The sequence below is a fragment of the Crassostrea angulata genome, chromosome 4, assembly GCF_025612915.1.
Source record: "Crassostrea angulata isolate pt1a10 chromosome 4, ASM2561291v2, whole genome shotgun sequence".
Lineage (NCBI taxonomy): Eukaryota > Metazoa > Mollusca > Bivalvia > Ostreida > Ostreidae > Magallana > Magallana angulata.
In genome coordinates, this window is record NC_069114.1 from 24,710,677 (window position 1) to 24,943,513 (window position 232,837).

At 33.4% G+C, this 232,837-nt stretch overlaps 8 protein-coding genes and 2 pseudogenes across 9 annotated transcripts; 2 read left to right on the forward strand and 8 right to left on the reverse strand.

Annotated features, from left to right (window-relative positions):
• Positions 1–5,296: 5,296 nt before the first annotated feature.
• Positions 5,297–24,422, reverse strand: LOC128180282 (uncharacterized). The gene is made up of 29 exons (XM_052848258.1): positions 24,326–24,422; positions 23,263–23,433; positions 22,988–23,101; positions 20,109–20,219; positions 19,693–19,854; positions 19,483–19,593; positions 19,234–19,347; positions 18,823–19,040; positions 18,595–18,684; positions 16,511–16,664; positions 16,107–16,330; positions 14,962–15,038; positions 14,746–14,809; positions 13,904–14,116; positions 13,681–13,795; positions 12,592–12,700; positions 12,246–12,424; positions 11,933–12,042; positions 11,278–11,433; positions 10,918–11,077; positions 10,582–10,772; positions 10,216–10,416; positions 9,974–10,088; positions 9,055–9,711; positions 8,682–8,829; positions 8,373–8,552; positions 6,045–8,129; positions 5,792–5,947; positions 5,297–5,499 (listed from the first exon to the last, which is right to left on the reverse strand). The coding sequence occupies exons 1-29, from the start codon at positions 24,420–24,422 to the stop codon at positions 5,406–5,408; spliced, it is 6,576 nt and encodes a 2,191-aa protein (XP_052704218.1). The 3' UTR covers positions 5,297–5,405.
• Positions 24,423–30,336: 5,914 nt separating this feature from the next.
• On the reverse strand, positions 30,337–58,193 carry LOC128180281 (uncharacterized). The gene is given in 30 exon segments (XM_052848257.1): positions 30,337–31,000; positions 31,372–31,413; positions 31,415–31,528; positions 31,620–33,770; positions 33,895–34,077; positions 34,227–34,362; positions 34,482–35,132; positions 35,391–35,505; positions 35,726–35,926; positions 36,117–36,307; positions 36,462–36,642; positions 39,830–39,985; positions 40,575–40,687; positions 40,954–41,132; positions 41,339–41,447; positions 43,094–43,208; positions 44,501–44,713; positions 45,317–45,380; positions 45,486–45,562; positions 46,820–47,052; positions 52,330–52,483; positions 52,605–52,694; positions 53,064–53,281; positions 53,492–53,599; positions 54,596–54,706; positions 54,845–55,006; positions 55,298–55,408; positions 56,189–56,293; positions 56,647–56,817; positions 58,083–58,193. Coding segments are annotated over 30 exon segments (6,630 nt in total). The 5' UTR covers positions 58,165–58,193; the 3' UTR covers positions 30,337–30,906.
• Positions 58,194–66,099: 7,906 nt separating this feature from the next.
• On the forward strand, positions 66,100–67,008 carry LOC128182173 (uncharacterized). The gene has a single exon (XM_052850780.1). The coding sequence runs from the start codon at positions 66,100–66,102 to the stop codon at positions 67,006–67,008; it is 909 nt and encodes a 302-aa protein (XP_052706740.1).
• A 15,930-nt stretch (positions 67,009–82,938) lies between these two features.
• Positions 82,939–83,781, reverse strand: LOC128182174 (putative nuclease HARBI1; annotated as a pseudogene).
• Positions 83,782–85,058: 1,277 nt separating this feature from the next.
• Positions 85,059–102,702, reverse strand: LOC128180254 (uncharacterized; annotated as a pseudogene).
• A 4,707-nt stretch (positions 102,703–107,409) lies between these two features.
• LOC128180252 (uncharacterized) lies at positions 107,410–138,641 on the reverse strand. Of its 2 annotated transcripts, XM_052848214.1 has the most exons (29): positions 138,526–138,641; positions 136,848–137,018; positions 136,450–136,554; positions 135,560–135,670; positions 135,107–135,268; positions 134,858–134,968; positions 133,801–133,908; positions 133,373–133,590; positions 132,914–133,003; positions 132,639–132,792; positions 127,286–127,518; positions 125,964–126,040; positions 125,795–125,858; positions 124,979–125,191; positions 123,572–123,686; positions 121,805–121,913; positions 121,420–121,598; positions 121,041–121,153; positions 120,296–120,451; positions 114,147–114,327; positions 113,795–113,985; positions 113,405–113,605; positions 113,070–113,184; positions 112,160–112,810; positions 111,880–112,015; positions 111,550–111,732; positions 109,257–111,425; positions 108,993–109,163; positions 107,410–108,621 (listed from the first exon to the last, which is right to left on the reverse strand). In XM_052848214.1, exons 1-29 carry the CDS (start codon positions 138,605–138,607, stop codon positions 108,528–108,530), a joined length of 6,663 nt encoding a protein of 2,220 aa, XP_052704174.1. In that variant the 5' UTR covers positions 138,608–138,641; the 3' UTR covers positions 107,410–108,527. The 2 variants fall into 2 exon arrangements, with proteins under 2 accessions (XP_052704174.1, XP_052704175.1); XM_052848215.1 differs by lacking the exons at positions 132,639–132,792; positions 132,914–133,003; positions 133,373–133,590; ... (5 more) ...; positions 136,848–137,018; positions 138,526–138,641 and adding an exon at positions 128,867–128,951 and having other exon boundaries at positions 107,412–108,621.
• A 4,823-nt stretch (positions 138,642–143,464) lies between these two features.
• On the forward strand, positions 143,465–151,300 carry LOC128180272 (F-box/WD repeat-containing protein 4-like). The gene is made up of 9 exons (XM_052848243.1): positions 143,465–143,830; positions 146,857–146,943; positions 147,226–147,408; positions 147,639–147,771; positions 148,134–148,243; positions 148,451–148,516; positions 148,804–148,944; positions 149,390–149,528; positions 150,216–151,300. The coding sequence occupies exons 1-9, from the start codon at positions 143,601–143,603 to the stop codon at positions 150,330–150,332; spliced, it is 1,206 nt and encodes a 401-aa protein (XP_052704203.1). The 5' UTR covers positions 143,465–143,600; the 3' UTR covers positions 150,333–151,300.
• Positions 151,301–153,520: 2,220 nt separating this feature from the next.
• Positions 153,521–182,367, reverse strand: LOC128180384 (cilia- and flagella-associated protein 43-like). The gene is made up of 42 exons (XM_052848468.1): positions 182,210–182,367; positions 181,060–181,310; positions 180,572–180,665; positions 180,135–180,302; positions 179,498–179,756; positions 179,114–179,234; positions 178,180–178,200; positions 176,604–176,686; positions 176,033–176,164; positions 175,807–175,923; positions 175,308–175,388; positions 175,052–175,200; positions 174,670–174,773; positions 174,158–174,301; positions 172,804–172,988; positions 170,898–170,969; positions 169,952–170,095; positions 169,688–169,815; positions 169,273–169,447; positions 168,765–168,869; positions 168,574–168,651; positions 168,157–168,282; positions 167,798–167,902; positions 166,895–167,011; positions 166,453–166,503; positions 164,235–164,307; positions 163,298–163,309; positions 161,741–161,832; positions 161,373–161,579; positions 160,155–160,325; positions 159,595–159,723; positions 159,011–159,130; positions 158,468–158,575; positions 157,973–158,148; positions 157,040–157,274; positions 156,794–156,906; positions 155,985–156,144; positions 155,336–155,409; positions 155,032–155,122; positions 154,694–154,774; positions 154,365–154,518; positions 153,521–154,139 (listed from the first exon to the last, which is right to left on the reverse strand). Exons 1-42 carry the CDS (start codon positions 182,236–182,238, stop codon positions 153,970–153,972), a joined length of 5,205 nt encoding a protein of 1,734 aa, XP_052704428.1. The 5' UTR covers positions 182,239–182,367; the 3' UTR covers positions 153,521–153,969.
• Positions 182,368–184,108: 1,741 nt separating this feature from the next.
• Positions 184,109–193,299, reverse strand: LOC128179472 (uncharacterized protein C12orf29 homolog). The gene is made up of 7 exons (XM_052846904.1): positions 193,051–193,299; positions 189,220–189,374; positions 187,908–187,992; positions 187,475–187,562; positions 185,904–186,019; positions 184,835–185,001; positions 184,109–184,338 (listed from the first exon to the last, which is right to left on the reverse strand). The coding sequence occupies exons 1-7, from the start codon at positions 193,256–193,258 to the stop codon at positions 184,120–184,122; spliced, it is 1,038 nt and encodes a 345-aa protein (XP_052702864.1). The 5' UTR covers positions 193,259–193,299; the 3' UTR covers positions 184,109–184,119.
• A 5,198-nt stretch (positions 193,300–198,497) lies between these two features.
• On the reverse strand, positions 198,498–204,359 carry LOC128179475 (uncharacterized). The gene is made up of 4 exons (XM_052846909.1): positions 204,291–204,359; positions 203,328–203,395; positions 200,706–200,894; positions 198,498–198,955 (listed from the first exon to the last, which is right to left on the reverse strand). Exons 2-4 carry the CDS (start codon positions 203,383–203,385, stop codon positions 198,741–198,743), a joined length of 462 nt encoding a protein of 153 aa, XP_052702869.1. The 5' UTR covers positions 203,386–203,395; positions 204,291–204,359; the 3' UTR covers positions 198,498–198,740.
• Positions 204,360–232,837: the final 28,478 nt, after the last annotated feature.

Genomic DNA, 232,837 nt, shown 5'->3' on the forward strand with positions numbered 1-232,837 from the left:
TCTGTAGATTGTTTGACAAACGGTAACGCGGATGATTTTGGTGTGCAACTTCACGTGTAGATTCAGTACGGATGGGCTGATTTATGGCGAATGACAAAGAACGAGTGCTCATGAATGTAAACGCCGATAACACGGAACTTCACGCACCGCTAGATGAACCATAATCATTATAGACCTAAAGTCATAACACACCTTCAATTTTTGTTAAAAAATTATTTTTATTGTCTATAGATTTTCAGATTCTTACATAGTGGTTTATTTTTATTAAGTTTTAATTCATCATTTCACTCACTAAAAGTAGAGACCAGGATGTAATATCAAGGCGGGGTTATTCGTAACAGTCAGTGCATTTAAAAGTATTGTACTCCCCCGCAGTATTAACTTCATAATTACACTATAAAAGCATTGTGTCATTTTGTACTTTTAATGTTGAACAGCCTATTTTATAAGTAGGATACAGGTATTATATACATTCATACATAACACAAATCAACAATAGGAGTCAAACATTGATTTGGTAAAACATTTTAATACAAATGTCTTTCTAATGCAGATATTAACTAACATCACAAGTAGCATAATGATATTGGGGCTTTATTCGTTTTTCTAAACAACTGCGCAAATATGAAAAAACCCATCAAGATTGGGGAGCTTTAATGGCGTTTCGACTATATTTGAATTGCCTTATTCTTTTTGCATGGTTCGTTGACACAAAATTGAAAGTTTAGGAACTGTTATAACTGTTACATGTCTCCAGGGTCTGCTCACAAAAATAGAACTTCAAAAATATATCATCTCTCTCCAGTAACTAATAGATATATGTCTGCTATCCTGTGCTGTTTCTATACGCGTACAGTTACAACAGTTACAGATACTCGGACATTTAAAGGGACATTAGGCGAGGAAAGCATTTCAATTTCATAGGGATACATCTATATGGCAAATAAAAAAAAATATTTGATTCGTACAAAAAATACCGCTTTGAATAACAGTCTTTTGTATAAGGTAATGCTTGCAAGCCAATATTTATTTCCAGACACAATAAAATCCTTTAGGGTATAACATGTTTGAAATTTATTTGATAATGTTGTCAATAAATCGCAACTAATGAACTTTACAAGTTTGTTTTCATACCGTTTATATTTTTGTTCCTCAAAAATAAAAAAAGACACCCGAATCCGGTTTGACAAAATTGATCAGAAAAAATTATAAACCAAATCTGGAGATGTTTAAAATACAATAAATCCGGACACATGCACTGATCTACATATTTACACGTGTTTAGTACATGTACATTACAGGTACAACAAATGTCGTTAGGTACACAACCCTTTAGAATATCAAATCCAACGCCTTCGCAACCACCAACACATAACTATAGATATTCCTCAATAACGCTCAATGATAAAGCAGGTCTAGTTGTACTATTATGCAATGAATAAACATTTAAATAATAACCTTTGAGTATAAAATTTATAATCATGAATCACAGAAATTCTTTCTATTGTCGTTGTCTTGAAAAGCTTTAACTTTGCCTTGTTTGAGGCCATGTAAACAGAGGGAATTAAAAAAAAAAGCAAACCTGAACAAAATTATTTTCCAAATGATTTATTATTGCTTGTATATTGTCTACATATAAAAATATACATGTAAGTCGTAACCATTCAAAGAAACAAGAGGCCCATGGGCCACATCGCTCACCTGAGCAACAATAGGTATGATAAAATCAGCTTAATGGAGTCATTATACAAACTATCTGGACAATGTACAATAATACATGTTGATCCTGTATAAATAAAATCCATTTTCCCCTGGATATTCTTATGTTTATAATCATTAGTCCCTTTTCTAACAGGATGATTTTATAGTCATATCATATGTTGAGTATTGCAGTTCTCAAAAAGATCCTTAACAATTGTTTATATATGGGATATAAACGTACATTAACTCTGAACCTTCTTGTGAGGTCAAAGAATTGTCCTGGGGTCAAAGTCTTAACAATTATAAAGAATCATCTGGCTGATTAGTTTCTGAGAAGAAGATTTTTAAAGATTTACAATATATATTCCTTTGTTAAACTTTGACCCCCCATTGTGGCCCCACCCTACCCCTGGGGATCATGATTTTCACAACTATGAATTCATACTAACTGAGGATGCTTCCACACAAGTTTCAGCTTTCCTGGCTGATTAGTTCCTGAAAGGAAGATTTTTAAAGATTTACTTTATATATTCCTATGTTAAAATTCGACCCCCCATTGTGGCCCAACCCTACCCCCGGGGGTCATGATTTTCACAACTTTGAATCTACACTACCTGAGGATGCTTCCAAATAAGTTTCAGCTTTACTAGCTGATTAGTTTCTGAGAGGAAGATTTTTAAAGATTTACTCTATATATTTCTATGTAAAACTTTGATCCCCCATTGTGGCCCCACCCTGCCCCCGGGGGTCATGATTTTAACAACTTTGAATCTACACTACCTGAGAATGCTTACACACAAGTTTCAGCTTTCCTGGCTGATTAGTTTCTGAAAGGAAGATTTTTAAAGATTTACTCTATATATTCCTATGTAAAACTTCGACCACCCATTGTGGCCCCACCCTACCTCCGGGGATCATGATTTTCACAAATTAGAATCTACACTACCTGAGGATGCTTTCACACAAGTTTCAGCTTTCCTGGCTGATTAGTTTCTGAAAGGAAGATTTTTAAAGATTTACTCTATATATTCCTATGTAAAACTTCGATCCCCCATTGTGGCCCCACCCTACCTCCGAGGATCATGATTTTCACAACTTTGAATCTACACTTCTGAGAATGCTTTCACACAAGTTTCAGCTTTCCTGGCTGATTAGTTTCTGAAAGGAAGATTTTTAAAGATTTACTCTATATATTCCTATGTAAAACTTCGATCCCCCATTGTGGCCCCACCCCACCCCCGGGGATCATGATTTTCACAACTTTGTATGTACACTACCTGAGGATGCTTTCACACAAGTTTCAGCTTTCCTGGCTGATTAGTTTCTGAAAGGAAGATTTTTAAAGATTTACTCCGTATATTCCTATGTTAAACTTCGACCCCCCATTGTGGCCCCAGCCTACCCCCAGGGGGTCATGATTTTCACAAATTAGAATTTACACTACCTGAGGATGCTTCCACACAAGTTTCAGCTTTCCTGGTCTTATGGTTCATGAGAAGAAGATTTTTAAAGATTTACTCTGTATATTCCTATGTAAAACTTCGACCCCCCCATTGTGGCCCCATCCAACTCCCAGGGGTCATGATTTTCACAACTTTGAATCTACACTACCTGAGGATGCTTCCACACAAGTTTCAGCTTTCCTGGCTGATTAGTTTCTGAAAGGAAGATTTTTAAAGATTTACTCTATATATTCCTATGTAAAACTTCGATCCCCCATTGTGGCCCCACCCTACCTCCGAGGATCATGATTTTCACAACTTTGAATTTACACTTCCTGAGGATGCTTTCACACAAGTTTCAGCTTTCCTGGCTGATTAGTTTCTGAAAGGAAGATTTTTAAAGATTTACTCTATATATTCCTATGTAAAACTTCGATCCCCCATTGTGGCCCCACCCTACCTCCGGGGATCATGATTTTCACAACTTTGTATGTACACTACCTGAGGATGCTTTCACACAAGTTTCAGCTTTCCAGGCTGATTAGTTTCTGAAAGGAAGATTTTTAAAGATTTACTCTATATATTCCTATGTTAAACTTCGACCCCCCATTGTGGCCCCAGCCTACCCCCAGGGGGTCATGATTTTCACAAATTAGAATTTACACTACCTGAGGATGCTTCCACACAAGTTTCAGCTTTCCTGGTCTTATGGTTCATGAGAAGAAGATTTTTAAAGATTTACTCTGTATATTCCTATGTAAAACTTCGACCCCCCATTGTGGCCCCATCCAACTCCCAGGGGTCATGATTTTCACAACTTTGAATCTACACTACCTGAGGATGCTTCCACACAAGTTTCAGCTTTCCTGGCTGATTAGTTTCTGAAAGGAAGATTTTTAAAGATTTACTCTATATATTCCTATGTAAAACTTCGACCACCCATTGTGGCCCCACCCCACCCCCGGGGATCATGATTTTCACAACTTTGAATCTACACTACCTGAGAATGCTTTCACACAAGTTTCAGCTTTCCTGGCTGATTAGTTTCTGAAAGGAAGATTTTTAAAGATTTACTCTATATATTCCTATGTTAAACTTCGACCCCCCATTGTGGCCCCACCCTACCCCCAGGGGGTCATGATTTTCACAAATTAGAATTTACACTACCTGAGGATGCTTCCACACAAGTTTCAGCTTTCCTGGTCTTATGGTTCATGAGAAGAAGATTTTTAAAGATTTACTCTGTATATTCCTATGTAAAACTTCGACATCCCATTGTGGCCCCACCCTACCCCCGGGGGTCATGATTTTCACAAATTAGAATCTACACTACCTGATGATGCTTCCACACAAGTTTCAGCTTTCCTGGTCTTATGGTTCATGAGAAGAAGATTTTTGAAAATTTCTCGAAAATTTTCATAAATTCCTAATTATCTCCCTTTTCAAAAGGGCGTGATCCTTAATTTTCACAAATTTAAATCCCCTTAGGCTAAGGATGCTTTGTGCCAAGTTTGGTTGAAATTGGCCCAGTGGTTCTTGAGAAGATGTTGAAAATGTGAAAAGTTTACAGACAGACGGACAGACGGACGGACAGACAGACAGACAGACGGACGACAGACAAAATGTGATCAGAATAGCTCACTTGAGCTTTCAGCTCGGTGAGCTTAAAAAGGTTTAACATTCCTCTAATGAAACGGTTATTTACTGCATGAACACTTCTACACGCCATGTTAAGTAGTTAAAAACAATAATATCTTAATAAAGTTTTAATTTTTCTACGTTAGTAAAACATTAGTTTTTAAAAGTCTTTGGTCATTAAGGTAAAATGAGTTTTGACTGATGACTTAAAAAAAGAAAAATAATTTGAAAACCAACAAAAGGTTTCGTTCAAAACAAATCACGCAATTATAATGATTAAACACAATACAAAATTATATAGTCTTTTTACATTCCAAATCTTTTGTGATTTCATAAAGATATTACAAAATACTAATAATCAAACATTGACAACAATATGGCACAGCATACCTTTTTAGCGAAGCGATGTGATAAAAATCATCGCAGTACTAATTATCATTCAATAAGAGGGACAAAAATAAGAAGAAGATTTTCTAAAATTGTCAAAACTCTCCCCCCCCCCCCCCATGAGGAAATAATAAAAACAAAAATAAGAAATGAAATAAAACATGCCTGCATTACTCAAATACTTTAACCCAGTCGATACACAAAAGTTTATAAAATTTGCTTGCAAGTAATAGTGGATTATTTGTCAGCGTTAATGTCGACTTTCCATGCCGGGTATGTTGTGTAGATGTGATTTCCTCTGTCTGTTGTGTTTGATGTGTTCGCGGGTTCCCTATAAGAACGAAATGAATACAGGAAATATACATGTACTTTGACAACGGTTAATTTCATTTCAATAAACTTATGTGAAAGAAAAGTAACATTTGCTCGTTAATTGTTGTTAAGTAAACTAAAAAGTGGAAACAATTTTACGAGATATTTTGTGTTTAAGCCTTGCAATTTTATCTCAACTTGCAGGATAATGATGTTAAAATTTAGATAGATATATTTTTCACGTTATTGAATTTTATCAGTTATTTCGGCTACAATATTGAGCTTTATAAGATCAAAATCTGTAAACGTGCCTGGTCCATTCATTTCCAGGGACATCTATTTTAGACATCGAGGATGTCCTATTGTAACTTGTATGGACTGATCCTGTTTTCTGCAGCGACCCCTCTACGATAGATTCAGAATGATGGTCCTTCAAGACGGATTCTTTGGATTCTTCTGCAGTTGTTCTGTATTAAAGTAAGATAACGATTTATGTAATAAATCCCACAAGAAGTGTTCAGGATATTTTTGATGTCAAAATTTAACATTCATTTTTAATCATACTTGAACATGGTTTCCCCGGACTGATAATAACCATCATTTTCTTCATGTGAAGAATCCTCTGGGAGCGTTTCTTGTTTCTTAAAACCAACAGCAAAGTCTTTTATTTGTTCATAAGGATGTTTAATGAATACATCGCTGTCATCTGTTTTCTTTAACAATTGAAAGCGCCTATATTTTTCTTGGTTGTTTTCATGCATTTTTGAAGCAACATGGCCAACCATCTGGATGCTTTGGGGGTGTGCTTGTATTTTATGTTGCTCTTTGATTTTCACTTCACCAGTTTGCGTCCCCAATTTGGCTTTTCCTAAGCCCATAGACAAATGTGTTTGCAAGGAAGACTCCGGATCCAAATTTTTAGGACAATGATTACATGATTTCTTATTTTTTCGATCAACCTGATGTCCATTTAAAATGTGAACAGATGAATACATTTCTTCTTTTATACCTAAATGCATATTAAGCAATCTGGCTTCAAGAAATTGACTTTCATTTTCTCTACTTTCCGACTTTTTATCTGTTGCATATTTGCGGTTTACTTGTTTTCCATTGTCAATTTTGCTATGAGTTGCAAGATATTTTTGGGAATCTGTTAAAAACATATCTCTTTCCAGTACATGCATGTCACTTCGTGGAACGACTTCCTTGTCAAGTTTCATCTCAAAAAGTTCATCTGTAGATTTTTCCTGCAGTTTTACTTTGCTAAGTTGGGTGTTTGATGCGCTTTTCCAAGCAAACGTAGACGAGTCCGGCTGAAATCGAGCGGTTTCATTTTGCATTTCATCAAAATTCAAAATTTCAGAACTTGCATTGCATGATGCACAATAAAACGTGGCTTGTGTTCGACTGGTCATTTCTGGAATCCATTCCGTCCTAATTTCATATGATTTATCAATACCATCTTTTCTCTGCATTTCTGCATCCTTCATTATTCCCCCCATTTCAATCTCTGTTCCACAAGACAATAAACTTATGCTATCCTCTTCAGTTTCGCTTGGCATCCACATGGTTTCTACTTGTATTTCCGGGCCCTGTTTTCCCTCCTGCAATGCTTCTTTAGATAAATAAACCTTGCTATCTAAAACCTGTGATTGATTGCTGCACTCGGCCTGATCCCTGCTTTCCATGATTTCCTCTTTTGAAACATCAAACTTTTTTGATTGACTTGATTGTTTTTCTTCAGCAATGGAACAAGCCATGCTGCCATGTTTAATTTCCTTATTTTTATCCGAAACAAGGTTTAACATGTCTTGTCGACCTAATTTTGTTTCTGGAAAATCTGGCCAAGGTTGACGAGAGCTAATGGCGTACAAATAACGTGACTCAGTATAATTTCTATTCTCACTTTGGTTTTTATTGCTGAATTGGTCGTTATGGGCATGGGCAATATAACTTTGAGTTTTTCCAGAGGGTTCGGAATAAGATTCTGTTTGACAACTGCTGTCTTTAAAGCCATTAGTCTTTCTAAAGACAGCGCCGTCAAGCATACTGGTATCTTTATGAAATTCATAATGACCCTTGCAGTTTGTGCAAACATGGCTTTTCTCTTTTGAACTACTAGTATCTTCTCTGGATAGGATGGTTTTTACAGTTTTCACCATTCGGTTTTGATTTTGATTTTCTATTCTACTTTTCTTTGTAGTATTATCAGGAAATAATTGGTTACCACTTGTCAAAGTATTTGATTCACTAAAACTTCTAACACGTGAACTATCTTCTATCTGTTCATGGCGTTCCCTCTTTAAGGTTGTGCTCACATCTAACTCATTCTTCATTCTTGGACTTTGAATCCAGAGCACCTGATCATCAGGTCGTCTTTGATAGAAAGTTGGTACGTGTCCATTTTCGCCTGTCGATGAAATCCCGGACTGAAGGATGCACCTTGTGCTTTCTACGTGACGTGTATTAATTTCATTGGTTGTACGAGTATACGGACCTGTGCTTGGCTCTCTGGAAAACCCATAAACAGCATTGCCGTATCTCGTTTCAACAGGAACTCTAGTTTCTGCTTCATGGGCTCCCATAATGTTTGAATTTGTCATACCGTTATTTTTCGTATTGATCCTTATTCTATCATGCTCTGCGTACCTACAGTGAAGATTAGATGCTTAAAGCTACGATTGTTCACAACATGTAAATTACGTATATCATAGCCGGGATCTTTTTAAAATTTGAATTATATTTTGGGTAATTTTGACTGCAAGAAATAATTGTGTATATCATATATTTAATTGCATTTAAATGGACTTGTTTTCCCTGAGTTTTAAAATGTAATTTGCGATTAGATCAAACAATATATATGTTTATATTTTTTCTACATGTAACATGTACCTGTGTACTCTCCATAAAGGAGTCTCGCCTGTCCAATGATGCCTGTAAGCTGAGGTTCCGGTATCGTCCGCGAATACTGAATTAAGTGCAGCCCTCTTCGCATTTGCTGTTTGGTCAGTTTTACTTTGATCAGGTGACACAATATGAATGTATTGTTTCTTTTTCCGACGCTGTTTGCATCTAAAGCAAACCCACAACAATAGTCAATTTAGATCTTTGAAATCTTAAACAGTTTGATATACATGTATATACTTGTATATTCTTCATATATTCCGTTTTATAAAACAATTTTCCTTTCTCTTTACGTACCCGAAAAATAAAAATACGCAACAAACTGTACAAAATAAAACTCCTGAGAGTACAGATGTTGAGATGACAGCAGCTTCTAACGTTGTTGCTGACGAAGTCGACTGTTCGCATGGCTTACCAGTAAGTATGCCAACCGTAGTTGTCCGTTCTGAGAAATAAAAGCAGCCATATATATTCAGACATATACATCTTTTATTTTTAACGTAATTATTTAAGGTAATATTTAATGAAGTCTGAAATATATTTTGAACTGACCACCATTATTTGTCATAAAATGAATTGAAACTTGAAAAATGAAAAACATCTCAAACCAAAAAATGGTTTTTGAAAAGTTCCAAAGAATTGGTATTTTTATTCACAAATTATCTCTTACCAGTGACAGGCAAATCTGTACTGTTGGTTGTGTTGATAAGGTCTCCAGAGGCACACACAAAAGCTAGACGTTCTATAGATAATTTACAGTTTTGGTCCTTTTTTGAAGAACCTCCAATTACAAATTCTTTAAGAGGTGTGTAATTTGATTCTGGTCTTGAAATACAATTTTTGCTTGATGTCATCGTGTTGGAATTTATAGTTAGTTGTAAACCACTTTGCAGACTCCACATCATCTGTATGTGAATAAATTCCTCCATCTTCACGCTGGAAGTAGAAACGACCCATTCGTGCCTACTATTACTAGCCTTGGCATATAGACTGTCATTCTCGAGCCACATAGCGTACCCGTAATGAGAAACTTTCTCTCCACCGGAACTGAAAACAAAGCAGGTGCTAGCGCTTCTCGACAACTTGACGACGAGAGTGATAGTTATACCAAAAGGACTCCCCTCCACGTCATGAAAACAGGAACTAGTATCTAATAAACCTCCTAGTGAGAGATACTGATAACCATTTAATACGAGAGCCTTCCTGTTCAATGACTCTGTTAATGTTGGTAAACCTGTTCCTCCTACATAGAGCCTCGATTCCCTCGTGATGACAAACTGGCCAGATACATCTTGAAAAGTGTAACTTTTCATGGGGATATTTTCAACTGAAATGTATGTTAATTTTAGCATAAGTGGCAGTACTTGCGTCATAAAATAATTTGCTCAGTATTAATGTGATATGTTCTAATGCATTCTAGTTACAAATCATTTTGTTCATAATTGAATGAGAACAATGTGAAAGCAAACATAAAGTGTGAAACTGAATTCATATATACAAAAATTAATCATAGTCCAGTTTAATCATATTTATTGTCTATTACAGTATTTAAAGCTTGTAAAATTCTGTATGCATATCCGATGACTTACCATTTAATCTAGTCCACTGGAATTTGGAAAGAGTTACGTTGCAAACTTCCAACGTATTCGTTGGATTCACAAAGCCATGCTCTTGACATTCATCATTTATTTTGCAAACATCATTCTGATGGAATATAGAATTACAAAGTAGCACACAACTGAAGTTGACAAATATCATACTATGTCATCATTAGTAAAATTATGTTTCTTTCGGAGACAGAAATAAAAAAAAAATGCATACTCGTTCATACCCTTTTTGTACACCAAGAGCTATTGCAACGGTGACAATGGCTGCTGAAAACAATGTATTGTATGTAATCACTCATGATCTCTCCGTCATTGCTGACTGCAATTTCATAAAATGCTACCTCTTGAAGAGTGCATTTAACCATATGACTGTTGAAGTACTCTGCCTTTATTGATTTTACATCTGATATTGGTTCCAATGATAACTAAAAAACAACAAAATTTTGCTTTCAATATCAAAACTTCAAATAAAACAATTCATCTGATTAATTGGAAAACATTAACGTATATATGGTATTACAAAACAAAAAGGTTATTTTATCAATAGATTTATGCTGTAAGTTGGATTAGCAAATGTAAATAATTCATACATTTAATATTCTATAGTGACATGTAAGATTTTCAAGATCAGCAAAGTTCTCGCCGTATAATCTGACAGAGAGACACTCTGAACAAACAGAGTCACACGGCTCCCCATCGCCAACTTGATGAAGCTCTGGTGGCACAGTTTTGTTGACGGAGCAATCGTCTCCAATCCAAGGATGGAAGCACTGACAAAGTCCTGTTAAAAGTTAAATATTAAAAACTTAAGCAATACAATTATTGTTTGAAAAAAAAAGTCAAAAAGAGAGAAACTGTATTATCAATCATTTTTGCTTGTTTTTTTTATCTAAAAAAAAGTGTATTGGTATTTTTCACATATTTACCATCAGAACAGTTCCCATTCCCCCAACAATTGTTTGGACATATAATATCTAATACATCAGGTCTCGTTACATTGCTCCAATCATCTGTCTCTATGATAGTTATACATTCACGTAGCAAATTGTCAAGACTCTCCTTTGCCCAATCAGTACTGTCCGTAAGCTATTAAGAAAGAATAAGAAATATGAAAGAATAATGTATGATTATTAAATTACCAGTATGTCTGCTTAATAACAATCATTAACCCTTATTGTCCTAATTATAACTAATCTTCTTTTTAAGAATTATATATTTGTGAAATATTGATTTTAAATGTAATGTAAAAGATGCTACAAGGTTGAAGATTTGAAAAATATCCTTACCTGGATGTCACTTATACAGCCTTGCAGTATGGGATCAATATCAATTCCAGAGACATTCACGCATAAAGCTCCTGCTTTGTCGTTTTCTAGGAAATGTTTACAGAAATTTCGTGCTATGGGTTCGGTGATATTACTTGCAGTAGGCCATTCTGGAATCTATATACACGTGTTAAAGTAAAATTTTCTCTTAATACATGTACCTAAAATTCAAATTTCATATATTTATATTGTAGCTTAACAGAACATATTTTTTTAGAGTAGAATGTAATACATAATTTATAAAGATGATCATTATCATGACTTTACTGCAGTATTGTGCTCGACACATATTTCATAAGCCTTGGTTCACTTGTAAAAAAAAAAATAGATTAAAAGATGCTTGTACAGCCTAAATAAAAAAAAAGCCAAACCGGAATTTCAAGCAAACATTAACTTGATGGAACTCTGTTTACTTTATTTTAATTGTTTACTAGTGCTGATATAATTATTTCTACAACATAATTGCCGACGATTTTATTGCTTACTCAGTATGAAAATTGTTAAAGTCAGAAGGCTGAATCTTTTTATTCTCTTACGTGCATCGTATAATTTCGTAAAAGAGCACACAGAAGTTCCACAATAAACTAAAATTATTCATTTGATAGAATCTCCATACCGGTTGCCTATACTGTGGATCGTATTCAAACGATTCGTTCCTTGTGGACCCACAGCGTATAGGAGGGGTCTCCGCATCGTTCATCAAGTCCTGTGTGATAAGTTTCACTCCTACAATACAAAATCATTCAGAAACAACGTAAGCTTACTATCTTTAGAAAGAATGCAAAGTTGATAAAACGAATACTTTTTTTTTTTTTTTTTACAATTTTGGAGTGTAACTTTCAGATGTTTGTTTATAAACTGTCAAAATTAGTGCTTCAGCTTGTAAAGTTTGAAGTTGATATCAAAGCGTAGTTAAATATTAGTCGGACCCTTTTGTCCGTTCAGAAGGCCTCTCCTTTTCTCGATTTCTGCACAGGTCATTACATCCACCCTTTCTTGACATATGGCGGTTTCTCCCTCCAAACAATCACAGTAATGTCTCTTTTCAACCATACCAGAGTTGGAGGACCTGCAGTCGCCCTTGAATAGCGATTCTTCAAGGGAAACCCTAAAGAAGAACATATTTATGGATCCAATAAATCTTATGTTCAAATAAGCACAAGTTGAAAGCACACCTTGTTTTATCACTTGATTAAAACAGAATAATAACCTACTTTTACTTTTATGTTGAAATGAGTAACAACCTACATTTACTGACTAACTTTTCATTCATACCTCCATGTCAAGGAAAACTCGTTAGGATGTTTAACTCCTCCTGTATACAACGAGCCATCCCTTTTCATCAGATCGTTATTTTTGTCTCCATCAAATGTCCCACAAAGTCCTAAAAATGTGTTTTTTAAATAAGAAATTCTCCAACAAACACCTAAGATTTATTGATGCATACCGTTACTAGCGACGGTTACATATAAAATAGTTGGTTTTAGAGATGTTTCAATGTAAATGAATCAATGTTATAAATAAAATCCAAAATGTTTTAATATTCGTAAGATTTGCATTTTATCAATAAGTTAGGTAGCATGGTACATGGTATTATTTTGCAAAATTGAGAAGTGTTACATATGATGATTTTGCTCAAGCTGGAATGGTATGCAACCTGTATGGTAAGGGTCCTCCACATCCCTAATTTTTACTTTTTTAACAGTATGCAAGAACACGACGATTTTAATCCTTTGCAAATGTGATCTAATGCTCTAGCTAGCACAAAGCATATATAGGTTTGGTCGGAAGACTCGAGTTCAAATTCAAATGGAACTTTTTTATGAACAGCGATTAATTCATAAAAGATTACCTTTTCTCAAAACTAAACTCTTTTCTGTAATTTAGAAGTGAAATCCATGCTAGAATTCAATATCTATAGGGAATATACCAACTTGGGTTGGTTTTCCAAAATTTCCCCATAAGAAAATAAGTACGATGAAAACTATTCAGAATCAATTCATTTGAATGAATGTTGATCATCATATATTTATATGATTATCTATTGTATTTTTGGTACTATATCTCGTAGTACTGATTTACTTGTTTTGGTGAGGTGATATCGCTCTTGTCTATTTTACAAACAATTGATCATCATAATAAACAATACATAAAGTTTTTCACATTTTCACTATGAGTTTTCCGACATTCGGATTTAAACTAAATATGTGAGGATGATATATGCTATATTTTGTTAAAATAATAAGCACAATAAAAATTTACAATTTCATAATACAATAAATATTGATTAGTTAGAATTAAAAAAATAATAACAATTGAAAAATAAATAAAATGTTTTTTCCTTTAAAATTTATTCAATCTTACCCTCTGTTTGATTGAAATCAACTGTTGATGCCACCATTTTAACATTTAGAAATTGTCTATTACTGATAATCTGTCCGGTCATAACAAAAATCCTTGCTCCGGTCGGAAGTACAACCTGGTCAAATGAAATGTGTATGAACTGTGTATTTACGCGTTAAACATTTTCATTTGTCGTTTTTTCCCCTAAAATTTAATCGTATTCGGAAACTTTTTATGTTCGAACCTCGTATGTTTTTCCTCCTCCATGTGAAATAACCTCAGTTCCCGGAGTAAGTTCTCCATTCAAATACATTTTTATCGTGAAAACAGGTTTTCTTGTAGTTGCTTTAACTGAAGGACCACAGACATCGAGTAGTATGACGTCATCCCCAGACTTAACCGCAACAGCACAGTTACAGGCAGCCACTGTATTACATCTACGGTAGAAGACTCGGACCTAAACACCAAAACCAAAAAAAAAAAAAAAAAACAAACAAAATACTTGAAGAATATAGCACATATGATATTAAGATCTCCTAAAAACTAAGGTAATTAGGAGAAATTTCAAACTCAAACATAGAAAATTATTATGCTCTCAGAAAATACAAAGCTTATTTATTTCCTACCCTGAACCTTCTCCTGTAAGTTATTGAATTCGAACAATATTTATCAGGAAAGAACTAAAGTAGATATTACAAACGTTGAGCACATTCAATTACACCTGCTTTGGAATGTGAGAAATTGATGCTTTCGAAGTTTGTCTATCAACAGTCGATCATCTTTTAAACTAAGCTAAAACATTTCAACAGAAGTAAATCAGTTGACGTACACATGTCAATATCATTACTATGGATCTATTATCATCTTTTACACTTTCAATCTTTCTTAATCATAGTTAGACTTATGATATTTTGATGTTTTGTATACACGTAGAACAAAATACAAATTTACATATATAAGGTGTCTTATTTTATTCGAGATTCTGTTAATCAAACTAAAACCAAAGATTAAATGTTAAAGTAAATGTGAGCTTAAATTGTAGATTAACAGTTGTATCCTAATATGTATAAGGCATAAATCATGTACCTCATAAGGCAAGCTCTTGTGCCTGTACAATACAAATTCGCCTTCCAAATAGTTGTCATAATAACTGCAAGAATAAAATAGTCGAACAAAGCTCAGTAAACTTTAAATTTGCAAATATAATACTTTCAAAAAATGAATTATAAACGGTATAGGTTAGAAATTTAAATGAAAATATGAGATGAAAAATATAATCATATAATCTTTTCTATTTTTTACCTTTTATCAAATGTTGTCATGTGAGGGTCATTTATAGATGAACATGTTGCTATCCTATCTTCATCCACTATAGTCATCTAACGTATATTTAAGTGATTAACACATAACAATTATTCTCTATATACTGGGATCATCAAATTCATGTACTCTATTAAATGCATGTCATTCGTATGTCTATATAATATCGTAATGCTATACCATATAATTTCAATTTGTTATGTATCATTTCTATTTTTAATGTATGGATTTTATTTTCATTGTATTATTTTCATAGCATTATCATTCGTCATTTGCATGGTATAATATTCTTTTGTGTTTTATAAATTTTCTTTTATTGTAAAATATAGTATATACATGTACTATTATTGTAAAATATCTGAATGAAATATTTGAATTTATTTCAGGTTTTTATAACAATAGATTTAATTTGTTCAATCCAAAAAAAAAAATTAATTTAATAAAAAAACTGCATGCAATACACATATCGTAAACTATAATACTAGCATAAACAAGAAAAATCATATCATCAATACAGATAGAAGCTTACGAAACAAATGCTATTTTTATCAATTTAGATAGAAATAAACCATTATAAAACTATACGAAATTGCAAAATGATATACGCATATGAAAAAAGTATAGGATTCAAATATGGAGAAAAAAATGAAAGAGAGCAGATATCAGATGATAAAGTATAGAATTTAATTTCAGGTTATCTGAAAATAAAATGCTAGAAATTATTTTGTGATTCAATATCTGCTATATACAGTGTTCTAAAATTTGTCTTAGAGACATTTGAATATAAGTTAGATGTGCCCTAAATTTAATTATAATTTTTGTTTTTAAAGGATTAAATTCACCAGGAAAGATCACTAAGAGATATAAGATGATATCAAATGTGTTTGCATACTCATCACTAAAAACTGAGGAGAATAAAAGTTTTATGATTCATCTAGAAATAAACTACGTAAATTATAAACATGTATGAGCAAAAGTTGGACTGTTGGTAATTGCATTACTAAAAACTTTTGCAACCGAACCATCGTTATAAAGAATAAAGCAATTTTTGAAATCACAAATGAACGATTGATTTGTTGATTTGAATGTGTCCCACTGTCAACACTATCCGCTAAACTTAATCTCACCTGTACAGTAGATATGAGCTTTGTGACGTTGGAAGCGGTAAAAAGAACCCGGATGTTTCTGTATTGGTTTCTGTCAACAATGCCGTCCAGTGTTGCCTTCACTGGTATTAACACTTCAGATGACCATGTCATCTTATATGTACATGGTTTGGAATGTGGAACGTATGTACCGAATACAGCTTGACTAATGGGCACATGCGAACGAATACATGTTCTTTCCCATCCTGAAATGTATCGTAGTAATTCAGTAATTATCTTAATTTTGTTATAGTTCTCAACTCTCAGAAAATAAGGGTTAAATTTTAAATTAGAAAGAGATATTTCCCTCCGTTTTTCGCGGATATCATTTCTTTGCGTTTAATTAGAAATATAAAGAATTAGGTTCATAAAAAAATAAAACTTACCTCTCACTAATTGAATAGACACATGTGGGTTACATAATTCAGGGCTATCTCGGTGACTTTGTTCACAGAACAGGTGTGGGGGGACAGTGCTGGTGATATTAATAAGGGCGGGGCCTAAACTCTCAGCCAATGTGATCTGAGCTCCGCTTTCAACCTACCAAGAAGTTAACAAGAGGCCCATGGGCCATATCGCTCAACTGAGCAACAATAGGCATGCTAAGTTCAGTTTAAGGGAGTCATAATACGAAATTTAAATATTTGGACAATGTGGTATAATACATGTAGATCCTCTATATAAATAAAAATCTGGTCATTCTTTTGTTTAAAATCAAGCCCCTGTTTAACAGGATGATTTCATAGTCATATCACATGTTGAGCATTGCAGTTCTTAAAAATATCCCAAACAATTGTTTATATATGGGATATAAACGTACATCAAACTTTAAACCCCTTGTAAGGCCTACGAATCGTCTAGCGGTCAGAGTCTGAACAATTTCAAAGAATAAGCAATGTGTCAAAATGCTTGCATTTAAGAAATAAAATATATGATGACATTCAAGGTTTTTTTTTTAAATTAAAATGTTTTCTTTGGTAAAATTGGATCCCCAATATGGCCCCACCCTGCTTATCAAGATTTTGATTTTAACGAATTTGAATTTATACTACATGAAGTTGCTTTCACTAAAGTTACAGCTTTTCTATGCAATTGGTTTTATTAGAAGAAGACTTTTAAAGATGTCTCTCTTTATATTCCTATTTAAAGATTTGTCCCTCCCAAGTTGGGACCCCATCCTAGCCATGGGGATCATGATTTTGACAAACTTGAATCTACCCTATCTGAGGATTCTTCCTTACACGCTTCTTAGAAGAAGACTTTTATCTATATATACCCTTGTAAAAATTCGACTCCCTTGTGGCCCCACCCTACCCCTGGGGATCATTATTTTCTTTACTTTGAATCTACAATACCTAAAAATGATTTCACATAAGTTTCAGCTTTCGTGGCTGATTGGTTTCTGAGAAGATGATTTTAAATATTTCCTTGTACTCTATACATGTATATTCCTATGTAAAAAATCTACCCCAGTGTGCCCCACCCTACCCTCAAGGATCATGGTTTCCTGGCTGATCATTTTCTGAGAAGAATATTTTTGAAAAATTCTTTCAAAATTTCAATAATTATCCCCCCTTTTAAAAGGAAACTGGTCCAGTTTTTCTGGAGAAGATGTTGAAAATGTGAAAAATTTACAGACGGATAACAGACAAAATGTGATCAGAAAAGCTCACTTAAGCTAGCTAAAACATTTCATACATCACGAAATCACATTACAAAATAAGGTATATCATTCAATTAAAGAGACAATTTCCTGAATTTTTGCTTGAATTTTTCAATTGCTAATATATTCCAATAAAAAACCCAAAGTCATGCGGAATTGGAAATTTCCATCTTCCTTTAAGAAACTTTTGGCGAAAGGAACAGGAAAGAGGAAGCTTCTTTTCTTGATATGTCATTTTCTTTATCATTTCAAAACTTGATAGATTCCAAAAGTTAAATAAGTTACCATTCTTGCTACTTAAATATTTCGTTTGTGTACAAAAGTACACTTGGTTGCTGAGTTTTCCTTCTGGTGAGATAATTTGACAGTTTGACGAAATCTAAATAGAAGGGGATAAGTAGCCCCGTAAATCTTAACTGATTTTTAAAAAAACCCACCGGTTTTCATGATAAATCTAATATTTTATTAGACGCCCGTTCTCACGAACATCGAAATATTCCTTTAGCATTTAAAAAAAAACAACACTTTTGAGGTGCAAAGAAATATATTTCTATATATAATCCAGATTTTAAAAAAAAGACATTTTTGGCTGGTGTTGGATCAAAAAGTATAGGGAAGTTTCTGAACACTAGCATTTTTATGGATAAGAAAGATAAACAAAACAGTTGAACGTATGGAGTGTTTCAAAAACGTGCAAAATTTACTTGCATAAAAATGAAAATAGTGCAGAAAAATATTTACCATGAAATCCTCTGACAATTATTATGTAGATATACTGTTTATACAGATCAATGCATTTTACCATACCTGAATCTTTGCAGATATAACGTTGCTTTCTCGTGAAGAACCTCTCATACTGCAGTTTCCTGGCATGCACGGAGTAACAACACACTTCATCTTTAGATGTAAATCAAGTAAATATTATCGTAAGTATAATTTTTCTTTCTTATTTATAGATGAACTTTTTAAATATCTGAATGGAAAACTTAAACATGTACCTCAGGCCTGCATTTGTGTAAAGAGACATGACTGTACCTGATCTCCTTGCTTTAACAATGTAATATCTTTTTCCAGTAATAAGCCCTCTGTTTTATTAATAAGTGTGTCTTCTTTAATAACTTTATCATTCAGATACCATTCCACAGAGAAATCGACGTCCGAAATGTTGAAAATAAAAGCACAGATGAGTCTCGTTTCATTGCTAGAAGCCTCCACTGCCAATGTCAAAACAGGATCTTCGGTAAGATAAAACGCTACAAGAGTATAAAATGAGCCATGATATGTATAAACAAAATAGCACACTTTTTAGTTCTAATGCTGATAAAGCATATTCTTATTAGACAATTATGGCATTAGTTATTATTTTATAAGAAATATTTGATGTCTTGTAAAATCCAATCAATTCCTCAATTCTATTTCCGTAGGAAATGAAAGTAGACCACCTACTCTTCCTTTCACATATATATTGTATGTAGTGGCCATCGCATTTTCCATCGTCCCAGAATCCAGTAGATGGAGCAAGCCCAAGGCAGTTCTGTAATCTACCGTTATTTGGCTGACCTTGACAATATGAAATCATACAATAAAACGTCAGGGGAGAGAAAGACAGAGACATGAACATTATAGGGCCTGTTAACATTCACCTATGCTTTTCTAAATCTGTAGAATAGCGAAGGTATGATGCTCATACAATACCTGGGCCCCAATACTGATATTCCCATGGTAGGTTCGTTCCAGCCCATGCCCAAACGTCTTCCGTCGGTGAGTAAAACCCACCAATCCAAATCAACCAAACACGAAATAAACCTGTGTAAAATGTAGGCTTGAAAGGAATTGTTATGCCGGGATAAAATGCCCTTTGATATTCTTACTAGAAATCAAACGGGGATTTAAAATAAATCTTACCAAACACATAATTTTGTTTAGAAATGCTATCGATATTAGCAAGTGTGGCTGAATTTGATTGACAAGTTCTTTGAGCGTCTAGCCAGTTCTTGAAATCAGGAAATACTTTGAAGCATCCTCCATCTTTCTTTTTCCATGTTGAATCGCAAAAAGATATCGTAACTAAAATATATGTACCAATTAACAATTTTTATTTTAAATTGTTTTTCTTTCAATTTATGAATTCCTTAAATAAATATCTCACCTGTCAGGCGAGAAACCCAAAATACTCTTAAAGCAATGTACTTCAAATGCGCATTAATGAATTTCGCGGACACTGCTCATTAGACAGGTGCAAAACGCAACCTTTGCATCATAAGAATTATCTGGCACAGTGTTATGTACATGATTGTCTTACCATAGTACCCACAACTTACCTTTTCTTTTACAGACAAATGGCAAAGTCGAGCTACAGTCCAAATCGTCCCATTTTCCGTTTTCTTTGACTACAGCACAGTCCTCATTACCCCCAGAGTTATCAGGTTGACCTGTTTAAATAAGTCAGCTCAAGAATCAGTTAATTCACAAAATTTCACTTATAATCACATTGCAATAGAAACTTTGGAATAATTTAAATCTTAAGGTTCAAAGCTTTGAAATGTAATTTAAAAGGTGAACGCTAATAGTAAAAAGACAGTTTATAACAATAACTGATTCATTCAAACAAGAGCCGTATGAGCTTTTAATGCATCCACATGAAGGATCCGTAAATGATAACAAGTGCCCAGTTAAATTTTTTATACTTACTATATATATACTGTACTACGGTACATGTATATATGGTGTTATGTCATTCAACAAATCATGAAACAATAGTCGGGAATGAGTGATAAATGCAGGGGAATCGGATGCAGTAAATACGAAGGAGGCACAGGTTTCATAATTCATACTTTAATATCATTAGATAGAAATCTTGATTAAGTCGGGATATTCTAAGAATTGTAACGCACATTTGATGTTCGCTGTCTACTTTATTTCAAAATCTAAAAGATACCTGATGTATTCACTAGATAATTAATTACATATTCCTATAGATATTTTTTATATCTTTTAAATAGATACAAACATGTCATTGCTATCATTTTCCCGTCTTTTGCCAATCAGAATAATTCTATATACTTTTTTCATTTCATTATAAATTTACATTCGACATTATTAAAGGTCATATGAAACGATATCCTGACCATATTGAGTTATATACGGGAATGAGTTCATAAGTGCCTATTTAATAAGACTGACATTGTTTTTTGGATATTTTATGCAAAATGTGAGCGCCACAGTCGATCAAAATTACTTAATCGGGAAAAGGAACATTGACTTACGCGGCTTACCTCCCTTGCTTATGACGTCAGTAAGACCCAATCGCCTTATAAAGCTATGTTATGAATACCAATATCCATGTCATTTTGCAGCATTTAAAAAGAAAAAAAATACCATTTTATATAAAAACTTGTATAATTATACAATAATCAACCACGTCAGTATTTTTTCTCTCAAGAAATGAAATCGTGTGCGTTTTTATTTACATGTAATAGCGTGTACATAATGATATTCAGTTTCGAGACTGCAGGGAGAATAAATAATTTTCTTCATAGATCCACATGCAAGTATAATATGATTTTAATATAAGCATATTTATATGTTTTATTTTGATCTTTTTAATGAAATTGACAAATTCAAAAATAAATCTGATCGTTTTATCCCATTTGCACGTTCATGCAATTCATTAAGATTTTTTTCTAAACAACTTGTAGGCCTCATTGTGCCTCATTCGCTTCACGATTATTTTGTTTGTTTCACTTTCAAATTCACAAATATGTTACCATTTAATTATTTTAAGTCTAAGAGAAATTTCTTCAAATGTTTTGTTTTTGAAACATGTACTTGAATGTGCGGTGTTTTGATTTTAAAACGTGTATGTGCGGTGTTTACTCACAGATCCCTTTTATCTCACTTTCTTCCGCAATGTTTTCTTTCGTTTTTTTTTATCATTATTGATGCTTGTTCTTAATAAAATCTGTTGAATATCTTCACATCCGTTCACAACTATTTTTATCAAACAACCGATTTTTTTTACCGATACATTTCTAAATCCTTAAATGCCATATTTCCGCGATCTAATTTAATAAAACGTTAATACACGTGTATATAAAGTATTTTCTAAAGATATTGCTACATGTATATATCAATAAGTCAGAAATTTATATTATTTCGAAATAAAATTTAAGAATAATTTTGCGGCATTTTATAGCAGCTCTTAAATACAAACTTTGTACACATTGCCTCAAACATTTTCATTGGCCTGCCTTATATACTTTTTTATGTGACAAAATAAATCAAATCAATTTAATGCTTTAATTCCCTTTAAGAAGAAAATGGTGTTTCTATTTCAAAAGGATAAGGATAATTCATTAATCAGCTGTAAATGTTGGAGCATTTCTTTCGTTAAATTTCCACTCCAGTACGGGATCTTCATCATGATTTTACTTTTGTGAGAAGCTGATATTAGATTTATTCATTTATAACGACCAATTAAAACAAAGTCATCTGTAGGCTACTACGAAATCTAATGATCTCATTTGAAAAGAAAGACACGTTCATATATGCAAAAATTACTAAAATTTAATCGATAAACTACTGTAAAATTACACTAGTTTTAATGCATTGTTTACATCGGTGGGTCTTTGTGACGTCATAAATCCACAAAATCAAGAACGATAAGCGGGCAAGAATTTTTTCAGGTGCTCAGTTTCCACGGTTATTTCTCAGTAATGCAAAGGCAAAAAAATCTTACATCATATATTTTAACATTTGTTTATACCAAGCTTTATATTCATGAAAGAAAATCATAGTGTTAAAAATCGTTTCATATGACCTTTAAGGAAAGAACAAATTGCGCTGTAAACCAGTATTTATTTTGAAATTTTTATTAAAAAAAATACAAAATATACAGAAAAATATACGAGTAAACAATGTTTGGCATGAAATGAAGAAATACTTGCGCAATAGACGCATAAACTAAAAACAATCCAAATATTTCTTTTTTTAATCTGTATTTTATTTCATAAATCTATATTGTTTACCTCCAATGAATAAACTTTTCTCATACAGCGCATTTATAAGATGGCTATTGTAAGCAATTACCGCATTGTTCTTTCAAAATTACAGCTTCAACAAAAGTTACACTAAATGATTAACCTTAAATCATTAACAAAGTCGTGCCACTTGTGTTAAATAGTCACAAACAATTACTGACCGGTGTCCCAGTTGGTATATCCCCAGGGGTGAATACCGCCATACCACATCCATTTAAACCAGTCACCCACAGAATCTGACGCGCTTAACCAAAATTTTGCCCTGCTCGTTAAATCTACAAATAAACATAAAAAATATCAGTATAAAAATGATGCATAATTGGTCCGACTCATTTTATTCCAGATATTTTGTTTTCGAAATATGAAAAATATTTTCTAATTTATACATCTTTACATTTCTCATCCGTATTTATTTATAATACAATTTATGTTTTACTTTGCAGAAAGGCTTGCTCGTCTGCGTTTTCAATGTCTGTAAGGAATCCATTGTCTGACTGGCACGTCTTGAAGGCGTAGATCCATGCCATCTGTGACGTATAATATCGGTAACAGCTGTCCTCATACCGGACCCAGTCGCCATCACACGACTGTGTCATCACCCGGTGTTCTAAGAATTTTACAATAAACGAGCAAATGAAACGATATTTTATTATGTAAAGTGGTATAAAACTTTTTAGAAAATTATATCTTTGATAATGAGTTACACTATTCAGTGTTATACAGGTTTTTTAAAAAGGTATTTTGACATTAGAAAAAGAGGTACAAGAAATTCTTAAGTATTTATCAGCAAGTATTTACATATGTATGGAATAGCATGAGTATTTTCGGTTACACATTTGAAAGCAATAGCCTCGTATATTCCCAGTAAATATTAATTTTAATCAGTTAGAATTTTGATTATTAAAATTACTCGCACAGCGAGTTCACTATTAAGCAAGAATACCCATGATACAACCGGAAATCATTGATTTGGATTTAATCCCCCGGAAAAATATGAAAGATTTTTTGTCATAAGAAATATAACTTATTAGATATAGATCTTCTTTTCGGTGTTATTTACTAAAATAAGTTTGGTATTGCAGGAAAACAAGTTTTAAAATTCTCAACTACAAAATAATGTTTACAAAAATAAATGAGATAATAATAGCATTACATTTTTCCCTGTAATAAACTCTGTTTTTTCTGAAAGCTCAAGATTAAGCTTGCTCTTTAATTGAAAATTTTCAAATGGTGCGAAAATAAGGCGGTTAAAATACATTAAAATTGTATATACATGTGAACAAATTATAACACACATATGAATTCATAGGTACTTGTTACAAAGAATTATTAAATCAAATAAAAACGTCTGATATTAAAAAAAAACCACAGTTCAGAACAGTTTCTTGTGTAATGTTGGTTTATTTTCTATCCATATGCTTTCCTACACTTGGAATTATTTTATGCAATCATACGTCATTAATATAAATACGACTAATTATAGAAAAATCAATGCCTACCTTGACCCAGAACATAATTCAAATTTAACAAGAGGGGTATGAAAAACCATGAAGCCTTGAGAATTTGAGCTGTTAAACACACGGACATTTTCCTCATACTATTGGTAGAGTTGTCCTACCAATCTTTTGAATGAAATTTTTTGGAAATGCAATAAAGATCAAGTTTTTCCTTTTAAAGCTTTTTGAAATGAGATTAAAAATGCTTCAATTTGGTTCAAATTTCAAAATGACTGAAAAAACTCCACAGTCCAGATGTTTGGAGATACAAAAGTCTATCGTTGACATCAAAAATCACGCAATCCAGAACAGAACAACGCACAGAAAGTGCAATTTAGTAATGTAATATATATGATATTTTGTGAATAAACACGCTTTAGCAATCGCATTTTATATATACATGTCAACTCACAAATTATTGGGCATAATTACCTTTACTATGAGAGAGAGAGAGAGAGAGAGAGAGAGAGAGAGATTCATCGTTTACTAGCTAAATAGAATGGACCCTATTAATATTTCATATCAAACCATATTAAATAGTTAAAAAAAACATATTTCCATGATAGAAATTCCATCTTTTAGGCTACAAAATACACATATTGCGTGTATATATACTTCTTTCATCTTTTATGTGATATAATTCCAAATTTTGACTTTCAGAAAGTCTACTTATATTTGCAATTTCTTTTAAAAGAAAGTTTTCTTTATTTCTTGACATTCATTTTACATTTCATTTTAGTTTTGGTCTTTGCATGATATCCCTTTTCCAATATAAAGTGATACAAAACAAAATTGCAAAATAACGTTACATAATATCTAGTTAGCATGCGATGTAAGTTTGATATTTAGGTCAAGTCAGAATCTATTGGTATTGGATGTAATGGTATTTGATTTCAAAAGTAGCGGGCGTAAGAACTTTTGATGAGAGTTTGTCATGATAAGTTAGAAAAAATAGAACAGCGACTGAAAAGAATACGTTTTGTCACCAATACTTCAAAGATACATTTGTCCCTATTTTGGTTTTTGCGAAAGATTGTTTAGACCTGACAAATCAAACAAATGATAGAAGCTTTGAAATAGCTTCACCTTTCAAATGTTTGCATGTAAATTGTAGTTCAAAATTTATGATACAGAATGTGCTTGAACTTTTAACCATTTTACATAAGCAAGAGGATTTGTCTCAAAAAGAAATCTATAATATAATTTTAACTGCAAAAACTTACAAGGTGTTGCATTAAAATGCATTTTATTTATTCACACATTCCGATTAAAAAAAAAGGATTGCTTGTTTGTTTTTGTAATCCAATTCACTCGACACCGAAACACGATTTACCTTGTTGCGTGACAGTTTGAAAACTTTTCAAAAATTATTTAGGACATATGATGTAGGAGTATGTAAAAATGATAACTAATTATAAACACTAATGCATTCATAAGGGTGTAGTGATTGGTTTTTAAAATTATTCATAAAGGTTTTAGATTTTTTTTTTTTACGTTTTTCTACATGTATTTATAATAGCTGGAATGAAACTGGAATTTTATTTCATTTTTTATCAGATATCTAAAGTGAAAAATAAACCGATGGAAATACTTCGTAAATCATTCAACGATTATAGAGGCAGATATTTTTACAAGGATGAACTTACGGACTTGTTGGTTTAAAGAATAACATATGAACAATTCTAAGCATACGAGAATATAAGCATTTTTAGGATTTTGATTTGATAATTTCTCCGGAATATTTAAATGAAATCAATTTTTTGATTTACTTGACTTGACGTAAAACTTTTGTTCAGTATTAGAGGAAAAGAACAAAGCACTGAAAATATATGATATGATAGCCTCTATTTCTTTCAGGTAAATGATTCTTTCATGTAGATAGAACCAATCATCAAACATCCTTTCCAAAAATATTACCCTATTGTAACCCAAGAGGGTTTATTGCCTGACATCAGGCATATCTAAGGTTTAAAAGTTGCATTCTCCAAAATAGTGCAGACAATGGGACAAGCAATATCATGATATTTCACAAAAAAAATTAACCGATGCATGTTTAAGATGTCAGCATTTAAATTCACAACTGATAAAAATGTTATATGGCATGTAATAACAACAGAGAGCAAGAGTTTTCAAGTTAAAAGGGACGTTCACCATTCAGTGCAGGTGTGTAATCCTGATTTAAAAATAGATCAGCATTCGACTATTATTGAACACTGAAAAAGGGGGAGGGGGTCATCGCAACAAGTTGTAACATATTGTCTATTACGGTACAATGTAAGTAATAATTGGTGTTAGATTATCATTATTACAAGGGAGTCATCAGTTTGGATTAATACAAATATATATTTATACAGCTGGAATGTTTACTTGAGGAACTAAATCGCCGAAGCGGGGTGTGACCCGATTTTCGTTCAGTTGGGCGATTTCATTAATCTTGAAAATGGATCATAACTCGCGTGTCTTACTAAATGTACATTACTACATTTAACAATTACTTATCAAGTGTGTTTCTTAATTCGTTAGATTTCTTTCAAAACATCCGATACAAAGTATAATATACATGTTTGTAGCTGTTACAAAACAAATGTCAAAAAAATTCATCTGACACCCTTGCCAATGGACGAGTTCATTCGTTGCGTGAACGGTTATAACAGGATTTTGCGTCATAATGTCTCATTCATAGTTTTTGTGCACCGATTAGTTGACGAGTCCGTTGGAATCATGCGAATACCCCCGAGCACACCATGTGTTTACATGACAGGCACGTAGCATCGGGGGTGGGGTGAGGGGGCTGCTTCCTCCACCCAACGTTTTTGGCAGCTGGCACTTTTCTTAACTTTATATAATAAGTGAAAAAACATGGATTTGCCCCCCCCCCCCTTTTGTAGGAGCATGCAATAAATGAAACTTCATATAAGGAATTCTAATTGAATTGAAAATACAGTTAGGGTTTTTTTTTTAATGAATTTGAGAATTCACCCTTTTTTGGGAGTTGATTTTTAATCAACTCTCCTATGCAGTCACTCGGACAAACCGAAATGAAACAGTGTTTGGACCTCAGCACAAATCATTGCTCCTGACAAGACTTAGTTCTTGAAAATAATTGATGAATTCGATGTAATGTATGCTAAAGCATTGTTTTTCAAGGAAACTTATTTACAAATACTTTAAAAATAGTAAGATTTTAAATGGTACGAACAATTTAAATATTTTTTGTAGTCGTATGTATTCCTACGCCAGAGTTCAATATAGTCTCGTTCAACTCGACGCTCGGCTGTCTCCGTCAACCATTGTCGGAGATTTACGGTGTCAGCCGAGCGTTTGGTTGAACGAGACTAGAGTTCAATATTGCTTGGATCCATACAATTTTCGAGAAATATTTCTACCACTGATACATAGTTTGATTGAATTAATTTTATCTTTAAATATTATTTAACATGATTCATATGGAGGTTTCTCGACATTCTAGTCGAAAAAGTTCAAAAATTCATATTATAAAAATAATTATGCGTAATTCAAATTAGAAACTACGTATACATGTACTTGTCATGCAAAATAACATATCATTGAAAACATCGACAAAATCAACTCCCGTCAGTTCTTCAGTACTTTGATTAATTGCTTGTCAAGATGATTTTGATGAAGCTGCCCCCACACATTCAAATCAATACGTGTTTGTATAACCCTTTCATATGGTTGGAAAGGTTTAAAAATGCCTTTCGGTTGATTTTGCATCTTAATATAACAAATTGAAATTTTAAAAAAAACCGACTGTTTACTCTCCAGCTTTCAAGCTTACATGCACTTATATGATATGTGTACATTCCTAAAAAAATTGAATTAATAAAATAAATGAATTTCAAGTGATATATATGTACATGTTCTAGATCAAAGAAAAAACTGACAATTCGTCTTAAATTTGCACGTTCCGTTTATAAATTTATGATCAGCAGCGAAAATTAAAATTCATTTCTAATAAGATACCCTAATTGATACACACATGCTTCAATTGAATAATTTTGTTTAGTCAGGCATGCTTTTTGGAAAGCTATTATTACTTGTAATGAATATAATTGACAAATCTTTCTCCTAACTTACTTCAAACTAAGACTACAAGTTTCGATGTCTGTTTTCTTCGGACTAATCTATACTTTATAGCATCCTTTATGATTCCCAGTAAAAAACAAACTAATCTCAGCTCAGTAAAGAAATGAAACAGTGTCTTATTAAACTTGATTATTGTTTCCTGTTTTTCTCTTCAATATTGATGAGAAATAGAATTGAGAAAATTATTAAATCATAAAATAGAAATGAGTTTCAAACATGGATCTTTGATAGAAAAATAAAAAAAAAAATCAAACATTTTATCCATTCCTTTATCTTTATTCACAATCCCCTTGGACAGCCTGGTATAAATAAAATTATCAAGTCGGTTCTTTAATGTCATATACATGTACAAATGTATATAGTTTCCAAAGCAAATCCCACGTAAACCTTATTTTGAGGCCGACTTAGTCCATCTGATACCACAGAGTGGGTGATTGGGTAGTTTAATGAAGAAATTTAGGAATTATTTATTTTAGTTAATAATATGACTTGGGCATTGCCTTGTTTAGGCAGATGAAATATTACTATAAAGCCATGCATGTATTAATGATTGGACACTCCATCATACTATGGTATCTCCATGGCCAGTACAAATATATGACGATATGGAAATCCCTCAACAGTTTTGTTATCATTGCAATTATACTCTTTGATTTTCTTAGGAAGAATAATTTTTATACTTTTATTGAGAATTTGCCTCTATGAACATAGATAATATACAGAATAATGTTATTACTTATGATTTTATTTTTATCATATTCTAGTATGTATATGTAAAATTTGGTTATCTTGTTTTGGGTTTTTCATTTCATTTGTTTTGGTCTTGTATGGGTCTATGATGACTTCATACATGTACATTTATATTCATCATTTCCAACATATTGTTACCCCCCCCCCCCCCGATAATTAATTTAAGACCAGTTTACCAAGACATATGATTATAATCAGGTAACTGTATTCCTTACTGTGTATAAAATGTCTTGAAAACGGGAGCTCTTTCCAATTAAGAATTATGTTAAGATCTAAATTCTAAAAATTTGCTACAATTAATTGACGATGATTTACATGTTTTTATTTATTCTGAGCATTGTTTCGGTAATTTCATTAACAAACCATTCCTAAATTTACACAAAAATTAAATGTATAAACTTTTCGACCATCGCACAATTAATGAATAAACATAAAATATCAAAAATAAACCTAAGACTAGACTAAACCTGAAAAAGTCTAATTAAGAATCTGTATCGTCATTTTTCTAAAGAGTGCCCATTTTTTGCTCTAAATAAATGACAAATTAAATATAACATAACAAATTTGTAATGAATGATATATTTTATTACAATTTAATAGTAGATATAAAGGAATAAAATTCAAATAACAGCTGGAAAAGAAGAAGGGGAGGGAAGGATACAGCAAATGCCTATTTGGTTTAGTCGTAAAATACTGTTAAAAATTTTTAAAGAAAAATTTATACCTATATTCAGTTTAGACTATTTTAACTAATTCTAGACTAATTTTGCTCTTACCACTGAGTCACTTCGGTCACAACAAAGTGTGTTGTTTGAATGTTATATGGGACTTTGGCCTCGAATTTACAGACTTTACTTTTCTAAAACGTTCAATTGTTGGGGCACAAAATGACATTTTAAAAGTAAGTAGGTCATCTCTCCACGTTTTCGTTGATTGAAATCGGTTTGATTACCATTAAACCTCATTTAAACAATGACAAAAATATGGAGTTCAGACCCATTCTATATAAGGAAAGGTACTGGGGTTCTAAAATGCCACTATTTGGAGGTTTTGATTTTGAGGATTTGGAGGGTTTTCGCCACTGTAAATCAACCTATTCTAAATATTTAACATACATAAAGTGTAACAAACCGATGCTCTTTTTATTTATTTAAAGATAATTTATCAGACTTGTTGATATTTTAACTTTGCAGTATCTTATCCCTCTTCATATAGGCATATTTCTCGCCTTCTTCTTTATTTAATTAAGGACATTTCAGAAAACATAGAGTTTCCAATGATATTTAATTAACATTACACAATGCTGAAATAAATCTTGATACTTTATGGAGGCAGGAGGCATTAGAAATTAACACAAAAAAGTTTGTTCAGGACGTTGCTTTGTTCGTAACACATTCATAGTAAAACTTAAAGGAAAAGAATTTTTTTCAGAGATTGTCCACAAACCAAAAACATGTTCAATCACAAAATTATAAACCTGTAACTTTAAACATGTACATACATGAATACATAATGATTTAACCTACTTATAAAAGTTTAAATAATACTTTTCGATTATATAGATAGAATAATTGGATAAAGTGCATATCGCATAAGACTGATATTATATACAATGTACCAACTTTAACGATTACATGGTTTGAACTCGAGAATTTTGGATAAGCAAAGCTTAGTAAACTTAAAAAAACCCACCAAAACCTTGATGGTTTTAACGGCGTTTAGTAATGTTAATCACCAGCTTTCTTGTTAACTTCATATGACTTGTATGTAGTGATGGTATCCTTTTCTAATTCTGCTGCATTTGACGTATCTGTGTAAGACCTGAAAAAATTGCAAGGTAACAAAACTAATAATTATCTAAATAGTTTAGCTACCAGTGTCGTAGTCTGTTTCAAACATTGTAACACTAATTTAATTATTATTCATTAAATTTTCTTAGATGTTACAATCGCAAGAATTCTCGGTCAATAAATTTTATAATTTTATCTATTCGTAATGCTTTGGCATGAATAGTAACTACTTGTCGCGTTTTCTATTATTAAATGATGTTGGTTACTATTTTATTTGTTCCTTGATACATGTATGATATTACTTCTTTACTAGTTTATTTGTCTGGAATGCAATATTATTCAGTAATCAATATATCAATCAATCAGCTGCCCTCTATATCGTTATTGCTTAGGATAAAATACCTGTAAACTTTTTTTGTCCTTTCATTAGCAGGAATCTCTTCTTGTCCTGTTCTGAGATGTGGCGACCGACTCTCCTTGGAGTGGCTCCTTAACTTTAGATCCAGAAACAAAACTATAGCTATCCGACACATATTCTTTTGATCCTAATGGTCTGTATCTAAACAAATCAACAAAAGCATGAATATGTTCTTACAAAACTCCCCCCCCCAAACTCATAATAGTAAGAGCATTTACCAAATATAAAATACCTGTACATAATTCCATCCGGCTTGTAATAGACGAGACTTTCACCATCTACCGAAGAAACCACTTTCTTAGCTGTATTCACATCATACCTTTGCAATGTTGTTTTTCGAGCTCCTATTTGGGAAACATCATATTTGATATCCCCATTTTGGAAAGATTTGACCACTGGTCTCATCTCAGGTGTCTGAACACCAGCAGCAAATTTTTGTTTTTGTTCATCAGAGCGATGGTTGACTCTGCTATATTCATATTCAAGAAAGTCGTCGCTCGTTTCCCTTGATTTTCGAGAGAAAGTTCTATGGAAATGTTTTTCTGGTTTCTCTTCGACTATCTCAGCAGCTGACCGCCTGATAACATAGATGTTTTGACATTCTGGTTTCATTTCCATTTCAGTGCTCTTGCTAGACTCTACAATGGTTAATGTGTCCGGCTTAGCCTGAATAGGATTTCGAGCTGACCCTGAAACTAGTGGTATAACATCTGCAATATTCATGACTTCACCACAATGTTGACACAACTTTTTATTTTCTGCAATAACCTTCTGTTCATTCATTTGATAAGCATTTACCCGGCTTTGTTGTTCGCTATTTGAATGCCTTAATATTCTTGCATGATGAACTTCACCCCCGTCTCTCATCGTTTCGCCAGCTGTATATGATTTAAAACTCGGTTGTGTTTCATTATCATTTGCATATTGGATGATAAACCCTTTCGCAGAGTCCGTTGAAATCATTTCTTTATCCTGAATGTTACTTCCAAGATCAATCTCCTTCTCAGACTTAAGTATTTTTCCAACAGCATTGTCGGATTTTTCATCAATTTTCTCTGCGACAATCTTTCCACTGGTCTTACTAACAAAAAGGCCTTGTCGAGAGTAGCCACTTCCATTTTCTGATGCCGTAGGGTTTAAAACGCCATAATTTTCCGACAGGCCGTGCGATGTTGTATAAATTTTCATTTTGTTTTCTGGAATCCACTCCGTTATTATTTCATATGATTCATCACTGCTTTCCTTTCTCTGTATTCCTGTCGCATGTGGCTGCTCTATTCTAGTAGTCAATGAACTCATTTCATTCTCTTCGTATTCGCTTTGCAACCAAATCATTTTTTCTTGTTCTTCAAGGCTCAATCTCTTTTTATCTTTGTTTTTCTCTGATAAATACACCGCGTTGTCTAGACTATGCAATTCAATGCTTGACTCTGTTGGATTGATTTTTGGGGAAAGCTCCGCAATTTCTTCTCTTGCCGCACTTAGCGTTCTTGATTGTGTTGTTTCTCTTTTCTCAGCTTTGGCATGACCCATGCTACCCAACACCACTTGCCTTGGGTTATCCTCGACACCGTATACTACATCTTGGTGCTCACTTGTTGTTGCTTGGCTGGTCGAAACAGCTAAGCATGATTTGGTAGAGGACAAAACATTCGTTTCATCATCTCTTTGATATCCAGAGATATGGCTTTGTTTCATGCAAGTTAATTTGTCTTTATTGGTATCAGCAATATCATTCTGCGTTTCTCTTGAGTGTAAGTAATAAGCTTCTGTTTGACAGCTGCTGTCTTTAAAATAATTTTTCTCACTTGTGTTACGGCTTTTAAGCATTACTCCATGTAATTCACCATGACTCGTACAGTGTGAACAATGGTATCGGCTTTCATTTGACTGATCATTTTTCGATAAGCTAGTATTTACTGTTTTGATCGTTTTCTCATGACTTTGATTTTCTGCATATCTCGTGTTGATCATTGCTTGACTTCTATCCGTAAACGTTTCATGTCTATGGAGTTTATAGTCTGCCGACTCTTTATGGTTTTCCTTTTCTGATATTTGGTACAAAGAAAAGCTTGTTTCATGTTCTGGAGCTGATATACGTACTGCTTCATTGACCAAAGGCCCATCAATAAATTGGTTTCCATGTTCGTCATTCGCTGAAAAACTAGTTTTTCTTCTATAATTAGTCTTTTCTATGTGATCTGTTCTGATTTCATGAGTGGTGCGAGCAAACGATCTTCCACTTGTTTCATCAGAAAACCCTTGTACAACTTTACCTGTAGTTGTTTCCTGGTAAAATGGAATCTCCGTGTCATGGGTTTGTTTGACGTCACGATTTGTTATTTCTCTTTTATGCGGAATGGCTTGGTTATGCCCTTCGTACCTACATATATACAATAAATATTTTAAAAGGGTTTTCATCGATGTTTACATCTTAATTAATCATTTTGAAATTATAATTCTCATTTTTAAAATCAAACAATGTTTGTCCATGTGTTTACACGTACCTGTACATCCTCCAGGCAGGGTTTTCTCCAGTCCAGTGATGTCTGTATGCGGAGGTTCCGGAATCGTCTAAGAATACAGGATTTAGTACAGCTTTTTTAGACTTCGTTTTCCAATCACCTTTGCTCTGCTCAGCTGATATCAGATGATTGTACCGCTTCTTCTTCTTGCGCCGTCGTTTGCATCTGTAATTATAAGAATCTCTGTCGCTGAATTAATGTTCTCAAATAAAAATTTAATCTTTAGTTGGTGTAAAAATTTAAGATATAGTTAAGTTAAAAGTTTGGCTTGTGCGTCACTATTACGTATGAATATATATATGTTTTTACCCTACCCGAAAATAAAACATATGCAACAGATGATGGAAAATGAAATTCCGGAAAGAACAGATGTAGAGATGACTGCAGCTTCTAATGCAGTCGATGCCGAAGATCTTATGCACGAGTTACTTGGTACCGGAGGGATTCGCTCTGAAAGAAAATGAGTACAATCTTCAGTGCTGAACGTCCATGTCAACTTCAAATTATTACTTTAACATTTAAAGACCAAATTCCTAAATCAAATATATGGTTTGAAATTTATTACTGACCTATAAAACATAGATCTCTTCTGTTAACAATTTCACAAGAAGCACACACAGTGGTAAGACGTTCTATGGTAAGTTTGCAGTTTTTGTCTTTTTTTGAAGATCCTCCAAGTACAAATTCTTTAAGAGTGGTGTAGTGTGACTCTGGTCTTGAAATGCATTTCTTGCTTGATACTTTTGTGCTGTTATCGATGCTTAAAAGTAATCCACTTTGCAGACTCCACATCATCTGTATACGAATAAATTCATCCATCTGAACGCTGGATATGGAAACAGACCATTCGTGCCTACTGTTGCTAGCTCTGGCATAAAGACTGTCATTCTCGAGCCAAATAGCGTATCCGTAATGAGAAACTTCCTCTCCGCCAGTACTGAAAACAAAACAGGTGCTTGCGCTTCTTGTTAGTCTGACATCAAGGTTTATAGTTATACCTAGTGGATTCTTTTCTGCATCACCGAAACAAGTACTTGTTTTTACTAAATCACCCATTGACAGGTACTGGTTTCCATCCAGCACGAGAGCTTTTCCTCCTGAAGAACCAGTTGTTATTGTTGGATAACCAGTCCCCCCAACTAAAACTTTGGAATCCTTCGTCAAAACAAAGGAACCAGAAATATCTTGAAAATCGTAACTCTTCTTTGGAATGTCTTTAACTGCAAATCATGTAAAGTAGACCAAGATAAAATGTATTGTTTACCACATGGATAACATTTATCAATGTCATTTCTTAAAAATATTGTAACGCATCTTTAAATGAAGTTGTTTATAATAATTGGACGAGAATAAAAAAAAACACATGAGAAAAACTTAATAAATGAAAAAAGGTTAAATGAGAAAGGTGTGTTTTACAGCAAAATCATTATTTCAGGTATCATTGTTTATATCAAAGACCTGTTTTTCCATTAACTAACCATTTAAAGTAGACCACTGAATTTTAGAGAGTGTAACGTTGCAAACTTCCAATTGGTTCCTGGGATTCACAAATCCATGGTCCAGACACTCACCATTAATTTTGCAGATATTATTCTAAAGGAATGCACTAGTAATTTGAATGGGGCAACCAAGTACAAGAAGAGAAAAAGAGAAACGTGCTAATGATGAATTCAAAATTACACCAATAAAATTGTATTCATCAAAAGATCTTATAATGCATGTTACGAATTATGTTTATAACAAATTAAAATAGCACGTTCTTTTTATTTCTAATTTCAGAAGAAACAATATTTTATAATTAGCCTATGCATACCCTTGTTGTACACCAAGAACTGTTGCATTGGTGACAGTAACTGTTGAAAACAATGTATTGTTTGTATTTACTGGTTATTTCTCCGTCGTTGCTGACTGCAATTTCATACAATGCTACATCTGGAAGAGTGCATTTGACTATTTCACTGTTAAGATACGCCGCCTTTATTGTTTTAACATCTGAAATAGGATCCAGTCTCAGCTGAAAAAAATGACAAAATAAGGTTTAAAATTGAATGGAGAACAACATAGTTTTACCTAATTATAAGCTATTTCCATATGAATATTTAATATAAAAGTAAAGCTCTTACAAATGATTAAGAAGTAACTCAATTTTTAGGCGTATATAAAATTTTGAAATGCTTGATTTAACGATTTCAAATAATACCTACATTCAGTACTTTATAGTGGCATGTAAGATTTTCAACATCAACAAAGTTCTCGCCGTATAATCTGACAGAGAGACACTCTGAACAAACAGCGTCACACGGCTCTCCATCGCCAACTTGATCAAGCTCTGGTGGCACAGTACTGTTGACGGAGCAATCGTCTCCAATCCAGGGATGAAAGCACTGACAAAGTCCTGATAATAGGAGTTCATTAAAAAAAGAATTTTTTAAATGCAACAATGAAACGCCACGCATTTCCTTTACACGATAACGATACGATTACAGTTAATCTCTCTCTCTCTCTCTCTCTCTCTCTCTCTCTCTCTCTCTCTCTCTCTCTCTCCTCACCTTCAGTACAGTTTCCGTTGCCCTGGCAGTTGTTTGGACAGATGAGGTTGGTAATACCCGGTGGTGGACCAGCCTCCCCTGTCTCATTGCTCCACTGGTCTGTGTCCGTCTCAACTATGGTAATACATTCTCGTAGCAAATTGACAAGGCTTTCCTTCGCCCAATCAGTACTGTCCGTAAGCTTTTAAAGAACAAGAAAATTGCTAGATGAAAACAAGTTCAAAGACAAAGCTCAAATAGTTCATTTACACTTGTTTTAATCTATACTTCCATATTAAAATAATAGACTCGAATTTTTGGGCTTTAATACCGAGAAATCGGAAGAGTACTGTCTTTTGTTTTCTATATTTTAAACATCATTGGTACTTGAAGATTACCAATTTGTTTTTAATTATTTTCAATTAAGCTTCGCTAATTAATAATCAACAAAAACTCCTTTTTAAAATCCAGAAATCATCTGGATTTTTTGGATTTTACAATCTTGCGCATGCGCATTACATTCACGCTAAATAACGGGAGGCTCTTTATTAGTTTATGCTTCCGCAATATCACATTTGCATGGATAAACTCCAAAACGATAATACAAATACGTGTAAATTTTCATTATTGGAAACATGCAATATATTCTGTTCATCAAAGAAAATACGGGAGGTAACTCTAACTCAGTGCATTTAATATGAGAGTTCCGAATGTCAACATGGTATGTATATTCGAAGCGAGTAAAAAACGTTGGTGAAAAAGTGTTGAATTCTTCAATGATAGAATTAAATTTTTAGATGAAAGGTACTTACAGCCTCAAAATGGTTTGTTATGAATAATTTGACTGTTATTTTCAATGCAGCTTCATTAATTTTCTCCATAATCGTTTTGGAACGATTCTCACGGCAATGTTTTGCTACATTTCGCGTAAATGGGAGGCATTTTAACTGTGGTGAAGGCCTGTCCCGAGACACAGATTATTTTAACTATGCAGAGTGAAGTGAAATTAATAGCATTATTGTAAGCTTAAAGCTTGGTTATGTAAATGTCATCGATACGGTGTGTTGATGTATCTATTTTGTAAATTTCCGATATCATATGCATTGTCAACTCAACCCGTGCACGCACTGATCAAAGTCTAGTATAATATTATAATAATCATTGTAATTGTTCAGGCCATTTGGTTGTCGCATTACGTCATCAGGAGCTTTCCGGAGTATTTTACCATAATCGGTTTTAAAACCAATATTTCTTGCTTTTAAATTTTGTTTTAACACAGATTAAGTAATGTTAAGTGAAGTGACAATAATCTATATCAATTTATAGAGCAACATTAGTTGAAATCGCGGAATTCAATGAAAACTGATAAATTCATACAAATGCAGTCGTGTATATACACCATATTTTTTTTTTACCTAAAGTGCTAATTATTTCTTTGCATATGTCGAGAGGACACATAATAATTTACAAACGTTTCCATTTTGAGTGGATTTGAACCTTTAATTAAAAGGTTATAGATATTTGCAGTTCCTAAACTGTATTTTTCCGATTACAGTTTAAGGTGGAATGCTACACCAAAATGTTATTTTATGGATCGTTAAGGTATCATTTCTAAAGCAAAATGACATTGTTCAAAGAAGGATATATGCCCTTAATTTTTTATACATTTTTTTGGCATTTTTTACGAAAAGGTGGAAAATCTGTTTTGGTTGCAAGTAAATTTTTTCATATAAAATTATTTATGAAAATAAAAAACATCTTTTGTTCATACTTTTCAAACCTACGGATAAATTTTTTTAAAGATACGTGTATTATGGAGAAAGAATATAAGGCAATCACTCTTTATAAAGAAATTGAATCAAATTGACGAAATTTTAGAAATATTGCTAATTTTCAAAATTTGGCCGATCCCGATTAGAGACAAACTGATCCCGATCTAAATTGCAAAAAAATGAAAAAATCAACAGTATTTTTTCATGTGCAGAAAAGAAATCAATTTGATTTTTAATTGTTCTCCTAATTTACAAGCCATAATACAACCAAACATCCTAGTTTTGGGGTGAAATTGTTATATATTTAAAATTTCTATCATTCAAATCGGGATCAGTTTAAGGTACTTCACTACACCGAGACTTATACTTTTTAAGACACTACGTCACAAGATTGCGATTTAAATGTTTTGTTAAACTGTTTATATCAATCGCTTTAGATGTATATCGTTATAGCGCAGTGGTTAAAGTATCAGGCTTCTGAAAAGCAGGTCATGAGTTCGAATCCACCTGGGGCTTTTGTTTATGTTTACTGAATGAAATTTTTGAAAATATCATTTTTTATCAAAAATTGCACATTTTTTCGCCTATTTGACATATATCCTTCTTGTCAATCATGCTTTCTATCATGATCAAGTAATTTTCTGCTGATTTGAAAAACTATTTCAAGGTGTAGTGAGGCACCTTAATTTCGATCGGGTTTGGTTCAATTTTGAAAATTTGCCATCTCTCTAAAATTTCGCCAATTTGATTCAATTTGATTTCTTTTTAAAGATGATTGCCTTGCATTTCCTTTCTATAGAATACGTTTCTTTAGAAAATTTTATCCATAGGTTTGAAAAATATTATCAAAAAGAAGTTCTTTATTTTGATAAATATTTTTTTTTTTAATTAAAAAAATAAAACGTCTTTTTGACATTACTGGACATACTTTATTAGATATTTATATTATGCATGTATTGACATCAAATTTTAAACTCAGAAATGCGTTACTTGCAAACAAAACAGATTTTCTACTTTTTCGTAAAAAATACAAAAAATTCGTATAAAAAATCAAGGGCATATATCCTTCTTTGAACAACGTTATCTTGCTTTAAAAATGATACTCTAACGATCCATATATGATGATAAAATGGACATTTAAATACAAATACTTTCAACTTCAAGTAGCCTTTAATTCTTTGTTTGATAAGATCAAAAAAGGGGATTGTGATAACTAGTAATTTCTGTAAAGATTGCCTTTATATATGGAAAGCAGAAAAGACATTTAATTTATTTGATATTAGACTGGGGAGCAGTCGTTGCTACATGTATCTCAGACTGTGTATCTGTGTTTGCTCCCTCAGCATTAAAGATATTTGCAACATATCAATATTTTAGTTTAGATATGTTGTTTACATATTGAATTTAAATTTACACAACAGTTAAACGGATAAAACTATAAAAAAAAAATTAAAGGTGATAAAACTCTAATGAACTTCGTAATCTTCAAATCTAAATATCACTGTAAAATAATCATGTACTATCAATGTAAAAAAAATCAGAATTTTACGTTGAAAACGGAATCAGAACAGTATGTTGATACCATATGATTGCTAAAAAAGTGAAATAACCACTCGCCTGTATGTCAGTAATACAGCCTTGCAGTATAGGATTTAGATCTAATCCTGGCAGTTTCGTACATAATGCTCCTGCTTTGTCACTTCCCAAAAAATCTTCACAAGTTTTCTTTGCCATGTTCTCTGTGATATTTTTGGGGGTAGGCCATATTGGGTCCTATAATTTGGAATAGAAAATAAAGGCAGGTTGACTCTTGATCATACAAGCGAAAACTATGCTATTGATGTATGTTCAAAAAACATATATATTCTTATCAAAAAGTGTCAGTCATGTTTCAAGGACACCAGTTTCATGTTTAAGTTTGTTTTTTTTTGGTGTCACTGTTTATCATCAAGTTATCCTTAAGCATTTATAAGCATAGCACATACAGATAAAGGGTGCAATTTCATATTACAAATATTTTTAAATTAATGATTTATTTGTAATAATCAATACTGGTCAAAATAATTGTTGATAATTAAAACAAAAATAAACAGACAAAAATAATTCCCACCCTATATAGTATAGTCATTACTTAAATATATTATGGATCTTGCAAAAAATAAACAAGTTATGTAAGAGATACAGTTGATTCACACACGCTTACATCAAATTTTATTTCATTTTCAATTTTTTATCAGCTCATGTAATTACCATAAGATTTAATTGCAAAACTTAGTTATGGTTTAAAAGAAGGATAGGTATACCTCAACATTGTTGTGTTATGACGAAAAATATTTTTTGAGTGTATGTGTACAATTAATACCGGTGGGATATGCTCTGGGTCAAACTCAAATGAGTCTGTCTTCCGAGTTGACACACATCGAAGTGGTGGGGACTCGGCATCTTGTATCAAGTCTTGCGTAATAAGTTTGACTCCTAAGAGAGAAAAAAGGCTTTTATAAGTAATTAGTTATCAAAACGAGGGGGAAATTGTTTCAAATTGAAAACAGTACCTGGGTTCCAGGCAGTTCCATTTTCACATAGCCGTCAAACCCCATAAAAAAGTGCATAAAGGATAGTTCAAGTGTATGTATACGCATTTAGAAATTTGTCTTTTTTGTATTATGAAACACTAAATAATTATGTAGACTTTAACGGGACAACTTTGTCAATTTACAATCCCTTCTTATTATAATACTTACCTTTTTGTGCATTTAAAAGTCCTCTCCTCTTCTGAATCGCAGCACATGTCATCACATCTAATCCTTGCTGACAAACAGCAGTTTGTCTCTCCATACAATCGCAATAAATGCCCTTTTCAGCGATGCTGGAAGTTGATGTCCTGCAATCACCTCTAAATAACGACTCCTCCTCAGAAACCCTTGATAAATTCGGAAAAAGTTTTGAAAACAGTGAAATTTAAAAAAGAACTTAAAATGGAAAAACGCCAACTTTCTTTTTGTTTATCAGTTTGTTTGTTTTTTGGTTATTTTTAAAAAAATTACCCAGTTTTATTTACAAGAATTTTTATTGTTAAACAAGTTGTTTTAAATCAATGCTGATATTTTTGTTAAAAGCATCATTTACCTCCAAGACAAGGAGAACTCGTTCGGCTGTTTGCCTCCTCTTGTGTAAAGATCGCCATCCCTTTTCATCAAATCGTTATTTCTGTTTCCATCAAATGTCCCACAAAGTCCTAAACAATAAATTAATTTGTCCCTGTATTTCATTAACTTTACCCCTAATATTGGTTTTCTTGTTTCTCAAAATTTGTTATATTACTCTCTCTTGGAAGTTTCTAATGTATAGACACTACAATAAAGAAAGCTGAGTTTAACTTCTTATTATGAGAAAATAATTATCAAAACTTGAGGAAAATAATGCCAAAAACTCCAAGCCGACTTCATGCCACGGTTAAGGCATATTGCTGGATTATGATATCATAGAAGTTTCCGGTCAGAAATCTATCACAGATTCTTCTATTTACGTGTATTAGAGAGAAAGATCATTTATTTTGTCATACGTTGTAGGTCACAATGGTTCAAATGTCTTTAACTGGTCTCAAACATTTATTAAAAGTTTGTGTTTCCTTGCAATTGATCTTTAATAATATTCTTATCGACCTCCTTTTTTTTGAAGTATAACTTAAGTTTTGTCGGAATAACTTTTTAAACTGTTACTATATTGTCAAAACACGTTAATAATGTGAAGGAAAAATTTGTCGCAAATAGAATCGGATGTGATGACATTATATTCGTTACTTCTATCAATGGTTTTATCTATTTTAAGGTAGTCCTATACTCGGTATTTAATGGGCTCAATCATTAAAAGCTTAGCTTTAAATGATAAATATACATTCTAGCAATACATATTTGAAAGAAAATATGTATGTTTACATGCTAGTTTGTTTGTTATCACCTCTCAGACGGGTGTACCCCCTTGCGAAAATTATTGACAATTGTGAAATTTGCCAGACGTCCGTTTTTCATAAAAATAATTACCAATTTTGGGAAAATTAGAACTGAACATACAAAATAGAGTATAAATATTTAAGCCATATCTCATCAATAATTTGGCGCAAATTTTTGTAAGTGAGTACGCTTTATGGACCTGATGTATCAAAATAGAATACATAAAATGCAATGCTAGTGTCGCGTTTGGTAATTTTTTTTTACTATTTTATGGACTCAAACTTAAATACATGGTGTTTATTCTATAGACTGACATCTTAGAAAAAAGATTTGGTAAAATAAATTATACGTTGACGGATTACTTTTCACGCTATAAGCTCTAAACCAAGTAGACCCTGACGAAAAAATCCGTAAAAGTCACATTTTGGTACAGTTTTCTGCCTAGATCTGTTAACAATATTAGATATCATTTAAACATTAATTAATTGACGATTGATTAAATTCGAAATAGCTTCTGTCTCTAAATTTAAACCGGTTTTAGTAAGAGAAAAAGAAAAATTGGGGGGGGGGGGGGTCAAAACAAATAAGATATAAGCATACCTGAGATCCTGGTTAATCAGAAACTTCGTTTTTTACTTTAACAGAATCGAGTTTCTCAACATGAATCATTTCTATCTCTCATAGAATGCATATATTACCGTTCTAATTGCTTATTATTGCCATTGATTACAACAGCGATGTAGAGCAAAATCAATACCGGGTATCAAAAACGCTGTGTAAAAGTCGAACCAATATTGTAAAATCCGTATTATGACGTAGTGCGATACTCGGACTACTTTAAATATATTCATTTCTTCATTCAAACATTGTCTTTCAAAATTCTCGTGATCCTACATCCCATGACATCCGCTAGAAGACAAAGACCACTTACCTTCTGTTTGATTGAAATCAAACGTGGAGGCCACTACTTTAACATTCAGGAAACGTTGTTTTCTGGTCATCGTTCCAGTCATTATAACGGTCCTTGCTCCGTTTGGTAGTACAACCTGGTTAAATCAAACTAAACTTTGACCTGTGCGTACACGGGTTGACATTGCATATCATATCGGGCATTTACAAAATAGATCAAGTACCAATTATGTTTAAAATATATAAAACAAAAGACAGTACTCTTCCGATTTATCGGTATTAAAGCTCAAAAATTCGAGTCTATTTTTTAATATAGTAGTATAGATAATAGTTAAACATTTTTATGAAGGTGACCATTTAAAGAATCCAGTTTTAACGCTAGCGTAAAAAACAATCTAAAAGACTTTGATTTGCCATTAACAGTGGTTAAGAAGTCTAACTAACTGAAAAACTGTATGGCTAATGCGTTTTGAAAAACAATAGTTAAGTGTATTATAAAGGCAGTTGAGGCCAAGGGAGAAAATCTTATATTTTACCATTGACCTTAAAATTTTGGGTCAAGGCATCTCTTACGAGAAAACAGTATTTTGGTAAAGTCTGATCAAGATATTAAGATATGGAAATGTAAATAAGGTTGTTTTTTTTATAACATTTATCTGCTATGACCTTGATCTTTGACAAAGTCTTTAATCGAAGCAAATTACCACCCTTTACCAATATTCACTATTTAGGTAAATTCAAGCCAGTTTGGATCAACAGAATAAAAATACTACATGAACAATGTTTTTGATAATGTTGTTGGACGGAACACTACTAATTAGATGGGACTCACATATCGGGTTCCCTGCAGTCAATATGTACACCATGTGTATTAAGGTCAAACGACACGTTCCTCGAGAATCTTTTTTGTATCTCCTCGTAATAAAGAGTTTCAATAAAAAATATGAATTTTATAATTATTTTTTAAATGATTAAAATTTAATTTGATGTGGTTATGTGACTAGATGGCCGAGTGGTTAGAACCGCAGCCGCTCACTGCAAGAAGCGTATAGGTTCTAGAGGTCGTGAGTTCAAAGCACCGCCCCGGCCGAGATAGAGATCCAATATAGTGAATTTTACTGTGCTGTTTATGTATTTATGGATTTATTTTTATAACAGCAATTCAAGTGTATTTTCAAGAAGATTATATAGGAAATTGCATACTCTAGTATTTTGCAGAAATGCCTGGTAAGGGACTCTAGTTTTTTGCAAGAAAGCTTGTCAAAATAGTAGTAAACAATCAACAAATTCCTGGAAAAAATTAAATAAAATTGGGGAACGTGTCGTCTGACCTTAAAACAAGACTTGAAAATCTAAGGTGTCAAAATAAGGCTGCCAATTCCGCGCTTTAAATGATCATGAACTATAGTTTTCAGATAGATGAAACAACCTCGAGTGTTTTTCCTCCGTCATGTGAAATAACCTCAGTTCCCGGGGTGAGTTCTCCATTCAAATACATCTTTATGGTAAAAATAGTTCTTTTCGTCGATGCCCCTCTTAACGGTCCGCAAACATCTACTAGGATGACGTCATTACCGGACTTTACCGCAACTGCACAATTGCATGCGGCCCTTAAGTTACATCTACGGTAATAGGTTCGCACCTAAAACAAACGTTTGTTTAAAAAAATTCTATATCCAATTTTATTTTATTGGATATATTTTTTTTTAAATTGGATATAGATTTTTTTCCCATGAAAACTGGGTATTTGGGAAAGTCTTTGAAGGCCTTACAATAACTGTTGGTGTCCATACATGTGCAAATCTGAACCTCCTCTCTATTATACTAGAGATCTTAAAAGTTATTGCTATTAAAATTTAACGTTTGCTACTCATTACACCGTAACATGGTATTGAATTGCACAAATATTTCATTGAAATAGGCAGCAATTTCTCGGCAAACCCTCATTTGTCAATAGCTTATACCTACATGTATCCTGGCTTTGAAAAGTGTTCGCTTCTACTTTTCAAAATATAAATTGTCTTAATTTACTTATTGTCTTAATCTTCTTAATTGTAATGAAATTGGATTATAATAATTGTACAACTTAAGAATTTACTCAAGTGATATTTGTAAAAACTTGGATTAGAATATTTTCAAATTCTTTAACCAATACATAATCTCGTAAGACTTGATTGCAGTAGCTTTAAAGATCGTTCTTCTCTTTCGATATTTTTTTTTTATTTGAACTAATTCATAACCATACCTCATAGGGCAGAGTTTTGTGTTTGTACAAAATAAATTCGCCCTCCAAGTAGTTGTCATAGTATCTACAAACCAACGTCATTAAGATTTATATACAAAGATGAAGGCAACACGTAAAAGTCACAAAAAGACATTATAATTTAATGGAAAAAATCTGAGTATACATGTACCTTTTATCAAATGTTGTCATGTGAGGGTCGTTTATCGATGAACATGTTGCTACCCTATCGTCATCCACTACAGTCAGCTAGTGTACAACAAAAAGTATTTTACTTAATTAAAATATTAACTAAAAAATGTAGGCGGCACATGTCGAACTATTGTGATATCATTTAAAGGTTTTCAGCTGGAAACGTGTGTATTAAGAAATAAAGGTACGTATCACTTAATCAGGTCGGGTACACTACCTTATATGGATAGCATTATTTAACACGTGACAGTATTTTCGTCAAACAGATTCTCCAATCCAGTGAATGAGTTGCAATGCATGACGGTCTACAACGTGTTTACGATTCAACAGACGCACATGGTTTTTGTCTGTTTTATTCACAATATTTAATTGCTTGCCGGAATTTTTGCACATCTTGATTTTTACTTTAGAAGGTAAAAAAGGAAAGATTACGTACCATTCACTTTGTTCCATGCTCACATTGAAAAATACTGTTTTTTAGTTGATCAATTGTTGCTTCAAAAATGATCAGTATCAAACGACTGACAAACATACGCATACAAGTACAAACAGATTTTGATAAGAAAAAGCTGCACAGTTGTGTATTGGTGACTTTATCATTGTGGACTAGAAATAAATACAGGTAACTACATTTTTAACATACGTGAATACCACGGTAGTAGAAATGCACAAATATACAAACGCAGAAGCGCAAGCTGTGCAGCATATAGTATTTTGTCCTTTAAGCATTCTGATGAATACATACAAGAATGAATACATATAAGAAAATATCAATGCGCATTCTAATAATGTTGTCTTAAATATGGGATATCACGTGAAAAAACGGTACTCGCTGCTTCTAATTCTATAGGACGTACCTCTCTTTTAAACAGTGACAATGGGGTATTTAAATAGGTTTATATAAGTCCTCATATGCAATATTTTTTAAATGTGAGCATAGAAATTGAAGTTCAGACATAACTGTCCATATTAATTTCATAAATTCTGAAAAATCATTCAAAATGAGTTTCCAAAGGACAATTCAAAATGGTATATATTTTCAATACGCTTTGTATACACTGAAACTTGTAGTAGCCCACAATGCCTTGCAACTCATTCACTTGATTGGTTTGTCGATAAAAGTAAACAGATGGCTTATTTAGTATGCAAATTTATGCCGAAGTCACAAAATATAGTGGTCTCGACCTGTTAATTTAGAAGAAATAATTTTAGAACATTCTTTGCAATTATATCTTTTGAATTGTGCTCACGATAAGCAATTTAATTTAGGCTCAGTAACCGGAGAGGTTGTATGGTCCAACAGTAAGATCTTACCTTCACGGTTGAGATTAATTTTGTGACATTTGAAGCGGTAAAAAGAACTCGTATATTTCTGTATTGGTTTCTGTCCTTTATGCCATCGAGTGCTGCCTTTACCGGAATCAACACTCCAGATGACCACGTGTTCATCGTCATTTGGTACGTGCAAGGTTTGGAGTGCGGACTGAACATACCAAACACTGCTTGACTGACGGGGACATGAAATTGACCGCAGGTTATTTCTCGTTCTGAAAGGTACAAGACATATTTTTTTATTTAATCCAATGATACTTAGAACCATATTACCAAGAGCTTGGACTTTGGGTAGTTGGTGTCAAACAGCAATGTGATGTAGGCCTGTCTATTTCATCGAAGGCCACTCGGCCATTTGAAATCAACAAGATTTGTCTGGCTTTTGAGCTTAGACTACGCAATCAGTATGTATTTTATTTGAAACAAGCGTCATTTTTAACTTGTTTTGAGCATCAAATAGATAGTTTCGTCCTACTGAAAGTCCAAGGTCTTGTTAAAATGGCTCTAATAATGGAGCAGATAAGAAACCTTTTCTGATTTACCAGGCAAACTAACGATCAACTCACACACTTTGTAAACGCAAATTTGAATTATTGATGAAACTAGAGCAGAGCTCGTGGCAAAGCGCCGAGTAGGTCTTCCGTTGCTGCTGCGAGTTGAAAATATATGTTATATGGTGTCAAACGATTATAATGACTATACTTTCAGTTCTGCTTTTGTTATAAAAACGTGTTGTGATTGAAAGCTTGTATATAAAACGTGTTTTGAAAAAAGAAAGGAAGAAAATATTTTAGGAAAACTATTTGTCGAGCAGAGTTTATGTAATCGTTTCAAACATTCTTTAAAAAATGAGATGTTTGATGGCGAGTAAAATTTTCAAAGGGTAGCATGCATTGTTATAAACAGTATGTACTCATGATTCATGTCAGGAATTGTATTTCTTTTTTAAACTGAACCCGCCTACAAAACACGTAAACTTTTCTCGAAGATAACTTCTATATTGAAATATTTTTAAATTTTTGAAGACTATTTGCAAGTTTAGAATTGCGTGCTGACAAAATTGACAGACCCTAAAACGTATACTACTACACCAAAAAAAAGCGTGCGGCCTACGTGCGAGAAACGTTTCGTGTAAACCTTTTAGAGTTTCATGTAAACCGTTTAGCGTTTCGAACAAAGCGTGTAAATCGTTTCGAGCATAGCATGCGAGAACCGTGTGAAACGTTCATCAGATTTCATTCGGAACTCTCTGACAAGTTTATTGTTTCAAAATGGCGCCTATGTTTTACATTACTTTAACAAAATTGAACGAATTTTTAACAAACAAAAGAAAGGTATATATATTAAAGACGACTAGTTACAGAGTACATGTATATTTAAATAACGTTTTCATGCGATGTTTCAGTACTGAAACAATATTAAAATTCTCTATACATAAAGAATATTAAATACAGTTAGCGAAACATGATTTCTATTGGAACAAACCTAAATCAACTTTAACTTGCACGATCATGTTTTGATAAGCATGTATTTTTATTATTTATTTACATCGATAACTCTTACTAAGACAATTCGGCTGTGTACAAGCAGCACACATAACCTCGGACATCGGGTGAGACCTGCACCTGGCTGAACCTGTCAATCAAACTCTGTGTATTTGTTTTCATTGGATGGTAAGGCGTCTCTCTTTTGTCAAAAGCCAATAGAAAATTAGACTTCAAGGTAATCGAAATCAGTATTTGATGAAGCACACAATTTAAATGTTAGAAAATTTATTAATCATTTGATCAAAATTAAATGTAAACATAGAAAGGTAATAAAAATTTAAATATTATGGGAATCTATACGCATGGTACTCAATTCAAATAGATTATATTATGATTTTATTATTTTATGCAGTAAAATTACATTTCCAACTGTTACTCAATTACATAACAATTGATGACCTGGGGCTATAAATGTTCTGAGCTGTGTGCGCTGAAGCGACATAAGATTCTCGGTCGCACATTGAAAACATAATAAAATATAGTTGTGTCCGTACAAAATATGAAACATAAACGCGTCATTAGGTACATGTAAAAGAACACGAACCGACCGCGGATCACTTATCCACTCGCACCGGATCTCCTCAGCCATGTGCGAGGGATGATCATCATTTAAAGGTTTAATATTTGAGGGGGGGGGGGGTGTTGATTTAAAACGTTAATTGTACAGTTTTAAAGTAGTTTACATAAACAAACCAACCAATGTTTATACTTACAACCACGTGTAGAGTGATTGAACACGAATGATAACTCTGTTCTAAATATTATCGTTTAGTTTAAATAATCTCTAGAGGATGAAATAAAACATATATCTTAACAGATTTTCATGTTTTAACATAAATCAAAGTAGGGTATGATATGAAAAATGACCAGAACTTACGTATTTTGAGAATATTATCCGAACACTGACACTTCCGCTTAAAATTTCACAGGAACTGAACAAATCTCGGTGAAGTATCGTGAACTTTCATTCGAGCATCTCTGGATTTATTACATACTTAGCTACGATAAAGGAAACATTCCGAACACATTTGCAGGGGTGTTACCGCTAGGTAATGAAGCCGTGGCTGATCTCCTAGGCCGTGGGCGAAGGATAGATTACGTAAAGGTACAAAGCACAGAAACGCACAGCTCAGAATCAAGGAAGATTTGAAAAGTTTGCAGTATAATGACCTTATCTATCAAATAGAAGTTATTTAGTTTAAACTTAAACCTCACAATTGATCTATGTCTATAATTGCTTTAGAGAATGACATTGCTTTTATTAATTAATGAACTATTTCTTACTTGACATCCAATCGTTTAATCCACAAAAGATTTTGTGTAATCAAAACTAAAACAATTCTTGAGTTCGCGGCTAAATAAACTCATATATGAGAGACACAACTCTCGTGTATTAGATAACCTCTGACCGCTAGGTAGTCCAGCCGCGAGCATGGTGACCGATTTTCTCGGCCGCGGGCAAGGGAGAGCTTACGTAATGGTACACACACACACGTGCAGCTTTGATTCAAGGTAGATTTTAAATGCATGGAGTTAATAACTAAAATGTAATGCATAGAGTTTTTTAATTCCATATTTTGTGGTTTACTAGAAAAGAAAAAGAATGTTTTGTTTTCCAATCGCCGTTTTTAATGATTGTGCACTAACATTCTTAGAATTTATAGGTACTTGTAGTCAAATGTAAAATCTAGGCATTTATTGATTTTAAACTTTATCTTCATTAATTAGAGGATAAAACGAGTTCTAGAAATAAATATGTAAATAGAAATTATAATTTTTTTCTGCTATTGCAACAATTAACATTCTTAGTAACGGTTCCCCTTTTAGGATTAATGTTTGATCCGCGCCTGACCTAGTAATAGCATCAATTTTAAAACAGACTATAATATTTTATGCAGAATATTCCTTGAACATAGCTCGATATACTAAGTTTTTATGCAAACCAAACACACATTCTTTTTTTAAAAAGCATGGTATTGCACGCAAAAAGTATCAAACATGGCTATGATTTTATTAGGCAACCAATGTTTATACTTACAACCACGTGTAGAGTGATTGAACACGAATGATAACTCTGTTCTAAATATTATCGTTTAGTTTAAATAATCTCTAGAGGATGAAATAAAACATATATCTTAACAGATTTTCATGTTTTAACATAAATCAAAGTAGGGTATGATATGAAAAATGACCAGAACTTACGTATTTTGAGAATAATATCCGAACACTGACACTTCCGCTTAAAATTTCACAGGAACTGAACAAATCTCGGTGAAGTATCGTGAACTTTCATTCGAGCATCTCTGGATTTATTACATACTTAGCTACGATAAAGGAAACATTCCGAACACATTTGCAGGGGTGTTACCGCTAGGTAATGAAGCCGTGGCTGATCTCCTAGGCCGTGGGCGAAGGATAGATTACGTAAAGGTACAAAGCACAGAAACGCACAGCTCAGAATCAAGGAAGATTTGAAAAGTTTGCAGTATAATGACCTTATCTATCAAATAGAAGTTATTTAGTTTAAACTTAAACCTCACAATTGATCTATGTCTATAATTGCTTTAGAGAATGACATTGCTTTTATTAATTAAATGAACTATTTCTTACTTGACATCCAATCGTTTAATCCACAAAAGATTTTGTGTAATCAAAACTAAAACAATTCTTGAGTTCGCGGCTAAATAAACTCATATATGAGAGACACAACTCTCGTGTATTAGATAACCTCTGACCGCTAGGTAGTCCAGCCGCGAGCATGGTGACCGATTTTCTCGGCCGCGGGCAAGGGAGAGCTTACGTAATGGTACACACACACACACGTGCAGCTTTGATTCAAGGTAGATTTTAAATGCATGGAGTTAATAACTAAAATGTAATGCATAGAGTTTTTTAATTCCATATTTTGTGGTTTACTAGAAAAGAAAAAGAATGTTTTGTTTTCCAATCGCCGTTTTTAATGATTGTGCACTATAAGAACTTAACAACAATGAATTAAACTCCTAAAGAAAAAGCTTATACTCCAACCAAAAAAAAATTCTTATGAATTAATGCCTCCTTTATAAACCAGCATACTTTCTGCGGCAACTTTACGCCAGTTGTACGCATTAAGACTTTCTTTAACTTGTCAAATGAAAACAGGTACATGTCAACATGTAAAGCTTTATACACTCATACTACACAAATCACTTACAAAATAACATTGTTACGACCTTTATGAGATTCCAACAAACAACTTTTCCAGCGACAGCCATATCAAAATCCTAACCGTTTATGAGTTATTAAGCAAAAACTTTTAGGGGCTATTGGTCCTTAATTTAAGGGGCCAGCCCTTTTTCATTGGTGTCAAATAAAAGCCCTTGATATTCTGCATAACTCTTATTCTACATGTCTTATCAAAATATTTTTCGTTAAAAAGATATAAAGGAAAATATGTCTAAATTTTTGCACTTTTTTGAATCCTGTTTTTTGACCCCCTACCTTTTCCTAAATAAAAAACGTAATCTAAAAACAAAAACCGATGTGCACCACTACAATGTCTCTGCTATTCAAACTCGTTGGATTCTCATTCCCTGCTATCATAGTCTCGGAGCCTATGTCTGGAAACCAAAGGCCCTAAACATTTTTAAAAGGGGAATAACTCGTTAACGGAAAGGGAATTCTAACTTTTATGAATTGATGAAGATAGTGTTTTGTAAAATCCATAAGCCCTGAAAATTTGAGCAAAAACCGTTCACAAATGAGCACGATATGAAGCCTCTAAGTTCGCGTTTAGGAAGAAAAAAAAGAAGAAAGAAAAATAAGAATAATCTTAACCAGCACAATAATAGAAAGTTCTTTCGTTGGAAACGGAAGACCTTAATAATTCAAAGTATGCAATCTTTTAAAAAAAAAAAATTTGACTGCATCACAAAAAAGAAAGTAAGTGTAGAAAGTATATGAAACCTCTCACTAGTTCGATGGAGACATGTGCGTTACATAGTTCGATATTATTTCGGTGACTTCGTTCACAGAACAGATGTATGGGGACTGTGCTGGTGACATTGAAGTAGGCGGGGCCTGAGCTCTCAGCCACTGTGATCCGGACCTCGCTAGCCACCTGCCATGTTAAAGATTAATTCATCATTATTCATGCTACCTCAATTTTAAAGTTGCATCAAAATTGATAGTCATCAAAAATTATTAAGGGGAAGTAATTCACATAATATCGTATGTCATACCTGGACCTTTGCTGTGATAACGTTGCTTTCCCGAGGAGAACCTCTCATACTGCAGTTTCCCGGCATGCATGGGGTTACGGCACATTTTATCTTTTATTTGAAAAAAAAATATATAAAATAAATCAAAACATATCGGTTTGATTCCAGGTAGCTTCACTAATTTTGGAGAGAACATAAATAGGCATTATGCCTGCTGTTCAATCTATTTCAATGTATCTATATACTTAAATAAAATACTTCTTAAATTAAATTAATTTTGGAGAAGATGAAAATCTGAACAAGAAAATATATGACAATGACAGACGCCGGACATATTTTTAAACAATCAGATACGCCCTTTTAAGCGTTCAGCTTAAGTAAGCTAAAATAAATTCAACTGTTTTTTATAATGATAACAGCGGATTATTATTACTGCATTCTGAATTTAGTGTTAAGCAACATTTCATTGTACAATTATACCTGATCTTCTTGCTTTAACAATGGTAAATCTCTTTCGTGCAGTGAACTTTCTGTTTCGTCAGTGAATGTGTGATCTTGAATAACTCCATCATTAAGATACCACTCCAATAAGAAATCGACATCCGAGATATTGGAACGAAAGGTACAGATAAATCTCGTTTCATTTCTGGGGGCCTCCACTGCCATTGTCAAAACAGGGTCGTTGGTCAAATGAAATGCTAAAGATATAATGAATAGTTAATGGAGAATGTTAGTAGATGTGCATAGCTTGTGTTGTTTCATTTTATATTTATTATAAAACAGAACGTTAAATAGCAGAAAACATTTTTATTTTGAATGACCTTTTTTTCAATCATTGACCTAGTGATTTTTTAAATTTACTTTATCCAATTTTAAAGAATTGTTATGTTAAGAATCCCAATACATACTATTGCGTTCACACATTACTGTGTGATATCTATTACAAGATACGTCATGCCATAATCCTCCGCCTCGAGCAAGCAATAGACAGTCCTCTGCCCCATTGTCCGGTTCACCTTTTACCGACAGAGAGAAATAAGAAAGCATGGGAAAATTTACCTACTCCTTACAAAATTGCGACCAATCTATAAATTTAAAGAACTAATATCCTGCATATTTGACTTCGCCGAGACCATATATATATATATATATATATATATATATATATATATATATATATATATAATATATATATATATATATATATATATATATATATATATATATATATATATATATATATATATATATATATATATATATATATATATATATATATAAGAAGCACTAGCAAACCAACAACACTCGTTATCTAAAGTGTCGGATCAAAAGATACACGGTTATAAGATGAGATATAAAAAAGCACTAAAAATAACCAACGACACGAACAATAAAGTAAAATATTCTTCAGGACAACAAAATAAAAACCACATAAGAAAGAAGAAAAACATCTACAAAACTAGCACTAAACTAAACTAAATAATATATAAAAACTAGATAATGTTTAAACACCGGATCAAAACGTGGCAGCTACATCTTTATATTTAAGAATTCGAGCCCGAGAAAGAAAAATCCCGTCCGACGCTGCGTCAATATTTTACTTTATTGTTCGTGTCATTGGTTATCTTTAGTGCTTTTATATATATATATATATATATATATATATATATATATATATATATATATATATATATATATATATATATATATATATATATATAAACACAATAAAATCCACAGTGGTCGGCGAGTTATAGATAAAAATTAGATAAGAAAACACGAAAAACGTTCAATATAGCTTTATATTATATATATATATATATATAAGAGAGTTGGCAGTTGAAGATATTGATATTAAATGTATCCTTAAATAGTTTAGAATAAGATTAGAATAGATTAAAGACAAACGTAACGATTTTTAAAAAAATCAACAACAAAACAACTCCTAAGAACCACTGATTTCCGTTCTGTTTGCTATGAGTACAGTTTTTACTAATAGAAAAAAGGAAAACCTCGATCCCAGTACTGATAATTCCAAGGTAACGTTGTTCCTGCCCATGCCCATACTTTGTTTTTGGCCCCATCAAATCCACCAACCCACAGATGATCAGAGTTATATAAACCTGCCGAACAGAGGATATCAAAGCCAAACAGAGGATATCAAATTTATATTGTGTATCAATTGTGAATAAAGTTATTCATTTATAGCATTCAATCAATAGAATAATTTAAGATTTAAACCACACAAATTATCAACTGACCATTTACGTATGTCTGCTCAGCAGAGTTCTCAATGTTGACGAGCGTTGCAGAGTTTGACTGACAGAGCTCGAGCGCTTTGGTCCACGTTAACGTTCCGGGAAATCTTTTGTAGCATCTTCCTTCTCTGGTACTCCATGTTTTGTCGCAAAAAAATAAAGTAACTGAAAGAAAAATTAGCAACACCTTGATTGTAAGTACATGTACACGTTTTGATACTTGTTATTAATCATTCAAACCAAATCTTTGGTGGCTGCAATGAATGTGTTTTGTTTCGAGTAACATCAAATTGAAAACTGCATTTAAAAAGCAATCCAATGGTACGTATAAAATTTTGATATTTTTAATTTCTTTATGTTTTCATTTGTTTCTATGTTGACATTTACGCTTATTACATTCTATTTTTCAACCGTTTAACTCACGTTTAATGTTCTAAATTAACACTCACAACCCACCTTTTCTTTTACAGACAAATGGCCGAGTATAGCTACATTCCCGGTCGTTCCACATGCCGTTTGGCCTGATTAGTCCGCAGTGTTCATTTTTCTTGAAGTTATCGGGCTGATCTGTTCAATTCAGTAAACTTAAAATCAGTTGTCAAATTACGTTATATGTTATAGGGTCAACTCATTTAACTTTACAGTTGCAATATTTTACCTTAGGTACTCCATTTGCATTTTTAGGGCAAATACAAATTGAAGAGTGCATAATAATAATAATAGGAACTAATCCATTTTTTATGGTTTAAATAATTTTTGCCGAAAATTGTGCTTTACAAAATTGTATTATATAATTTTAAAAAAAAATATTGAAAACAATTAAACCAGTTGGGATTTGCGCCATCCTATTACCCCATCTTTGTTTTATTTTGATCATTTCTAGAATCTAGAATTGACGGAATATGCTTCACAAAATTTTGAATGTTAAAATGTAAGAGAGATACAGAGCTCAGAATTTCTCGTTATGTAGGTTCGTGCTATTTTATAGTTACATAGGTAATATATTGGCAAAAGTTTTATTTATCTCGCTGTTGTTGTGGGTTTTTTGTTGTTATTGTTGTTGTATTGGGGTGGTTGTTGTTGTTTTTTTTCTAAAAGTTTATCACAATTATCACTTGTCAGTCTTTCAAAAAATATAGATTTTACAGTTAACATAACAAAAAGTGCCCGGATTCAGTATCTTGTTTGTACATAAAGCTCGACTTTTGACATTCAAACGTTGTCAATTATAAGAAATACCACAGAAAATCATTCTAGGCATTAAACGAAGAGAAGATAGAACTGTTTTTAAAAGATAAAACGTTAACCACATCTAATTTTTTATTTTTTATAATTGAAATGCCGTACGTGTATCCCACTTGGTAAACCCCCAGGGTTGGGTGCTGCCGTACCACAGCCATCTCCCCGCACAGTCCGACGCGCCTATCCAAAACATGTCTCCATTTGTTAAATCTGCAAAGTAATAAACACCATTCCAGATGAAAAAAAGATATGGTGTATTTATATATATATATATATATATATATATATATATATATATATATATATATATATATATATATATATATATATATATTGTGTTTTATGCTATTTTTCCAGGGCAGCCTACAACGTTAAGCAGCATCCTTTCATATAACTCAAAATTAACATTAAAACCATTCACTTCATTATTGAAGAATATAATATAACATTGAGCGAGAGTTTCGAAAGTCTATGATTTCAGATGAAAAAATAGATAAACGGCATACAGAAGAAATACTCTTACGAAAATACGTCTTTCGTGTATATTGATTGATAATTATTACTTTGCAGAAAGGCTTGCTCGTCTGCGTTTTCAATATCTGTTAGGAATCCATTGTCTGACTGGCACGTCTTGAAGGCGTAGATCCATGCCTTCTGTGACGTATAATATCGGTAACAGCTGTCTCCATACCGGACCCAGTCGCCATCACACGACTGTGTCATCACCCGGTGTTCTAAAGAATATATATAGCACTAAAAATGGCTAACGACACGAACAATAGAAATTGTCAAATTTTCGGGACAACCCGTCCCTTCGTCAGGACCAAAAAATAAATTACATGAGTAAAAAACAAAGAAAACAAAATCTAAAGCTACTACTAAACTACTTAAAGCTGAACACCGCCCGCAAATAGGCACCGTCACACAGATACCTGGTATATAAACCCTTCGATTTCGTTACACCCGATTGCACACCTGAACCTCGTGGCCCACATGTAGTATTCCTTTCGTGGTCTTTAGATTTTATGCAATTTTGTCTTATATTATGTTCATTTTCTGTTCGTAAAGAATGCATTGACCAATTTATTTGATGTTAGTATTCTCCTGGCTTCAAAAAGGTGCGTAAAATTTGATAATTTCATCGCGACCGAGTAACACGGCGAGACAAGATGTGTGTCCACACAGGTGAGACCTCTACAGCAAAGTACTTTGAACTGTTTAGAGGTCTGTCCCTTATATAAGGGTTGTAAAGACAGCAGTGATTAAAGAGAAATATGGCGGACAGTGCCTATTTACGAGCGGTGTTCAGCTTTAAGAAACTATGAAAAAGAACAGCTACATTATACACATCATTAGATCACATTCTTAAAGGTGTTGATACTGTCGCCGATCGCTATAAAGTAATCAATCGACTGCCAACTTCACGCCTGATTAAGTTAATTAGCTAATTAAAATTGACGTCCGAGTTAATAAATGAAAATTTGAACCCCCCTTGTTAACTCGTACGGCACTTATGATATAGACTCGAATTTTTGATTAAAAAGAGATAAAATTAGATGAAAATAAATAAATAAATAAATATCCCGAATGAATCCCCAAAGAAAGCATTTTATTGTTTAAATAATTATGTTTTGGACAAACAAGTATATTTATAGTTGACCTCCAACTTTGCTACTGAAAAATCAAAACTTAAATCAGAACACAGTAATTCTATCTTGGCCTAAACTGTAAAAATGGAGAGTGTTTAAAACATCAAACATAAAAATTGCAACAGATAAAAAATACTCTAACGTGATGAGTTTTTAAAAAATATATATCTTGAAGTGTTGTTAAACTATACATTGGATTTAATATTCAAAACATGTACAATTTCTATATGATTATAGTGCGCCTAAAATTTACTTGAATTTGCTATGTTTGTGCAAAATTTACAAAAAGGGTATATATGCAATTTAACTCATGACAATTAATAGATTATCTTATTGTAAATGATGCTTACCTTGGCTCAAAACACAAATCAACTTAGTTGAGATGAACATCACAAAACCTATAGTTTTGCAACTGTAACACGTCCGAGGCATCTTCTTTTCTATGTCGCAACCCTCCTGTGTCCAAGAATTGATAAACTTTGTATTTTGAAAACGGTCGTTCTATTTATACAAATTTTAAAACAGCCCTTCGAATGAAAACGTCAATCAAAATTTTTCTTAATTTTCTTATTGCGTGTGTTCGACAGAGCTATATTTAAAATGGGTTTATATTTCAAGATGACCGTATTATCAGCTACCGAAACTTGATGAGAGAGAGAGAGAGAGAGAGAGAGAGAGAGAGAGAGAGAGAGTTTCCCAAACCCCAAATAAGATAATAATAAGCATTTGTATTTCTTTCAAGATCTATTTATGCAAACATTCAGAAATATCTACAACTTAAGGAAGTGCATTGATATTCATCAAAATTTTTTGGCATCATAATCACTTGATCAGATTCATTTATCTTTGTCGTTCACAGAAATTTCAACTTTAACCCATGCTGACAGTGAGAGGTTTTAGTTCTCCTTTATACATATATTAATCAAAAAATATAAATGATATAACATATTTTTAATATGCTATTAATGTGTACAGCATGCCTCATATAATATATCATTGGCGTCGGAAGCCCCCCCCCCCTTCACTTTTTTTTGCAAAGTTAGACCTAAGCATTAGGCACATAGCAGAATAGCAGAATAGAGGGTTCAGCGCAGGAAACATAATTGTTCCTTAATGTACCTTTGAAAGATTGAGAAGTTGGAGTCAAAGGCATACTAGCGCCCCCCCCCCCCCCCCCCCCCCCCCGAATAGGAATTTCGTTATTTTTGAAAAGAAGAAAATTTGGAAGGTAAGTTTTTTTTATTGGAACTATAGGTATACCCCCCCCCCCGGATTAGGATTTTCATAAATATTATGGCCGGAAAGATTTTTAGTTTTGGAAGTATAGGTTTAATCCACCCCCCACCCCCTCCCCACGGATTAGGATTTTCATGATTTTGAGAATTAGGGTTTTTTTTCTCTCAATATTTCTGAGGATCAGTCTAGCCGCCCCCCCCCCCCCCCACTTTCAATTTGCTTCCGACGCCAGTGTATATTCAAACAATAAAAGGCTTTCTTTGGTGATTCATTCGGGATATGAAGGTAGCGACATTACAGGAAAAATACATAACCCGCGTTAGCGGGTTATGTAAATTTTTCCTGCAATGATCGCTACCTTCATAAACCATGAATCATCAAAGAAAGCATTTTATTGTTTATATTAACATTTTTCTTTAACTAATTAATAAACTGATTATGAAAAGTTAGTAAAATTCACTAAATTACTGTTAACGTACATAAGTACATTAGCTAAAAGAAACAGCCAAATCGTCTCCTGTGAGACTTTGAGTCTGGCATCATCATGATTATTTCATGCAGCCCGGGATTTTATTAAGGTCGCTGTAGGTTCAGACCATTCGATAAACAGGGCGTGTTAATTTCAGTTTTGTCACTTTCAGCCGCTGTAGATTTCGACCAATCGATAAATAGGGCGTGTAGATTTCAGTATGGCTGTATCTATAGAGTTATGAATTAACTATAATTTTCCTTAAGAAATAGAGGAAATTATACTTGGTTGATGTAAATATCATATATTGAATAAAATTTAAACCGTGATCTACATGTATTAGAAAAAGTGTCATACAAATGGCTTCTTATATGTAAATTCAATCCATCAAAAACAAAGTTGTGTTCTTTTCTGTTATAAAAAATCTGTTTTCTAAATTATTTATTCAGGCGATGGCCTAGAATTTGTATCAGTCCATCATCATTTGGGTCTTCTATTGTCGCAAAATCCCGGATAGTCTGAATATGTTAATAATACTGTAAGCAATGGGTATAAAAAACTGGGTCTTCTTAAGAAAAACTTCAATTTTCGATTGGTAGGGAAAAGCTTTTATATTTGTATACAATGTACAACGTTTATAAGAACTCTCCTTGAATATTTTACAGTTGTTTGGGATGGCTGCACGTTATAAGAAAAATTTTTTTACAAAGTTCAATCGGCCGTCGCAAGGATTGTACTTGATCTCCAAATGAGAATCACTTTATTTTGAAACAGGCTGGAAACCTTTAAAAAAAGCAACGCTACGAAAAATTATATTTAAATTCACACAGGTGTGGTACCTGAATATCTACGAGAAATTGTTTCTAGTCGACGAGAAAACGTTTCAAAATAATATATCTGTAACAAAAACCAATATGATACTCCGAGATGTAAATTGGGAGAATTCAATCGGTCATTTGTACCAGATGCTGTCCGAAAATGGAGTCCTTTAAATGCACAAGCAAAGAAGACTTCCTTTATATTTTGTAATACTTTATCTTCAAAGGATTCAAATCCACCCCATATTCTTCATTTGGTAACCGTTATACAGGATTGTATTATTGTAAATCACACTGTAAGTTAGGACACGGCTGCTTGCCTAATTATGATTTATTCAGACGCAGTACTATAGATAGTTCCCTTTGTTCTTTTTTTCTTTTTGCATAAAATATTCTAATGATAGAAATAATGTTTTAAACCGCATGTTTGAATTTGATTTAACAAATAGATACCCACTTATTACATTCAGGTCATGAAATTTTTTTGTGGATCTTATCAATAATTATTTTGCCTCTTGTTCACAAATTCATAGCAGGTCTAAATAATACATATGTTGCGTGTATAATTATATTATTTTTAAAAAGTGTAAAATTACAGTTATGTTTACTACTGCACTACATACATGTATATACTACTGTATGTATTACCTACACTAAGTAATACCACTGTATGCATTACATAGTAACAAATCATTTTAACATTTTATACATTTAGTTAAGTTTAAAATTTCTGTTAATTTATATATTAGTAAATTTGACTACTGTTGTTCTATGCTGAGAGGAACTATAGTAAGTTGTTAGAATTGATTTCCGATCTACTTGAATAATTTAAAAAAAAATATGTTCAAACCAAAATTTTTTTTACTGAAATACCATGCACTAACATAAAATATTGCAAATAAACCATTTATGACCTAATTAAGTGGCAAGTGCACGTGCACGAGATAAGCACTTATTTTACCATGTAAATATCGCAGTTTCTTCTGCCTCCAGCTATAACTACTTTCTTCACGCAACTATCTCTTTACACTCTTGATATTGTTCATAGTTATTGTTTGAAATCGTGTAGTGTCTGGTACATGCATAAAGCAAAATCTGTTAACTGATACACCCCCATCCTTACATAATACCAAATTAGCGTGCTATACGGTTCGGTATGCGGGTCAGGTCAATACTTTCAGTAGCCCTCGTAGAGATATTAGATCTTGTAAGTGTAATATATCTATATCAGTCAATGACTCAAAAAGCATCAACTTCAAACCGTCTGCTTTGTCACTAATACTTCAAAGAAATAAATATCTCAGGATTTCTATAAATTACAATTCATTAAAAGCATTAATTACGTGTATCGAATTCATGCTATTATTGCATGTGTAATTATAATTGATTTATGAACGAAGAAAAATGCTATTAAATCTCTTATTTATTAAAGTGCATAGATCATGTAACGAGACAATAGGCAAACGCCCCCTCCCTCCCTCGCACTCCCTCCCCTCCCCCTCTCTTTCTCTCTCTCTCTCTCTCTCTCATAATATTGATTAACTAATAATTTACAAACAAACATCAAATATATTCATTAAGTAAATTACAATATATTTCAATACAATAGTATTCATTTGAAACCAAGTCTTTATAAAATCGACCCATTCCCCCTTTTCTCTCCATACAGTCATCAGGGCCTTGGAACAACAAAAATGTCACGACGATATCAAAATTTGAAGTATTATTCAAACAATTATCTTCTCGGCGATGTTATGGCATATTTAGCCTCATCTAAATAAATGACACCAAAAACGAAATGAAATATGTAACTGTTATGTTGAGCATATATCAGTATATTCAAAGTTCCAAGTTAATAGTTACTTGGTTGATCCACTATTTTATTGGACATTTTATCATTTCTAGAGAACAGTGTTACACTAGAAGTGGTCGTCAGATGTCCTACAAGTGATCTAATTATTTTGTTGGACTCATGAAAACAAACAACACACTCTGTGATAATTCAATTCAGGCCAGTTTGAAATATTTGAGGAACAATAAAAATGCCCCTTGGTTTAAACCCGTTATTACATGTTCATTCATTTGACGAAAGAATCTAATATCATTTATAAACATCATTTTATAAGCATGTAGTTTACTTGCCAGTTTTCCTGGCAGGTAAAATATCAAAGTATTTTTTTTTAAAGCCAGGCATTAAAACGTCCGATATTTCGGACCAAGACACCTTGGGTCACATATTTTTATTACAATGAAAAACATTAAAATACATATACCCCTACCTTATAAAAGTATTTGAAAGATATACCGGGTATTTTAATTACAAAGAATATATATAACGTCAAATGCCTGTGGTGCTTTGAAGCAATATGAGCTGTATTTTTTTAGAATTTTATTTTGCTGCAAAAACCTGCTAGTATGCTTAGTCTGCATTTAACTTAAACTTTTAAGAATAAAATTTTAAAAATTAAAAAACCTTTGGGTTAAAGGTATGGACTTTACATCTAATTCATGTAAAAATACAAAATAATTTTTGGAAAGAAGTTTTTAACAGCTGGATTCAACTAGACAAGAAATCATGAATGTTCCATTTGAAAACATCTGGCTCAACCCAAAAATAAAATTTAATAACAGTTCTTTTTTCTAAAACATTATTTTAATGCTGGTTTTATACATATACAAGATCTATTTGATAATGAGGGTATTTTTCGTAGTCTAGAAACAATAGAAAATCAAAATATAAAACAAATTTTATTGAATATGCAAGCCTAAAAAGAGCAATATTTGAAATAAAATTAAATTATTAAATATTATTAAATGAAGACAATATCAATGATATCAAATACAAGTCTTGACCAAGTATACCCAGTCACATAAATATCTTCTTCACCTATGAAAAAGGTTGCAAAGACGGACTTATTAAGGAGAAAATAGAGCCAATTACATCTGTACATAAATGGCTGGAACAAAATATTTGAACTTCCATTTAAAACTACTAAAGTGTCAAAACTCCAATGGCTACAATTTCAAATACATAGAATAATACCAACAAATGATTTTCTTCACAAGATTAAGGTTAACGAATCCCCAGTCTTCTCCTTTTGTAAAAGGGTTAATATTGAACACTTATTTGAAGATCGCTATTGTGTAAAAGAACTTTGGGAACTATGCAAGGAGTGGTTGTTAAGGAAATTTGAAATGCAAGTAACATTTGACAAAAACTCAATTTTATTTGGAAAATATAAAGAGAGAAATTAGTATAAAGTACATAATCTTTTTATTCTAATAATAAAACAATACATATTTGTAAGTAGATAACTAGATAGAAAGAAGTTCCAAAACTGAATTTTAGTGCACTTGAAAATATAATGAAAAACAGAATATCTGTAGAGAATACATTTTGCTTAAAAACTGTAGATTCTCAGAGTTTGAAAGGCACTGGCAAAGAATGTGTGACTTATTATTATGACATACTAGTTATATTTATCAGATTCAATACATGATATAAAGTACTACCCCCTGCACACACCCACACAAACACCTTTCTTTTAAGAATTTCTCTCTTTCATCTTATTTTCACTGACTAACCTCCTTTTTCAAGTAGTATACAGGTACATTTGTATACGAGTTATATGCATAATACATGTATATAGTATATGCAACTTAGGCCTACATTGTATTCTTATTCTTTAAGAGACAATCTGTTACATTGTGAGATATGTGTACTTGTAACCTTTGTATCCTTTTCTACTGTCTTTGTCAATAATTTTCAACCCCCCCCCCCAAAAAAAAAAAACCCCAAAAAAACAAAACAAAAAAAACTTTCTGATAAATAAAATTTGAAAAAATAAATAATTTTTGCCAGAAGAAAGATTTCTCTTCTAATGAATATATAGCAGTTCAATTTTTGTACAGGACGACAATAATTAAACTTTGATTCCATCAGGGCTTCTCACGCAAAAAATAAGGCTAACAGAAAAAAAATGACATTTTTGTCATTTTTTAGGAGAAATAACATTAACATTTTCGTAAACAAAAATCAGCATTTGAAAATTGCAGCTCATATTGCTTTACATGTACATATAATACTTGTTATATACATGTACATGTATATATATGAACACATATAATACAAAAAAATAGGGGTGGAGGCGCCCTGGCGGTGTATTTTTGGCAAGAGTACTCAGTCTATGAAACAAACAGAAAACGTTTGCTTACTTTTTTAATATTTTCCTGATGTTATCTAATTTTATTTATATATCACAGACGACTAAACTAAACGAGAAAATCAAACATTCAAACACGCGGAGCCGCACGGAACTGTTTGCGGATCCAATTTTCCTATTAGATGCTCATGATCTGGTGTCTTTTATATGCTTTGCTTCGTGAGTTGGGGTGATGAACATTTCAAGCTTCTTTAAAACATTGAGAATATTATTTCTACACAAGAAATGTTTATTTCACAATCTTAAAAATGCTCGAATTAATCGAAAATAATATAAAAAGTAGCTTGATTGATCAACAAATTTCAGATAATGAATGGAACAGCGTTAATTTCGGTTGATGAGGAATCGCAACAACCGCCTGTTAGTTTTTCAGACCTTCCTGACGATGTCTTGTTTACAATTTGTAGACAGCTGGACATTGCATCCTTGTCAGTGTTATGTCGAGTTTGTCGCAAATTGAAGGACTTGCTGAGCAGTGATCACGCCTGGCTACCGTTCGATAAGAATTTCAATGTCCTGCGTGCTGACAACGGCATCACGTAAGTTTCAGAATAAATCAGAATAAGTATCTGTTAGATAACGTATTTAGTGCCACCCTGTATATTGTGCACAAGTAGTGCTTACGTCATTAGATGTTGAGTTTTAAATAAACACATAAAACCTAACATGGTGTCAGAAGCTGGCGTATTCGAAGCCACAATTTCCACAAACAGAAGCAAGACAACACCAATCGAGTGATTATTTCGTCGAAAGAGCTTCATATCTACCTCAGGCTAAAGTTGCATATTTACCCAACGACACTGAAAGAACTATATATGATATTAGTCAAATTTGGCCCCCAACATTCGCTATTTTTAAAATGATTCTGGTACATTAACTTCTTGTGTTATTTTATAAAAGAGTTGACATGAAATATGTTTTTCACCCATTTATTTGATTTATATGCACCCACTGGCAGTATATGACGTCAGAAGTGACGCTATTTTTATAATTCAATCAAAATCAACCAAAAATTGACATTTTTCTTATCTTTTTTAGAATGGGAAATATAGAGCGACTCTATGAACAAGAACGAACTTTTTGTCACTTATAAGTATTGGAAAGATACATCTTTGGTGAAAATATTTTGTTTGCTCAAGTAGTCGCTCAATGTTTCCTTAAAGAAAAACTGCCTCAAAACAAGCCGTTTTATGCTAAAAATGAGAAAATGGCGGGAAAAGGTAAACTTTATGATGTCATATTTTTAAATTGTGGGCACTAAAATCAAAATGAAAATTATGAAATATTTCAAATGTATATTTGTACAAATAAAACAAACAATTACAGTAAAATGACAATGTTCATTTTAGAGGGCCATTTTAGACTCAAACCATATATAATCCTTTCACTGTAAAGTTTGTCACGCTGGTGAGCACGTTTTCTACGGCAGCCATTAGCAATCAGATTTGAACTTATTTATTTATCAGAAAAGTCTGAGAGTTTGACAACATTTGATGTTAGTGTGCATCAGAAATACAATATCAACTATGCACAATAGTGTATTGACAGCAGTATTTGCATTTTTATACCGAACGATCGATTCTGGGAAAAAACTACGGTGTGCAGTTTGTGACATTTCAAAATGTCTGTAGTGCGAAGTGAATTACCGATTCCTTTACCTATGAATGTGAAGGGAGACCTCAAAGGGAACTGGAAATTCTTTAAATCACAATGGATGAATTATGAAATAGCCACAGGCCTGGACAAGAAACAGGATGCAATCAGGATAGCAACATTATTAACAGTCATTGGCAAAGATTGTTATCATATTTATGAGAACTTAAACCTCACGGAAGAAGAGAGACAGGATATAGCAGCAGTTATAGAAGCACTTCAAAAACACTTTACACCAAAGACAAATGTTATCTATGAAAGATATATCTTCAATACAAGTGATCAACTGCCTAATGAAACACTAAATGACTACATCTGCAGGCTGAGAGAACTCGAGAAGTCGTGCGAATTTCGAAACATGACTGATGATATGATACGTGATCGTCTAGTGTTAGGGACCAAAGACACAGCATCAAGAGGCAGAATGTTAAGAGAAGCCGATTTAACACTGGACAAAGCTATAACAATGTGTTTGACAAGCGAAAGAACTTCATCACAGCTGAAGAAGTTAGAACACAACACCAGTCATACAGCCAATTCAGAACAAGCAGAAGTGAAATACGTCAGTTCAAAAGGAGACAAAGCCTATAAACCCAGAGGAAAACATCCATTCAAAGGTCAAGGGAAGAAACAGCAGAAGACTGTACAGCCAAAGAACAGTGCAATGGTTATTAAGTGCAAGTACTGTGGAGGCACACATCCACGAGACAGAGACAAATGCCCAGCTTTCGGACATACATGCTGGAAATGTAAGAAGAAGAATCACTTTCCAAAAGTTTGTAAACAGACTACTGTGAACAGTATCCAAGATGAAGACACAAGTGACTTGGACTCTGATTCTCTATATGCCGTGAATTCTTCGTCTGGAAAACAGTGATTCGTAAAAATACACATGAGTGCTAGTGGAAACAGTTCTAATGTTACCTGTCAATTGGATAGTGGGTCTACCTGCAACATAATAAACTTTAGGCAGTACGCTCAAATCATGCAAACAGGCGACCCCCCACTGAAACCTACCGAGAAGACACTAAAGCTCTACGGAGGGAAATCGAAACTCATTCCACTTGGCATTGCAACCTTTAAATGCCGGGTGATCCAGTCTGGAAAAACAGAAAATCTTGACTTTTATGTTGTCGAGATGGACCAGACACCTATCCTCTCAGCAGAAGCTTGTGAAAAACTTGGATTACTGACTGTCAATGTAGTTCACAAGCTGACAACTACGTCATCACAATTTAAGCCAATGTCCAAGGAACAAATTCTTGATGAGTTCAAGGATGTATTTGAAGGATTTGGTGAGTTTGAAGGCGAGTACCACATTGACCTTGACCCAACAGTGAAGCCAGTACAGAGACAGCCAAGAAGGGTACCACAAGCTCTTAAGGGAGAAATTAAGGAAAAAATTGAATCTCTAGTCAAAAGAGGTGTTCTCAAGAAAGTGTCATCACCCACAGATTGGATTAGTAACATGGTTGCTGTCAAGAAGCCTGGTAAACTGAGACTGTGCATCGACCCCAAAGACTTAAACTCTGCTATTAAAAGACCACATTACCAAATGCCAACTGTAGATGATATTCTACCTAAGATATCAAAGGCCAAAGTGTTCACTGTGATGGATGCAAAAGAAGGTTTCTTGCACGTGAAGCTGGACAAGGAATCCAGTCTACTCACCACATTCTGGACTCCATTTGGAAGATAACGTGCAAAAGAAGGTTTCTGGCACGTGAAGCTGGACAAGGAATCCAGTCTACTCACCACATTCTGGACTCCATTTGGAAGATAACGCTCTGGACACGTTTTCCATTTGGACTCTCATCAGCACCAGAGGAGTTCCAACAAAAGCAGCATGAAGTATTAGAGGGCCTTCAACATACAGAGGTCATTATGGATGATATCTTGGTCTATGGATCTGGTGAGACTATGGAAGATGCAATTAGGGATCATGATTTTCACCTACAAGCGCTTCTTCAAAGAGCACGTGAAGTAGGTCTGAAACTCAACAAGGAGAAGTTAAAGCTGCGACTCACTTCTGTCAAGTATATTGGTCAGATACTTACCTCTGAAGGAATGTGCCCTGATCCAGATAAGGTGAAAGCTGTTGTCGAGATGCCACGACCCAAGAATGTTAAAGATGTTCAGAGACTTATTGGACTTGTGACTTACCTATCCAAATACTTACCACATTTATCTGAAACTTGTGAACCTCTACACAGACTAACCGTTAAAGATACCTTATGGCACTGGGAGTCACAACAAGAAAATGCATTTAAAGCAATAAAGCAACTAGTCAGCACTGAACCAGTGTTAAAGTACTATGACGTGAATGAAGAAGTGACTATTCAATGTGATGCATCTGAAGTTGGTTTAGGTGCAACTCTAATGCAGCAAGGACAACCAGTTGCGTATGCGTCCAGAGCGTTATCTCAGACTGAACAACGCTATGCCCAAATTGAGAAAGAATGTTTGGCAATAGTGTTTGCATGTGAGCATTTCTATCAATACATCTATGGCAGAGACCTTGTGACAGTCCAGTCTGATCACAAGCCCTTGGAGACAATTTTCAAGAAATCCTTATTGGCAGTTCCAAAACGTCTTCAAAGGATGCTACTTCGTCTCCAGAAGTACAATCTACGAGTAACATACACCAAGGGAAGCGAACTTTACATAGCAGACACTCTGTCCAGAGCCTTTGTGACAGATACCGAATACATTTTCAACGCATTTTCGCAAGAAATCTCACAGATTAATCAAAGTGAATGGATTCCAAAGATCAGCCATTCAAGATTTCAGCAGATCAGAGAGATGACTAACAGTGATCCAGTACTACAAACACTGAAGACTGTCATACTTACCGGTTGGAATGACCGTCAAGAAGATGTCCCAGTAGCAGTCAGAGACTATTGGAACATACGTGATGAGTTAACGGCTCAGGATGGATTGATCTACAAGAGCAACAGAGTCGTGATACCAAAAGTTCTTCGCCCTGAGATGTTCAGTAGAATTCATTCAAGTCATCTTGGAACTGAATCATGTTTAAGGAAGGCAAGAGATGCAGTTTTTTGGCCTAATATGTCAGCTGAGCTACGCGACTTCATATCGAAGTGCAGCACTTGCAACAAAATGCAGGACCAACAATCAAAGCAGCCTCTTATCGCACATGATGTACCAAAAATACCATGGACAAAGTTAGGAGTTGATATCTTCACTTTCTAAAACAAAGACAATCTAGTTACTGTGGACTATTTTAGTGATTTCTTTGAGCTAGATATCCAAACAGACACATCAGCAATGACCGTAATAGATTGTCTCAAGCAACAGTTTGCTCGCCATGGGATTCCGGATACCGTTATTTCTGATAATGGACCTCAGTTTAAATCTGCAGACTTTCACACCTTTGCTTGTGATTGGGAATTTGAACATTCTACTTCATCACCGTATCACAGCCAATCTAATGGCAAGGCGGAATCTGCTGTGAAAATTGCAAAGAAATTAGTGAAGAAGTGTATTTCTAGCAAGACTGATATCTGGAAAGCAATTCTAGATTGGCGAAACACTCCTACAAAGGATATGAATTGTAGTCCCGTCCAAAGACTTATGTCTAGGAGGACAAGACATTCCTTACCAACAGCTGCTGCTCTACTTGAACAAAATATCAGCACAAATACCCATGAAAAGATCATGCATAAGAGACAACTTTCAAAACAGCAGTATGACAAACACACTAAGGACCTTCCAGAACTACAGATTGGACAAAACGTTCGAATGAAGAAACACCCAAATGTAAAATACTGGCAGTTTGGAACATGTACCCAGTCTCTCGGGAACAGGTCATACCTCATCGACTTAAATGGAAAGTCATACCGCAGAAACAGAAGAGAGATGCGCCCAACCAAGGAGGCTCATGATGCAGAAAGAACAGATCCTTTACCCTACAAGCCCGAGGATGATCCACTCATGATTACCAATGTACGTCCCCATAACGAGAGTGTGAAGCAGCCTATTGCTCCAGAACCACAAACCACATTGGGATCTTCTAGAGAGACTATCACATCTTCCGCAAGTGACAATAATTGTGCAGTAAATGCTTCAACTAAATTGCGTGGCAGCTCAAGAAATGCCAGATTACCATCAAAGTTCAAGGACTTTATTATGACCTAAGATACATACAAAAGTGCAGTATGAACTTCTAATTGTAATGTGCGTTTTTTTTCTTTCGTTTTAATAAAAGGGGGATGTTAGATAATGTATTTAGTGCCACCCTGTATATTGTGCACAAGTAGTGCTTACGTCATTAGATGTTGAGTTTTAAATAAACACATAAAACCTAACAGTATCCATCAGTTGTCTATTGGCTAATCAGGGTTGTGGCTAACTTTTCAAAGTCTATGGGTCCACAGTTAAACTTACGGGCATACATACTACATCAAGAAATTTTATTGAAAATAAATATTTTGAAGAAACGTCTGTGTGTCGTATGTCGTCATTATCAAGTCGAACATATGAACTATCTTTCTTTTTTACAGTGTCTTTGTGACACAATAATGTTAAACTGCATAACAGGACATAAAGTAAATATGGTTTACATCAAATCATATTTATTGCTTATCTTCCTGCATTTGAAGAAACTGTGAAGTCCGACATAAGACAGGTGCATGCTCCTGACACTGGATATTGTTAAACAAACATTGACCACGCGATGAGTCAACAGGTGGCTGATTATGTAATGGCGATTACACTGGCGAGAACTTGTTTGATGCAAGGAACAGTGGTCTGAGAGGATTGAAATTATAAGACATGAAAATAAAATTAATAATAAAGTATTTTTGATCAGTAGTGTACATTGTACACTCATACAATTTGCATAACATGAGATATCGGCAGAAATGCACTCTGAAAAAATGTTATTCGCATTTCCCAAATTTGATTAAATTTTGGCCGAATAAAGGTGTGAATTATACACAGGACTCTATGGTACTCACTCTTACAAATAATAAAAAAAACTCCTATTTTGGAAAAAAAACGCTCTCCATGTGGACGACCAGACTTTGAATTTCTTATCGCCCACATAAAATTTTATTCACATTGGTGAGCGGGCAAGTGGATATCTACAACCCTGCTAATCTCAGCGGGATTCATTGAGGCTGAGAAATTTTGACTTAAGTTTCTTCCAAATCTAAGAAAGTAGTCATGCAGTCAAAAAGTTTTACAGTCTCAACGAATTTTGCTGAGATGAAATTTATAACATTAATAACACAAGGTATCTAACTCCAAATTGTTTGGGATATCCCTTCCATGAACTGATGAAATACGATCAATGTTCACTTTCAATAGAATAGCAGTGGACAAGTGTAGAGCCCCATTCTTTTTATGATAATATACTTAAACAAATGATATAAAACATGCTGGTCTCTATTTTCTTCTTACTATCATTGTTCACTTTCACTAGAAACTAGAAAGCATCATCTTCGCTAGCCAAGGGTTTTCGGTCCACTTTGCTCCCTGTAAACCCTTGGCGGATTTCATTACGAAAACTCGGTGATGTGGTGGCGCTATCTAGCGAGCAACTTGAGTTGCGCCCCTTACATATTTACATTTTAATCGAATTAAACAACGGGATATATACACACTACGGCATTAATACAACTTAAAAAAAATGCTGACAGCCGAATGTCGGAACATAATTAATGATGCTATAAAACATGTTAAATACGAATTAAGTTATAACCTAGGGAAAACACGGAATGTGGTTTTTTTCATAGTGTTTTGTGTGAAGTCGCCGATTTATATGAAAGCTTTCATGCCATAAAACCAGGTATCGCTGTCGTGAATATTGCGGACCAAAGAAATTAAATAAAACAAAGCTCATTGAACCTTTACAAGCAATAATCATAAGCAGGAACGTATATACTAACGGGATAGGCTACTTCTACATTCGCCATGTTTACTTCCCATGCTGATCACGCGAGCCTTAACACGTTTGTAGAACTACACGTTCAATCCCAGTAAAATAGATATGTTTTAAAGCAATTTGGTTAGCCCATCGTTGGGGAGGCACTGTACTCGTGAACTTGTGTCTCAACTTGTTAAAAGCACCGAATGTTTTACCAAAGATCACACATGTGTTTTCTTTTTAAGTTTATATTTACAAGCACTGTGATTGGATCAGCTACTCGCAGCTGCAGCCAATCATAAAGCAGAGCTTGTCACCGAGTTTTTGTAATGAAATCCGCCAAGGGTTTATGGGGAGCAAAGTGGACCGAAAACCCTTGGCTAGCGAAGATGAGAAAGCATAAACAGCATTGAAACATTGCTCACTGATTGGAAAAATTGTTTCACACCACAAAACTCTTAAAAACTGAACTTGGGTAAATCTCGGTGAGACTAGTTTAGACTGAAAAATGTTGACTGATGTCTCTTCCGAATCTCAGACCAATTTCACAAAATGTGTATAAAGAAATGACAGTTTAAGTTTTCAGACTCAACAAATGTTATTGAGATTAATCTTTAGCATAAGTACGCAGAGTTGGGGTCAATTACTTTGAAAAGTAATTAATTACTTTCAAATACATTGACAATTTTATCAATTACTTGCAATTACAATTACATTGATTTTTTAAAATGTAATTAATTACTCTCAATTACTTTGATAAATGTAATTAATTACATTTCAAATACTTGAGTTTTATTTTTTTAAATTTTGAGAACATATATTAACAGCTTTAAGATATACAGAGCTTTATGTACAGTTATGTTTCAGTTCAGATCAGATTTCTTGATGCTTATTTAACCGTTTGTATTAGAAATGTAATTGAAAAGTAATTGAAAATACACAATATTTTTGGAATGTATTTAAATACATTCAATTACTTGTAAATGAAGACAGACTCAATTACAAATTACTTTCAATTACTTTGAAAAATGTAATTAATTACACTCAATTACAAATACTTTTTTCAATTGCCCCATCCCTGTAAATTAAAGTACGCATCATTTGATTACATATAATATATGGAGTTTTGAAAAAGCTATAAATATGGAAGATTATAGTTTGTGAAATAAAGCTATATACATGTATTATCTATTTGATAAGTTACAGATTTCTTTTTTAGTTGTTATAAAATATTTTTAATGTATTATTTATATTTTCTTTTATATCATGTTTTATACAGTATTGTTTGATTATTTTCTTTTATTACTTTATTTAATGATAAACAAATTTCATTTACTTTCAGACTTTCTTTGAAAGAGAAGTTCCGGATTTCTTGTAACAGAGAAAAGGGTGTTTATCAAGAATCTCTTTTTATAAATTTCACTGGAAGGTATGTTCATTGCTCCCCAGAAACCACAGTATGATATTTATCAGTTTTATTATTTACTGAGATGTTTTGAGTTAGGAGAAACATTCTAGAACAAGCTGAAAACCATACAAAAGCAATATCAATTAAATCCATTTTCGGTTTAATAAAGTACATTTTGATACCCATGCTTACCAGTATGTACCTTAGTTTTAGAGTTGCATGTATTTAGAGATATTTATTGCTTTTCATTAATTATTAATGATTTTTCTGGAAAATAAGATTTGACTGAATTTTAAATTTCAGACAACTGCCATGGCGAAGGAGTGAAAGTGCGAAGATGCAACAGCGAAGCGCGAAGATGCGATGGCGAAGGCGAAGGAGCGCCTTCGCAACTTCGCACTCTGGCCTTCGCATCTTCGCACTTTGGCCTTCGCCTTTTTTGATTGCATTCAGCAAGTCTCGGTCGATTACATAAAATGTGATTCATGCACTGTTCTCGCCAAGGTTTTCCGATTAATCCATGCTATTATTGGTACGCATGCGCTAGGCCATCGTGCTTACTATGAATGTTTATAAATATTTTTATGTGTACATGTGAACTATATGTTTACCAGAGCTGGCTATGCCCAATCATTATATACTCAACATAAAATGCAATGTCCGCCATAATGTGTACATATGCACTTTCAGACTCCTGTCACTGAGCAGCCGTCTGTTTACCTTGGATCAAACACAGTAACATTCTAATTTCATTATGCGACACTCCTTGCTGATGCATGAATCTGAAGGGGAGAGGGGGTCCGCCCCCGGAATATTCATTATTGATATTTTCACGCAGTAAAAGGGGAGAGGGGGTCCGGACCCCATCCCCCTGGATAATTTAATTTTATTAATTTTATAAAATAAAATTTCCAAAATATATGCCTTGGAACCCTTTATACGATAAAGAGCTCCGCAATTATAAAGAGGCGAAAGCGCGAAGATGCGAAGGCGAGAGTGCAACGTTGAAGGAGCAATAGTAGTATCCCTTCTTCGCCTTCACAACTTAGCACTTCGCCTTCGCATCTTCGCGCTTCGCCATCGCATCTTCGCACTTTCTCTATATCGCCGTCGCACTTTCGCCATCGCAACTTCGCACTCTCGCATCTTCGCCCTATAGGCGAAAAAGCGAAGGTCGAAGTGGTCCGTTGAAGCACTACATGTATCTCATTATTACGAGTGACAACACATTAAAATTATTTCGAGATACAAGACACTTTAAACCAAATTCTGTTTATTGGAAATGAAAGAGGAGACTCGATATTTTTATGAATTATATTTGCATTGACGATGTCCCCTACTACAAACTGCTGGGTATGATAGTGCATCACCCAGAATTAATGATGAAACCAAAATTATGAAAAGTTTACTCCACTGTTAGGCATTATAACCAAGCTGAAGGTAGCTGGTACTGACAGCAACCATTACGCCAGCAGAAGTTAACGGCCAATAAATATAAATGTCAAAGTACTGAGAGTACTCGAAAAGAAAATATATTTTACTTTATCATCGGCATACTTTAATCAATATCATATGATTAATGCATCAATAGTTTGTATGAGCATTGACAACTTTAAAAAGATCGTGTGATCAAAATCAAGGGGTATATAAACCCCTAATAAGCCCAAACCCCTTATCAATGCTTTTAGAAACAATCTTTTCTTATTTTAATCGATCAGAGTTTATTATATATTAGGATTTACTATAGTCAGGTACTCTTCACACATTTGTTCTAAAAGAAGTCTATTCATGATCACAAATACAACATTACAACAAATGTTTAGAATATTGGTGTTCATGTATTACGTCGAAGAAAACAAAACTAACGTAAAATGATTTTTTAAAAACCACTTTCCCCCAGAAATGTAAATAAGAAGTATAATTCATATTCCTGCGTTACCTTCCTTAGTCTTTCTCCATAAAAATATATACATATATCATTCTTCGATTGACAATTCATTCACCAATGAATATTGCTTATATTCCATAACAACAATTATTCTTTTATGATTATTGTTCGTTAATTATTACATAATATCCTCATTGTGTATGAATTTGTTTTTCTTTATTTGTGTCATTTCTCGCCATATGTCGACGAGAGAAGTGACGTAACTGTTAACAATCAATTTGTGGCAATGTTAGAGTCTTTTGTGTGTGCTTGCTACGGATATTAAAAACTATTTTAATATACAGTGATCCATTGACAAGTTCGGTGTTTTTAACTTCAAAAACAGTTGAACAGAGTGAAAATTCAAGTAATTTCAAAGTCGTACTAGACTTTGACCTGTGCGTGCACGGGTTGACATTGCATATGATATCGGACATTTACGAAATAGATACATCAACACACCGTATATTGTTGGCATTTACATAACCAAGCTTTAAGCCTACAATAATGCTATTAATTTCACTACACTCTGCTTAGTTTGAATAATTTGTACCATAGTTTACGATTATTCATTATATCTTATTATCATAGTAATATTGGGAGTGCATTTGCCTCTAAACAATACGGTGCCAATGCGTTGGTCTTTATATATGTACATTGTACTGCGTGAATTTCCAAAATGACTTTCTATCCCCGACAAAGATTAATTATTCTTAATTTTTAAAAAAAATATAGCCCTAATGAATATATGGACTTCTCATTGTTATATTTTTATTTTATATTCATTCATTTCCGACTTATAGTATCGATATTTGCTTCAAAGAAGTAAACTTATTAACACAATTTCATATGTACGAACCGTAAATTGTGCAATGCTTCTGTTTAAACACTTGAAATTAAATTTAAATTGATAAAGGTAATTAGTTTTTAAAATCTTATTTGAAACTCTGTATCAATGTATGTTTTTTAAAGTGGCTGAAAAAACATGTACATATATATTTTGATCAAAATCAATCAATAAGCCAAAAAAAAAAAATTATTTGAGAAATGCATCCCGCGAAACCGTGAATAGTTAATGTCGAATTCGATTGGTTACCGCTATTCACTCTGTCCACAAAACAAGTTTTCTATTCAAACGCTTTCCTATCACGAGATTGACTTTATATAAAACCTTTAACGGGATACCCCTATTTCATTTAACACGCGTTTCTCTGATTGTCCAAACACATGGAGAGGAATATTAAAATAGAGTCTTTCTGACAAAGCCATTGCCGATATTGTTTTGTCTCGAGCTAAAAATGAGATTTATTGGACGAACTACATGTATGTTAGTCGAGTCATTTATCCGTGTTGAGTTTTGGCAATTTTGATCTGAAGCTCTTACTGTGGTGTATTATCACCCCTGCAAATATGTTCTGAATGTTTTCTTTATCGTTGCTAAGTAAGTAATAAATTCAGAGGTGCTCGAATGAAAGTTCACGAGACTTCACCGAGATTTGTTTAGTTCCTGTGAAATTTCGAGCGGAAGTAAATGTGTTCGGATAATATTCTCAAAATACGTAAAAACTGGTCGTTTTTCATATCATATCCAACTTTGATTTAGTTAAAACATGAAAATCATTTAAAATGTATGTTTTATTTCACCATCTAGCAGTTATTTATATTGTGCAGATACCCGCTGGGCGTGGTCCCGAGTGTCATTATGACCACGCCCATCGGGTATCTGCACATAGCCAACAATATTTTATGGGGTAACTACTACATAACTGTGTCTCGGGACAGGCTATCGCTACAATTTAAATCCCTCCAATATACCCGTAATGTAGCAATAAATTGCAGAATTGCTCCGAAATTGCATTGAGAATAACAGTTGAATTATTCATAACAAATTATTTTGAGGCTGTAGATATCTTTCATCTAAAAATTTAATTCATATTAATGAAGAACTCAACACTTTCTCACCAACGTTTTTTACTCGCTTCGAATTTACACACCATGTTGACATTCGAAACTCGGGTGATTTTTCATATTAAATCCACTGAGTAATTAAAAGTTATCTTCCGTAATTCCTTTGATGAACAGAATATATGACTTTTCAATGAAAATTTCCATGTATTTGTAATATCGTTTCTGAGTTTATCCATGCAAATGTGATATTGTGGAAACATAAACTAAAGAGCCTTCCGTGATTTAACGTGAATGTAATGCGCATGCGCAAGATTGTAAAATCCAAAAAATCTAGATGATTTCTGGATTTTTTAAAGGAATTTTCGTTGATTATTAATTAGCGAACTTAATTGAGAAAAAATAAAATAAAAACAAATTGGTAATCTTCAAGTACCATTGAAGAACCAATGATGTTTAAAATATATTCGAGTCTATTATTTTAATATAGTAGTATAGATGCATTGTTCAAAATTTAAATTCAGTTAAAGCTGCTTGGTCCGATTTTTTCGTAAATACAGTATCAAAATTTTGTTCATACAATTCATTTATCTTACAAAGTTATGGACTTTCTCCTATTTACACCAGCAGAATCAATCTCCTTTCAAAGTTAGAAATATTCAAAGTAAATAAAAATAATTTCTCTTTAGGCAAACGAAAAAACAAACCAAAATGCATCACGGGAATGTTTAGAAAAGGAAACCGCATGGTTTCGTCCCCCGAATGATTGGGGTTATTCAACCCGCATGCTATGCATCGATTGTAAAGAAAGTAGACTTTAGAAATATTGGCAAACGTACACATGTTTACTTGTAATTTGTCTGATCATTTGTCTGACCATTTCGACCTTTATTTAAAGCGATGTCAATTCGTAATACAACCATACCCGTCTCGTCGTCAGGGGTGAAATTTAACATGAGGCGAAATAACGCGGTACCTTTTAATGTCGTTTGTTTTGTTAGCAGATTTTGTACGTATTTTTCTTCATTGAAATTTGGCTTAATTGACTGGAAAAACTACTGCAATGTCTATTATTATACATATACTAAGCATACCCATCGTTTAAAAGCGTGCATAAAATTTGATATAAAGTCGGACCAAGCAGCTTTAATTAATTAAAGAGCCAACGAACGATAAGGCAAATTCAGACTTGTTTTTATTTTCTATGTACAAAATTCCAGTAGAGACGAACGGCAGTCATACCGCAAGTTGACTGGAAGCCAATGAAAACACCTATTTAATATGTAAGACATCTGTGTATAATCCGTCTTGATTTTAATTTCGACTTGCGCATGAAGTTCAGTAGTATTCAGGTGAAAGATTGTCAAAATAAAATTCACAACTTTTCAAATATAGCACATTATGTTTGGGAACTTTACATTCGATTCAACCTTCAACCTCTTCTATTGATTAATGAGCTCGTACACCCAATCGTAACTGCTCGGGCCTTTCCGACAGAGTAGACTCATATCATCAATCGCAACTTCTCGGGCCTTTCCGGCAAGCTCGGAAAAACACCTCGAATGTATTACCTAGGCGTCCATGACAACCCCCCTTTTTGTACAATTTGAAATAAATAGAACACATTTTACGATCTGTTGAGATGTTAGCTATACTTCATTAAAGTAAACGATATACACTAAAATATAACACAGAAGCGACATATAAGACTGTCTAGCCGATACTTATTTTAATGACTCCATTTTGTATAAAATTCTAACATCCGGTGATGTTAATACATTCGAGGTGTTTTTCCGAGCTTGCCGGAAAGGCCCGAGAAGGTGTTTTTCCGAGCTTGCCGGAAAGGCCCGAGAAGTTGCGATTGCTCATATCATGTGTTCTACGCGTGCCTTCCGGTTTGAGACTTCGGCTGACAGTAAACAAATAGACGAGGTCACGTGACCCCGTCTAAAAATTACAAAGATAATGGGGGGGGGGGGGGTCAGTGTTCACCCCTCTGAGTTATTGCCAATTTAATTTGACCTCTGTCTGATTGGGATTTGTTGTCAGTATTTTTTATTAAGCAAACTTTACGCCTCGGCTTTTATATTTCAAAACAACATTTTTCGACCTCAGAGGTTATTCTGCAACATTTCTGCTTTATTTCTCAAATATACCACGAACGATAACAAGAACATTTTATCTATTCTACTTACAGCTCAGGTAATTCTACAGATCGTTTCTCCAATAGAGAGACGATCTAGGTCATTTTGACGGCTGTTCCGTGTAACTCCAACGGTTTGGTTAGTAATGTTTACATGTGTATCGATCAGAGAAATCACATGCAGACGACAAATTTTTCTTTGGATTTTTAATACTCTTCACTTATTTATAAAATATCTTTGAATCATATTCCAAATATTTTAAGGCAATTTGATAGGATTATTAAATACTACACATTATAAAGAGTTATAGCGCCTTTACCCATTATTTCGCCTACACCAGTGTTTGGAAGGAAAGTACCTATTACTAAAAATAGCTACAGGTACCTAGCTGTAGCTAGATTTTCGAAACCTGGATACATTTACACTGTACTGATTTTATAATGGTGTCTGTAACAACTGATTTCATAGTTTCGGGAAACTCTGTGTGTAACAGTAGTTGATATTCTGAACCGTGATAAGTTCAAGCAAAATGCAATGGATCTAAGTGTAAATAGAATACATGTATAGTATTGATGGAGAGATCTATATATACTAATGAATGTGCTCATACTAAGACTGAATTAAACAAGATAATTAAAAAAAAACAAATAGAAGTTTCAATTTAAGTGAAAGAAAAATAACTACTTAGTGGATTCGATCCATTGACCACAAAATCAAAAAGACCTCCGCGTTACCACTAGGCCATGCATCTAACATTTTCATCAGTTACATTTTCAATTTATATGGCTAAATACATGATTGTAATAGAAAAGACACTAATTGAAATATTTGTCTAATTTTCAGTACGAAAACTAATTCAATGTAAACGTGTACTACACTACCTGTTGAACATAATTTTAATCGGATGTCTTTGGTTTAAAGTGGTTCAAATAGTCAAATATCCAATTTTTTATCGTATACTAACTACTTTCCTATATATCCCTCACTAAACCTGAATATTTTAATGATGTCGTGTAAGATAATGAAGACTCTTAGAGCATGGTGATTGTACAATTTGCGTTTCTTTGGTTATATTAAAACTAAATATTGAACAGTGGGACGGACAACTTCGGATGGACATTTTTCCGGCGTTGCGCACCCCTTTCCATTCACAATATCGACCAAAGTTTAGTACCAAATGGTGGGGTTTTTTATTCTAAATAAATTTATGGAAAAAAATTGAAACATTTTTAGATAGTTTTTTTTAGATATTTGAACTTAAAAGTTCCAACCCCATGGGATATTTGTATAATACTGAAAATGTCCGATGTTTGCAAGAGGCTATATTTGAGGCCAAATCGTATATTAAGTGCGCTATACCTCTTTATGTAAAAACACGCAGTGAAAATGTGCAAGGGAGGTCCTAGGAACAGCCGCATTGATCTCTTAAAAATAAACTTTTGGTTTTAAAACTTTTTATGGTTTGAAATTGTACTTTCATGCTCATTGCGAGAGAAATATGTATTTCTGATCTGATAATTTACTGATGACGAAAGGAATACAACATGTCGGCCACGAGTTTCAGGTGTGCAATTAGGTGTAACGAAATCGAAGGGTTTATATACTAGGTATCTGTGTGATGGTGGCTATTTACGAGCGGTGTTCAGCTTTAACTTAAACTAACTCTCCGTTATGGAGGGTAATCGTGTTCAAAAATCCAGACCTGTAAACTTGTAAATTAAAAAATACAATCGTATTAATGTGTGAGTCTGAGTATAAATTATGTAATTTTATGGTGTTCCGATGGGGCCACTTTGACCTTCGCACTTTCGCCTTTAGGGCGAAAATGCAAGAGTGCGAAGGCGAAATTGCGAAGGCGAAGGAGCGAAAGTGCGAAGATGCGACGGTGAAGCACGAAGATGCGAAGGAGAAAGTGCGAAGGTGAAGGAGCGATACTACTATCGCTCCTTCGCCTTCGCAATCTCGCCTTCGCAACTTCGCACTTTCGCCTTCGTCTTTTTATGTTTGTGAAGCTCTCTATCGTGTAAAGAAAATTTTAGCACTATTAAATGACATCTGAGGCAGAAGGCGAACTACTGAGAATTTATTTTCAACAGCCCGGGTATATTCGAGAAACCTTTGGCGAGTACAGGCGATCATCAAATTCTGTGTAATCGACCAAGACTTGCTGAATGCAATCAAAAAAGAAAGGCGAAGGCGAAAGTGCGAAGTTGCTAAGGTTAAAGTGGCCTCATCGGAACACCATCTGATCTAAAAAGAATAATCTTACCGTGACCAGGCTCCGCTCAGGTCACAGTAAGAATTCGTCCCATTTACTGCAATGTAGCAGCCGCGAAGCGGATCTGCTTCGCGTCGAATTTAAGTCTGTTACTTTAAAACAAGTAATAGCTTTCCAAAAAGCTTGCCTGACTAAGCACAATTGTTCAATTGAAGCATGCATGTATCAATTAGGCTATCTTATCAAAAATGAAATTTAATTATCGCTGCTGATCATAAATTTATAAACGGGACGTGCAAAATTAAGACGAAATGTCAGTCTTCTCATCGATCTAGAATATGTACATATATATCACTTGAAATTCAATTATATTATTATTAATTCAATTTTTTTAGGAATGTTCACATATGATATAAGTGCATGTAAGCTTCAAAGCTGGAGATTAAATAGTCATTTTTTTTTTAATTGCGTTTGTTATTATATTAAGATGCAATATCTACTGAAAGGCATTTTTAAAACTTTCCAACCATAGGAAATATGAAAGGGTATACAAACCCGTATTGTTTTTGAATGTGTGTGGGACAGCTTCATCAAAATCATCTTAACTAACAATTAAAAAAGGGTGAATTCTCAAATTCATGAAAAAAACCCCTAGCTGAAACTTCAATTCAATTAGAATTCCTTATTTGCAGTTTCATTTATTACTACATTTTTATTACATGCTCCTACAAAACTGGAGGGGCAAATCCATGATATTTCCATTTATTATAAAAAGTTTAGAAAAGTGCCTTCTGCAAAAAAGTGGGAGGGGGTGTAAACACACGGTATGCTCTGGGGTGTTCGCATGATCCCAACAGATCCGTCGACTAACCGGCGCGCGCTATGAATGAGGCATTATGGCGCGAAGTCCTGCTTTACCATTCAGGCAACGGCTGAGATCTTGATCTAATTGTTTGAATGAACTCATCCATTGACAGAGATGCATGGGGAGGGGTTAGATGAATTTTTTGACACTTGTCTACAGCTTCATACATGTATGTTATAATTTGGATCGGATGTTTTGAAAGAAATGTAATATCGAAATAGAGCAGAGCTCGTGGCAAAGCCACGAGTAGGTCTTGCGTTGTTGCTGCAAGTTGAAAATATATGTGTAATGATATGGTGTCAAACGATTATAATGACTTAACTTTCAGTTCTGCTTTTTTTATAAAAACTTGTTGTGATTGAAAGCCTGTATATAAAACGTGTTTTGAAAAAGAAAGGAAGAAAATGTTTTAAGAAAACTATTTGTCGAGCACAATTTATGTAATCATTTCTATAACAAGCCAGCGACGCATATCCTCAGTTGCTGCGCGGTTCCCTGTACAATTGCAATAACGACATCATTACAGTTAATGTTTTGAACAAGCCCTTGTCGGAGGGGAGCTTTCGCAATGATCGCTGTGTTGTGCTGTCTGAAACATGTTTCAATGACTTTGGAGCATCTTTGCGGTGAAAACCGAAGTCCCCCCCCCCACCTGAATACAAACACCTTTAAAAGAATTTGTGTAAAGTATATCATTTCAGCAATAAATGAGTTCGTATGTATTTCAAATTAAAATGTATATGTACGAGTTAGAAGTAAAAAAAAATAATACCGAAATCTGAATTTTAGAACTCCGAATGCCCTCTCAACAACTATTCTCGTCTTTGATAAAGCTTCATTGTACTTTTCTTCTTGGGGGCTACTTGGGGACAAAAACGGTGTAAGTAACCATTCTTTCAGGGGGTAACCTGAATCCCCAAGTAACCATCCCCTTCTGGCAATGTTTCCATGATTGCTGGGACGCCAGAAGACCGGAACACATACGCATCGTGGCTGGCTCAAGGAAAACACGTGTTGATGTGGAGAAATCTCTGAATAAAATCATAGAAGATTTTTAAAATTAGGAAAATAAGTTTTAACTTAAACTCATTGTTAACACCATCTCTTGACAATATCTCGATCTCATGTACAATATTAGATTGTTTAATTATTTACTTCAACAAATATATTTTAATTACCGCATATTTGGGTCAGCCACAGCCTGGATGTTCAAGGCGCAGAAATTCTTCCTGCAGATAAATGCAGGTTCTCCCAACCCACTCATCCCTTTGATTGGTATAAGGGTTCCGTCAATAGCCCCTACACAATTGGGAATATGCGCTATCTTAAAAGAAATCAGCTTTAAAAGAACGTATGGAATTTGCATCATTGGGGAACATGATGTTCTTCATCTTCGAATTGATGGCTCCACACACTAAAATCTATATATACATATGTATTAATGAAATGTCATCTGTAATAACTTTATATATGAACAATAAATCATTATATAACGTATACCTTTGTGAATCTCTCTCTCTCTCTCTCTCTCCTTATTACATCATAACTTAAAAAGAAAAAAATCAGACACATTTTAAAGCATTATACTTTGCGGTTGTTTTATTATCATTATTTTTCCAAAGTATAAAACTGACTACCTTCATGAACAATTTTGCTAACTGATGCACGAGAAATGCCATGCAAGTCCCCCACCTCTGAATAAAAATCTCCTTTTCCTAGGTACCTTAGAGTCACAAGCACCTTGTATAATTTAAATATATGATATAAAACAGCATATAGTTATTTATCATATGAAATATGTATGTAATGATTAAAAATAAAAAAGAAATGGTAAATGATAAATTTTGAAATTTGAATTAAAGTTTTATAACACACATACATGTATGAATACTTTTGTGTTTGTTTAAAAGTTCATGTATATTTATCACAGGATGAAGTGCTCTTGTACCTGTGTATAAGTTGGAACTGCATTAGTTGGACCTCCCAATAATGGGATCAACGCTGTTTATAATGTCAACGATGAAATTTCTTTGAAAGCGGTACCTCTCAATAAGGTCCAAGTCATCAAAGCTTTCGCGTACGTTTGTTCGGTCTCTAAAAACCCTCTCCCTCCTTAGAGAATGTTTAGAACGCCTCCGGAGCAAGAGCAAAGTCGCCATGTTTTTTGTTTATGTTTAATTTGGAACTTACGCCTACCCATGAGTAGACGTAAAATTTTGGCTTAACTTTAGTCCGGCGTAAAGATACGCCCTTTGATGAAACGCAAAATAGCGCGCTGGTCCCGAACTTACGCCGGCGTAGAGCTACGCCTGAGCCTAGGACCTTTGATGAAACGGGTCCCTGATATTGCAAGTTTGTCCTGTAATGCTATTTAACCTTTGTAACCTTTAAGCCATGTATGAATGAATACATTATGCGTAAGCGATGCATCATACCCAGGTGGGGGACTCAGAAACGACTGAAAACCTGCATCACAATTTTATTTCTGACAGTTCTGCCAGTTTTGTTGCTTTATTTAGAAATAAAATATAACTCTGAAATTTGAACACTAAATGTTCACTCATGATCATCGTAGATGGGCCGAACTAGTCATAACTGCCCATCATAAGTAAAATGTTATATATACCCATGTAAAATGATGTTGAGCAGATTCTTGATTTGGGCAGATTATGCAATCTTGATTGTACGGTCACACTTATTAATTAACTATTGGGGAAAGAAGTGCTGGACTTCGTGGTTACTGAGCTTGAGTAGCATCTCCAGGAGATACTAAGGTAGAAGGCTTACATTTATAAAATTTGCTTGCAAGTAATAGTGAATTATTTGTCAGCGTTAATGTCGACTTTCCATGCCGTGTATGTTGTGAAGATGTGATTTCCTCCGTCTGTTGTGTCCGATGTGTTCAGGGGTTCCCTATAAGAACGAAATACACATGTACATTGACATCTGTTAATTTTATCTCAATAAATTTATGTAAAATAAAAGTTTGCTTTTTAACTGTTGTTAAGTTAAACTAAAAAGTGGAAACAATTATACGAGATATTTTGTGTTTAAATCTTTCAATTTTATTTCGTATTGCAGGATACACGTCTAATGATGTTAAAATTTATATAGATACATGTATATTTTTCACGTTATTGAATTTTATCAGTTATTTCGGCTACAATATTGAGCTTTATAAGATCAAAATCTGTAAACGTGCCTGGTCCATTCATTTCCAGGGACATCTATTTTAGACATCGAGGATGTCGTATTGTAACTTGTAGGGACTGATTCCGTTTTCTGCAGCGACCCCTCTACGATAGATGCAGAATCATGGTCCTTCAAGACAGGTTCTTTGAATTCTTCTGCAGCTGGTCTGTATCTAAGTAAGACAACGATTTGTGTAATAAATCTCACAAGTAGCATTCAGGATATTTTTGTTGTCAAAATTAAACATTCATTTTTAATCATACTTGAACATGGTTTCCCCGAATTGATAATAAACATCGTTTTCTTCATGTGAAGAATCCTCTTGGAGCGTTTCTTGTTTCTTAAAACCAACAGCAAAGTCTTGAATTTGTTCAGACAGATGCTTAATTTTGCTATATTCAATTCTTTCAGACTGATATTTCACTTTGCCAGAACCAACTAATACATTGCTGTCATCTGTTTTCTTTAACAGTTGAGAGCTCCTACATGTATATCTTTCTTGGCTGTTTTCATGCATTTTTGTAGCAACATGGCCAACCATTTCGATGCTTTGGGGATGTTCTTGTATCTTATGTTGCTCTTTGATTTTCGCTTCACCAGTTTGCGCCCCCAATTTGGCTTTTCCTAAGCCCATATCCAAATTTGTTTGCAAGGAAGAGGACTCCGGATTCAAATTTCTACGACAGTGATTACACACTTTCTTATTTTCTCTAACAACCTGATGTCCATTTAAAATGTTAACAGATAAACACATTTCTTCTTTTATACCTGAATGCATATTAAGTGATCTGGCTTCAGGAAATTGACTTCCATTTTCTTTACTTTCAAACTTTTTATCTGTTGTGTATTTGCGGTTTACTTGTTTTCCACTGTCAGTTTTGCTATGAGTTGCAAGATATTTTGGGGAATCTGTTGAAACCAAATCTCTTTCCAGTACATGCATGTCACTTCGTGGAACAAATTCCTTGTCAAGTTTCACCTCAAAAAGTTCATTTGCTTTTCTTTCAGATTTTTGCTCCATTTTTACTTTGCTAAATTGAGTGTTTGCTGTGCCTTTCGAAGCAAACGTAGACGAGTCCGGCTGAGATCGAGAAGTTCCATTTTGCATTTCAGCAAAATTCAAAATTTCAGAACTTTCATTTCATGATGCACTTAAAACGTGGCTTGTGTTTGATTGGTGATTTCTGGAATCCATTCCATCCTAATTTCATATGATTTATCAATACCATCTTTTCTCTGCATTTCTGCATCCTTCATTATTCCCCCCATTTCAATCTCTGTTCCACAAGACAATAAACTTATGCTATCCTCTTCAGTTTCGCTTGGCATCCACATAGTTTCTACTTGTATTTCCTGGCCCTGTTTTCCCTCCTGCAATGCTTCTTTAGATAAATAAACCTTGCTATCTAAAACCTGTGATTGATTGCTGCACCCGGCCTGATCCCTGCTTTCCATGATTTCATCTTTTGAAACATCAAACTTTTTTGATTGGCTTGATTGTTTTTCTTCATTGATCAAACCATGCTGCCATGTTTAATTTTCTTATTTTTATACGAAACAAGATTTAACATGTATTGTTGACCTAGTTTTGTTTCTGGAAAATCTGGCAAAGGTTGACGAGAGCTCATGGAGTACAAATAATGCGACTCAGTATATTTCTATTCTCACTTTGGTTTTTATTGCTGAATTGGTCGTTATGGGTATAGGCAATGTTTCTTCGAGTTTTTCCAGAGGGTTCGGAATAAGATTCAGTTTGACAACTGCTGTCTTTAAAGCAATTAGTCTTTCTAAAGACACCACCGTCAAGCATACTGGTATTTTCATGAAATTCATAATGACCCTTGCAGTTTATGCAAACATGACTTTTCTCTTTTAAACTACTAGTATCTTCTTTGGATAGGGTGGTTTTTACAGTTTTCATCATTCGGTTTTGATTTTGGTTTCCTATTCTACTTTTCTTTGTAGTATTATCAGGTAATAATTGATTACCACTTCGAACACGTGAACTATCTTCTATCTGTTCATGGCAATCCCTCTTTGATGTTGTGCTCACATCTAACTAATTTTTCATATTTAGACTTTGAATCCAGAGTACCTGATCAGGTCGTCTTTGATAGAAGGTTGGTACGTGTCTATTTTCGTCTGTCGATGAAATCCCGGAATGAAGGATGCACCTTGTGCTCTCTACGTAACGTGTATTAATTTCATTGGTTGTACGAGTATATGGACCTGTACTTGGCTCACTGGAAAACCCATAAACAGCATTGCCGTATCTCGTTCCAAGAGGAAATCTAGTTTCTGCTTCATGGATTCTTACACTGTTTGAATTTGTCATACCGTTATTTTGCGTATTGATCCTTATTCTATCATGCTCTGCGTACCTACAGTGAAGATCAGATGCTTAAAGATACGATTGTTCACTACATGTAAATTACGTACATCATAGCCAGGATTTTTAAAAATTTGAATTATATTTTGGGTAATTTTGAATGCAAGAAATAAATTGCGTATATCCTATCTTATTACTACATTTAAAGGGAATTGTTTTCCCTGAGTTTTAAAATGTAATTTGCGAATAGATCAAACAATATATATGTCTATATTTTTTCTACATGTAACATGTACCTGTATACTCTCCATAAAGGAGTCTCGCCTGTCCAATGATGCCTGTAAACTGAGGTTCCGGAATCGTCCTCGAATACTGGATTAAGTGCAGCCCTCTTCGCGTTTGCTGTTTGGTCAGTTTTACTTTGATCAGGTGACACAATGTGATTGTATTGTTTCTTTTTCCGACGCTGTTTGCATCTAAAGCAAACCCACAACAATAGTCAATTTAGATATTTGAAATCTTATTTAAACAGTTTGATATACATGTATATACTTGTATATTCTTCATACTGTGGTTTCATCAATATTCGTTGAATACCAATTTTCGTAGATTTCGTTTTTAAGTTTAACCATGAATTTAAATGTTCATTGAAGTGCATTTTCTTCTACCAGTTTGTATTGATAGGGTCATTGACCACGAATTACGTATCCGTGAAACTGTGATTTTAACTTTATTCACGAAAATTGATACCCTTGAATATTAATGAAACCACAGTATATTCCGTTTTATAAAACAATTTTCCTTTCTCTTTACGTACCCGAAAAATAAAAATAGGCAACAAACTGTACAAAATAAAACTCCCGAAAGTACATCTCTGTTGAGATGACGGCAGCTTCTAACGCTGTTGCTGACGACGTCGACTCTTCTCATGGCTTACCAGTAAGTATGCCTACCGTAGTTGTCCGTTCTGAGAAATAAAAGCAGCCATATATATATAGACATATACATCTTTTATTGTTAACGTAATTATTTAAGGTAATATTTAATTAAGTCTGAAATATATTTTCAACTGACCACCATTATTTGTCATAAAATGAATTGAAACTTGAAAAATGTAAAAAATATCTAACCAAAAAATGGTTTTTGAAAAATTCCAAAGAATTGGTATTTTTATTCACAAATTATCTCTTACCAGTGACAGGCAAATCTGTACTGTTGGTTGTGTTGATAATGTCTCCAGAGGCACACACAAAAGTTAGATGTTGTATAGATAATTTACAGTTTTGGTCCTTTTTTGAAGAACCTCCAATTACAAATTCTTTAAGAGGTGTGTAATTTGATTCTGGTCTTGAAATACAATTTTTGCTTGATGTCATCGTGTTGGAATTTATAGTTAGTTGTAAACAACTTTGCAGACTCCACATCATCTGTATGTGAATAAATTCCTCCATCTTCACGCAGGAAGTAGAAACGACCCATTCGTGCCTACTATTACTAGCCTTGGCATATAGACTGTCAATCTCGAGCCACATAGCGTATCCGTAATGAGAAACTTCCTCTCCACCGGAACTGAAAACAAAGCAGGTGCTAGCGCTTCTCGACAGCTTGACGACGAGAGTGATAGTTATTCCAAAAGGACTTCCCTCCACGTCATGAAAACAGGTACTAGTATATGATAAACCTACTAGTGAGAGATATTGATTACCATTTAGTACGCGAGCCTTCCTGTTCAATGACTCTGTTAATGTTGGTAAACCTGTTCCTCCTACATAGAACCTCGATTCCCTCGTAATGACAAACTGGCCAGATACATCTTGAAAAGTGTAACTTTTCATGGGGATATTTTCAACTGAAATGTATGTTAATTTTAGCATAAGTGGCAGTACTTGCGTCATGAAATAATTTGCTCATTATTAATGTGATATGTTCTATTGCATTCTAGCTACAAATCATTTTGTTCATAATTGAATGAGAACAATATGAAAGCAAACATAAAGTGTTAAACTGAATTCATATATTCAAGAATTATTCATACCTCTAAAATTTCAGTCAAGTTTAATCCTATTTATTGTCTATTACAGTATTTTAAGCTTGTAAAATTCTGTATGCATATCCGATGACTTACCTTTTAATCTAGACCACTGGAATTTGGAAAGAGTTACGTTGCAAACTTCCAACGTATTCGTGGGATTCATAAAGCCATGCTCTTGACATTCATCATTTATTTTGCAAACATCTTGCTGAGGGAATATAGAAATATAAAATAGCACACAACTGAAGTTTACAAATATCATACTATGTCATCCTTGGAAGAATAATGTTTCTTTCTGAGACAAAAATTAAAAAAAAATGCATTCTCATACATACCCTTTTTGTACACCAAGCACTATTGCAACGGTGACAATGGCTGTTAAAATCAATGTATTGTATGTATTCACTCATGATCTCCCCGTCGTTGCTGACTGCAATTTCATAAAATGCTACTGCTTGAAAAGTGCATTTGACCATTTGACTGTATAAGTACTCTGCTTTGATTGATTTTACATCGGATATTGAGTCCAATGTTAACTAAAAAACCAATTAGATTTGCTTTCAATATCAAAACTCCAAATAAAATAATTCATATGATTAAATGGAAAACATTAACGTATATATGGAATTACAAAACAAAAAGATTATTGCATCAATATCATTGATGTTCTACGTTGGATTAGCAAATGTAAATAATTCATACATTTAATATTCTATAGTGGCATGTAAGATTTTCAACATCAGCAAGGTTCTCGCCGTATAATCTGACAGAGAGACACTCTGAACAAACAGAGTCACACGGCTCCCCATCGCCAACTTGATGAAGCTCTGGTTGCACAGTTTTGTTGACGGAGCACTCGGCTCCAATCCAGGGATGAAAACACTGACCGAGTCCTGTTAATGTTTAATATGAAAAACTTTAGCAATACAACTCTTGTTGAAAAAAAGAGAGAAATAGTAATACTTCTATCATTTATTGCTTATTTTCTTCCCGCAATGAATATACATTTCGACATATTTACCATCAGAACAGTTTCCGTTTCCCCAACAATTGTTTGGACATATAATATCTAATACATCAGGTCTCGTTACATTACCCCAATCATCTGTCTCTATTATAATTAAACATTCACGAAGCAAATTGTCAAGACTCTCCTTCGCCCAATCAGTACTGTCCGTAAGCTATTAAGAAGAATAAGAAATATGAAAGAGTAATGTATGATTACAAAATTACCAGTATGTCTGCTTATTAACAATCATTAATCCCCCATTGTCCTAATTATTACTAAACTGGTAATGTAAAAGATGCTACAAGGTTGAAGATTTGAAAAAAACTCCTTACCTGGATGTCGCATATACAGCCTTGCAGTATGGGATCAATATCAATTCCAGAGACATTCACGCATAAAGCTCCTGCTTTGTCGTTTTCTACGAAATGTTTACAGATATTTCGTGCTATGGATTCGGTGATATTACTTGCAGTAGGCCATTCTGGAATCTATATACACGTGTTAAAGTGAAATTTTCTCTTAATACATGTACCTAAAATTCAAATTTCATATATTTATATTGTAGCTTAACAGAACATATTTTTTAGAGTAGAATGTAATACATAATTTATAAAGATGATCATTATCATGACTTTACTGCAGTATTGTGCTCGACACATATTTCATAAGCCTTGGTTCACTTGTAAAAAAAAAATAGATTAAAAGATGCTTGTACAGCCTAAATAAAAAAAAAAAGCCAAACCGGAATTTCAAGCAAACATTAACTGGATAGAACTCTGTTTACTTTAGTTTATTTTAATTGTTTACTAGTGCTGATATAATTATTTCTACAACATAATTGCCGACGATTTTATTGCTTACTCAATACGAAAATTGTTAAAGTCAGAAGGTTAAATCTTTTTATTCTCTTACGTGCATCGTATAATTTCGTAAAAGAGCACACAGAAGTTCCACAATAAACTAAAATTATTTATTTGATAGAATCTCCATACCGGTTGCCTATACTCTGGATCGTATTCAAACGATTCGTTCCTTGTGGACCCACAGCGTATAGGAGGGGTCTCTGCATCGTTCATCAAGTCCTGTGTGATAAGTTTCACTCCTACAATACAAAATCATTCAGAATTTTTTTTTTTTTACACCAAATGATTAATAAGTGTTTTTTGGTAGTGAAGAATATGTTATTTGCAATAAAAAAAATGCAAAAATGTGCTAAAACAACGAAAGCTTAATATCTTTTGAAAGAATGCAAAGTTGATAAAACGAATACTTTTTTTTTTACAATTTTGGAGTGTAACTTTCAGATGTTTGTTTATAAACTGTCAAAATTAGTGCTTCAGCTTGTAAAGTTTGAAGTTGATATCAAAGCGTAGTTAAATATTAGTCGGACCCTTTTGTCCGTTCAGAAGGCCTCTCCTTTTCTCGATTTCTGCACAGGTCATTACATCCACCCTTTCTTGACATATGGCGGTTTCTCCCTCCAAACAATCACAGTAATGTCTCTTTTCAACCATACCAGAGTTGGAGGACCTGCAGTCGCCCTTGAATAGCGATTCTTCAGGGGAAACCCTAAAGAAGAACATATTTATGGATCCAATAAATCTTATGTTCAAATAAGCACAAGTTGAAAGCACACCTTGTTTTATCACTTGACTAAAACAGAATAATAACCTACTTTTACTTTTATGTTGAAATGAGTAACAACCTCCAATTACTGACTAACTTTTCATTCATACCTCCATGTCAAGGAAAACTCGTTAGGATGTTTAACTCCTCCTGTATACAACGAGCCATCCCTTTTCATCAGATCGTTATTTTTGTCTCCATCAAATGTCCCACAAAGTCCTAAAAATGTGCTTTTTTAAATAAGAAATTCTCCAACAAACACCTAAGATTTATTGATGCATACCGTTACTAGCGACGGTTACATATAAAATAGTTGGTTTTAGAGATGTTTCCATGTAAATGAATCAATGTTTTTAATAAAATCCAAAATGTTTTAATATTCGTAAGATTTACATTTTATCAATAAGTTAGGTAGCATGGTACATGGTATTATTTTGCAAAATTGAGAAGTGTTACATATGATGATTTTGCTCAAGCTGGAATGGTATGCAACCTGTATGGTAAGGGTCCTCCACATCCCTAATTTTTACTTTTTTAACAGTATGCAAGAACACGGCGATCTTAATCCTTTGCAAATGTGATCTAATGCTCTACCTAGCACAAAGCATATATAGGTTTGGTCGGAAGATTCGAGTTCAAATTCAAATGGAACTTTTTTATGAACAGCGATTAATTCATAAAAGATTACCTTTTCTCAAAACTAAACTCTTTTCTGTAATTTAGAAGTGAAATCCATGCTAGAATTCAATATCTATAGGGAATATACCAACTTGGGTTGGTTTTCCAAAATTTCCCCATAAGAAAATAAGTACGATGAAAACTATTCAGAATCAATTCATTTGAATGAATGTTGATCATCATATATTTATATGATTATCTATTGTATTTTTGGTACTATATCTCGTAGTACTGATTTACTTGTTTTGGTGAGGTGATATCGCTCTTGTCCATTTTACAAACAATTGATCATCATAATAAACAATACATAAAGTTTTTCACATTTTCACTATGAGTTTTCCGACATTCGGATTTAAACTAAATATGTGAGGATGATATATGCTATATTTTGTTAAAATGATAAGCACAATAAGAATTTACAATTTCATAATACAATAAATATTGATTAGTTAGAATTAAAAAAATGATAACAATTGAAAAATAAATAAAATGTTTTTTCCTTTAAAATTTATTCAATCTTACCCTCTGTTTGATTGAAATCAACTGTTGATGCCACCATTTTAACATTTAGAAATTGTCTATTACTGATAATCTGTCCGGTCATAACAAAAATCCTTGCTCCGGTCGGAAGTACAACCTGGTCAAATGAAATGTTTATGAACTGTGTATTTACGCGTTAAACATTTTCATTTGTCGTTTTTTCCCCTAAAATATAATCGTATTCGGAAACTTTTTATGTTCGAACCTCGTATGTTTTTCCTCCTCCATGTGAAATAACCTCAGTTCCCGGAGTAAGTTCTCCATTCAAATACATTTTTATCGTGAAAATAGGTTTTCTTGTAGTTGCTTTAACTGAAGGACCACAGACATCGAGTAGTATGACGTCATCCCCAGACTTAACCGCAACAGCACAGTTACAGGCAGCCACTGTATTACATCTACGGTAGAAGACTCGGACCTAAACACCAAAACCAAAAAAAAAGCAAACAAACAAAATACTTGAAGAATATAGCACATATGATATTAAGATCTCCTAAAAACTAAGGTAATTAGGAGAAATTTCAAACTCAAACATAGAAAATTATTATGCTTTCAGAAAATACAAAGCTAATTTATTTCCTACCCTGAACCTTCTCCTGTAAGTTATTGAATTTGAACAATATTTATCAAGAAAGAACTAAAGTAGATATTACAAACGTTGAGCACATTCAATTACACCTGCCTTGGAATGTGAGAAATTGATGCTTTCGAAGTTTGTCTATCAACAGTCGATCATCTTTTAAACTAAGCTAAAACATTTCAACAGAAGTAAATCAGTTGACGTACACGTGTCAATATCATTACTATGGATCTATTATCATCTTTTACACTTTCAACCTTTCTTAATCATAGTTAGACTTATGATATTTTGATGTTTTGTATACACGTAGAACAAAATACAAATTTACATATATAAAGATGTCTTATTTTATTCGAGATTCTTTTAATCAAACTAAAACCAAAGATTAAATGTTAAAGTAAATGTGAGCTTAAATTGTAGATTAAAAGTTGTATCCTAATATGTATAAGGCATAAATCATGTACCTCATAAGGCAAGCTCTTGTGCCTGTACAATACAAATTCGCCTTCCAAATAGTTGTCATAATAACTGCAAGAATAAAATAGTCGAACAAAGCTCAGTAAACTTTAAATTTGCAAATATAATACTTTCAAAAATGAATTATAAACGGTATAGGTTAGAAATTTAAATGAAAATATGAGATGAAAAATATAATCATATAGTCTTTTCTATTTTTTACCTTTTATCAAATGTTGTCATGTGAGGGTCATTTATAGATGAACATGTTGCTATCCTATCTTCATCCACTATAGTCATCTAACGTATATTTAAGTGATTAACACATAACAATTATTCTCTATATACTGGGATCATCAAATTTATGTACTCTATTAAATGCGTGTCATTCGTATGTCTATATAATATCGTAATGCTTTACCATATAATTTCAATTTGTTATGTATCATTTCTATTTTTAATGTATGGATTTTATTTTCATTGTATTATTTTCATAGCATTATCATTCGTCATTTGCATGGTATAATATTCTTTTGTGTTTTATAAATTTTCTTTTATTGTAAAATATAGTATACATGTACTATTATTGTAAAATATCTGAATGAAATATTTGAATTTATTTCAGGTTTTTATAACAATAGATTTAATTTGTTCAATCCAAAAAAAAAATTAATTTAATAAAAAACTGCATGCAATACACATATCGTAAACTATAATACTAGCATAAACAAGAAAAATCATATCATCAATACAGATAGAAGCTTACGAAACAAATGCTATTTTTATCAATTTAGATAGAAATAAACCATTATAAAACTATACGAAATTGCAATATGATATACGCATATGAAAAAAGTATAGGATTCAAATATGGAGAAAAAAATGAAAGAGAGCAGATATCAGATGTTAAAGTATAGAATTTAATTTCAGGTTATCTGAAAATAAAATGCTAGAAATTATTTTGTGATTTAATATCTGCTATATACAGTGTTCTAAAATTTGTCTTAGAGACATTTGAATATAAGTTAGATGTGCCCTAAATTTAATTACAATTTTTGTTTTTAAAGGATTAAATTCACCAGAAAAGATCACTAAGAGATATAAGATGATATCAAATGTGTTTGCATACTAATCACTAAAAACTGAGGAGAATAAAAGTTTTATGATTCATCTAGAAATAAACTACGTAAATTATAAACATGTATGAGCAAAAGTTTGACTGTTGGTAATTGCATTACTAAAAACTTTTGCAACCGAACCATCGTTATAAAGAATGAAGCAATTTTTGAAATCACAAATGAACGATTGATTTGTTGATTTGAATGTGTCCCACTGTCAACACTATCCGCTAAACTTAATCTCACCTGTACAGTAGATATGAGCTTTGTGACGTTGGAAGCGGTAAAAAGAACCCGGATGTTTCTGTATTGGTTTCTGTCAACAATGCCGTCCAGTGTTGCCTTCACTGGTATTAACACTTCAGATGACCATGTCATCTTATATGTACATGGTTTGGAATGTGGAACGTATGTACCGAATACAGCTTGACTAATGGGCACATGCGAACGAATACATGTTCTTTCCCATCCTGAAATGTATCGTAGAAATTCAGTAATTATCTTAATTTTTTTTATAGTTCTCAACACTCAGAAAATAAGGGTTAAATTTTAAATTAGAAAGAGATATTTCCCTCCGTTTTTCGCAGATATCATTTCTTCGCGTTTAATTAGAAATATAAAGAATTAGGTTCATAAAAAAATAAAAGTTACCTCTCACTAATTGAATAGACACATGTGGGTTACATAATTCAGGGCTATCTCGGTGACTTTGTTCACAGAACAGGTGTGGGGGGACAGTGCTGGTGATATTAATAAGGGCGGGGCCTAAACTCTCAGCCAATGTGATCTGAGCTCCGCTTTCAACCTACCAAGAAGTTAACAAGAGGCCCATGGGCCATATCGCTCAACTGAGCAACAATAGGCATGCTAAAATCAGTTAAGGGAGTCATAATACGAAATTTAAATATTTGGACAATGTGGTATAAATCATGTAGATCCTCTATATAAATAAAAATCCATTTTCCTACTGGTCATTCTTTTGTTTAAAATCAAGCCCCTGTTTAACAGGATGATTTCATAGTCATATCACATGTTGAGCATTGCAGTTCTTAAAAATACCCCAAACAATTGTTTATACATGGGATATAAACGTACATCAAACTTTAAACCCCTTGTAAGGCCTACGAATCGTCTAGCGGTCAGAGTCTGAACAATTTCAAAGAATCAGCAATGTGTCAAAATGCTTGCATTTAAGAAATAAAATATATGATGACATTCAAGGTTTTTTTTTTAAATTCTCCCATCTGAGGATTCTTCCTTACACGCCTCTTAGAAGAAGACTTTTATCTATGTATACCCTTGTAAAAATTCGACTCCCTTGTGGCCCCACCTTACCCCTGGGGATCATTATTTTCTCTACTTTGAATCTACAATACCTAAAAATGATTTCACATAAGTTTCAGCTTTCGTGGCTGATTGGTTTCTGAGATGATTTTAAATATTTACTAGTACTCTATACATGTATATTCCTATGTAAAAAATCGACCCCAGTGTGCCCCACCCTACCCTCAAGGATCATGGTTTCACAACTTTGAATCTACACTACCTGAGGATGCTTCCGCCTGAGTTTCAACTTTCCTGGCTGATTATTTTCTGAGAAGAATATTTTTGAAAAATTCTTTCAAAATTTCAATAATTATCTCCCCTTTTAAAAGGAAACTGGTCCAGTTTTTCTGGAGAAGATGTTGAAAATGTGAAAAATTTACAGACGGATAACAGACAAAATGTGATCAGAAAAGCTCACTTAAGCTAGCTAAAACATTTCATACATCACGAAATCACATTACAAAATAAGGTATATCATTCAATTAAAGAGACAATTTCCTAAATTTTTGCTTGAATTTTTCAATTGCTAATATATTCCAATAAAAAACCCAAAGTCATGCGGAATTGGAAATTTCCATCTTCCTTTAAGAAACTTTTGGCGAAAGGAACAGGAGAGAGGAAGCTTCTTTTCTTGATATGTCATTTTCTTTATCATTTTCAAAACTTAATAGATTCCAAAAGTTAAATAAGTTACCATTCTTGCTACTTTAATATTTCGTTTGTGTACAAGAGTACACTTGGTTGCTGAGTTTTCCTGGTGAGATAATTTGACAGTTTGACGAAATCTAAATAGAAGGGGATAAGTAGCCCCGTAAATCTTAACTAATTTTAAAAAAAAAACCCACCGGTTTCATGATAAATCTAATATTTTATTAGACGCCCGTTCTCACGAACATCGAAATATTCCTGTAGCATTTAAAAAAAAACAACACGTTTGAGATGCAAAGAAATATATTTCTATATATAATCCTGATTTTAAAAAAAAGACATTTTTGGCTGGTGTTGGATCAAAAAGTATAGGGAAGTTTCTGAACACTAGCATTTTTATGGATAAGAAAGATAAACAAAACAGTTGAACGAATGGAGTGTTTCAAAAACGTGCAAAATTTACTTGCATAAAAATGAAAATAATGCAGAAAAATATTTACCATGAAATCCTCTGACAATTATTATGTAGATATACTGTTTATACAGATCAATGCATTTTACCATACCTGAATCTTTGCAGATATAACGTTGCTTTCTCGTGAAGAACCTCTCAAACTGCAGTTTCCTGGCATGCACGGAGTAACAACACACTTCATCTTTAGATGTAAATCAAGTAAATATCATCGTAAGTATAATTTTTCTTTCTTATTTATAGATGAACTTTTTAAATATCTGAATGGAAAACTTAAACATGTACCTCAGGCCTGCATTTGTGTAAAGAGACATGACTGTACCTGATCTCCTTGCTTTAACAATGTAATATCTTTTTCCAGTAATAAGCCCTCTGTTTTATTAATAAGTGTGTCTTCTTTAATAACTTTATCATTCAGATACCATTCCACAGAGAAATCGACATCCGAAATGTTGAAAATAAAAGCACAGATGAGTCTCGTTTCATTGCTAGAAGCCTCCACTGCCAATGTCAAAACAGGATCTTCGGTAAGATAAAACGCTACAGGAGTATAAAATGAGCCATGATATGTATAAACAAAATAGCACACTTTTTAGTTCTAATGCTGATAAAGCATATTCTTATTAGACAATTATGGCATTAGTTATTATTTTATAAGAAATATGTGATGTCTTGTAAAATCCAATCAATTCCTCAATTCTATTTCCCTAGGAAATGAAAGTAGACCACCTACTCTTCCTTTCACATATATATTGTATGTAGTGGCCATCGCATTTTCCATCGTCCCAGAATCCAGTAGATGGAGCAAGCCCAAGGCAGTTCTGTAATCTACCGTTATTTGGCTGACCTTGACAAAACGTCAGGGGAGAGAAAGACAGAGACATGAACATAATAGGGCCTGTTAACATTCACCTATGCTTTTCTAAATCTGTAGAATAGCGAAGGTATGATGCTCATACAATACCTGGGCCCCAATACTGATATTCCCATGGTAGGTTCGTTCCAGCCCATGCCCAAACGTCTTCCGTCGGTGAGTAAAACCCACCAATCCAAATCAACCAAACACGAAATAAACCTGTGTAAAATGTAGGCTTGAAAGGAATTGTTATGCCGGGATAAAATGCCCTTTGATATTCTTATTAGAAATCAAACGGGGATTTAAAAAAAATCTTACCAAACACATAATTTTGTTTAGAAATGCTATCGATATTAGCAAGTGTGGCTGAATTTGATTGACAAGTTCTTTGAGCGTCTAGCCAGTTCTTGAAATCAGGAAATACTTTGAAGCATCCTCCATCTTTCTTTTTCCATGTTGAATCGCAAAAAGATATCGTAACTAAAATATATGTACCAGTTAACAATTTTTATTTTAAATTGTTTTTCTTTCAATTTATAAATGCCTTAAATAAATATCTCACCTGTCAGGCGAGAAACCACAAAATACTCTTAAAGCAATGTACTTCAAATGCGCATTAATGAATTTTGCGGACACTGCTCATTAGACAGGTGCAAAACGCAACCTTTGCATCATAAGAATTATCTGGCACAGTGTTATGTACATTATTGTCTTACCATAGTACCCACAACTTACCTTTTCTTTTACAGACAAATGGCAAAGTCGAGCTACAGTCCAAATCGTCCCATTTTCCGTTTTCTTTGACTACAGCACAGTCCTCATTACCCCCAGAGTTATCAGGTTGACCTGTTTAAATAAGTCAGCTCAAGAATCAGTTACTTCACAAAATTTCACTTAAAATCACATTGCAATAGAAACTTTGGAATAATTTTAATCTTAAGGTTCAAAGCTTTGAAATGTAATTTAAAAGGTAAAAAGACAGTTTATAACAATAACTGATTCATTCAAACAAGAGCCGTATGAGCTTTTAATGCATCCACATGAAGGATCCGTAAATGATAACAAGTGCCCAGTTAAATTTTTTATACTTACTATATATATACTGTACTACGGTACATGTATATATGGTGTTATGTCATTCAACAAATCATGAAACAATAGTCGGGAATGAGTGATAAATGCAGGGGTATTGGATGCAGTAAATACGAAGGAGGCATAGGTTTCATAATTCATACTTTAATATCATTAGATAGAAATCTTGATTAAGTCGGGATATTCTAAGAATTGTAACGCACATTTGATGTTCGCTGTCTACTTTATTTCAAAATCTAAAAGATACCTGATGTATTCACTAGATAATTAATTACATATTCCTATATATATTTTTTATATCTTTTAAATAGATACAAAAATGTCATTGCTATCATTTTCCCGTCTTTACCAATCAGAATAATTCTATATACTTTTTTCATTTCATTATAAATTTACATTCGACATTATTAAGGAAAGAACAAATTGCGCTGTAAACCAGTATTTATTTTTAAATTTTTATTAAAAAAAATACAAAATATACAGAAAAATATACGAGTAAACAATGTTTGGCATGAAATGAATAAATACTTGCGCAATAGACGCATAAACTAAAAACAATCCAAATATTTCTTTTTTTAATCTGTATTTTATTTCATAAATCTATATTGTTTACCTCCAATGAATAAACTTTTCTCATACAGCGCATTTATAAGATTGCTATTGTAAGCAATTACCGCATTGTTCTTTCAAAATTACAGCTTCAACAAAAGTTACACTAAATGATTAACCTTAAATCATTAACAAAGTCGTGCCACTTGTGTTAAATAGTCACAAACAATTACTGACCGGTGTCCCAGTTGGTATATCCCCAGGGGTGAATACCGCCATACCACATCCATTTAAACCAGTCACCCACAGAATCTGACGCGCTTAACCAAAATTTTGCCCTGCTCGTTAAATCTACAAATAAACATAAAAAATATCAGTATAAAAATGATGCATAATTGGTCCGACTCATTTTATTCCAGATATTTTGTTTTCGAAATATGAAAAATATTTTCTAATTTATACATCTTTACATTTCTCATCCGTATTTATTTATTATACAATTTATGTTTTACTTTGCAGAAAGGCTTGCTCGTCTGCGTTTTCAATGTCTGTAAGGAATCCATTGTCTGACTGGCACGTCTTGAAGGCGTAGATCCATGCCATCTGTGACGTATAATATCGGTAACAGCTGTCCTCATACCGGACCCAGTCGCCATCACACGACTGTGTCATCACCCGGTGTTCTAAGAATTTTACAATAAACGAGCAAATGAAACGATATTTTATTATGTAAAGTGGTATATAACTTTTTAGAAAATTATATCTTTGATAATGAGTTACACTATTCAGTGTTATACAGGTTTTTTAAAAGGTATTTTGACATTAGGAAAAGTGGTACAAGAAATTCTTAAGTATTTATCAGCAAGTATTCACATATGTATGGAATAGCATGAGTATTTTCGGTTACACATTTGAAAGCAATAGCCTCGTATATTCCCAGTAAATATTAATTTTAATCAGTTAGAATTTTGATTATCAAAATTACTCGCACAGCGAGTTCACTATTAAGCAAGAATACCCATGATACAACCGGAAATCATTGATTTGGATTTAATCCCCCGGAAAAATATGAAAGATTTTTTGACATAAGAAATATAACTTATTAGATATAGATCTTCTTTTCGGTGTTATTTACTAAAATAAGTTTGGTATTGCAGGAAAACAAGTTTTAAAATTCTCAACTACAAAATAATGTTTACAAAAATAAATGAGATAATAATAGCATTACATTTTTTCCTGTAATAAACTCTGTTTTTTTCTGAAAGCTCAAGATTAAGCTTGCTCTTGAATTGAAAATTTTCAAATGGTGCGAAAATAAGGCAGTTAAAATACATTAAAATTGTATATACATGTGAACAAATTATAACACACATATGAATTCATTGGTACTTGTTACAAAGAATTATTAAATCAAATAAAAACGTCTGATATTAAAAAAAAAACACAGTTCAGAACAGTTTCTTGTGCAATGTTGGTTTATTTTCTATCCATATGCTTTCCTACACTTGGAATTATTTTATGCAATCATACGTCATTAATAAAAATACGACTAATTATGGACAATCAATGCTTACCTTGACCCAGAACATAATTCAAATTTAACAAGAGGGGTATGAAAAACCATAAAGCCTTGAGAATTTGAGCTGTTAAACACACGGACATTTTCCTCATACTATTGGTAGAGTTGTCCTACCAATCTTTTGAATGAAATTGTTTGGAAATGCAATAAAGATCAAGTTTTTCCTTTTAAAGCTTTTTGAAATGAGATTAAAAATGCTTCAATTTGGTTCAAATTTCAAAATGACTGAAAAAACTCCACAGTCCAGATGTTTGGAGATACAAAAGTCTATCGTTGACATAAAAAATCACGCAATCCAGAACAGAACAAACGCACAGAAAGTGACATTTAGTAATGTAATATATATGATATTTTGTGAATAAACACGCTTTAGCAATCGCATTTTATATATACATGTCAACTCACAAATTATTGGGCATAATTACCTTTACTATGAGAGAGAGAGAGAGAGAGAGAGAGAGAGAGAGAGAGAGAGATTCATCGTTTACTAGCTAAATAGAATGGACCCTATTAATATTTCATATCAAACCATATTAAATAGTTAAAAAAAACATTTTTCCATGATAGAAATTCCATCTTTAAGGCTACAAAATACACATATTGCGTGTATATATACTTCTTTCATCTTTTATGTGATATAATTCCAAATTTTGACTTTCAGAAAGTCTACTTATATTTGCAATTTCTTTTAAAAGAAAGTTTTCTTTATTTCTTGACATTCATTTTACATTTCATTTTAGTTTTGGTCTTTGCATGATATCCCTTTTCCAATATAAAGTGATACAAAACAAAATTGCAAATTAACGTTACATAATATCTAGTTAGCATGCGATGTAAGTTTGATATTTAGGTCAAGTCAGAATCTATTAGTAATGGATGTAATGGTATTTGATTTCAAAAGTAGCGGGCGTAAGAATTTTTGATGAGAGTTTGTCATGATAAGTTAGAAAAAATAGAACGTCGACTGAAAAGAATACGTTTTGTCACCAATACTTCAAAGATACATTAGTCCCTATTTTGGTTTTTGCGAAAGATTGTTTAGACCTGACAAATCAAATAAATGATAGAAGCTTTGAAATAGCTTCACCTTTCAAATGTTTGCATGTAAATTGTAGTTCAAAATTTATGATACAGAATGTGCTTGAACTTTAAACCATTTTACATAAGCAAGAGGATTTGTCACAAAAAGAAATCTATAATATAATTTTAACTGCAAAAACGTGCGAGGTGTTGCATTAAAATGCGTTTTATTTATTCACACATTCCGATTTAAAAAAAAGGATTGCTTGTTTGTTTTTGTAATCCAATTCACTCGACACCGAAACACGATTTACCTTATTGCGTGACAGTTTGAAAACTTTTCAAAAATTATTTAGGACATATGATGTAGGAGTATGTAAAAATGATAACTAATTATAAACACTAATGCATTCATAAGGGTGTAGTGATTGGTTTTTAAAATTATTCATAAAGGTTTTAGATTTTTTTTTACGTTTTTCTACATGTATTTATAATAGCTGGAATGAAACTGGAATTTTATTTCATTTTTTATCAGATATCTAAAGTGAAAAATAAACCGATGGAAATACTTCGTAAATCATTCAACGATTATAGAGGCAGATATTTTTACAAGGATAAACTTACGGACTTGTCGGTTTAAAGAATAACATATGAACAATTCTAAGCATACGAGAATAGAAGCATTTTTAGGATTTTGATTTGATAATTTCTCCGGAATATTTAAATGAAATAAATTGTTTGATTTACTTGACTTGACGTAAAACTTTTGTTCAGTATTAGAGGAAAAAACACAAAACAAAGCACTGACAATATATGATATGATAGCCTATATTTGTTTCAGGTAAATGATTCTTTCATGTAGATTTTACTCAGCATTAGAACCAATCATCAAACATCCTTTCCAAAAATATTACCCTGTTGTAATCCAAGAGGGTTTATTGCCTGACATCAGGCATATCTAAGGTTTAAAAGTTGCATTCTCCAAAATAGTGCAGACAATGGGACAAGCAATATCATGATATTTCACAAAAAAAATTAACCGATGCATGTTTAAGATGTCAGCATTTAAATTCACAACTGATAAAAATGTTATATGGCATGTAATAACAACAGCGAGCAAGAGTTTTCAAGTTAAAAGGGACGTTCACCATTCAGTGCACGTGTGTAATCCTGATTTAAAATAGATCAGCATTCGACTATTATTGAAGACTGAAAAAGGGGGAGGGGGTCATCAAAATAAGTTGTAACATATTGTATATTACGGTACAATGTAAGTAATAATTGGTGTTAGATTATCATTATTACAAGGGAGTCATCAGTTTGGATACAGCTGGAATGTTTACTTGAGGAACTAAATCGCCGAAGCGGGGTGTGACCCGATTTTTGTTCAGTTGGGCGATTTCATTAATCTTGAAAAGGGATCATAACTCGCGTGTCTTACTAAATGTACATTACTACATTTAACAATTACTTATCAAGTGTGTTTCTTAATTCGTTAGATTTCTTTCAAAACATCCGATCCAAAGTATGATATACATGTTTGTAGCTGTTACAAAACAAATGTCAAAAAATTAATCTGACCCCCTTGCCAATGGACGAGTTCATTCGTTGCGTGAACGGTTATAGCAGGATTTCGCGCCATAATGTCTCATTCATAGTTTTTGTTTACCGATTAGTTGACGTGTCCGTTGGAATCATGCGAATATCCCCGAGCACACCATGTGTTTACATCACAGGCACGTAGAATCGAGGGTTGGGGTGAAGGGGTGGCTGATTCCTCCTCCCAACTTTTTTGGCAGCTGGCACTTTTCTTAACTTTATATGATAAATGAAAAAACATGGATTTGCCCCCCCCCCCCCCCTTTGTAGGAGCATGCAATAAATGGAATTGCATATAAGGAATTCTAATTGAATTGAAATTACAGTTAGGGTGTTTTTTTTCATGAATTTGAGAATTCACCCTTTTTTAATTGCTTGTCAAGATGATTTTGATGAAGCTGCCTACACACATTAAAAAACAATACGTGTTTGTATAACCCTGTCATATTTCATATGGTTGGAAAGGTTTAAAAATGCCTTTCGGTTGATTTTGCATCTTAATATAACAAATACAATTTAAAAAAAAACCGACTGTTTACTTTCCAGCTTTCAAGCTTACATGCACTTATATGATATGTGTACATTCCTAAAAAAAAATTGAATTAATAAAATAAAAGAATTTCAAGTGATATATATGTACATGTTCTAGATCAAAGAAAAGACTGACATTTCGTCTTAAATTTGCACGTTCCGTTTATAAATTTATGATCAGCAGCGAAAATTAAAATTCATTTCTAATAAGATACCCTAATTGATACACACATGCTTCAATTGAATAATTTTGTTTAGTCAGGCATGCTTTTTGGAAAGCTATTATTACTTGTAATGAATATAATTGACAAATCTTTCTCCTGACTTACTTCAAACTAAGATTACAAGTTTCGATGTCTGTTTTCTTCGGACTAATCTATACTTTATACCATCCTTTATGATTCCCAGTAAAAAAACAAACTAATCTCAGCTCAGTAAAGAAATGAAACAGTGTCTTATTAAACTTGATTAATGTTTCCTGTTTTTCTCTTCAATATTGATGAGAAATAGAATTGAGAAAATTATAAAATCATAAAATAGAAATGAGTTTCTAACATGGATCTTTGATAGAAAAATAAAAAAATAAATCAAACATTTTATCCATTCCTTTATCTTTATTCACAATCCCCTTGGACAGCCTGATATTAATAAAATTATTAAGTCGGTTCTTTAATGAATACATGTACAAATGTATATAGTTTCCAAAGCAAATCCCACGTAAACTTTATTTTGAGGCCGACTTAGTCCATCTGATACGACAGAGTGTGTGATTGGGTAGTTTAATGAAGAAATTTAGGAATTATTTATTTTAGTAAATAATATGACTTGGGCATTGCCTTGTTTAGGCAGATGAAATATTACTATAAAGCCATGCATGTATTAATAATTGGACACTCCATCATACTTATATATCTCCATGGGCAGTACAAATATATGACGATATGGAAATCCCTCAACAGTTTTGTTATCATTGCAATTATATTCTTGGGATTTTCTTAGGAAGAATAATTTTTATATTTTTATTGAGAATTTGCCTCTATGAACATAGATAATATACAGAATAATTACTTGATTTTATTTTTATCATATTCTAGTATGTATATGTAAAATTTGGTTATCTTGTTTAGGGTTTTTCATTTCATTTCATTTTTTGGTCTTGTATGAGTCTATGATGACTTCATACATGTACATTTATATTCATCATTTCCAACATATTGTTACCCCCCCCCCCCCCGATAATTAATTTAAGACCAGTTTAGCAAGACATATGATTATAATCAGGTAACTGTATTCCTTACTGTGTATAAAATGTCTTGAAAACGGGAGCTCTTTCCAATTAAGAATTATGTTAAAATCTAAAAATTTGCTACAATTAATTGACGATGATATACATGTTTTTATTTATTCTGAGCATTGTTTCGGTAATTTTCATTAACAAATCATTCCTTTATTTACATGAATAATAAATGTATAAACTTTTCGACCATCGAACAATTAATGAATAAACATAAAATATTAAAAATAAACCTCACTGAAAAAGTCTAATTAAGAATCTGTATCGTCATTTTTCTAAAGAGCGCCCATTCTTTGCTCTAAAAAAATGACAAAATAAATATAACAAAACAAATCTGTAATGAATGATATATTTTATTACAATTTAATAGTAGATATAAAGGAATTAAATTCAAATAACAGCTGGAAAAGAAGATGGGGAGGGAAGGATACAGCAAATGCTTATTTGGTTTAGTCGTAATATACTGTTAAAATTTTTTACAAATTTTTTAAGAAAAATTTATACCTATATTTAGTTTAGACTATTTTAATTAATTCTAGACTAATTTTGCTCTTACCACTGAGTCACTTCGGTCACAACAAAGTGTGTTGTTTGAATGTTATATGGGACTTTGGCCTCGAATTTACAGACTTTATTTTTCTAAAACGTTCAATTGTTGGGGCACAAAATGACATTTTAAAAGTAAGTAGGTCATCTCTTCACATTTTCGTTGATTGAAATCGGATTGATTACCATTAAACCTCACTTAAATAACGACACAAAAATATGGAGTTCAGACCCATTCTATATAAGGAAAGGCACTGAGGTTCTAAAATGCCACTATTTGGAGGTTTGATTTTGAGGATTTGGAGGGTTTTCGCCACTGTAAATCAACCTATTCTAAATATTTAACATAAATGAAGGGTAACAAACCGATGTTCTCTTTATTTATTTAAAGATAATTTATCAGACTTGTTGATATTTTAACTTTGCAGTATCTTATCCCTCTTCATATAGGCATTTTTCTCGCCTTCTTCTTTATTTAATTGAGGACATTTCAGAAAACAGAGAGTTTCCAATGATATTTACTTAACATTACACAATGCTGAAACAAATCTTAAATTGATACTTTATGGAGGCAGGAGGTTAGAAATTAACACCAAAAAGTTTGTTCAGGACATACCTCACGTTGCTTTGTTCGTAACATATTCATAGTAAAACTTAGAGGAAAATCAGAGATTGTCCACAAACCAAAAACATGTTCAATCACAAAATTATAAACTTGTAACTTAAAACATATACATACATGAATACATAATGATTAAACCTACTTATAAAAGTTTTAATAATACCTTTTCGATTATATAGATAGAATAATTGGATAAAGTGCATATCGCATAAGACTGATATTATATACAATGTTCCAACTTTAATGATTACATGGTTTGAACTCGAGAATTTTGGATAAGCAAAGCTTAGTAAACTTAAAAAAAAATAACCAAAACCTTGATGATTTTAACGGCGTTTAGTAATGTTAATCACCAGCTTTCTTGTTAACTTCCCATGACTTGTATGTAGTGATGGTATCCTTTTCTACTTCTGCTGCATTTGACGTATCTGTGTAAGACCTGAAAAAATTGCAAAGTAACAAAACTAATAATTATCTAAATAGTTCAGCTACCAGTGTCGTAGTCTGTTTCAAAGATTGTAACACTAATTTAATTATTATACATTAAATTTTCTTAGATGTTACAATCGCAAGAATTCTCGGTCAATAATTTTTTTAATTTTATCTATTAGTAATGCTTTGGCATGAATAGTAACTACTTGTCGCGTTTTCTATTATCAAATGATGTTGGTTACTATTTTATTTGTTCCTTGATACATGTATGATATTACTTCTTTACTAATTGATTTGTCTGAAATGCAATATTATTCAGTAATCAATATATCAATCAATCAGCTGCCCTCTATATCGTTATTGCTTGGGATAAAATACCTGTAAACTTTTTTTGTCCTTTCATTAGCAGGAATCTCTTCTTTTAAAACCACTGTTGTCCTGTTCTGAGATGTGGCAACCGACTCTCCTTGGAGTGGCTCCTTAACTTTAGATCCAGAAACAAAACTATAGCTATCCGACACATATTCTTTTGATCCACATGGTCTGTATCTAAACAAATGAACAACAGCATGAACATGTTCTTACAAAACTTCCCCCATAAGAAACTCATAATAGTAAGAGCATTTACCAAATATAAAATACCTGTACATAATTCCATCCGGCTTGTAATGGACGAGGCTTTCATCATCTACCGAAGAATCCACTTTTTCAGCTGTATTCACATCATACCTTTGCAATGTTGTTTTTCGAGTTCCTATTTGGGAAACATCATATTTGATATCCCCGTTTTGGAAAGATTTGACCACTGGTCTCATCTCAGGTGTCTGAACACCAGCAGCAAATTTTTGTTTTTGTTCATCAGAGCGATGGTTGACTCTGCTATAGTCATATTCAAGAAAGCCGTCGCTCGTTTCCCCTGATTTTCGAGAGAGTGTTCTATGAAAATGTTTTTCTGGTTTCTCTTCGACTATCTCAGCAGCTGATCGCCTGATAACATAGATGTTTTGACATTCTGGTTTTATTTCCATTTCAGTGCTCTTGCTAGACTCTACAATGGTTAATGTGTCCGGCTTAGCTTGAATAGGATTTCGAGCTGACCCTGAAACTAGTGGTATATTATTTGCAGTATTCATGACTTCACCACAATGTTGACACAACTTTTTATTTTCTGCGATAACCTTCTGTTCATTCATTTGATAAGCATTTACCCGGCTTTGTTCTTCGCTCTTTGAATGCCTTAATAGTCTTGCATGATGAACTTCACCCCCGTCTCTCATCGTTTCGCCTGCTGTATATGATTTAAAACTCGGTTGTGTTTCATTATCATTTGAATATTGGATGATAAACCCTTTCGCAGAGTCCGTTGAAATCATTTCTTTATCCTGAATGTTACTTCCAAGATCAATCTCCTTCTCAGACTTAAGTATTTTTCCAACAGCATTGTCGGATTTTTCATCAATTTTCTCTGCGACAACCTTTCCACTGGTCTTACTAACAAAAAGGCCTTGTCGAGAGTAGCCACTTCCATTTTCTGATGCCTTAGGGTTTAAAACGCCATAATTTTCCGACAGGCCGTGCGATGTTGTATAAATTTTCATTTTGTTTTCTGGAATCCACTCTGTTATTATTTCATATGATTCATCACTGCTTTCCTTTCTCTGTATTCCTGTCGCCTCATTAGAATAATTCGCATGTGGCTGCTCTATTCTAGTAGTCAATGAACTCATTTCATTCTCTTCATATTCGCTTTGCAACCAAATCATTTTTTCTTGTTCTTCAAGGCTCAATCTCTTTTTATCTTTGTTTTTCTCTGATAAATACACCGCGTTGTCTAGACTATGCAATTCAATGCTTGACTCTGTTGGATTGATTTTTGGGGAAAGCTCCGCAATTTCTTCTCTTGCCGCACTAAGCGGTCTTGATTGTGTTGTTTCTCTTTCCTCAGCTATGGCATGACCCATGCTACCCAACACCACTTGCCTTGGGTTATCCTCGACATCGTATACTACATCTTGGTGCTCACTTGTTGTTGCTTGGCTGGTCGAAACAGCTAAGCATGATTTGGTAGAGGACAAAACATTCGTTTCATCATCTCTTTGATATCCAGAGATATGGCTTTGTTTCATGTACGTTAATTTGTCTTTATTGTTATCAGCAATATCATTCTGCGTTTCTCTTGAGTGTAAGTTATAAGCTTCTGTTTGACAGCTGCTGTCTTTAAAACAATTTTTCTCACCTGTTTTACGGCTTTTAAGCATTTCTCCATGTAATTCACCATGACTCGTACAGTATGAACAAAGGTATCGGCTTTCTTTTGACTGATCATTTTTCGATAAGCTAGTATTTACTGTTTTGATCGTTTTCTTATGACTTTGATTTTCTGCATATCTCGTGTTGATCATTGCTTGACTTCTATCCGTAAACGTTTCATGTCTTTGGAGTTTATAGTCTGCCGACTCTTTTTGGTTTTCCTTTTCTGATATTTGGTACAAAGAAAAGCTTGTTTCATGTTCTGGAGCTGACATACGTACTGCTTCATTGACCAAAGGTCCATCAATTATTTGGTTTCCATGTTCGTCATTCGCTGAAAAACTAGTTTTTCTTCTATAATTAGTCTTTTCTATGTGATCTGTTCTGATTTCATGAGTGGTGCGAGCAAACGATCTTCCACTTGTTTCATCAGAAAACCCTTGTACAACTTTACCTGTAGTTGTTTCCTGGTAAAAGGGAATGTCTGTGTCATGGGTTTGTTTGACGTCACGATTTGTTATTTCTCTTTCATGCGGAATGGCTTGGTTATGCCCTTCGTACCTAGATATATACAATAAATATTTTAAAAGGGTTTTCATCGATGTTTACATCTTAATTAATCATTTTGAAATTATAATTCTCATTTTTAAAATCAAACAATGTTTGTCCACGTGTCTACACGTACCTGTACATCCTCCAGGCAGGGTTTTCTCCAGTCCAGTGATGTCTGTATGCGGAGGTTCCGGAATCGTCTAAGAATACAGGGTTTAGTACAGCTTTTTTAGACTTCGTTTTCCAATCACCTTTGCTCTGCTCAGCTGATATCAGATGATTGTACCGCTTCTTCTTCTTGCGCCGTCGTTTGCATCTGTAATTATAAGAATCTCTGTGGCTGAATTAATGTTCTCAAATAAAAATTTAATCTTTAGTTGGTGTAAAAATTTAAGATATAGTTAAGTTAAAAGTATGGCTTGTGTGTCACTATTACGTATGAATATATATGTTTTTACCCTACCCGAAAATAAAACATATGCAACAGATGATGGAAAATGAAATTCCGGAAAGAACAGATGTAGAGATGATTGCAGCTTCTACTGCAGTCGATGCCGAAGATCTTATGCACGAGTTACTTGGTACCGGAGGGATTCGCTCTGAAAGAAAATGAGTACAACATGTAAGTAAGATCTTCAGTGTTGAACGTCCATGTTTACTTCAAATTATTACTTTAACATTTATAGACCAAACTCCTAAAAAAAATATAAGTTTGAATTTTGAGGAAGGAATTTGTTACTGACCTATAAAACATAGATCTCTTCTGTTAACAATTTCACAAGAAGCACACACAGTGGTAAGACGTTCTATAGCAAGTTTGCAGTTTTTGTCTTTTTTTGAAGATCCTCCAAGTACAAATTCTTTAAGAGTGGTGTAGTGTGACTCTGGTCTTGAAATGCATTTCTTGCTTGATACTTGTGTGCTGTTATCGATGCTTAAAAGTAATCCACTTTGCAGACTCCACATCATCTGTATACGAATAAATTCATCCATCTGAACGCTGGATATGGAAACAGACCATTCGTGCCTACTGTTGCTAGCTCTGGCATAGAGACTGTCATTCTCGAGCCAAATAGCGTATCCGTAATGAGAAACTTCCTCTCCGCCAGTACTGAAAACAAAACAGGTGCTTGCGCTTCTTGTTAGTCTGACATCAAGGTTTATAGTTATACCTAGTGGATTCTTTTCTGCATCACCGAAACAAGTACTTGTTTTTACTAAATCACCCATTGACAGGTACTGGTTTCCATCCAGCACGAGAGCTTTTCCTCCTGAAGAACCAGTTGTTATTGTTGGATAACCAGTCCCCCCAACTAAAACTTTGGAATCCTTCGTCAAAACAAAGGAACCAGAAATATCTTGAAAATCGTAACTCTTCTTTGGAATGTCTTTAACTGCAAATCATGTAAAGTAGACCAAGATAAAATGTATTGTTTACCACATGGATAACATTTATCAATGTCATTTCTTAAAAATATTGTAACGCATCTTTAAATGAAGTTGTTTATAATAATTGGACGAGAATAAAAAAAAAACACATGAGAAAAACTTAATAAATGAAAAAAGGTTAAATGAGAAAGGTGTGTTTTACAGCAAAATCATTATTTCAGGTATCATTGTTTATATCAAAGACCTGTTTTTCCATTAACTAACCATTTAAAGTAGACCACTGAATTTTAGAGAGTGTAACGTTGCAAACTTCCAATTGGTTCCTGGGATTCACAAATCCATGGTCCAGACACTCACCATTAATTTTGCAGATATTATTCTAAAGGAATGCACTAGTAATTTGAATGGGGCAACCAAGTACAAGAAGAGAAAAAGAGAAACGTGCTAATGATGAATTCAAAATTACACCAATAAAATTGTATTCATCAAAAGATCTTATAATGCATGTTACGAATTATGTTTATAACAAATTAAAATAGCACGTTCCTTTTATTTCTAATTTCAGAAGAAACAATATTTTATAATTAGCCTATGCATACCCTTGTTGTACACCAAGAACTGTTGCATTGGTGACAGTAACTGTTGAAAACAATGTATTGTTTGTATTTACTGGTTATTTCTCCGTCGTTGCTGACTGCAATTTCATACAATGCTACATCTGGAAGAGTGCACTTGACTATTTCACTGTTAAGATACGCCGCCTTTATTATTTTAACATCTGAAATAGGATCCAGTCTCAGCTGAAAAAAATGACAAAATAAGGTTTAAAATTGAATGGAGAACAACATAGTTTTACCTAATTATAAGCTATTTCCATATGAATATTTAATATAAAAGTAAAGCTCTTACAAATGATTAAGAAGTAACTCAATTTTTAGGGTATATAAAATTTTGAAATGCTTGATTTAACGATTTCAAATAATACCTACATTCAGTACTTTATAGTGGCATGTAAGATTTTCAACATCAACAAAGTTCTCGCCGTATAATCTGACAGAGAGACACTCTGAACAAACAGCGTCACACGGCTCTCCATCGCCAACTTGATCAAGCTCTGGTGGCACAGTACTGTTGACGGAGCAATCGTCTCCAATCCAGGGATGAAAGCACTGACAAAGTCCTGATAATAGGAGTTCATTAAAAAAAGAATTTTTTTAAATGCAACAATGAAACGCCACGCATTTCCTTTACACGATAACGATACGATTACAGTTAATCTCTCTCTCTCTCTCTCTCTCTCTCTCTCTCTCTCTCTCTCTCTCTCTCTCTCTCTCTCCTCACCTTCAGTACAGTTTCCGTTGCCCTGGCAGTTGTTTGGACAGATGAGGTTGGTAATACCCGGTGGTGGACCAGCCTCCCCTGTCTCATTGCTCCACTGGTCCGTGTCCGTCTCAACTATGGTAATACATTCTCGTAGCAAATTGACAAGGCTTTCCTTCGCCCAATCAGTACTGTCCGTAAGCTTTTAAAGAACAAGAAAATTGCTAGATGAAAACAAGTTCAAAGACAAAGCTCAAATAGTTCATTTACACTTGTTTTAATCTATACTTCTATATTAAAATAATAGACTCGAATTTTTGGGCTTTAATACCGAGAAATCGGAAGAGTACTGTCTTTTGTTTTCTATATTTTAAACATCATTGGTACTTGAAGATTACCAATTTGTTTTTATTTTTTTTCAATTAAGCTTCGCTAATTAATAATCAACAAAAACTCCTTTTTAAAATCCAGAAATCATCTGGATTTTTTGGATTTTACAATCTTGCGCATGCGCATTACATTCACGCTAAATAACGGGAGGCTCTTTATTAGTTTATGCTTCCGCAATATCACATTTGCATGGATAAACTCCGAAACGATAATACAAATACGTGTAAATTTTCATTATTGGAAACATGCAATATATTCTGTTCATCAAAGAAAATACGGGAGGTAACTCTAACTCAGTGCATTTAATATGAGAGTTCCGAATGTCAACATGGTATGTAAATTCGAAGCGAGTAAAAAACGTTGGTGAAAAAGTGTTGAATTCTTCAATGATAGAATTAAATTTTTAGATGAAAGGTACTTACAGCCTCAAAATGGTTTGTTATGAATAATTTGACTGTTATTTTCAATGCAGCTTCATTAATTTTCTCCATAATCGTTTTGGAACGATTCTCACGGCAATGTTTTGCTACATTTCGCGTAAATGGGAGGCATTTTAACTGTGGTGAAGGCCTGTCCCGAGACACAGATTATTTTAACTATGCAGAGTGAAGTGAAATTAATAGCATTATTGTAAGCTTAAAGCTTGGTTATGTAAATGTCATCGATACGGTGTGTTGATGTATCTATTTTGTAAATTTCCGACATCATATGCATTGTCAACTCAACCCGTGCACGCACTGATCAAAGTCTAGTATAATATTATAATAATCATTGTAATTGTTCAGGCCATTTGGTTGTCGCATTACGTCATCAGGAGCTTTCCGGAGTATTTTACCATAATCGGTTTTAAAACCAATATTTCTTGCTTTTAAATTTTGTTTTAACACAGATTAAGTAATGTAAAGTGAAGTGACAATAATCTATATCAATTTATAGAGCAACATTAGTTGAAATCGCGGAATTCAATGAAAACTGATAAATTCATACAAATGCAGTCGTGTATATACACCATATTTTTTTTTTACCTAAAGTGCTAATTATTTCTTTGCATATGTCGAGAGGACACATAATAATTTACAAACGTTTCCATTTTGAGTGGATTTGAACCTTTAATTAAAAGGTTATAGATATTTGCAGTTCCTAAACTGTATTTTTCCGATTACAGTTTAAGGTGGAATGCTACACCAAAATGTTATTTTATGGATCGTTAAGGTATCATTTCTAAAGCAAAATGACATTGTTCAAAGAAGGATATATGCCCTTAATTTTTTATACATTTTTTTGGCATTTTTTACGAAAAGGTGGAAAATCTGTTTTGGTTGCAAGTAAATTTTTTCATATAAAATTATTTATGAAAATAAAAAACATCTTTTGTTCATACTTTTCAAACCTACGGATAAATTTTTTTAAAGATACGTGTATTATGGAGAAAGAATATAAGGCAATCACTCTTTATAAAGAAATTGAATCAAATTGACGAAATTTTAGAAATATTGCTAATTTTCAAAATTTGGCCGATCCCGATTAGAGACAAACTGATCCCGATCTAAATTGCAAAAAAATGAAAAAATCAACAGTATTTTTTCATGTGCAGAAAAGAAATCAATTTGATTTTTAATTGTTCTCCTAATTTACAAGCCATAATACAACCAAACATCCTAGTTTTGGGGTGAAATTGTTATATATTTAAAATTTCTATCATTCAAATCGGGATCAGTTTAAGGTACTTCACTACACCGAGACTTATACTTTTTAAGACACTACGTCACAAGATGGCGATTTAAATGTTTTGTTAAACTGTTTATATCAATCGCTTTAGATGTATATCGTTATAGCGCAGTGGTTAAAGTATCAGGCTTCTGAAAAGCAGGTCATGAGTTCGAATCCACCTGGGGCTTTTGTTTATGTTTACTGAATGAAATTGTTGAAAATATCATTTTTTATCAAAAATTGCACATTTTTTCGCCTATTTGACATATATCCTTCTTATCAATCATGCTTTCTATCATGATCAAGTAATTTTCTGCTGATTTGAAAAACTATTTCAAGGTGTAGTGAGGCACCTTAATTTCGATCGGGTTTGGTTCAATTTTGAAAATTTGCCATCTCTCTAAAATTTCGCCAATTTGATTCAATTTGATTTCTTTTTAAAGATGATTGCCTTGCATTTCCTTTCTATAGAATACGTTTCTTTAGAAAATTTTATCCATAGGTTTGAAAAATATAATCAAAAAGAAGTTCTTTATTTTGATAAATATTTTTTTTTTAATTAAAAAAATAAAACGTCTTTTTGACATTACTGGACATACTTTATTAGATATTTATATTATGCATGTATTGACATCAAATTTTAAACTCAGAAATGCGTTACTTGCAAACAAAACAGATTTTCTACTTTTTCGTAAAAAATACAAAAAATTCGTATAAAAAATTAAGGGCATATATCCTTCTTTGAACAACGTTATCTTGCTTTAAAAATGATACTCTAACGATCCATATATGATGATAAAATGGACATTTAAATACAAATACTTTCAACTTCAAGTAGCCTTTAATTCTTTGTTTGATAAGATCAAAAAAGGGGATTGTGATAACTAGTAATTTCTGTAAAGATTGCCTTTATATATGGAAAGCAGAAAAGACATTTAATTTATTTGATATTAGACTGGGGAGCAGTCGTTGCTACAGTACAGGCAACGCGGATCCTGTGTTTCCCGCGCCCCGTTACGGTATAAACACATCGAGGTGATCGGCCAGGTGAGACAGGTATACCGCGTTCCCATCACGGTAAACTCATCATCTACCTGTCCCCGCCACGGTAAAATTATCGATGGAAAAGTATCGTATACAAGCGGGAGTTATCTCCCCGAATGACAAATAAATTGAATGTTTCTTTATATTTAATGACGATATTTAACCCGATTTTGACAGTGATTATAATCAAAATACTTGGAGTCTTTTTTACTATTTTTCTTATTTCATAGCTATTAAATAAATTATAAAAGTATTTAATTTAATACTTGTGCAGCAATTGCAAATAAAATATTTTCGAATCCATTATCATATTTTAAGAAGGTCGTTAAATTAAAAATTATCATGAAATGATTTTAATTGCCAATAAAATTATAAATGTGTACGCAGTGTGATTGTGTTTTCTTAACAATTAATTGGTCCGCCTACATTTGTATTGTTTGTTTTGAAGTCCATGCGTGTCAACTAATGATGAGCAAATGTTTAAAAATTAGGGCTTCCTATAAAATTACCAACCCGGTATTTTTAGCATGTTCCGTTCATTTCTTACAAGGTCTTTTACGTGTAAAGAACATTTTTTGTGAATTCACGTTTTATTGAATTTGTGTTGCGTTTCTTTAGGTACATGTATGGCTCGTCGTTTGTCACTGCGCGAGGATTCCCACTTTCAAGTGCGTTACGTTTGCGACGACAATCTTTAAGTGCGAAGCCGTGTGTTCTTATAGAGTCAGTCTGACTGAGAGAGTAAGGAGCCTTAGAGATACCCAGAGTTGCATAAAATTATGTTATCGAAAGATATTGTGGGTATCCCATGTCATGGTGTCGTGATGGTGTACCAGCTACCCGCCGTGACGGAAGTTAGCGTTCGCTCGCGACCGAGCCCCCCCCCTCTCTCTCTCTTAACAGAATAACTAGATAAAAAATTTTGAGAAGGAAATGTTGTTAAACTGTTCTTATGTTCTTACACATTTCAAAGAAATTAAGAACATGTTTTGAAAGTTTTGCATTTCATGCCGATAAAAAAACATTTAAACATTTCAGTAAATGTATTGATATCATTTTATGTGGGCATGTACATGTAATCTTATTGAATATAAAGCTACTACAAATATGTAAATCCGTATCCCGTTATCGTAACCTTATCCTCCCCCCCCTCAACCGCTTTAAGACTGTCGAAGTTAACATTATTTGACTTCAGTCCCAATTGTTTTACACAAAGGTGTGAAACCGTCGCACTGACAGGAAATCACTCTACGCTTGAACGCACAGAATACACAGGAATGAGGCAGGTAGATAATCAGTGTAACGATTGACCAAGAAGAATTCTACATGCATATCAAACAATTTTACTAATAGTTATATCAATTAATTGATTTATTTTACTGCGTTCTTTAACGTGTTGAAGATGTTCCTTCCCGCAAAAAACCTCCATTATAAATTAAACGAGAGATAGAGAAAAAACACAACGAATTAAACTTTCCAAACACAGTATATCATGCATCACGAACATTGTAAAAAAAACTTAACTGTTAAACATACTTCTTTTTTTTTCTTTATTAAAAATAAAACTAATAGAACGACACTTTATCATGGAGGAAACACGTGGTAGAGCTAGCGGGTTGATTTGATTGACAGGTGCAGCACGTGGACTCAAATCTGAAATTGCATGATGGATTCAATCACAGTGTACCATATTCTTTTATGAATACTAATTTTATGAATATTTAGTATTGGATATTAGTATATTTCACATAAGTGTACGTTAAATTACGCCTAAACGTCTCTCTCTCTCTCTCTCTCTCTCTCTCTCTCTCTCTCTCTCTCTCTCTTAAGGTGTTGTGCGATTAGACGAAGCCTTACGCGATATAGACTTTTTCTTTTGTCGTGAATAGGTGTGAAAACCCTCAAGGGCATGTCGTTTTCTACCCTGAGTTTGTTAATCACTGCATGTATACACAGAAAATGATCGTGACTTAAACTTTATATGTATACACAGGAAACGTATACTGATACACGTTATGATTCAATGTGCTTTAACGCAGCACCAACTTTATATATGAATGATAATTTTATTATTGAATGGAAAAATAGATCTCTTAGTTGATTCCCAAAATTTGTTCATTTCTCAATTTAAAACATACACAAGTCATGTATTGACAGTTTACGGCGCTATGCGTGTAAACTAATAAAATGAGAAGATGAAATTGCTCTGCATTGATACGAGTTCATCTTATGAAAATATTTAATTTTAAGATTGCTATAAAAACAGAATTATCAACTAATAGAAATAATAACTGAAATAAGCACGTCAAATACAAAGATATGTGTTCTTATTTACACATCACAAAATTAAACAGCATAATAATCATTTTATGTTGTAATTCGAATGTAGTTTCCGATGTCATGAAATTCTATTTCATAAATATAATTTATTAATTTTATAATAATATGGACCACAATTTATTTACAATGCAGCTGTTATGCTTAAATCCGAAGTCGCATATTTGACGTGGATTTACGCGACCTGCATTGCCTGTAATGTACAGTACAGGTAAAGTAACAACAACAAGCAGCAGCAGGAATAACGGTAAATCACACCGTCGCGGTGTCATCACGGTCGCAATCCATACCGCGATCAAAAACCGCGATGGTGTATTGCGGGAACGATAAAAATACCGTGACGGTAACGCGGGCCAATACGGGATCCGCGTTGCCTGTACTGTATCTCAGACTGTGTATCTGTGTTTGCTCCCTCAGCATTAAAGATATTTGCAACATATCAATATTTTAGTTTAGATATGTTGTTTACATATTGAATTTAAATTTACACAACAGTTAAACGGATAAAACTATAAAAAAAATTAAAGGTGATAAAACTCTAATGAACTTCGTAATCTTCAAACTTAAATATCACTGTAAAATAATCATGTACTATCAATGTAAAAAAAATCAGAATTTTACGTTGAAAACGGAATCAGAACAGTATGTTGATACCATATGATTGCTAAAAAAGTGAAATAACCACTCGCCTGTATGTCAGTAATACAGCCTTGCAGTATAGGATTTAGATCTAATCCTGGCAGTTTCGTACATAATGCTCCTGCTTTGTCACTTCCCAAAAAATCTTCACAAGTTTTCTTTGCCATGTTCTCTGTGATATTTTTTGGGGTAGGCCATATTGGGTCCTATAATTTGGAATAGAAAATAAAGGCAGGTTGACTCTTGATCATACAAGCGAAAACTATGCTATTGATGTATGTTCAAAAAACATATATATTCTTATCAAAAAGTGTCAGTCATGTTTCAAGGACACCAGTTTCATGTTTAAGTTTGTTTTTTTTTGGTGTCACTGTTTATCATCAAGTTATCCTTAAGCATTTATAAGCATAGCACATACAGATAAAGGGTGCAATTTCATATTACAAATATTTTTAAATTAATGATTTATTTGTAATAATCAATACTGGTCCAAATAATTGTTGATAATTAAAACAAAAATAAACAGACAAAAATAATTCCCACCCTATATAGTATAGTCATTACTTAAATATATTATGGATCTTGCAAAAAATAAACAAGTTATGTAAGAGATACAGTTGATTCACACACGCTTACATCAAATTTTATTTCATTTTCAATTTTTTATCAGCTCATGTAATTACCATAAGATTTAATTGCAAAACTTAGTTATGGTTTAAAAGAAGGATAGGTATACCTCAACATTGTTGTGTTATGACGAAAAATATTTTTTGAGTGTATGTGTACAATTAATACCGGTGGGATATGCTCTGGGTCAAACTCAAATGAGTCTGTCTTCCGAGTTGACACACATCGAAGTGGTGGGGACTCGGCATCTTGTATCAAGTCTTGCGTAATAAGTTTGACTCCTAAGAGAGAAAAAAGGCTTTTATAAGTAATTAGTTATCAAAACGAGGGGGAAATTGTTTCAAATTGAAAACAGTACCTGGGTTCCAGGCAGTACCATTTTCACATAGCCGTCAAACCCCATAAAAAAGTGCATAAAGGATAGTTCAAGTGTATGTATACGCATTTAGAAATTTGTCTTTTTTGTATTATGAAACACTAAATAATTATGTAGACTTTAACGGGACAACTTTGTCAATTTACAATCCCTTCTTATTATAATACTTACCTTTTTGTGCATTTAAAAGTCCTCTCCTCTTCTGAATCTCAGCACATGTCATCACATCTAATCCTTGCTGACAAACAGCAGTTTGTCTCTCCATACAATCGCAATAAATGCCCTTTTCAGCGATGCTGGAAGTTGATGTCCTGCAATCACCTCTAAATAACGACTCCTCCTCAGAAACCCTTGATAAATTCGGAAAAAGTTTTGAAAACAGTGAAATTTAAAAAAGAACTTAAAATGGAAAAACGCCAACTTTCTTTTTGTTTATCAGTTTGTTTGTTTTTTGGTTATTTTTAAAAAAATTACCCAGTTTTATTTACAAGAATTTTTATTGTTAAACAAGTTGTTTTAAATCAATGCTGATATTTTTGTTAAAAGCATCATTTACCTCCAAGACAAGGAGAACTCGTTCGGCTGTTTGCCTCCTCTTGTGTAAAGATCGCCATCCCTTTTCATCAAATCGTTATTTCTGTTTCCATCAAATGTCCCACAAAGTCCTAAACAATAAAATAATTTGTCCCTGTATTTCATTAACTTTACCCCTAATATTGGTTTTCTTGTTTCTCAAAATTTGTTATATTACTCTCTCTCTTGGAAGTTTCTAATGTATAGACACTACAATAAAGAAAGCTGAGTTTAACTTCTTATTATGAGAAAATAATTATCAAAACTTGAGGAAAATAATGCCAAAAACTCCAAGCCGACTTCATGCCACGGTTAAGGCATATTGCTGGATTATGATATCATAGAAGTTTCCGGTCAGAAATCTATCACAGATTCTTCTATTTACGTGTATTAGAGAGAAAGATCATTTATTTTGTCATACGTTGTAGGTCACAATGGTTCAAATGTCTTTAACTGGTCTCAAACATTTTTCAAAAGTTTGTGTTTCCTTGCAATTGATCTTTAATAATATTCTTATCGACCTCCTTTTTTTGAAGTATAACTTAAGTTTTGTCGGAATAACTTTTTAAACTGTTACTATATTGTCAAAACACGTTAATAATGTGAAGGAAAAATTTGTCGCAAATAGAATCGGATGAATAAACAACAAGTGATGACATTATATTCGTTACTTCTATCAATGGTTTATCTATTTTAAGGTAGTCCTATACGCGGTATTTAATGGGCTCAATCATTAAAAGCTTAGCTTTAAATGATAAATATACATTCTAGCAATACATATTTAAAAGAAAATATGTATGTTTACATGCTAGTTTGTTTGTTATCACCTCTCAGACGGGTGTACCCCCTTGCGAAAATTATTGACAATTATGAAATTTGCCAGACGTCCGTTTTTCATAAAAATAATTACCAATTTTGGGAAAATTAGAACTGAACATACAAAATAGAGTATAAATATTTAAGCCATATCTCATCAATAATTTGGCGCAAATTTTTGTAAGTGAGTACGCTTTATGGACCTGATGTATCAAAATAGAATACATAAAATGCAATGCTAGTGTCGCGTTTGGTAATTTTTTTTACTATTTTATGGACTCAAACTTAAATACATGGTGTTTATTCTATAGACTGACATCTTAGAAAAAAGATTTGGTAAAATAAATTATACGTTGACGGATTACTTTTCACGCTATAAGCTCTAAACCAAGTAGACCCTGACGAAAAAATCCGTAAAAGTCACATTTTGGTACAGTTTTCTGCCTAGATCTGTCAACAATATCAGATATCATTTAAACATCAATTAATTGACGATTGATTAAATTCGAAATAGCTTCTGTCTCTAAATTTAAACCGGTTTTAGTAAGAGAAAAAGAAAAATTGGGGGGGGGGGGGTCAAAACAAAGAAGATATAAGCATACCTGAGGACCTGGTTAATCAGAAACTTCGTTTTTTACTTTAACAGAATCGAGTTTCTCAACATGAATCATTTCTATCTCTCATAGAATGCATATATTACCGTTCTAATTGCTTATTATTGCCATTGATTACAACAGCGATGTAGAGCAAAATCAATACCGGGTATCAAAAACGCTGTGTAAAAGTCGAACCAATATTGTAAAATCCGTATTATGACGTAGTGCGATACTCGGACTACTTTAAATATATTCATTTCTTCATTCAAACATTGTCTTTCAAAATTCTCGTGATCTTTACATCCCATGACATCCGCTAGAAGACAAAGACCACTTACCTTCTGTTTGATTGAAATCAAACGTGGAGGCCACTACTTTAACATTCAGGAAACGTTGTTTTCTGGTCATCGTTCCAGTCATTATAACGGTCCTTGCTCCGTTTGGTAGTACAACCTGGTTAAATCAAACTAGACTTTGACCTGTGCGTACACGGGTTGACATTGCATATCATATCGGGCATTTACAAAATAGATCAAGTACCAATTATGTTTAAAATATATAAAACAAAAGACAGTACTCTTCCGATTTATCGGTATTAAAGCTCAAAAATTCGAGTCTATTTTTTAATATAGTAGTATAGATAATAGTTAAACATTTTTATGAAGGTGACCATTTAAAGAATCCAGTTTTAACGCTAGCGTAAAAAACAATCTAAAAGACTTTGATTTGCTATTAACAGTGGTTAAGAAGTCTAACTAACTGAAAAACTGTAAGGCTAATGCGTTTTGAAAAACAATAGTTAAGTGTATTATAAAGGCAGTTGAGGCCAAGGGAGAAAATCTTATTTTTTACCATTGACCTTAAAATTTTGGGTCAAGGCATCTCTTACGAGAAAACAGTATTTTGGTAAAGTCTGATCAAGATATTAAGATATGGAAATGTAAATAAGGTTGTTTTTTTTATAACATTTATCTGCTATGACCTTGATCTTTGACAAAGTCTTTAATCGAAGCAAATTACCACCCTTTACCAATATTCACTATTTAGGTAAATTCAAGCCAGTTTGGATCAACAGAATAAAAATACTACATGAACAATGTTTTTGATAATGTTGTTGGACGGAACACTACTAATTAGATGGGACTCACATATCGGGTTCCCTGCAGTCAATATGTACACCATGTGCATTAAGGTCAAACGACACGTTCCTCGAGAATCTTTTTTGTATCTCCTCGTAATAAAGAGTTTCAATAAAAAATATGAATTTTATAATTATTTTTTAAATGATTAAAATTTAATTTGATGTGGTTATGTGACTAGATGGCCGAGTGGTTAGAACCGCAGCCGCTCACTGCAAGAAGCGTATATGTTCTAGAGGTCGTGAGTTCAAAGCACCGCCCCGGCCGAGATAGAGATCCAATATAGTGAATTTTACTGTGCTGTTTATGTATTTATGGATTTATTTTTATAACAGCAATTCAAGTGTATTTTCAAGAAGATTATATAGGAAATTGCATACTCTAGTATTTTGCAGAAATGCCTGGTAAGGGACTCTAGTTTTTTGCAAGAAAGCTTGTCAAAATAGTAGTAAACAATCAACAAATTCCTGGAAAAAATTAAATAAAATTGGGGAACGTGTCGTCTGACCTTAAAACAAGACTTGAAAATCTAAGGTGTCAAAATAAGGCTGCCAATTCCGCGCTTTAAATGATCATGAACTATAGTTTTCAGATAGATGAAACAACCTCGAGTGTTTTTCCTCCGTCATGTGAAATAACCTCAGTTCCCGGGGTGAGTTCTCCATTCAAATACATCTTTATGGTAAAAATAGTTCTTTTCGTCGATGCCCCTCTTGACGGTCCGCAAACATCTACTAGGATGACGTCATTACCGGACTTTACCGCAACTGCACAATTGCATGCGGCCCTTAAGTTACATCTACGGTAATAGGTTCGCACCTAAAACAAACGTTTGTTTAAAAAAATTCTATATCCAATTTTATTTTATTGGATATTTTTTTTTTTAAATTGGATATAGATTTTTTTCCCATGAAAACTGGGTATTTGGGAAAGTCTTTGAAGGCCTTACAATAACTGTTGGTGTCCATACATGTGCAAATCTGAACCTCCTCTCTATTATACTAGAGATTTTAAAAGTTATTGCTATTAAAATTTAACGTTTGCTACTCATTACACCGTAACATGGTATTGAATTGCACAAATATTTCATTGAAATAGGCAGCAATTTCTCGGCAAACCCTCATTTGTCAATAGCTTATACCTACATGTATCCTGGCTTTGAAAAGTGTTCGCTTCTACTTTTCAAAATATAAATTGTCTTAATTTACTTATTGTCCTAATCTTCTAAATTGTAATGAAATTGGATTTTAATAATTGTACAACTTAAGAATTTACTCAAGTGATATTTGTAAAAACTTGGATTAGAATATTTTCAAATTCTTTAACCAATACATAATCTCGTAAAACTTGATTGCAGTAGCTTTAAAGATCGTTCTTCTCTTTCGATATTTTTTTTTTATTTGAACTAATTCATAACCATACCTCATAGGGCAGAGTTTTGTGTTTGTACAAAATAAATTCGCCCTCCAAGTAGTTGTCATAGTATCTACAAACCAACGTCATTAAGATTTATATACAAAGATGAAGGCAACACGTAAAAGTCACAAAAAGACATTATAATTTAATGGAAAAAATCTGAGTATAGATGTACCTTTTATCAAATGTTGTCATGTGAGGGTCGTTTATCGATGAACATGTTGCTACCCTATCGTCATCCACTACAGTCAGCTAGTGTACAACAAAAAGTATTTTACTTAATTAAAATATTAACTAAAAAATGTAGGCGGCACATGTCGAACTATTGTGATATCATTTAAAGGTTTTCAGCTGGAAACGTGTGTATTAAGAAATAAAGGTACGTATCACTTAATCAGGTCGGGTACACTACCTTATATGGATAGCATTATTTAACACGTGACAGTATTTTCGTCAAACAGATTCTCCAATCCAGTGAATGAGTTGCAATGCATGACGGTCTACAACGTGTTTACGATTCAACAGACGCACATGGTTTTTGTCTGTTTTATTCACAATATTTAATTGCTTGCCGGAATTTTTGCACATCTTGATTTTTACTTTAGAAGGTAAAAAAGGAAAGATTACGTACCATTCACTTTGTTCCATGCTCACATTGAAAAATACTGTTGTTTTAGTTGATCAATTGTTGCTTCAAAAATGATCAGTATCAAACGACTGACAAACATACGCATACAAGTACAAACAGATTTTGATAAGAAAAAGCTGCACAGTTGTGTATTGGGGACTATATCATTGTGGACTAGAAATAAATACAGGTAACTACGTGAATACCACGGTAGTAGAAATGCACAAATATACAAACGCAGAAGCGCAAGCTGTGCAGCATATAGTATTTTGTCCTTTAAGCATTCTGATGAATACATACAAGAATGAATACATATAAGAAAATATCAATGCGCATTCTAATAATGTTGTCTTAAATATGGGATATCACGTGAAAAAACGGTACCCGCTGCTTCTAATTCTATAGGACGTACCTCTCTTTTAAACAGTGACAATGGGGTATTTAAATAGGTTTATATAAGTCCTCATATGCAATATTTTTTAAATGTGAGCATAGATATTGAAGTTCAGACATAACTGTCCATATTAATTTCATAAATTCTGAAAAATCATTCAAAATGAGTTTCCAAAGGACAATTCAAAATGGTATATATTTTCAATACGCTTTGTATACACTGAAACTTGTAGTAGCCCACAATGCCTTGCAACTCATTCACTTGATTGGTTTGTCGATAAAAGTAAACAGATGGCTTATTTAGTATGCAAATTTATGCCGACGTCACAAAATATAGTGGTCTCGACCTGTTAATTTAGAAGAAATAATTTTAGAACATTCTTTGCAATTATATCTTTTGAATTGTGCTCACGATAAGCAATTTAATTTAGGCTCAGTAACCGGAGAGGTTGTATGGTCCAACAGTAAGATCTTACCTTCACGGTTGAGATTAATTTTGTGACATTTGAAGCGGTAAAAAGAACTCGTATATTTCTGTATTGGTTTCTGTCCTTTATGCCATCGAGTGCTGCCTTTACCGGAATCAACACTCCAGATGACCACGTGTTCATCGTCATTTGGTACGTGCAAGGTTTGGAGTGCGGACTGAACATACCAAACACTGCTTGACTGACGGGGACATGAAATTGACCGCAGGTTATTTCTCGTTCTGAAAGGTACAAGACATATTTTTTTATTTAATCCAATGATACTTAGAACCATATTAACAAGAGCTTGGACTTTGGGTAGTTGGTGTCAAACAGCAATGTGATGTAGGCCTGTCTATTTCATCGAAGGCCACTCGGCCATTTGAAATCAACAAGATTTGTCTGGCTTTTGAGCTTAGACTACGCAATCAGTATGTATTTTATTTGAAACAAGCGTCATTTTTAACTTGTTTTGAGCATCAAATAGATAGTTTCGTCCTACTGAAAGTCCAAGGTCTTGTTAAAATGGTTCTAATAATGGAGCAGATAAGAAACCTTTTCTGATTTACCAGGCAAACTAACGATCAACTCACACACTTTGTAAACGCAAATTTGAATTATTGATGAAACTAGAGCAGAGCTCGTGGCAAAGCGCCGAGTAGGTCTTCCGTTGCTGCTGCGAGTTGAAAATATATGTTATATGGTGTCAAACGATTATAATGACTATACTTTCAGTTCTGCTTTTGTTATAAAAACGTGTTGTGATTGAAAGCTTGTATATAAAACGTGTTTTGAAAAAAGAAAGGAAGAAAATATTTTAGGAAAACTATTTGTCGAGCAGAGTTTATGTAATCGTTTCAAACATTCTTTAAAAAATGAGATGTTTGATGGCGAGTAAAATTTTCAAAGGGTAGCATGCATTGTTATAAACAGTATGTACTCATGATTCATGTCAGGAATTGTATTTCTTTTTTAAACTGAACCCGCCTACAAAACACGTAAACTTTTCTCGAAGATAACTTCTATATTGAAATATTTTTAAATTTTTGAAGACTATTTGCAAGTTTAGAATTGCGTGCTGACAAAATTGACAGACCCTAAAACGTATACTATTACACCAAAAAAAAGCGTGCGGCCTACGTGCGAGAAACGTTTCGTGTAAACCTTTTAGAGTTTCATGTAAACCGTTTAGCGTTTCGAACAAAGCGTGTAAATCGTTTCGAGCATAGCATGCGAGAACCGTGTGAAACGTTCATCAGATTTCATTCGGAACTCTCTGACAAGTTTATTGTTTCAAAATGGCGCCTATGTTTTACATTACTTTAACAAAATTGAACGAATTTTTAACAAACAAAAGAAAGGTATATATATTAAAGACGACTAGTTACAGAGTACATGTATATTTAAATAACGTTTTCATGCGATGTTTCAGTACTGAAACAATATTAAAATTCTCTATACATAAAGAATATTAAATACAGTTAGCGAAACATGATTTCTATTGGAACAAACCTAAATCAACTTTAACTTGCACGATCATGTTTTGATAAGCATGTATTTTTATTATTTATTTACATCGATAACTCTTACTAAGACAATTCGGCTGTGTACAAGCAGCACACATAACCTCGGACATCGGGTGAGACCTGCACCTGGCTGAACCTGTCAATCAAACTCTGTGTATTTGTTTTCATTGGATGGTAAGGCGTCTCTTTTTTGTCAAAAGCCAATAGAAAATTAGACTTCAAGGTAATCGGAATCAGTATTTGATGAAGCACACAATTTAAATGTTAGAAAATTTATTAATCATTTGATCAAAATTAAATGTAAACATAGAAAGGTAATAAAAATTTAAATATTATGGGAATCTATACGCATGGTACTCAATTCAAATAGATTATATTATGATTTTATTATTTTATGCAGTAAAATTACCCTTCCAACTGTTACTCAATTACATAACAATTGATGACCTGGGGCTATAAATGTTCTGAGCTGTGTGCGCTGAAGCGACATAAGATTCTCGGTCGCATGCGGCAATTGAATTAACACAGACTGGCCGAATAAACAAAGGGGTGGGAAAGTGAAACAAAATGTTACACATAAGAAGAAACCACCAAAAATGATTTTCGACAGATCTTGCTATCTTTTCTCCAATTAAAAAAAATCCAGCGCGAGCACCTGTCAGCGGGGCGGGAGGAGTGGGGGGGGGGGGGGGGCAGCAATGAGTTCGCTTCCACAATGAAACTACAGAAGTGATTAATATGTGACCGATAGAATCTAATCTAAAGTTGTTTAAACTCATGTGAATATTTTTTTAAAATAATCATCGAATGCCTCAATTCAGGGCATTCCTTTATCGTGCTAGCACCTACCGCAAACATGTAACATGGAACTTTGATTATAATTTGATTTGATTTTTAAACTACCTTGTACGCTATCGTATTAATCAATGCTTAATCAACTGTACAAGTAAAATAAATTTATCTTTTTATCTTAAACCAATATAATAGTTGAAAACATAATAAAATATAGTTGTGTCCGTACAAAATATGAAACATAAACGCGTCATTAGGTACATGTAAAAGAACACGAACCGACCGCGGATCACTTATCCACTCGCACCGGATCTCCTCAGCCATGTGCGAGGGATGATCATCATTTAAAGGTTTAATATTTGAGGGGGGGGGGTGTTGATTTAAAACGTTAATTGTACAGTTTTAAAGTAGTTTACATAAACAAACCAACCATTAGTTTATGTCTAACGATTTTTCCGATTTGGAGCAATATCATTCTTTAATATTCATTTACACTCAAATATTTAATTAAACATATACAAGTAGGACAAACTTTTATAACATAAAATTAAAACAGTTCTTGTATATACGGCTATATTAACTCAAACACGTTCATATGCATGTAAGTGTAAGTCGCGGTGTGCGAATCTTGTGTATTAAATAACCGCTTACCCACCCCTGCGAATGTTATTGTCATTTAAATTTAGACCACGTGGTTTTATTTGACCCTTTTAGTTTCGCAGTAAAAATTGTGCCTCATGATGATAGTCTATTTCTTAGAATTTATAGGTACTTGTAGTCAAATGTAAAATCTAGGCATTTATTGATTTTAAACTTTGTCTTCATTAATTAGAGGATAAAACGAGTTCTAGAAATAAATATGTAAATAGAAATTATAATTTTTTTCTGCTATTGCAACAATTAACATTCTTAGTAACGGTTCCCCTTTTAGGATTAATGTTTGATCCGCGCCTGACCTAGTAATAGCATCAATTTTAAAACAGACTATAATATTTTATGCAGAATATTCCTTGAACATAGCTCGATATACTAAGTTTTTATGCAAACCAAACACACATTCTTTTTTTAAAAAGCATGGTATTGCACGCAAAAAGTATCAAACATGGCTATGATTTTATTAGGCAACCAATGTTTATACTTACAACCACGTGTAGAGTAATTGAACACGAATGATAACTCTGTTCTAAATATTATCGTTTAGTTTAAATAATCTCTAGAGGATGAAATAAAACATATATCTTAACAGATTTTCATGTTTTAACATAAATCAAAGTAGGGTATGATATGAAAAATGACCAGAACTTACGTATTTTGAGAATAATATCCGAACACTGACACTTCCGCTTAAAATTTCACAGGAACTGAACAAATCTCGGTGAAGTATCGTGAACTTTCATTCGAGCATCTCTGGATTTATTACATACTTAGCTACGATAAAGGAAACATTCCGAACACATTTGCAGGGGTGTTACCGCTAGGTAATGAAGCCGTGGCTGATCTCCTCGGCCGTGGGCGAAGGATAGATTACGTAAAGGTACAAAGCACAGAAACGCACAGCTCAGAATCAAGGAAGATTTGAAAAGTTTGCAGTATAATGACCTTATCTATCAAATAGAAGTTATTTAGTTTAAACTTAAACCTCACAATTGATCTATGTCTATTATTGCTTTAGAGAATGACATTGCTTTTATTAATTAAATGAACTATTTCTTACTTGACATCCAATCGTTTAATCCACAAAAGATTTTGTGTAATCAAAACTAAAACAATTCTTGAGTTCGCGGCTAAATAAACTCATATATGAGAGACACAACTCTCGTGTATTAGATAACCTCTGACCGCTAGGTAGTCCAGCCGCGAGCATGGTGACCGATTTTCTCGGCCGCGGGCAAGGGAGAGCTTACGTAATGGTACACACACACACGTGCAGCTTTGATTCAAGGTAGATTTTAAATGCATGGAGTTAATAACTAAAATGTAATGCATAGAGTTTTTTAATTCCATATTTTGTGGTTTACTAGAAAAGAAAAAGAATGTTTTGTTTTCCAATCGCCGTTTTAATGATTGTGCACTATAAGAACTTAACAACAATGAATTAAACTCCTAAAGAAAAAGCTTATACTCCAACCAAAAAAAAATTCTTATGAATTAATGCCTCCTTTATAAACCAGCATACTTTCTGCGGCAACTTTACGCCAGTTGTACGCATTAAGACTTTCTTTAACTTGTCAAATGAAAACAGGTACATGTCAACATGTAAAGCTTTATACACTCATACTACACAAATCACTTACAAAATAACATTGTTACGACCTTTATGAGATTCCAACAAACAACTTTTCCAGCGACAGCCATATCAAAATCCTAACCGTTTTTGAGTTATTAAGCAAAAACTTTTAGGGGCTATTGGTCCTTAATTTAAGGGGCCAGCCCTTTTTCATTGGTGTCAAATAAAAGCCCTTGATATTCTGCACAACTCTTATTCTACATGTCTTATCAAAATATTTTTCGTTAAAAAGATATAAAGGAAAATATGTCTAAATTTTTGCACTTTTTTGAATCCTGTTTTTTGACCCCCTACCTTTTCCTAAATAAAAAACGTAATCTAAAAACAAAAACCGATGTGCACCACTACAATGTCTCTGCTATTCAAACTCGTTGGATTCTCATTCCCTGCTATCATAGTCTCGGAGCCTATGTCTGGAAACCAAAGGCCCTAAACATTTTTAAAAGGGGAATAACTCGTTAACGGAAAGGGAATTCTAACTTTTATGAATTGATGAAGATAGTGTTTTGTAAAGTCCATAAGCCCTGAAAATTTGAGCAAAAACCGTTCACAAATGAGCACGATATGAAGCCTCTAAGTTCGCGTTTAGGAAGAAAAAAAAGAAGAAAGAAAAATAAGAATAATCTTAACCAGCACAATAATAGAAAGTTCTTTGGTTGGAAACGGAAGACCTTAATAATTCAAAGTATGCAATCTTTTTAAAAAAAAATTTGACTGCATCACAAAAAAGAAAGTAAGTGTAGAAAGTATATGAAACCTCTCACTAGTTCGATGGAGACATGTGCGTTACATAGTTCGATATTATTTCGGTGACTTCGTTCACAGAACAGATGTATGGGGACTGTGCTGGTGACATTGAAGTAGGCGGGGCCTGAGCTCTCAGCCACTGTGATCCGGACCTCGCTAGCCACCTGCCATGTTAAAGATTAATTCATCATTATTCATGCTACCTCAATTTTAAAGTTGCATCAAAATTGATAGTCATCAAAAATTATTAAGGGGAAGTAATTCACATAATATCGTATGTCATACCTGGACCTTTGCTGTGATAACGTTGCTTTCCCGAGGAGAACCTCTCATACTGCAGTTTCCCGGCATGCATGGGGTTACGGCACATTTTATCTTTTATTTGAAAAAAAAATATATAAAATAAATCAAAACATATCGGTTTGATTCCAGGTAGCTTCACTAATTTTGGAGAGAACATAAATAGGCATTATGCCTGCTGTTCAATCTATTTCAATGTATCTATATACTTAAATAAAATACTTCTTAAATTAAATTAATTTTGGAGAAGATGAAAATCTGAACAAGAAAATATATGACAATGACAGCCGCCGGACATATTTTTAAACAATCAGATACGCCCTTTTAAGCGTTCAGCTTAAGTAAGCTAAAATAAATTCAACTGTTTTTTATAATGATAACAGCGGATTATTATTACTGCATTCTGAATTTAGTGTTAAGCAACATTTCATTGTACAATTATACCTGATCTTCTTGCTTTAACAATGGTAAATCTCTTTCGTGCAGTGAACTTTCTGTTTCGTCAGTGAATGTGTGATCTTGAATAACTCCATCATTAAGATACCACTCCAATAAGAAATCGACATCCGAGATATTGGAACGAAAGGTACAGATAAATCTCGTTTCATTTCTGGGGGCCTCCACTGCCATTGTCAAAACAGGGTCGTTGGTCAAATGAAATGCTAAAGATATAATGAATAGTTAATGGAGAATGTTAGTAGATGTGCATAGCTTGTGTTGTTTCATTTTATATTTATTATAAAACAGAACGTTAAATAGCAGAAAACATTTTTATTTTGAATGACCTTTTTTTCAATCATTGACCTAGTGATTTTTTAAATTTACTTTATCCAATTTTAAAGAATTGTTATGTTAAGAATCCCAATACATACTATTGCGTTCACACATTACTGTGTGATATCTATTACAAGATACGTCATGCCATAATCCTCCGCCTCGAGCAAGCAATAGACAGTCCTCTGCCCCATTGTCCGGTTCACCTTTTACCGACAGAGAGAAATAAGAAAGCATGGGAAAATTTACCTACTCCTTACAAAATTGCGACCAATCCATAAATTTAAAGAACTAATATCCTGCATATTTGACTTCGCCGAGACCATATATATATATATATATATATATATATATATATATATATATATATATATATATATATATATATATATATATATAAGAAGCACTAGCAAACCAACAACACTCGTTATCTAAAGTGTCGGATCAAAAGATACACGGTTATAAGATGAGATATAAAAAAGCACTAAAGATAACCACCGACACGAACAATAAAGTAAAAAATTGTTAAATTTTCGGGACAACCCGTCCCTTCTTCAGGACAACAAAATAAAAACCACATAAGAAAGAAGAAAAACATCTACAAAACTAGCACTAAACTAAACTAAATAATATATAAAAACTAGATAATGTTTAAACACCGGATCAAAACGTGGCAGCTACATCTTTATATTTAAGAATTCGAGCCCGAGAAAGAAAAATCCCGTCCGACGCTGCGTCAATATTTTACTTTATTGTTCGTGTCGTTGGTTATCTTTAGTGCTTTTATATATATATATATATATATATATATATATATATATATATATATATATATATATATATATATATATTGAAACACAATAAAATCCACAGTGGTCGGCGAGTTATAGATAAAAATTAGATAAGAAAACACGAAAAACGTTCAATATAGCTTTATATTTTATATATATATATATATATATATATATAAGAGAGTTGGCAGTTGAAGATATTGATATTAAATGTATCCTTAAATAGTTTAGAATAAGATTAGAATAGATTAAAGACAAACGTAACGATTTTTAAAAAAATCAACAACAAAACAACTCCTAAGAACCACTGATTTCCGTTCTGTTTGCTATGAGTACAGTTTTTACTAATAGAAAAAAGGAAAACCTCGATCCCAGTACTGATAATTCCAAGGTAACGTTGTTCCTGCCCATGCCCATACTTTGTTTTTGGCCCCATCAAATCCACCAACCCACAGATGATCAGAGTTATATAAACCTGCCGAACAGAGGATATCAAAGCCAAACAGAGGATATCAAATTTATATTGTGTATCAATTGTGAATAAAGTTATTCATTTATAGCATTCAATCAATAGAATAATTTAAGATTTAAACCACACAAATTATCAACTGACCATTTACGTATGTCTGCTCAGCAGAGTTCTCAATGTTGACGAGCGTTGCAGAGTTTGACTGACAGAGCTCGAGCGCTTTGGTCCACGTTAACGTTCCGGGAAATCTTTTGTAGCATCTTCCTTCTCTGGTACTCCATGTTTTGTCGCAAAAAAATAAAGTAACTGAAAGAAAAATTAGCAACACCTTGATTGTAAGTACATGTACACGTTTTGATACTTGTTATTAATCATTCAAACCAAATCTTTGGTGGCTGCAATGAATGTGTTTTGTTTCGAGTAACATCAAATTGAAAACTGCATTTAAAAAGCAATCCAATGGTACGTATAAAATTTTGATATTTTTAATTTCTTTATGTTTTCATTTGTTTCTATGTTGACATTTACGCTTATTACATTCTATTTTTCAACCGTTTAATTCACGTTTAATGTTCTAAATTAACACTCACAACCCACCTTTTCTTTTACAGACAAATGGCCGAGTATAGCTACATTCCCGGTCGTTCCACATGCCGTTTGGCCTGATTAGTCCGCAGTGTTCATTTTTCTTGAAGTTATCGGGCTGATCTGTTCAATTCAGTAAACTTAAAATCAGTTGTCAAATTACGTAATATGTTATAGGGTCAACTCATTTAACTTTACAGTTGCAATATTTTACCTTAGGTACTCCATTTGCATTTTTAGGGCAAATACAAATTGAAGAGTGCATAATAATAATAATAGGAACTAATCCATTTTTTATGGTTTAAATAATTTTTGCCGAAAATTGTGCTTTACAAAATTGTATTATATAATTTTAAAAAAAATATTGAAAACAATTAAACCAGTTGGGATTTGCGCCATCCTATTACCCCATCTTTGTTTTATTTTGATCATTTCTAGAATCTAGAATTGACGGAATATGCTTCACAAAATTTTGAATGTTAAAATGTAAGAGAGATACAGAGCTCAGAATTCTTCGTTAATAAGGTTCGTGCTATTTTATAGTTACATAGGTAATATATTGGCAAAAGTTTTATTTATCTCGCTGTTGTTGTGGGTTTTTTGTTGTTATTGTTGTTGTATTGGGGTGGTTGTTGTTGTTTTTTTTCTAAAAGTTTATCACAATTATCACTTGTCAGTCTTTCAAAAAATATAGATTTTACAGTTAACATAACAAAAAGTGCCCGGATTCAGTATCTTGTTTGTACATAAAGCTCGACTTTTGACATTCAAACGTTGTCAATTACAAGAAATACCACAGAAAATCATTCTAGGCATTAAACGAAGAGAAGATAGAACTGTTTTTTAAAGATAAAACGTTAACCACATTTAATTTTTTATTTTTTATAATTGAAATGCCGTACGTGTATCCCACTTGGTAAACCCCCAGGGTTGGGTGCTGCCGTACCACAGCCATCTCCCCGCACAGTCCGACGCGCCTATCCAAAACATGTCTCCATTTGTTAAATCTGCAAAGTAATAAACACCATTCCAGATGAAAAAAAGATATGGTGTATATATATATATATATATTGTGTTTTATGCTATTTTTCCAGGGCAGCCTACAACGTTAAGCAGCACCCTTTCATATAACTCAAAATTAACATTTAAACCATTCACTTCATTATTGAAGAATATAATATAACATTGAGCGAGAGTTTCGAAAGTCTATAATTTCAGATGAAAAAATAGATAAACGGCATACACAAGAAATACTCTTACGAAAATACGTCTTTCGTGTATATTGATTGATAATTATTACTTTGCAGAAAGGCTTGCTCGTCTGCGTTTTCAATGTCTGTTAGGAATCCATTGTCTGACTGGCACGTCTTGAAGGCGTACATCCATGTCTTCTGTGACGTATAATATCGGTAACAGCTCTCTCCATACCGGACCCAGTCGCCATCACACGACTGTGTCATCACCCGGTGTTCTAAAGAATATATATATATATATATATATATATATATATATATATATATATATATATATATATATATATATATATATATATATATGATGAAAAAAAGTTTTGAAAATACAAACGCTATATTATTTATGCAGCCAATAACATTTTCAGGCCTGGAAATAAATTGATTTCAGAATACAAAAGAGAGATGTTGCTTTATTGTCATCGGGACCATACTCTGAATTTTAGGATTTGTGAATGATGAGATACCCATGCGCGGATCTAGAGGGGGGGTCGGGGGGGTCCCGAGCCCCCCTGGAAAATGAAAATTTATTAAGTTTACATAGTAAAATTATCACGAAAATATGCCTCGGACCCCCCCTGGCAAACACAATTATCCTTCGGACCCCCCCCCCCCCTGGAAAAATTTTCTGGATCCGCGCATGGATACCTATTATATGTATGCACTTATCCGTTATGGATCTAACATTGAAAGACAAATTAAGGCTTTTGGCGCTCTTCGTTAGAAGTAAAAAAAAAAATGGCGTGGTTCTTAAAACCAAGAAAATACTTGGGTATTCGGTTAATATGGGACATATTTATATATTTACATCCAATAAGTATTATTTCCTCTATTTCTTACGGAAACATATAGTTAATTCATAGCTCTTTAGAAACAACCAGACTGAAATCTACACGCCCCGTTTATCGATTGGTCGAATCTACAACGGCTGAAACTGACAAGATACTGACAGGAATAAAATGGACACGCCCTGTTTATCGATTGCCACCAGCAACCTAAGAAAACTCACGGACTGCACAAAATAATCATGATGATGTCAGACTCAAAGTCTCACAGGAGACGATTTGGCTGTTTCTTTTAGCTAATGTACTTATGAACATTAACAGTAATTTAGTGAATTTTACTAACTTTTCATAATCAATTTATTAATTAGTTAAAAGAAAGATGTTAATATAAATAATAAAATGCTTTCATTGATGATTCATGCGGGTTATGAAGGTAGCGATCATTGCAGAAAAAAATTACATAACCTGCTAACGCGGGTTATGTATTTTTTCTGCAATGTCGCTACCTTCATATCCCGAATGAATCCCCAAAGAAAGCATTTTATTGTTTAAATAATTATGTTTGGGACAAACAATTATATTTATAGTTGACCTCCAACTTTGCTACTGAAAAATCAAAACTTAAATCAGAACACAGTAATTCTTTCTTGGCTTAAACTGTAAAAATGGAGAGTGTTTAAAAAATCAAACATAAAAATTGCAACAGATAATAAATACTCTAACGTGATGAGTTTTTAAATAAATATATCTTGAATTGTTAACGCTATTAATACGTTGTTAAACTACACATTGGATTTAATATTCAAAACATGTACAATTTCTTTATGATTATCGCCTAAAATTTACATAAATTTGCTATGTTTGTGCAAAATTTACAAAAAAGGTATATATGCAATTTAACTCATGACAATTAATAGATTATCTTATTATAAATGATGCTTACCTTGGCTCAAAACACAAATCAACTTAGTTGATATGAGCATCACAAAACCTATAGTTTTGCAACTGTAACCTGTCCGAGGCATCTTCTTTCCTATGTCGCAACCCTCCTCTGTCCAAGAATTGATAAACTTTGTATTTTGAAAACGGTCGTTCTATTTATACAAATTTTAAAACAGCCCTTTGAATGAAAACGTCAATCAAAATTTTCTTAATTTTCTTATTGCGTGTGTTCGACAGAGCTATATTTAAAATGGGTTTATATTTCAAGATGACCGTATTATCAGCTACCGAAATTTGATGAGAGAGAGAGAGAGAGAGAGAGAGAGAGAGAGAGAGAGAGAGAGATTCCCAAACCCCAAATAAGATAATAATAAGCATTTGTATTCCTTTCAAGATCTATTTATGCAAACATTCAGAAATATCTACAACTTAAGGAAGTGCATTGATATTCATCAAAAATTGTCGGCATCATAATCACTTGATCAGATTCATTATCTTTGCCGTTCACAGAAATTTCAACTTTAACCCATTCTGACAGTGAGAGGTTTTAATTCTCCTTTATACATATATTAATCAAAAAATATACTAAGTAAATGATATAAAATATCTTTAATATGCTTTTAATGTGTAGACTGTTTGCTGGTGACAGTTCCCTACAGCATGCCTCATATAATATATCATAGGCGTCGGAACCGGGGGAGGGGGGGGGGGGTTCAATCGGCCGTCGCAAGGATTGTACTTGAGCTCCAAATGAGAATCACTTTATTTTGAAACAGGCCGGAAACCTTTAAAAAGGCGACGCTGCGAAAGATTATATTTAAATTCACACAGGTGTGGTACCTGAATATCTACGAGAAATTGTTTCTAGTCGACGAGAAAACGTTTCAAAATACTGTATCTGTAACAGAAACCAATATGATACTCCTAGATGTAAATTGGGAGAATTCAATCGGTCATTTGTACCAGATGCTGTCCGAAAATGGAGTCCTTTAAATGCAGAAGCAAAGAAGACTTCCTCAATTGATATATTTTGTAATACTTTATCTTCAAAGGATTCAAATCCATCCCATATTCTTCCTTTGGTACTAGTAACCGTTATGCATGATTGTATATTTATAAATCACACTGTAAGTTAGGACACGGCTGTTTGCCTAATTATGATTTATTCAGACGCAGTACTATAGATAGTTCCCTTTGTTCTTTTTTTCTTTTTGTATAAAATATTCTAATGATAGAAATAATGTTTTAAACCGCATGTTTGAATTTGAGTTAAACAAATAGACACCCACTTATTACATTCAGGTCATGAAATTTTTTTTGTGGATCTTAACAATAATTATTTTACTATTGTTGACAAATTCATAGCAGGTCTAAATAATACATATGTTGCGTGTATAATTATATTATTTTTAAAAAGTGTAAAATTACAGTTATGTTTACTACTGCACTACATACATGTATATACCACTGTATGTATTACCTACACTAAGTAATACCACTGTATGCATTACATAGTAACAAATCATTTTAACATTTTATACATTTAGTTAAGTTTAAAATTTCTGTTAATTTATATATTAGTAAATTTAACTACTGTTGTTCTATGCTGAGAGGAACTATCGTAAGTTGTTAGAATTGATTTCCGATCTACTTGAATAATTTCAATAAAATATGTTCAAACCAAAAAATATTTTACTGAAATACCATGCACTAACATAAGATATTGCAAATAAACCACTTATGACCTAATTAAGTGGCAAGTGCACGTGCACGAGATAAGCACTTATTTTACCATGTAAATATCGCAATTTCTTCTGTCTCCAGCTATAACTACTTTCTTCACGCAACTATCTCTTTACACTCTTGATATTGTTCATAGTTATTGTTTGAAATCGTGTAGTGTCTGGTACATGCATAAAGCAAAATCTGTTAACTGATACACCCCCATCCTTACATAATACCAAATTAGCGTGCTATACGGTTCGGTGTGTGGGTCAGGTCAATACTTTCAGTAGCCCTCGTAGAGATATTAGATCTTGTAAGTGTAATATATCTATATCAGTCAATGACTCAAAAAGCATCAACTTCAAACCGTCCACTTTGTCACTAATACTTCAAAGAAATAAATATCTAAGGATTTCTGTAAATAACAATTTATTTAAAGCATCAATTACTTGTGTCAAATTCTCTACAATTATTGGGTACTCAGTATTTGATTTATGAACGAAGAAAAATGCCATTGAATCTCTTAATTATTAAAGTGCCTAGATCATGTAACGAGAAAATAGGCAAACGCCCCCTCCCTCCCACCCTCTCTCTCTCTCTCTCTCTCTCTCTCTCTCTCTCTCTCTCTCTCTCTCTCTCTCTCTCGTTCATTCTGTTTCTCTCCCCCCTCTCAAAATATTGATGAATTAATAATTTACAAACATTGAAGGTAATCATAAAGTAAATTACAATATATTCCAATACAGACGTACATGTATTAATTTGAAACCAAGTCTTTATGAAATCACCCCCCCCCCCCCTTTTCTTTCTCCATACACTCATCAGAGCCTTGGAACAACAAAAATGTCACGACGATATCATTTTAAGTATTATTCAAACAATTATCTTCTCGGCGATGTTATGGAATATTTAGCCTCATCTAAATAAATGACACCAAAAACGAAATGAAATATGTAACTGTTATGTTGAGCATATATCAGTATATTCAAAGTTCCAAGTTAATTGTTACTCGGTTGATCCACTATTTGATTGGACATTTTATCGTTTCTAGAGAACAGTGTTACAGTAGAAGGGGTCGTCAGATGTCCTACAAGTGATCTAATTATTTTGTTGGACTCATGAAAACAAACAACACACTCTGTGATAAATCAATTCAGGCCAGTTTGAAATATTTGAGGAACAATAAAAATGCCCCTTGGTTTAAACCTGTTATTACATGCTCATGCATCTAACAAAAGAATCTAATATCATTTATAAACATAATTTTATAAGCATGTAGTTTACTTTACTTGCCAGTTTTCCTGGCAGGTAAAATATCAAAGTAGTTTTTTTTTTAAAAGCCAGACATTAAAACGTCCGATATTTCGGACTAAGACACCTTGGGTCACATATTTTTATTACAATAAAAAAAAATTAAAATAAATATACCCCTACCTTATAAAAGTATTTGAAAGGTATACCGGGTATTTTAATTACAAAGAATATATATAACGTCAAATGCCTGTGGTGCTTTAAAGCAATATGAGCTGTGTTTTTTTAGAATTTTATTTTGCTGCAAAAACCTGCTAGTATGCTTAGTCTGCATTTAACTTAAACTTTTAAGAATAAAATTTTAAAAATTAAAAACCTATGGGTTAAAGGTATGGACTTTACATCTAATTTATGTAAAAATACAAAAAATATTTTTTGGAAAGAAGTTTTTAACAGCTGGATTTTAATTGTAAAAACAACTAGACAAGAAATTATGAATGTTCCATTTGAAAACATCTGGCTCAACCCAAAAATAAAATTTAATAACAGTTCTTTTTTCTAAAACACTATTTTAATGTTGGTTTTATACATATACAAGATCTTTTTGATAATGAGGATATTTTTCTTAGTCTAGTAGAAAATCTTCACAAGATTGACGTTAAAGAATCCCCCGTCTTCTCCTTTTGTAAAAGAGTTAATGAGACAATTGAACACTTATTTGTAGATTGCTATTGTATAAATTTAAAGAACTTTGGAAACTATGCGAGGAGTGGTTGTTAAGGAAATTTGAAATGCAAGTAACATTTGACAAAAACTCAATTTTATTTGGAAAATATAAAGAGAAAAATTCGTATAAAGTACAAAATCTTTTAATTCTAATAATAAAACAATACATATTTGTAAGTAGATAACTAGATATAAAGAAGTTCCAAAACTGAATTTTAGTGCACTTGAAAATATAATGAAAAACAGAATATCTGTAGAGAATATATTTTGCTTAAAAACTGTAGATTCTCAGAGTTTGAAAAGCACTGGCAAAGAATGCGTGACTTATTATTAGGACATACTAGTTATATTGATCAGATTCAATACGTAATATACCTCCCGCACACACCCACACAAGCACCTTTCTTTCAAGAATTTCTCTCTTTCATCTTATTTTCACTGACTAACTTCCTTTTTCAAGTAGTATACAGCTCAGTTACATTTGTATACGAGTTATATGCATAATATATAGCATATGCAACTTAGGTCTACATTATATTCTTGATATGAGTACTTGTAACCTTTGTATCCTTTTCTACTGTCTTTGTCAATAATTTTCCAAAAAAAAAAAACAAAAAAAAAAAAAAACAAAAAAAACAAACAAACAAAAAAACCAAACTTTTCTGATAAATAAGATTTGAAAAATATAATTAATTTTTGCCAGAAGATAGATTTCTCTTCTAATGAATATATAGCAGTTCAATTTTTGTACAGGACGACAATAATTAAACTTTGCTTCCATCAGGGCTTCTCACGCAAAAAATAAGGCTAACAGAAAAAAAAACATGACATTTTTGTCATTTTTTAGTAGATATCATTAACATTTTCGTAAACAAAAATCAGCATTTGAAAATTGCAGCTCATATTGCTTTACATGTACATATAATAGTTGTTATAAACATGTACATGTATATATATGTACACATATAATACAAAAAATTAGGGGTGGAGGCGCTCTGGCGGTGTATTTCTGGCAAGAGTACTCTGTCTATGAAACAAACAGAAAACGTTTGCTTACTTTTTTAATATTTTTCTGATGTTATCTAATTTTATTTATATATCACAGACGACTAAACTAAACGAGAAAATCAAACATTCAAACACGCAGAGCCGCACGGAACTGTTTGCGGATCCAATTTTCCTATTAGATGCTCATGATCTGGTGTCTTTTATATGCTTTGCTTCATGAGTTGGGGTGATGAACATTTCAAGCTTCTTTAAAACATTGAGAATATTATTTCTACACAAGAAATGTTTATTTCACAATCTTAAAAATGCTCGAATTAATCGAAAATAATATAAAAAGTAGCTTGATTGATCAACAAATTTCAGATAATGAATGGAACAGCGTTAATTTCGGTTGATGAGGAATCGCAACAACCGCCTGTTAGTTTTTCAGACCTTCCTGACGATGTCTTGTTTACAATTTTTAGACAGCTGGACATTGCATCCTTGTCAGTGTTATGTCGAGTTTGTCGCAAATTGAAGGACTTGCTGAGCAGTGATCACGCCTGGCTACCGTTCGATAAGAATTTCAATGTCCTGCGTGCTGACAACGGCATCACGTAAGTTTCAGAATAAATCAGAATAAGTATCCACCAGTTGTCTATAGGCTAATCAGGGTTGTGGCTAACTTTTCAAAGTCTATGGGCCCACAGTTAAACTTAAGGGCATACTTACTACATCAAGAAATTTTATTGAAAATAAATATTTTGAAGAAACGTCTGTGTGTCGTATGTCGTCATTATGAATCCGGGATGGTTCGCACCTATTCTAGCTGTTTCGCGCTGAGATGATTCGCACCTCGATGTTTCGCACCTCCCTCGGAGCGAAACATTTCACTGTATTTAGATATTTTTCTCGTGTTATTATTGCTATGAAATTAATTATAACCTATAAAAGAATTGAAATAAGTTTTAAAAAACATTGAAACGGTGTTTGCATTTATATGATTTATGCGCCGCTAGTATAACGTAGTTTTTTTGTTTTCGTTGGATTTTTTATGAAGCCTTTGAAGCCATTACCTTATTATATAGGTTCAGGCTCCAGGATTATGAAAGAATCTTAGACTTAAGTCTAAAATTGTACACTGTCACAGTGTCTCTTGAATAAAAATTCGGACATAATTCATAGGCTATCAAAAGTGTCTTAATATAAAACTGTTAATTACAAATTTCAATAGTCATATTATGATTAACAATCATTTTATGACTGACTGAATTTTTGACTTCAGTCTGAAATTCCTTCATGATCCTGAGGCCAGAATAAGAGGTATTATTTGTGTTGTGATAAAAATTATAGCACGTCTTTCACTTGAGATTTACCTGTATTTTAAAGAAAATTAGGGGTGTTATTGCAGGGAATTAAGTACCACAGATATAAAGGTGGGGATCATTTAATTCCATAATTTTCTGCTTTTAACTGCCTCTGCATTCAATTAACTACCATTTTTGTACGTGTAATATTGTTTGATAATTTCCATTCCCATATATTTATGTCGATCATTGGAGAACGACATACAAATTACTTAAAATACACTAAAAAATAACACATATATATAGTTCTATATGCAGAATCATTACTCATAGTATAATGAATAATCTGAGATAAATATTTAGGGACACACTTATTGAGGATCTTGTACATAGTGGGAATTTTAGAACAAATCCATATTATCTTTTAAAACAACTTGCAAGCGATTAATTGTTGTGTATTGCATATAATTCCGTATATATGCAAAATAATACTATTTTTTTATGGCACACATATTTATTGTTGGATTGATTTTTATACTATTTTAAACAGCAAATACAACTTAATAATTAAGATATGGTCCTACTCCAGTGACTTTAAAATTTATTTTCTTACTTACTTATATTCTCGTAATATACCATAAAAACTATGTGCTTTACTATTTATATTTACATAATATGTCAATGTTTATTCTACCGACACCGGATACATTAACTTAACATTTACATGTACATGTTTCATAACTCATTCATTAAGAATGTATTCGATGCGAAACATCGCGGTGCGAACCATTTCAGCGCGAAACAGAATAGGTGCGAACCATCTCAGTGCGAAACGTGTAGGTGCGAAACACCCCGTACCCGTCATTATCAAGTCGCACATATGAACTATCTTTCTTTTTTACAGTGTCTTTGTGACACAGAAATGTTAAACTGCATAACAGGACATAAAGTAAATATGGTTTACATCAAATCATATTTATTGCTTATCTTTCTGCATTTGAAGAAACTGTGAAGTCTGACATAAGACAGGTGCATGCTCCTGACACTAGTCGTAGATATTGTTAAACAAACATTGACCACGCGATGAGTCAACAGGAGGTTGATTATGTAATGGCGAATACACTGGCGAGAACTTGTTTGATGCAAGGAACAGTGGTCTAAGAGGATTAATATTATAAGACATGGAAATAAAATTAATAATAAAGTATTTTTGATCAGAAGTGTACATTTTACACTCATACAATTTGCATAACATGAGATATCGGCAGAAATGCACCTTGAATAAATGTAATTCGCATTTCCCAAATTTATTAAATTTTGGCTGAATAAAGGTGTGAATTATACACAGGACTCTATGGTACTCACTCTTAAAAATAATAAAAAAAACTCCTATTTTGGAAAAAACGCTTGCCATGTGGACGACCAGACTTTAAATTTCTTATCGCCCACATAAAATTTTATTCACATTGGTGAGCGGGCAAGTGGATATCTACAACCCTGCGAATCTCAGCGGGATTCATTGAGGCTGAAAAATTTTGACTGAAGTTTCTTCCAAATCTAAGAAAGTAGTCATGCAGTCAAAAAGTTTTACAGTCTCAACGAATTTTGCTGAGATAAAATTTATAACATTAATAACACAAGGTATCTAACTCCAAATTGTTTGGGATATCCCTTCCATGAACTGATGAAATACGATCAATGTTCATTTTCAATAGAATAGCAGTGGACAAGTGTAGAGCCCCATTCTTTTTATGATAATATACTTAAAAAATGATATAAAACATGCTGGTCTCTATTTTCTTCTTACTATCATTGTTCACTTTCACTAGAAACTAGAAAGCATAAACAGCATTGAAACATTGCTCACTGATTGGAAAAATTGTTTCACACCACAAAACTCTTAAAAACTGAACTTGGGTAAATCTCGGTGAGACTAGTTTAGACTGAAAAATGTTGACTGATGTCTCTTCCGAATCTCAGACCAATTTCACAAAATGTGTATAAAGAAATGACAGTTTAATTTTTCAGACTCAACAAATGTTATTGAGATTAATCTTTAGCATAAGTACGGTATTTAAATTAAAGTACGCATCATTTGATTACATATAATATATGGAGTTTTGAAAAAGCTATAAATATGGAAGATTATGGTTTGTGAAATAAAGCTATACACATGTATTATCTATTTAATAAGTTACAGATTTCTTTTGTAGTTGTTATAAAATATTTTTAATGTATTATTTATATTTTCTTTTATATCATGTTTTATACAGTATTGTTTGATTATTTTTTTTTATTACTTTAATTAATGATAAACAAATTTCATTTACTTTCAGACTTCCTTTGAAAGAGAAGTTCCGGATTTCTTGTAACAGAGAAAAGGGTGTTTATCAAGAATCTCTTTTTATAAATTTTACTGGAAGGTATGTTCATTGCTCCCCAGAAACCACAGTATGATATTTATCAGTTTTATTATTTACTGAGATGTTTTGAGTTAGGAGAAATGTTCTAGAACAAGCTGAAAACCATACAAAAGCAATATTAATTAAATCCATTTTCGGTTTAATAAAGTACATTTTGATACCCATGCTTACCAGTATGTACCTTAACTTTAGAGTTGCATGTATTTAGAGATATTTATTGTTTTTCATTAATTATTAATGATTTTTCTGGAAAATAAGATTTGACTGAATTTTAAATTTCAGACAACTGCCATGGCTGCAGTACAACAATGGAAAGCTTTGGGTCTCCTCAAAAAATGAGATCCATTCAGTTGATCCTTCAGCAAGCAAGAAAAACAGACGAAGCCGAGACAACAATCGACACAAGCTTCAAAGAGATGTCACCAAGTTTGTTGTCAAAGACCAAAAAATAGTCAGTGGGTGCTTGTAAGTAAACATGCACACATGAGCTACTGTGAAAAATTAAATATCAAAATCATGGGAACTTTTAACTGGCTGATGCACATCCGAGAAACTTCAAAGTGACCATGACACTTAAAAATTTGAAGAACTTGAAAAGTCAGAGAAAGTTAAAAACAGATTAACATTTTCTAGTACATATATTTGAAATACAAATGACACACAGTCCTTAACATTTATTATTTGGGATTTGTAAGGGATGGAAGCATCCATATCTGGGACAACTGTGGAGCACACACTGAGATAAAGAATGCCCACTGTGTAGACACCCAGGCAGTGGACTCTTACGACAGTACCATTGTATCAGGCTCAAGGGACGCAACTCTAAAGGTAAACTGAGTCTTTGTCAGTCTATTTCATAGAGTAAGCCTACAGTGATTCTCTTTTGGTTCAGCATAAGGTCTTTCAAATTGATAGACCTATAAAGTTATCGAGTTTGAAACAGTATTGATACAAAGAGTTTTATGATGTCTTTAAATTTCAAAATGAATAGATCATGTGCTTCACAATTCCATATATCTTCAAATTTCAATACATGTATAACTTTGTGTGCTTCACAATTCAAACCATTTATAGAATTGGATTTACAGATGTCGTTGTACCTTTAATATGAGCTGTTGGAAAACTAGTCTGTTGATTAAGAAATTCTATACTGTATAAACATCAATAAAAAGATCTGTTTAATGATTTAGGTTTTTAGTGTACAGTATGACGACAACAGGGGAATCTCAGGAGTCATGGAGAAGTGCTGTTTTCCAGTGGGAGACCGAGTGTGGTCCGTTTCCCTGTCCCAGTGTTGTTGGTAAGTTCCTTTCAATTATACAACAGAAATATCAAAGTTTTATTAACAGTTAAACATTTCAGTTAGCTTCTTTTATTTATCCAACGGAAATGTCAAAGTTTTATTGACATTAGATTAGTAATACATCTTCATTCCTGGCACCTTGATATAAATTTTATGGAGTTTGAAAAAGAGGCTAATATAACCACAATGTTGTTTTTCTTCCAGTTTTTGTGCCTGTGGAACAGCTTTCTGTGATGGAGATGCACCTGTGTCTATAATTGATTTGAATAAGTAAGAAGATTTATTCCTCATGTTTTGAAAGTTTTGCAACTTTTAGATTCAAAGAAAAGTGATAGCATTTGATCAATTGCTTTGTGCTTGTTTTTTTACTAGAAAAAGATGAATAGAAGAAATTTATATTGCCCTCCATCTCTCTTCTTTTTCACTCCGGGAAAATTGTTTATACATGTAGATTAACTAGGACAAAGAAATGATCGAACATAAGACAATCAAACACCAGATATGCTTTAGATGTCTTCAATGAAAAAAGATGTTACAGCATCTATTGTTGATTTTAGATCCTGTATGTTGAGTCAGTTGGGTCGGGAACACAAGATCGGTGCAGGTGTACTGGATATGCAGTTTGAGGACGAACACACCCTGCTTACCTGTGGCTATGATACATACGTCCGGATGTGGGATCTCCGAACCAACCAGTGGTATGAAAGTTCCTTAATCCTACTCCCAACAACATGCTACATATTGCTGACCTCCTTATTTAAATCAAATTAATATCCTGGTTAAAAAGCTTGCAAAATTGAATGGATTATATATATATGTTGTAATGAACATGATAAAGTACACTACAGTTGTAGTTAATTTATCAAATACTTGCAAGTAATGTGTCATAAATTCCAAACAATAAGCAGTTTACCTTTTAATGTAACCTGGTCAATGGTCAAGGTGATTTTGTTTACAATACACATATATATCCACTTCAGTTGTCATTCTTTCTTTATTACATAAAGAACTGTGGCTTTTCATTACAGCTTCTAGTTTGATCATTGCTCGAAGATTAGTACATATGTTCATGTATTATAATTAAACAAGTTTTGCCAGCTGTAGTTTGACTGCATCAATGAATTAGCCACTTCTTTATGACAGTGTTGGTTCCTGGGAGCAGCAGTTTGACTCCGCATACTACTGTCTGCAGTCAGACGGACACAGAAACATATTTGCGGGGACGTCTCGACACGGTTCTGTGGATTTGTGGGACAAACGACAAACAAAGTCACCTGTAAAGGTATGTTCTGTAAAAGTAACTTGTAAAGGTAACCTTCCATTACATTCCATTGTATAGTTAAAATGCCGTCGTCTGTAAAGGTAAGTTTTCAACACCTGTAAGAGTAAGCATCCAACACCCATATAAGTTAGCTTCCATCACATGTAAAGTTGTTAAGGTACATGTAAGTTTCTATCATCTGTAATGATAAGCTTTTATGGAAAAATTCTTGTAAAGATATTGGAATTTTTAAAGCAAGTAATGTACCATTAACAATTTTTTTTATATTCACATTTGATATATGCCAAAAAATATCAAGAAAGTCACAAAAGCATCATCAGAATACAATTTTTTTTTTTTTTTACCTTGAACCAAACTTTCATTGTGTTGTGAAATGTTGATAATTACTTTTATTGGCCCGATTGTGAAATATAGTTGCTGGGAACAAGTTGTTAACAGATGAAATAAAGTCTTGAAAGTTGGGAAATAAAGTTGTTGCAAATTAAAGCTAGATTTGTAGTTTCTTTTCTTTGCTCTTAAAAATTTATAAGTAGAATATTTTTTAGCACAATTTTGATTAAAATGTACATGTATAATACTGAACATTTATTATGATAATCATTGTAAATTAATCACATGTCATTTTTTAATGCATGTAAATATCTGTCACACCATTTTATTGATTGTTTGGGGGTTTTTTTTGGTCAGACTTTTTATGCGGGTCACCGGAACAGTCCTGTGTATTCTTTGGCCTTCAACAGCACCAGTCTATTTGTCGCATTGGACGTCCAAGTCAAGACCCTTAACTTCAGCTGTTACAAGTGATTGAACATGGATCCAAGAATATGAAAGGATGAGAAAACTGCAGTCCTGTGTATTCTTTGGCCTTCAACAGCACCAGTCTATTTGTCGCATTGGACGTCCAAGTCAAGACCCTTAACTTCAGCTGTTACAAGTGATTGAACATGGATCCAAGAATACGAAAGGATGAGAAAACTGCTTCAAGTGATTTGAACATTTTATTGTATTCAAGAAAACAAAAGAATTAAAAACAAGTTCTGACAAGCGACAAGTTCCCTTCAGCAGCTACAAAGTGAAATTGACTTTTGAAACTTGTAGTTTGCAGTATATGTCCATTAAATGATATTGTAAGTGAGATTCTACGCCTTTGATTTAACTGTCTCAGGGTAAAACTGTGTACTTTGTGTCTGTGAATACAGACTAAAACTGCTCTACAATATAGCTTCGAGCTGCTAGGTTCTTTTGCATATCATACTTAATTGACTCTGTAAAACAATATGGTTAAATTAGGTTTAGTACAGTATTAGTACATTTGTAACCGATGTGGTAAAAAAGAAATAAAGAATAAAAAAAATAGAAGAAAAAATGGTGTATATATATTCTAAGGGATAATAGGTGGTTTGGCATCATAACTGTCCAGGTATTTCCCTACAATTATGTACTAAATTAATTTTTAAAAGCACTTCTTTGAAAATTTTTGTATAACCCAACAAAAAGTTGTTTTTTTTGCTTTTTTTTTTACTTTAGTTGGTCTTTCTTTAAAGAGAGACAGATTCTGCAGGTGTTATATCATGGTAAATGTTTGTAATTTCCTTAGAGATTTGGATGGTTACATGTTATTTGCAATATATCAGACCAAGAAGTTTAATATTTAATATACATTTGTAAAGGTATTGAGTTTTGCTGTATTTATTTAATGTGATTTTTTAAAAATACATGTCAAAAAAGTCTTTCAATAAATATATTTAACAAAATCTGACCCTTATCTCTTTTCAAATATATACAGCTGTACAAGTACATTTATTTTATCACATACTAGTACATGTATTTAGACAATAAAATGCCTTCTTTGGTGATTCATGCAGGATATGAAGGTGGCGACATTACAGAAAAATACATAACCCGCATTAGTGGGGTTTGTAAATTTTTTCTGCAATGATCGCTACCTTCATTACCTATGGTACATGAATCATCAAAGAAAGCATTTTATTAGGGTCCCGCTCTGCGGACATCCTACATTGATCAGTTTGTCTGTCCGTCCAGGATCACTTGTCTGGAGCATATCTTCTCTCCCCATGGCCAAATCTGGCTCATACTTCACCCACAGAGTGCCTTCGGGTAAAGGGTTGCAGTGACTTTGAACCATATCTTTAGGTCTATGGACAAGATCAAAGCAAAATTTTCTATAAAATCCTTATCTTGGGGCATATCTTCTCTCCCCTTGATTCAATATGGCTCATACTTCACTCACAGAGTGACTAGGGTCAAAGGGTGTGCAGTGACCTTGAATAAGGAATGTTGGTCAAGGTCATATCAGACAACATATGAATTTTTATTCAGAGCATATATACCGGTACTTTCCACTTAGCCCTATTTGGCTCATACTTCACATAAACAGAGCTTTTGGGTAAAGGGTGTGTAGTTACCTTGAATAATTTTCAAGGTCAAATGTTAAGGTCATAGCAGAATTATATGAAAAATCCTTTCCCGGAGCATATCTTCTCTCCCTTTGCTCTCATCTGGCTCATACTTCACCCACATGGTACCTTTGATCTAAGGAAATGCAGTGACCTTGAATAATGTTTGTAGGTCAACTGTCAAGGTCGTATTGAACAACGCAAAATCCATTTTTTAAGAGAATATACCGGTATATATATATATACTCTCCACTATGCCCTATTTGGCTAATAATTTACTCAAACATAACCTTTTGGTTAATGGCATGCAGTGACCTTCAACCGTCAATGTGAAGGTCATAGCAGATTTCTTTCTAATCAGACGTACTGTATATTATTTCCCATTTATAAATCTTGCTCAGATTGAACAAAAATGCCAATACGTAAAGGGTAATGGGAGTGAATTAGAAGTTCTATGCCAGCTGGAAAATATCTAAGTTATAGGTCAAAATGAAATTCTTATTATCATATATTGTCCATTAGTTAAGCGGGGCCCTTTGAGATGGTGATCATCTCAATGTTGTCTAGTTGTTTATATTTACATTTTTCTTTTAACAAATTCATAAATCTATCATGAAAAGTAAGAAAAATTTACCAACTGCAAATTATTGTTAATGGACATCAGTACGTTACCTAAAAGAAACCGCGAAATCGACTTCTATGGGACTTTGAGTCTGACATCATCATGATTACTTCTCGCAGTCCGTGATTTTCTTAGGTCGCTGTAGGTTTCAACCGATTAATAAAAGGGGCATGTAGATTTAAGTGCTGTCAGTTTTATTAGCTTTATGTTTTTACCATAATGATTTCTGTCTGGCTGTTTTTACAAGAGCTATAAATCAACTACTTAGGAATCATTTTTATTTGCAGGGTCAATGTTCGTTATTAGACATACTTTTCCTGGTTCATGGGGAATTAATTTTGATGTTAGAAAGTTCGGGATAATGTTAATTATTATAAACAAAGAATGGTTGTATTCAAGTTCCTGGGATTGTAAATTCATAGGCAAGGGTTACCTACAAACAATGATGATTCCACAGTATAAGTTTTAATAAGAAATAGAGGGAATAATACTCGGTAGATGTAAATATATAGGAATAATTTGTTCATACCATAGATTTGGGTTTTAATACCCGATAAGGGGAGGAGTGTTAAGATCCACAGTGAAAAAGATAGTCAAAAGGTCGTTTATCCAAATGCGAGTCCTGTCCTAGCTTTGTTTTTCTTAGAAAAGATTTGGCAGAGTGTTTTTTTTAGCTTTGAAAGATTAGCTTTTGGAGTATTATCTGTTGGAGCATAATGTATCGATGGCCAAAAGGTCTTTTATCAAAAGGGAAGTCCTGTCCATAACTTTGTCTGAAATAGGGTTACATGTATATTGCAGGAGTTTTTATTAGCTTCAGAGTATATGTATGTTGGAGCAAGATGTTTACTGAAAACTGGAGGCCCACTCCCCACACTCTGCTGGTACACTAATGCATATTGGAATAAATCAGGTCTATCAACAAAGCATAAAAGAGGAGAGGGAAACTAGCAATGTTTTCGAAATATTTATATTTCATCAAATCATTTAATTAAATAAACATTGCAGTGATATCACAGAGATAAAATAGTTTCAGTTTCATATACACAGTATAACAAATATCTGTATAAACTTTCTCATAAAATTGTACTGAAATTTTATGCCATATAGGGCAGGTACATGTATCTTTAATTTTAAAAATAACTTCATTTAATATTTGCAGAAAATAAAGCAGTAAATTTAACATTTCATTCAATTCCTTAAACAAAATTCAATGCAAGTATAACACATGCAAACTAATATATTAATAGTAACAAGGGTCTAATTTGTCACATTTTTGTCTTCCGATTGAAAATAAAGCTCAAACAAGCAATTAATTTGTCCTGCATTCTTTGAAGACAACACTCGGCTGATAATTGTACATTAGGTATAAGCGATCACAGTGTTCACATTTTCTCCTATGCTAGTGTTCAACCTGAACTAAAGCTGGGAAAGTTCTCATTCTCAATCGCTCCACTTCTGCGCGTAAAACAGCCACTTCCTGTGCCTGAGCTTTGGCGAGATCGACTAACTTTCGACGCTGCACGATTTCTTGATATCGTTTTTCTGTTCCAGTATTTGATCTTCTGTCGGCTAAAGAACAAAATGATAAATTTGTGTCATTATTTCCTTTAGTAACTATTCATATTATCTTAAAATATTTTTGTGGTGGCAACATTTGATTTTCATCACTCAGAATCCTTGGGTAATCTCTAAAATAAACTTATCTAGTGGAAGGCAAAGGACATGTATTTATAGTCTTCCCAATAAAATGTCTATAAAACATGAGATGTTGTCCATGCATAGTAACATACTTACCATTGACTTCATCGATATGCCTCCTCTCATTCACCGTCACATTCAGTTCCGCCAAATCATTGTCCATGGAAGAGTTCTCGGAATCCCGCGATTTTACTGTTTTTCCTAAATCCTTCATGATTCGCTTCTTTTCTCTGACATTCTTCTCATGATGCTATAAAAAATTGGCAGAGGGAAGAATATTAAATAAAATTATACCTACTTTTGGTTTTTGATTACAATTGCAAAAAATATCTGGCAACCAAATGAATGACATTAAAAACACAGATAGAAATGATTTCTGTATTTCTAAGATCTAGATTTTCCTTGTCAATTCCTGTATGCTTTACCTTTAACTGTGTAAGAATGGTCTGTTCCAACTTTCCAATTTCTTCTGATTTTTTACCTTCATAATCTTCATTAGATAAATACTATAAACAAAACAAAACAGTATGGATTAGATTATTACCCGGTAAATAGAATTTGGTTATCATTTTTTAAATTTCTTTTACATTTCTTTCAAGATTTGGCTAGCATTCAATACAAATAAACTGTCATTTTTTTAAATTTCCTTTAATAATTTAAATATTTTTTTTGGAGATATAGCTAGCATGATTTAGATAAAGTGCATGTTTAAAAAATTTGAAAAAGATTGTGGACATACATGTAGATGTGAAGCTAAACTTACCAATTGAATCTCCCTAGTTACTTTCATAAACTGAATGTCCTTCATTTTATTTTGAAGATCCTCCATTTGCATCAACATTCGCTTTTGTTCCCTGTTGTACAAAAAAATTCATGCATAGTTATCAGTTTCAGGAATATTTCATGTCCCTTGAATCATTTCCTTCCTCAGTGATGAATATTCAACTTCTTGAATTTTTTGAAAAGACGTTTTTGAAATATATTACCCATTAAGCAATACAAAATATATCAAACACCCATTGCAATCAATTAAAAAATAATAATCATAATGATTAACAATTAATTACCATTCTAGCTGTATAATTCCTTTCCTAAAGTCCTTGCTCTCCATCATGCTGGTTATCTTGCTCTCACCAAGTTGCTGCAAAATAAGAAATTGAAATAAACTTTAATTGTGTATCAATGATAGTATATACTACAAATGCTCCAACAGAATAGAGACCAAAACCAGGTTAGTCAAACTTTGAAATACTGCATTCTTAAGTCCTCCAAACTAGACCTTAACACTGTTTAAAGTAAGAAAATTTGAATAACTTATATATTATATATATCTAACAGTAATAGACTATACAATCTCTGCTGAAAGTATATTCAACTTATTTTTTTAACTTGTTAAACAAACCCCCAACAGTTGAACTTCGATATCTCGAACACTAATATCCCGAATACAATGGATGTGTCGAAGTGATTTGTAAGTCCAAACCACTTATCTTTTAAGTATTTTACCCTCATATCTCAAATACTCTGATATCTCAAAGTTATTAAAGTTCAAGATAAAGAAGTTTGACTGTATATAGACACAAATTCAATATCTTCAAGAATTAAGTATTGCAACATTCATGGGGCTTGACCTAATTGTTCAACTTTTGGATCTTGACCTAGATAAGCTCCCATACATGCCCCCGCCTTGACCCCCATTACACACATGTGCCCCACCTTGATGTTGCTGTTGAGCTCCTCCACCACCGTCCTGTGAATCAGGGCGCTGTCCTTGTAGTCCTGAATAAAGTTGGTCGGATCCACCTCCACCTGACCTTGTTTGAGCATTAACTGAACCTCAAGGTTCAGGTTGAATCGCACTCTGTCATCATGTAATCTGAAGAAGAAAAAGATCCAAATGAAACCAATCCAAAACCACTGCCAGAATCCTTGCAGTAAAATTATGGCCTTATGCAATATTGTACATTGAAATTTCCTAATTAAACATGAGAAATTGATAACTGCGTTAAATTGCCAGAAGCACCCCTCAAGATCAAGAACTATTAGAAATTACGATTAATGTAGGATAAAAGTTCTGCATTTGCGTTTATCCTCTCGCAGTTTAGTACAAACTAGCTGGATCGCATAATTAAGTAATCAAGTCACATGTTAAATAAAGAATCTACAGTAAGGTAGTTGATGCCAACATACACAGAAATTTAACACTCACAATTATGATTAAGAGAATTTATATACCATGCCTAATCCTTCGATTTCTAATCAATGCAATCAACACAAAACTTTTCCTCAGCAGAGAAAGTGAAAATGATCTATCACAGTACAGCCAGCCTTTTTTTTTTTTTTTTAGACAAATACAGATACCTGGCTATAAAAACTAAGACCATCTCATTTTTTATCCAAGACTTACTTTTACAAAAGGAATACACATGACACTGCTTAGTTGAAAAGTGAGACCGAGATTAAAAGTGGGCTTGTCTAAGTTTTATGGCCTCAGGGCCATGGATGCTCCAGATTCTATGCCTTACTTGTTAAGTGTGTCAAAGATGCCCTCAATTTCATTCCTCAGCCTCTCATCTTCCTCCACTCTCTTCTTGTAGAAGTTATCCATCTCAGCTAGAACCAAGGCTTTCTGTTTGATCTGTGAAATGGTTTAATTGGCATAAATATTACTGTTGATTATTGGTATCCTTTTTTATTTTTTCCGTCAAAACATAAAATTGACTATGACTGTTCCTAAAATGAGACTTTAGTGAAATTGATGGTAGTTTTACCAGTAAGTCATTCTCAATCTTTTCCCTCCTGTAGGCACAGAGCCGTTGCCACACTGATTCCTCAATGCCCTCAGGCATGTTGGAGATCTTGTCCAGGTCGTTAATGGCAGCCTCCAGTTGGGACTTGGCCTGGGCGTGCTGTCTGGCTGTGGACGGGCGGTCGGCAAATGGATTGGGCAGGGAGGAGTCTGCCGTAGATGGAGCGGGTGTGTCAAAGCCCTTCAGTCTGGGGATTCTGTTTAAAAAATAATGAAAACTTAATATTTGCAATTATTTTTAACACAAGTACAATGTATGTACATAAGGCACTTTCGGGGTTAAAATAGTAAGAGAGGCAATTTTTCTTAAATCCTTTAAAAGCCTAGAATAACCATAGGTCTATGATAGCCATTGATTGTCAATAAAATTTCTAAGCACATGCTTCCATAAATCGATAAAAAAAATAAAGAAAACTAGCTTTTCAGATTCTCCCACTTTTTAATTTTATTTAGCTTCAACGAAATCTGAAGTGATTGACTATTCTTACTTTTCATTAGTATACCGGTAAGTGAGTTATACTGTCTTAAGATTAAGTTGGATAAGAAATGGCTGTCTTTTATGCCATTGCCATAGTAATCACAATTTTGCTGTGCAACATAATACTGTAAACCAACTTTTATTCGCGTTAGAGAAATTTTCGCGAGGTTAGCAAGAGCCTTGTCGTTGCGAATATTTCTCGCCGCAACCAAATCCGTTGTCTATAGTTTTTATAACAATACAGGTCTGGATAAGGCTTGGTCGCAAACATTAGTCGTCGTGAACCAGTATATCGGCAGTTAATCGAAAATAAAGTCGCCACAAATAAATATTGGTTTACAGTAATGGCTTAAAAGACTTGGTACACATTTACTTTTACAAATGGGGTATGATCTTTGACTACACTATGCTACAGACCTGGGCCTCTTCCTGAACAGCCTGTACAGCTGATCCTGTTGAACTGCCGTGACGTCGTTGAATTCACGCTTGAATGCTTTGTCCATCACCTTGTCCTCCGCATTCAAATCGTCGTAGTGCCCTCTGAAGGCGTCCATGTGTTTCTTGGATTCCATCACAGCTGTGGCTGTCAGAGCCTTGTGAAGAGAAGTAAACAATTTAAATCACACAAAAACTGATAATTTCAATGTTTGATATATGAAACATGTATTATGAGGTCTCTTTAAATTTATTTGTGACCAATATTGTGGTAGTTTTAACTTTATAAAACTTAGTGTGGTTTGAATCGTCGACAATAAGCTTGACATTCAAAACACCATGAATCTGCTTCTGGGAGACACTTTGTAACAATGGACAAATAGATTTATTTGGATGACTTGGTACATGCCACCCAGCATTACACAAGGCAATCTATTGATTTTATAATCATTGATGGGGCACAGTCTCCCTAAATACCTTCATGGCCTTCTTGTGTTCCATCAGATGATTCAGCTCCTTCTCTCTGGTCTCCATTTCTTCCTCCACTAACAAAGAGTACCTCAGTCGAAGAATCTTGAGCTCCTCCTGCAAACCATGAATGCAATTGATACTGATGTCACAAAATAGATTTGCATCAGATTTTACGTTACTCAAATGACAAATAACTGCACGAACTTGACCAATCTGATTAAAATCAGATCCTTTGATCCCCTCACGAAGATTGCTACTAGCAATCTTCGTGAGCGGATCAAAGTATTTTAATCAGATTGGAACTAGACCACATTCTAACAACCTACTCCTGCTATAAAATTATCCAAATATTGAGGAAAAATTAATTTTATAAAAATCTTCACAAAATTTTATTTCTCTACAGTACATACTCTCCAATAGAAAATCTGTAAAACCAGCACTATCCTTTCTAAATATTGTAGCATATCAAAGAGAAAAGTCTTATTTTGGTAATTAGACTGCCAAATTGCAAATCTCGTACTGCTAAAAAAAAAAAGATGTAGGACTGACCTGGTAAATGACCATCATGATTTTGATCTTCTTCATAAACAGCTGGGTCAGGTTATCATCAAAGCCTTGCATGCTCTCTTGGATGATGCTTTGCAGTTTTCTCAATTCAGTTTCTAGTTGCTATAAAAATAAATTAAAGACCACATCAGGACGGAACACACCCTTTGTCAACTCTCATTTAATTACAACATAGTTATTTTGGCATATATTGGTGGTTAAAATTAAATCACCAAATTTAAAGTTGCCGGTAACAAAAATTATGCAACCTTATAGTATGTTAATTACATGGAAAATCTTGATATTGAAAAAATTGCAAATGTTTGTAAAACAAATTCATAATCTCATAATATCTTAACATTTTAGATCTGCCAAAAGAACCTGCTATGTGTAGTAGTACATGCACATAAAAATAATTTGTACAATACATTTAAAATTTGTTTCTGCATAAATATATAAGAAATTTTTTGTGATGGCCAGGAATTTTTGAAGTCTCCTATGCATCTATTGATACACAGTTAAAATACAGTCAGAGGCCCAAGTCTTCCCGCATAACCAGCAACCATTTAACACTGCGTGATGCTGACCTTTCTGTACTTTTCCCTCTCTTCCTGTAAGTCCTTGACCTTCTTTTCGTATTCTTTGGCCAGTTTCTGTTCATCCTCCGACCAGTCAGTGGGTTCCTTGGTGGACATGAACAGTGGCTTGGGAATATCCTGAGTGGAAAAATCATATATACATACCTCAGTGAAATTTTCACTTGCATAAAGAATACATGTTTTTTTTCCCTCTTTTTATGTACTGTTGCATTTTTAAAACACAGGATCCAGGGAATATAATTCATTTACTGTGAAGTACTCTCATGTAAAAATTGCATCCAAAAAACCTAGTAACAAAATCTACAAATACAAAGCTGTCCAAAAAGGATTTACTTTTATCTAGTTTCATACGCCATATCATTTTATTCATGCTTGACTGAAAAATCACTAAATTAAAGCATCTTGTAAAAATGCATAGTTGACCTTCTTGAATATTTGTTTTCTGAAGGGTTAAACATCCAATCATGCATGCATGAAGGATGAAAGACTGCCAAAAAAAAAAAGAAAAGAAAAGAAGAGATCTAGCTTAAGCAGTAAAATGGACTGACCTTCTTGAGTTCGTCCTCTTTCTTGATTTCCAGGACCCCACCCATCATCATGTCGAGACCTCTCTCACGGGCGTTGTCACCTTGCTCTCGGATTCTTCTCTCCTCTTCCTCCTTCTCTTTCCTCTCTTGTTCCTTCCTCTGTGCAGCTGTCAGATATTTCTCCACTTTTACCTAGTATTACAAATTCATCAGAAATATTTAACTTATACTTCGATAAAGAATAATTTGATCATTCATTTTCCTCCATAATCAACACTGAGTGGGTGAATCTGCCAATATTCCCCTCCTTCAGCACATTTTACTTTTTATTTCCTTTCCTCAATAATACACACAAAACTGAATGCTTTTATCATAAACACACTCTGAAATTTCTGATCCAATGTTCTCTCCTTATTGCATCAATCATCTACCTCATAATAGAAAGAGCGATTCTCACTGAATACCACTGAAGTAGATTCAATCGACAGAGTCTTTCTAACCACGATCACATCTATTTCTACATTATTATCCTCCTCCTTCAAGAGCCAATATAAATTGAGTTTCTTTAAACAAGTGTTCATCCAAAGGATACACCAACCCTATCCAACCAAACTCACAAAAGAACCTTTAATATATCTTATGACCCTACTCCATCACATACCCAATCTGATCTAATTAATTCTTAGGTAAACAAGTACTACCAAAGAGTACATAGTCTTAAGCCTTTCCCCCTCCCTCTTTTCCTCCTGGTTCCACATCTCAAGCACCCATGAGCAAACAACATGCTAAGACTCATAGGCCCTTCCTTCTTCTATTGCCCTCCCACCGCCCCAAGCGTCCATTACCCACCTCATGATCCTCCACTAAGACTCAGAGCCCATTCCTACTTCTATTGCCCTCCCACCACCCCAAGCGCCCATTACCCACCTCATGATCCTCCACTAGGACTCAAAGCCCCTTCCTTCTTCTATTGCCCTCCCACCGCCCCAAGCGTCCATTACCCACCTCATGATCCTCCACAAAGACTCAGAGCCCCTTCCTTCTCCTATTGCCCTCCCACCACCCCAAGCGTCCATTACCCACCTCATGATCCTCCACAAAGACTCAGAGCCCCTTCCTTCTCCTATTGCCCTCCCACCACCCCAATCATCCATTACCCACCTCATGATCCTCCACAAAGACTCAGAGCCCCTTCCTTCTCCTATTGCCCTCCCACCACCCCAAGCATCCATTACCCACCTCATGATCCTCCACAGTCAGCAAAGACTCAGGGTCCTCATAAATGGACAGTTCTGGTTTGACCACTTCCTCTGTCAGGTCCAGATCCTGCAGAATCTTCACGATCCTCTTGTTCTTATCCTTAATTTTGGAAATCTCGGACAGCTTCTTCTGGTACACATCATCAAACTCCTTGTTAAAGGTGTTCTTGATTCGGTAGATGGCATCCTATCAAATGATGCAAAAAAAAATTATAGATAAAAAAAGTGGACTTGGTAAACCTATTCTAATTACATGAATTTTCTTTTTTACAGATTTCAATAAGTACTTTCTGACAATTCTGAAAAGCATTGAGGTTTATCCATATGAACTTTGACTGGATCATTTACCTCTAGAAGAATGATCTGGCTCCTTTTCTGGTCCCGGGTGTGTAAGTCAAACTGGCTGTAGAAGAGGTCGCTTCCTCCCCCATACATGGCACCTGTTAACAAAGCACAAAACTTTGTCAAAAACTGGTGTCATTTGATACAGTGCAGCAGGTATTCAACAAAGACATTTAAAACAAACTCATGTCTGAAACAAAATCATTCTTAAAAAAATATATCAATACAGATGTTTGAATATTTCAACAGGTTAACATACATTGATAGTTAATTGATTCATTATTTATCATAATTAGATATAATTTGTTAACATTCTGACATCATTATTTAATCGAGCTTAAGTTGTTGCTGTTGAATTAGTGAGATGCAATAGTTGGTTAGTTCAGCACAAGGAGAGCTATATGATATGTCTGCCATCACCATTGACCTGAGATTCTACTGTACAGCTAATTGATGCCAGTTCTGTTATTGATTGACAGTTTACAATGTATATATATATATCAACTTTCAGAATTGTCTTTGATTAGAGCATGCAGAAATGATAGAACTAGTTACATTTTTGTAAATGTGTCTCATGCACTTCATATTTATAATGAATATCTATAATAGTACATATCATAAGTACATGTACAACTTATTTGTTGACTCTGTTCATATGATACATGCAGACTGCTGTATAATTTTAAAATCCCCCATGCAATTTTTTTAGTAGACTTTTTTTTAAGTATGTGCCAATATACTTTATATTGCATCCAGCATAATGTTTTTTGGTTTTTGTTTATTTTTTTTTTACAAGTGATACATTTATAACTTTATTTTATTCTCAAAAAGATATTGAAGTATAATAAATTGGGTACGGCAATTCTAAGCACATAATACTACGGTATACATATTACGTTGTTACACCATTTTATTTCAATCAAATAATAAAAAAAAACCTGTACTCTAGTTCAGGGCCCATATAAAAAGTTTTCTTTTCCAATGTAGCATTTCATGCAGAAATTAATTATTATAGGTGAATATAACAGAAAAATGGATTCTGAATATTTGCTTCTAATGATAATTAAGGAAAGTTGTTACACAACTTATGTTGGAGGATCTCTGAAACAAAACAGTTGCATTGAGAAGCTTCCCCTTGCCAACTAAATCATACTGAATTGTGCCCCTAACTATAGAGATATATATCACATGCAGGAACCGTAACTCTTACCATAACCTAGAAGGAAGGTATAAAGATAGAGAGAAATAATTGGTAGACCTTATGCATAGACCAAAGTTGCTTGTTGCTTTTGATAGAGTGTACATTTGGTAAGAAAAAGATCTTTTGAGCAACACTGTCATCAATAAAAAAAAATCAATTACTGGGGGTAAGGTGTGGTTCAGCACATTTTCTCAACACTTAATGAAGAACATTTCTTTTTTATAATCACTTGATTATTCCAAAAGAACTATTATGGAACATTTATCATATTGGATAGATATCTTTTGGGAGTGTTCCAATTTTTCTGGCATTTAGTATTGCTCAAAAGTTCAATTTTGCATACTTATCACATAATAACATACTCATTGCCTGATCTGCAATCAACATATCATCAAATTGAAAATATTTTGTTCATCACCACCATCACCATTTTCATCATCATAATAATCATTGTCAAATATCATTAAACAGTAGAACTATCTTTTGCAATATATCAGTATATTACACTTGAGAGTTCAGGGGACATTTTATTTGTTAAATCTTGTATGAGTTAATAGACAGGTTAACTTTAATGTTAGACATCACAATTAAATAATTATTTGTTAACTTTGGGTTGGAAAACTAAAGGCATTTACACAAATAAGATTTACAAAAAAAAACAACACATTATTAACTTAAAATGTCTAAGATTAAGAATTTTTGACAGTTATGTATATAAACAAAAATGAGATAAGTATAATCACATTGGCAGTACATACACAAAATTTAAACCTCATTTTGTCTACATCTACATCATTAAGAATTTCAGGGTGAATTGGTTAAAAAGTTAAATGATTGGAGGGACAATGCCTACCTCCGACAGGTTATGTAACGGAACTATATCTTTTAACCTTGATGAATTATATCAAGAAAATGGTCCCTCAGTCTTAAGAGGCTATTGGAGGAACATAAAATCCAAAAAAATTATGGGAGGAGTACGGTAGCAACCCCATTGCTAGGAGAACATCCAAAGGAAACTGCCTTAAAACAATTATGGGTGAGACTGCTCTTTCCATTACCCCCCCCCCCCCCTTTCAATATGATAATGGATTAATTTGAATGAGAATGAGAATTTCATGGGGGGGGGCCACAAACTCTAACCTTTGAAAGATTACATTAATACATCGGTACTGAGAGATAATGGAAAGCACAACACTCTTATTTATCCGAAATTTTTTGGAATGGACAATTTCCTGACCCCTGAGAGATCACAACCTAGTTAATTTTTGACCCCAGAGAGATTTTGGGTCCGTGTCTTACCTAGACTGCCTGTTGTGGACGGCTTCTCTTTAGTCCCTTCCTCTCCCTCATCAATGTCACCACCTTCATCATCCTGTAAGCAGAAATTTCGAAACCTTTTAATAAAATTTTTGCTCAAAACACAGTAAAATAAGTCACATCTGCAACTTCCATTATCTTTTGATAGTTAAAAAACAATGAAAGTTGTTTAACTTTCAAAATCCAACTTCATTCAAATGAAAGGTAATTAAAGCACTGTTCTGTTTTCATATATCTTGGCACGAAATTGGTTACCAAGCTAAAATTCTTGCTAAACATACACAACAAGTTTGAAAGTTTCAACATATCAAGCAAAATTATCAATTCATGCAAGAAAATCCTGCATATTGTATGGAGAAGAGTGGTAGCCATGCAGTCTGATAATTAATGCATGTTAACCATCATGCATGCAATCTGTCAAATAAATGCATGGTAACCATGCATTCTAAAAATAGATGCATGGTAACCATGCAATATGAAAATAAATGCATGGTTGCAATTTAACCTGTAAATATATGCAAAGAAACCACACAATCGGTTTTTGAAATGAAAGTGTGAAAGCCTGCTTTATCCACATTTTGTACATGCATTAATCAAATAAATAACAACTTTCAGTGTTTTTTTTTTTAAATTCTCAAGTCAGCAGTGAAAATGTCATTAAATATTAAACAAATGTATCACAAACAAGACTTTAAAATGACCCATATCAAACATCTTCGCTAGCCAAGGGTTTTCGGTCCACTTTGCTCCACATAAACCATTGGCGGATTTCATTTTTACATTTTAATCAAATTATACAATGGGTTATATACACACTACCGCATTAATTATAATATACAACTTGAAAACATGCTGACTACCGAATGTCGGAACATAATAAACGATGCTATTAAATACGAATTAAGTTATAACCTAGGGAAAGCACGGAATGTTTTATTCATAGTGTTTTGTAAGGACCGGGATTGAAAAAGTTGCCGATTTATATGAAAGCTTTCATGCCATAAAACCAGGTATAATTGTCGTGAAATTTGCAGACCAAAGAAATTAAATAAAACACAGCTCATTGAACCCTTAAAAGCAATAATCATAAGCAGGAACGTATATACTAAAGGGATAGGCAACTTCTACATTCGCCATGTTTACTTCCCATGCTGATCACGTGAGCCTTGACAAGTTTGTAGAACTATGTTCAATCCCAGTACATGTAATATCTATAGGTTTTTAAAGCGAACTACTGTGGTTTCATTAATATTCAAGGGTATAAATTTTCATGGATGAAGTGAAAATCACAGTTTCAAGGATAGGTAAATTCGTGGCCAATGACCCTATCAATACAAAATGTTAATAGAAATTGCACTTCGATGAACATTTAGTTTCGTGGATCAACTAAACACCAAAATCCACTAAAATTGGTATTCAACCAATATTGATGAAACCACAGTACTTAGAACATCGTTGGGTAAGCACTGTACTCGAGAACTTTTGTCTCAACTTAAAGGCACCGAATGTTTTACCAAAGATCACACATGTGTTTTTCTTTTAAAGTTTATATTTACAAGCACTGCGATTGGATCAGCTACTCGCAGCTGCAGCCAATCACAAAGCGGAGCTTGTCACAGAGCTTTCGTAATGAAATCCCCCAAGGGTTTATGGGGAGCAAAGTGGACCGAAAACCCTTGGCTAGCGAAGATGCAAATCAAATAATAATGTCACATTTGAAAAAGAAATCAAAATAATAAAATTAAAGCTGTAAACAGTTGGAACAGCATGCACAATTTGATTTGAAAATAGACTGCCAAATAAGCCTGTGACAACTGTTGGTTACTCACTTTTTCATAGCTCTGCTGTTGTAACATACTTATCAACATCTAGGGGAGAATAGCAACAAAAGAAACTGCAAACAGATGCTTGGCATATTCTCATACCAGCAATTTACAGACAACTCTCTCTGAACAACATATAAGTGTAAAACTTTCATTACTAGGATACTACATGTCCTGATACTGACACTTGATAAACAATCTGAAAGAGAGGACTCCAAGAACTCTCTCTCTCTCTCTCTCTCTCTCTCTCTCTCTCTCTCTCTCTCTCTCTCTCTCTCTCTTTCTCTCTCTCTCACATACAATAACATTGGTAAAAAATTGTTATAGTTGTCTATTTAGATACTGTATACACACATGTACGTATATATTAAACTTACAGCTGTTGTCAGCCCTGGTTTCCGAGTTGCTTCTAGTTCTGCTTTACGAGCCTGAAAAAAGAAGTTTATTATACCTAAAAATTTCTAATTCAAAATAGATTTAAAAATCAGGTTTAATTGTTGTAATTTTACACAGAAAAAATACACTGAGGTATAATGATATATCTTCAATACATGATGAATAATTTGAGATTGTACTTTGCAATAATAAATTTTTTTTTTTAAGGATTTACTATTCAAATATCTCAGCATTTTTCAAGACATACATCTTTTATCACAATTTCAATGTGCTACTATTGGGTGAGCCATACATTTAAAGAATAAATATGATTAAAACCAAAGATATTTAAAAGAGAACAGAATCAAACATGCACACTAAAAAATGAATACAAAGATTCAAATTTTTTTTTTAAATAAAGGAGTGTGAGTGATAAAAGCTTACCGCTATATCGGCCAGTTCAATCTTACGGCGGGTGGTCACCACTTGCAATTGCTTTTCTGCGGCCACTGACCGCTTCCTCATTGGAAAATTACTGACTTCCAGAGTTGTAAAGAACGACTGCAATCGATAGTCAGATATCAGATCATGTTTGTTAATTATAACATTGTTTAAAAGCCAATTTTAAAATTACTGGTTTTATATATCATCACTGGTTTCATATCTCATAGATATGTACGTGTAATAACTAAATACATGTATGCTGTTTTCTCATAATTGAAAATTTTGTGTAACAGAATGACATATTTATGTCTTTCTAAAAAGTAAGTAAGTTTGCTGTGCGATATCTTGGAAATTTATTACATGATAGGTCAGATTTATGGAGTTGTGGAGCACATGGCTCAGTGTTTATAGGCATTAGGCCAGTAACCAAAAGGTCGCTGGTTCAAACCCTGTTGTGGTCACTTGATGCTGTGTTGTGCACTTAGACGAGGCACTTTATCTACATTATCTCGGTCCTACCAGCTTAAATTTGGTACCGACTTAGAGTGGGAGTGAAACTGCGATGGACTAGTGTCCCATCCTGGGGGGTCAATTTGCTCCACAGAAACCAGGATAAGCACCAGCCTTATGTGCCTTCATAGCACAAAGAAGGATTTAATCAACTTAAGTCAGAATTACTCTTCACCTAATATTACTACCCATAATTCTCCTTAGAGACATTTCCACTAAGATGACATTAAAAAAGAAAATTGATGAGTTTTTGATTTTTTTATGATTTGATCAACTAAAATGAACTTTTTGATTAATAAGTGCAATTGCATTGTATGTCAGTCTATTTACGATAAGGAATTAATTATTGTTGCATGAAGACATTAATTAATTGGGTTGTGTGATAAGACTTACCTGAAGAGCCCGGCCCTTAACATCCATTTCATCCCAGCATTCCCTCTTGATCATTTCACGTAAATAAATCTTGGCCAGGTTCTCAAATTCTATTTCTTCCCTAACCTGAAAACAAAAACAATTTTTTAAAAACAAATCCTGAATAACACCCCCTCCAATAAAAATCCTGAAAAAACAGATGGATGGATGGATGGATGGATGGATGGATGAATGGATAGATGGATAGATAGAGAGAGAGAGAGAGATAGATAGATAGATAGATAGATAGATAGATAGATAGATAGATAGATAGATAGATAGATAGATAGATAGATAGATAGATAGATAGATAGATAGGACTTAAAGTTTTGACCACTTACCCTATTGACCTCAGCATCAGCCTCAGCCTGCAGGCGGTTTTGCTCTTCAATGTCAAGGTCAAACTCATGACGACCTAGTTTCTCAATATCAGGTAAAGTCTCATTTTGCTTCAACATCCCTTGGATCTAACAGGAGAGAAAATGATTAAAGTGTTCCCTGTACAAAAAAGTAACGACTTTATGAATTAATCAGTATTTGGTATTCCTTTCACAGAACTTTAATTATGGTATTGTAACTTCTCTAACTTTATTACAAACAAAAACATGTAGAAATTTCAACAATTCACAGCATTTTTTAATGTAATAAACATTGTAACCATTCTATTGCTTCAGAATGAAAATTCTTAGGAAATCCTATTAAATCAATTTAGACTTCTGTGAAAAAAACCCCCAAAAACATGTGTATTAAAGACTCACAGTTCTTCTCATGTCTCGAATCTGGACCCTGAGATCATTTTTCACACTTGCATACTCATTGTCTTCTTCTTTAATTGACTGAAATTAAAGCAAAAGTTAAAGTGTGGATTGTTTTCATATGCTTATTACAACTATTATTGTCTATCAATCTGGAGTAGGAATTGTAACAGATGCAGAGTTGTGGGCCTTACCTCTAACTCCTGAACTTGCTGCCAGGTGGCATCATTAGGGGCTACTGGTGTGGGAGTACGGTATATCTCATCACTCTCATGGGCTTTCTCCATTGCTTTTTTCTCCTGCAGACATAACACAAGCATTATGCACTAAACTTAATTGCGTATGATGCTTTAGTAAAAATTTGTTTATAATTTTGCGTCCAATGTTTACTAGTCACTCATGCTCCATGCTCCTTCATCACAAAGTGTTCATCATCCTAACTTCATCTTACATGCTAAATAAATTTTAACTTACTAAATAAATTTTTACTTACTAAATAAATCTGCTGTCAAAAAATTCTAGTCTATTCATATGCTTGTGTTTTATAGCAGCAACGAATACTACTGGTACCTGATGTTTTACTCACTTTATTTAGATTGAAGAGTCAAATGCATAAGGGGCAGTATTCCTGAATATGAAGATTAATTATCATGTATTTCTTTATTTGTTATTTGTAAATCTGGCATTATAATTGTGTTTTACCTTTTCAGCCTGAGTTGTTTCCCCTGAGACTGGTCTTGAGGCAGATGGTGCTGAGAATTCTGGGTAATTCCTCACCACCTCATCCTCATCTTTCTGTATCTGCATCAGTCTGCTTTTGCGAGCCCTGGCAGCTTCCATTGCAGATTTGGCTTTCCCGATTCCAGTGGAGGTGAAGCTGAAAGTTATGAAAATGTTTCAATAATCTCTGTTCTATAAATTTTTGATACATGTATAATTTGTCATTTAGCTTAATCATCTTGTTATATCCATCCAATCCAAGAAAATTTCACAGACAATATCAGTGTGAGTTTTCATTAACAAAATTAAAAACCACTCATATTTTACTTATATCCACATTATATCTCCACTTGAACTTAGATTTTAGAAATTATTCATGTGAGTTAATTAAACTTACTTCCAGGAGTAGCAGCAAAGGACACCGTCATATCCTGTAGTAAATAAGTTCTGTGCGTCTTCAGCGAATGCCACAATCTTGACCCCACCCAGGTGGTAGTCGTGGGGATTAATAACCACAAACCTGTCCTGTGTAGGTTAAAAAGTACATCATGCTTTTATCAATATCCACAATTTATAGTGGTCAAAAGAGGGGGAGGATTTTATCCTTTATTGTTTAACTTCAAGTAATATTTCTTAAATATATAAATGAATACATGCATACCAATGTTCCCATTGCTCTAAGTTGTACAGCTCCATCTGTGCCACAACTAGCCAGCCATTTGCCATGGGGAGATAACTGCAATTTTCCTCCTGGAAGCTGGTGAGATTCAAATTCTGCCTCAGGAAATAGTTCATTTGGCTTTCCCTGAAAATATTGTATTTGAATGAATGAATAATTAGAATATAGCTCCATAGATATTTCTTCTTCTCTTTTTATTTTAATGTTCTGAATTTTTTTTCTATTATACACACTCTATCTTAAATTTTATTATCTAAAAAATCAAAAAGATATTAGTAAATTTGAAAATTGATGAACACGAAATTTTCAAACAGTTCTGACTCTGACTTAGCTGTTAGTATGACAAGGTATTTAGGTAACAAATTCAACCTGATTATATAGTTGTGTGAGATTAAAAGTGTTTATCAAGCATATTCTGGATTATATATATCCAACACAATTTCAAAATTATTTGAATTGATCTTTCTTTCCACATTAGTAAGAAGTTACTGTAATGAAAGTCTGTCAAAACATAAGAGCGGCCATCCTAATCAGCCAATTCATTTGAAGAATTCCCAAGAATTGAAGTAAAATCATAAGCTTGTTTTTTCTGTATACAAAATATTAGAAGAAATGCTGTAAAACCACCATAAAGAGGAAATATATTAGATAAGTCTTTTTTCTCATTAAAATTAAAGTAACAATAATTAATCTCAATAGAATCCCTTAATTGTTAATGTAAGTACTGCAGAATGGAGATTTGAGATTCATATAATTATATATTCATCCTCCCTGTCACAGGAAGATAATCTAGCTAAATTAATTTTGTCAAGTTTATCAGTGTTAACTTTTTTTCCCAGCAACAAAGAGTTTGATCATCTACATTCCTTATATTAATGCACAGTATAAGCAGTTATATTTGTTGAAGCTGCAGCTTTTCCTGTCTTACCCTTGCCAACAGAGTCTCACTATCTACAAGTTCCTCCTCATCTACCTCCAGGATTGCATCATCATCATCTGACTAGTGTAGCAACCAATCAAATTCAAGGTTTAAAATCAAATTAACCAATCATTTTTCTTCACAACTTCTTTATGCTCCAACCAAAATTTTCAAGAGGTTGCCTTAGTTTGATTTTTTGGCTTCAATGGTTTTATCACACTAATCTTAACAAATTGAACATGATAATTGATGATTAGGATACAAATAATTAATATGGGAATTAGGAAGTATATTTAAATAAACAGAATATATGTAAATCTTTATTTATCTTATTTATATAACTGTGAGATAAATACATGTAATAACTTAATTGCTTTCCTTATATGCCTTCAATGCTATTCTACACCAGAACACAATATTCAACAAAGTTTGCATGCATTTTTTTAAATGCATAAAGTCTATCTTTACATGTATAAATCATTACATTTCTTCTGATCAGTGTTATTTTAAATATACTGGTACATAAAATCTATAAAAAACTAAATTAAACAATTTTTTTTGTCCTTTGGTGAAAGCCGGCCTGCAAAATTTTCTGGCAATAGCAACAATCCAACACAACTATATAGTGTAACACTAGGTGTGTATGTGGCAAAACAAACGTCAAACTGGCTGGACTGCTTGAAATATACGATAAACGTAAAGCTTTGTAAAATATGGGAACAAATGGCAGCACTCGTTTTTAAAGTGTTACAAACCATATGAAAGTGCAAATGATGCTCCTCCTATAAATTCAGTTCAAAGCATATGATACGAAAATATTTCAAAAAATGTGAATACATTTAAATAAGATCCGCATACCTTTAAAACAAGAGTGATATATAATAAGGAATATGTGTGCACGCCTGCAATAAATATTTTTTCCAAGCATGGTGTATTATTTACAAAATGATATAAAGTGTCAAATTTTGCTAATTATCATAGTTTGTTGTCAAGCTCTTAGAATATATAATAATCATAATGAAAGTATATATAATTAATAGACCTAACTGACTAAAATGTACCTCCAAATTCATCCTAGATTTTGACCCAATTGTCATTTTGTTGTGAGTTTGTAATACTTAAATGGTGAGTTTACAGGTGCCCTATATAAGGATTGTGACACCATTGTGAAATTTAGTTGCTTGGGGATTAAGGATAAATTATGAGTGAAATTGAGGGAATAGGGAAGACCAAACATTGTGCCAAGTTTTAAATGTAACATTAGTCCTGATACATTCAATATTTTCTACCTCTTTCAAAACTGTCTTCTTGACTCCATGATCTATGATTTCAACCTCCACCTTTGTACAGAAATTGTAGTTTTGAGGTTTATTTAACCACTTTAATTGAAAATTTGTCATGATAATCTTTTTCATGATTAACTGCTTTCACTTTTTGTTTTACCTTCAAATTGAAAAAAACTATGACTCTGTAAGTTGATACTTTCACCAAACTCAAACCTTCCTCAATGACTAAGCTGACCATATAATGATATAAATTTACCAGCTATATTTCTTTTGTAGCATGCATGAAGGAGTTTGATAGGGCTTATCATCATTATAGAACAAATAATTTGAGCATGTAAAAACTATATGCATATATACCTGTACTTGAAAAAAGTATTACAAGATTTGTGTTACGGGAGTAAATACATGTACCACATTTGTGTAGACTGAGAGTCATAAAGGGTGCAATTCAGAGAAAGATTACAAAAATCCCCAAAGTCCTTAAGCAGGGGGCATAATGAAGCTATTATTTCTCATTTGAATGAATTTATAATAATCCACCACATATCATTGGGAATATCTCAACCCCCCCAAAAAAATAAAAAAAATTAAAAACCTTAGTATACAACTGAACTAGACTGCAAGCATACCTTTTTGGGAGGCTCCTCAGGGAGAGAGAACTGGTAGAGTTTCTTGGACATCTGACCCATGGTGAAGAAAGAGCTCTCCTCAGCTAGAGCTGCGCCAAATCCTGGTATAGGCAGCTTCAGGATCATCCTTTTGATGGAAGCATCCTTAAAATCGTACTTCAGGCTGTTGACATGACTTCTCAAATCTGTAGGAAGAGAAATAATGTAATTGTTATATTAGTTTATTTAAATGAGTCTATAACTAAACAAGGCTTGACACCTAACAGTACCAGTCATCAATCATATCCTCTGGTACATCCTCTACATCTGAGCTTCTGAGTCCGTGATTACACAATGTCTAAAAACCCGAACTTTTCATCATATCCTCTGGTACAACCTATATACATCCGAGCCATCACTGACTAAGACCTTATTTTTTATCATCTCCTCTGGTTCAACTTATACATTTGAATCTAAATATCACTCACAGAATTATACTAAACCTTCCATCATCTCCTCTGAATCAATCTGTACATCAGAGTCACGCAGACCTAACCTCTCATCATCTCCTCTGGTACAACCTACTACACATTTGAGTATAAATAATGTTCAAAAACTTGGACCTAACCTTCCACTATCTGCACCGATACAAGTTATGCATCCGAGTCTATAAATACTCATGGCCTGAGACCTAACATTTCATCATGTCTTCTAAAACAACCTCTATATCTATGTCAATGATTACTCCATAATTGACAAAGACCTATAACCTTTCATCATCTCCTCTACAACAACTTGTCTGTGCCTATTAATAATGAACTAAGACCTAACCTTTCATCATCTCTTCTAAAACAACTTGTCTGTGCCTATGTATATTCAATAATGAACTAAGACCTTACCTTTCATCATCTCCTCTAAAACAACCTGTCTGTGCCTATGTTTATTCAATAATGAAATAAGACCTAACCTTTCATCATCTCCTCTAGAACAACCTGTCTGTGCCTATGTTTATTTAATAATGAACTAAGACCTAACCTTTCATCATCTCCTCTAAAACAACCTGTCTGTGCCTATGTTTATTTAATAATGAACTAAGACCTAACCTTTCATCATCTCCTCTAAAACAACCTGTCTGTGCCTATGTTTATTCAATAATGAAATAAGACCTAACCTTTCATCATCTCCTCTAAAACAACTTGTCTGTGCCTATGTATATTTAATAATGAACTAAGACCTAACCTTTCATCATCTCCTCTAGAACAACTTGTCTGTGCCTATGTTTATTTAATATTGAACTAAGACCTAACCTTTCATCATCTCCTCTAGAACAGCTTGTCTGTGCCTATGTTTATTTAATAATGAACTAAGACCTAACCTTTCATCATCTCCTCTGAAACTCTGAAGTATAACACAGTGTCTGCCCCGTTCCTCTTGTTTCCGGACGTGTTGGAGGTCACCACGATCCGGGTCACTCCGTTTGAGCTGAAGGTAGCAATGGACTGGATATCTCCAGGAATGGCTGCAGGGTTAAGAAAATACTTAAAACTTTTGGAACTCTGGATTGAACTGTACATAAAAATGGTGAAAATTTTCCAATGTTATTTCAAATGCATTGATTGATCTCTAGCAAATCAAATTATGTCATTAAGTAGGCAAACACATATTTATTATTATATCAAGCTAAAATCTTCAGACAAAAGAGTTGCTTCCAACAATGAAATTTAAACTTTCTTCAACAAACTAGGCATCCATGTCTATAGTATCATGTTCTAAAACTTACGGAAAAGTTCAATATTTATGGTGGTAATGTAATTTCATGGTTGCATATCATACTGATACCAGATGGCTCAACTGTTTGGTATCATATTGCAGGAACATGAGACTCACTAGTGTATCCCACTGGTTTAAAGTTGACAGACGCACGGCCGTCGACCACGATCACATGACCATCATCTGATCCAGTCACCAAGTATTTCCCATCTGACTCGTACCTGTCAATCAAATGTATGATAAAAAACCTGGTCAGTTCATAAAATGAGAATTCGATCTCTTTTTCTCTTCTACAGTCTATTATTTTTAGGATTTTGTGTATTATCTAAATGAACCAAATCATAAAATCACATTTCCAAAAATGACATGATTGTAAAAAATAAACTGAAGGAGACCAGTAATCAAATTTATATATTCAGTATACATTTTTTACAAATTACAGAAGATAATCAATGATAAGATAATCATAATCATTTTTTTCTTGCAACTGAAAACTTACGTGAGGTGTGTAACAGGCCCCTGGTACATTCGCATTGCCTTGACGACTCTAGGTTTCTTCGGAAAGGTCAGATCCACATAGTAAACGTGGCCACTGACGGTCCCCACTGCAGCCACATGCACCATGGGGCAGCAAGCTAGACACAGGGCCTACAGACAACAGACCAGCGTTAGCATGCACAGTACAGCTAGAACTTATTGTTTAATTTGAGAACTTATTGTGGTTTTTTTCTTCCCAATTTCATTGTGATACGTACCTGGACGCCCACAGACACTGAGGAGATCAGGAGACCTTTGTCGATGGTCCACACCTGAAGTTCCCCGTCCTCTCTCACAGACTGTAAAAGGTCAAAAAGTCATCAGCTGTTACATGTACTGTACTAGTAAAGGTTAAATAAGAAGGACAGCAGTCAAACATTTAATTTAAATCGGATTCAATTTTAGTTATGATTAACAAGGATAAGAAGATTCAGCATTTTAAAAAAGAATATCATTTTTAGGATGGGAAAAATTTTATGGATATTAAAACTTTAACATCCATTATTACTTTTGTCCATTTTTCATCTAAAATCCCTGGCATAATTATGACAAATATTTTTTAGGGTATCATACACTCACATATTTACACTGTATTGTTACAATATGTACCTTTGGTGAAACAGAGCTGTATATTTCAAAATACATTTAAAATGCATGTAGATGCACAAGCAACATATATATACCATTAACTTAGCAATGAGCAGTATAATGGCCTACCACACAGTATTCATTTCCCGCCAAACATGACACGCCCACAACGTTGCCCCAGTGGATGTTCTTCAGGGTTTTGACAGAATCGGGGGGTGACCCAATATCATAGACATGGAGGGTTCCCTGTCGGAAAACAAAAAAGGAACAGTTATCACTAAATAGCATTACAGAAATCATACACCCACCACTCCCCACCACATTGTATGTTTATTTGTTTTATCTATTAACTCACCTTGCCAGTTGCCAGAGATAAATGTCTGTAATTTGGAGAGAATGCCATGGATGTTACTGGATTTCCAATGGGAATCTGCTCCAAGAGTTTGAATTCCTCTGATTTCAAGTCAATAAGCCTCAGAATGCCATCCTATGTCAAAAGAAAAGTGATCATGATTACACTATATAGATTTCTCATCATCCCCCAAAAAAAATGGTTTTGATGAAATGTATATCTTTGCTAGCCATGATGGATTAATGCTATTTCTCTTCTCCTCCAAGAGAGAGCAAAGGAGTTAATCTTTAATCTAACTTGCCTAGCATAGATGTACAATGTTATGATCTTCCATAATGATTGATAATTCTTACACTTAAAAGATGATGTAAATACCATCTGTAAATTCATAATAAAATGTGAGGAATATTTATCCTCATATAATCACGACAAGCAATCAACTCCTACAGATTTTATAACCCCCCCTTTTAATTTCAACGCTCGCAATTATAATTATTCTTGCAATATGACACAAAACGACAAAATCGCAGAATTTAGTACTTGCGTAAAGTATGAAATTTACAGTACTACTTACTTGACCAGCCACATAAAGGCCCTTTTTGTGGAGAAGTACGCAGTCTGCTCCACCTTCCAAAATCATATCTCTCACTTCATCAGCTTTTAATCAATCAGGGAAAAAAAAAAATGAACAATTAATAGAGAAAACTTTGTTAACATGAGTGTTACATCGATATCTTGTAGTTAATATATTTTTCAATCAAAGTAAAAATTGGTGCAATAAATTAAAAACATTGCATGTGCTTAAAGTTGTGAACAGAACAGAAGCTGATCGAATGTTGATTCCACAATGACCCATTTTTAGTCATGCCTTTAATGTACCACAATTCTAAAACAGATCATATAATTATGTTGATTAGTTATAAAGCTGCATTTAAAAAAAAATAAACACACTGTATCTGAATTGAGCAATATGACACATGACGTCAAATACATATTTAAATTTAAGAGGGTTTGATGGTTGTGGCCATTTTTAGACTATTTTACTCTCATTGGGAAGAAGAGCTCTGTATAAGGATAACAGGAAAATGTTGAAATTTTACAGCTGAATGGTAAAGAAATCTTCTTTAATATAGTTTATAGCTTAAAAACCATACCGCATATCCGTTTCTTTTTGCGTGTCACAAAATTTGCGAAAATGGGGAAAATCTGTAGCCTTTTTAATTTGCATTAGTCATTTTTTGCAATTAAATAAGTTTGTTGTAGAAAATGACACAGAATATATATAATTTCTGCGTATTTAATTATTTGCGATTTAAAAGAGATTGCAAAAAAAGCAAAAATTAGATCATCGCGAACTTTACCGGATATACGGTATCTGAATATTTAAGGTAGATCTGATGGTCAATTTGTTGAGCACCCAGCCTCCTTTATAAAGCAGTACTGATTTTGACTGAGCACCACTTTTATTAAGTTTATTAATCTGTTTGTCAAACTAATTGTAAGCTTGAACACAGGCCAGTCCTCCAGCATATTTTGTATTAGGTTGGTTGTTATTTGTTATCATTTAATTAATTGGTTAATTATATTTACATGCACGTCAGTTGGCTTTGCAGTGCCAAGTCTCATTTAACAACACATTTGAAAGAAATGGAAAGTATTTCATCCATTCTTAAATAATTCAAAATAATTTAGCTGAATTTTTCCTTTTATCATTTAAGATGCATGGATTCGATCAAACTGCAAGCACTCAAAACATCTGTTTACAACAAATTTGATGAACTAGTCTTTTTTGATAGTTAACTATTTAAAACTGTGATTCTGGCACATTTTTTTAATATAATATACATTTGAATAAACAGAAGGCTGTATTTTTCCTCTTCAAATTCTGTGCGATCATAAACTCTTGCAATATTTCTGGGACTTCCGAATACATAATGAACAAATAAAAAAAAAGACAATTTAAATCACATTGGTATATCCCTCTAAAGACACAGCCTTGGCAGATTTTTAATGGTCCAAATCAACATTCAAGCACATATTTTGATTTGTAAATTCTTGTTATAAGATTCTGGCTACATCATTTCTACGATTCTCTAGACGATTCACTGGCACACACGTACTGTACAAATTCACAAATACATATAGCTCACCATATCTAGTTCTCTTTTTTGCTGTAATTTATAGATTATACTTAAACATGATAATGAAAAACATAATTCACATTCTTCTCAGGATTCAAAATTCAATGAAGGATTGAATTCCAAAGATTTAATCATATATCAAATCCTACAACAGCAGCTAGAATTCAAAATGTTGCCGTCTAAAAGTCTGAAGTTATACAGGTACATGTAGTATCATATATTTTCCAGTAATTAAATTTATTTTCTTAACTTTTGCTGATGAATTCTAATTTTTAGTTGGTTGTACTATTTTCAGTGAAAACCCTCCAACAAACTAACAAAATTATAGATTTTTTTAAAGGTTTATATAAAGACCTTTTAACAAGAGATATACATTTGAAGCTCTCAATGAATAAACAATGATTTAATTCACATTCACAAATTTAAATTAAATTGTTAGCTTAAAATTATAAGTTATTCTGTCAATATCCTCCTGAAAAGAATGCTGGTATAAAGTAGATTTCATAAGTTTATTTCTTTAAATAGTCAATATTATAATGTAAAGTTTTGTTTTAGATACTGTAAATTCCTTATTTTACGCGAGTACTTATATCCACGATTCAACTGTTTTGCAACAAATTGCAAGAACATAAAATCGCAAAAAGCCAAATTTTTCATCATAGTTCCATTCAGTTTACAGGTGTCCAAAAAGTAAAAGCAAGATTTAAAAATTCACGAAATGTACCTCTCCCAATTTTACGCGGTTATTAATTCCTTGTGTTTAATTAAGAATCTACAGTATTATAGGGTTGATGTACCTAAAAAAAAAAAAACTTCTCGTAGTATTAAATCTTTTATCATTTTCCTTATTTATAACTGAAGTTTAGGGAGAAAAAAGGATGTGCATGGCAAACAAAAAAATTATGTGTCCACATGTACAGTATATCTTGCAATTTCCTCTTACCTGTTGTCAAGTCAAGCTGGGAGTTGAAGCGACTGGTGGCACTGGTGGCCCGAGAGTTTGGGGCACTGGCTGGGGGTAGGGGGTGATAAAACAACTTGGCTTTGTAAATTTCTCCATCCACCTGTGGTAACAAAGATAATATCATTATGTATTTAATACTGTTGCAATTAGATTTTTCATATGATGTCATAATGGTTCTAGCACAAAAAGACAATCTGGATCATTTACTAGATCTTGACCTTAAGCATGTTTTGAATGGTAAACCTGGATTTTTTACTGACCATGCAGAGATAATGCATATATCATACACTTTATAGAAAAAAGTAGACAATGTTATTTATACTTAAGAATACAGAGAGTAGCTTGATTCCAAAGTGTAAGTACCTTGAGAATTTGCCCTCCTTGACATCCCACATAGACATCGCCACTTGGGGACCAGGTGTGAGACAGGGGCACCACACGGGGAGTGGTGTCCTGGACTTCGTCCAGGGCCTCGGCTCTCTCCCCCACCAGCCCAGCAATGGCAGCCTTGGGAAGGTCTATAGTGTATCGAGTCATCCTTGTGGAGGCTCGAGTAGGAATGTCGCGGTCCTTCTCTTCATCGGAATTCAGTGATGGATTCTCTGCTGGCAACTTTATTTTCCTGGTTAAAATAGTCACAGAACGTTTTATGCACTTGTACTTCATAAGACTTTAACAATTTAGCTTTTTACAAAAACCTTTACGAAGCCTTTTTCATATCGTTCGATCATATTTCACAAAAAAAATATGTATTCCGTACTTAAGCAACTTTATTTGCCAAGAAGAATTAGTCAAAGGTACTTGAAGTTAACAAGACTTGACAACATTTTGCTCTTAAAAAACACCACTCCTTATCAAGTATGTATTACATCATACTATAACATACTTAGGTACACAAGTTCAATGATTTGTGAAGAACCAAAATTGAATCCTGAAATGCTTATCACACTGATATCAATTTGACTGTAATGTCTTGCATCAGAGAAATAAATATTCTTACTGTGGTAACATGACATATTTGTCATTGCTCTGCTCGGTGTTCCAAACGGTCATCGATTTCTCCGTGGTAACACAAAGCTGTCTCCAGTTCCCTGGGTTAAAGGTCACACTGGACACTGGGTCTGATGTGATGTCAACAGAGGTCAGTTTCGTTCCATCTGTATACCGCCTTTGATGTTTGAAAGAGAAGTTTTAACATATGGTGCAGACAAAAGGTACATGAATATATAAAATATTTAACATATTTCTGGCAGAGAGAGTAAAAAGAAGTGAGAAAATTTACTATTTTTTACTATATTGTCTATATTTCAATACTATAAGCTTCATAAATTTGTGCAAATATCAAAATGATATCAAAATCATCAATATCTTACACTTTTCCATTTATTTTTTAATGAAGGCATGTGTATAAAGAAAATGAATGGTAAATAAACATACCATAACATGAGCTGGAATTCTGGTATTCCAGTGATGGTGACCATGTATTCACTGTGGGAGAAAACCAGTGACCTGTATTCCAGCTTAGCCCCATCTATTAAGTAAACCAGAAAACAATTTTGATTATTTCAAAATGCTATAAAACAAAATAGATCTGTTCCTGCCAAAACAAAAATTCTACTACTTCACTTCATATATAAAAGATCATGAGTGACATGACATTTAGTGAGGCTGTCATTGATAAACTACAGTAATTACAACAAGTATAATACTAAATCCCATACATTCATCATCCTCTTTATTAAATCAACCATTGTAAAAGAAATAATTTCAATCAAAAAATCAAATTTCTTTTTTATATGATTAATTAATATATTTTCATGATACTTTGTTACATTATTATTTTTTTTTTAATACATAAAATAACATGATAATTCAATTTCACCCATCTTGATATGTCAATATCAAGGTAAATAAAATAATAATACCTTTTAAAACTGCTGCCTCTCTGAATGTTGGGTATACATAGACAGTGATTTTTGGGTTGAGACATCTTTCAGCTACTGCAAAACACTTGTTAGTTACGTGAACTGCGAATGGGCCCACTCCATTTCCTTTGAAATTAAAGACAGTTTCTGCACCATCTTCTGCAATGAACTTGATGTTACTTCCTGCCTGGTAACAGATTACATCTTTGTCGATGTAACCAATTTTACCACCATTGTATCCTTGTGCCCACCTGAAAAACAATATAATCTGTTTAAAATATTCAAATATGTATAATGAAATGAAATGCTTTCACAATTGTTGAAGTCCGTTTATTTGTTTGTCGTGTGGTTGTTTCATCAGTTTTTTAAATCTAGACAGTTAGCTGCTTCTCTGTTAATCTGAGAATCTAAGCGATTCAAACTCTATTCAAGAGTTATCAATTTAGTGAAATCTCTTCCGAAGAGACATAAATCTTGCCAGATGACCACTTTGTATACATTGATGATGTTATAACATGATTCCTGTAGCTCACTTTGAATCTCCACTAAAACTTTTAAGATATGTATAAATGACTGTGAGTGACTGATACCATCTTATAGCAAAAGAAACATTTCTATATACTCTGGACAATGTTTATATCAGTGATAACTGTCATAAGTGACTTTGAAAAACAAACAATAGATGATTACCATTAAAATTAAATGGAAAGGAGGGATGTAATGTCCATTATAATAGAGACCATAATTATTACTTAAATCCTCATATCTATAAGTGAATCAGCCACCTAGCAATTAGTGCTTGCTGTATGTTTATGTTTATGGAGCTGAGACCAACGTATGTTTGCATTATGAACTAGAATGCATGGGGAAATTAAAGTATTCTCATATATATATAATCTGTGTGAAAGTTTGGTCAGAATGAATGTAGCATTAGAACCAACCACGCGTGTTATCGTTCTATCCGATACTAAGCAATTTTACAAGTTATAATGTAGTATCGACGTTTTCGAGTGTACAAACAATGTTTTAGTAAACTCCTGAAATCATACACTGATACAGAATAAGTGTGTCTATCCAATTCTTTGCACCAAAAGACATCCGTATTAAAGAGACAATGCTCTTTTCATTTCTTTCACCGATGCATACTTACGATAGTTCTAAAGATCCAACTGCATCCATGTTTATTTAAATCACAAACTGTTTATATCATAATCATTATGGTTTTTCAAGCTGCTAAACCAGTTGCTAAGGAAGTGGACAAACTCTCGTGGAAAATCCCGTTCTCGTACAGTTGTTAACTCGTTCGTAAAATATTCCGAATTATGGCATCTATATATGCGATATTTTTAAAGGTTTAATTTTTTTAATTTAGCCTCAGTTTTATTATAAACTGAATGTATTGTATAAAATATTTCAAGTAGTTTTAAATGGGATAATTTAGGTATGGATTGGCATCGTTCAGATTTACAAAAAAAAAAAAAAAAAAAAAAATAGATTCAGTTCATGAAATACCACAGGTGCTTGTGGACTGGACCGTGCACTACCCCCCCCCCCCTTTTTTCTATATTTTTTTTCAAAATTTTTTTTTATTTCTTTTATCAATTATCATTAACAACCCCTTATATATGTCTCCAGCCGAAAAATAAAAGAAATATCATGATTATAAAATGCTACCAAGTCGTGATATTTCTTTTATTTTTCGGCTGGAGACATATATAAGGGGTTCTTAATGATAATTAATAAAAAAAAAAATTTTGAAAAAAATATATAAAAAAAAAAGGGGGGGGGGGGGGGTAGTGCACGGTCCAGTCCACAAGCACCTGTGTGAAATACATGTACATGTAGTATCCTGGCATTGCCGATATATGAAAAAATGCCCACTGAACTGAATTACCTGCCCTGAAATCTATTCCATTTTTCAAAATATTGACTAACTGCATGCTTATAAATACTCTACATTTTTTTGAATAGCCAAAATAAATATACAAAATTACAATTCAATTGTAATTTTATCAAACACCCATAAAAATGTTTCATGTTTAGGTTGGGAACATCCAGTAAAAAAAAGAAGAAGACCCAAATCAGTTATTTCCTATCAAATCAAATTAAAAAAAAACCCTTTAGTAATTGAAAATTCAATGCCAGTAATTATCAACATTGACAGTCATATAATTCAATAATAATTATGATCTAAAATGTCAGGGAATGGATCCCATATATGCAGACATAGCCAGGGAGGTATATACTTATTGTTATATTCAGTAGTATATTCTCAGTATAGAACTCTACATAGACAAATAGTCAATAATTGTAATATTAGCTTGCCTGAAAATATTGACCGGTCAATATTTTTTTAATATTGACCGGCTAGAAATAATATCTAGAGAATATTCCCCTCTATTTTAATTAGTTGCCTCTGATTTGTTGATTAGTAAAGGATGACATAAATAACTCTTCGCGACTCCAAAACAAGGTGACGTCTTTATAAGCAATCAGTCAAGGCAAGTAAACAACGAATGCGCAACGCGATGGTTTGCTATCATAACGGGTATATGGATTTGCAAATTATTGTAAAGTAAAGTAAAATCAAGTAAAACATCTTTAGCTTAGTTCCTACAGATGGTGGAATATCACCACTGACCTTTTGATGCCGATGATATTTTGGAAATGAACTTTGCGCAAAATTGAATTCTATGTTGAGCCTATAAAAATACGGCGATCTGTTTTCAAATCCTTTCTTGAATTGATTTTTGGTTTGTTTTTTCATATAACAAAACAAGTGTTGAGTGCGTTTTAGGGCAACAATGATTATATTAGCCCCCGTGGGACGAATATACTGCCCTCTGCTTCGGGACGGGCAATATTTCTTCCCTTCGGGGGCTAATATTATCAATGTTGCCCTCAACCCCAGTCAATATTTGTATGGTATATACATCCCTGACATAACTAAAGTGGCGTCATAATCAAAATGTGAGAATATATATATATATAGCTAGAGTATGTGTTAATTAAATTATTGAGTATAACTTGGAATGTATACATAGACAAGTTTACTGATTTTCATTCATTTTTATTTTCACCCTTTTCCAACAGTTGAGCCAAGTCCACAACAGAATCACAAGTCCTGTTAGAATGTTTTTTCAGCTTCAAAAAAACTGGATTCACATCATCCTCGGATTCACTATCAAAATTGTCCAAGAGAATTTCCACTTTTTTTCGAGTCAAAACAGGCGTTACATCTTTCAGTGGCCAGGGCAAATTTAGATGGTGTCTGTGAATCTGTGAGGAAACAAAAGTGCAATAGAGACAGACATTCAATATTCATTAATATAATTTGATTTTGTAAGTTTTCTGCTATAATTAGCTATGATCAATATGCAACAACTAGTGACTATGAGGTGGATCTGAGTACCATTAGCAATTAATAAGGCATTTATAACACTTTCTGGACTCCACCACATACAGGTACATGTACCGGTACATGTTTTCAGATAATCTTCCATTCTACACACATGTACCTAACATACACATTTTTAGTGTGTGCGTGTGTGAACAGCAAAACATTATTTCATATACCGGGTATATGCATGCATCGATCAACTCACTGCTAAAAAACAGATTTAAAAGGAGGTTCCAAGACATATTTGTATACATTTAGTTCAATCTTATACTCTGATATTTAATTCACAAAAAATTATCTACTAAGAAGATTGGCATGCTCAATTTCTATCATATTTATATCTTTTTTAATTAATTCCTCAAAGCTTATAATTACTTTGAACAGTTTGCCATCAGAGCAGTGCCAAACAATCCCCTCGACTAGTCCTTGCTCTGTGGAAAACCAAGATTGGATTGCTGGGAGAGAAACTTCAGGTGGTTCCAACAAAGTGATGGATCCATGAATCACCAGGAAATGAAGCGGATCTCTTTTGCTGCCTATATCTGGAGGCAAAATTAATGTAAATTATAATACATGTATACTGTACACTGTATATGAATTGAAAAAGTAAAAATACCATCATATATGTTCACTAGGATATGAACTTGGCTGGTCACATGATCAAACCCTGTGGAGCCCAAAGGGATTCTCAGAAGATCGTGTGACCAACCAAGTTAATTCATATCCTAGCTGGTGAACTTATATTTACATTTGAAAGAGGCAAATCGTTCAGAATTTTTAAAATTGCTGTGTTTATATGCTTACAATAATCCCACCAACAAGAGATAAGAGCGTGTAATAATCATTGTGATGTCATGAAAAGGTTCACACAGAATTGATCGTTTTTGCTATTCTAAAGGTTTATATAAGAAAACACATTTGCAAATGTAAATATATTTCATTGTTTGATGGTGAAAACAAAAGGACAAGGTACAAGTTCTGAAAACTTTAGAATGCCCTCTCCTACATCATAAGACTTCAATATATATAGACACAAGTACTGGTACATCAATTGAAAGGTCAGTATATACAAGCACTCACTGTAGTGGCTGAAATTATGACAGTATAGATACCCAGACAGATATTAATTTATATGACAAAGTGTATATAGCTTGTTACAGACAAAAAAATGATATTACTATAAGTTCAAAACACACAAGATCTTTTTTTGGAACTTGAGAGATGGAGAGGATGATGAAATAAAGCCATGTAAGGAAAAGAAACGATAGTGTCCGTAAAAAAAATTACAGATGGAAAGGTTACGTCAAAGGAAGATTTAATTACACAGATTGCAGAGGAAAATGATTTTTTATTTCAAAAAAAAAGTTTAAAGTAGAATTTTTATCTAAATACTTTCAGGTACTATTGAAAGTTACATAAGGACTACGTGGCTGTATTTCCCTACTGTAGGCATTGGCATTGATGTGTGTTCCTATAAGCTCTGCTGTGTGGCTAAGAACACTCTGTAGAGGTAATACACGGATCTGCAGATGATGAGCCCCACTCACAACCTCCCCCTGTCTGTAATGAAAATGTAACATGTCATCTGAGGACTAGAGGACTTAACAAATTCAGATACAGTTAAATTCTGATTCAATAAGTTCAGGAATAGTCATTGATTAAAATTCACAAAGTGCAAAATCATAATCAGTGGTGACACTATAAAATCATGAATACTCGTTGGAGATTAATTTGGCATTGTGTCTGCTGAGAATTCATATTTTCAACAAACCAAAAATGACAATTAAATTTCTTCTTTTTTTTTTAATTTATAATTGCAGGAATATGATATGAGTAAAGGGTAACAAAATGTATGAATTGGTCATAATGCATGTATTATATAAAGTAGAATTTTTTCTCTAAGATATGGATTCCTTGCAAAATTGCTGGTAAAAACCAGTACAGTTGTACTGCAACATGAAAAGAAATGTACCTTGTATCGTTGCATAAGTCTGAGTCCATGCAAAGTAAAACAGGATTAAATTTTCATATTTTCTGTACCAATTTTGTATCAGTGAATAAAGTTTTAAAACAAAGGTAAAAAAATTAGGAATAATAATGTCAAGGTCATGTGAAGGTAAAAGTCGGAAAATAATGGCAGCTGAATTACTAGTATTCTCATATTATCTAAATGCAAAATAAAGTTTAATTAATTAAGGTTCCCCACTTTATCAAGGTTTATACTTTTTTTGACACTACGTACCTCACAAGTTGGCAATTGAAATGTTTTTGTTTATTTGTATCAATAGATTTGGTTGAATATCATCATAGCTCAACTAATGGTATAAGTATCAGAAACCACAGACCATGTGTTCGAATCTTGATTGGGGCATTAATTTTGTTTATTTTGTGGAAACATAACTTTTAATCCAAAATTGCATATTTTTTCCCATACTTGACTTAAATACTACTTATTCATCATACTATCCTACATGATCAAGTAATTTTCTGCTGATTTGAGAAACTGAATAAAGCACAAAGTGTTGGGAATGAACCAGTGACATTTGGCAAAAAGAACTTTGAATGTCTTGACCATAATAGATGTTTTCACAAGCAGGCAATTCTCAGTCAACATAAATTTGGGTAGAAGCTTTAGTCAGAAATTGTACTGTTGATTGATTTTTAAATGGAAGAATAAAGAGAAAGAGCCACTGCATTTAATATTGCTAAAAGCCAAGTTTAAGGCAACTTCCATGGTATGAGAAATTGAGAGGAAGTTGAGACGAGACAACCATCAGTCAATTCTTGAAGCTAAACAACATTCAATTTATACTTTACAGATTTAAATAGACTCTGATACCTTTGCAGATGGCAGTTGAAAATACGTAATCATGCCAAAATCGCGGCCCAAATTACCATGATGATTTATTCAAACAATATGGCGAGGTTTTAATTTCCATCAAAATATATCGAAACCCATTAGACAATTGTATTAAAGAAAGTGTTGAATGAAAACGATGAAGGTACCCCACTTACCCCATAAACAATCCAAGAGATCGGTCCAAGTCAACAGCTGAGGCATGCCAGCAATACTGGCGTGAAGTCTTCTCCACTGGAACCCAACCTACATTGTATTGTGTTGTTATAATAAAAGCTCTTTATGAAAACCAGGAATCCACACTTCATAGTTCTTTTTTTTTTTTGGGGGGGGGGGGGGGGGGCAATCAAGTTCATTGTACATACATATGCATGCATGTATAAGAATACATGTTTTCAAATTCCTTTCCAAATTGAGGCTTTTAATTTACATATAATATTTTCATATAATTTTTTTTTTTTTCTAATAAGATATTTATTAGTAATGATCAGTAGAATGATAAAATTAGTCTTTTCTCCTCCTCAAATTTTTATATGCATTAATGCATTGTCCCCCCCCCCCCCCCCCCCCACCCCCCACACACACACATACCTGGGGTGTGTCCATTTTGATCTGGCTGAGGATGGCCGTTTACAATAGGGACATCAGAGGCAGGAATCCAATGCTCTGGAACTTGCTAAAAAAAATAAATGCCCTCTTATTCAGTTATTGTTCAAGCATGTGACCTTTTTTGCACTAAACATGCTTCAAATTCAAATATAGACATTGTTCTGCCTAGTCAGGCATACAATGTACTATGAACTTTCTATTCATAGTAACTATTTTCACAAACATTATTTCAAGAGCTACATTTACAGTTTAAATTGGATCTGCTGATAGAATGAGGTGTAATAAAAGTTGTCATATGAGGCAAAAAATAATTACTGTTTTGTTTCTAGGTCATAGACACATCGAGTCAAATGATGTTGCATCGATTCATTGCAATATTGAAAAGGGAAATAACTCAATTTTTTTTTAAATAGTTAAAATATGAAAATTGAGTTATTCCCCTTTGCAAATGTTGAAATTAGAATTAGTTGTTATGAAACGCCTGTTGTTAACAAGAGCTTGAATTTTGGGAAGTTGTATCAAATAGCAATGTGACATATATAAAGCCTATTTCATTGCTGGCCACTCAGCCATTGGGCTTTGAAATCAACAAGATTTGTCTGGCTTTTGAGCACATAATATGCAATCTGCACATATTTCATTCAAAACCAGCATCATTTTTAACCTTTTTTTAATGCAAAAATTAGATAGTTATTTCCAACTGAAAGTCCAAGGTCTTGTTAAAATAGTTCTAATGTGGATAAGAGTACATTATAAATTAAAACACTTTCACTATTGATTTTAGAATTTTCATATTTTACAATATTTGACCAAAAATTATAGTTTAAAAAAATTGGGAAGGTAAAAATTATAAATCCCCAGCATAATTCGAAGTCATGATTTGTAGGTAATGCTTCAATCATTTGTGCTATACTATTGAGTACCAATTTTGGTAAAGAAAAAAATAATACATGTTCTTGATTTTTAGTGTTTATTTTGATAGGAAGTGTGTAACAATGTGGAGATGGCCCATACCACATAAAAAAAAATACCAGTCTGGCACATTGTTTACAGATCCTGAAAATTTACAAAGGATGGAGAGGGAGGTGGCGTTCAGTCCAAAGAATAATTGTGTTGGCCGGGGGAGGGTGGGGGTCCAAGGTCTATTTTCAATAACTTTACTAAGCGAGTTTAACACCCCCCCCCCCCCCAACCACCCCCAGATCCATGCATGCATATTATAACATTAAAATGATGCTGTAGGCCTATATAATGTTTTGGTCTGAAAAACTAAAAACTATTTTTTTAACCTTACCTTAAAATCTTTCTCCATGTCCCATTCAAGTGAGGGCTTAGGTAGATCTTGAGAGCTTTGTTCCCATTTCTGAAATGAAGACCTGTACTGCTTGAATCGCTTGTCGCCAGCTTTATTTGGTTTCCTGTCCAACCGAGCCCACAACCATGGACGACCTGGATAATCAGTACAAAAGTAGAGTAAATCCATATCTAACATATGTTTGCAAGTACTGTATACGGGGTTATTTTTGCCCCGTGTAATTTTCGTCCTTCTACACTTTCAAACAGTTTCGCCCCGTCTTGAAACCGCCCAGACACGTTTGTGTTTACTATGATTTGATTTGAGACATTGGAATTCGCCCAGTCTTAAATTTGTCTACCGACAACCAGGGCGAAAGGGGCGAAAATAAAACAGGGGTGAATATTTCCCTATATACAGTAATCACTCAGACTGCATACCAAAATTAGCTAAACAACATTAGTAAGATAAAACAAATTAATATTTAAAGATCTTAAAATTCAGTAATTTTACAATGTGAATTACAAAAATTTGAGTTTTCCAGGGGAATCTGGACCCCCGACCACCTCATCCCCCTTAGATCCACACATGCAATTTTTAATACCATATTGCAGGTATGCATAAAAATACCAAATACAATCTATGTAATTCCTTGTATTTGTAAAGGACTATATGCGGTATTATGCATTTCTACCCCCAAAATTAGGTTGAAAATAGTTAAAATCATATTAAAATCACCCAAGTGATATCATAATGTCAAAAATGAAGATAGTCTAATTTTGATGAATTAATGTTTTTGAGCAAATTATGGAAGTTTTCCTATGGTTTTTTGACTGGGAAACATCAAGTGCATGTTTCATTGTTTTTTTCCAAGAGTCCCTGTTATTTATTTAGGGCTTTTCGAGTTTTTTAAAACGATGACATTCCAAGGCGAAGGATGGCCGTTGTGAACCATTGAAAGGAAAGCAAAGTTAGCAGAGTTAGGGTAAACTATATGTTTAATTAATAAATCCAATTTTTTAGGCGGTTGAATGCTTTTAAAGTCGGTTATAATTCCCGAAGCGAGCGACACAAAAACGGCGGCGTAAATCGGAGGTTTTTACAACGCTTGGAACTGTAGCTCTCTGGTTTGTCTATCCGAATTTTTTCAACCAGAGAGCTACAGATCTGCAGCTAGTTTTGTTTGTATTACATGTATTGCGTTAATTAGCCCATTTAAGTGACACAATAGAAGAACAGCTAGCTGTTGAAGTATGATGACTAATATCAATAATAATGTGATAGACAACATCTCTATTGTTTTATGAACATTTGATTTTGATACAATACCATTTAAAATTTGGTTTATTTGGCCATATACAATAATATGTCCTTTTTATCCTATTTGGGATTATATTCCTACCTATATAATATATCCCATTGAAATTTAATTACAGTAAAACACGGTTATAGCGAACACGCTTATAATGAATTAACGCTTACAGCGAAGTGAATTTCATTCCCCAAGACTCTATTTCATGTTGTAAACTTGACGGATATAACGAATTACGCTTATAAAGAAGTTTAATTGCCCATCCCTTTGACTTCGCTATAAGCGTGTTTTACTGTACATGTAACAGGTTGGGATTTGCAAGCAATGACCCAGTTTTTCTGTAACCCTACATTTATAGAAATTGATCTGTTTGTAGATATAAGACCTTCTTGAGGATCAATCTTACAAATTGATGGCTTATCGGACAATTTGCTTACCAAAGTCGTTGAATTTGATTTATATTTCAAAGAGTAATTTAAATAGAGCACAACTAGCAAGCAAGCTCTATATAAGAACCAGTGTGTGGGAGAAAGACAGAGCTAAATTGACAAATCTGTCAAGAAATTCTTTTGTCAGCAAGTCTATGGGTATTCTCTTTTGAGAAGTGGACAGGCATAGCCTACATCCACTATGTAGGCTATGCCTGTCCACTTCTCAAAAGAGAATAGTCTATGGGGTGACAATGATGCATGTGAGATATGTGTAGTTCATGCTGCACTCACCCCAACAGTCAGGCATATTATCATAAATATCAAATAAAAAATGTTCACCATTTACACTTTAAATTCATATTATATTACTTGGAGTATCATATATCAAACAGGCTAAATGTGTCCCAAACTGTTATACTCCGTCCCAAGATATCCTCAATTCACCTTTTGCTTATAGGCTCAATATATAAATACATGTACCTCAGGGTTCAAACAATGCTCATTCAAAAGGATGAAAGACCTCTGATTTGCAACACCCCCTCTAGCTTTATCAGGGTTTATGTCATATAAACAATATTAAAAGAGCAGTTTTAAGTGGCAGTTGGCTACCTGTCGTCCAGGATTTCGCCAGTGTTTTATAGCTGGCCTTTATATATTCTATATACTAAACTTTGACCCATGCGTGCACGGGTTTACATTGCATATTATGTCAGGCATTTACGAAATAGATACATCAAATTTGCACAGTCACCATGTTGACATTCACAACTCTCGGAATTTTTCATATTAAACGCACTGAGTTAGAGTTATCTCCCGTATTTTCCTTAATGAACGGAATATATAGCAAATTTTTAATGAAAATTCACACATATTCGTATCATATTGTTTTTTAGTTTATCCATGCAAATGTGATATTGTGGAAACATAAACTAAAGAGCACCCCATGATTCAGCGTAAATGTAATACAATTGTAAGATTGTAAAATCAGAAAAATTCAGACGATTTCAGGATTTTTTAAAGGAATTTTAGTTGATTATTACATGTAACTAGCGAAGCTTGAGAGAAAAAATAAAAACAAATCCGTAATCTTTAGGTACCATTGATGTTTGAAATATATAAAACAAAACATATTACTCTTCCAATTTATCTGTATTAAAGCCCAAATATTTGAGTCTATTATTTTAATATAGTAGTACATGTATAGATTTATCTTATTTTTCAATTTTTTGTTTCAAAAATGTCTAAATCCTAAGCACATTTTTCATAAAAACAATTTATTTTGGTTTAAAATCAATATAATATTATCAATTTACTAATATGCAGTTCTCAAAGTAATGTTAGTCCCGTAACATTTTTCAGCAACAAAACACGCAAATGGCAATGGCAGAGTTGCCAATCTCTGTTATTCATGTCTCTGATTCCAAGTGACTTTCCGAATGGAAAAAGATTCAACATTTCCCATTATATACATGTACATGTGTGTATTGCCGTAACAAATATGTTTTCATTTCTTGAATTTTTCCAAGTGAAAAATGATTAGTAGTATGTGTCAATAGAGATACTTTGAATACTTTTCTCTCCCCTATTTCAATTGAACTTTTTTTGAAAGTACGTGTTACTATTTTTTAAAATTGAAAATCGTCTAAATGTGCTGCATAAATATCATGGGACAGAGTATAGAGAAGACTATAGTATACTTTGGGCTCTTAATTTATCTCCTGTGTTTATCTCTTTCTTCTGGTATTGCAGTAGGTCCCCCCAAGATGGAGTTGCCCCCCCCCACCCACTTTTATGGGACCATGTAAAAATTTGAATTGAAAATGAGGAAATAATCGTGGCGTGAAATTGAAGTTAAAAGTATACACCCCCCCCCCCCAGTTTAGGATTGTGGAAAGTAACCTTTGCCCCCTTTTTTTTTTTTTTTTTGGCTTGTCAAGATTTTTTGGATGAGTCTCCCCCCCCCCCCCCCCCCCAACTTTCAAAAACGATGCTTCGTGCCTGAACGGGGTTGTAATGAGAGGTCTGGAATAGATGATAATCATTAAAACACGACTTTTCATTAAGCTGCTATCCACCCTATGCGTGTACCTTTAAATTCTGCAATAAATACACAGGTCCCATCCAATTTTTCTGTTGCAATCGACCGCGTTACATCACTCAAAAGCGCCGTGTTTTTTAAAACATCCGACGCAACAACTTTGTAGCCTTGAAATTGTCTTTTATTTGAAGGTTCATTTAGTATTTCAGTCTCAAATACACATGAAACCTTCTGCTGAACTTTTCCACATTTGTCCATTATCCCATGCCAAGTCGGTGTTTACAATTTTTGCTGGGTGCATCGATTTACCCAAAAGGACCCAATAGGACCCAAAAGGAACTGTTGATGTTTATTAAATGCCATAATTTACAATATAAATGTACTAAACATTGTCTATTTGGGGGAGAGTTGTTTAAAAAATGTCTTGAAGTGTAGGGTGTTAGCCGCTATCTAAACACGTTTTATTCATTAAAAGGTACTTAAAGGGGCATGGTCACGATTTTGGTCAAATTCTATTTTTCTGATTTTCTTATTTACAAAGCTTTAGGAATGCATTTCTAATGATCAAATGAAATCTGAGAGTCAGTCGTAGAGTTATAAGCAAGATACAGGAAATCTCAAGTCTTTGACATATAAACAAGGCTCGCGCCCTGTTTTTGTTTGCGTATGTTCAATAGGCCTATTCCAGAGGCGGATCCAGCAATTTTGAAAAGGGGGGGTTCCAATTGATGAAAATCAATATGTGCAAAATACATCATTTGTCAATAAACAAGGCCTTTTGAACGTTTTCCGTGCGTAAATTTAATAAACAATTATCTCATCAATATCTATTTCACATCTATTTTAATATCAGAGTGCACTGCATTATTGAGCGTTTTGGTTTAGGAAAGGAAGATTTGCATAATTTCTAGCCTTAAAAAAAAACCCGAGTCTCCAGCAATGAGAACGTGCGTCTATGCTATGCTTAATAGAAAGAAACGCTAAGAAACCAAAAATAATTCAGACTTTTTACGACAAGATATTATAAAAATGAATTTTTGGTAAAAAAAAAAAAAATTATGTCTTTGATGTTTAAACTCTGAACTATTCAATATTTATTGATTTTGAGTTCTATCGATTGCCTTCTTAAATAAAGGTCTAAATGATAGGATATGACAAAAATGGGGATAGTTTATCTGCTGAATAGATGGAACATGTGTAATACAATTGTACAAGCAGTAGTCGTCCCACGGAACTTGATGTGACCTCTGTATAATGGGTGCGCCACATCACCCGGCACTAGTACTGAAGCGATCTTATTCAGGAAAGTTTTGAAAAGTTGTGCATTTTCATGCTGGTTTATATATAAACCCCTTACACGGTATTTTGTAGCATAATTTCCGATTCTTGGAAACAAATCAAAAAAGGGCTTTCTTTTGTGTTTCATGTGAGTACGAGGTACGGTATAGCTAGCATTCCAGAAAAATAGCATAACTTGCATAAAATTAACTATAATTGATTTTTTAAAGAAATAGAGTAGACAATACATTGTAGATGTAATTATAAATCTGTGTTTTTAGTGACACTGCTTAGTTATTTTTTTTTTTAACTTTCCACATGTTTACTCACAGATGTACCTTTTTCGAAAAAAAAAATCGTTAGGGTTTTTCATATGAAATACATGTACATGTAAATTACGGTGCGTTGTAAAAAATTCTTTAAATTAGCAATTTTAAAAGCATTTATTTGAAATAATTACAGTATTTATATTATAAATGGGGACAATTGCCTTTAAATAGGCATTACAAGTTTTCAAAAAAATTTATATGCTCCAGAGAAAGGGGGGGTTCCGACCCCCGGAACCCCCCCTCTGGATCCGCCAATGTATTCCAGTAAAAAAAATCTTTTTCAAGCTAATTTGTCAATGTTCTTATTCATTTGAAGCACAAATGGATCTATACTTTTCAGTGTTTACGTCTTTTCAGCTTTACGTCTAGACAATCAAATAGCAATGAGTAAAATTGTTCAATATTAATAATTATAAAGTGAGATATAATTTTATTAATTAACATATTTTATTGCATAAACAAATGGTTCGAACACAAGTTCTTACAACTTACAAGGTTCTTGTCAAGTATAACAATTTACAGTTGTGTAGTAGTTAAGAATGGAAATGGATATTACTAAAGTGATTAATTTTTGAACGAACGTACAATACGTTGTTTGAATTTTGTCTCGTCAGTAATACTGAAATTACTATAGAATCTACCACAATCTCTGATAAATTAATGGGATATATATCGGATTGGTCGGGTGTTAATTCCTTGCATTAAATGATATAAATGTCTCTGTGTTTGTTTATGAAACACTGCCCCTACAATAAATTAATTACTTACAGTGTACCATCACCTCATATATAATACGTACTGACAGAAGGAATAATTTATCAATAAAAGTAAAAACGGTGACTCTGGTTCTGAAGGTAATATACATTTTTTTTTTCTCGAATGTCCAAGATACATTCAACAAAGAGTAAAACTTTTTAATCAATTTAATGACATTAGTGTACCTTTTCATATTAACTATTTCATACAACTTAATTAAAAATGTAAAATCGTTTCTTATGTTCACAGTTATATTTAAGCCTCTAAGCTTTTTGACTTTTTTATTTATTAATACTCTTTTTAATTACTGTTTCTTTCAAATGGACTGGATCATAAGAACTCGATCTATACTTATGTTTGTCTGTCGGTATGAATGAATAAGGTGATGGGCTTATAAATGTAGGTATGAATGTTTATGTATATGTTAAACAACAAATTAACTTACAATTTACAATCATACGACAAAATTCAAGCTTATTATTTAATATCTAATTATCCCTTGTCTTGTATACAAAAAAAAAATAATGATATATCACTCTATAAACTGGTAAATAATACTAATATATACTATATTCTATGATTATTTTATAGCTCCACTTCTTGACTTTGTATTTTGGAAAGGGTTTATGTAGGCTTTGTCTTTGCCCAAATCATTTGATTACTCAATAAAATATGCAGTTTAAAGACCAATATGTAACTTATGTGAATTGGCGATGAATATCACTATCTGCTTCACTAACAATAAGTACTAAAGAAAAATCTAATTTATAATTTCTTTACACCATAATTTATTTTAAAATTCATATCAACTATACCAGTGGCGTAGCTACCTTTTAATTTACTGTATTAAAAAAAGGTAGGGGGTCTGGGGGCCCAGGGGGCGAAGCCCCCGGAAGCTAATAATAGAATTGAATTATTTTCGTCCTTTACAAAAATTTTAATTAAATAAAATATAAAATCTTTATAAAATCGTTCTAAGTAATTCCTTCTGGGTCCTTTTGTGTTTCTTTTGGGTCCCTTTGGGTTCTTTTGAGTCCTTTTGGGTAAATCAATGTACCATATTTTCTTCCGGTTTCGTCGGTATTGAACAACTTGCACAATTGCATGTCACATTCACTTTAAATATTTTCAATAAATCGTAAACTTCTCAATTTTAATATAAACATTTTATTTCATTTCATAATTACTACTTTGGTAAATTAATACCTTTTGGAAGTCATTAAAACCCTCACAATAAATGTTTACGAAAAATGAAATAGTATTGAATAAAATATTTTTATTCAAAATGTTATATGTGTACGTATGTCTTGAAATATTTTGTTTTAATTTTTTTTTACGAATTTAATGTGGATGCGCTAAATTTGGGTGGAGTGGGGGGAACACAACTATTAAAATTAACAACAATTTTAAGAACATCGATTAAAATTGATGATTTTAATCACTTGTCGGTAGAATATTAACTCAGACCGTGGCCCTATAGTCAAGGGTTCACTTCATTTATATAGATTACAAATACCTGGAATCATTCCGGGCATCTTAATTGTCGTTTGATTCTTTTTTCATACATAAAGAAACCAAGGAAACATTTTTTATTTATATCATTATCTTCCATTAGATAATCTTTATTTTAAAATTGCTTATATTGCGATATCGATCGTACATATCAGGGACGTAATCGGTATATATACACGCCCCTGTACATATACATGTATATGTATTATTGATTTGCGTTATGTTCGACTGACGATGAAAATGCATGATTTTGTTTACAATGAAGCGCACTGAAGTGGTAAAATTTTTCGTTTGAATGGAATGTTCTAAACTTTACATGTACATGTAACAAGAAGTTCAAAACAAAAATAAATTTGTTACTTAAGGTCAGACGACACGTTCCTCAATTTCAGATAACTTTTTCCAGGAATTTGTTAATGGTTTACTACTACTTTGACAAGCTTTCTTGCAAAAAATTAGGGTACCTAACCAGGCATTTCTGCAAAATACTAGAGTATGCAATAATAATCTTCTTGAAAATACACTTGAATTGCTGATATAAAAATAAATACAACTACAGCACAGTGAAATTCACTATATTAGAACAATATCTCCACCGGGGCGGGGACTTGAGCTTACGACGTCTAGAACCTTTACGCTTTTGGAAGTGAGCGGCCACGGTTCTCACCACTCGACCATCTAGACAAATATCAAAATCCAAGTAAATTTTGATCATTTTTAAAGTAATTATAAAATTAATATTTTTTATTGGAACTCTTTATTGCGAGGAGATACAAAAAAGATTTTTGAGGAACGTGTCGTCTGACCTTAAAATATTCTTGACTCTTTATTTTGAACAATATCACTGTTTCTGAACATAGTTGGAATGAAAGAAAGTGTGTTTATGTAATGCACGTGTGTGAAATTCCTGCTTGTGTTGTTCAGAAGAGTGGCGGTTCCTAAAGCATTGTGACGAATAGTGTTTTCCTCGTTTCAAAAGAAATGGGCGTGTCTTGTGTAACGATTGACGTTCGATACAAAGTGTAGGTCATTCCATTCAAACGAAAATTTTTACCACTTTAATGCGCTTCGTTGTACTTATTAATGTTATCTTTCTTCTGTAAATTACAATTCTGAATTCCATCTCGTTACAAAAATATAAAATTTCAATTGTTTATTTTCTTGTCAGGAAATTAATGCTTTTTTGTGGAAAGAAAGCATTAATTTCCTAGCACATTATAGCGTGCATGCGCGGATCTAGAGGGGGGGTCGGGGGGGGGGGGTCCCGACCCCCCCTGGAAAATGAAAATTTATTAAATTTACATAGTAAAATTATCGCGAAAATATGCCTCGGACCCCCCCTGGCAAACACAATTATCCTTCGGACCCCCCCTGGAAAAATTTTCTGGATCCGCGCATGGCGTGTATAGCTTTTTTAAAGTTTAAAAGTGCATACATGGAAGAAAAATTATACATGCATTAGACCCTTATCACATTTATAAACAGTCCTGGTCCAATCTTGATTTTATGCAGTTTTAACCAAATATATCCAGTAAGACAATTTCAAATTATTATCATTATGACCCATCAATCCGATTTCGTAAAAAATTTTTAAATACAGAATAAAATACCCAAGAGAGGTATAGCGCTAATTACAGAATTTATGCTTGAAATATCAACATGGTATCCTTTAATAATAAAACAATAAACAAACTTCATCTGTCAATAATAATTTCATAATTTTTTGGGGGATAAAGAAGCATAATCAAATAACATGTACTGCATAATCATAATATACATGACCAAAAATTAACCACAAACAAATTAGGAAATTTTCCCCGAGAGTATCAGCGGAAGAATTTAATTCGGTCAACAATCAGAAAAGTTTAATAGGCTGTAGCTTGTCTGAGGTATAGCTGTTCTCTTGGTGAAATGCTTCCTCCGTAGCCGCCCCCGTACCCCCCTCCTAGTCCACCGCCGCCAAGCTGTGATAGGGCCAGTGCAGCCAGACCGCCCAATGCCAGGGCCCCTATGGCGTTGCCGGACCCTTTGCTACTGGAAGTGCCGGTTGTCCCTCCTGGTGCGGTCGCTGGATCCGCCGCTGGAAAATTGGAGTGACAAAAATATATTGATGATGTATATATGGGATAATCACATTCTTTTTGTGATGGCAGTTTGAAGAAACTGAATTTATAGTAAACAAATCACTCAACGGATCTACCACGCGGTACCTTAAGTTGTTTATTTTTTAGAATAAAAATTGTCATGTCAATGTAAGAATAAATATAGATATTTTTTTTCATATTTTCTGTAGAAAATTAACAAGACTTTTTTGATTTATGGTTATCAATTGGTTTTCTTAAATCATAACCTAACAAGATTTGTTTTGGTGCAAAATTAATTAAATTATGAGATCATGCTTCATTGTGTTATAAAATTCGGATTTTGAATTTTTGGACCATGTGAGCTGAAGCTCTCTGTAGGAAAACAAATGTGCTAAGGTATAAATATTTTGCTTTTCTAGTAAGTTTATAAGCTGTTGTAACTGTTCAAATAAAAATAAAAGTTTTGTTTGATATAAATTTCAAAAAGGCTTGGTCTACATTAAGATTACTGCTGGTTCTTAACATTCAGATAAAGGACCAATATATACATGTATATTACTTTATTTATCTAATCAGGAGAAGTCGGAATCGTAAATAATAAACATTTACTGATTTTTAAAATGAAGAATGTAAGTTATAATCCTTAATCTAATATAATCTAAACGTGAACTTAAAAAAAGTCGTCTTTTCTATTTATCAACCCTTTATTATCTATTCCGTGCAGTAGTTTTATCTTGAATATATAAGTCGAGATTTGAAAATAATCTGGTTTTGAGATTTTGCCCCAAAATACCTGACCAAAATAAAAGTTGATTTTCTTCTTTTGAAGTGTTCTGATTTGAAGGGTATTGTTTGAACCAGGGGGAGGGGGAGTGAAAATTTACATGTACCCGGTATTATTGTTTAATGGCGGTTCTTAAAACTAGTTTGCTGCTGTAGTCACCGCTTAAACTATTGTTCTTGAGTGAGCAATCTGTCTCATGGGACTTTTGTTTACCAAAAAAAAAAAAAAAAAAAAAAAAAATTGGAAACAGTCCAACTTTACTATTCAGAGGTCTGAGTGGCCGTGCTCATTATCAGACGATACATTGTATTGATTTTCTTGAGAAGATGTAGTAAAGTACTCAATTATATAAAAGAAAATATATGGAATTTTACTTAACTAAATAATTGTGTATGACAAAAAATGGTTTCTAAGAAAAACTTAAGGTAGATCTGATGGATATGAATATAAATCAGCAAACCCCGTTTGCGCCCAATCATACGTCATTTGAATTTATTGGACTGTATAGTAAAAAAAAAAACATCGATACGTAATGTTACATGTATCACAGGCAAAGACACTGAAAATTTAAAAAAAAATATTTCTAATTCCTTGCGTGTTGGACGTAAATAACGTCCTTACTTTTTGTGCGCTATAATACGTTAAATAAAATTTTTGCGAGTGTTGACTTTAAAACCCCATCCCAAATCATTTAGCTTTAATAAAAATTTATACATTTAGCATGGAAAAACTTTATAAAAACAAATAATAATTAGAAATATGTGATCATATGATCTACATGCATAAGACTTAAACATTTTGATTAGAAAAGTTCACTTCAGCTCTTTGATAAGCTGAGTCTAGATTTTACTCAGATGAATTCAGATATTGCTCAGATAATAAACAGATTCATGAATCAAATAATAAATCATCTACTATTTAATCTGCATGTAGCAAAAAAAAAAAAAAGGATTCTGACTTACTTTGACACTTGTCTCCGGTGAAGCCAGGGTAGCAAATGCAGATACCGGTGACTGTTTTTTTATCTATGTCAAGAGTATCGACTGCACAAAAACCATTCTTGTTTGAGGTACACAAGGTGCTGGCTCCGGGGGAACCTGTAGGAATGTTACACGTTGCTCCACCAAGCGTAGCCTCAGAGCGGTCGATATCTATCAAAAAATAAAAACAGAGCTAGCTAGGTCACTTGTGAAAAAAAAAATTGAGAGCTCTGACCCGGCATTACTAGTATATTAAAGCAATACGAGCTGTATTTTTTTAGAATTTTATTTTGCTGCTAAAACCTGCTAGTATGATAAGTCTGCATATAACTTAAACTTTTATGATTAATAAGATTTGAAAAAAATCATTAATTTTTGTCAAAAGGAAATATTTCTCTTTTAAGGAATATATAGCAAATGAATTTTTGTACAGGTTGACAATAATTCAATTTTTCTCCAAATAAGGCTTCTTAACGGCCTTTCCCACAAAAATATGGCTAACAGAAATTGAAAAACTATGATATTTTTGTCAATTTAGTAGAAAAGAACATTTTAGTAAAAAAAAATTCAACATGAAAAATGCAGCTCATATTGCTTTAAGCTACTTGTAATAGAAGTGAATTTAATTTATGGTTAAATAGAGATCTACTTTTTTATCTTTCCACTTCAAAGTTACAAAAAGATACATACAAGTGTGTCCAGTTTGAAGTTTCATATCGTATATATATATTCACATCTTATGTATTAAGTAATATTTCCTCTATTTCTTACGGACATTTATAGCAAATTAATAGCTCTATAGAAACAGCCATACAATGAAATTTACACGCCCGTTTATCGATTAGTCTAAATCTACAGCGGCTGAAAGTGACAAGAAGCTGACAGGACTGAATTTGACACCCCCTCTTTATCGATTGGTCGAAACCTACAGCGACCTAAAAAAAAATCACGGACTGCACGAAAAAATCATGATGATGTCAGACTCAAAGTCTCACAGGAGATGATTTGGCTGTGTCTATTAGCTAACTTACTTATGTACATCAACAGTAATTTAGTGAATTTTACTTACTTTTCATAATCAATTTATTAATTAACTAAAAGAAAGATATTAATATAAACAATAAAATGCTTCTTTGATGATTCATTCGGGTAATGAAGGTAGCGATCATTGCAGAAAAAATTTTTCTGCAATGTCGCTACCTTCATATCCCGAATGAATCACCAAAGAAAGCATTATATTGTTAAAATGTTGCACTAAACTCACTGTGAACCCCACGAAAATGTATGCATACACATTAACCATAGATCTATTCTTATCTGTATCAGCAAAAAGAAGCTCCGAATTTCTTTGCACATACATGTAATTGATTTTGTGGCGTTCTGCACTCATATAATGCTGTTTTCCTTGCATGAAAGATTTTACTATGAATGAACTTTTAGTGGCGCATCATTGTTAACTTGCTCATGTAATGTATCGCTATTTCTATACATGTTTTTCTGAAGGTTCGTTTATTCACCCATGGTTAAAATATATGAGAGATATGGTCTTTTTTTATGTCTGGATTAATCAAAAGAAATGTAGAAAATTCATTCAAATGTTTTAATTACGGAATTTTCAAGAAAAGCTTTGGACAGGGATTTATCTTAAGAAACTCCCAAACGATTTACAAAATTTAGAACCTGTAATCATAAATTACCAATTGAAACTGGAAGATAGAGTAACAAGGAAGATGTCCAATCGCAACTTCTCGGGCCTTTCCGGCAGGCTCGAAAATTCCGAGCTTGCCGGAAAGGCTCGAGAAGTTGCGATCGGGAAGATGTCATAGAATCTGTTCATTATGTAATAATTACACTTTGGGTGACGAATGCCACTATGTTATGGAATGTCAGGCATTTTTTTTATTCCGCAACAAATTTATTTAGGAAAAATACTCATCAAATGTTAACAGATATGAATTTGGGAATCTTATGAATACCATTGATAAAAAAATGTCCATATTAGTTTAAAAAATATTAGCTCGATTTATTTAATTTCTGTACTCTTCCTACTAGCTTGACCCTGCATTTGTACATTCGTAAATACTTTTTTGTCTTTTGTCTTCATGTACCATTGATATGATTTTAGTGAAATAAACATTCATAAAATATCTACAGTTCGTCCTAGCTATATAGGTTCCTGTTTTTGTCGATTTTTATGATAAATTAAATGCACGTGCCTGTCTATTAGTGAGGAATAGTTGAAATGGATTCAAGGGGGGGAAAAAAGTCACAGATTTCTTCTTTGACATGCTTCCTCTTTTATACTCAGACAAATGACAAAGAGTGAAAACAGATTTCCCACGGAGATTATAAATATTCAATGATTTCACTTTAATCACTAGCAGTTGTGTAGCGAGTCAGCGAGCGGATCCACCATCGATAGTTTTAATTAAATTGTGTCGACAGAATTCATAAACATTGTTGAAATATGTAATCCCAATGGACAAAATCACTAAAAGTTTGTAAAATCCGAATTCAACAGGCTGCAGAATGTTTAGACACCATGAATAACTTTACACCAACGACAGCTCGAAAGAAGCAAACCTGATTACAAAATATACCTACTGAGAATTGCCACCAGGACCAGCAAGCAGCAGAGGTTGGAGAGAGTAGCGTAGCTCATTATTTTGAGTCTGCAAAGAAAAGCGGTTACGTACTTCATTGAGCACTTTAAAAAGATTTATAAATAACGTACATGTAGACGGACATTTTGTAGCAATTCATAGATTTGGAATTATTTTTTTTTCGGGTGTTTTTGGGTTTTTTGTTTTAGTTTTTTTTATTTATATTTATACATTTACATTTATTTATTTATTTCAGTTAGAAAAAAATATTTTGGTTTTTTTTTTCATATGTAAGAAATAACTGATTGGTAGTACTGTTTTTAATAGCCCGATCACCGAACAAAAGCTTTGTTCTACATGTACCAAGGCCTTAAATATTATTAATTAAATTTTCCCTCGTAATTGTTTTTAATATATCTCTAACTATGAAATAAAGTTTAATGTATTTTTCATACGATTACGTATTGTTAAGAATATTTCTTCTGATTTCCAATCTTCAAAAAATTTTAAGTTACTTGAACAATGTTCCAACTAATAGCAATATTTCCAAATAATTTAATAAGATGCTTATTATTTTTTTTTTCTGTAAAATGAGGCATATTTTTTTAAAAAATTTTACCATTAAATAAACAAAAAAAAATTGTTTATCATTCATGGTTATCATAATTATATAAAGTTTTAGGAAACTGTTTTACAAAGCGTTAATTATCCCGTGTTTTTATTCCCTCGCCTCTGCATCCTTTTTTCGCATTTCTCAATGTCAATAATGAAGCCAAAATTTATTTTGAAAATTAATTAATTTTGATTTTTTTTCGTCTATAATTTCTCTTAAGATAATGAATTTAACGGTAAATTAAACTTTAGTATGGGGTGTGATGGTGAGGGGAATTATTTGAGATGATTAAACTGTAAACGTGAAAACCTATTGTGTGGGACCGAAAAAAAAAATACAAAACTAACTTACAAGATGTGAAGCCTGCCAATAATCCGGAGATCTTCTGTCTAACTGCAATTGATTTCGATTTTTCTGTTTATATACACCTTTACAATGAAGTCAAAAGTTCAGCGTTGTCATATTCTATTACGAATTACGATATCACAGTACAGGGCGGCGATACGTCATCTTTATATGTTTGTTGAACCAAGCCATCTTTTATCTCTGTTATGTATCTATTATACGTATATATGTTAGTTTTTAAGCCCTTTCCTGTGTTTCTCTCAATATCTCTCACGCATACGGATAGACAGAGAATGAGAGAGGAAATACAGTAATATTTTGCCTATTTTTATCTGAGTGATAGTTCTATAGACTTTAAAGGGGAAAAAAACCGTTTTTCTATATAAAAATGTATCATATATAGAGGATATCTATATTGTGTGATTTTATATTTGCTTTATCCAACGAGTTGAAATGCTGTATATATTCGCGAGGCTTGCCGAGCGAATATAACCAATTCAACGAGTTGGATAAAGCAAATATAAAATCACACAATTATAGATGTTCTATTTATCTCATACAATTTGATTTATATTATGAAGCTTTTGAGACAGTCCCTTATATGACCCGAATTAATTTTTTTCAAAGATTAAAAACGATGATGCAACGTTGTGTTATCCGGTTATTGTGACCTTGCGCAATACAATTTAGTACGTCATTTCTGAGATAAATCTAACTGTTTTAATGTAAAGTGTCACTGAAATAAACCTTGAAATTATTTTTTAGCTCAAAATAACAATCCGGTCCGAACTATTTTTGACACAGCCCCTCGCTTCTACGGAAGCTTATTGAGGCCAGTTCAGTGAATAAATTAATTTATTTTGCGTTAAATCGCAATAGTTATTGCGTTTTAATGCAATCTTTTGCGTTTATTCGCAATGTATTTTGCGTTTAAATGCAAAAGATTGCGAGAAAACGCAAAAAGTTATGCGATTAAACGCAAAGTGGATTGCGTTAAAACGCAAAGTTTTGCGTTTAAACGCAATGTATTGCGTTTAATCGCAAAATTATTGCGTTTAAACGCAAAACAAATATTGCGTTTAAACGCAAATCAATTATTGCGTTTAAACGCAATTTATTTTGCGAATAAACGCAAACGTTTTTGCGATTAAACGCAATAATTTTTGCGATTAAACGCAATAATTTTGCGATTAAATGCAATGATTTTGCGATTAAACGCAATAATTTTTGCGTTAAATCGCAATTAATTCATTTGCTTATATATACACTTAGTATATGTACAAGTCCGTGATTTGATGACACCACTTGACACATCACAAAGACTCAATTTCTGGTTTTCACTTGGAATAACTTATAATGAAATAGTAAGTTGTCATAACTTGAAAGCATCAGGCACTTCTAAGCAAACGTATCCTGAAAAGAATAAATAAATACAAGAGAGAGAATAAGTCTTTGCTTATATTTGTTTCCAAATTCTTCCTTAGAGATGACATGAAAAATGGCTATTGGTGGATGCACCAGTGATTTTTGCTTGCCGGATACTTTGTATCTAGACTGTGAGAAATAGTTGGATTGAACAAACGGAAAAGACTCCATCGCAAAGAGCATAATGCCAAGGGGCCTTACAAATAGAGGCATGTCGATTCGTGTGACAAATTAAAACAAATGGAACTTGCACAAACAGTTGCATTGACGGCTATACTATGAAAATTTATTGTCTCCAAGATATTACCAAATTGAATAGGTTATATAACCTTTTCAAAAAGTAAAATCATCTATTTGAATAGGTGATTCCATCGATTCACACTCAAAAGAGTGATACTTATATCATTTTTTTCAAATATGTGATATCCCTTGTTCAAATTACAAGATAAATAAGTGATTGATAGGTAATAATACCAATTCTAATAAATGCTATCACTTTTTCAATAGGTGATATCACTAATTCAAAACAGTGATATGACAATTACAATAAATGCCAAATCAGTTCGTCATATTGAATAAACAGTATCACTTTCATTTGACAATGATATAATAAAGCATTATGGATGGCAGTAAAACAGTGTATGTGCGGACTATTTGATTTTATTGAATAATTAAGGTTCGATTTATGAGAAACAATATGAAAAACAATTAGAAATAGAGGAGAGAGCACGACGAAAAAAGCGAGAAATGTCTAACATAACTTTTAATGAACAGATTGACGGATGGTTGTGGCATAACATTAGTATGTCCTACTTATACATAACATAAGTATGTCATAAACCTCTTCTTTTGGTCTGAATAGAAAAAGTAATGTTCAAATTAAGAAAAAACAGTATTGCAATAAAACGAAATAACTATTGCGTTTAAACCCAATCCCTTTTGCGATAAAACGCAACGATTATTGCGTTTAATCGCAAAATTGTTGCGTTTAATTGCAAAAACGTTTGCGTTTATTCGCAAAATTATTGCGTTAAAACGCAATATTACCTTTGCGTTTAAACGCAATAATTTTTTGCGTTTAAACGCAATACTTTTGCGTTTGAACGCAAAACTTTGCTTTTAAACGCAAACCTTTGCGTTAAAACGCAATGTTCTTTGTGTTTAAACGCAATAGCTATAGCGTTTAATCGCAATAGATTGCAATATAACGCAAAATATTGCGATTAAACGCAATAGTTATTGCGTTTAAACGCAAAAGAAATTATTTTTTCTGCTAAGCTGGCCTCAATAAGCTTCCGTATTTATCTTAGAAAGTTATGGACTTTCTCCTATTCACACCAGCAGAGTCAGTCTCCTTTCAAAGTTAGAAATATTCAAAGTAAATAAAAATAATTTCTCTTTGGGCAAACGATAAAACAAATCAAAATGCATCACGGGAATGTTTAGGAAAGGAAACCGCATTGTTTCGTCCCCCGAATGATTGGGGTTATTCAACACGCATGCTATGCATCGATTGTAAAGAAAGACTTTAGAAATATTGGCTAACAAAACGTACACATGTTTATTTGTAATTTGTCTGATCATTTCGACCTTTATTTAAAGCGATGTCAAATTCGTAATACAACCATACCCGTCTCGTCGTCAGGGGTGAAATTTAACATGAAGCGAAATAACGCGGTACCTTTTGATGTCGTTTGTTTTGTAAGCAAATTTTGTACGTATTTTTCTTCACTGAAATATGGCATAATTGACGGGTAAAGCTACTGCAATGTCTATTATTATACATATACTAAGCATAGCCATCGTTTAAAAGCGTGCATAAAATTTGATATAAAATCGGACCAAGCAGCTTTAATTTAAATTACAAATATGAAGGAAAACACATAACTGTGTAGCATAGGGGTCGGAACAGGGTGGGGAGTCCGGTCAAGTCGTACACAGACCAACTCGTATACAGGTCAACTCGTATACAAAAATTTCCATATAAACAACCAAAAATCAGCTCGTATTCAAAAGTTCCCGGTGTGTTTAACCGAAAGTCAACTCGTATACAAAAAATTCATATGTCTATATAATTTATGTCAAATATTTAATATGTTAATAAATATAACAAATGCTACACGCCAGCCATGAGTCAGTATTCTTACAACAGATGATGTATTTAAGAAAATATTATATAATATGGTTACAGCAAAAGATTACTTTCATTGTCTAGAACGGTGATAAGTATAGGCTAACGTTAATGACTCAAAAATACCTTGTATACGAGCTGACTTTTGGTGTTATATGCGGAAATGTTTGTATACGAGTTGACCTGCCTGTATACGAGTTGGTCTGTGTACGACTTGACAGTAAATCGGGTGTGGGGGAGGGAGCTTAGGCCCCCCTTTTATTTCATAGTTATACATAACCGTAACCAAAGACTTTTTTTAGCTTGTCAAGATTTTTGATAAGTTTACACCCCCCCCCCCTTTCAATTTGCTTCCGACGCCAATGACACTGTGTTGTTTATAAAAAGCTAGGCCTCTCGATGAGTTCATTCTGACAACGTAATGAAAACAGAACGCTCTGGTTGTGTTTATATACAAGAACTTTAATATCAAAATATTAAGACTTTTATTCCACCACCACAAAGCATCCTTATTCAATAGTTTTAATTTTGAATTGTTAGGCTGGTGTTTGTTTTATAAAACATCAAGAACTGTTCCTCAATCGAGTCAATTCAAACTAACGGGCATTCGCAACTTAGTGTATGCTTCTGATCAGTATTTCCATTTAATCAGGTGATTAAGCTCTATGAAAAAATTATTTAAAGCTAAAAAATTATTTGAAAGTTTATTTCAGTGAAAATTTACATTAAAATAGTTAAATTTTATCTCCGAAATCACGTACTAAATTGTATTGCGCAAGGTCACAATAACCGCATTTAACACAACGTTGCATCATCGTTTCCTTTGAAAAAAAAAATCATATAAGGGACTGTCTCAAAGGCCTCACAATAAAAATCAAATTGTATGAGATAAATAGAACATCTATAAATGTGTGACTATTTTTGCCTTATCCAACGAGTTGAAATGGTTATATTCGCTCGACAAGCCTCGGGAATATATACACCATTTCAACTCGTTGGATAAAGCAAATATAAAATCACACAATATAGATATCCTCTATATATCCTGTGATTCTATTACTATTTTCTATAATATTTCCATACCAAAACAACAACGGTATATATATTATCCAATTATCCCTAATTTCGACTTAATTGAATTGCAACTTAAATGAACTTGGATTTTAGCCTGTTTTGTATCTATAAATGGAAAAAATCCTGCCGAAAGGCTCTTAACTTAGTTATAAAAGTTCGATATTTGTTATTGTTTCTTTATAATTCTGTTGATTTTTTTTAAATACCAAACTCCTTTGATACAAAATGTTAACCTATGCGCGGAAATAGGTTGGGGGTGCCCAAAATATCCCTCGGAACCCCCAACCCCCCTCTCCCGGGGGTAAATTTTCTGGATCTGCGCATGGAAAAGAAAGAGACACTCCCATAAACACCCGATAAAAACGAAAGCACTAGTAACACTATGCCGGATAATTATGCGAGTGCCAAGGTGGCATTTTTGCACCCGCTTAAGAGAAAGTTTCGGAAAAATTCATAATTTGATAGACCATTGTCTAGAAAGTATATAACCACTTTTGTTATTGGTGTGTTTCACTGAATATAAATATAAGCATCGAATGCTTATTTTTGGAAATCGTCGTGCAGACAAAATACCTTAACGGCGTGGTGTGTTAGGGCCGAGGATACAGCAAAAGAATAAGCATTTTAAAATATTTTAGTGATATAAAACGGGTTTTCTTATTTCATGAATTTTTCACTTTATGGATTAAATTCTACAATCACAAGTGGGTAAGGGTACAGAAAAGGGCTATTTTTTTTTTAGTAAAGAATCTGGGGGAATAAGCCGTTGCAAATGCCCACGACCTTCTCATACCTCTAATAAGAAGTAATAAACGTACGAGTTAACTGGGCATTTAAACGGTGGACAGTATTGTCCAAATGAAAATGTCCAACAAGTATTCCTTTTAAAGGAATGATCGGCAATAATGATATATTGATAGCTAGAAGCAATCAACATGATCATTTTGATGTAAATAATTTAATCAAAGTACTGAAAGTACTGTTAGACGGTGGCGCCGTTTGAAAGTGGCATATTACATGTATGGTAATTATTGTTCTCGAAAATCCACAGCCAGTATCTCATACATGTACTAATACTTAACTCATACTCGCACAACTGGTCGTGAGTTTCCTACATGGATAATTCTGTGGAAATCGTAGTTGTGATCACAATCCACACTTTACAAATGTTGTGTCTCTTTATCGTCATCTTTTGGGGAAAACCCACAGATTTATCACAGTAGCCTTTGTAGTATAGAAGTTCGTATCCATTTGTTTGTATCTATATGTTTGTATCTATATCAGTTGACATTAAAACTCCGTTTTCGGTAATACATGTACTACATATATGTATTTTGATTGCCCCAGAATGACTCATTAAATATGTTGGTTGCCACCACATATTGAATGAATAAATCAAATCCAAAGCATTTTCATCGCAGTACGCCCAAAGAAGGGGAATTTTGGTTTTTTCCCTTTTGACCTTTGGGTTGACACCGCAAAGGGGAACAACTTTTGAAAAGGGTGGATTGGACTATTGTGCTTTAAAGATATTGTAGATTTCTCAAAGTAACGAGAACAAATAAAGCTTTGGTATGATAAAATACTTATCAGGTTTTTACTAACTACATGTTTTTACATGTAGTATGTTTATTGTCCCTCTCGACAAAATTTTCCCTCAATTTCTTCACGGGGAAAAGTTGCAGTCTCGTGGACCATCACACTTGCTTTTGTCCTCATAGTTAGTTAATACATTTAGGTGTACAGAAAACGGAATGGCTTACAAGAACCTGTTTGATAAAACTGTTATTGCTTTTCGGATTGCACGTCATCATGAAACAGAAGAGTCAATCAATATTTTTATCTTCGACTTTAGTGGATTATTTCCATTTGCTCACTAAATTTGAAAAAAAAAATATCATACAATATTCAGTCGCGGCAGTTTTATTTATTAACGTTTTAAAGTACATTTGTCCTATTGTATTTAGCTATAGATTTATTCAAATCATTTGAATGAATTTGGTAAAGTCACATGTATATTTTATCGCTTCTCGGTACACTTTAACATGCATAATTTACTTGCTACATTAAACTTTTATTCAAAATTAGATTTTAAAAACACCAAAACAAAAAAAAATCCAAGTTGAACGCATGTTTTTCTGACCTTACAGCTGTGTATATAAATTTCATTTTATTCTTTGCATGTACTATACAATAGATCTAGGGTACGCAAATCCCGGCAATATTTCCGGAAAGCTAAAGTTATGTAGCTCAGCAGAATACTACAGTCATCTATGAAGCACATTTTTTGCCTTCATGTTTCATTATTTATCACAAATATAGCATGGATGTATATGCTACGGCCGATGTAGCATTTCGTTGAGTGATGACACTTTCTAACTGGTGTGTATTTCGATTGCGAGTCGCAACAAACTGACGCATTTATATAGGCCCGCCTTTTTGTAAATGGAAACAAATGTCGAAGAAAGCTCATAATAGAGTTGTACTCGCGAGTTAAAAATTATTTGAGAACAAAAGGGATGATATTTACGTACATGTGTTATTGAGTTTATTGTGAAAAAATTCGTCAGAAACTGTTTACTGAACAAAATTATTATATCTTGCATTACCGTTCACAATGTACCATAAATGTATATGGAATATTGCATGAGTTGAACCGATTGTTTTTTCTCACAAAAAGCTAGCGTTTGATGCTGCAAACTAGAGATGCATGTACAGGAGCTGACAGGCCGTGAAATTCATAAGACGTTTTACAGCAAATGTCTTTAATCCCTTTATTTCTTTGAAACATCGTAAAATGTGTTTATACATGTATATATGTAAAATTGTAAAATGGCGACTCGATTTGCACGTGAATTTTACAATCCGAGGTCGATCGATTAGTGTGTTTGAAAGAAAGTCAGCAGCAAGTAAAGCGTTAACATCAGTAGTAAATATTGTCTGATGAATACTGAGGTGCCTGTAATAAAATTAATGTTCCTACAGACTGAGTGGGTTACAAAATTAATTACATCACAGATCAGTCAAAAATTAAACACATTTGTATCGTAAATTTCAAGTTTTTTGTAAGTTAAAATGTAATTTATGTAATATTCATTAATATTTTCAGTATCTGTTGTGAATTCTTTGGAATAAGCTACATCAAAATAAATATTCTTCCTCAACTAAACTTAATTCGTTGAAAATGACTGAATTTATCGATGAAGCTTAATTGCTGAAATATGAAATGGCAAACCTGTTTAAATAGTGTGTTTCTGACAATTGTTTACATCATAAAAAACAAGAAGCGATTATTGTGAGATCTCTTAGCCAGTTATCGCAGTGATATAGTTTATGCAGTCCTGATACAGAGTTTAACGTCACAAGTGGCAGTTGGTACATAAATTATCGAAACCGCGTAAGCAGACAGGGTTTTTAAAATAAAACACAATTTCATAAATTATTTAAATATATGTACAAAATAATTAGTTGTTATAATGCTTAAAATATCTGATAAGATTAAAATTAGTTCTCATACTGAAATCAACACATAGATAAAACATTGCGTGTAACACTGCATACCTAACAGAGTTATTGTTCCTTATCCGCTAGGGTCCCCGTGAGAAATACTCTTCCGGTCAGGACCGTAGCAATGGAATCAAGTCAAGTCGTACCCAACCCGACTCGCACCCAAACCAACTCGTACCCAAATATTTGAGTACGATTTCACTAGTCAACTCGTACCCACGGGAAAAATATATTTATACCAAGAAAATAAAATACAATAGTTTTCATTCATATGTTATGTTTTTTATTTGTGTTTTATTTAACTTTAAATTAACTTTGCCTGTTGCCTAATCCATTTGATTGCTCAAAAAATATGTTTTAATTATAAAACAATATCTAATATAGTGATCGATTTACTTACCATTTTCTTGCAGGAAACACACCTCTCTCGAACCATGTTGATCTTCCAAATGTGATGAAAATGTGTGTTTCTTTTTAATTATGAGCAGCGTGTTTATTTTGTGCTGACAAACTCATTGGTTGATCGGTTGAACGGAATCACATAAAGCAATTAATTTTATTTTTAATTGATGGTAGTTAACCTGCTCATAATCATTCTTTGATCCGTCCGCATTCAAGTACAGAACTATAGTATACTAGATTTTTATAACAAATTCTTTTAAATTTGTAATACAATTCGCATTATCGATAATATACAAAACATAACAACATACGAATAAAGCCATTCATTTTATTTTCTTATAATAAATATTGATCTGCCCGTATTCAAGTACACTGAGATCTATGACTAGGACTCAAATGTTTGGGTACGAGTGAACCACATAGTTTTGGGTACGACCTGACCATTTGAGTACGAGTTTGTTTGGGTGCGAGTCGGATTGGGTACGACTTGACTGTAATTCGTAGCAATAGACCGTGGCTATTTATAGCCACCGTCTAAAAAGTACTGTATTTTTACAAAATATAGAATATTTTGAATCTGTACTGCACCATAATTTCATCATTATAAACCGTCAACACATTTAATTTTGAAATAAATTTGGGGAAAGCCGTTCGTAAACTCCTTGTCTAGTTTTATGTTTTTAACGTAATTATTAAATGTTAATGTATCTTCTTCTTCTTCTTCTTCAGAATACTGAGTAGGACTCTTCAAAGAGCATTAACACATATACAAAGAAAGAGTTGTATTAAAATAATTTAATGCGACTGAAAAACATTGAATGCCATCATAACTTGCTATTGAGGTCGCATTATGACGTAACCTTGTTTATAAATCAAGCCGTCTTCCTAGATACTATTACGCAACATCAATAGATCGAGGTCAGTTCATGGAGCATCTTCTTATGATTGAGGTCAGTTCATCGAGGTCAACTGCATTACTGAATGAATCTTTCGATCGAAATTCTTACGCGTGAGACAAAATGTGCATTCTTGAATTAACAGGTCGAACTGTATTTTATGTATGTTTGCATCTCTTAAGGTAAATGAATTGAAATAAAACCGAGTAAAATGTTATATAAATACTAAACCAAACTTCAAGTTTTTATAAGAACTACTTATGCAAGCGAAATGTGTGCGCAGGTGGAAGCATATGCCGGATGCCTCAGATGGACACAACAGTGATCGGCCGAGGCCGATCACAAAAAGGCGTAACTGTGCTTAAATTTATAGTATTTACATATACTTTAATCTGGCAAATTTGAAATGACAATCAAGTACTCATTTAAAGAGTTTAATTAAAATACAAAAATGTTGATTACTTTCTAAAAATATTTTATTTTCTAATTTACCTCAGTCATCATATACAACCCCTAACGCAGGGGAGTCGACAAAGAGTATGGGGGAGTCGATTCCACCATTTGTAGTAGTCGATTTTTTCCGCTTCGGAAACAGGAGGAATTTAGGTAACACCTTTTGTAGGTATTTAAAACAAGTTTTTCCAAAAAGAAAATCAAAGGCCTGAAGGGCCACAATGGCGTCGAGTTAAAGTTAATTTGAAGAGTAAAAACCTAAATAATTTTTTAAACAAGTGAAAAGCTGTCAATGAGACAGCTAACTGGGTTTTCTTTTTATATGTGAACTGTATCCATAATCCATGTCAACCCATATCCAGTGAAATAAAGTACCTCATATGCAATATTTTGCTAAAAAAAGACTAAGTTCAAAAGCTGGTATTTTTTTCATAAATGATCAGAAATAAAAATCCTAAAAATATTCACACCTCTGATACATGTACAATTAATCTGCAAAAGAACAACTTTTTATCTATAAAACTGTAGGAATAGTTATCCGTACAATGAGGTAACCCTATATGCAATATTTTGCTAAAAATTGACTAACTTCAAAAGCTGGTATTTTTTTCACAAATTATCAGTAATCAAAATCCTAGCAATATGCACACCTCTAATATATGTATAATTGATCTGCAAAAGAACAACTTCTTATCTTGAAAACTGTAAGAGGAGTTATCCGTACAATGAGGGTACGCTATATCATATGCAATATTTTGCCAAAAAATGACTTAATTTTTTTAATTTTTTTCATAAATTATCAGTAACCAAAATACAAGCAATTTTTTTTCATAAATTATCAGTAACCAAACTCCTAGCAATAAGCACACCTCTGATATATGTATAACTGATCTGCAAAAGAAAAATTTCCTATCTTGAGAACTGTAGGAGGAGTTATCCGTACAATGAGGGTACCCTATATGCAATATTTTGCCAAAAATGACTAAGTTCAAAAGCTGGTATTTTTTTCATAAATTATCGAAAATCAAAATCCTAACAATATGCATACCTCTGATATATGTGTAATTGATCTGCAAAAGAACAACTTCCTGTTTTGAAAACTGTAGGAGGACTTATCCGTACAATGAGGGTACCCTATATGCAATATTTTGCCAAAAAATGACTAACTTCAAAAGCTGGTATTTTTTTCATAAATTATCGAAAATCAAAATCCTAGCAATATGCATACAATCGATTTCAAACAGGTGGTAAAATTTCTCTTCTGGATGAAAAGTTTTACGCCTGTCATTGAACAATAGCATTGCAAAAGGTAACACCCACCGATCCCGAAGAAAACGATTCACCCTACGAAACGTGTTCAATACACAAACTCAATAAAATTCGATTTACGTCTCAATGTCATAATTGCACCCAAAATCCCGCCAGCCACGTGACCGATCGAGATGATCTCCCCTTGAAGAAAAGAAAACTTAATTAAAGACTTCGATATTTTCTGTAATTACTTTTCTGGTTGATTAAAAAAAAAAGACGTGTGTGTATCATGTAAGACACTTAGTCTAGACATTTAATTTCAATAAACTAACAGGAAGTTAGTAGTTACTTAATATATATTATACGAATTTTGTTTTATTCAGTATTCCTTTAAAATGTTAACTAAAACAATACATGAAAAATGGGATTAAAAGAGTATCCGTTGATTCGAGTTATATTTCATTTCAAAATTCTCTCTCTCTCTCTCTCTCTCTCTCTCTCTCTCTCTCTCTCTCTCTCTCTCTCTCTCTCTCTCTCGTAATGGCTACAAAAGATTGCTTTTAAAATTGCAAGTTTTACCTTAATCACCTATTTTACTCAAATGTAAAATATTTGCTTTGTCAAAAACGCAATGTTGTACGACTTTGAATTTTACTTTTGCCAAGATTTTTGATTATTTTAAGGGGATTCAGTTTTTTTTTTCTTAATTTGATCAAATTGAATGAGACATATCCATTCATCAGCAACAAATTAAGAAAGCGCAATTACACACTAATTCAAAAATGACTTATGGGAAAAGATATAATGTCCGGGTAGCGCTGTGGTAAGCGCATTCGCATCTCACCGCTGCGATCCGAGTACGATCCCCGTGATCATTAGTGGTTGTACGTGAGAGGGTATGGTGGTCGCCCACTCGGACAGTACGTGGGTTTTCTCCTGGTACTCTGGCTTCCTCTCAATTTTATACACCGAGTGGACTAGAAAACGTCTTCAGTTTCTTATATATACGTTCCAGTGGGTGAACACAGTCAATCGTTTTTGCTTTCTTCGGGATCGGTGGGCGTTACCTTTTGCAATGCTATTGTTCAATGACATGCGGAAAACTTTTCATCCAGAAGAGAAATTTTACCACCTGTTTGAAATCGATTGTACCTCTGATATATGTATAACTGATCTGCAAAAGAACAACTTCCTATTTTGAAAACTGTAGGAGTACTTATCCGTACAATGAGGGTACCCTATATGCAATATTTTGCCAAAAAATGACCAAGTTCAAAAGCTGGTATTATTTTCATAAATTATCGAAAATCAAAATCCTAGCAATATGCATACCTCTGATATATGTTTAATTGATCTGCAAAAGAACAACTTCCTATTTTGAAAACTGTAGGAGGACTTATCCATACAATGAGGGTACCCTATATGCAATATTTTGCCAAAAAATGACCAAGTTCAAAAGTTTTGTTTTCCATAAATTATCAAAAAAAATTTTTTTCCAAAAAAAATAGAAAATGTTATTTATCACATAACTAATAAAATTACAATTCATTGCAAATTTGCTCACCTAATTCTTAAAAAGTTTTGAATTTCAATTGAAAATTTAAGTTTATAGAAATATCTTAGGAGTTAAAATTTTTTTAGATTTGTTTTCTCTATTTATATGGAAATAAATATTTAAATTATTATTGTGTTTAATTCTATATATTGTATACTGCTGATAACCACTCTGTCTCTTATTATCAATTTCATCTAAAATTCACAAGGATCCAAATGACACGGGCCGAAAAGATCTGGGGTAGATAAAAGAAAGCACCCATTCACGTTGTTTACAAAGTGAAAGTAGTTCACTAGTTGGTTTATGTAGATGTACTTATCGCTCGATTAGGAAGTTTTGTTTCTACAAGATCAAACATTTGTGCATTGTCAATTTTCGATATGGATACAAAATCATCTATTTTGCAGGCTAGTACATTTCATAACCAAATTGAGTATGTAAGCCCAGCTATCGCATGTGTCTCGGTGCTAGTGTATTCATCCGCTGAAACCGAGACATATTGTTTTCAATAAAATGTGAACATTTTTAAAGACGGCAACCATTTCGAATCTGCAAACTTGTTTTGTTGACGTACAGTTCTGCTCGAAATTGAAGTATGTCATCTATTTTTCTTGAAACACATACGAAAACTTTGCACTCATTTGAGTTGTTTGGCTCCTAAAAATGTAACTTCCGGACGTACGATCCCTAGATGGCTTTCGAGCTTCGCTCGACGCCATAAAAATGAGTGACGTCGGAATCAAATTGAAAGTGGAAGGGGGGGGGGCTAGACTTGTACAAAATATTGACAAGCAAAAAAAGGTCTTTGGAATGTATAAATTTGCAAAAAAAAGTTAGCGCCCCCCCCCCCACCCGGTTCCGAACCTATGATATGTACCACGCGGAAGACAGCGGTAGTCAAACCACTAACGTTTAACAAGGGGACTTGTTATTCGTCACTGGTCATACTTTGTGTTGGTCATTGGTCTGAGTGGTCTATGTGTCTTCTGGTACAACTACTATGCTTTTTCTTTCACAACAAAACACGCATTTGTAATGTGATTTTCCTGCCGATACAGTTGGAAGTGAAATACATGCCTAGTCAATCGTTGAATTTTCATTAGGCGCACACTGTACGTTTGACTTAGCTTGTATTCTGCATTTTGAGCACAACTACATGTAAACCATCTGTTTACAATATGAAATCGTGCAATCTTAAAGAGAATAACATACATTTCATATTTTATAAAAGTAGTTGAAAACGCGTATCAAATAATTTCAAGTTATTATTAGCAAATTTTTAATTATTAAGAAAAGAAAAGAAAAATACATTCTAACAATGTATATTATTAAGTATAAAAAGAAAATAACATTTTAACAATGTAAACAAAAAGATAAACAAAAAAAACCAAAACGCGTATGATTCGAACACCCGCTTTTACAGTGACATTTGTTGAAAGAACTCCTCACTTACCACTACACCACCGAATCGCTTGTTTAGAGGGTATAATATAGCTGATTGTATTGTTATCAGTATTACGCAAACAACTGGACTTAGCCATTTAAAGACCAATCTTAAAAATTAAAAGAAGAAAAATTACTTTTTACCATAGAGTGGGTTTTCGTACCATTTTTTGGAAAATCGAAAAAGATAGACGTTAATATGTGTTATCAATATTCGTTCTTTAAAAAATGGTACGATGACCCACTCTATGAAAAAATATAATTTGAACATCCGATTTCTATATCATTTTGTTGCCAAATTAGCATATAACTATTTTGTTGTCTTAATAACAATAAAATGTGAAGTTACTTTTTGTGGGTTATGGCAGCACTGAATGTATATGATTACATATGTTTAATAAATGTAACAAAAGTGAAATTTGTTAGAAAAAAAATGTCTGATGAATATATTAATGTGATCGGCCATTTGTAATGCCACTGCGCATAAGTGTGGGAAAACATAGTATTGAAAACACGATGGAAGAACAGTTTGTTTACAAATTAGAATCACGTTTTTCATGTCTTAAAATAGATAATTCTTATATCAGATGATACCCGACGCATTATTATTCCCTTATTTATTAATGTAGAACGATATAAATTGCTAATTACGTGTAATAACGATGAAACACTATTTTACCTAGAAAGAATAACCTTACCTTGACTCGGTACGTAGCTACTACGTAGGACTACGTAGTTGAACGGAAAGCTAGCCAAGCCGCTACGTAGATATTCGTATCCTAAATGTTTTATGCTTAGTATCAAATTCAAGATAGCCACCTTAGCTACCACTTTGTAACAAACATGAAATCTACTTATTTAATGATATTTTGTTCGTCCCTTAAGTTAAAATGAATTTTAACATGCATATTTCCGCTTGAAATTAACTAATTTTGTCGATGTAATTAGTCTTTAGTTGAATATTTCCAACTTCAAATTCGAGACCTAGCGGCTAACCTAGCGGTCCGTTCAATAGACCTAGATATCTACGACCTAGCGGCTAGGCTAGCTGCTACGATCTTGAACGCAGCCCAGGCTACGCTCAGGTCACAGTAAGAATTCGTCCCATATACTTGTAATGTAGCAGCTGCGAAGCGGATCAGCTTCGAGTCGATTTTAAGTCTGTTAAAAATAATATTAATCTGCAGAGGAAAAACACATTTTTATACATTACAAACCTTTTTGAACATGCATATGTAGTTTAGTCCACAAGATATCCATTTAATGAGTCGTACCAAGGCATTTTGTTAAAATACGCGGTCGAATTAGCCTGCCATTTTGTGGGAAATCGCACTCGGAATGTCTCGGATTTTATAGTAAACATGGCGACTTTCCAACGTGATGTTAAAAGTGGCATCGATGTCGTTGCAAAAACAGTTAATGTGGTAATATGGGATTATGAAAGAGCAACATTGTAGGTATTTGAGACCAATATCATATGAAAATTGAGGCGAGATACAGTGCGATATAATTTTTCTTTATTTGCTACGAAGCGAGTATATGGGACGAATTCTATCGTTAAACCGGGTCCATAGGATTTTAACGATAGAACATTCTATTTTTATATTTTAGCATCAACGACATGGTAAAATGAGTGAATACCCCCTCTTCCTGAGGGATGCATATACTGAGGGTGTATTTATTCTTAATTAAAAAAATTCTCTAAACGAAAACCCACTTGTGGTTCATAACTTATAAAGTAAAGACATGGAACACATGTCTTCTTCTTCTTAAGGAGACCAATACAGTTTAAAAATGGCCACGACCATTGAGCGCTTTTATTTTGTATAAATTTGACTTATGTGCTAATCTGTAAAACGAGATGTGCGGTTCATTTACATCAAAAAATATTTGACTCTGTATGACCTCTATGTAAGAGTTCTTGCCATTTTCCCTTTCCATGCTTTATGCATCCGACCAGAATTGTTGTGTCTATCACCTTTTTTAGATAGCCTATACTATACAAGTTGGAAACACCCGAACTGTCTATTTGTTTGTGTTAGGGATTGAGAAATTGGTTCATTCACTGTAGTCAATACAGCGACTAACTGGACCTTGCTAAAATGAAAATTTTAAGGGATGAAAAACAAAATGTTCGAGAAATATTATATTCATACGTAGACAAATAAATTGAAACTGGGTAGATCATAAAGACTGCCTACGAATTACTAAAAATCGCCATTATTCGCCAGGTCAGTCTTGCGACAATTCTTCTGACGGTGCTTTTTTCGAATCTAGTACGACTCGACTTCGATATCTGCTCGACAATGTACGATACAATGGCGTCGGAAGCAAATTAAAAGGGGGGGGGGGGGGGGCTAGACTGATCCTCAGAAATAGTGAGAGAAAAAAACCTAATTCCCCAAATCATGAAAATCCTAATCCGTGTGTGTGGGGGGGGGGGGGGGGGAGGGAGGGGGGGGGGGAGTAAACCTATACTTCCAAAAGAAAACATCTCACCTACCATAAAAAATCTTACCTACCATAAAATTCAACTTCTCAATCTTTCAAGGTACATTAAGGAACAATTATATTTCCTGCGAAAAAAAAGTGGCTATGTGCCTAATAGTAGCACATACTTGTAATTTACAAGTATATGTAAAATTTCGAAAAACAAGGTTCTGTAATAAACTTACATAATTACTGAACGATGTACTTAATAATAAAAAAGGAATACTATTGCGAAACACTAACTAGTCTCGTATTTTCATACTAACTCGTAGTTCACTCGCAAGGTTCTCATATAATTGCACTCGCCCCTAATTGTATCAAATGTATTCGCATCAAATCGAACTACATTCCTATTCACCCGGAGGACATCCGGGGAAGATTCGAGAAACAATCGCATGAACTCGTAAAATACTCTGGGTAGATCGTAGGATATTCGTAGCATCGTAAGTACTACGAAGTTTTGCGAGTTTCCTACGAATGTAGAAGATTTATTGCTACTATGTGCACGAGTGCAGTGCGAGTGTCGTGCAAAAAATCTACGAATACTTAAAAATCGTACTGTGGGCACGATTGTTTTGAACAGGCTCAAAACAATCGCCGCGTTTGGCGATTTGCTGAGACGAACACTGGAAGAGAGCCTACGAATATCTCTACGATGAACCCCGAATAAGTTATTGAATAGCAGAGCGGTTCATTTGCCAATATTACTGGAAAGTTTTCATCGCTATTTACGTTTGCATTTTTATTTTTCAACTTTTCATTACGTGTTGTGTTTACAAAGTCATGAACGCAACAAATTTTTGCATGGCATGCAAAATCGTGAAGTATTAAGTATGTAACTCAAACATATACACTGCATATTAGTCAAATACCTTTTATCAGTGACATATGTTTTTTTTATCTTTAGAATTCAAAATGAAGTTAGAGGTATAAGCGTACAGTTTATATAGGGAGTGGTGTTATTGATTTCACGTAAAAATTGTTATAGTATTGTTATGGTGTTCCGATGGGGCCACTTCGACCTTCACACTTTCGCCTTTAGGTCGAGGTGCGAGAGTGCGAAGTTGCGACGGCGAAAGTGAGAAGTTGCGAAGGCGAAGAAGCGATACTACTATCGCTCCTTCGCCATCGCAACTTCGCACTCTCGCCTTCGCATCTTCGCGCTTTCGCCTTCGCCTTTTTATAATTGTGGAGCTCTCTATCGTTTAAAGACAATTTTATCTGTATGAAAGGACATTTGAGGCAGACGATGAACTTTTTAGAATTTATTTTCAACAGCCTGCGCAGATTCATAACTTTTTTCTGGGGAGGGGGGGGGGTGTCGATGGATAATTATATTTGTCGGGGGGAGGGGGGGGGGGGGGGTTCTGAGACATATTTTGGAGGTTTTATTATATATGATTAATAAAATGAAATTTTCCGGGGGTCGTGATCCGGACCCTCTCTCCCCATTTATTGCATGTATGAAGTTATTAATATTGAATTTTCCGGGGGGGGGGGGGGGGCTCTCTCCCTCTAGATCCATACTTGAGCAAGGAGTGTCGAAATTAGAATGTTACTGTGTTTGATCCACGGTAAACAGACGGCTGGTAAGTGACAGGAGTCTAGAAGTGCATATGTATACATTATGGAGGACATTACATTTTATGTGGAGTGTATAATGATTAGGCATAGCCAGCACTGGTAAACATATAAGTCACATATACACATTAAAATATTTATAAACATTCATAATAACCACAGTGGCCTAGCGCATGCGTACCAATAATATCATTAATCGGAAAACCTTGGCGAGTACGGTGCCTGAATCAAATTCTATGTAATCGACCGAGACTTTCTGAATGCTATAAAAAAGGCGAAGGCGAGAGTGCGAAGTTGCGATGGCGAAGGAGCGATAATAGTATCGCTCCTTCGCACTTTCGCCATCGCATCTTCTCGCTTCGCCGTCGCATCTTTGTACTTTCGCTCCTTCGCCGTCGCACTCTCGCACTTTCGCCTTCGCAACTTCGCACTCTCGCATCTTCGACCTAAAGGTGAAAGTGCGAAGGTCGAAGTGTCCCCATCGGAACACCATATATTGTTGTAAGAGATTTTGTAAGTTGTGTGAAGTACGGTATACATCCATTTAATATGGTGTTCCGATGGGGCCACTTCGACCTTTACACTTTTGCCTTTAGGGTGAAGATGCAAGGGTGCGAAGTTGCGAAGGCGAAGGAACGAAAGTGCGAATATGCGACGGCGAAGCGCGAGGATGCGATGGCGAAGGTGCAAAGGCGAAGGACCGATTGTAGTATCGTTCCTTCACCTTCGCACTTTCGCCTTCGCCTTATTTGATTGCATTAGTCTTGGTCGAATACACAGAAATTGATGCAGGCAGCATACTCGCCAAGGTTTTCTAATATATTCATGATATTATGGTACGGATGCGCTAGGCCATCGTGCTTACTACGAATGTTTATAAATATTTTAATGTGTACATATGACATATATGTTTACCATTGCTGGCTTTGCCTAATCATTATATACTACACATAAAATGTAATGTCCGCCATAATGTGTACACATCCCCCCCCCCCCCCCCCCCCCCCCCCCCCCCGGAAAATTCAATTTTAATAATTTCACACAATAAAGGGGGAGAGGGGTCCGGATCCAACCCCCCCCCCCCCTCATGAAAAATTTAATATTATTAATTTTATATTATAAAATTTCCAAAAATATGCATCGGAACCCTCCCCCCCTCCCCCCGACAAATACATCCCTCCCTAGAATAATGACTCCCTTTGCAGCAGAACAATTTGATTTTTCTGAGGAAAAAAGACGCAGGGTGATTTTTCTTCTTGTTCAACATGATGAGAAATGAACCCCATAGAAAAATGAACAAGAATAGAAATGTATCCAAGATATCTGACTTGATACTTTTGAATAATTCTTAAAAAACATTTTACATTGCTTAATTATTTAATTAAACAAAGATATTTGATTAAAAAAATTATGCACAGCTTGATTGCTTTATCGCGATTTTACAATTGCATCGGCAACAAATTGCCATGTCTACACGTGTGTGATTAGAAATCTGTACAGGTGTTGCTACTGTTGCTTAGCCATTCCGTAATAAAAAAAAAAAAAAAAAGAAAACAAAATAAAAACACATTCATACACAATGAGTAATGAACTTTATCTCTCATAGGAAATTGTGTGATAATTAACGAACAAACATCATAAAAGAATAGTTGTTGTAATAATATAAGCAATATTCATTGGTGAATAAATTGTCAATCGAGGAATGGCATTTATTTTCATGAAAAAAGACTAAGGAGGCAGGAATATGAATACTTCTTATCTACATTTCTCAGGGAAAGTGATTTTTTTTTTTAAATTCCCTTTACGTTAGTTTTGTCTTCTTTTACGTAATACACATATATATATATATATATCGATATTCTAAACATTTGTTTAAATGTTGTATTTGTGATCATGAATAGAACTTTATTTTTCAGAGCAATTGTGTGAATAGTACCTGACTATAGTAAATCTTAAATAGATAATAAACACTGATCGAATATAATAAAAAGAGATTACTTCTAAACGCGTTCATAAGTTTTTTTTTAAAAAAATCATTTACATTCACATTTAGAATTTTATTCTTTACTTCAATAAAGTTTCAATTGCACTTTTAGGTAAAAGTAAATATATATACTGGATCTGTGATCGCCGTGTAGAAACGAATTGAAGCATAGTACGTTACCTTATACGGAGTTCTTAACGAGGCTAGATGGTCAACAATTTAACCAATCAGATCTGCTTTCAACTTAAATTCAGCTTTAAAATTTAGTAGTTTCCTATATCTTAATACAGAACTCTTCTTCTTAGGAGATTTAAAGAGTCTAAAAATGGCCATGACCATCAAGCCCTCTTAGTATTTTGATTAAAGGTTCCTCGACACACAAATATTTTATTTGATGGAAAAATAAAGCATTTTTTTTTTAAATATGGATGCATGATTTCACAAAACAGAGACCAATATCGGTTTTGAATTATGTGAATTTTTATGTATGTTTTAAATGAAACGGAAAAAAATGTTTTGACTGCGAACAAGGTATTTAAGATTTGATAGATCGGTCATTTGAGTAATAATTCCACCAGGCTGATTTCGTTGATGAAGTAAGATATAATTTTCTGTTCGAGTTCTCTCAGTACTTTGATGATTTTCCTTATTGGCTGTTAGCTTTTACTGGCTTATTGGCTGCTGTTAGTGGCTGCTAGCTTCAGCATAGTTATAATGCCTAACAATGGAGTAAACTTTTCATAATTTTGGTTTCATAATTTATTCTGGGTGATGCACTTGCATACCCAGTAGTAGAAGGGGAAAATCGTCAATGGAAGTATAATTCATGTATTGAACTATATCGAGTGTCCTCTTTCTTCGCCAATAAACAGAATTTTGTTTTATAATGTTTTGTTTCTCGAAATAACTTTAATGTGCTGTCACTCTAACGAGATACGTGTAAATGTAACTCGTTAAGATGAAAACCGTACTTCGATACAATACGTCAGTATCTTGTTAAAACGGAAGGGAATTTTATTTTCTAAGATTTACTCCTTCTTTCACTGTAAGTTTATTTGAAAATGACGTATAATTCTGTTACTTTCTGAAAACTGCAGTAAAAATTACAATATAAAGACTATTTCCAAAATAATAAAAAATTATACGAAATAACATAAATTGATAAGGGGGTCATTATTTTACGGGGGTCACTTTTCTTAATGTAGAGTGTGCTTATTTTTATGAAAATGACACTTATTCTTCAGGCAAAAGGGTCATTTTTCTACGTCGAAAAATGGCCGCTGGTCATTATCATACTAAGGTCATTATTCTTCTTTACACCGTTTTTCGAAAGTTAGGACTTGGTAGCATCATTTAAACTTGTTTTGATGCAGGAAAAAGATGCATACATCTTACCGAAAGTCCAAGGTCTTGTTTAAACGGTTCTAACTATTAATATGATGAATCATTCTATCGTAAACATATGCCACTCATTTTTCATTGCTCAAATGTGGCATTGTGTTTAATATTTAAACCTAGAAACTGCATAATGATGACAACTTTTCTTCGATTTATTATCGGCGATTTCCGATGCTACATCTAAGGTTAAAAATGATAGAGTTTTAAAATTTGTTAACCAAAGAGAAAATCATTAGTGGCGGTTTATCAGAAACCCATGATGCCAGAATAATTTCTGTTGTCATTGCACTTTTTCATGTTGTTAACAGGTGGCAGTAAATACAACATTTACAAGATGACAACTTAGTTTTAGAGTTATCCTTCTTTAGATGTCAGTACGATATGTCTTTTAGCATTTTTTTCTGCGGGTGGGATCAAAGAAGGAGGAGTTGAGGGTGGGGGGGGGGGGGGGCAGAGAAAGAGATGAAGGTTTTGTAAAGTAATATAACTAAAATGTATTCACAATTTAGATATATTGTTAAAACTTTAAAGATCAGTTAAGTTTCCAAAACAATCCACTCTTCTCTTTAAATACCCCGTTTCAATAACAAAATTAAAGGCTCGTCCGCCCATCTGTATATACAGCTAGTATACATGTACATATATCTAAGCCAAATGCCCAAAAAACTAGATGGTATAGACTTTTTTCTACACCCTGTCACATATCTTGCCCATATTATTCAACACGCTGTAATGGTTCGCAACCCTTGCGTTACCTAAACATAGCAACGTTTTACGTTGCGTAAACTTAGTTAGCAAAACGAGCAACTATAGAAACTGTGGGATACAAGGTTTACAAAAAGAAAATACATAATACAAACAAACACATTCATTGTAAAAAAAATAATAATAATAATAACAAACTAATAATTTAAATAAAAACAAACGCTGAAATTGTGTACAGTTTGAGTTTTTTATTTGTCTTTTTTCCTCTAGAAATTAGGAACAAGATGAAAAATAATGAAATTTGTGTTAATCATACATATACATACATGTGTATCAAAGTACAATATAAAAAAATCATTGTTTTCATTTTTCAGTCTTTGATTTTAAATCAATAGTTCAAATTGCAATCAAGCACAGGAGTCCTATTTGCAAAGAATATTAAACTTCTTTATTTAATTCAATAAGTATTTTATTCAAGCATATAAGAATACATTGAATCGGATCGAATTTCTTTAAAATATTACATTAAAAAAATAACCTAAAAAACCCCAAAAAGAAACGCACTCTTAATCACAAAAGGCACATATCTTTTTAAAAGACAAATTGGTGCTTGGTTACAAATTAGCGATATCGATGAATGCAATAAATTAATTCTAGATTCGCGCATATAACTTCCCACGTGCACGGATCAAGAAAATGCTTCCAGGGAAGGGGGGGGGGGGGCGAGGGATAACTATGTTTTCGGGGGAGGGAGGGGGGGGGGTCGAGACATATTGTTGATAATTTTACCATATAAAGTTAAAAATTTTGAGTTTTTTCAAGGGGATTCAGCCCCCCCCCCTCCCGACCAACTTTATATTCGCGCATGTTTTATTAACAAAGGATAAACATAAAATGTTCAATTAATTTTTTTCAACCCGGAAAATCTACCTTCGCGCAATATATTCTCCATGCAACATTTCTTGATCTATGCATCTAATCAAATTCCCCTTGCCTAAATCGAGCATTACGTACGAAATGCTACTAATCTCTTATAGAAAAATCTCAGCAGATCTCTAAATATTCATAATGCAATTACTTCTACAACGCTCTTATACATATTCTCAAAGCAAGAAAAATTAAGATTCGCAGCGCATACATGTTCATTTATCCCGATAAAACTTTTTGAGCTCCGAACAAATCTATCTGAAATTCTCAATGCAAGAAAATCAAAACATGCGCCGGAATACGTTTCTCAATGTCAGAAAACCTAGATTCACGCAAATCTATCACAACGCAAAAATATTTAAATCTGGGTATGTCTTTTTTTTATGCAAATCTATCTCAGCGTAAAAAAAATTCGATCCGCGCATACTTATCCTAATGCAAGAAATTCAAGATCCGTAAACAATTTATTAAGATATTTAAGAAATGAACTTCATGTCTACCCAAGTTAATATAATGAAGTCTAGCTCACATCTCAACAGATCGTAAAATGTTTTGTACTTTTTAAATCAAGTTTTATAAAAAGGGGGGTTGTTATGGACGCTCAGGTAATACATTTGGATATTTTTTTTTCGAGATCTGCCGGGAAATGCTCGAGAAGCTGCGATTGTCATGATGCATTTACACACATTTTATTTTTTACATGGTGAATGGCAATATGATTTTATATTCACGAGCAATATTTCCGGTAAAATTCCGTTTACCTTCAAGGTATTTTTCAATGCTTTCTTCATTTTAAAATGTAAAGTAGTCGTTTATTGTAAACATTGCTATAATGAAGAAATTAAAAAAAACCCTCATATTTTTATTTCATAAATGAATTTCATACTTCTAAAAAAATGCTACAACACTAAATGAAAATATTTCCCATCCACAACGAATCACGATGCTCTCAAGTTTCCTTTCTTGATTGGTTTATATTAGAAGATAAAGCTCAAAAAGGTCCGAATAATGACGTAATAATATTACAACCAAGTTTACGTCACACCGCAAAAGGCGGATCACGATCCCGATCTTTGATTGATTGCTGTCAGGTTTAACCACGCTCTCCGTCCATTAGTGTACCCACTGCGGTTCGGTAAAACGGGGAGGGTCACGTAACCAATGGACAAGTAATATCACCAAAATTTGGGCAACAAGTACACGAGACCTATGGATACGATAAGCAACAGTATCATATCTTCATGATTTTTTTTTACAAGTTTGAAGGAAATGAATAATCATTAAAATGAAAAATGGTAAATTTAATGTTGTAAAATATGGTAAATGAAATGGTGAAATTCGAAGTTAATTTTTCAATAAATTGGTTTGATTGGGAAGTGTTGTGTATGCTGTTTTTATGTTGCCTGTTTTTATTTTATCTATGATAGACAGATTCTGTTTAAAATTATTCTTCATGTAGACGATACTGATTACTTTTAGTAAACTGCGCGCTTCTTTTTGAAACTGACCGCGATAGCTGTAAAAAATTTAATATATTCACCAAACACACACACTCTTTCTCTCTCTCTCTCTCTCTCTCTCTCTCTCTCTCTCTCTCTCTCTCTCTCATATTATCCAACAAGTGTACACAATGGTACACACAGATACTTTAGTTTTAATTATAATTTCAAAATATGAAAAAAAAACCTTACTAATTTGTATAAATGATTAGAGTGGTAGCGTGTATAAATCATTTATATGTATATGTATTTAGCCTAGTAAATGTTCATAACTTCGATTTATGCTTATAATTCAAATGGGTTGTTTATACTTTGATACATAGAGTGTTTTGCTTAAAAATATACATCAAGACGACACGTATACGTTTTTAAAACCTTCCGATAAAACCGAGGAAGCAAAAATAAAACTGCCTTCCACCATATTGGACCATTACGTCACTTCCGCATCGGGTTGTACCTGCGCGGATGCTATGATTCAGCGCATACAGTCTTGCGTCGCCTTGAATGTAATGCGTGGTCGTTCGGGATCAGCCCCCTTTCATAGACACTATTATTAGTTTATATTGGGGATAAGTTTTTTTTTTAAAGCAAATGATATCAACTCGTTAACTTGAACATAAGTACCTATTCACTGCACATCAGACTAGCTACTTACGAAGCCAAGTCCTCAAAATAATGGTAAACTACGGGTACAAATCAAATTTTAACACCTTGTGAACTTGAAGGTGTATTCCGGGCTCAAAATACCTCAGAAGTTGATTATTAAACATGGAAACTCTATAAAGTGTTATCTATGGTGTTCCGATGGGGCCACTTCGACCTTCGCACTTTCGCCTTTAGGTCGAAGATGCGAGAGTGCGAAGTTGCGAAGGCGAAAGTGCGAGAGTGCGACGGCGAAGGAGCGAAAGTGCGAAGATGCGACGGCGAAGCGCGAAGGTGCGACGGCGAAAGTGCGAAGGTGCGACGGCGAAGGAGCGATACTACTATCGCTCCTTCGCCGTCGCAACTTCGCACTCTCGCCTTCGCATCTTCGCACTTTCGCCTTCGCCTTTTTGATAGCATTCAGAAAGTCTCGGTCGATTACATAAAATTTGATGCAGGCACCGTACTTGCCAAGGTTTTCCGATTAATCCATGATATCATTGGTACGCATGCGCTAGGCCATTGTGCTTACTATGAATGTTTATAAATATTTTAATGTGTATATGTGACATATATATATATATGTGTTTACCAGTGCTGGCTATGCCTAATCATTATATACATGTACTCAATAAAAAATGTAATGTCCGCCATAATGCATACATATGCACTTCCAGACTCCTGTCACTTACCAGCTGTCTGTTTACCGTGGATCAAACACAGTAACATTTTAATTTCATTATGCGACACTGCTTGCTGATGTATGGATCTAAAGGGGGAGAGGGGTCCCCCCCCCCCCCCCCGGAGAATTCAATATAAATAACTTCACACATGCAGTAAAGGGGGAGAGGGTCCGGATTTCATTCCCCCGGAAAATTTAATTTTATTAATTATATATAATAAAATCTCCAAAATATGTCTCGGAACATAATTATCCACCCCCCCCCCCCTAGAAAAAGTTATGGATCTGCGCAGGCTGTTGAAAATAAATTCTAAAAAGTTAATCGTCTGCCTTAGATGTCCTTTTATACAGCTAAAATTGTCTTTAAACGATAGAGAGCTCCACAAATATAAATAGGCGAAGGCGAAAGTGCGAAGATGCGAAGGCGAGAGTGCGAAGTTGCGATGGCGAAGGTACGATAGTAGTATCGCTTCTTCGCCATCGCAACTTCGCACTTTCGCCGTCGCATCTTCGCACTTTCGCTCCTTCGCCGTCGCACCTTCGCACTTTCGCCGTCGCAACTTCGCACTCTCGCATCTCGACCTAAAGGCGAAAGTGCGAAGGTCGAAGTGGCCCCATCGGAACACCATAGTTATCCCAATTTAGATGAAAATTTAAAGTTGAATCCTCACAAATTGATTATAGTTATAAAATCCTTGTAGCTTTAATTCACAGCTAGTGATTATAACACGAATGACTGTACGTCTGATCATGTAAAATGAGTGAGCTTTTTTATTAATCATGCGGTATAAATTGTCAGACGATTCAATGATTTGTTCCTGCAGTATTGTACGTTCTTCAATAGAACTTTCTTCTTTTAATCTAGCCATATGACCTTGGGAAGGTCGCCCCTGTCCAGGTAGTAGTTATAACTCAAGGTATCCTGACCAGGTGATCCCGACCATGGAACTTGAATTGATTAGACTGTGAAGAAATTACCTATCATTACCGATTATTCTGTATATTAAATGAATTATGATTTTTAATGATACACATTATCTATCATTGCCGTTATTTTGATTTGGAACACACAGTCTTGCTCAATGCTTTAACAAACATTAGCACTTCATAAGAAAACACCGTCATGTTTATACTAATTTAGAATCCCAGGTGCTTGGAGACAGGACCGATCCCTCCCTAAGTACAGAATCCCAAACTCCTTTTTGTTTTATCAGTTTTAACAATTTTTTTTATCCTTTTATGACCTGGGGGTTCTATACTTGGGTATGGAGGATAGATGGGGTCGGTGGGTGGGTCAGACCTGTCCTCAAGCACCTGTGTTAACTAAACAAAAGGTCTTGATAATGAAAAAAAATTCGAATTATTATTTCCTCTACGCCAAGATAAATAACTCTTGTGAGTTGGAACTGGTATATTAAGCATAAATCTGACGCGAACTTTTCAATATTTTAGGGTTTTTTTTTATACGAAATACTACGAGAAATATTGGATTACAGACAAAAGTTACTGTCAACATAAAAAAATGGAAAAAAATGTTTTCACTTTGTACTGATGCTTTCATTTTACTTATTCACCTTTTAAAATTATCTTCAATAGCTTAACGTCCATGTATGTTTGTATGCTAAAGTATGCATATCAATTTGCTAAGAAAATGATAATGATAATGAAAATTCAGTCTTTAGATAAACTGTCAACAGCTTGCTAACTTTATACAACAGGAACTGTATGCCCCAAAATACTATGTTAAAGCTTTCTTGGCATATACATTTCTGATACAGTTGAATGGCCATATGTGGCATTACATGTAAGGCGACCCCCAGATTCTCTCTAAGAGCATGCATTTCATTTTCTGTGTAGCCATACCACTTGCCGTTAACTAACATAAGTACATGTAGTTGGATGATGATCTTAAAATTCGACGGTGTGGTACTTAAACTCATTTACTCTTGAATTCTTAGGCAAATAGTGAAGTAGTAACTAAAAAAATATTTGAGCAATTTCATGGACATCAAATACGTAGACAAGTTGTAAGTTAAAAATTAGAGCATTAGGTTCCAATGCATTGTGTATGATTTAGAACCATTCTAAAAAGACATTGTAACTTTCGGTAGAATGTAATCATCTTTTTTTTTGCATCAAAACTGAATGCAGATCTGTAGCACCTGGTCTGAAAAATTTCGGATGAACAACCTGGGACCTAATGTACAGTGTCCCCCATAGTAAAAATCTGCAATTTACGACGCACAAAAATTGCGCTAGTTTTGGACTGATTCACCTTATTTTCACACAAATTCAGACTGCAAGATACAGACCTGCAGTTTTGTACATCAAAACAAGTTCAAAATGAAATGAAAATGAAAAAAAAAATTCAAGTGAAATATGCATAGATTGTGTAGTCTTAGCTTAAAAAACAGAAAACATCTGGTTGATTTCAAAGAGCAATGGTTGAGTAGCCAACAATGAAAAAGACAGAACTACGTCACATTGCTCCATGTCTGACAGAACTAC

What these genes read in the sequence shown, in the direction of transcription:
- LOC128180282 (XM_052848258.1), bottom strand. Translation starts at nt 24,422, where the DNA reads ATGAGGAAAATGTCCGTGTGTTTAACAGCTCAAATTCTCAAGGCTTCA. An exon ending in ATATCAGTATTGGGGCCCAG is followed by an intron (nt 19,348 to 19,482) that starts GTATTGTATGAG and finishes CATATTGTCAAG; the next exon opens with GTCAGCCAAATAACGGTAGA. An exon ending in ATCCACAGTATAGGCAACCG is followed by an intron (nt 11,434 to 11,932) that starts GTATGGAGATTC and finishes ACGTGTATATAG; the next exon opens with ATTCCAGAATGGCCTACTGC.
- LOC128182173 (XM_052850780.1), top strand. Translation starts at nt 66,100, where the DNA reads ATGTCTGTAGTGCGAAGTGAATTACCGATTCCTTTACCTATGAATGTG.
- LOC128180252 (XM_052848214.1), bottom strand. Translation starts at nt 138,607, where the DNA reads ATGCCTCGGACAGGTTACAGTTGCAAAACTATAGGTTTTGTGATGCTC. An exon ending in AATTAATCTCAACCGTGAAG is followed by an intron (nt 126,041 to 127,285) that starts GTAAGATCTTAC and finishes GTTGTACACTAG; the next exon opens with CTGACTGTAGTGGATGACGA. An exon ending in ACGGAGGAAAAACACTCGAG is followed by an intron (nt 123,687 to 124,978) that starts GTTGTTTCATCT and finishes TGATTTAACCAG; the next exon opens with GTTGTACTACCAAACGGAGC.
- LOC128180272 (XM_052848243.1), top strand. Translation starts at nt 143,601, where the DNA reads ATGAATGGAACAGCGTTAATTTCGGTTGATGAGGAATCGCAACAACCG. An exon ending in CAAGGGACGCAACTCTAAAG is followed by an intron (nt 147,772 to 148,133) that starts GTAAACTGAGTC and finishes TTAATGATTTAG; the next exon opens with GTTTTTAGTGTACAGTATGA. An exon ending in TCCCTGTCCCAGTGTTGTTG is followed by an intron (nt 148,244 to 148,450) that starts GTAAGTTCCTTT and finishes TTTTTCTTCCAG; the next exon opens with TTTTTGTGCCTGTGGAACAG.
- LOC128180384 (XM_052848468.1), bottom strand. Translation starts at nt 182,238, where the DNA reads ATGGATGCAGTTGGATCTTTAGAACTATC. An exon ending in CTTTGCTGCTACTCCTGGAA is followed by an intron (nt 169,448 to 169,687) that starts GTAAGTTTAATT and finishes CATAACTTTCAG; the next exon opens with CTTCACCTCCACTGGAATCG. An exon ending in GCCAGATCATTCTTCTAGAG is followed by an intron (nt 161,580 to 161,740) that starts GTAAATGATCCA and finishes ATCATTTGATAG; the next exon opens with GATGCCATCTACCGAATCAA.
- LOC128179472 (XM_052846904.1), bottom strand. Translation starts at nt 193,258, where the DNA reads ATGGACAAATGTGGAAAAGTTCAGCAGAAGGTTTCATGTGTATTTGAG. An exon ending in TCAAAATGGACACACCCCAG is followed by an intron (nt 187,563 to 187,907) that starts GTATGTGTGTGT and finishes AATACAATGTAG; the next exon opens with GTTGGGTTCCAGTGGAGAAG. An exon ending in CTGATGGCAAACTGTTCAAA is followed by an intron (nt 184,339 to 184,834) that starts GTAATTATAAGC and finishes GTTTCCTCACAG; the next exon opens with ATTCACAGACACCATCTAAA.
- LOC128179475 (XM_052846909.1), bottom strand. Translation starts at nt 203,385, where the DNA reads ATGAGCTACGCTACTCTCTCCAACCTCTGCTGCTTGCTGGTCCTGGTG. An exon ending in GGTCCTGGTGGCAATTCTCA is followed by an intron (nt 200,895 to 203,327) that starts GTAGGTATATTT and finishes ATTTTTTGATAG; the next exon opens with ATATCGACCGCTCTGAGGCT. An exon ending in CACCGGAGACAAGTGTCAAA is followed by an intron (nt 198,956 to 200,705) that starts GTAAGTCAGAAT and finishes CCAATTTTCCAG; the next exon opens with CGGCGGATCCAGCGACCGCA.